The sequence below is a fragment of the Jaculus jaculus genome, chromosome X, assembly GCF_020740685.1.
Source record: "Jaculus jaculus isolate mJacJac1 chromosome X, mJacJac1.mat.Y.cur, whole genome shotgun sequence".
Taxonomy (NCBI): Eukaryota; Metazoa; Chordata; class Mammalia; order Rodentia; family Dipodidae; genus Jaculus; species Jaculus jaculus.
In genome coordinates this window covers 134,030,405-134,318,762 of record NC_059125.1, presented here as the reverse complement: position 1 = coordinate 134,318,762, position 288,358 = coordinate 134,030,405, and the positions used below count along the sequence as shown (strand labels likewise).

The 288,358-nt window shown below is 39.3% G+C and overlaps 4 protein-coding genes across 5 annotated transcripts; all 4 read right to left on the bottom strand.

The window, feature by feature from the left end:
• Window positions 1-13,777: 13,777 nt before the first annotated feature.
• Vgll1 (vestigial like family member 1) lies at window positions 13,778-40,037 on the bottom strand. Its single transcript, XM_004653811.2, has 4 exons — window positions 39,827-40,037; window positions 27,144-27,563; window positions 25,222-25,281; window positions 13,778-13,959 (listed from the first exon to the last, which is right to left on the bottom strand). The coding sequence occupies exons 1-4, from the start codon at window positions 40,035-40,037 to the stop codon at window positions 13,850-13,852; spliced, it is 801 nt and encodes a 266-aa protein (XP_004653868.2). The 3' UTR covers window positions 13,778-13,849.
• Window positions 40,038-63,693: 23,656 nt separating this feature from the next.
• Window positions 63,694-83,248, bottom strand: Htatsf1 (HIV-1 Tat specific factor 1). 2 transcript variants are annotated; one of them, XM_045140872.1, is made up of 10 exons: window positions 83,213-83,248; window positions 82,780-83,020; window positions 80,491-80,671; window positions 79,828-79,875; window positions 79,266-79,420; window positions 76,806-76,969; window positions 75,105-75,204; window positions 66,803-66,892; window positions 65,700-65,837; window positions 63,694-65,170 (listed from the first exon to the last, which is right to left on the bottom strand). In XM_045140872.1, the coding sequence occupies exons 2-10, from the start codon at window positions 82,963-82,965 to the stop codon at window positions 63,998-64,000; spliced, it is 2,235 nt and encodes a 744-aa protein (XP_044996807.1). In that variant the 5' UTR covers window positions 82,966-83,020; window positions 83,213-83,248; the 3' UTR covers window positions 63,694-63,997. The 2 variants fall into 2 exon arrangements, with proteins under 2 accessions (XP_044996807.1, XP_004653867.2); XM_004653810.2 differs by lacking the exon at window positions 83,213-83,248 and having other exon boundaries at window positions 82,780-83,100.
• A 4,251-nt stretch (window positions 83,249-87,499) lies between these two features.
• On the bottom strand, window positions 87,500-93,299 carry Brs3 (bombesin receptor subtype 3). The gene is made up of 3 exons (XM_004653999.2): window positions 92,668-93,299; window positions 90,792-91,143; window positions 87,500-89,245 (listed from the first exon to the last, which is right to left on the bottom strand). Exons 1-3 carry the CDS (start codon window positions 93,099-93,101, stop codon window positions 88,832-88,834), a joined length of 1,200 nt encoding a protein of 399 aa, XP_004654056.2. The 5' UTR covers window positions 93,102-93,299; the 3' UTR covers window positions 87,500-88,831.
• A 68,141-nt stretch (window positions 93,300-161,440) lies between these two features.
• On the bottom strand, window positions 161,441-282,522 carry Adgrg4 (adhesion G protein-coupled receptor G4). The gene is made up of 22 exons (XM_045139957.1): window positions 281,844-282,522; window positions 253,530-259,463; window positions 252,489-252,583; window positions 250,800-250,864; window positions 245,311-245,350; window positions 244,083-244,135; window positions 242,244-242,407; window positions 240,223-240,355; window positions 237,721-237,839; window positions 228,519-228,735; window positions 227,430-227,592; window positions 199,501-199,635; window positions 195,566-195,685; window positions 194,480-194,525; window positions 190,637-190,740; window positions 187,044-187,165; window positions 183,529-183,797; window positions 176,303-176,381; window positions 170,754-171,034; window positions 164,485-164,586; window positions 163,171-163,338; window positions 161,441-161,634 (listed from the first exon to the last, which is right to left on the bottom strand). The coding sequence occupies exons 1-22, from the start codon at window positions 282,520-282,522 to the stop codon at window positions 161,441-161,443; spliced, it is 9,282 nt and encodes a 3,093-aa protein (XP_044995892.1).
• Window positions 282,523-288,358: the final 5,836 nt, after the last annotated feature.

The window sequence follows — 288,358 nt, the reverse complement described above, 5'->3', positions numbered from 1 at the left end:
ACTGTCCTTCTCTTAACGTCTCTCGCCTCTTATTGCTCACGCTTACTTCTATGTTCAAACATCTTCTTAATAAATGCCAATTTTGCTTCAATAAATACATAAATGAATAAGTGAATAAATATATTAGAAATAGTAAAACTTAGTGGTAATGACAGGAGAAGCTCCAGGCAGCATTTTCTGAGTCAACATTCTCAGTAAGTTCAGCAATGGCCTGTGGCCAGCAGAGAGCAGCAGAGACCCCTGAAGCGTAAGCCTACCTCTAGCCCAACCACTTTGTAGGGCCCTATCTTCCTGCTCCTCTCAGCCTCCTATAGCAATTGGCCTGTCTCTAAAGAGGGGGAAATAGGGCTTGGTTTGACTACACTGTGCTTCTTTGATACATAAGCAGCTTGAAAATGTAAGACTGAAACCACGGTACAAAAGCTGTTTGAGAGACTAACATTATTCTCAACATGAACTAAGCCACAACATCCATGAGGTTGGAAACTCTTCTGGGAAGGACAGGATAAAGCGTGATTACCACTTTCTACATCCAGACCAAAATTTATCTGACCAAATGTCTTAATGAACTGTGAAGGAATTCTTGGTTTTAGGGGATTTATAACTGATAATTTGTGCTTTAATATTAAAAAAAAAGCAAGGGAAAACAGTGTTTGTAGCTGGGCGTGGTGGCACATGCCTTTCATCCCAGCACTTGGGAGGCAGAGAAAGGAGGAGTGCTTTGAATTCAAGGCCACTGTGAGATGACATAGTGAGTTCCAGGTCAGCCTTGGCTAGAGTGAAACTCTACCTCAATAAACAAACAAACAAACAAAAAAAGCCAGTGTTTGTAAAGGTTCTCTAAAGACAGATGCTCAGCTATATACCATGTTGATGTTCTCCAGATAAAGAGCCAAATGTGAGCTTCATATCTCTGGATCAGGAGTCATTAAAGTAATTGAATGTATGGCAATAATTTTAGATGCCAATAGGAAGAAGGTCCCAGTACACTGATGAAGTATCTTGTTTACTTCTACTAATGGCTCAACCTTATTATTTTTTTTTCCATTTGACACCAGAATGCTGTTGGAGCAAATGGTCTTTCAAGAGAAGGACAAAACTTTTTGAATTGTTTACATTATTCTTTGGTTTTTTAATAGCTTTCCATTAATATCTCTTAATTATGTCATAGCAGTTGAGTATAGGGATTGAGTATGGGCTTTGGAGTCAGAAAAAACCAGGAATAAATCCTGAAGTTAGAACTTACCTGCTATATGGGCTGGACTACTTATCAAACTACTGTAAGTTACAACTGTCCTCTATGAAGTGGCACATTGATTCTTAATTCAAATGTTGTTGTCATAATTCAGTGAGCTGATGCAACAGAAGCACTTACCCTAGATCCTGGTCCATGCTGAGTTCTCAGTAAATTGTAGCCTTTATTACTTGAATATTGTAAACATTCTAGAAACACAATTATGAATTCACCTTGAAGACAATAATGGTAATGAGAAAAGGCTCAAGACAAGCTTTCATAAAGAAATTAAGCTCAGCCGGACATGGTGGCACACTCCTTTAATCCCAGCACTCGGGAGGTAGAGGTAGGAGGATAGCTTGAATTTGAAGCCACCCTGAGACTCTGTAGTGAATTCCAGGCTAGCCTGGGCCAGAATGAAACCCTACCTTGAAAAACCAAAAAAAAAAAAAAAAAAAAAAAAAAAGAAATTAAGCTCATAGAAATTAGGCAATTGTTCATACCCTAAAGTGCTAGAGATGTGCCTTAAATTTTTATCTGTTTCAATTCCCAGGCCCTATACTAACCACAGAAATCTAAGCTTCAGCTGTGTCAACTTTATTCTGAAGAAGCAATCTATTCCTCCCTGAAGCCTTAGGCCTCTCTAAGAGCCTAGTGTTAGGAAAAATTCTGCATTCCTAGAAGGTTTGTCCCTGAGCCCATTGCTCTAACAGAGGCTAGTTTTCATGACACTGAGCTATTTGCCCATAGTCATATAGCTGGTTGAGCAATGAGACTGGAGACAGAGTGGGTCATTTGCTATTCCTTCGCCTTAAGTTTAAAGTTCTGGAACACACAATAGGATTAATATTATATTATTGAGTCATTCATAATTGTCCTAATTTGCCTGGGAATGAAGGGGTTTCTGGGACATAAGACTTTTGGTGGTAAGACCACAGCAGCCCAGGGAAAAAATCAGAAGAGTAACAACCCTTGATGAGGGTAAGAAATTTCCATCTCTTGTTGTTTCTGCTATAATAACCAACATTCCCAGGTCAGAAGTGGCTATATCACTGAAGAAAATATCTTGTCCTCCCCCAGCAACCATGAAGTATCAATGGGTCCTCAGGGAAGGTTGAAAACCTTGTGAACTCCTCCATCATTTGTGATAGGATGTTGATGTATGTGTTGGTGCAATATTGGCATGTCAGTTATGGGGGTAACCAACTGTTCTTTATTTAGATTTGAGGCCTGTTCAGTGAGAGGGAACTCATGCCTGGTACTGAAAACTAAGTCAAAAGCCTATGGCTGGGAAGGACATATGCTTTAGGAGGAAAGCTACTATTCTTTGACTAAATGGATATGTTGTGTGCCCATCTAATTGTCCTCTAAATGGTGCAGCTTATTTCCATAGATAAGAGCTGTTCTCACTTTTAGTTAGAGAAGCTTCATTTTGTAGATGACTGTGACTACTTGGGAGACTCAAGACTCATCAAGGTGGTGAGTAGAAATGACAGTCAAATGTTCAGTACTGAATGAGACATCTCTGTCACACCTGCCAGGGCTCAGGAAAGACTGAGGAGGAGGTGATAGCAAGAATATTAGTCCTTCTCTCACCACTGGCCAGAAAACTTATCTATGGAGATAGCAGTGCAAACTAAGAAGGCTCAATAGTTGTCAATGTGCTGAAAATCGGTGTTGAGAGGTCAGCATTAAATGAAGCATCTCTATCGCACCCTTAGAAGTTCAGGAAATAATGTGGAAGGGGAGATGAAAGAATATAAGAGTCACAGGGTGGAAGTACTTAGAGGTACTATCTTCCAGACATGAACTGATGGATGCATTCATGACCTCACAGTGGATACCATTATTCCCACAAGACCTTCACAATGTTAAGCCCATCAACATTATAACATAAATGATGGAAGAGGATAAAAGAATGAGACATCAAGATAGAAAAAGGACAACTTCGAGGAAAGAGGAAGGGGTCCAGTGGAATAAGGGTGTGGGAGGGTTACAAAAGAGGATACTGGGAGGGGATTGTGATGAAATCATTGTGTGTTCATATTCTCTTTTTTGTAATTTTTATGAGAGAGAGAAAGAGAGGTAGAGTGAGCGAGAGAAGTAGAATTGGCATGCCAGAGCCTCTAGCCACTGTAACTGAACTCCAGAAATGTGTGTCTCCTTGTGCGTCTGGTTTATGGGGGTCTTGGAGAGTCAAACATGGGTCCTTTGGCTTCACAGGCAAGCACCTTCATGGCTAATCCATCCCTCCAGCCCTAAATTTTCAATAATACAAAATAGAAAGCCAGGCATGGAGGTGCATGCCTTTAATCCCAGCACTTGGGAGGCAGAGGTGGGACGATTACCATGAGTTCAAGACCACCCTGAGACTACATAGTGAAATCCAGGTCAGCCTAGGCTAGAGCAAGATGCAACTTTGAAATCTAAAAACAAAACAAAACAAAACAAAACAAAATAAAATAAAATAAAATAAAATGTTGATATACCCAGTGTTGTGCAGGTAATAACTGCTGTTAAAAGTACATATTTTAAAAACTCAAAGCTCAGATACACATATGAGAAAACATAGAATATTTGTCTTTCTGGGCATGGGTTACTGCTCTCAGTGTAATATTTGTCCAGTTCCATCCATTCTCCAGCAAATTGCTTAACTTCAAGTCTATTTAGTGCTGAGTAATATTCAATTGTGTATATGTACCACAATTTCATTACCCATTATTCTGTTGGTGAGCATCTAGGCTGATTTCATTTCCCAGCTATTATAAATAGCAATGAACATGGGTGGGCAAATATTTTTGGTATAAGCTATAGAGATTTTCTTGGTCTGGGTGTTTATTTTAAAATTATAGTTTCGTTTTATTTTGAACCTTGACATTTAATACCAGAGATATGTTTTTGTTATTTATGAACTTTATAGAAATGGAATAGTGATACATGTCACTGGAACTATAAAACAGTCCTCCTTTCAGAAATGACAATATACCTTCAAGGTATCAAACTCTTCCCACCTTAATTACAGTTTTGTTTTACTATAATATCAATATTTCTAGAAATTACTAAAATTAAGCTAATTATAATGACATCACCATTGCAACCAGATTTGGGGACACAAGAATTCTGCCTAAGTGTTGGGAAAGCCTGAAAATGTGTCTTCTCTGTTATTAGCAAGCAAACAAAGAGAAAGGGAGAGTGGAATGCTATTTGTGATGTTATTCCAATGTGGTTTGTATTCTAACATCACAAAGAGTATATTCCAAGCTTTTCAGACTAAACCCTCTGTCATTGCCTTCACAACTTGACAAAATCATTACCAGAAAACTAGGTTTTTATACCATCTAGTGGTGTGTATAAATATAGCTGACATGTTAATGTGTTTGAAGCTAGCAGTTCTTTGTGACAATCATTGAAGGTTCCGATGATGTGGGTCGTTTCCCAAGTCGTTACAAGAAAATGATAAGCTCCCTCACTCCTTGCTGTTCCTATGAGCTCTGTGGCTTGATTCGTTGTGCTGGCATGAGTTCTATAGATGTAGGCCTTCAATCTGAAGGTGCTAGGTCCACACTACAAGCAATAAACACGATGAAAGTGAACACAATATACTCCTCACCTGTGCCTCTCATAGTTTCTGTTTTGGACATTGCATAAAAGCTTCTAGAACTTTATAAAGGGGTTGGTGTTAAATTTTGAGCTGTAGTGAAGAAAATGCAACAGAAAATTTACCTCCTTAACCATGTTAAGTGAGGAGTTCAATGTAAATGTATTCAAAATGGTATGCAGCAAGCCTCTTGTACTTTTTCATGGCGCACACCTGAAACTCTATGACTATTGATCAACAACTGATTCTCCTCTCTATCCATCAATAGGCTGTTATGCAGCTACTAACAGACATTTCAATAGGGCCAATGGTTTTATAAAAAGGAGTAATTATCATAAAATGAACTGTTATCTTTCCCTGCCCACTAATCCCAGGGACAAAAGATAATTTCAGAAATAAAAATGTTTTTCTCTTTTGTTATCTAAATCTCAGAACCACTCTGTTTATGTTTGTAACATTTTTTGTACATAAACCCTGGGAATAGAAATTTTGAGATCATCAAATGCAAGATTCTATTATCTGCAAAAATTAAAAGGTAAATATTTTTAAATTGCAAGTTTGTATCAAGGGAATTCAAGACTCATCAGGAAGAATCTGCATAGCTCTAGTGGACTAATGGAGAAACATTTCCTTTAGAAAGGGTGTGGAAATTTGTACACCATATCCCAGGGCTGGGGAGGTGGAGACAGGAATTCTGATGCGGCTTTCAACTATGTGAGCTCGAGGGAAATTAAAGAATCCCTCAGAGCCTCAATTTCTTCATCTGCAAGATGGGAAGAAACAACAGCTATTTCTTATGCAGATAAATGAAGTTGTGTGGCATAACTATCTAATAGAAGTTTCCTCCCCTCTCTCCATTTTGGCAAGATGTACACATCTCTTGAGCCTCAATTTCCTCATCTGTTAATTGCACAGGGTCACTGTGTGGTTTAAATTGTGACAATGTATATAAGAGTACCTTCGTGGGCTGGAGAGATGGCTTAGTGGTTAAGCGCTTGCCTGTGAAGCCTAAGGACCTTGTTTCGAGGCTCGGTTCCCCAGGTCCCACATTAGCCAGATGCACAAGGGGGCGCACGCATCTGGAATTCGTTTGCAGAGGCTGGAAGCCCTGGCGCACCCATTCTCTCTCTCTCCCTCTATCAGTCTTTCTCTCTGTGTCTGTTGCTCTCAAATAAATAAATAAAAATTTAAAAAATATTAAAAACAATAAAAAAGAGTACCTTAGTGATATATACTGACATCTTAATTCACTCTGATTTCTACAGATGATGTAACTAACAAGGAAGAAAATAATCACTGAATAGAGCTAAGTAGTTCTTACTGAGTGTCATTAATGTTTATCTGATAAGCAATGACTTGTCCTAGGTCGTTTAAATAACTTCTATATCTGAAAGCAGAGGTATGGCATATGTAATCTCTTGAGGCTGTATGACCCAGGAAATGTATGATTTCCAGTTTCTTAAAGGGAAAAAGACAGAAAAAGGGAATTGATCTAGGTTATTAGACAAGTTTATTGAGAACAAAGTGTTTTGTGCTGTGTCCTGATTATTATATTATTATGGAGACCCAGAGATAGCCATAGTTCATTTTTTTCTTTTTTATTATTAAGAAAATATTTTGTATGACCACATCACATGTTGGTACCATATTTTCCCTCCTTCCTGCCCCCATTCTGCAGGAGGCCCTCCTCAGTGGGATTGCTGGTATTCCCCATGGAATTGTGAGTTATGCATTGTGGGAGCAGCAGTCAGTTGTTGGGGAGAGGCAGTGCCTCTGGGCATGATGTCCCAACTTGTGGCTCTTAAAACCTTTCTGCCCTTTCTTCTGCAAAATTCCCTGGGCCCTGGTGGATGTGATAGCTTCAGTGATGGGCTCTTAGGAGCCTCTGTATTTCTGCTTTGGTAGGTGTTGAAAATCCTCAGCGTCTGTCTCCTTCACCATGGTGGTGCTTGTCAGGCTCAGCATGGAACTAACACTCTTTCTGGTCTCCCCAATTCCTCTGTGGTTTCACCTGGGCCTTGCCTGAGATGCAAAGGGTGATTTATCTCCTTGGGTATCACTACTTTCTTAAAAAGAAACAGATTCTCCAATGGAGAGTAAAGTCAGCATAGGTTAAATTGGATAAGCATTGTTAATTTGGGTAGAGTTAGATGGATGTGGCCCCTCTTTTAGCCAAAGACTATTGGGAGCTTGAAATTGGAGAGCATAATATTTCCGTAGGATTCAGACCTGGTTCTCACTGTCAGATCTGGTTTCTTTTCTGCTGAGTGGATCTTTGAGCCAATCAGACAAACATTGGTTACCCACTAAGGCTGTGTGCCACTATTGCACTGGCATGTATATCCTGTCAGGCTGGTTGCTTCTGAGTAGCTGAGACCCCTGCTTGCTCACACCATTGCCGGCTACTTTCCCAGTAGCTTCTGTAGTGTTTTCCAGCACTAGATAGGTTAACTGTCTTGGGACTGGGTCTCTTCTTGATTCCAGCCAGGTTTTCTGTGTTCTGTGTTGGCAGCATATGGTGTCTTTATCAACAGGGTCTTACCTTTGACCTCAGATGGGTATTTAAGTGCTTTGACCAAAGCCTGTCTTGTTTTGTGGACCTTGTAGGTCTCTCTGATCAACGGCTCAATGTAGTCAGCATCTATTTCTGGTACTATGAGTTATAGGTCAGAACCAAAGCTTTTTTTATGATTAGGCTTCATCCCACCATCTCCAGGGCCCTTCTTTTTGGACACTCCACCTATACTCCTGTTGCAGTTTGTTTATCTTAGTCTACATTGAAGGAGAAAGGTTTCTATAGTGCCAGTTCATTTTGGGTTTAGATTTGTGTTTATTTTCCCCTACGTTTTCTCCTAACTCCCCAACCCCTCCATCCCTATTGTCTGAGTCTCAAGTTGCCTATCTGGTATATTGCAGCAACTCAAGTTGATTCAGGTTAGGAACCGCAGAGGAGTGAGAACATGCAGCATTTGCCTTCCTGTGATGATTATGTGTGTTCAAAGTCCATCCATTTTCAGAGAAATTTCATTGTATTAATTTTTTTCTTACTTCTAAGTTGGATTCCATTGTGTATATGTACCACAACTTCATAATCCATTCACCCAATGATGGATACCTGAGTTGATTGAGTAACTATAAACATGGTTGAACGAATATCTCTGTAGAGAAGCATGGAGTGTTTAGGGTAAATGCGCTGTAAGGGAATAACTGGGTCTGTTGGGAGTTCTATATTCATCTTTTTCAGGAATCTCCATATTGTTTTCTATAGTGGTTGTACAAGTTTGCATTCCCACCAACAGTAAATGAGAGTTGCTCTTTCCCCACATCCTTACAAACATTTGTTGTCATTTGATTTTTAATGATTGCCATCCTTTCTGGAGTAAGGTGGAATCTCATAGTTGTTTTAATTTGCATTTCCCTGGTGGTTAGGGATGTTGAACATTTTCTTAAGTGTGTGTTAGCCATTTGTAAATCTTCCTCTGAGAACTCACTATTCAGTTCTCTACCCTATTTTTTTTCCAGTGGGTTATTTGATTTTTTTTGATTGTTTACTTTTTGAGTTCTTTGTAGTTTCTAGATGTTAGACCTCTGTCAGTGGTATAGCTGAAGAAAACTTTCTCACTTTCCGTGGGAAATGCATTGGCTCTGATTATGGTATGTTTGTCTGTGCAAAAGCTTTTTAGCTTTATGGGATCCCATTGGTTGAGAGATTGTTTAATTTCCTGGGCTACTGGTGTATTGTTCTGGAAGTCCTTCCCCATTCATATATTGTGGAGAGTTCATCCTATATTTTCTTCCAGTAATTGAACAGTTTCAGGTCTTATATTGAGGTCTTTAATCCATATGGGCTTGATTTTTGTATATGGTGAGATGAGTGGGTCTAGTTTTATTTTTCTACATGTGGTTACCCAATTTTTCCAAAACCATTTGTTGAAGATACTATGTTTCCTCCAGTCTATGTTATTGGCACCTTTGTCATTTATGTATAGGCTCATATCATCTAAAAATAGGGCTGACTTGATTCCTTTCCAATTTGTATCCCCTTTATTTCTTTCTCCTGCATTATTGTTTGGGATAGGTCTTCTAGTACTATGTTGAAGAGCAGTGGTGAGAGTGGGAACTCATGTATTCTTCCTGATCTCAATGGGAACTCCTTGAGTCTTTTCCCATTAAGTATTATTTGGGCTGTAGGTGCTTTATATCTTGCTTTTATTTGTTGAGATATAAATTGTCCATACCCATTCTCTCCAGTGTTTTGATGATGAAGTGGTACTGTATTTTGTCAAAGTCCTTCTCTGCATCTATTGAAATGATCATGTGGTTCTTGTGATTAAGTTTGTTTATGTTGTGTATTATGTTGAATGATTTTCATACATAGAATCATCCCTGCATCCTTGGGATGAATTCTGCTTGGTCAAAGTGGATAATGCTTTTGACGTGTTGTTGAATTCAATTTGTAAGTATTTTGTTCAGGATATTTGCATCTAATTTCATCAGGGATATAGGTCTATAGTTTTCTTTTCTTATTGTATCTTTCTCTGGTTTTGTTATTAGGGTGATGCTAGCTTCATAAAGGAGTTGGAGAGGAGTCCCTATTCTCTAATTATGTGAAACTGTTTGAGAAAAATTGGCATCAGTTCTTCAATGAAGGTTTGATAGAATTTGACCAAGAAGCCAACTAGTCCTGGATCCATGTACTACCCCCTCCCTCTGGCCCTCCTTGTTGAGGTATATGGGTCATGCATTGTGGAGTTATCCCACAGTTATGGGTTGGATAAATGCCTCTGCATATCATGACCTAACATTCTTTCTGCCCCCTCATCCGCAAAATTTCCCTGAGCCATGTTGGGTTCATTTTTGGTCTGCTTCAGTGATGAGGTGTTGGGGCCTCTGGGACTCTGGCTCTCTGATTTGGTAGGAGTTGATTTTTCTCTGAGTTGATCTCCTTCACCCTTGTGCTGGTACCCAGTACACCAAGAAAACAGTACCCTTGCTTGTTTCGCCAATTGTTTTTAGTTTCAGCTGGGACCCTTTTGAGGTATGATGGGGTGTCTCTCTCCTTAGGATCTGCATCTATCTGAAAATGAGAAGCAGATTATCCAACAGAGAGTAAGGACCAGACAAATGAGATAACCCTTACTTTTTTATAGAGAATTTAATAGATATAGGCCCTCTTGTAGCTCACAATTGGTGATAGCTTGTTAATGGAGAGCAGGCTTATGTTTGGATATGTTTCTGACTTGTTTCCCAGATCTAGCTATTGGTCCCGTACCACTGAGGGGATCAGTTAGCCAAATCAAGAGCAGTTGGTTTCCCACCATGGCTGTGCACCACTATTGCACTTGTGTGAGCATCACAGCAGGTTATTTGCTGCTAAGTAGGTTAGACCATGAGTTTCTTTGACAGATATTGGTCATTTTACCCCATTTGCCCATGTAGCACCTTCTGGCACTAGACATACTGACTGTCTGGGGACTGACTCTCTTCCAGCTTCCAGCCATGCCATTCCATTTTATATGTCAACCACATAAGGTGTCTTCAGAAGTAGGGTCTTACCACTAACCTTTGGCAGGTCAATCAGAAAGGTGGAGCAAAAGCCTACTTCAGCAGCATACATGCATGATCCAGGCAGCCCCAAGCCAACCGTAGTAGTACCAGGACCCTAGCGAACTGGGAGGTGGGGAAGGAACTGGGAGCTCTGGACTACTCACTCCATGTGTGCACCCTCTCGAGTAGAGGATATGGTAGATGGGGATCCAGGGGCAGGTCAGTCAAGAAAGCAGAGCAACCATGTTTCATTTTTCTAAGATTTAAAGGTTATATGTATATGTACACATATTTTTTCATGAAAGTAACATAGACTTGTAAAAATTTAAATGGCATAAAAAGATAGGTGAGCAGTAACATTTCACTGATTTCTACCACCAACACACTTATACACCCATACACATACAGCCTTCCAGTTACACTCTCCCTCAAACCCACTATTAATAGTCCTGTGCATATGCAAATATATATACACTGCATACATATACATGTACTGTGTATGTGCATGTGGCAAATGCACACATAGTATATACTTACCTAAATACATACAGACATACACTTTGTGTTTTATAGAACCTGCATTATGAAGAATAGCACATAACAGAATGTGAATGATCCCCTGTGGAATTGTGCCACAGGGGGCACAGCAGCAATCCAAACACACACACACACACACACACACACACACACACACACACACACACACTCCTCTTGTTTTGTCTTAAATGAGATAATACTAAATAGACTTTTACCCAACTTGCCTTTCTTAATTAATGGTATGTTTTAGATGTCTTTTCTTATCTGGGTATGCAAATCTACCTGGTTATATTTACCTGCTCCATAGTTTCCAATTGCACAGATGTTTCACAATTTACTTAGCCAAATTGTTTTTCATAAAAACTGAGGTCACGTCTGGTTTTTTGCCATTACTAGTAATGCTGTAATAAACGAGACTACTTTAATTCTGCATATAGATTTTCCAAGGACTTTAGCATGTGCGTGTGTATTACATTTATATTAATTAATATGTATTTTCATGAATAAATATATGCCAGCAGCATCATCTTACTGGTTGTTTATTATATATTTCATTAACAGAATTTGTTTATTACCCTCCTGTTGGGCATTTATGTTGTGCTTCAGTTTTCATTTTCATAAATAATGGATTGTTGAACATCTGTCTACTTAATTTTTTGAGTGTTGATCTAATTTATATTTTTGGTTTCTTTTCAGCTATGAATATTGAGCCCAAAGCCTCATACATTCTAGACAGGTTTTCTACCACTGTGCTGCACAGACCAAACATACTTTCTTTGGACATGTTCCTACAGGTGAAGTTGCTAGGTCGAAAGGTATGTATGTGTGTATACATATATTTAAATAGCCACTTCAGGGCTGAGAAGATGGCTCCGTGGTTAAAGGTACATGATACATGAGCCTGTCAACAAACGTTGAAATCCCTAGACCCCACATAAATCCTGACCCAAACTGGCACACACTTCTGTATCCTAATGTGCCTACAGCAATTGGAGGCAGATTCAGGAAAACCCCAAAACTCACATGGCTAGCTAGAATAATCTTCCCAACAGCAGAACAAGAGAGATCGTATCTCAAAAATGGCAGAAGGAGACCAACCCTCAGAATTGTCCTCTGACACCTCACCATGATGTGCTCACCATGGCATGCCCACACCCATACACAAATGCACATAAAACATGCATACACACACACACAAAAATAATAAAATTCTGTCCTTCAGATCTGCTGAACAAATGCCTTCTTCAGATAGGATGCTCTTGGTAGAAACATTTATCTCACATAGGTGGGTGGTTTCCAACCTATGTGTCTGGCGTGGTAGTCAGAATAATAGTCCCAGCAATGTTTGTGTCCTACTTCCCCAAATATGTGAATGTTATGTTGTTGTATGTCAAAACAGAGCTAAAAGTGATGCAGTGTTGACCTCTTAGTGAAATTAGAGCTTTGATTCAAGTCCTTACCTACATTTAGTAAAGAATTAAAAACCATAGACACAAATGATAAATGATTATACTTTTATTTTGAGAAGGGATAAGAGGAAAGAAGCCCCCAAGCAGAGTAGCTTCGAGGGGTTCTGAGCAGGTAGCCTGACTTATGCTTCTTTATAAATTTGGAAATCTAAATGAAGGGGCACTTAGTTGGGATGTGTATCATCAGCAGATTTCAGTGCATAGCAGAGATCTTGATTGGTTGGTAAGCACACAGGAAAGGTGCACAGACTTGGGAGTAGAGTTTTCTATACTGTGCAAGTCCTTTCCCATGATGCATCTTATTTTAATCATATATATATATATAAACTACTAGGCAATATGTTTATACAATAATTTCTCAATAAAAAAAAAACACAAAAAGAAATGAGGTGTTACCAAGAGGGGATGCTAAGAGGAGTACCATATCATTGTCTAAAGCAGCTATATGTGCAGCCTGACACAGGTAGGCGTCCAGGGTTGCCAACAGGTCATTAGATACATTGTAAGTAAAGGAGTGTGTTTATTGTCCAAGCCAAGCCACTTCTTAGGGTTACTAAGCTATTCCTTATGTTTCTCTACCTCAAAATTGATGAGCTCTGGGTTGAGAGAGGAACCCTGCCCCAAGTAAAGTGGAGAGCAATCAAGTAAGACATTGATGTTGCTCTCCGGCCTCCACATGCACATGCACCCGTGTGTACTCACACATATGCAAACATGCACACATGTAAGCAACTGCCTTTAGCTGCTGAGCCAGCTTACTAGTCCCACAGTCACTCCAAAAGAGGATGTCCAAGGCAAAAGAAGAGAGTCAGTGTCAGAAATGTGATGATGGAAGAGTTTTCAGAGAGAAGCTGGAGGCAGGAGGCGAGGAGACAAGGAATGTAGCAGTCTTTAAAAACTAGAAAAAGCAAGGAATAAGCTTCTTCCCTGGAGCCTCCAGTAGGAACCAGCCTCAGTTTTAGCCCAGTTAGACCCAGGTACAATGACTTCCCATCTCCATAATTCAAACATAATAAAGTTGTGTTGTTTTAAGCCACAAAGTTAGTTCTAAGCTGTCACTGTGGCAACAGGAAGCTGGTACGCTGAAGTACCATGAGGCGAATAGCATCAATGCATGTCGATGTTAGCCACAAAGAGCCTGAGTCTTAGTCTATGGAAGAGCTGAGGGGTATTTATTTGCAATAAACCCTTCAGGTGATCCTTCCAGTGGGGACTTGGGGAACCCTGGTGTTGTATTATATGGATCTGTGGTTTTAGTCGTCTCTTGCCGGCCGGGAGGGTGGTCTAGGATGGTGACTGAAGATATGGCTGGGAGCTGACTTGGGTGTATATCTGGCATCAACTTTAATTGTACCTCTTGAGTGACAGAATTTTTCAGCTTCGTCAGTCTGAGCTTAATCCATTTTTCCAGCTTGAATTTCAACTCCTCACCATGCTTGAGAGGCTGGTGTGATTGGCCTTTATTCAATGAGTCTTGGGGATTCTCTCTGTATTTTCTCTTGTAATTCCACTGCATGCTTGTGTTAGCGGGGAGCTCCAGAAGGCAGGGATGTGAGGAGTGTGGTGCATAACACCTGTGAAGGACAAGAGAAGGAGGAAACAAGATTTAGCAGGGACTCAGATCATGATGAAATTTTTAAAATCTTTTTTAAATTTTATTTTATTTATTTATTTGAGAGCAATAGAGAAAGAAACAGGCAGAGTGAGAGAGAGAGAGAGAGAGAGAGAGAGAGAGAGAGAGAGAGAGAGAGAGAGAGAGAGAGAGAGAGAATGGGCACGCCATGGCCTCCAGCCATTGCAAATGAACTCCAGACACATGCGCCCCCTTGTGCATCTGGCTTATGTGGGTCCTGGGGAATCGAGCCTTGAACCAGGGTCTTTAGGCTTCACAGGCAAGCGCTTAACTGCTAAGCCATCTCTCCAGTCCGCCATGATGCATTTTTGATAAAGTCTCAGGCAAGTCAACAGTTCTGAGTTATGGAACAAATGTTGCCCATTGGAGGAATTCTATATTGGGCAGAAAGGGCCAGACCCTAGTGGTCCTATAGTCACTGGCTGTAGAGTGAGCACAAACAGCATGGCTGAAGTGAATCCTAAAGTGCTAATAGGTAGAATATACCAGTTGAAGCTGAAGGGGAAATTTTTCTTTTAAATTCTCTCTCTCTCTATCATATATATATATATATATATATATATATATATATATATATATATATATATATTTGATACAGGGTTTCATGTGCCTCAGGCTTGCCTGGAACTATACAGCTATGTAGCTGAGGATGACCTTGAACTTCTGATCCTTCTAGCCCCAGAGTGCTGTGATTACAAGTGTGTGCTGCCATGCTTTGTGCATGCTCAACAGACATGTTACCTAATGAGCAATCTCCCCAGGTCTATTTTTTAATTTTTATTTATTTGAGAGAAAGAGAGGGAGCTAGTGAGAGAGAGAGAGTGGGGACAGGGGGGAGAGGGCGAATGAAACTGTACCAGGGCCTTTAGCCACTGCAGACAAACTCCAGACGCACACACCACCTTGTGCATCTGGCTTATGTGAGTCCAGGCAAGTCGAATCTGGGTCCTTTGGCTTTGCAGGCAAGTATCTTAACTGCTAAGCCATCTCTCCAGCCATCCCCAGGCTATATTTTTAAGACAGTGTTTCACTGTTTATCCCAGACTGGCCTGGAACTCATTGTGTAGCTCAGGATGACCTCAAATTTGAGGTAATACTTGTGCTTCAGCTTCCTGAAAATTCTGTTTTGTAGGATGTTGCTGCGAGCACTCTTCTGTGGCTACAACAGCTCTTTCCTCTGTTCTTCGGCAATCCAGACCCTGTCTACCTTTTTGAAACTTAGTAAGCAGTTGTTGATTGGTCTTATAACTACCACATTTGTTTCAAAATACAGGCTCAGAGCTGGGTGTGGTGGCACATGCCTTTAATCCCAGCATTTAGAAGGCAGTGGTTGGAGGATTACTGTGAGTTCAAGGCCAACCTGAGACTACATAGTGAATTCCAAGTCAATCTGGGCTAAAGTGAGACCCTACCTCAAAAAAATCAAAATAAATAAATAAATAAATAAAAATTGGAAAGCTCAAAATACAGGCTCTCAGGGCTGAAAATGACCTTGGGCATTATCTGGTTTTCTACATGGGGATACTAAGACCTGAGAGACAGAGCAATGACCAGAACCCAAGTGAACTAATTCTCAGTGCAAGCCACCATTAAGCAAGTCTTCCATTTGTTTTGAAGCAAACGTGGAGTTTATTAATATTAGATTTAAAAATATTTTCATTTATTTATTTGCAGAGATAGAGAGAATGGGCATATTAGGGCCACTTGCCACTGCAAATGAATTCAACTGCAAACAAATTCCAGATGCATATGTATAGTAGTTGGATTCAGGTGTCCCCACAAACTTAGGTGTTCTGAATGCTAGGTTCCCAGCTGATGGAGATTTGTGAATTACTGCCTCCTGGAGGCAGTGTATTGTTGGGGTAGGCTTATGAGTGTTAAAGCCAGTTTCCCCAAGCCAGTGTTTGGCACACTCTCCTGTTGCTATTGTCCATCTGATGTGGGCCAGGGGCTGATGTCCATCCTCTGCTCATGCCATCGTTTTCCCTGCCATCATGGAGCTTTCCTTTGAGCCTATAAGCCAACATAAACCTGTTTTCCCCACAAGTTGCTCTCGGTTGGGTGATTTCTACCAGCCATGCAAACCTGACTGTGCCAAGGTGCCACTGTGCATCTGGTGCTTTACATGGGTACTGGCAAATTGAACCCAGGGTCCTCAGGCTTTGAAAACAAGTGCCTTTAACCATTGAGCAACCTGTCAAGTCCCTAATATTATATTTTAAGCCAAATTTGGTGATGCATGCTTGTCATTTGGGAGGCAGAATCGAGAGCATCAGTAGAGTTACTTAGCCAGTTCATGGTCAGTTTGTGATATATGAGAACATACCTCAAAAATGAATAGGTTTTAATATAAATTTTAGTATTAGAGGAGAAGAAGAGAGAGTGAGAGTTTTAAACACCACAGCATGGGGGTTTGGGCTTCTCAAGAGAGTTGCCAAGGATCACCTTTTTGAAAAATAAGTGGAGGACCTCAATTTTCAACTAAAATACCTACTATAAGTAAGTATGCTCACCTGCTTCTAAGAATGAAAAGAATTAAAATGGAGAATAGCCAAGTTTATTATTGAGAAGATCTTTGAGATTCCATCTATACATTTATGAGGAAATAATGATAAAATGGAAACTGTTATGTAACTCCATATCCCAGTTCATTTCTAGACACACCACTTATCTATAAAAATTCACAGTAACATATTATTTTAAAATCTTATCACTAAAGAAATGTAAATAGACCATTTCATTATTATTTCACATTCTTTAAATGCAAATTGTTTTAAAATTCTTTTATTTTATTTATCTTGAAACAGGGTCTCATATAACCCAGGCTGGACTTGAACTCCAGATCAACTTGTGTCCACCTCCCTTGAACTGGATTTACAAGCATACATCAATACATTGGGTAAAAAATTATTTTAAATTAAATATTTTAACAAGGGAAAATGATTAGAGAAGGGACATTATTTATTATTTATATGAGAGAAAATAATTTTTATACTACAATTAGCATTTAGTTGTGGAGGAGTGATTTTTATTTTTAGTGTAACCTGTGAGTGTGATACTAATTTTTAGAATAGAAAAGTGTTTAACCATAAGCCTCAGTTGTATCTGTAAATGATGTTCATATTTGTAGTTACATAGTTTCTGTTACCAGAAAATAGAAATAGTTTCCTTTGTTTTGGTTTCATAGAGGTAGGCATCACTCAAATATGTGAGAGTTTCCAGCCCATTTGAAATAATTTCAATTCTTCCAGATTGTAAAATTCAGAAATGGATTTCATTTGAATGAGGAAGTGAAGACCAAGGCAACTGATAGGTGAGAGCCTGCTGGGCCATTGCCAATTGTGAGAGAGAGACAGAGAGAGAGAGAGGGAGGGAGAAAGAGAATGATGTTTCTGGTTCTATTCTTTCTCTCCTTATGAGAAGTTAACAAATCCTCACAGTCCACAATTTTAAGACCTTCATCAATTGGGGGTGGGGAGGAATGCTACTTCCTTGCTCTCCTCTCAACTAGCATGACATCAGATGATCAACTAGAGCACAGTTATCAACTAGAAACCCCACAGGTAGTGCTCAGGCCCCAACCATCCTCCTTTGTACACAAAAGATGGCGTATATTTTGTGAGGAGATAAGTCGGTGTAGTTTTTAATTATAAGCATGAAAAGACAAAGTGAATGAAAGAAAGCTTTTTACATAAACTATCTGAAAGCCAAGTGGGAAAGAAAAAACAGGATGGATATAGAACAGAAATATACATTGGAGATTCAGTAGCAGTTGACCTGGGCAGAGATTTACCTACGTACATCTGAGAAGTGTGGGATCTGTGGGTGACAGAAGTTCTTTTCTCTCCTCTTAATTAAAATAGGAAATTGGTTGTTGCTTGAGCTGAATCAAGGGAGAGCTTCAGGGATTTGCAGGTAAATGTTATCCAATCGCCAAGGCTACCTAGGTCATCAGTTCTATTCGAACCTCTTTTTCCTAAGCAGCATATTAAGAGTTTTATTCTGATGCTTTGTGTTAATTCCTAACACAGATGAATCCTTCTAGAATGAACCAAGATTGTCACATACTTGTGTGATTATATATCCTAGGTGCTAAAATCAGCTTCCACAATGAATTTTCCATCACCTAAAAAAAAGGACATGGCTTTTGAAGGCAAATAACTTTGAGTGGAAATGTACTGACCATGTTTTTGTGCCTATTGATGAATCTAGGAAACATTTGCCATATGTAACACACTGGAAATGGTGTTCTTGACACAGGAGAATCACTATGTTACTGCCAAGGATCATTATTCTACTTATGAAAAGTTATGATCTTTATTTTACAGAGCAGATAGAACAGGTAATTATCTAAGAAGCATCCTCATATTAACCCTTGACAAGTATTTTAGTGGAGAGAAAAGAGTGCTGAATTTATATTCCCAAGTTTTCATGTGGGCCTCTATGACTATGATTATGGCAGATCATTTGCTTTCTCTAAGCTTCAGTATCATCATATATTACAATGAAGATGGTCTGGGGAAATGGATCTGTGAGTAAAGTGCTGGCCACACAAGTACTATGATCTGAGTTCAGATTTCCAGCACCCATGTAAAGATTCTGGGCAGGATAATGCATGCCTGTGTTTATAGTACATGTGGGTGGGGACCAGGAATCCCTGATGCTCGCTAGCTAGCTAGTCTAGCCAAATCAGTGAACTCTAAGTTTAGTGAGTGATCTTTCCTCAAAGAATAAAATGGAAAGCAATTGAGGATGGCCCTTGACTTTGACCTGGCCTACACACATATATGAACATACACACATACATGTACACATAGCACATGCACACAAAGAATGAACCTAATAATACCAATCCCAGGGTTGCTTGGAAATTTAAATGAGATGGTGGATGCAAAAAAAAAATAACTCAATAAACCATAAAAGAAAACCCCTTAAATCCAGAATAGCACCATCCAAGAAAGCATAGTTTTACTTATATTCACCCTCTGAGCTGCTACACAATAGCAGGTCGGGTGTGGATGGGGAGCATGGATGGAAGGAGCTTCCAGGATTGTCATGGGGCAAGTACTCAGCTCATGCAAACACAGAGCTGTCTATTGGAAGGGAGAGATGAATAGCTTCAAGAGATTGCCATCTCCTCTGAAACTATTTGCGGGAAGTGGGGAGGATTTCTGCTGCCATGTCTTAGACCAAACATCACCTTGTTCCTTCAACTTGGGGCAAGGTGCTGTAGATCCACATGGGTGGTCTTAGCATTTCAGTGTTGAAAAGAAAGTATTTCTCAGTTGCTGCTAACTCCAAATGAGTAGCCAGGCCAGTTTACCTTGTTTGTGGAAGCTAGGTAGGCCCCTTGGGGAGTGGCTGTAGGCCTCTACCAAGGTGTGAATGCACACCAATGTGGTGTCTCAGGCTGGAGGATTTATTATCAGAACAAGAGATGTTACTCATGGAACTATAACCAAAAAATGCTCTGAATCCAGCCACAGGCCCACTGTGGGGTGGGGCACTTTGCTCAATTTTCAATCGGTAAGTTCGCAGATTTCTTAACAATTCCATTTGGATTTTTTTGTTTTTTAGCCTAAAAAACAAATTTTCCAAGTAAAGTCTTTCATTCAGTGTGTCCAGATTAAGTCTTTTCAGCTTCATTTTAGACTCTGGGGCTGTGGTGAGGTAATAGCTTTAACCTATTCTAGGTGGGGCTTTCCTATACCATCTTCACTTGGGTTTTCATTGAGGTAGAACAGATGTTGGCCACAATCCAATTTAAGCTGGTACACTTTGGGCTGTCCTTAGTACTTTGAAACAGCTGGAAACGTGAGACATTAAATCTTATGTGCTCAGTCTTGGTTCAAAGGACACTGCTTAGGAGTTTGATGGACCTATAGTTTCTAAGTGACAACAACAGGTGGGTCTCAATGCCCTCCACCCCACCACAGTAGCTCTTTTTATATGCTGGGGATTTGCTTAAGCTTGAAAGCCCCTGCCATAGAGCACAGTAGCTAAGGAAGAGCAAAGTACAACTTGGGGGAGAACATTAATGTGCTCTTGATTCAATGTTTTTAGTAGCAGAAATAGACAAGGACAGTGATGCCTTGAAAACTTCTGGATTCACAGTAGAAAATCATGAGCGGGTTTAGAGCAAAAGAATTCTCTTCTTGAAATGGAGGTTAATAAAAGTCGAGAATTTGGGCTGGAGAGATGGCTTAGCGGTTAAGCGCTTGCCTGTGAAGCCTAAGAACCCCGGTTTGAGGCTTGGTTCCCCAGGTCCCACGTTAGCCAGATGCACAAGGGGGCGCACGCGTCTGGAGTTCGTTTGCAGAGGCTGGAAGCCCTGGCGCGCCCATTCTCTCTCTCCCTCTACCTGTCTTTCTCTCTGTGCCTGTCACTCTCAAATAAATAAATAAATAAAATAAAAAATTTAAAAAAAGTAGAGAATTTTTTTCTTCTCTCTGGAGACTGGCTTCCTGGAAAATAGGATAAGTATAATGATGAAGAAGCTAGCTCTGGAGTCACTAAGCCTGGGTTTCAGTCCTGGACCTCCCAGTGCTTAGCACTGGGACCTTGGGCTACTTTCCAAGCCTATCTGAGCCCTACACAGAACATAAGAATAATTGCTTCCACTGGCCATGGTGGCTCACTCCTTTAATCCCAGTACTCAGGAGGCAAAAATTGGATGATTGCCATGACTTTGAGGCCAGTCTAAGACAACGTGGTGAGTTCCAGCTCAGCCTGAGCTAGAGTGAGACCCTACCTCAAAAACAAAAAGAATAATTACATCCTAATATTTTGGTGAGGATGGTATTAGATGCACATAAAGCCCATATAGTGGTGGCTGGCACACACATCTTCAGTAGATGTTTAATATTATTTTGCTCTTCAAAAGGCAGTGCTTCTATATGTGGCAAAGTCAAAGGATCATGAACAAGCTGTACCTTAGCTTAGTGGGGAGGACGAAGGCCATTGAAAGCAGAGAAAATTGACTCTGGTCATTCCTGTGGTCACACACCATTCAGTCAAGTGGAACCCTTGCAATCATACATCCACTCTCCAACCACTATCACCTCCCAGTTCATTGGCTCAAGTAGTCATAGTCACACATTTTTACATAATCTCCAATCTATCAACCTCCAAAAGTCAATTAACTTCCACTTACTCCTGTCTCCTTTTATTTCTCTCAAAATCTTTGTGTGTATGTGTTCATTGCTGCACTTGCTAGGTTTTTTGGACTGAGGCCTTCTTGCCATAGGAGTGCTGCAATTACAGACACATTATTGCATCCAGCTTTCTGTGGGTCCTGTAGATCCAAACTCAAGTCCTCATGCCTGCACAGCGAGTGCATTATCCACTGAACCATGTCCTTTTTCGTGTGGCTTAGCTACCATGAGATTTTCTTCTAACAATGTACTTGCAAATATCTTCAGTTCCTTTTCCTTATTCTCTATCTTATATTCACTTGCCATGACCTCAACCCTATGTAAACCACCCTGTTTTCTTTCTCTGCATATTACACTAACCTAACATCATCAAGGAAAATCACATAGCTCTGCTGACTGTTCCGACTTGAAATTCATGGTCTCACGTTTCAGACCAGCACTCTGAAATGCTCAACCTGTTTCTCTACCAACAGGTTTGCTTTCCTAAGGCTCTGCAGACGTGTGGGTGCTCTCTTTCTCTCTCCTCTCTCACCAAATGTCCTATAATCTCACTCTTAACTGACGAGCCTTCTCCACAGTTGATTGGAAAAATAGAAGTTGTTGCCTTAAGCACTCTTTAGCCTCATCACCAGCAAGCCTGCAAATCTATTTGCGTCTGAGTCATACTTTTTTGTCGCATTTTCTATGAAAAGCCTTCTTCCTATTGTCAATACTTTTGTATGAGTTTTCTAACCTTATCAACGACTTCACCCAGGAAGTTCTCCCCATCTTCCTAGTAGTACACTTCCACTTTGCTAGATCATTTTTATTACCATAAAACTATCTCTACTATCTGTCTTCTTTTTAAAATTTTTTTTCTGTTTTATTTATTTATTTGAGATAGACAGACAGAAAGAGAATGAGGCCTACAGAGAGAGAGAGAGAGAGAGAGAGAGAGAGAGAGGGATAGGGAGGGAGAGAATTGGTGTGCCAGGGCCTCCAGCCACTGCAAACGAACTCCAGACATGTGCACACCCTTGAGCATATGGCTAATGTGGGTGTTGGGGAATTGAGCCTCGAAACGGGGTCCTTAGGCTTCATAGGCAAGTGCTTAACCGCTAAGCCATCTCTCCAGCCCCTATCTGTCTTCTTAAAGAGACATCCTCCAATTCTACTAGTTTATCTATTTATTCATTTTAATTTGTTGTGTGTGTGGTGTGCATGGATGCATATCTGTATGTGTGTAGGCTCACATATTTGCCCGTGCATGTGGAGGCCAGAGGTTGATGTCAGATGAATTCCTTGAATGATGTCCAGTTTATTTACTGAGGCAGGATCCCTCACTTGAAGCCACAGCTCATTGATTCAGATACTCTAGCTAGTCAGTGTGTCCCAAGGATCCCTTGTCTTGGCTTCAGAGTGCTGACATTGATGGTGGACCATCCTGCCCACATGGTATTTATGTGAGTGCTGGAGATCCAAGGTTAGGTCCTCATGCTTATGCAACAAGTGCTTTATCCACTGTACCAGTTTCCCAGCCCCAGTATATTTAGTGATTGCCCCATTGCTCATCACTGCATCAAGGCTCAGCTTCCTTATGTCATTGGCAATGATTGTCTCCATTTTCTCATGCCCCATTCATTCTTCAATTCAATCCAACCTGACTTCTGTGTACATCACATCATGCAAACTCGCCTTCCCAAGGTCACGAACATCTCTGTGGTTACAGCCAATGGAAATCCACCAGTCATTCTCCTACTTGAGCTCTTTGCCATCTAAAAGTCATTCACTCCATGTTTTGAAACATTCTTTTGGTTTCTGTTATATAGCTCAAAATTCTAGTTCTATTAAAACACTGGCTGCTCCTTCTCAAACTTATGTTGGTTTCTCATTTCCCCAACATCTAAATTTGGAATTCTTTTGGTCTTTGTCTTCCTGTCTTCTCTATCTGAACCCTCTGCCTATGTTTTCACATCCAATATCTTTAAATGGCATGTACTATGTTGCTGAGGATTCTCCTTTGAACTGCCCATTTACATATACAACTGCTTAAGAGGTATGTCCAATTGAATGTCTATAGGCACCTTGACCTTAACTTATTCAAAACAGTTTGTCTTGCTATGTAACCCAGGCTAGCTTTGAATTATGATCTTCTTGCCACATCATCCTGAGTGCTAGGATTACAGATATGAGCTAGCACACCTTTCTTTCTTTTTTTTTTTTGAGACAAGCAAACAGACTGGAATGAGCAAGCAAGAGAGAGAGAGAGAGAAAATTGATGTGCCAGGACCACCATCCATTGCCATCAAACTTCAGACACATGCGCCCCCATTGTGAACATGTGCAACATTGCGTATTTGCATCACTTTGTGCATCTGGCTTATGTGTGACCTGGAGAATTGAACATGAGTCCTTAAACTTCACAGGCAAGCACTTTAACCACTAATCCATTTCTCCATCCCACTATTTTCTTTTTTTAAAAAAACATATTTATTGTTTTGACAATTCATTAACTCATTCACTCATTTACTGTTGCAAGTACTGGGGATACAGCAGTATACCCCTCAAATCTCAACACTCATAAAACTGACATGCTAGTAGAGCTCCATATATCATGTTCATCCCCTTCTCCCTAGTAATGCAGGATAAAAAGACATGGTAAATTAAAGGGATGTGGAAAATGAAAAGTAGCTTCTCATTCCAGAATCTAGCAGGGGTCAGAAACTTCAACATAACTAAAAAATCAAAATTGCCTACAGAGGGATGGAGAGATGGATTATCAGTTAAGGCACACCTTATGAAGCCTAAGGACCCAGGTTCAATCCCCCAGTACTGACATAAGCCAGATGTACCAGGTGGCACATGCATCTGAAGTTTGTTTGCAGTAGCTAGAGGCCCTGGTATGCTCATCCTTTTTCTCTCCATCTTCCTCTCTCTTACTCTTTCTCTCAAATAAATAAATAAATAAATAAAATATTTTAGAAACATATGGTTTGGGACATAGTTTGGGGCACAAGATTCTGTCTAGAAAGTTCCATGCTTATTAATTTTTTTTTACTAGTGATCAAACCCAGAGCCTTCATCTGTTATGTAAGCATTCCAAGTCAGAATTCTACCACTAAGCTACTGAGCTATATACCCTAAGACAACTTCACAGTATTATATTTTAAGTATTTGTATACATAGATTTCCATTTAATTCTCAAAGTCCCTCCAGGAGGTGGTTACTATTTTATGCTTGTTTTATAAAATACACACCTAGGGCTGGAGAGATGGCTTAGCGGTTAAGCGCTTGCCTGTGAAGCCTAAGGACCCCGGTTCGAGGCTCGGTTCCCCAGGTCCCACGTTAGCCAGATGCACAAGGGGGCGCACGCATCTGGAGTTCGTTTGCAGAGGCTGGAAGCCCTGGCGCGCCCATTCTCTCTCTCTCCCTCTATCTGTCTTTCTCTCTGTGTCTGTTGCTCTCAAATAAATAAATAAATAAATAAATAAATAAATAAATAAATAAATAAATAAAAATACACACCTAATGTATGGACAGGGTCAGAAATATGACCAAATTCCTGAGATTAGTAAATAATGTAGAAGGGATTTGAACTTTAAACCTGGACTGTGAAGCTCCTCTTCCTGCATTATGAAATTCCTAATGACACCATTTTCAAATTGAATGTGATAACCAGTGTCGTAGCCCTAGGTTTCAAACATGTTTTCCCTGTCTGCATAGTCCTGAGGTGGCCCTACGCGCTAGCCTAAAAGCTGAACTTCTGGAACAGCTAATCCTCATGGATTTATTCATATGTCTGAATCACTCTGATTTAGTCAAGCTTACATAAAAGAACTCAGTAAAGTTTTTTTCTCTAGCAAAATGAGAACATGTTCAAGAGATTTTATAAGATATGCAGTGTATGCATGGACTCTTGGAAATTGAGGTGTAACCAATGCTGCCCATATAATTCTAAATGACAAAAATAAGGCTGTTGTGAGGTTGAGAGTGTCTTTTCTAGAACAGGCTCTCCCGGTTTGCTCTCAGGGTATGGATCCACACTATGAAAGTTTGAACCAGCTACTTACTTTCATGTGCAAGTCTGGGGCTTGCAGGTCCCCAAGTGGGAGAGGCATACATTTTCTTACCTAGAAAAGAAGACATCAGTAGAAATTAGACATCTGGGACTGAGTTAGAAAGTGTCTAGGCACACCAGGGATACCATATTACCTGCCCTTATGTTTATGAACACCTTACAAATATTCTCTTATCAGATACAAAAAAAGAGAAGCTACTGTTAAGTCCCTTTGGAACTTGTCTTGATCACAGGAAGTGTTCCTAATTAAAGGATCACTGATGTCCTCAATGGATTCTGGACTATAAGCCACCAATGCATGCAATGCAGTGGATACTAACATTAATAGGAGACTGTGAAGTGCTTGCCCAAGACTTTCATGATGAGCACTTGTATGTGAATGGGTGTCTAGGGGTAATAGATAATGATAGAAAAATAGCTAATAATAATAACAGGGATAGGTAATGCCTACATTCTTCTTTGGCAATGATGTACCTTGCTTATGTTGGATGCCAACTGAATATTTGCTCAATAGGATTTAAACTATGTGGAGTTGTTATGTTTGGAAGATGATTCAAGCCATCTGTTTTCTAACCAACTGTTGAAACAGAGTTCCGCTGTGTGTATATTTAGGCGTATATACACAGTTGGTCTCATTTTCCCACTAAATCCAAATCCAGTAAGAGAAAGTGTTTGAAAAATAATACAGGGGTAGCAATTTTCATACAAATTTACCAAGCATTTGCATAATTTTCTCTCTCTCAATGAAGAGAGCTTTTGGAAATCTCTTTCAGGGATGGAACCACAGACATGTATATATTAGAATGTTGCAAAGAAAGTTGACCCTGAATAAAGAATCATAAAGAATCACAGGGGATTAGACTTGGCGTCATGAAATATATATATATATATATATATATATATATATATATATATAATGATTATATATATGATTAATTGTATACATAAACTATAAAACATGTTATTACAAGTGTTTCATAAGAAAGGTAAATTTTTTGGCTGAGTGATTTGCTTTATTGGAGAAAGTATAATTCATTCAATTCTCCCCCATCTTTTTTTTCGAGGTAGGGTTTCATTCTAGCTCAGGCTGGCCTCGAACTCATAGTGATCCTCCTACCTCTGCCTCCAAAGTGCTGGGATTAAAGGCGTGTGCCACCACACCTGGCTTGTCCCCCATTTTTTAAACAAAGTGACTCTTGCTTTCTGATGAGTACTTTGCATACAGTAGGCACTGATTAGATATATATTAGTTGAATGTGAAATAAAAGAGTGAACCTGGAGGGATTTTTTTGTGTGTGCAGGGGGAGAAGAAGTGGTCAGGGAACAGAGCCAAAGTGAGGGGGAGGAACCCAGCACTCAGGAGAGAGCCCAGACAGCCAGACACAGTTGCATCTCCAGACAGCTATGAGGCTGCCTCTCCAGTTGCTTTGAATTTTAATGTGTGAAGCAGATGGTTGGTATAGATTGCCCTTGTTTTTGCCCAGGAGCCTGGCATCAGTGCAAGTTGTCATCCTGTTTGGAAAATAGCGTTTGAGCCTGTAGGTACGTCATAGAGTTCTGTTTTGCAAATAGATTCTTTAGTAACACCCATGGAGGGAAATGTGAGACCCTATGATTTTAGGCATTATCCCATCTGTTTTTCTAAGAGCCAGGCCAAATCAATAGACTTGGGTCACCATTTGAGACCAAGTCTTCCTGGCTGGCTGGATATTTCTAACCCATTAGCCATTAAACTGAATGTCAACAAGGCCTAGTGAAAATATATGAAAACGATAAGCCAAACATTCCTCAGAGCAGACCCATCCATGTCCAGAGTGGCATTGATTAGTCTTAACCTCTCAAGACATGGCAAGTCACATGCAGCCACAACCTGTCACAGACAATCCTGTAAGTTATCTATAGGTACTTCCTTACAGTGGACCGAGCTGTGAGGCTTGCTCAGAAGTAATCCTCTGCTTCCGGCTATCTGGACAGGGTTGCAATCCTCCCTTATGGCAGGTTCTCGAAGACGATTTCGGTATCTGTCCTGCTGGAGCAGACTTAGGAAGGGCTCACATTTCCTATCAGACTGAGGCTCCGGAGTCAGGTGCCGGTCACGGAAAGCACGAGAGTAGCCAGGCTCTAGAGAGGTGGGCCTGGCTGGAGAAGAGAAATGCCACATCTCCTCAGGCTGTACAGAGCGGTTTTTGGGCAGGGACAACAGGTACTGATCCACTGCCTTGGGACCAGATGCAGCTAAGCTGCTGGTGGTGGCACCATTCACACGAGATGCTTCTAACTGTGGCTTTGTCCATGGAGAAGAGAAACGCCACTGATTCCGAGGCATGTTCCCATCTGGGAAGAAAAGATTTAGAGTATCTGTTAGATGCTTTCTTATCCTATTCAAAATGGAAGTAGATTACTGTTTCTGATTCATACATAGTATATTTTTAACTTAAGAAAACATAAAGCTGGGCGTGGTGGTGCACGCCTTTAATCCCAGCACTCGGGAGGCAGAGGTAGGAGGATCACCATGAGTTTGAGGCTACCCTGAGACTACAGAGTGAATTCCAGGTCAACCTGGACCAGAGTAAGACCCTACCTCAAAAAAAGAGAAAACAGAAAAAAGCACTTAAAAAAGAAAACACTAGCCAGTATCCAGAAGCAGCCCCTGTTCTTTCATTGTACTGCTTTCTAGATTTGTCGATATTGTTGATTTTGTCTCATTTAAATATCATAAGTATCACTGGTTATGATTGCACATACTCATACATTGGAGGCTAAAGCAGGAGGATTGGATAGAGTTTGAGACTAGCCTGGGCTAGTTACAGAGTCCTAGGCAATGCTAGGCTACAGTGTGAAACCCTGTTTCAAAAAATAAATCATGAATATTCTCTTATAGCAATGGATAGAGCCAAACACCAACTTTTAAAAATTGCTATGGTCTATTCTATCATAAGACAATAAAAAATCATAATTTGTGGGCAAATCAGTTATTTCCATTTTCATTTATACTAATGGCATCACAGTGAGCATCTTTGTACACACATTTTTATACTTATGTGAAAGCCTCTTAAGGGATCTCATGTAGTTCAAGGCGAATAGGAAGACTCCACAGAGTTTACAAAAAAGAAGGGCTGGGAATATGGCTCTGAGATTAAAAGTATTTGCTTGCAAAGCCTGCTAGCCCAGATTCAATTCCCTAAAAAGATTAGTGAGTGCTTGCCTCACTAACTCACACACTCCTAGAAACTGAAACCTGATTTTCCAGAAGAATCTAAGACATGAAGATGCTGAGACTAGGCCAAGGTAGCAAAACAGAGTAGGCTGGTAGGGACTGGAGCTGGAGCAATGAGTGATGGGTAGTGAAGTGCTTTTCTGGACCTCATCCTGCAAATGCAGAATGGTTGGGGTCAACAAGTGACTTAGCTTCTACTTAATCAGTCCAAGCTCATGTACACTGACTGACAGGGATGGCAACTCCTTTGGTCTGGTAGGCACTGTTTTAATTATGCCTGAAATAGAGAATGACTCCCACATCTTAAATGTCTAGTGTAGCTCATGACATGGATGGAGGTTTTCTCCATTTTCTGCACCCTCTCAGGCAAGAAGAGAAGAGGGAAAGTGCTCTGCCAAGTGGGACTTCAAGCCTGGGGCCTCTCATATATCTAAGATAATGAAGAAGAGGGGACAAGGGTGTGGAGACAAAGCAAGACTGGCAAGAGAGCCTGCTTGAGAAACTGGATGCATGTTCCTCCATAGACGCCTTTTCCAACTGTCCTGAAAGTTCAGTTTGGATTTTGTGTTTGATAAAAAACATTTTAGTGCTAACACAGTGTGACTGAAGTGCTCAAACCTACATTTCTGTGTAATGAAGATAATTAAGGCAAAGAAAGCCCCATCCTACGTGTACCCAAATTCTGCTCAATATCTGAGCAATAGTGATGGTGGCCCTCTTCTAATGAAACCAAGGGCGAATGAATACATTAGGAAGTATTTCCAAGGGTGACTGTTACTTCTAAAAACTGATTAACTCCAGTCACTAGCAACTCAGGGCACTGTGTGCCCTGAAACAGAATGATGAAGCAGATTTCATATAATCAGTGTCCACGCTTCATATTGAATGAGGGTACTGCATGTCCTCAGCACAAATTAAAAACAAAGTGTAGCCTATGACAACTGGACAGTCTCTATCTGGACTGGCCTGATGGATCTCATACATATGACTAGGGTGTTCACTGAATGTTTGAGATGTGGAAATCAGGGCTACAAAGGGTTTTGAATATTAAACTGTTTCCTTTCCAGAGCTCCCTGCCTGAAATGTTAAAGGGAGTAGAGAGTGTGCTACTGTTCAAGGTTCTCTATGGTCATTGGGTCCATCAAAGTACAATTTGAGTGGGAGCTTATGGGGATGCACAAAGTCTCAACCCTGAGTTCACAACCTGGGAACACCTACTTTTCCAGATTAGGCTTGGGTGCTGGTGGCCCATAGACTAGAGACCTTATTTCTGGGTAAGAGACTCTCATGCTTCTTGGGACAACTATTCCATTAACTCTGTCCATCAAACCTATGGGCAGGGTCAGACATCAGAACCATACCTTGGACTGTCTCAAGGTTACTGCTGCCACCAGAAGTGACTCTGGTGTCATACTTACTCAAATGACCTTCTTACTTACTTCTGGGTTCATGTGTGAGAGAACATCAGGGGTAAATTTGATTCTTTCTTAAATCCAGAACCCTATGGATGAACCAAGGGCAGATGGACATTTGTATCCTGAGATACTCAGAGTAGGTTGGGACTTTTATTTCAGTAAAAATAAAGGCAGCTTCTACTCCATGTATTATAACCCTGGACATCTAGACCCTACCTGTTAGTCTCCTTCATGACTCTAGGACTCTTGAGGCCCTGGTCCTAAGACCAGGCATGTCCACAGAGTACACTTCCCATTTCCGAATTTTTAGGCAAAATTGGCAGGTCATTTCCCTTGCCTCCCAAGAATGCCTAAAGATGTCACCATTCCTACCCATATGCCTTTCTGGGAGCCTCAAGACCTTCTTTTGGTACTGAAAAGTATGTGCCCATCCTACAGAAGTTTCCCTCCTCTCCATGCTTGGATGGTGGACCTGACTTCCTTTTCCAGACTAGTTTCTGTGCATGCAAACTCAAATGTCATCTTCTCTGAAAATATGCTCTTTCTATGGCTACATCTTGTTTATTTCCTTCATAGCAGTAGTTCCATTTGCATTGAGTTAGATCATTTCCTATTGTCTGTCACCATATCCCTGGAAATTCTCACCATTACTGATACATAGTAGATCCGAACTAAGTATTCCAATAACTGCACACACACAGGTACAGTCACATATATGTGAGCACATGACACACAAACACATTTCAAATATGTACCTCCACTCGCAAATATGTGCATGCAAAACACACATGCATACCCACATGCCTATGTGCATGCACACTCCCCAGCAGGCCTTTATCTATTGAGGTGAGCAGAATGGAAAGTATTTAAGAGACAGACTTTGAAAGAAGACAGGCTTGGGGTCCACTCCAGATTTTCTATTTCCTAGCTATGTGACACTGAGCAAATCCTTTCCCACTTCTAAGTATCTTGAGACTGTTATGAGATTGTATGAGACAGTCTGTACACAATGCCTGGTGTACAATAGTCACTTAATAAATGGTACCAGTTGCTGTTATTATTAGTAATTTCAGTTTATAAACCAAGTTTGGGTTTCTTTATCAGTTTGCAATACTCAGCATAACTGACTCAGAAAAATGAAAGATGATAATTAACATATGAGGCCTAAGACTCTTTCCTGCCATTTATCACATAGTACCAGAATAGGAGAACCACAAAAAGACTGTTCCAAGAAGCCCACAGTAGCAGTGAAAACTACAGTGCTTTGGGGCTACTGTTGAAGATGGAGTATACACTGGCTATAAGTCATTTCATAAATCTTTGCTCCATCTATGTCTATTCCCAAGGAAGAAGTAGGCAGTGACAATTTCTCAGTAGAGAATAGCTTTTGTTGACTTTGCACTCACTACACTCTACTTAGCACTCTGCATACATACACGAGTTTATGATAGCTCATAGAACCCCTGTGAGAAAATAGAGACTCAGAGTGGTTAAAGGCCACAGAGTTAATACATAGTAGTGTTGTCTGATTGTAGACCTCAAACTCCCACTGGCCATATGTCCCCAAGTGTCACAGAGCAGAGCATGTAGTAAACTGGGCACTTTCATAAACTACTGATGCTTCAGGAATAGCAGACTGGCATGCCATTTCTTTGGAGCAATTATATATTTATCACAATCTTAAAATTTGTATGCATACCCTTTGACCCAGTACTACTATTTTCTGTTACAATGGCAAAATGCCTGAGAGTGGGTAATTTGCAAACGGGTTGATGTAGTTCATAATTTGTGAGGCAGATAGATCAAACAGCATGACACCAGCTTTGGTGAGTGCCTCCTTGCTGTATAATCCATGCGGTGACTGGCCTAATTTCAGGAGTGTGAGCAACAGAGACAGATCACATGGAAAGAGAGGAAGCCAGGAAGCTACTCTGGCATCAGTCTCATTCTTTTATGACAGAGTGCTCTCTTGAACTAACTCAGGATCTTAGGATAATTATTTCCATCTCTTCTGAGGGGAGTGGCTCCAGTGACATCCCACTATGGTCCATCTCTTAAAGTTTACACCACCTCTATGGTTGGAAAAATGGCTCAGTGGTTAAGTGCATCTCCTGTACAAGCATGAGGACTTGAGGGGGTCCAACACAGCCCAAGTTTGAATCTCCAGAATGCTTGTAAACAGCTGGGCATAGCCACACACATCTGTAACCCAAGTCCTGTGGGAAGCAGAAACCAGAGAATTCCTGGAGCTGGCGAACTGCAAGCTTTGGAATCAGTAAAGGCTTAAGGGGAAGGTATTATAGATATGTAATTAGAAGGGCAGAATACTGGAGGTGGAATGGTCTAAGTGGGATCAGAGGAAAGGATGGAAGAGGAGGGTGGGAGAATGGTTAATTAAAATGTAAGATGTCATGAATAAGCTATATGGAAATCTACTTCTTTGCTAGCCAATAATATATGTGTTTAAAAAGAGAGACTTTGGGCAGAAGCATCCAATGGTGGATCATGGTGAACCTAGAAGCCACAGATTGTTATTAGAAAAATATCAGTGTCGTGGGCGGGATACATTCAACGAGTTGTTGGCCAGGGAGGCCCCTGATGCCCCCCAAACATTACAGGCCTATGTCCATCAGAACTCGATGGTAAAACCCAATTGCTGAAAACTTCACATGCTTGGGCTGCAGGATGCTGAGAAATCAAGATGGAGTTGTGCTGGAAACCTCCTCCCCATTAACTAGCTGTCAGAATGCTGGAAAGAGATATGCAGCATGCAGCCTTTTGGAAGAGAAGAGTCACCAGTGGTGTTAACCAGCCGTGAGCCATACAAGTCATATGGCTGGCCAGCCAGGCTAAATATACCAACTGGTGATTGGACTGAAGGCCTACTCCGCAGGAGGCAATTCCTACCTGGCACTGAAATCCAGTAAAAAGTCTATATCTGGGGAGATCATAATCCCTAGGGGAGTAATAACTACTGTTTTCTGGCTAAATTGAAAAAATTATGCCCTCTAAACACTTATGTTTACATCCACATATTAATGCTACTATCACTTTTAGTTAGAGGAGCTTCTCTTCTCAGATGTCATTGACCACTGGGGTAATTCAAAACTTACCATAGTGCTGAGAAGAAGTGACAGTGGAGTGTTCAACACTAAGTGAAATATCTCTGTCATAACGTCCAAGGCTCAGGATCCATTGTTAAAGAGGTGGTGGAAAGAATGTAAGAGGCAAAGCAAGGGTATGTCTCTTTACAGTGCTGTTTCCAAATGCAAAATGTCCTTGATATCCATGGCCTTACAGTACCTGACACTAGCTACGTAATAGAAGGAAAAATGATGACATCAAAATAGAAAAGAAACTCATTGGAAAGAGAAGGGAATCAATGAAGGATGAATTTGGGAGGGGGAAATGGGAGGGTGAGAGGGAATTATCATGGGTTAATGTCTATTCTTAAGGAAGTTGTCACTTAAAAAAGGAACAGGTGGCACGCTGTAGAGGTAGATGGCTTAGCGGTTAAGGCACTTGCCTGTAACATTGAAGGACCCAACTTCTGTTTTCCAGGATTCACATAAAGCCAGATACGCAAGGGGTCACAGGCATCTGGAGTTCATTTGCAGTGGCTGGAGGCCCTGCTTCACCCATTCTCGCACTCTACCTGCCTATTTCTTTCTTTATCTCTCTCTCTCCCTCTCTCTCTCATAAATAAATAAAAATAAAAATATTGAGAAAAGCTGGCAGATGCTGGAGAGATGGCTTAGCAGTTAAGGAACTTGCCTGCAAAGCCAAACAACCTGGGTTCGTTTCCTTAGTATGCATGTAAAGCCAGATGCACAAAATGGTGCATGCATCTGGAGTTTGTTTACACTGGGTAGAGACCCTGGGCATATCCTCTCTCTCTCTCTCTCTCTCTCTCTCTCTCTCTCTCTCTCTTCTCTCAGTCTCTTTCTGCATGCAAATAAATAAATATTTTTTTAAGAAAATCAGGCAGGAGAGTGATGGAGGAAGACATCTGATGTTCTTTTCCAGTGGCCACAAGCTAGTGATGGAGCACCACAAGTGAGTGCATAGGGTGTTACATCAGCACAGACACATGCATGCATCATACCCACAATCACACCCATACCACACCCACTTACATGTGCATACACAATAAATAAAACATGCCACTATTTTGAATACCATGCTTCCAACACATAACACTTTGTTGAGGAGACATTGAAAGTATATCCAAACTCTAATCTCTAGTAATTCCACTTACAATAACTCATTTTAAGTATATAATCAAAAATTAATGCAAAACTTTAGGTATGAGTGTGTTTAAAGTGATATAGGCAATATATGAAAAAGTCAGCAATAATTTAATAAATTTGATAAGTAGATAAAATTATATGCTTGATCTATAAAATGAGGTCATAACAAAACATGTATTGACATGGAGGCATGTGAAAAACTTATATAAGAATTATGTGCAAAGCAGTGTCATGCTTACATTCACACAGATTCACATGTAAAAGTTGGGATGCATGCAGAGATTCATGTGTAAAATTTCAAAATAAACATATTTTGTTTTTATAATTACAGAAATCTATATGTTGAGACAGTCTATGTTACCCATACTGAACCTGAATGCTTGGCTTGAAAAGCACTCCTTCAGCCTTAGCCTCCCAAGGACCTTGGGTTTAAGGCATACACTGCTACACCTAAGTGATTTTTCACTCCCCAAAATTAAGAAATCACTTGACCAGTGAATAGTCAAAATGTGAATCACAGCCATGAAGACCAATACATAACTGATTGATTTCCCCTTCTATGTATTCTTTCTACTTTTCTCCCTTTCATTTTTTCTAATATTAGTCCTGCTTTATGACAAAATTGAAACAAAGAATCCTCTGAAAGCACACTCATACATACACCACATAAAACACATCTTGCACCATGAAAGCCCAGCTTTTGGCCTGTCCAGTCTTCATACTTGACCTTTCCATCTCTACCCTAGTGGTTGGTAGTACTTGTCCTTTATCATCCCATTTACCCCAGGAACAAAACATAGACACTTTCAACTAGCTAAGGTAACAATAATACCACAGAGGGATAGCTTACAAGAGACAATCCTACTTCAGGGCACTGAAGAGGCCTGCTCAATCTTACTCCCTCCCTCATAATCACCTCCCTGGGATACATAGTCTATTTTTTGCTAGATATTCAGATTACTTTTCCCAACCAAAAGTGGGCTTCAAATGCAAGAACTGGTCCAGTATCTTGAAAATGGAGGAGCTTGAATCATATATATCAGGCAAGATTTTGGAGAAGGGACTTGACTATGAATCTCAGTTTCCTTACCAGAAATGCAGACATAATGATAATAATAAATAAGGTTGGTGTGATGGTTCAATAAGATGAGTTGTTCAGGCTGGAGAGATTTCTCAGTGGTTCAGGTTCCTATAAAGCTTGATGACTCAAGTTCAAGTCCCCAGTACCCACATAAAGCTAGATGCATAAAATAGTGCATGCATCTGGAGTTTGTTTGCAGTGGCTAGAGGCCCTGTTACACCCATTCCTTTTCTCTCTGTCTCTCTTCTCTCTGTTTCTTTCTGCTTGTAAATAAATAAACATTTTTTAAAAGTGGTGAGCTGTGCTATTGCTCCTGCAAAGAGCCTGGCATCCAGGACATTGTTAGTGTTGACCATTACAAAATTCACTCTAGTCCTTATGAGTATTGAGCCTTTTGCAGAGCTGCTATCAGGGTCTCCAAAGGCAATATAGTTGAGTCAAGAGAGTGGCTCTGGAGTCCACTAGGCCTATGGTTCTATTCTGTTACTCACTGGCTGTGTTGCCCACCTTTAGACACTTATTTGCCTGGGCTGCAGGGTTCCTCCGCTGTAAAACAATGATATTCATATTCATTCCAAACTGGTTTTATGAATACAACCAACATGCAAAAAACAAAACAAAACAAAACTGGCAGAGTTTTCACAAACTAGGTAATGAGCACCCAGACTGAATACAAAAGATGACTACCACATCAGAAGGGCCCGTGGAAGCCTTCTCAGTCACTAAATATATTCAGGTTCCTTTCCCTTACTGGAAAAGGAAGGCATGTCATCAGTATTTACAGGGCCATAATCGCCAGGGCTATAGTTCTCATAGCTAGTCACACTGAAAGAGAAAACCAGCATTTTTCCCCACTCCACTATCCATGGCTAATGGGAGGGTGGAGAGAAGGAGTTGAGCAGCCCTTGAGAGTGGTTATAGTGGACCTCTGTAGGCTCAGCACCTCCTCACCTTCTCTGAGAGCCCTTGAGAAACCCTCTCTTAGCCTGCTACCAAGTCTGAGGGCACACTTAGGACTAGGGCTGGGGGAGGGGATAGGAAGGACATTAAGATGTGCACCAGGACTGTACCCCTCCTCCTCCAAGACATCACTGCTTCCTCAGTTACTGATTCTGAAATCCCCAGTGTCTTTTAAAAGGGTAGATAACTCAAAGACCTCTTCAGCTTCTGTTTTCTTTTTCAGAGTACAGCCATTGTAAATATGCACAGGTAAATAAAAAATAACTTGATATGGGAAAAGAAGTCAGGAAATTTAGTGGCATTTCCTAGCTATACAGCTCTCTGTGTTTGAGCTTTGCATATTTGGCTTGACAGAGTGGCCTTAGAATGTGGGCAAGTCTTCAGTAGGCATCTATGAATGGAGGCCTGTTCTCCTCAGCTGGCTGAGCTGGGGCCTAGTGGTCTGGGGCTGGCTTGAAGGAGCTAAGAGAACACTAAGTAAAAGTCAGTAATGAAAGGCCACTTTATCGATTCCCACCATGCTAGAAGCTGTCCATGTGTCATATAACTCCTCCAGCAAGAACCTCTTCAAGCCTCAAGTCCAGACTTCTTTCATGAAGCCCTCCCTTGAGGCAGTGGAGCTTGGGAGAAACTTGACTCCAAGCTCTGATAAGAGAGGTCTTGAGGGAGACTTTTCTTCACTTGCTCAACCAGCTGACAAATACTTGCCTAGCCCACACCCCTGAGAGAGACCACATATGCATGGATAGCTAAATGATTTGTGAGATTTCTACAGGTAAAACACAATACTAAGAAGTTAAGTAGAGAAGAAAGCTGTCTCTCTTTGGCCTGTAAGGGCTAGCTTGCCTAGGAAATGGCCACGCTCAGGCTCCCATAGTGGACAGCAACTCCTCAGACATGCAGGGTGAGATCAGAAGACACAGAAAATGCTGAAGCAGCCACACAGCAAAGCCTATGACGACTTGGAAGCTCATGAGAGAGGTCTAACACATTCATCCTAGTCATGCGAAAACACATGTCAGGCTATAAGTACAGCACTTGCTACTTGGCATACATTTTCTCACTAACTCCTTAAAAATGTCATCCTGTGGTTCAGTGACACTCAATTTTAGCAGTGAGGGAACTGAGGAGCAGGCAGATGAAGTGATATGCCCTGAGAGCATACTGTTAGCAAGTAGTGGAACTGGCCTGTCAGCAGACTGTCTGGTTCTAACCCTATGCATCACACAGTGAGCCCTCTCTACAGTGACCCTATCTATGGGTTTTTTTGTCATTTTTTTTTTATTTGAGAGCGACAGACATAGAAAGACAGATAGAGGGAGAGAGAGAGAATGGGCGCGCCAGGGCCTCCAGCCACTGCAAACGAACTCCAGACGCGTGTGCCCCCTTGTGCATCTGGCTAACGTGGGACCTGGGGAACCGAGCCTCGAACCGGGGTCCTTAGGCTTCACAGGCAAGCGCTTAACCGCTAAGCCATCTCTCCAGCCCCTATCTATGGTTTTGATATATATTTTTATTTTGCCTCGGCTTTCCCTGTTGGCACTTCTACCTCTCCTGATATCTTAGGAGAGTAGAGACTTAGCTTGACTATGGCATCTGCAGGAGGGATTTTTGGGAGATTCTTGCTGATAAGATAAATTGATCAGTATGGAGTCCCAGTGTAAAATCATGGATGGCTTTATAAAAAAGGGGAGAGAGACAGAACAGAGACTGTATTTACCTTCCTGGTCTCTTTCCTTGTACTGCCTTGAGACTGTTAACAAGAAGGTGATAAACAGATACAGGTCCTGGACCTTGGATCAGAACCCTGAGCCATAACAAACCATTTTCGATATTTGCAACATACCTAGTCTATGCCATTACGGTGTTAGCATCAGGAAGTAGCTTAAGACACCCCATCTGTTTTTTTTTAAGTACTATGCGATCCAAATCAGAGTTTCATTCACTCACATAGTATTCATTGAGTGACTTTCATTGAGTCTGACCTTGTGCTAAGTTCTTGGAAAATAGCAACTAAAAGACTGACTGTGTCTCAGCTGCTATGGAGTTCAGAGTCCAAGGAGGTGAGAAGGAGTCAAGAAGGAAACACACAAATATGTACTGTGCTTGAGGGGTGACAAATGTTAAGGGGGAAACAGTAAAACTAAGTAAGAAGATGAGTAACGACAGGATAGGTGCTTCAAATTTCCTTTAACCACATCTTGAAAATGACTTAGAATCATGATTATTCCTTTTGCTCTTATTACTTAGCATACTCTTAGATATCAACTCCCCACCTTCTGACTACCTTCTCATGCACATTTTAGCATCAAACTCATTTCCTTTAGTGCCTGGTACTGTCATGTGATTTTCTACGTGTTTCCCTAGCTCAGATTTTCCAAGCAAACCACATCACTTCCTTGAAACGTTATTCTAGGAAAGAGGCAAGTTATTCTAAGGTCAGTACACGACATACACACTGATGCTTTGTTTATACCAAAGAGCTAAGCCAGGGTGGTGATGTCTAGACTCAGGTGTCTTTGCCCACAAATAGAGGTTTTTGCATAAAGTGTCCCACTCAGATGTTCACAGGTCTTTCAATGGAAGTAAGGCATTTGGCATTTGGTCCTGGCAATAGCAACAGAAAGCTCTTAAAATCAACCACACCCCAGTCCATGTGCCCATTTCAAGAAGGTAACAGGGGCCTGGGGAGATGGCTCAGAGGGCCATCCCTCAAAAATACAACCCAGTTGCTTTCTGACCTCCACACGCATGTTGTGGCATGCACACACTGGCATTCTCATGCACAAACACATGCATACACATCATATGCAGAGATTTTTTCTTAAAGGTAATAAGGAGCAATGTTGAACCATAACTGGCTGGTCAGAGTGACTACACCAGGCTCAGAAGGAACAGTGGGGTCGGGTCCCTGAAGAAATACTTTCAGAAGCCCACAGAAGCTTGTCTTTAAATCAAAAAAGTAAAGGACTAGGATTTGGAAACTAAATATGTTAAAAATGAGTCCAGCCTGGATTATATTCATCTGTATACCAGTGCAATTATAAAATATAATTGTTAATATTTTATGGAGAAAGGGACTCATGAAGGCAAAAGTGCCTAGGATCCACCAAAGACATACTCTGGCCCCTGCCAGCTTCATGTGCATGGCTTCTCTCAAGCTGGAGTATTTTGTCACACATTGTGACATAGCTCTCTTTAGCAATAGACACCTTTGACCTTGTGAGGGGTGGGAGAGGGATGTGGCAAGACTTCACGGGCCTCCCTCTGGCCTCGGCCTTGTTCACCATATTATCCATTGTTGGTTTAAGGAAGGCTGAGAACATCAGCATGGGGTGTTCGTTTATCTTCCCATGGATCCTTTGGTGTTCCTGCCTCGAGGCCAGTAACACTAATAATGCTGATCTTAGCACTTATGGAATTCTCACTGTGTGCTGAGCAGCAAAGCCAGCAGCAAACCCAACATTCACCTAATTGAAGAAATAATGGCATAGATGAGCAAATTTGATTCAATCCTGTCCATTTTAATTTAAACTTCTAAGTTAAAACTTAAACTTCATTTCTCTCTAGGCAGTGGGGTTTGCTTCTAACAGATGCACACATGTTTGAGGGCATCAACTGCCTCAATAGAACTGGTGTTTTAGTGACAGCCTCTTCCCTCCCAATATGCTCACCATTCTTCAGGACCTCTTCACTGTGGCTGCAGGGGTTCAATCCCTCGGGCCTCTTGATGTTGCTCAGAGCTCTGGAGAAGTGCTCATCCACTACACTGCCGATGTCCCCTTGGAAATAGGTGAAAAGGACACAGCGAGCATTCCATTCAGTCTTTATCGGCTTCTGTCTACCTTTGGGCAGCTGATCAGCAGTCTTCTTTATTTCCTCCATTGTAAATGAGTGACACAGGCGACAAGCTGTGAAGGAGATACAAAATATCACTGCCATGTTTTTTTCCCAAGCAGCTTGGCTGCAGTTTGACTTCTTTTCTTTTTATTTCTTTGTTTTTAATTGACCCATATTCATCGTATATAGTAATAGGCTTCATAAAGACATTGTATGTGAGGGTGGGGCTGTGATACAGGGTGTATGTCTGTCTGTGTGTGTGTGTGTAGATACATGTACCCTATGCATGTATAGAGGCCAGAGAGGACCATCAGGTGTCCTTCTCTTATCATTCATCCACATATTTCCTTGAGACAGGGTCCAGCAATGAGCTTTAGCAATTCTAAGGTCCTCTGCCCATAGCAGCCTGGTGTTATAGCTGCCTTTTTATGTGGGTTTCTGGAAGTCAAACTTGACAGTCTGTGGCCCGAAAGGCCCTCTTGCTTAAGTGAGAAATGATCATAACCACTGAGCTATCTCCCCAGCCCCATAGAGACATTTTCATACAAGTGTATAATATACTTTATCAATACCCCCCCCTTTCTTAAGAGTAAGCAGTTTGCTTGTACTAAGTCAGGCTCTAGCCAGAGTCCCAGAAAGCCAAGTTCTGGAGAAACAACAACAATTCTGGGTAGCTCTGTGGACCAGCCTAAGACCCTAGTCTAACCAGGGGTCAGGAAACAACATGTCCAAACTCTCTGATCTGTTGACCATGGACTTCTCTTACAGATAAATACCAGGCAGCGGGACTAGAAGAACATCAAGAGATAGGACTTGGGAGGATACTGAGGCCAAATAGCAGTGACTCATGTTCTGGAGGAGTGTACACACACACATATATAAATATGCATATATGTATGTATAATGTCTATATATGTATATACATAACATATATGAATGTATACATATATTCCACACATATGATAAAACATGCAGTATTTACTTCTCTGAGTCTGGGTTATTTTGCTTAACATGATGGTGTCTAGATCCATCCACTTCATTGCAAATGACAAAATTTCATCCACTATGACTGAATAATTTCATTCACTTAATTTTTTGTGCTTATATATTTGTTTGTATGAAGGCACACGTGTGTGTGTATGTGGAGGCCAGAGACTGACAACAGTTGTCTTGTGCAGCCACTTTCTAGTTTATTTTATTTCATTTTTTGAGGTAGGGTCTCACTCTGGCCTAGGCTGACCTGGAATTCACTAGGTAGTCTCAGGGAGACCTCAAACTCACAGCAATCCTCCTACCTCTACCACCTGAGTGCTAGAATTAATGGTATGTACCATCACAACCAGCTTCCACCTCAGGTTTTGAGACATAGTCTCAGAGTGAATCTAGAGCTCACTACTCGTCTAGGTAGCCAGCAATCCCTTGGGGGAACTTTCTGTGCCTCACCAGTGCAGAGATTGTAAGTGTATCCTGTTATACCTGATTTTTAGGTGGGTGCTGGATATCCAAATTCAGATCCTCATGATTCTGGGTCGAGCACTTTACCCATTAAGCCATCTCCTTAGTCCCTATTCATCTGGATTTTTATAAAGTTGAATATATTCTCACAAGAAGAACCAGCAATCTTGTTTTGATATACAAATAGGCAAGAGAAATTAAAGCTATGTTCACATAAAGACATGCATGTGGAGCATCCACTATACCTTTACTTGTAATGATCCCTAAAAAGAAGCTACCTATATATCTATTGACAAGAGAATAAATAAATTAGTTGTGACTCATTCCTACAATGAAATGCTACTTGCAATAAAATGGAGCAAACTACCAATCCACACAACACTTATGACTCTCAAAAACAATGTTGAGTGAAAAAGAAACAAATAAAAAGACTGCATGCTGTAAGGTTTCACTTACATGGAACAAGCACAAGTGATATCTGATGATAGAAGTAATAATAGCAATTTCCTGGGGGGTAACTACTGAATAGGAGGGGGCATAAGGGAGCCTTCCTCAATGTCCTTTTTTATAGGGGTGGTGGTGAAACAGAATCTCTCTATGTATCCCAAGCTGGCCTTCACATGTGATCCTTTTGTTTCATTCTCCTGAGTTCTGGAATTACACGCATGTGCTACCAAGCCTAAATTTTGATGAGGACAACTGTCAGTATATTAGTTGAATGACATCAAATTGTACACTTAAGAGTTGTCCATTTCAAGTTAAGTAAATTATTCCTGAATAAAGACTACAAGATACATTCAGATTCATGAGGTTGGAGCCACACAGCAAAGGTGTTATGAATGATAAGGAATGATCAATATGGAGGCAGTGCCATTTTAAAGCTGCAGTTTACAGAATACTTGTTCTGTACCAGATGCTGTACTGATATTTTCTCCAACTTTTATGACCCTCAAAGTAAGCATCATGATCCCCATTTTAAAATAAACACAGTGTAGCTCAGAGAAGGTCAGATAAAATGACCAGGTCACATACCTGGGTCATGGCAAAGCTCGTATTTGAACCCAAGTCTCTCTGGCTCCAACCTCTGTTTGCTCCCTACAATCCCTTACTTTCTCCTTGATGAGTGGAAGAGTCAGTTCCTCCTCCTCTTCAGACCCCAGACTCCCAATCTATGAAATGTATGGACAGGGTTGGTCTCTAACTCCCTGGAGGGTCACATAAGTTTCCTTCAGGAATGCAGACATGGCTTCTGTCCTCTATCTCAGGGCCCTTCTGGAAGCCTATGCCTGCCTTCTGCTGTAGGGCCAGATCACCCCTTTGAAGACTGTCCTTTCAGTCTCCACATTACCAGCAGCCACTGTGCTTGGCTCAGGATTGACCCAGCTTTCAATTTCTCTGCTAATTGCCCCCAAAGCCACACAGAAAGAACTGGCTGGATTCTTGGGACATTGGGGCCACACCATGTTTCTAGTCTCCTTTGATAGAGTTGTAAGAGATTCCAAGGCAGAAGACCACAGCTGGGAAAGGTTAGCAATCATTCTAAAGCACCACACCCTTGGAGGGCTTAGACCATGGCAAGTGGGTCCCTGAACAAGCCATAAGCACTACCTGCCCTTCTTCTCTTCACACACATGAACTCACACTCAGAGAGTGGGAATTACTAATCTGGATCTATCCAGCCCACAAGCAATTGTCTAGCCTGCATTTCAGTGAAAATACATATATCCCAACTACAGGGGAGGCTTAGGTAAGAGGTTTACTCAAGTCTAGGAAAACAAGACCAGCTTGGGCAACACAGTGAGACTCTGCCTCAAAAAGTGAAAAAATAGGGCTGAAGAGATGGCTTAGTGGTTAAGGCATTTGCCTGAAAAGCCAAAGGACCCAGGTTCAACTCCCCAGGACCCATGTAAGCCAGATGTACAGGTGGTGCATGCATCTGGAGTTTGTTTGCAGTGGCTGCTTTTCTCTCTCTCTCTCTCTGTCTCTCTCTCTCTTAAATAAATAAATAAAATATTTTAAAAAGTAATAAATAAAATTTAAAACAAGAAATACATCTTTGATAATGGTTGTTTAGCTAATCATAACTATGAAGAACTGAGTCTTGTCACAGCGCTATGAAAAGTGTAAGTCCTATATAAGGGGTCTCTCTATTCATGAAGGAATTCAAGGGGCAGCTTGGACTAGAAGGAGATTTCTGCAAGGCTGCCTCTAAGGGGATGGCAGCCACAAAAATAAAAACAAAAAGGGGTCCAAGTAGACCTTGAAACATTATCCAAACCACTGCAGAGTATCTCTGAACAAGGAATCCAAACCCAGTCCTTTGGTATTATGGGGGACGCTGCATGGATGTTTTTACCACACTTGTGCAAATGCAGCAAGCACTCCCGGGCAAGGTGAAGAGTCAAAAGAGGGTTTTGTCACAATGATCACCAATTGAAGAAACCTATCCCCAAAGAACCAGATTACGTTTCATTGAGCACTGTATATAATGCCTTCAAACTCCCTTCCAGGTGAGTTTCTATCCTTTTCCCCCATCCTTTCAAAGTCCCCAGCTTCTCTTACCTTAATTCTGGACCATTACCTGAGCCACAGCAAAATCCTCCGCGTTAGAGTCTCTGAGTGTCTATGTAAGTAGGAGCTGAGGATTCGTCCCCTCTCTCTGTGACTTTCGACCCCTGTGGCTGAAGCTGTAAGGCGTTTCCTGTTAGCTATCTATTAAGAATGCAGAAAATGCACTCCAGCAAGTCAACCTGACTGGGCACCTACAGGAATGAGGAAAAAAGGTAGCTCTTTTTTTTTATTTCTTTACTTTTTGCATTAAAATCATGTTGTTATATTGTCTCCTCAACTGGAAGCCAACATTTCCTTTAAACCATACACACAGTCAATTGCACCTAAAACATCAGATGTGGATATTAAATCAAATTGATGCCATATGAAACCTCAGGAACTACAAGTTTGTTTAGGCTCAAATTCTGGACTTGTCACAAGTTTCTATGGGCTGCAAAGGAAGTAAAGACTTCTATGAACTTGTAATCGATGAGGGAGTTTAGGGCTTTCAGTAGGAATTTTGGAGCAGGGAGACTCAATCCTCAGGGAAAAGCCATCCATATTATTTCAGGAAGTAGCACCATTGTTCAGATCTCAAACCTTAGAACTATTCTTTGCTCCTGTATAAGTCAGTTTTCCATGGCTGTAACAATATGCCTGAGAAAGTCAACTTAGAAAGAGGAAATACTTACTATGGCTTTTAGTTTCAGAGTTTTCATCCATATAATCACTTGGCTCCATCATTTTGGGCCTGTGATGGAGCAGAACATCATGGAACATAGGGAGCACATGTCAGAGAAAGCTCCTCACCTCAAGGTGGCCATGAGGGAGGGAGAATGGAGACGGCAGGGGAATGGAGAGAAAGGAAAGAGAAGTGACTAGTGGCTGGGATCCCAATAAATCCTTTAAGAATATGTCCTCAGTGACCTAACCTATTTCCACTAAGACACATTTTCTAAAGGTTCCACCAGCTTCCAATAGTACTACAGGTTGGTGACCAAGCCTTTAACATATGGCTTTGGGAGGACAACCAAAATCCAAACCATAGCAGATTCTCTCTTGCTCTATTTTGACATTAATTCAAAAAGAAATTTTGGATGCCTACTAGGTGCCAAGCACTATTCAGTAAATTCTGTTTTATTATAAATAGATCAAAATCTTGCTTTCATAGAGAAAAAAAAAACATACATACTATATGTGTGTGTGTGTGTGTGTGTGTGTGTGTATCACACCATCAGATGTGATAAGGATTATGAAGGCAAATTAATCAGGTAAGTCAAATCAGAAAGGCTGGTGTGGGGTGCTCATTTGTAGAGAATGGTCAAAAAAGGACTTAACGATAAGATGACACTTTGTCAAAAGCTTGAGGGGGAAAAAGCAAGTGGCTATCTGCTTTCTTGATCTCTGATGATTAGTCACTAAAGGTGAGGTCACAGAACAGCAAGGAGGCAGTGTGGCTGAGGTGGAAGGTATAAACTAAAGGAGGAGGGACCAGATCGCAAATATACTCACTGGCAATGCTTAGGCCCCTGACTTTTACTCTATGTGAGGAAAAGAATTTCTGGAGAGTTTGGAGGAACATACCAGTAAGCTTTGCCTTCCAAACACTTTCCAAATGTGCTTTCTCACCATCTCCAAGCATGTAGCATATCATTCTTTTCTAGGAACGGTCACCACAGACTTAACTAGACTCCCTGCTTCTACCCTTCCCATTTCTAATCCATTGATCTCAAGAAAGTACAGTGATAATCTCAGAACATACACAGAATCCAGCAATTCATTGTGTGAAAGCTAATATTTTCTCTTCCAACAGCATGGCTTATAGAGTCCTCCATGAGCCAACCCTATTCCCATCTCTTGGTTTTATTTTTGTTAATTCCTTTTTACATTTGTATACAAAGCAATAGGTTTCATGGTGGAATTTTCACTCATGTGTGTCCTTATATTTTGTTTCCATCTATTCCCCTCCTCCATTGTCCTCTCCTATTTTCTCCCTGCATCCCTCTGGCTGGTTTCATTCCTTCCCCCAGACAGTGACTTTTTACTTTCTTGTCACATGTATTTCATTACCCTCTTTCGCCTACTCCCAGGAGATCCGTTTCCTCCCTCTCATGACCTACTTCCCAGTTATATGATGTACACAGCATGCGTGCGCACGCGCGCGCGCGCGCACACACACACACACACATTAATGGAGATTCTGCATAGGAGAGGAGACATTCAATATTTGTCTTTCTCAATCTGGTTTATCTTGTTTAACATAATTTCTGATTGGATCCATTTTGCTATAGATGTCATGATTTTTTTTTTTATTTTCAATCAATGCCATTTTGTATACACACCATGTTCTCTTTACCCATTTTTCTTTATCTGCTGATGAACACCTATTTTGGTCCCACAACAGCAATAAACATGGATTGTATGTTGTTTTGGAAGACTTCTGGCAGATGCCCAGGAATGGTATAGCTGGGTCATATGTTAGATCTATTTTAGTTTTATTAAAGATGTTCTACAGCAATGTCTTACTACTCTTACTACTTACTACTTCATTCCATTCCAACCATACTGATCTTCTGGCAATTTTGCATAGGTTAGACACTTGCTAATCTTTACCCTTGCTATTTCTTCTTCTGAGAATGTTCATGCTCCAAGTATTCCAATGCCTTTCTCCCTTACTTTGTTTAAATCTCTGCTCAGTCACTTCTCAGAAGCCTTCTCTAACTCTCCTATCCACAACAACAGGATTTCACATTCTCTGTCCTGTCCCTGCACATTGTATTTTGTCAGGCTACTTTGTATCATAGGCCTATGTGTTTGTTTATGGTTTCTCAGCTCTTCTGAGATAATGCCTGCCATATAGTGAGTGGTACTCATTGGTACTTGTTGAATGGATTTTGAGAAATGAGGACAGAGATATCATTAAAATATTCACACAAGTAAATGTACAACTGCGACAGTGATGGATTAACACCTGGTAGCAGGAGATCTGGTCATATAGAATCCTAACTTAATCAGTGAAGAAGGGATCCCTCCATGTGGAAGTAATGATGTAGCTTAGGCTGGAAAGACTCATAAGGCTGAGAGGAGTGAGGGGATTGTTCTAAGATGTGGAAGTAGCACATGTAAAAGCCCTGGGGTGGGAGAGACCTGGAAAATATGAGTGACAGGGCAAAAGGATACAATATATTTGTAGCAGAGACAGTAGGAGGAAGTATGGTACAAGATTAACTGTAAGGACAGGGACCAGAGATAGCAGGGCTTTGCAGGCCATGAAGAATTCCTTTCCCTAAGAATATTAAGAAGATATTGAAGAATTCAGAAATATGTGTTGAGAAATGTGGAGAATTGGAGAGAATATTATCAGATGTGCATTTTAATATATTAAACTGGTTTTGGTGAGGCCAAAGGATGGTGGTGGGGGTAAGCAATTTGCAATAGACCAGTTATAGGAATGATCTCATGATTTGGTGAAGAGATTATGAGATCAGCATCTGAAGGTTAGGGAATGAAGGCAGGAGTAGAGAAAAATTCAGTAGGTTTGAGAGGTATCAGCACAATAAAAGCAACAAACGTGGTACTGTACTGGATATAGGGAAAGAGGGATGGATATCAAGGATAATACCTAAATTCAGGGGTTTCACAAATCAGTGGATTAATGTGTCTTCCCATGAGCTGTCAAGGTTGGAGACAAAATATATCTCCACTATGAGCATGATGATATTGAGGTGTATGCACTTAGGAGAGACATCTGAATTAGTGGTATAACTTCAGAGATGGCTACTGAAACTGTGGGCTCTCAGTTACCAGAGAGAGGGTAGAGAGTGAGACCTAAGAGTGACTGAGCCCAAGTTTTATGTGATTGCAACATAAACTAGTCAAGTGGGAGTGATGAGGCCACAAACATTATGGACAAGGAATGGCAAGGAGGCAGGTGGAAAACCAGACAGATGCTCATATTCTAGAGACTAGAAAACATGACTTTAAGAAAATGGAACAAATCTCCTGTGCAAAATGTTGTGCAGTGCAAGGTTAGAAAGGGTTTGCTAGATGGAGAAACATGGAAGACAGACATGACCTTGTTGAGAGGTGTTGTCTGGAGTAATGGAACCAAAGAAAGATTCGAAGAGGAGAAGAGCTGTTTCTGAGTATGTGGAAAGTGCTCTCTCTGTGGAGTATGGAGGTGGAAGATGGGCAAATAGAACATAATGTGGGGGTAGGTTCACTCAATCAAGATTGCTGCTTCTTTATATTAAAGGGATTGTTTTCAACATGATTCAAGGTCAATGGTCAATGGAGGGACTCCAATTGAGAGCAGTAGGTTGAGTATACTAGAGAAAGAAGATGTTATTGAGAGTAGATATAAACTACCAAAGCAAGCGGAAGATGAGGAGAGCATCAATGTCTAGGTGAGAAGGACTGACTTTCAATTTTGAGGTGCTGCTATAAGAAGAGGAAAGATATGAGAATGAACCTTAGGACTTTGGTTCATATGGCAGGAAGCATCCATTACCTTATTTTTAGAGGTCATGGAATTTAACTAGGAAATAATTGACATTCACTCTACTCTATGATATTCCTTTAAGTAGGTGTGTAACCTTGGGAAAGTTCTATGTACTTGCCCATTTTTAAAGTGAAGATGCTTTTTAGAGAATCTCTAAGGTCTTTGTTTTGTTTTGTTTTGCTTGAGACAAAGTCTATATTGCTCAGGCTGGTCTCGAATTTTCAGACTCAAGGCACATGCATCTGCTTCAGACTGTCCAGTGCTGAGACTGTAGGCATGTTCCATTACACCTAGCCTCTAAGGTTTTATTTTTTTTTTTTTTGAGGCAAGTCCTACAGATGGGCCTTAATTTTTTTTTATTGACAACTTCTATATTCACAGACAATAAACCATGAAAATTTCCTCCCCCATCCCTCCCCTTTACAACTTCACTCACCATCATATCCCCTCCCTCTCTCTCTCTGTTAGTCTCTCTTTTATTTTGATGTCATCATCTTTTTCTCCTATTATGAGGGTCTTGTGAAGGTATTGCTAGGCACGATGAAGTCATGGGTATTGAGGCCAATTTCTGTCTAGGTAGTTGCGTTGTAAGGAGTGATACCTTTCCTTTGGCTTTTACATTCTTTCCACCACCTCTTCCATAGTGGATCCTGAGCCTTGGAGGATGTGATAGAGATGTTTCAGTGCTGGACACTCCTCTGTTACTTCTTCTCAGCCATATGTTGCCTTTTGGGTCATCCCAGTGGTCATCACCATCTGAAAAGAGAAGCTTATCTAACCAAAAGTGACAGTAGCATTAATATATAAATATGAACATTAACTGTAGTGCTTTCCACACAGTTTGGTGAGAATAATATACGAATTTAGTCAGACAAGAGCAGGCTTTACACCCCTAAGGCTCATGACCTCTCCTGTCATAGGCATTTGGTTAAGTTTTCAGTACCAGGCATGTATTCCCTCTCATAGAGTGGGCCTTCAGTCTAATTAGAGAGCAGTTGGTTTCCTCCAGAGAAGACATGCCACTATTGTACCTGTTCAGTCATTTGGCCTGTCTGGCCAAACTTGAGTCTTCCAGTGTCCACTGTTTTCACTGCTGATGACTTCTGTCTCCCAAAGGGCTGCATGCAGTGCAGCCTTTTCCAGATTTTAGGTGGCTGGTCTACAGGGAGGTTTTCAGCTCAGCACTGGCTTGATTTCTCAGTGACCTTGCCACCCAGGCATGTGAAATCTTCAGAAATAGGATCTTACCACCTATTACTCATGGGAAACCAAGAGCCTTGTTAATAGCCTGCAATGGTTTGGAGGCAACAGGGACCTCCATGGCCAACAACTCACTGGAAAGTATCCCATCCCTGGCACTGAAAATTTTCTATGAGCAATCTATGGCTTCTGGAGGTACAGATGGGCCTTTTTTAATTAGAGAGAGTATGTGTGAGAGAGAAATGGTACACGAAGGCCTCCTGCCACTGCAACTGAACTCCAGATGCATATTACATGCCCTTATGTGCATGTGCAACCTTGCATGTTTGCATCACTTTGTGTGTCTGGCTTACATAGGACCTGGAGAGTCAAGCATGAGTCCTTAGACTTGGCAGGCAAACACCTTAATGGCTAAGCCATCTCTCCATCCCACATTTGTATATCTGGTATGTTATTTATATAATAATGTTTTTATATCTGGTATATTATTTTAAGTATACAATGAGAAGATAAAGTCCAAAATTGTAGAAGCTGAACAAGTTAGAATACCCATTTTTGTGGTTTCAAAGGCAAATGTTCACTTCTCAAAGTCAATAAATTTCATCTATCTTTCCAAAGTTCCCACTAAAAATGCAAAAAAAGAAATACAAAAATAAGACAAAAGTCCAGAGAGTACTTAAAAGAAATGGTAACACCAGTAGATCATAGAAATATACTAAGCCAGGTACTATGTTCAATAGTTTCCATGTGTTAACCCATTTAAATAATTGTATGTGGCTGATTCTATGATTATTCAGTTTTAAAACATTGAGTAAACAGAGTCACAGAGAGGCAATTTGGCTCTACAGTTTGCATGCCAGATCACTGTGTTATGTGACCTCCTAGAAACAGTACAAAATTTTTGGAACACACATCCTGCTTCACCCCAGAAATAGAAGAAAGATGTTGGAGGAATGCTCATGAATCTTCTAAATGGAGCCCCACAAAAGGCTCAGAGTTGGCAGGGATTGGGAGCTAGAGTGAGTCATGACGTAGAAAAGCAGAGAAGTGAGCTGAAGTTCTGCCAGAGCTGCTTGGCTACTCTCCAGCTCTGTGCAGTATCTTGTTGTAGTGTTTGCCTCTGGCTACAGCCAGTGACAGCTTTCTAAATAAAGCTCTTCCTGTGCACAGAGAAGAGGCCTTGCATGGTTTTGTGGTTTGAAACAGAAGGGAGGAGCACCCAGGTAATTTGAGGGACAATATCAGGATATGCTGACAAAAAGCATCATATCCATCGTACTGTTAAACCTTTAATACACTACACATCCAATAAAATGCTCTCCCAACTTCTGAACTAGTTGTTATGAATGACTTCAAGCACCCTGTTGGCACCTCTCTGCATTGCTCTGTCTCATTTGAGAGAGGAGGCCTGCCAGGTGAACATAACCTGCACATCTATTGAGAACTCCAATTCAGATACCCAAATAGAGCATTCTAGTCCTTCATACAAAGGACCAATCAGACACTTCAGGAAAATTAACATGGTGTGGACCCACTAAGATGAATAAGCAAAGCAACCAATATCTGAGGGGAAATATTTGATGTGGAAAATAGAAAACATCATTTATAATTCTAATTAGTATCTAGAGAGATGATCAAGAAAACATAATGTGGAATATGGTGGCTCACACCTTTAATCTCAGCACTTGGGAGGCTGAAGTAGGAGGATCTGGCAAGTCTGAGTCTAATTACAGATCAGCTAGAACTAGAATGAGATCCTCCCTCAAACACGCACACACACACATACACACACACACACACAGAGAGAGAGACAGAGAGAGAGAGAGAGAGAGAAAGAGAGAGAGAGAGAACATATTCATAGGACAAAACTAATATGGTATGAAAAAGAAATAATCAGCGAATAAGAGAGTTCTTATAGAGTGAACACAAAATTGTTGAAATAAAATAACTCAGTAAAACAAATAAGGAGCCATGAAAGCACTTGAAAATTATCTGAATATATAATGTATTTATTAATGTGTGTATTATATGTCTGTGCTTATTTTGTATTGCAGGTCTCAAATCAGAGAGAGAAAAATAATTTGTTGATATTGAGACAATTGGCTATTCACTAGAAAATCAAGCTCAAGTGTTTTATGTATCTTAAATATGTGATCCTCTTTCTCTGCATTACTATCTCCATCTCTACAAACCATTTAATCACCATTCAAATATGACCATGTCTATCCCATTTCTTAACCTCAACCTTCATTTCCATTGCTCTGATCCTTTTTGCAATACAGCTTCTTGAACCTGAATTTGCCCATTGTTTGTCACTGTCTCTACTCCTCACCTATCTATTCACTCCTAGCCAACTCCATCAGAGCTTTTACTTTGGCCATGACAATGTACTTGTACTTTTCATAATCATCAATTACCTTAGTGTTACTAAATTCAATGGTATAGTTTTGTCATGACCCTACAAAACCTTTTAGAGGTGTGTTGAAGAGATGGCTGCTCCCTTTTAACCTTCAAACAATCTTCTCTTGACTTCTTTGACTTCATCAGCTCCTTCTTGATCTCTTTTGCTCCATCTCTAATTACCTCAGGGATTGATTGGTTCTAGGTTCTCTCCCCTGGTTCTATAATCTCTACTTAAACAATCCAAGCCCAGAGTTTTCAATATCTTCTATATAATCTTGACCTACAAGTTTACATTGCCAGCCTAGATAGATATTTCACTTAAACTTAGTATGTCTAGAACTAACTTATTATGCTTCCCACCCCAACTTGTTTTTCATAGTTGATGTTTTTTACTTGTGTGTGTATATGTGTAATGTGGTGTGGTGGGGAGTGTATATGTGTGCAACTGTGGTGCCTCATGCCCTGGTCTGCAGCAGGGTGGGATTCTTTGCCATAACTAAGTGAGCATAATATGTATCCATGTTCCTACTCCATCATTCTTCTGTCCATTCTTATTTGAGCCCGAGTCTCTGGCTGATTCAGAGCCGCGCTCGCGTGTGTGTCAGAAAGAGAGAGAGAGATCGCGCACTCTGGCAATTCTTGGGTCTTTTCTTCCCTATGAGACTGGCATGTGTGTCCATGCCCAGCTGTTTATGTGTCCTGGGGATCCAACTCAAGTGGTATCTCAGGCAACTTCAGGTCTCATACTTGCATAGGAAGTACTCAAAACTGCTGAACCATCTCTCCTGCCCTGTTTCTCATATGCTATACTGAAGGAAATACCATAAGCTTAAAGACATAAAATATCCTATCAAATTACTAAAATAATATATAGAGATGCACGTGTGGGAAATGTATCTTAATAGGCATATTGAGATGAGATGGTCTTTCTAACCTTGTCATGACACTCAGGAGTCATAATAAGAATAATTAACCAGTTGACACAAAGTAAATGTGTGTGCTCCAAAGTACAAGTTACAAAGCAGAGAGCTGACTGACAGAAACTACTTGTGGTACCTACCCAGGATGGTTGCCATCCCTAATATATAAAGGAGTTTGTACAAATCATGAAGGAAAGGCAACAAACCAATAAAAATGTCAGTAAAGGGCTGGAGAGATGTTTTGGTGATTTTGTGTGCTTCCTTTGAAAACATAATGGCCTGAAGTAACCAGAGACCACTTGAGTTTGTATCTCCAGATCCCACATAAACAGCTGGGCATGGCCATGTGTGTCTGTAACCTCAGTCTTGAAAAGGGAAGCAGAGACTAGGAATTAAACTGGGCTCACAAAAGGAGACAAGCTCAAGCCACCATAAGCAAGAGCCCTCTTCTACAAGTGAGTGCATGGGATGCTACATGTGCATATATACCACTTATGACAGACAACACACACACACACACACACACACACACACGCGCGCGCAATAATAATAAAAACAAAAAAGAGAAAACTCTAAGAAATAAGAACAGGAAGAAATGTCTAGTCAACAAACATTTTAATCAATGTTTAACTTTGCTAGCTATTAAATAAGTACCAATGAAAATATTTCAGCTTTCAGATTGGCGAGTTTGAAAGAGTATTACCATCTAGTAGTAACAAGAACATAGGAAGTGATTATTCTCATGTTTATTGTGAATGTAAATTAGCTCAACTTTTCTGGATGGTGTGTTAGCAGAATCCACAAATTTTAAAATATATGACAATAATTCAGTGAAACACACTAAAATCTTGACATACTACTCAAATATAATTAAGCTACTTAAGAAATGTGCTTTAATCAAAAATTCTGACTTATAATAAGGTCATTATGACAAAGTATCAGAATGAATGAACTGTCCATCTGTACAAACCTGCAAAGAGAACAATTTGTCTTGTTTCAATTTAAAGAGAAAGTTAAAGAATATCAGTCTGGGCTGAGGCAATGGCAGTCAGTAAGTGCTTGCCTTGCAAGCAAGAATACCTGAGTTTATTCCAGAACACACATAGAAATGCTAGGTGTGGCAGTATGCTTGTAATCCCAGCACTGAGGATGAAAAACAAACCTTAGGGGAGGATGACATTCAAGGTAACTCTCTGGCCAGTGCATATACATACACACATGTGCAATCATATATACAGAACATACAGACACATAAACACATGTGCTTAAAATCAAATGAAAAGAAAAAGAATGTCAGTCTACAGATAAGTACAGTGAAACTGTTAGCAATGCCCGTTGTCATTCACTTGTCAAAGCTTTCCTAGGAAACTGGCTACTGGTCATGCTAGGGACTGGCTATGTAGATTAGGGTAGATCCAGGTACCTTATAGGCTGAGGTATTGGGCTGGGTGGAAAGGAGAAACCTGCCAGGCACAGTGGCACACGCCTTTAATTCCAGCATTCAGGAGGCTGAGTAGTAGGAGGATCACTGTGAGTTCAAGGCCACCCTGAGATGACACAGTGAATTCCAGGTCAGCTTGAGCTAGAGTGAAACCCTACCTCAAAAAACAAACAAACAATAAAACCATACAAACAAACAGAGGAGAATCCTGACTAGTTATCTCAAATTCTTGCCACCACACTTGCCTCGCCATGATGGATTGCATCCCCTGGAACTGTAAGCTAAATCAATCTTTCATTCCTTAAATTACTACTTGTTAGGTATCTCATCACAGCAATGAAGAATAACTAAAATATCACCCATCCCAACTCCTAGCAACCAACTCCTCCTCCTCCTTAACCCTGAAAGGGAAACTGGTAACCTGTGTTCTTGAAGAACCTTTCTCTGAGCAGTGGCTTCCTTGCAGTACATCTATTCTGTACTATTGCTTTAAATAGAACTCTGCTGCTTTGATATTTATGTGTGCTTTGTCCAGTTATTTGAACAAGACAGCAAGAACCTGGAAACACCTGGTCCAGACAGGATCACCAGTACCACCCATGATAAAACTTCATTATAACCATCACTAAATTTATATTGTTCCTTTCAATGATCAAGTTACAAACTTACGTGGATTTTGAATGGTTTAACCTACCCCCTGCATTTCTTATTAGCTCTATTATTTTAGCAAAAAATATTTCTATTATATGATGTTTTTAAAGCTTCCTGAACATATAAATATCCATACTTATAAAGTCAAAACTTCTTAATACTCCCCATTATATATCTACTCCCCAAATATGTCCTGAATTTAACCACATAGAATAGCTTCTACTTTAATTCACAACACCATCTTTTGCTTACCTGGGCTAATGAAATAGCTTCCCTTCTAATCTTCTAGTTCTTCTCTACAGAGCACTAAAGACATTTACTTTGGAGGAGGGGATACGAAGGTAATGGAATATTTGTGATATGAAAACACAAGGGAGAACCATTTGTGGGGGGAGGAAGGGAACTAGCTAGTACGTATTGGGGGGACTGAGGAAAATGGGGAGGGAGTAAATTATGATAAAGTATAGTGACATATCTGTGTGAAAGTGCTGTAATAAAACCCATTACTCAGTATGCTAACTTAAAAATGAATCTAAAAATGGAAAAAAAATTAACTAAAAAGCCAAAAAACTTGAGTTTAAACACAAATTACACAGTATCATGACTTTACTTAAAAATCAACTCTCTGGGGCTGGAGAGATGGCATAGCAGTTAAGCACTTGCCTGTGAAGCCTAAGGAACTCAGTTCAAGGCTTAATTCCCTAGGACCCATGGAAGCCAGGTGCACAAGGTGGCGCATGCACCTGGAGTTCATTTGCAGTGGCTGGAGGCACTGGAGCGCCTATTTATCTCTCTCTGTTTCTCTCTCTCTCTTTCTTTCTCTGTCTGTCACTCTCTCTGTCTGTCACTCTCAAATAAATTATTTATTTGAGAGTGACAGACAGAGAAAGAGGTAGAGAGAGAGAGGAAAGTGGGTGCACCAGGGCTTCTAGCCATTGCAAATGAACTCCAGACGCATGCACCCCCTTGTGCATCTGGCTAACAGGCAAGCACTCAACCGCTAAGCCATCTCTCCAGCCCAAATAAATAATTTTTAAAAAATCAATTCGCTGGCCAGGCATGGTGGCGTATGCCCTTAATCCCAGCCCTTGGGAAGCAGAGGTAGAAGGATCTCTGGGAGTTCAAGGTCAGCCTGAGTCTACATAGTGAATTACAGGTCAGCCTGAGCTAGAGCAAAACCCTACCTAAAAACAAAACAAAACAAAACAAAAAAAAACACTCTTTGATGACTCAGTGCCTTGGTATTGAGAAGACTAAGTTAGACACAGAAATATAGGCTCCTACACATGTGTAATTTAGAATATTTTTATCTATTTATTTATTTGACAGAGAAAGAGAAGAGAGAGAATAGGCATGCCAGGGCCTCAAGCCATTGCAAACAAACTCCAGATGTGTGTGCCCCCTTGTGCTAATGTGGATCCTGGGGAGTCAAACCTGGTTCCTTTGGCTTTGCAGGCAAGCACCACATTTGCTGAGCCATCCCCCCAGCACCACATGTGCAACTTAGCCTTCTTGTCCATGGGCCCCAAACTCTGCACTGCTGCAGCAGTCCTGAATATGTCAATATGTCAATATAACATCATCAAAGCTGAAGTCTTCTAATGGTGACAGAGAGTACTCTCAGTCATGCATAAAGGAATCCAAGCAAATTTACAAACACATAAGGTTTTCAGGAAAATATCTAGTCTCAGAGCAGGCCAAGAGAACAAAATAACAGTGCAGAAGAGTATAAGGAGCCAAAGACTGAGTAAAGAGGGTAATCCACAGAAAATGTCACATCGTTCATTTGAGAAGGATGTTTTCTATCTCACGAAGCAAAGTTTCCATAGCTCCCTAGGGAGAGGCTCTGTATATTAGCTGTCAGAAAGCTTAATGTATCTCACTAAGGCCTTACTACTGCACTTGAAATTTAGTTTTCTATGAAAATGAAGAGAAGGAGAATGATGAAATTGTAAGAATATAATCTTAATGTCCCTAAACAGGGATTAATTTTACCCATGAGCTTTGTGCTTTCAACATCTTATCTCCCTGGTTTTATGTTGCAAATACTTCTTACTGCTTCCCTCCCCTTGACCTGCTCAGAGGTCTTTTTATTCTTCTAAAAACTTGGAGCTCCTTAAAAACAATACAATGTGGTTTTGATCATTATGTCCAACACCTGAGAAGTGTTGGGTGGTGTCTGACTTATAGGCCAGTCACTGTGTCCTGATGCAGGTACAGGAGATGCATCAAGGGCCAGGATAAAGCTCTGAATGGTGCAGAGTTTGGACAATGCTAATGTAACCTGAGACTATAATAATTGCTCTGAAGAAAGTTCACACTAACAGCATGATGGGAGATTTGGGTCAGAAAGAGGGATGGATTACCATAGATTAGTTGATTTGGATTTGTAATCAGATAATGGTTAAGTTAACTGAAGGCCCATTTGGAAGCAGCACCTGTTCAGTTGCAATTGTTCGAGAGAATACCACAGTTGAGATTGGGCCAGCAGTTCTATATTGGAACAGCAGAAAAAATGCTGACTCATTTGAAAGCAAGGGGCCTGAAGGCTGAGGAAGTATCTTGCTTTTCAGAGTTGGCTTTATTCACTGCTCCCACTGGATTAACAAGTAGGTACTATGAAGTATAGCCAATGCAACAAAGAGAGGGTCATTGGATTTGCAACACAGTTTTTGTTTTTTGGAAGTGGCCATTGGCAATGTGAGACGGCATTGTTGAAGTCCCTGCGTGGAAGCCCAATGAAGTCATGAGGATGAGCTGTCGGTTGCAATGGAGACCCAGTAGAGATACCAGGACTATGGCATGGTTGATAACAAGAGCTGTCCAGCTGGAGGGGTAGAACTGGAACTCCAGACTTTGTCACTGGTTAGAGATGTTGAGCTTGGAGCAGCTATGAGAAGGTGACTACAACAAATGGAATCATTACCTTGCTATTGAAATCACCAAGAATGGTGACAAGGTGAACTCATGAACCACTTAAACTGAACAAGTGAGAGTGTACAAGTATGTGCAGAGAATATATTTACTGAACAAATGTTTATTGAGGCCCTATTATATTCCAAGCACTTTTCTAGCCTGTATAAGTGGTATGGCTGGATTGATTCCACATGTTTTGGTGGTGTTGTCTCCAAATACACATGAGAGCTTCATTTGAGGTAGGTCCATGTCCAATGCCACCTTTAATCCTTTGCAGTCCACCTCATCTAGCATACTGTGCACACATTAGCCCAAATATACACAAATGACTGAATGAACATCTGAACATGAAATCCACTTAGTCCCAGAACAAAGAAGGGGATAGCAAAAGCATCAAAGTGAAGTACAGATTTTTGTTAATCTAATCTCGGATTTCTTCAGATTCACTGAAAAGCTAAATGTTATGTTAGTTAAAAGGTAGTATAAGGGGCTGGAGAAATGGCTTAGCAGTTAAGGCCTTTGCCTGCGAAGCCTAAGGATCTAAGTTTGATTCCCCAGGACCCATGTAAAAAAGATGTACAAGGTGGCGCAAATATCTGGAGCTTGTTTGCAGGGACTGGAGGCCCTGGTGCGCCTACTGTGTCTGTACCTATCTGTCTTTTTCTCTCTATTTGTCTGAAATAAATATTTTTAGAAAGTAGTATAAAATACATTAGGAAACAAGACAAAAAAAGTGGTCAAAATAATGACATTTTCAAACTTGACTATCAACTTACACAATAAAGCTTTTTTTTCCCCTCAAGAAGTCATTCCCGGGCTGGAGAGATGGCTTAGCGGTTAAGCGCTTGCCTGTGAAGTCTAAGGACCCCAGTTTGAGGCTCGGTTCCCCAGGTCCCACGTTAGCCAGATGCACAAGGGGGCGCACGCGTCTGGAGTTCGTTTGCAGTGGCTGGAAGCCCTGGCGCGCCCATTCTCTCTCTCTCCCTCTATCTGTCTTTCTCTCTGTGTCTGTCGCTCTCAAATAAGTAAATAAAAAATGAACAAAAAAAATTAAAAAGAAAGAAGTCATTCCCTATGATAAGTGCTATCCAAACCCTTAGTTATTTTTAATATCAATGTGTAATTTCAGAAAGGAATGATTTTCCTGTAAGCAACCTTAAATAAACTTACTGTCATACGAAAGACAAAAAAGTAGGAGGGGAACTACTTGGAATGAGGAAAGGGATAAGCATGAGTGGAAGGGGAACAAGAGAGGGTAATGGGGGTAAATTAAAATTTCATAACTTCCCAGCACTTGGGAGACAGAGGTAGGAAGATTGCTATGACTTCAAGGCCAGCCTGGGACTACAGAGTGAGTTCCAGGTCAGCCTGGGCTACAGTGAGACCCTGCCTCTGAAAAAACTGTACTAATTAGGCCCATTATTTCTAATTAATATATGCTAATAACAATAAAACAAAAATAAATAACCAGTCAAAGAGAATGATTTTAATATGTTTTCTTACATCCAGGAAACATTTTATTTAAGACATAATCCAATTCAGTCATGTAAATGAGGTATGGTAAGAGGCAAACACTAATTTGAGGAATCTGATTTAAAATAAAGCCATTCTTATTTTTAGAGGCATATACCTTATAGCTCAGAAAATATTCAATAATGAAAAAGAACAGTCCACAAGAACACTGACAAATATTTACAAACAGAAAATTGATAAACTTGGTATAGTGGCACATGCCTTTAAATCCCAGCACTTTGAAGATGGACCTTCATTTCCATCATCTGGAACTCATGCTGGAATCATCTGGGCTCCAAAGGGCTTAGGTAGCCCTATCCCTCTAGCTCTGTCACCTGCAGCACACACAATGTCTCTCTTGAGCCAGCTCTACTCCTTGCCTGCAGTTTTCCTTGGCAGATGTCTCAGTTCTGTCATCTCCTACATCCTAGGATCTCTATTTGCAACTCAAGCTTCACCCTCACATCTTCAGTCAGAGGTCTCAGCAGCTGTCTGGAATCATGGTGCCAGACTCCATGGCTGCCTCAGTTTTGCATCTTTCATGCCTGTACAACCAGAGCCACATGCATGACACTGTCAGGTTCTGCTGCCAGCTTGGGATAGAGCTTGGCCCCCTTGAACCACAGCTGTAATAGCCTATTTGTTGACTCTGGGGCGACACTTCCCTAAGAAGTTGCATTGTAGGAGAAAGGAACTCTGCCAGTGCCATTTTCAGTTTAGGCCATCTCTGTCCAAACGAATTTACATTTTCACTAGCTGGAGCCTTTGGTGGGTGGGATTCTTTCTTTAGAGCACCATTCTTATGTCTCAATTAAGAGCAACGTTAAATTTGCTTGGCTGCTTTTAAAATTTTTTTTTGTTCATTTTAATTTATTTATTTGAGAATGACAGACAGAAGGAGGCAGAGAGAGAGAGAATGAGAATGGGCACACCAGGGCTTCCAGCCACTGCAAACGAACTCCAGACGCGTGTGCCCCCTTGTGCATCTGGCTAACGTGGGTCCTGGAGAATCGAGCCTTGAACCGGGGTCCTTAGGCTTCACAGGCAAGCGCTTAACCGCTAAGCCATCTCTCCAGCCCATGCTTGGCTGCTTTTAACTAATGTCCTGAACATTTTAAAATATCTTTATTGGGCAGGAGAGATAGTTCAGCATTTATGAAGCTTGCTTGTAAAGCCAAAGGACCCAGGTTTGCTTCCTCAGAACCAATGTAAGCTAGATGCACATGGTGGCACATGCATCTGGAGTTCATTTGCAATGCCTAGAGGCCCTGGCATGCCCATTCTCTGTCTTTCACTCTCTAGCAAATAAATAAGTAACAGTATCTTTTTGCTTAACTTACTGCTTTTTTCCACTGCATAACTAAGAAGGAGTGGTGAGAAATAAATATACAACAGCCTGAATGCTCTTGTCTTGAAATTTCCTCCTCCAAATTAGTGTTACCTTTAAGTTCACCTTCAATTTCCAAAGACATAGGCAGAATGCAGTCAGACTCTTTGCTAGATATAAGACAAATTGCCTCTAGTCCAGTTCCTGATAGGTTGCTTGTTCTCCTCTATAGACTCTTGAGCTGGGCCTCCACTGTCCATATTTCTCTTGGCAATCTGATCTTGTAGACTCCCACCAGAATGGCCCATTAAACTGCTAGAAGCAATATTAAGGGCTTCCCTAACCCAAAATTCCAAAATTTTCCACTAGTCCCATAAAGTAGTTCCAAAGGACTAAGAACCACATGGTCAAGTTTATGGCCTCACTTCTCAGTACCAGCTTTCTCTATTAGTTACTTTTCTTGTTCCTGTGACAAAATACCTACCATATCAGTTTATTTTGGCCTACTCTGAGTCCAGTCCATCATGGGGGTCAGCAAGACACGGTCACAGAAGTTTAACATTGCATCCATAGTCAAAGAGCATAGACATATTTATGCCAGCTTTCTCCGTTTTTCAATCTGGGAACTCAGCATATAGGATGGTATTGCCCACAGTTTGGGTCTTCTCACCTCAACTAGCCTATACTAGAAACTCCCTCCCAGACATGTCCAGAGATTTATCTATGTGATTCTAGAGCCAATGAAGTTGCAAATGAGATTAACCATCATATATTATTTGATGTTTGTTCTTAATCAAAGGTGAGAATGAATTGAGAAAGCAGGGTGTTCAAATCACTCAAAGCCATGCCTAAAACCACTTCTGATTCATATGTGTGGTTTTTGGATGCAGGTGTGTCCTCCATAAACTTAGGTGTTCTAAATACTAGATTCTCAGTTGATGGAAATTTGGGAATTAATGCCTCCTGGAGGCAGCGTGTTGTTGGGGGCAGGCTTATGGGCATTATAACCAGTTTCCCCTTGCCAGTGTTTGGCACACACTCCTGTTCCTGTTGTCTATCTCATGTTGTCCAGGAGCTGATGTTCACCTTATGCTCATGCCATTGTTTTCCTCTGTCATCAGGAAGCTTCACCTCAAGTCTATAAGCCAAAATAAAACTTATTTTTTCCTCACAAGCTGCTCTTGGTCAGGTGATTTCTGCTAGCAATCGAACCTGACTACAACGACATGCAATTCTGAATGCTGTGTGCAACATTTAGTGTAGTCTTAGGGAGCATTAAAGTTAAAAATCCTGGGAGACCTTTGTTGAGCCTTATATGTTTAGAATCTCTTATCTTCTTTTGATAACAGGATGTATGTTTCCCCAACAGTGTTATAAGGACCAACAAAATCTGATTACTTATAAACTGGTAATGTGTGTGCTTCATGGTTAACTTTTATCACTCTATTAAGTTATTTACCATTTTACAGCTGTTTGTGACTTGCAATATTGATAAAAACATGAGTATCTGTTATCACCCAAATTGAAGAGGAAGAGGTTGAAATATGGGGTGGGGCAACATATGATCACTCACACACACACACACACACACACCTTACACATGCATGACTCACACAGTAGATTGTGACCTGACAGAGTTGGCAATGCTTTGTCTAGACAATGAAGTCCAAAGCTAATATAATTACACTATTAATTCCCATCCCAAAATGATCAAGCAATAGTTAATACCTGAAACAACAGATATATATTTTGATAGATTCAGGAGTTCCATTTTTTGAGACATTTTTACTTGTGGCCAAGGCTGGATATGGAGCTTAGGCTGGCCTTGAATTTGTGGCAATTATCCTGCTTGTCTCCCAAGTGCTGGGATTACACGAACATGCCATCATGTCTGGTCAAAATCACACATTTAATGTAATAAAAGGGTTCCTTTCTCATGGCTGTGGTTCTAAATTACATTGAGGAGTTGTGCATCCCAACTCTTGGGTATGGAAGTGTTCTTTTCATTTAGAGCAATTCTCTATTAAACAAGTACTTAATTCTGACTTATCTTTGAAAGGCACACTATTTTGGCTTGCTATTTTCTCTATGTAACTTCTTTCCACCTTCATTAACTCATCCCTGGTAAAAACTCAGATTTTAAGAAATCCCAGACATCAAGTAAAACATTCTCAGGGCAAAATGGCTTGAATTATGGGAACTCTTCATGCTAAAGAGGGTAACGATTACACTGAGACACTATAATGAAAGCACTGATGCAGTTTAATGCTTCTAATTTGTAACTTTTGAGTACTAGATCATTAGTATATTCAAAAGTACTTTACAATTGCTTTAGAACTACATGACTTGACCACAATATGAGGAACTGGGATTCTAACACAAAAGCACAAACCTCAGTATGCTAGATCTTCAGGGGGACTCCACAATCTGTCCACATGAGGGAAGGTGTGTAGTGCTTGTGCATGCTCTTTTCTGGGGATAGGCCTCTTAACTTCAGTGATCTTCAAAGTGGCCCAGAGGGGCTGAGAGACAATGCACCGAACTCTAATCTCTTTGTTTTGTTTTGTTTTGTATTTTCAACAGGATATTTAGTCTTACACATCTAAGAGATGATTTTAATGGAAAGAGGATAAAATGAAAATAACAGATAACTTGGAGAATCTGGGAAAGAATCCAAAGTGTCATTTTCTTTATGACTTTAGGATAATATTCTAGTTTAGAATGGGGAAAAGTGGGGACAAGTGGCAACACAACCAAAAACAAGGAGAATCCTTAGTATACAGGATGACCCAGTACAATTTAGAATGCAACTTAACAAGTCCAAGTTTCAGTTTCTGCATATCATCAATTTATCTTTATTTCTGAATATCACAAACTCCAATCAGAATACTTTAAAAAATATTATTTTGCATGCATTTAACAAATCTGACAAAAGGACAGATATCCAGTTACTTGCTTTACAGCTATGAAGTTTAACTCAAAAGCCAATGAACATATTTAAAATCCTTAGGTACAGGTGAGAATGAAAACTTTGGAGGCATTAGTCTGATGGCATCCTACCACTACTAATGGCCCTGAAGCACAGGCAAATGGATTTGAGAGCTCTTCCCTAAAAGCAAGTGGAAGGGATTAAGCTTCATCTTCATCATCGTCACTACTGAGGACAAAGCTGCTGTCTGTGGACTGAGACCCATCTTCCTTCACATTTCCCATAGTCCCCCTGTCGTCAGCATCATCAAACAACTTCTCATTGGAAGCCTCCTCCTCATCAAATGACCTCTCATTGGAATTATCTTCAAAAAGCTTTTCATCAGCATCTTCATCTTTCTTCAGGTCTGCATCTTCTTCATCTTCCTTCTCATCAGAGTCATCAAAGAGCTTTTCGTCCATATCATCTTCTTCCTCTTTTTCATCTTCACACCCCTTTTCATCTACATCTTCTTCATCCTCTTTTTCATCTGATTCATCATCAAAAACCTTCTCAAAGGTATCTTCTTCCTTTTCATCTGACTCTTCATCAAATTCTCTATCGGAGCCTTCCTCATCCAGCACTCTTTCAGATCCTTCCTCAAATTCTGATTTGTCGGTGTCATTTTCTTCTACCTCTTTGTCAAGATTTTCAGCACACTCCTTGTCAGAGCCACCATCTTCAAAATCTTTTTCAAGACAGTTTTCTTCTAATTCTTTTTCAGAGCTGTCATCAGACTGCTTTTCTGAACAGTCTTCATCTGATTCCCTCTCTGAATCATCCTCTTCTGACTCTTTCTTGAGGCTGTCTTCCTCTTCAGACTCCTTGTCTGGGCCATGGTCTTCAGCTTCTTTTGCAAGGCCATTTTCTTCACAACTGTCTTTGCCTCTCTTCTTAGATTCTCTTCCTGGCCCATTCTCTTGTGACTCCTTTCTAGGACTACTCTCTTCTTTCTCGGTGCAGCTTTCTTCACATTCTCCTTCAGGGCAGTTCTCTTCAGATTCCTTCCCAGGCCAATTTTCTTTCACCTCTTTTTCATATCTGTCTTCTTTAGCATCTTTTCCAGAAGTATCTCCTTCAAATTCTCCACCTTCAGCCTTTTCAAACTTCTGCTCATCTATAGGCTCTTCATATGCCATTCCAATTGCAGCTTCCTGATCATTCATTTCAGATGTGCTTGTGTGTTCTGAAAAATGCCTTATTCTAGAAGGCCCTGCCTTTTCTGAAGCACAGATGGAGTTTGAACGTTGAAGGCCTCTGTTGGCCTCAGGAGCATTGAGAAATGCTTCCCACCCTTTCAGCCTTTCCTCTCTTTCTCTCGAAGTCTCCTCAACCTGTAGGTAAACAGAAATTGCTGTTAAAATGAGTTTGAGGCATAAAGAAACAACAACTTCTCTGAGGCATTCTTGATGGATGAAAACACCCTGATTATGTAAGGCAATCTTCTTAGGCAAACAAAACATTTCTATGTCTGCAGTTTCCAAAAACTTTGATCTTGGTTTAGGAACCTTAACTACAGTTGACCTTAAATAAGATCATTTCAATAAATGCAAACAGCCCAGTAATACAGAAATACCTCATCTCTTAAAAAGTTAAAGTTTAAATTGTGTTCATTCTCTAGAACAAGAAAGAGAATGCTTTTGCTTAATATATTCTTTTCTGACTATTCTTAGAAAATCTCAAAATTTCAGAATTACAAAGTGAAATATTGTAACTTTTTTCCAATTTCTGAATGCCAAACTCTGTCTAAAAGTATTGCCACACAAAATGTATTGAAACCCAAACTTCAACATAAAGGATTGCCAGATAGCTGGTTGTTGGCAATTCATCAGTTCCCATGACTGTGATAGTTACAGAATTTACCTGGTAATCTGTAGTCCCATCCCACGCTTGGGCAGTGATTTGACGGCCACCAAACCACCTTCCATCAAGAGACTGAATACACTGGTCAGCCTCCTCTGGCTCCCTGAAGGACACGGAGGCCACACCATCTGGGTGCCTCTAAAAGGTAAGAGAGGATAAGAAATATTAGATGATAAGATTAAAAATAAAACATACATTTGATGAGGTAGGGAAGGAGCAATGTTTCTGATACTTTTAGCTAACAGACTTGATGAAGTCTTTCTTCCCTCTTCTCCCAGCCAGTGATTTTCAGCCAGCTGCTTATTCAATACCATCTGATCTAGCAAGAATCAAACATGAAACATTTCTGCTGACGACACTGCCAAATGACTTCTAAGAGGGTGAACTCTGAAGGCAGATTATTTGCCCTTGGATTAAATCCTTACTGACAGCAGCTAAGTGAACATCAGGCCAGGTTCACCTTTCTCATCTGTAAAGCAGGAATAATTGTCCCTACTTACCTCAAAGGGTTGTGAGAATTAATGAAATAAGGTATTGAGTAGCTTTTAGCACACCAGCAATAAATGGTAACTTAATTATTGTCACTTTTAACAGTGAAAGAAGGACAAGAGGAGGAAATACACAAGACAGTATTTTCCTGGTTGTAATCAGGTGAATACTTTAGAGAAGGGGAAAACCTCACAGGTAACTGTGGTATCTCATACATCGTCCACTTAATCTTCCACCTGATCACATACTCTTAGGATGATGATGAAAGGAAATGAGTTAGGCACAGAAAATCTATCAAAGCCTTGCCTTGTAAACCATGTTCACTGAACCAGTGCTGACAAAGCTGGGCATAGTGGTGCATGCCATTAGTTCTAGCACTCAAGGGGCTGAGACAGTAGGATCACTGTGAGTTCAAGACCAGCCTGGGGGAACTGAATGAGTTCTAGGTTAGGCTGGGCTAGAGTGATTCCCTACTTTAAACCAACCAGTACTGACAGATAGCAGGCATACTATAAAAAGCATTCATCTAAAATTCAGGGCCCACTGTGGTCTGATAGTCACTAAGGTAGAAGCACGGCTGCTTTGGGACTCACTTGTGCAAGCCATGAACTTACATCAAAGAGAAGGAGTTTCCGTATCTGTCCAAACTTCGAACATTCTACTCGAAGGTCTTCTCGAATCTCATTCAGCACCAGTGGGTCATCCTGAAAATCAAAGTGATTAATTGGGTTTCTCCCCCCTTCTTTTTTTTTTTTTACATGTTTTGGGAATCAAATTTCTCACTGTGACAAATCAAAAAATGAGAAAGGGTTTGCTTAAGGGTAATTATGTATGTCTATGATCTATAGAATTCATTCAAAATTAAATTCAAATAGACTACTTCAGTCACTCCTAGAGTACAAGTCTGCTCTGCTTAAGACAGAGGAGAAACATAGGCATGGCAGGGAGCCTTAGTGGTCAACAGTGAGAAAAAACATTTTAATACAGAAAGGAAACTAGGGAAAGGAAGAAAGACTAGCAGCAGGTGGAAAGGGGGAGAAATAGAAGAGGATAAGGAGTGAATGAATATATTGTAAAAGTTTATGACATACTTGAAAGTATGAAATAGCACTATGCACAATGAATATACAGTAATAAAAATTAATTAAAAAGGAACTCCCAGACTGGACAGATGGCTCAGAGGTTAAAGGCACTTGTTTGCAAAGCCTGACAGTCTAGGTTCCATTCCTTGGTACCCACACAAGCCAGATGCACAAAGTGGAGTGTGTGTCTAGGAATCGTTTGCAGTGGCAAGAGGCCCTGGACTGCCCATTTTGGATTCTATCTGTGCTTGCAGTAAAAATATATGCGCCAAGCATGGTGGCACACACCTTTAGTCCCAACACTCTCAGGAGACAGAGGTAGGAGGATCACAGTGAGGTCGAGGCCACCCTGAGACTACATAGTGAATTCCAGGTCAGCCTGAACTAGAGTGAGACCCTACCTCAAGTCTCACAGTGGCTATGTAAGATTGGGACCATCAACCTTCCATGATGGAGAGTGGACTATGCATGAGACCCTACCCTTCCCTGATGAGTTATTAGCAGTTAACAATTACTCGGGGAAGAGGATTTATTTTTCTTCAGTGGCTTAGCCACTGTTAAGTTACTGATGGTCTGATAAATAGCCCTTCACCCATGTTTATGCAAGAAACCCTAATTAAACTCATTGAGTTAAAAAAAAGACATCAAAACAGAAGTAGAACTAGAGACTAATTGGGAAAAAGGAATTCAGCAGAATGGAAGGGGGGCATGAAAAAATAATGGAAGGTGAATATGACCAAAATATATTCAAATATAACATTATCAAAAAATTTACAAAACCAATCTAACCAAGAGATTAATGAATGTGGGGATATTATATAGTAAAAATTTTATAAAAACTAAAATTTAGTTAAAATAAGAATGTTTATGAAGTTAAATATATATGCTGCAATGTTTGATAAAATAAAATGTGTAACTAGCATACTAATTTTAAAATAGACAAAATAAGTGCAATAAATTTCTTGAGCATTAATTTCTATAGCAAGGAATCAATACATACTATCTGAAATACAAAAAGAAGTTCCAGGTCTGGAGAGATGGCCCAAGAGTTAAATGTCCTTGTTTGCAAAGCCTTCCAATCTGGGTTCAAGTCCCCAGTACCCATATAAAGCCACATGCACCAAATGGCACATGCATGTGGAGTATTTTTTTCCCCCCAGTGGCAAGAGACCCAGGCCTATTCTCTTCCTCCCAAATAAAAAATATGGTTTTTTTTCTCTTTTTTTTTTGTAAAAGGGAAGGTACAGAAGTGGGAATGGAAATCCCAAATTCACTGCGGCTGTCCTGACCCAAGTCCTGTGGCAGATACTCAGTCAGAGCCTGCTAATTCTTGTTTTGTCTGTGTGTCGCTGTCATTCTGACAAGAGCCCTTTGCTCTGGGTTTCTGATGAATTCCTATTCAAGAAAATGCTGTAATAGATAGAGATCCATCCCTTTCATGGACTAAGGGATGGAAGACTGATTACTGAGCTTCTGAGACTCCATTCTTTGCTTGCAGGGTCTACCTTTTAAGGATTTCCCTTTCTTATTAACCTGTCACACTGCAACAGAATAACACAGCATTGTACATATTAATAAGCACAGTGTAAAATCTGTTCTTGTTATGCATTCTTACAATTGTGAGTGAACTAAAAACATCCACACACTACTGATTCTAGTGATCTCCAGTTCAGGTAGATCATCCTCCCATAACAACAGATTCAAGACTCTCAGTAGGGATGAACAAATCTTTCTTCAGGGGGCAGAAAACGTTCCTAAATAGTTTTAGGAACTGGCTGACTAGATTTCCCTTCTTATAAAACCCAATTTTTGAGAAGAGCCAATTTGTTCTAAAAAATGATCAGACATGAGGGGAATGTGTTGTGGAACATCAGAGTTTGGGTATTTTACTGGTGGTGTAAGGCGATGTGCACGTCTGACCAGCTACTATGTGATTATGGGCTTTGTGAAGGCCACAGAGCACAGCACAGAGATTTATACACAGCCAGCCAACAGTCAATAAAAGTCTTTCTGGAGGTTACATATTCACAATACCTCTCCTTTACTTGCCGAAGGAAATCGGGGTAATGGAAAACATGAAAATTGCCTCTAAGCATTTAACCGATTTTGATTTTCAGATTGATTCTCTCAGTGTAGGGAGGGGAGGGGTATGAGACTTGTACTTCTCTATCAGCCTCTCATTGCTCTTCATGTAACATAGCAAATCTTAGCTTAACTCTTCTAGACCTCTGTTTTCACTTACACTACCTTAAGAAACACATCATATCTGCCGCACAGTACCCTGATGTTTTGAGATCGAGCTCCGTTCTATAGGAACACTCTTAGAAAGCTACACATGAACTTTTCTGAAGATGAGACTTTGTTAGTAACACACCTGAGTCTCAGCGTCATGCACTAGGATGTTCTGCAACCAACTCACAGAACTCTCTTTCCAGGAGTGTTTTGCTTTTCATGAAAGAAATAAACCAGGTTTCTCAGGTCTTTCCAACTTAAACATTATACTTGCTAAGATGGTAGACACTAACCGCATGTGGTTCTGGACAATGGAAATGTGGTAAATCCAAATCAAGGTGTGCTCTACGTATGAAATATACACTAGACTTTGAAGATTTAATTCCAAATGTAGAGAAACAATGTGACAGAGTTAATATTTTTATATGATTTACACGCTGAAATTATAATTTTAGATACACTAGGTTAATTAAAAATTCACCATGAAAATTAATCTCCCTGGTCTCACATACACAAAGAGAAATCTATTTGTTCATTTGAGTTTTAATTTAATTTATTTTCGAGGTAGGGTCTTGCCCAGGCTGACATGAAATTTACTTTGTAGTATCAGGCTGGCCTTAAACTCACAGTGATCCTCCTACCTTGGGCTCCTGAGTGCTGGGATTAAAGGTGTGTGTCACTATGTCCAGCTTATTTCTGAATTTCTTGATATCAAAGTTTCCAGGCACTGTATTTCTAAACAATGCTTTTAAAGGAATACTGAATATCCTGTCAATTTTGTGAAAGCATTCACCTTCATTATTTATCCTAATTCCAAAGAGTATTTTTCTTCAAGGCTTTCATTTTTTTCAGTTTTTTTTTTTCAAGGTATTGTCCATCTTGCTCTAGCCCAAGCTGGCGTGGAATTCACTATGTAGTCTCAAGGCTGGCCTTGAGCTCACAGTGATCTGCCTACCTCTGCCTCCCAAGTGCTGGGATTAATGGTGTGCACCACCACACCCAACCCAAAGGATATTTTTTGGAATGAGTTTAGTTGTTTGGAATAAAAATATACACCCATCCTCCTAAATCTGGTTTCTTTCTGATTACCTTGGGGTAACCGAGAATAACATTTGTTTTCCTCTAAATAGCTCAAGGCCAACATTGGCTCCTTTTGTTCATAACCAGTCTTCAGTCAAATCAAATAGTCCCTAAAACTATACAAAGAAAGAAGACTTTCCTTCTACTAAGAGTTACATAATACAGTAGGCATGCTGTGCAAGCTCAGGAGGTGGAGCAGAAGGATAGTGAGTTTAAGACCAGCCTGAGCTACATACCAAGATGTTGCTTCAAAAAACAAGCAAATGAAAGAGTTATAAAATGTCTACTCTAGGTTGCCCAGCACTTTCTATGATGATACAGATATTTTGTGTATCTGTGTTAACCGATATAATAGCTACTAGTGTGTAGTACAACTGAAGAACTGAATTTTATTTACTATCTTTAAAAATACTTTTAGTTATTTGTTTGTAAGAGAATGAATGAGTGAGAGAATGAGAGTGAAAGAGAGATGAACATGGGTGTAACAGGACTTCTTACTACCTTAAAACTCCAGACTCATGCTACACAACATACACCTGGCTTTATACATGGACTGTGGAATTGAACCTGGGCTGGCAGGCTTTGCAAACACGTGTCTTTAACCTCTGAGCCATCTCCCTAGCCACATACTTAATATTTTAATTTTTATTTCAATAAATGCTTGTGGCTAGAGTTTACCATATTGACAGTACAAGTCTATACTGACAAGCTTTGAGATCCAGTTTCACAAACAACTGAACAGAAAACCATCACTGTCACTCCTCTTGCTAGCAGGCTCTCATCAAGCTAGTTGGGGGATCAGACAGCTGTTCCAACAAAGAGGGCTTCAGTATGGAATCCCTCCCCTGCACTACTTGAACAAACTACCCTGCCACCTTCTTAGGCATAGCATCTCGGTTAAATAAAAGGGTGGAGCTGGAAAGATGGCTTAGCAGTTAAGTGCTTGCCTGTGAAGCCTGAGGACCCTGGTTTGAGGCTCAATTTCCCAGAACCCACGTTAGCCAGATGCACAAAGGGGCACATGCATCTGGACTTTGTAGCTGGAGGCCCTGGCGCACCCATTCTCTCTATTTGCTTCTTTCTCTCTCTGTCACTCTCAAACAAATAAATAAAAATAAACAAAAAATAAAAATAAAAAAAAATCCCTTGCCTCTATTTACAAAGATGCTAAGGAGAAAATGTTTAAACAACTGAATGTTTAAAGAACTGTGGCTTGGAATAGGGACTTCATGCAATCATCCCTTCAGTTATTTGTCATACAAACAATGAGGTGCAGTGGTAGGGTGGAGGTCAGATGCTTAACACATAGAAGACCCTGGGTTAGATCCTAGCACCACAGAAAATATTCAGAATATTTTAATGCCTATCAAGGCCTACTGTGTAAAAGGCACAACTGGACACATGGAGCACCAGCAGCAAACAAAGTGACAAAATCCTGGTTCTCAGAGTGCATACTGTACCCATGGATAGAACATTATTTCAGATAACACATTCTATGAAGGAAAAATAAAATAGGGAAACAGGAAGGCTTTTAATTCCAAAGTAACAGTTTATACTAAACCAAGATGGCTTTTGTAAACAATCAGAAATTTATGAGCATAAGATTTTTTATCTTTAAAAAATATCCACCATGAAGAATTTGTAATGACCAGGACTAGCTACAGTGTCAAAGTAGCTTTCGGGATAAATAATATTAGCTAGTTTAGGAAAGACAATTCTGTACAGTTTGACAGTTAAACTCAAGTAGGCATCTAATGATTAAGGCTGGAGGTACAAAAAAAGAACAAATAAGGGCTGGAGAGATGGCTTAGCAGTAAAGGTGCTTGCCTGCAAAGCCAAAGGACCCAGGTTTGATTCCCCAGGACCCACATAAGGCAGATGCACAAGGTGGCACATGTATCTGGGGTTTGTTTGCAGTGGCTGGAGGCCTTGGTGTGCCCATTCTCTCTTTCTCTCTCTTTCTTTTTTTAATAAATAAATATAAAAATATTTTTAAAAAGAGAAAATAAAATTATAGACTGCTAGGCTGGGGAAGATGGCTTAGTAGTTAAAGGCCCTTGCTTGCAAAGCCCAATGGCCTGGGTTTGATTCCCTGGTACCCACATAAAGACCGATGTGCAACATGGCATATGTACCTGGATTAGTATATGCATCTGGAATTCATTTGCAACAACAAAAGGCCCTGGTACACCCATTGTCTCTCTCATAAATAAATTAATATATAAACAGGCCTGTCATGGCTCAGAGAACATTGCAGAAGAGGAAATGGAAAGATTGTAAGAGCCACAGAGTGGGCAGGATTACCTTGAGGCACAGTCCCCTCACCACCACCCCAAAGGGTGACTGAGGCCTTTGTGGCCCTACAGTGAAAACCATAAAACCACTGAAGAGGGCTCCAGGGTAATGGGAGCAGGAATGAGGGGATAAAAGAGCATAATCTGTTATACATATTATATTATAAAATATAAATATTTTATAATCTACATTATATATAATATATATAATTAAAATAATTACAGACTATTATTTGCAGAGGGTCCAGGTACTTTGAATGGAGTTTGCATTCAAGCACTCATGTTTGAGTGTTAGGAGGATGGAATGTGTGAACCAAAGGCTTCACATTACAGAAATGCATGTCAACTAATAAAGTAAGCACCTGTGATGAGTCTTTGGAAGCCCTAGAGTTGTAGCTAGACGGGATACTCTGATGTGTCTATGCCTTCCTTCTGTTGTCTCACCCGGCAAGGGCAGCACTTCACATAGAGGCTCCAGATAGTCCTCAACTGAGAGTGGGCTTCTTTTACCCATCGTACATTGAAAGTACTCTAAGCACAAAATGCATTTGTTATAGCTACCCTACTGGACATCATAGCTTAGCCTCGCCCACCTTCAGGAAATGTCTATTACCTACAATTGGGCCACAGCATTGAATAATAATTAAAAAAAAAACACAGGCTGGAGAGATGGCTTAGCGGTTAAGTGCTTGCCTGTGAAGCCTAAGGACCCCGGTTCGAGGCTCGATTCCCTAGGACCCACGTTAGCCAGATGCACAAGGGGGCGCAAGCATCTGGAATTTGTCTGCAGTGGCTGGAGGCCCTGGCGCACCCCATTCTCTCTCTCTCTCTCTCTGCCTCGTTCTCTGTCTGTCACTCTCAAATAAATAAATAAAATTAAACCAAAAAAAATTTTAAAAAACCAAAAAAACCAAAAACACCTCACTTTATAACACTGTCCTTTATACCTCAGGTAATGTACTTAAGACTGTAAAACACACTGGGGACTATTGGTTGTTTCTCCTCGCGCCTGAACTGCTGGCAGGGAGCTGCACCTCCCTGCTACTGCCCAGCACTGTGAGAGGCTCATACCAAAGCCTGCCAGCCTGGGAAAGCCTCAATTTAAAATACATTTCCTGTTGAATGGGTATTGTTTTAGCATCATGATAAAATTGAAATGTCTGGGGTCAAACCAGTGCAAGTCAAAGTCAATCTATAGTTAGTATAGATCTGTGTTTTAATCTTTCTTCATCATTACTGTAAGTCTAAAACAGCTGTTATATTTTAAGTCGTTGATTTCTGTTCAAGAGAGACATCAAGGAACTTTATAAAGAAATGACAGAATCTAGCTACTGACTAAAAGATGCCCAGATTTTACAAGGGCACAGTAAATCCTATCACATCACTGGCTGTGGAGACTGAGCTGAGCTGCCTATGGTGGGGGCTAAAGGAAAGCTGCCATTGAAAACTGTTGATAAGCCACAAACAAAAGGAACAAGAATAGGCACTGATTGCAACTAGAACATTTCTAAACCTGAAATTTCATGAACACTTTTTATTTTCTTGTGAGTAATGTGCTATCATGAATTCTGGAACCACACAGAAAGAGAAAGAATTGTTTTACCACCAATGAAGTACTGGTCTACACAAGCACACAATGGTAACAGAGGCACAATGCAATGTAAGCTATCTTGATTACAATGAATATTCCTTAAGCCTCTTTAGCTTTCATTTCTTCCTTTATTCACTGTTATTTGCTGCTATAGGAATTTAACCTGAAGAAAACTATAATCTCCTCCTCACAGTCACTAAAGAATTTAGTGCAAATGAAGGCCTGCAAAACAACCCCCACCATTTAAGCATCAGGGGATTAGACTAAGATTTTCTTTCTAAGGATCAAACTTTCAATAGCAGAGTAAAGTTTTCATAAGCAAGTGGGGAACTGGCATTCTCCATCAAAACCAGGCTGGGATTATCAAACTGCCACCAATCTGTAAGGGTACTATTTCTTCAAGGTGCAAAGAGCAATGTCACTGAGTACAGAAAAACAGTCTTACCTGGGATAGAACTAAAAGAACACTGGGCTAAAAAGGAATTCCAAAAGCTTTAATGGATGTTGGTTCCATTTTCCTGCCTTACCCATCCCATGACTATGTCAATGTGCTGTGATAAAGATGACACAAATTAAACCGTGAACTCCTGAAAAATGGCATAATAGCATGTTTTTCTGTTAAACCACCATTGCCTACCTCAAAATCCTGGGGATGAAACATATTTTTGATGATGACAACTCTCTCGTGGCGCATCCGTGATGGCCCAGCTCTCCTCTCAGGTCTCCAATCCAACTGCCTAATGCAATACAACAGTAACAATAAATGGATGTGGGGCTCAGATTCATTGGAGAGAATATGGATTAATGCAATGCTTTGAGTAATGGTAATTATTTCATTCTAAAATAGTTCTATTCATAGAACTTTCTGAAATAAATACTGGGTAGGAGAAAAATAACCTCAGTATCTGAAACCCTCAGCATGTTTTTTTTTTTTTATTCTAAGTAATTTTTGTCTCATTATGTGTGGTGGTTTGATTCAGGTATCCCTCATAAACTTAAGAGTTCTGAATCCTAGGTTCCCAGCTAATAGAGACTTGGGAATTGACACCTCCTGGAGGGAGTGTATTGTTGCGGGAAGGCTTATGAGTGTTATAGCCAGTTTCCCCATGCCAGTGTTTGGCACACTCTCCTGTTGCTATTGTCCACTTTATGTTGGCCAGGGGGTGATGTCCACCCTCTGCTCATGCCATCATATTCCCCTGCCATCATGGAGCTTCCCCTCGAGCCTGCAAGCCAATATAAACCTCTTTTTCCCACAAGCTGCTCTTGTTTGGGTGATTTCTACCAGCAATGCAAAACTGACTGCAACATTACATAAACAATCAAACTAGACTTCTACAAACTGCTAATTATTTAGTGTTTATAACCTTCTAGGAAGTTACATATTAACCCCTCAGTATCTGTTGAGGACTAATTTCAGATGACGAAATCGTAGGCCACTCAAGTACTTTACATAAAGTAGAAAAATATTTGCATGTAACCTATCACATCCTCTCATGTACTTTAAATTACTTCCAGATTACCTATAACAGCTTATATACTGCAAATGCTTTGTGTATGTCATACGACAATGTTTAGGGAAGGAAAAAGAAAATTGTTTTATGTGTCCAGTACAATGAGTCCACTGATACAGAACCCACAGATATGGAAAGCTAACTGTACTTTGAGATAAAAATTAAATATCATTTTAGACCTTTAAACATTATAAATACCATCACTAAAATATGTAAACCTAATAGAACTTTGATATAATTTTAAATTTTACTGAGAGTTTATTAAATCTGTAGGTATCTATTTTAATTAAACTTGTAAAAAATATGGGATATCCCAACTTTTATGACTATTGAATCATTCAACATAACCTTCTAGGAAATTAACAAATTCACTTGGATGAAAGTATTCTATCATTCTGATTTCTTACAACTAGCATATTTCAAATATCTGTTTAATAACAAATTAACAGAAATATAAACTTACATATACAACTACATAGTAAATGCAATGATAAAAGCTTTATCATGTCTAACATCTAATAACAAACAAATTTAGTTCCTGGTATAGTTGATTTCAAGCCACACTGAAAATGAATGAATGGTACTTTACTGGATATCCTGTAAAGTTCATTTAGGCTTACAGTCCAGTACCATTCATATCACCAATAATCACTCCAGAAAATAATCACCATTACTCATTCAGCCCACTGAGAAGAATACTGAAGATCCCTGATGAACTGATTAAATTCTTTTAGAACAATTTGGAGATGTATAGGTGGCTACCATCAACAATATACTTCAGGATATTTCTATTACATCTTTCAAAAAGGAAAAATAATACAAACTTCTGTTGCAGAGACAGCTTCTTCTTATAATCTTTGCACTTTTTCTTCTTCTTTGAGGCATCATATTCCCCTTTCAATTGGAACTTTGCCACCTCGACATGCAACTTATAGCCTCTAATTTCATCTTCGTCCAAAAGTTTCAATGCAAGTTCCACAGATTCTTTCTTTATAAGTTAAAAAAAAAAAACTACCATCAATATATTGCACGATAAAATGAAACTTAAGGAGTTTTTTTTCTAGATAAACAATGGCAACCATCCATTTTAGGACAGAGAATTCTAGAATGCAAATCAGAAAAGTTGTGTTTAAAACACAGCTATCCATAACCAGCAGTGTGAATTTAGACCCCAATTTCATCATGTGTAAAATGGAATAATGTCTTTATCACAGGCTCCTGACAAAAACTAAATGAAAAGAATAGGGCTTGGCATGCAGTAGGTGTTCAACAAGTTACATTTTGAGGTAAGTTTGCCTTTGACAGCCCCAAGTTTTCATTTGCACAGAGCGAGACAAGTGGACTGGAGTACTTTTCTGAGGTGCAATTAAGTTTTGAAATTCTGTAACCTCTACTTTGGCTTGGATGCTTCAAGAAACTGGGAATAATGTGGCCAGAATTAAATGCTTGGCTTCATGGAACTCAAATGTACATCTGTAATACAGTAAGTAGAAGATAAGTATTTGATGGCTTACACATCCAATGCATTTATAGATTCTGGATCCTACATAAACAGACTGGTTTTATCATCCCTACAAAAACAGAGTCAAAGACCTACCTAAGGGTTTGAGGAAAAACAAATAAAGACCACTGACCTCAGCTGCTCATATCAAATAGAAATGCTGAAATAATTAACTCAATTTTTTCTACAACTATTTAATGATTTGACAAATCTTATTTTAGTAATCCTTGTGGAACTGATGTTCTCAAATCTTACTTATGAACAATGTGAAAGTACCTTCCTAAAAAAGTCATGCTCATGTCCCCTTACCCATCTTGTTTATGAACCAGATCAAAAGCTAATCAAGCTGGACGTGATGGCACCTGCCTTTAATCCAAGCACTTGAGAGGCAGAGTGAAGAGGATCACTGTGAGTTCAAGGCCAGTCTGGGACTACAGAATAAGTTCCAGGTCAGTCTGAACTACAGTGAGGGTTCAATGATTAAAGGTGCTTGCTTACAAACCCTGACAGCCTGGGTTGGATGTCCCAGTACCCACATACTGCCAGATGCACAGAGTGGCACATGCATCTTGAGTTCATCTGAAGGTGCAAGAGGTCCTGATATGCCAATTTACACTCTCGCTCTCCCCATGTCTTTTTCTCCTCTCTCTTTGCTTGCAAATAAATAAAAATATTTCTTAAGAAAAGCTAATCAAACAAAACTCTTGTCAGCCTACGCATACCCTTTTCTGACCCCACTGGATACTGTCTACTCACAATACACCCATGGTATCAGCACTGTTATGTTACTAGTTTGATTTTACTTTGTAATTATTTTCAGGTTATAACAAATGAACATTCAACATTGTGCCCATTTGTTTTGGACCAGGCAGATGCATACTACACACTTTTCAAGCAACAGATGTTCTGGAAGTGACAACTGCCTCTGACACTAAATATTCCCTATGCAACTTATAACACCAAGACTGTACAAGGTCCTGCAAATTTCCATTAATTACTCTCTTCTCTCATGTTTAAAGCAGTCAGTGAAAGTTATCATATTTTTCTGGTCTAAGAAAGGTCATTTTGTAAAGATCCAGTAAGTAAATAGTTTAGGCTTTTAGGGTCAGAGATCAATGGTCAAACTGCTTGTGAAACAAAAGCAGCTATATACAAGTGCATCAATAAATGAATGTGCTTGTATTCCAATAAAACTTTATTTGCAAAAACAGGTGGCAGATTGAACTTTACTTAAATCCTGCTCTAATTCATTATAATGGTCAAATAAAGTATCACTGGCTTTTTCCTTCCTCTCAGATTTTTAAAATGTTTTCTTTACCTCTCTCTCTATTTATTGTATGGAGTGATAATGAAATCTTTACATTGTTTTTTTTTTTTTTTCCCCAAGAAAAAAGAAGTACTTCAGTCACGTACTTATGTAACACTTTGACCTGGAAGCAAACTATTTTCTTTTCCTTCCTTTTCTTTTTTTCTATGCAGGGTCTCACCCCAGCCCAGGCTAACCTGGAACTCACTCTATAGCTTCAGGCTGGTCTCAAATTCACAGCAATCCTACCTATCTTAGCTTTTGAAATGCTGGGATTAAAGTTAGGCATAACCATACCTGACCACATATTTTCTTAAAATAATAGATTAGCTATACCAATGTGATGTACACAGATGCCATTTAAAGTTTCTTTATATGTTGTTTTGAATTGCTCTTGGTTTAAGTTAGCACCTCTAAAACATTATAGCCCTCCTTCCTGAGTTGAAAATGGAGAAACAAACTTATTTATCAACCAACCTTCAAATAACAGCAAAGTCCATCTCCTTTAAGATTTCCTTGATTATCTTTGTAAAGTTTGACCTTAAATTCTTCTGTCTGAGGATCTCTCATAATAATACCAAACTTAGACATCAACTGTATAAATTCATCCACTGTAATGTCTGGAGGCAAACCTGTAATTTCAAGGAAAAATTTTTAAGTTTTTATGAAGATCAATGCTATTTGGCATTTTACCAATTAGAAATCTACAAGTTAGGTGAGTACACAGCTGATTTTCTAAATGAATGCAAAAACTGTTTATGTATAGAACTGGAGAACATGCACGGCTGTGCATTTCTTAAGTTTCTCTGAATGTGAAGGGGCAAACTGCCACAAGTTATCAACAGCAGGGGATGCACAGAGTTGCATCAATCTTCTTAGTTTTATAATAAACATTCCTTACTAACATAGACAGCTGATCAAAAAAAATGATATGATGAGAAATAGGACTCTAGAGAAATTGAAAACTAAAAAGCAGTTGGTGGAAAATCTCAAAACCAAATATTTCCAACACTAAATTAGTGTAATAAGGTTTACATACCAGACACATACACATTTGTGTTTCTGTCTTCTTCAACATGAAACCATCCTAAAAGTAAGAAAAAGAATGAAATAAAACACTTGCAATGAACACTAGGAGATGCTGACAATAGTACCTTCAGGAAGATTCAGACTAAATCAAATAATTAACTGGCTTTAAAAATACCTTGTAACAGAGAATGTTTTAGAGCCTTGTCTGTAAAACATGTTTATCTTGATTCTTCAAAACTCTAATGCCATCTTTTTGTTTTGGTTAAGAATGTTTTGGACCCAATTAGTGATGAGTTAATCAGAATATTCTAACCTGCTAATATTGCATGAGTTGATGCGTTTTGATATTTTTATTTATTATTTGCAAGTGGAGAGAGATGGAAGAGAGACAGAGAGAATGGGCACACAAAGGCCTCCAGCCACTGCAAACGAACTCCAGATGAATGTGCCACCCTGGGCATCTGGTTTTACGTGGGTACTGGAAAACTGAACCTGGGTTGTTAGTCTTTGAAGACAAATGTCTTAACTACTGAACCATCTTCCCAGCCTTCTAATGCTATCTTAAAGAGAAAATTCATCTTTTCTTCCTTCAAAGTCTTTACAATCATATGTAATTTCAAACACTCTCATATTTCATTTTTATATCCAGGTTTTCCAAGCTATACCCACTTACCTGACTCAGCCTTTCTTTTTTCTCCTCTCTTTCTGGGGTCAGCAGTCTCAGGTACTTCTCTTTGCGGAGGTTCTTCTGCAGTCTTGGTACTAATGTCCTGGGCATTTGAAGTAGAACTGGATGCACCATCATTAGAGAAGCCATAATTAGCCTGATATGTAGCGATGAAATCTTCAGTGATCTAAACAGGAAAGTCAGCACAGAAGCATATAAAAATTCAGTTATTCCCATCTATAACAGGTAAAATTGTTCCATATTATAGCATATTCAGTCATACAGCTTAAAACATTTAAGTATTTCTGTCTATGATAGAGTTATAGTAAAGTATACATGCATGAATAGTCACCTTATATAAAAAACTGTATATTATGATAAAAGTAAGACACAGATACTCAGATTACCAACACAAGTGTCAGATAAGGCTGGAGATGTAGTTCAATTGGTAAAGTACTTACCTAGCATGAAAGAAACCCTGGGTTCCACCTGAAGTACCACATATACCAGGCATGGAGGAACACACCTATAATCCTAGCACTTGGAAGATAGAGGCAATAAAATCAGGAGTTCAGGGTCACCATAAACTACATAGTGAATTCGAAGTCAGCCTGGGCTACATGAGATTTGCTCTCAAAACAAAGAAGCAGGGCTGGGGAGATGGTTCAGTGGTTAAGGTACTTGCTTGCAAAGCCTGATGGCCTGGGTTTGATTCCTCAGTACCCACATAAAGCCAGATGTACAAAATGGTGCATGAATCTGGAGTACATTTGCAACAGCAGGAGGCTCTAGCGTATCCATGCCTACTGCCTCTCAAATAAAAATGATAAATAAGTAAATAAATAAGTTTTAAAAAGATAGGCCAATGTGAAAGTGTGAGCTAGTTGAATCATTTTAAGTGATGTTGGCAGTTTTTCTAGTCATTTCATATATAAATTACTACTTATTGTATACTTGACTAAGGCTACAAATACATATAACAAAGAAAGTATGAGATAACAGTAAGACACAGTAAAAGCCAAAAGTCAACTATTAATCTAACCTCTGACACTTTTTTGCTCCACAAACACAGAAATATGTATGCATACTAAATACTTTGTTTTGGTGTCTTAAGAATGAGGCTGGCTATTGTCAAACAAAATGTTTATTTTAGTACTGCCACCAATGAAATCCCACTATCATTTAGTGTCAGAACAAATTAAAGACAAGCCTAATTTATATGTATCTTCCTGGCTTTGGGGGATGACGCTATAGCAGAATGACAGAAATACAGTCATTTCCTTATATCAATCAATAGTAAGCACATAAAAAAGTGAAGAAAGTTTAAAACACCAAGTTTGAAGAAGTATGGGATTCAAGAACATAAAAAGATAGAGTTACCAAGTAACTGTTTACCAGACTATTGTTAAAACTACTCAGAAGGGAGAAGAAACCATAGTTGCATTCAAGTACAGAAGCGAAATCAGACATCGTAACAAATTAGAAGGATTGGAATATATGCAAATCCAAAATAGGAAAGAAAGCTGAAATAAAGAATTTTTAAAGTAGCAACCTATCCATGCAATGTAGGCATGTTTTATTATTGACTGGAAAGTCACTTGGCTTGCTGTTCGTATTCTTTGATGATGTGCATATGAGAACTGGATTAACATGGTACATTCACCAAAGTTAATAGCATCAAGTTGAACGGTAATTATTTTATTTCCAGGCTGAAATAAAACACTAAACAAGTGCCAACTCACCCCCCCCCCAAAAAAAAAGTGCACCGATCTCTGCCATCCATGTTTGGATCACTGCTAATGTTATTCCTGAGGTTATAAGAATCATGATGCCCTGGTACAAAATTTAGTAGAAAAATACAGGAAGGTGCAAAAAAAAAAGTTCAGTGAGTAAGGATAGGTAAGTGTCCACTTTATGTTCTGAATCAACAAGCTGTACTTTGCACACAGCACATAAGGTAGACATCCGATTTTTGCAGATAAGTTTGGCTATTAGGGATGAACAGTTACTAAATCTGGTGTTTTTCCTCTTTGCAATAAAAAGCAGTCATCAATGTAAAAACCAGGTGTGACCTTCACAGACAAAATTAATAAGGCATAAAACAGACATTTTAGGATCCACCCTAAGATTTGTGTTCTTTTACGTATTGGTACTACAACAGTCACAGACAGGCACGTCACAATCCTCACAATCCACAACCTAGGATCTCAGCACAACAAACGCAAAAAGAGTGCCCCGCAAAGGTAGCCAGAGGGCCGGCTCCGCAGTGGCGTCCAAGCCAACGTTATTTCTTACCTTGGGAAACCAAGCTTTCTTATCTAGGTCCCACTCGTAGGGGGTGTCAGCAGGCTGCTGCTCCAAAGGATCAGTTTCTCCAGTGGGATCATTCTGGGTGTCACCGTCTTTGGGGTCTCCGTACAATTCTTGCATTCGCAACTGCTCGTCAAACTCATCATTCGCACTGAAGTTGTTGCTGCTCATGTTTCCGGCCTAGCGCGCGGACAGGCTTCAAAGAGGTGAAGAGGCCAAAATGCCGCTGGAGGAGAGGAAAGAAAGGGAGAACGGCTGTGTTCAGCTCTTGCCCCGCAGCCCTCCTGGCCCGCCTCCCCGCAGCGCCCCAGCAGTCCCTGGGAAGTCGGAGCTGCACCGCCCCGACTCCGCCCCCCGCTCCCGCCTCCCGCGCGGGCGCACGCGCAGGCCCTCCAAGCTCAGTCGCGCAGACACCCACCTGGCGGGCTGCGCCGGGCCTCGGCCCCGCCGCTCAGTCTGGCGCGCAGCCGGGGCGCGCGTGCGCGCCGCCGCCGCCGCTTCCGATGGAGTCTAAAGCACTACAGCTCCCCGCGGCAGAGTCAGGAAACTATTTGAAAACGAAGCCCCTGTTTCAGTGAGATGCAGTCGCCATTGTCCGCGCGTGGCGACGTAGCGGATCGCGTCGACACGCCCACCATGGCGTCAAAAGGCGCCGACGCAGGCCGCCCGCTTGAAGCCCAGGGGGCGGGGCGCCTGGAGGCGCACTGCTGCTGCCGCGTGTTCACACACGCCGGATCCCGCCTCGGAGTGTGATGTGACACGCAGAGACCCACGACACCTTAGGGACCTTGGGATTTGCGGGGTCCTGGGAAGGTCCGGGCGAGTTGGGCCTAGGCGGTAGCCCGAAAGAAGATGGAACATTCCCATGCAGCAGGCGCTGGGCGGGCTTTGCGGAGGCAGCCATCTTGGGAAAGTGGGTGGGGCGAGGTGGGCTTGTCTCTCCCGCCTCGGGAAACTGACGCACCTCCTAGACCCAAAGGCTCCTCCCCTGCGCTGCGACCATGGCTTCTATTTAGTTTTCAGGCTTGCGCTAGGGTAGGCGCGGCTCTGGCTCGTCTTTGTAGCCTAGGCAGGTAGCATGCTGTCTGAGATCTACGGTGGAGTGAGTGAAGGAACGATGGGTGGAAGGGTCCATCTTTTTCTAGGCTCACTCACTTCCTTCTGATTGGTATCTTCCTTTGGTTGCCGCTGGTTTGGGTGAGAATGGAAGGGAGAGCAGCTGCCCGCCCTTGTACTGCAGGATTCAGAGACACTCAAGCCCTGAATTTGAAGCTCGAGTATAAACGTCCCCATGTATAAACACCAGCTTTATTATCCACTGTTCCTCAGCCTTTTAGAAAGACATCATGCCACTTCTCTAAGCAGCACCCTCTCCCCCCCGAAATTGCATGTACTGCCGAAAAAGAAGAAATCCACATTTTTTTTTAAATTGGGCACATATTGAATGAATGCCTACTTAAGTTCCAGGCACTGCAGAAGTTCTGGGGCCAGCAGTGAAGAAGACAGGCACAGCTTAGAAGAGATGGCATTTGTGCTTAATAAGCAAGATGATAGAAGTCCTGGATGCTGAAAAGCAGCCATTCTCAATTATTTGGTCTTAGCACCCTCTTATGCTACAAAATAACTGTTGATCCCAAATAACTTTTTTGGATGTAGATCACATTTGTCAACATTTTTTGGTGTAATATTAAAACTGCCATTTAATTTTTAATAAATTCATTAAAAATAGCAATGAACTTACCTATTATGTTTAAATATCAATATTATGACCCAGACATGAGAGTGGGGAAAAGTTTCCCAGAACAAATTATTTCTATTCCAGTGATCTTTACTTATAAATGTAGCAGTTAAGGATTAGTTATAGAAAATCCTGGCTCTGGGCTGGAGAGATGGCTCAGCAGTTAAGGTGCTGGTCTTCCAAGTCTAATAACGTGAGATCAATTCTCCAAAACAGATGCACAGAGCTGAGATCATTTGCAATGGCTGGAGGCCCTGGTGCTTTCATTATCTGCCTGTCTATATACCTATCTATCATCTATCTATCTATCTATCTATCTATCTATCTATCTATCTATCTATCTATCAATCATCTATCTATTCTATCCCTCTGCCTGCAAATAAATAAATACAATATAGAAAATTCTGATTCCTCACTACAGTATGTGAATATGATTTCAACTTCAACCATAACAATGTTTTAAAAATAGTAAACTGTGTTTTCAATTACATTTCTATTTTATGAAGTTCTTGTTCTGGTAGGAACTGTTGGAGAAATGAATCTGTATAAATTTTATTAGTTTTGTTAGGCCCATTTAAATGTTAAATATTCCTTCCTGAATCCCAAAACAGTATATAGCTCTTTCCAGCAGCGTGCTACTGGGCTTCTAGTTCATTCCAGAGTAAGTGCCTAGGTGATAGCATGCTGCATGACCATGATGCACGTGACACTGAGTGCCTGCTGAACCCACAACCCCCTTCCAAGCAAGTGACGAAAAAGTTTCCTTATGTTTAAGGTTCCAAGTCACCCAGCTACCTTTGCCCAAAGGCTGCATGGAGGCCTTGTGTTTACAATACAATTCTGTTTGTCTATGACACCCAATACTGCTCTGGCCTATGAAGTCAGTTCTTTAATTTTTGAGTTTCCTACATGTATACAATGGTTTTTGATCATATTATTCCTATTGCTCCCTAATGTATTTATAGAATAACTCTAATTACCAAGGTAATCTGGAAGCATCAGTCTGTGTAACCTGTTAAAGATTTGGGTTTTTTTTTTAAAATTTTTTGCTTTTTTTTTTTCAAGGTAGGGTCTTGCTCTAGCACAGGCTGAACTGGAACTCATTCTGTTGTCCCAAGCTGGTCTCAAACTCACAACATTCCTCCTGCCTTCGAAGTTCTGGGATTAAAGGTGTGTGCCACCACGCCTGACCTGTTAATGTTTTTTTGCAAGTTGAAGAAACACTCAAGGAAAACAAAAATAAGGGAGGTTAAAGAAATAGGGATTATTTCTCAAACTAGGATCATAATAGCGATGGGCTGTCACTGAGAGACTTCTGGATTTAGGAAGAGGAAGCAGTTACAATCCAAATAACTACCTCTGTCACTATCTGCTTCATTCTTTTACCTATGTAAGTGGTGATCTGTGTTTTATTACTGGCCATGACTTTCTTGGTGGATTAAAAAGTACATAAACCTACAAAAGCATATATCTGGACTAGGAACTGTTTATGAAAAGTTAAGGAGCTATACTAAACTAGAGTTTTTAAAAAATGACCTCATCAAGCCCACTCAATTTATGAGTGTTCTTGTCCTCAACATGCTGTAATCTCAAAATTTAGTGGAAACAAGAGAAACTATTTCTGATAAAAAAAAATTCAGTGATCTCTGACCTAAAATAATCAACTTCAGAAATTCTTTAAAGCAAAATTTGCTATTTGAAGCAAGTATACCATGTTAAATTTTAGCACTCTTAATTTCTATGGGAAAATGTACCTTCAGGACATGTTTTAGCTAAGCCTAACTTTTCTGTGTTTTCATGCTTCCTGATGTATTGTAGTGGCTCACAGTCTAAATCTTGGACATGGGAAGACTCTGAGCAAAGTTGAGATGTATACACAATTTGTTGTGCTTATGTCCAACTCTCCCCCATCTAGGATTCTGGAGAAATGAAATCCCTCATAGAAACATTTATGATCCCACAATCAGCAATGTAAAAGAAATTGGATATTGTGTTCATCCCTATAAGATTAGCCTCAAGTGTAATCTATTAGGAGAGACTACACTCCAAAAAACAATGCCATGAATTTCGATCCCAATTCATTATGTATGAAATGGGAAGAGGCTGATGCTTTAGACAATTGAGGAATATATATGTATATGTATTCAGATATATATAATTTTAACTCAGAGGCATAGTTTTATGAACTACAAAAAGAGATCTCTCAGCTTTTGTAGACTGGTACTTTCAGGTTACTTCTCAAATGCTATGTTCACGAGAGTAAATATGCAGTTTTTACTCTAATAAAGGAAAAAAAAATCTAGAGTTTTGTGACTTAAAAATAACAAATCTTGGTGATAACTAGATAGCTTAGTGTGTAAGAGCACTTTTCACGCAAGTGTGAGGGTCTGAGGAGGCCTGAGACCACCTGAGTTCAATTCTCTACCACCCACATACACAGCTGAGCAGGGCCATGAACTTCTGTAACCCTAGTTCTGTAGGAAGCAGAGATCAGAAACTCACTGGGGCTTGTGAGAAAGTCACGTTCTGGAATCAGTCAGAGACTAGGTCACAAAGAAATAACTGGGTAAGTGATGGAGGAGGGATACCTGACTTCCTGTGACCTCCACACACATGCACATGGGCCATGCACATCTACACACACATGCATATACCACACATACTACGAACATACATGCACACACAAGGAAAAAAACAAGACTTAGAATTAAGAGGGGTTCTTCTTAGAATTAAGATGTGTTCTTAATTATATTCAGTCAGAAATACTGTTTTAGAGGCTGGGAGTAGTGGCACACACATTTAATCCCAGCACTTGGGAGGCATAGGTAGGAGGACCACTGTGAGTTCGAGGCCAGCCTGAGACTGCATAGTGAATTTCAGGTCAGCCTGGGCTATAGGGGACCCTACCTTGAACCGCCCCCCCCCCAAAAGAAATAGTGTTTTGGAATATAAAGTTACACAAACTCATTCAAACTTTATTTCATATTTATTTGCTTTCCCCCACTTCTTTGTACAATGCCCACTGTAAAATATTAACACAGTATCAGCACCCCAACTTAAATAAACCAATTTTACAGAAATTTAAAGCTTTTTGAGCCACACAATTAGCAAAAGTTCACAACTACACAAGCCATTCAATGAAGCTCAAAATTACCAAAAGCACTCTCAGAAAGGAAGTCTTTTAAAAATACAAATTTAGCTAGAGTGCCAAAGATAAGCTTTAATTTGCTTCAAGAATACATTTTCTGAAACCACAAATCTAAATTTGATAAATCTATTGACAACACGTTTTTAAATGACAGTTACTAACAAGCTTTTTTGTGCTAGCAAGTAGGAGCAGAAGAGAGGAAATCAGTGACTTCTGACTGATTTCCACAAACAGAGATTAATACTTAGGCACCCATCAAGTAGTAAAGTCAAGCAGGAGAAATGGTCTTATGCAGGTGTTAGGGATTCCTGTGGCACTTCTGCAGGTTTTTAGAAAGAGGGCACTGCTCACCCAAAAGAGACAAATTTCCTTAGAGGGAGAATTTCAGACACTGGTAGGTTGGAGACTTTTGAACATGAATCTTTCTCAAGGACCCTAAATGACATCACTTACATGGCCATTTATTCTGCCATTTGAATAAAGGCCAGTTGTCCACAATATTTGTGAAGGATAGCTTTGCCCAGTTACTGGTCAATGGCAGTGGTAAGTAGAACTACATGCAGTCTCCTGACCCACTAAGGCAAGCACCCTGATCAGATTCAGTGTTTTATAACTGCTGACTTCTGAGCACTTTCATTTCAATTGTAAAATTTGCTATAATGGAATGGAGATTAATGGAAAAGGGAGAGTCACTTTGTGGTGTATTTTTTTTAAATGAAAACACCATAAGAGATGTTTAATCTCTTTTTGATCTCCACTTTCCTTTACAAAGTAGAATCCCCAGATTTATACCACAGAATAAACACAAACACGACTTTTGAACCACCACGTGAGTATGTAAGAAATGAGAAGCATCAGAGATGTGATAGGGACAAACTGAATTTTAACTTTCATCTTTGTTTATTTCACCTTCTTTCCTATACAGCCTCCCTTACATTTCACTGGCATATGCCTGGCATAAAACTCTTTCTGTACTTAGTGACATTACTGTTTGCACCTTGAATAAAATCATGGTCCTTTACTTAAAAGGATCCTTCACTTTAACGATTTCAACAAATTTCACAAACACAAAAATCCAGACACTGTACGCTTAGACAAATTAGAGCCTGGTACACATGATGGGAGGCTAAACACCATTTTGAATAGAAGGACTAGACCCTGTCCTCTTCCTTCTTCGCTTTACACCTAGTAAGCAGAGTCACTCTGATTTCAGACTCATGTGTGCTCCTAGCACCTGGGACCCTCCCCATCACAGCCAGGTTGTTAAGAGGGGTATCAGCAAGAGAAGGCTCAGACAGGTCAGCTTTGCAGCAGAATAGCTGAGCTTTAAAATGCTCCTGGAAGTTTTTGCTCAGCCAGTAGAGAGCAAATGGGTTTACACAAGAATTACTGAAAGCTAGCACCCGAGAGAAAATGGTGACAATTAAATGAATGGCAGAGGGCTCTACATAGGTTTGATAACTGAATGAGTGGTAGAGATAAAGGAGGTGATTCGGTAACCAGCAGAGAGCAAACAGAGCCACCAGCACCAATACCGTTTTGGCAATTCTCTTCCTGGAATCAATCTATAGGGAAAGAAAAATGGCACAAAAGTAGTTAACTGATGAAGATAAAATCTATCCTTTAGATTTACATAGAAATTTACATTAACAAACTGATCTTTGGAACACATGCCTGTGAGCTAACTGGCTGGGATGCTCAGGACGTCAGCCTGTGGTTACACAAAACAGCAAGTTAATTGGCATGGTAACCCGTGATCCTGGTTTCATTAATTTCTATCCTGAGTCCTTCCGCCATCCTCTGATTTTGAGATACTCTCTGATAGCTCCAATCAAGGAATGCAGTGACATTTCCACAGTCTAATTTGATTGAAAACAGAGTGACACTATGCAAACTGCTTCACTGCATCAGCAGAGGCTAAGAACAGTGTCCTTGGGCCCACAAATTTTATTAATTTGGTACTACTGTTGTTTTTTATCTATTTTTGTTAGTTATGTGCACAGTGTGTATACAGACACGTTGGTACCATCATTAGCTTCCTCTGTGTCCTCTCACCTCCTCAGGGACCCTCACATTGGGGAATGTGGGTTGTGCATTGTGGGGTTAACCATCAGTTATGGGTAAGAGGCAATGTCTCTGTGCATAATGTCCCAGCATGTGGCTCTAACAATCTTTCTGCCCCCTCTTCCGTGAATTTCCCTAAGCCATCTAACCATATAGTCAGAGGTATAGAAACTAAATGTGAGAATACTCCCAATTCATCAATATGAGAGATGCATCCAGCTAAATGTTAGTACAACCTGTGGTCATAGTACAAAGATAATTGGTTCACATGGATACTAAGTATGTAGCCTCAGTTCCCTGTGAGTTCTGCGAGACTTACTAAAAGGAGTCCCTCCCAAAAAGAAAGCCCCCCCCCATCTCTCTCTCACACACCATCTAAATAGACTCAACCCCTTCACCAGATATAAATCCCCTTCCCCTAATCAAATGAAAACAAAATGTATGGTAACATACTTTCATTCTGTCTGGATTTATGAGAGAAGAGCACACCTGACTCCTGCAATTGGTCTCAACGAAGTGTCTGTGAATCACTGTCTTCTCTTGCCACGGGCACTTCATCCTGCCCCCCACACCCCCCAGTGGTTTGCATTGCCCGTTGTATCATGTGCATTTCCATTACTCTGTTAGCCTGTCTAAAACAAAAGATTATACAGTCTCACCTGAAGTAAAATGCCTTACTTTTCCATAGGGTAAAATAATTTCGACAGCTCTCAAACTTTACCTGTATCCTCTTGATAATAATACTTGCCTCCTGACTGATTGAATACAGAGTAGCATGAGGAACAATGCTAAGCATTATATCTGTATTGTCATCATTTTTGAGATAAGGAAATTGAGGCTCAGAGAGGTTGAGAAACTTTTTTAAGGTTGTTCAGTTAATGTATGATAGACTTGGACTTAAAATCAGAGGCTGGTGCTCATAAAAACGATAGTATCCTGCTATTGGATTTATGCACACATAAGTACATTGGGGCACAATGCAAAAGTAGAGGTTTTCCCTTCTGAATTTAAACTATGTTTGCATAAGTACCAATTAATAATACATACCTGCTTTCGGGCATGGCTTTGCTCCTCAGTAGGTATGTTCAGGGTGCTTCTGTAAAGAGTCTTAGCAATCAAAAAGTAATAGACAGAGATAATGGAGAGGGGGATAATGTAGAACACTAAGAAACACAACAGAGAATGGACTTCTTGCAGGATCTTCTCAGAGACAGGATAAGAGGTACATGATTCAAATGTAACATTTTTTTTAGGATCTCGAAAAGTGTATACATTTGAAAATATAGCCTCTGGCAGAGCAAATATCATAGACATGACCCAGATGCAGCCAGCTTTCATACAAGTCTTCAGGATGGCATTGGAGGGCTGCCGCTCAAGTGGCTTCACAACTGCTCTGTATCTAAAACACATAATCAGAAGAAAAAGTCAAAGTTAGTATAAGCATTTCAGAATTGTAGGAGAGATATGACCTTAGCAGTCACCCAGTTCTACCCCCTCACCAGCACATACAGCCAAGCTCACATTAATCAACTAGACTGTTATGATTTCAAAGACACAGAATATATTCAGGATTTTTATTTATGCTAATCATCTTGTCCTTATTCATTCCTATGAGATATTCCAAATTTGCAATGTTATAAGTTTTATGTACAGACCTTCAATTTAGAGCAAATATTTTGGCATGATTTACTGTGTTATGGAGAACAATTCACCACTTTGGTATTACTTTAACTGTTCTAAATAATGTCCTTTTTGTTTAAGTGACTCGTGTTAATTAAATTAATTCTTTCCTCATGAGTAAACAGCCTTCAGCCTTTCTAGAAAAGGATTCCACGGATTGACAACAGTAAAGAGGAAAGGGTTAATTTCTTCCCCATTCATAAAGGCTACTTCATTGCCCAAGCTGATGGATCAATGGGGAGATTTAGGGCAATGCAAGGGTGAAATCAGAAGCCAGAGTGCGTGAAAGGAAGCCTCATTAGGACTGATCTGCTGTAAAATCTATAGCTTTTATGGGAGTCTTCATTTTCTCTCAAGTAGAATGTAGGACCAGTCAAAAACAAGCAAAAGAGACACAGAGAAAGCTTTTTCTTCTGTCATACTCCTTCTGGTACTGACAAGCATTGCTTATTGGCAGTTATCTTGTAGGCTTTTAAAAACATCACTTTTAACATCGGAGACTTTTTTTTTTCATGGTTTCAGAGTTCTTGGTCTACATTAGGCACAAAAACCCAGTACTTAAACTAAAAACATCACAATAATCCCAATACTCTGACAGTGAGAGGTTTCACATGCTCTAGTCATAGAGCTCTAAAAGTCAATTAGGATTAATTTATTTCTCTGGGAATGATAATGCCATTGAATGATTATAGAGAAAATAAATAGAATTAAGTGATGACAGGACATTGAGTTATTAGGGAGCTGAAAACCTTACTGTTTTCCTGCCATTAGCAATTTTGATGAATTCAAATAAATTAAATGTATATTACCTCATTACCATCCTCCCAGTATACTAATTCATACATGGTAATTTTCATACTTATACCAAATGTTTTCATGGTGACTGTATTATACCACTAGGCTGCACTAATGTATAAAGCATGTTTATTTTTCTTTTACACCTGCAACAATTTGCCTTACTCAATAAGCCGGAGGAAAATAAAAACACCGTCTGGCATTCTTTCAAGTGAACAATTACACTTTAAAGAAAATACCCCCCCCAACATATATTTCCAGGCACTCCACAGATGCCAACATGGGCATTTTAACATGTTTAAAGCAACTTTTACTTAAAATGTCTCTGGATTTTCCAATCTTAGAGTGAGAAAAGCAGAACGGCAGCGAGTAAATGTTAAGTACAAGCTTGCCTTTCTTTTTACCTAATTTCCCATCCAGGCAAACAGAATAGAGGAAAGAGACTCACCTGTCAGCACTGAGAATTGTTAGCGTGAACACTGACACACCGACAGAAGTGAGCCGGATGAACGAGAGCACCTTACAACCGATCTTTCCGAACAGCCATCCTTCTGCAAGGTAGTGGGTTGCATCCACCGGCACACATGTCAGCAGAAGTAACAGATCTCCAAAAGCCAGGCTGGTGATGAAAATATTTGGAACTGTTTGCATTGATTTGGTCTTGAAAAAGACTTTGATGAGAATAGCATTTCCAAGGATGCCCACCGAAATGATCACAGCATAAGTGATGTAGATGGCACACAGCGCTTCTATTCCTGGGGAGTTGTCTCCGGTCTGTGCTTTATTTGTGCTATCATTGGAAACAATAGAGCTTGATGATTCTGTGTCATTTGTGATTGAAATTAAAGTCTGATTAGGTGACTGATGCTGCCTTTGAGACATTTCTCCTGGAGGCTGTGCCTTCAGTCTCTCTTCTGCTCAGTTTAAATGTAGTTGATTGTCACGTCTAGTGCCTACGTCTAGTAATGAGGTGGTGTCAGGAGAATAGAACTGAACAGAATGGAAAGAAAATCCAAGACATCCGGCTACTACTTCCCTACAGTTGTTCTGTGTCTCCCAGCATGCTTGGCTATGCGCTTACAGATCTGGCACTGGAAAGTGGGAGGTGGAGGATGGAGGAGTCACATTGGTGTTCCTGTGACATAAGAGGAGGGAGGGGGCTATGGAAATGCTCTGCAGTTGCTTATTCTTTGTCTGTGGGGATTCCTGGGACTAATTAGGCTTATTAAATCATCTTATCATTTATTAAGATCACTCCTATCTTCATATCTACCCAGCGTGGTCCGTATAGATTTTGGTGATTTTTTTTGAAAATGCCCCCCCCCCCCACCTCCGCCTATGCAACCACATGGTGGCCTAACACATTCCCCTTTACATGATAAATAAGTGTAGGTGTCCCCTGCAGCACAAACTTGAACCCACTTCTCAAAATTTAATATTAGAAAGGCATTGAAGCAACAAATCACTCACACTTTGACAGGGCTCATGTCACCTCCAAGAAGCAATAATCCAGTGACCCAGGCTTAATATCTAGCTCTGACACACGGTAATTCCCAACCTTGCACGTTCCTGGGGCTGTGCTGTACTATGTCAAAACAACCCTTAAGTGATGAAAAATCCAGGCAAACCACAGCCATCTTGCCTTTAAATGCCCTAATAAAAACAGCATTTTCATTTGAACATATGTTTTAATACCATTTTTTTAAAAGACCTTTTTAGGAGTTCTCTTTCGAGAAATGCTTCAAATGAACCTGCCTTATTCTGAAACAAAATTATACGGAACAGTACCTCTTGAGGTCCTGACCCAAATAATGTTGTAAGAATGAAAATCGTTATTTTCAGATGAGGTGATAAGATCAATTACTCCAGAGATGAGGAGCACATAGACGAAGTTCACATCAACTAGAAGGAGAAAATTTAAGCAATCTCCATAGCAAGCAACAGAAAGACAAGCCCATTTTTACAGAGAGTGTGCATAGAGGAATGTTGGGGGGCTGTTGTGCATGTGTGCGGGGAGGGGAGTGTTTTTGAGTGGGAGCACCAGTAGTTTGAAGGTAGTTTAGACAGATTCTCTGACATTATCAAATCCAATGGATACTCTCAACTAGGAGAAACTTTGCATAGGAAGGTGTTTAAAAAATAAAAAAAATAACCAAAGTATAAATTAGTCAAGAAGGGCAAATGGAAACAGACAAGTGTTTGCCTAGCTGATGAACAGGAAGAAAACAAAGGCTTCTCTTCATTCTGACAGAATGGGTGCTACAAACTCTGTAAAGTGAACTGAAGTGGATGAAGTGCATCAATTAGCTGGTTAATATGTACTCTCCAAACTATTCTCATGATCTACCCCTTTTTATATTATAACAGCCTATATTACTCAGCTAAATATGCTTTTGATGGGCATTGGGAGAAAGAGTACATAAACTAAATCTCGAAGCTTTCCACATGTACAGACAGAAGTCATTCCATCTATCTCTTTTAAGATCATCCCGATAAAATGTAAAAGGAGCTCTTTATACTGCACATCTTTTTATCATCAGAATAATGATGAAAGCTCTCTAGCATCTCTGCATATCATTTCATAAGAAGTGAACAATATTTCCCAATTCACACCATAGCTGATCTCCCCACATCACTGCTTTATAAGAAGCAAATGGTGGTGTGTAATTTCCAAGTTTTCTGACTCCCAAAGATCTTACCCATGCTACCAGCAGGCTGAAGCAAGTAGTATCCTTTGTTTTCTCCCTCTTCCTTTTAGTCCAGAGATCCAGAGAGGGTAGGAGAAGGTAGCAGTATGAGACTGGTGCCATATGCGTGTGTGTTTGTAGGGGGATCTTGGGTCCCTGAATTGCAGAATTCTAGAAAATGAGAGATGTAAATTTCCATAAGATGATGAAATCAAATGTTCTCCTTTGGCTGAGACAGAAATTAGGCCCATCGGGAGAAAGGATCCCATCCAAGGTCTCACAAATATTCAGTAGCAGAGGTAAGAAGAAACAGATTGTCTCTGGTTTTTAAAAGGTTAAAAATCATTGACAGGAGCTGAGAACCACTCAATTCCTATTAAAGAGGCATTTTTGCTGACTTGTCATCAAAGACTTGGATATTTTGCATGTTCTTTTAACTCAAGGAGAGGAGACTTCCAACCTAGCAGGCAATTCTTTTTTTGTGTTAAATACAACATTTGGAGAGAGTGAAAGAGAGAGAGGGAGAGAGGTAGAGGAAGAAGGAGGGGGGGGGGGAGGGAGAATATGAATGGTGGGTACACCAGGGCCTCTTGACACTACAAATGAATTCCAAATGTATGCACCAGTTTGTGCATCTGGCTGTATGTATGTGAGTACTGGGGAATTGAACCTGGGCCAATAGGCCTTGAAAGCAAGTGCCTTTAATATCTGAGTCCAATCCATGGCCTCACAATTCTTGATAGGCAATACCTGCATCTTTTACAACCTTATAGCTTACCCAAAAAATGACATCTAGTTAATTTTTTGAACCTAAAGTTGTACAACACTACATAAAATGATAAATTACCTCTTTTTCTTTTTCATACATAATTGGTCAAACTATTATCAGAACCATCTACTTGGTTATACAATAAGCACCTGAAGCACAATCCTATTGCAGCTTTGAACTCAAAGACAATGAACAAATATATCACTAATTTTCTGAAATTGGGTTCCTTAGTTAGAGTTGTCAAACTTTTAATCTCTTGTGAACTGTGAACCTAAGGGTACTGGAGAAAACCTTTTCTGCCTCTACAAGGTGGTGGAGAGAAGACTCAGAAACTGTGGTAAGAGAGGCTGAAGATTTAGCTTTAATGTTCCCAAAGTTTGGATTCCATCTACATTACCAGAATACATATGAAAACATAGACTGCTGGCTCTTACCTCCAGCCTTTCTGGCTTGCTCAGTCTGGAGTGGGTCCTGAGCATGTGTATCTCACCTCCAGCATCAAGTAAAGCTGCCTCTTGTGGCCAGGGAATACTCTCAGAGGACAAGTTATTTAGGACCAAACTTAGTTAAAGAAAATTATGTTTTCCTGCTGATATTAAGGTCTATGATATGTTTCTCTGAGTTTAAAAAAAATTTGTTCAGTTTTATTTATTTATTTGAGAGCAACAGAGAGAGAGAGAGAGAGAGAGAGAGAGAGAGAGAGAGAGAGAATGGGCATGCCAAGGCCACCAGCCATTGCAAATGAACTTTGGATGCATGCACCACCTTGTGCATCTGACTTACGTGGGTCCTGGGGAATTGAGCCTCGAACTGGGTTCCTTAAGCTTCACAGGCAATCACTTAACTGCTAAGCCATCTCTCCAAACCTTCTCTGAGTTTTTATTCAATAACAATGTACTGTGAAAGTAATAGATACATCAAACAGCTTCCTGGTCCTGGCTCCCCTCCTTATAGATCTCTATCCCCATGAGTTAGATTTTCTGAATTCTTGGCTACCTCTGCCAAATTGACTCAGGGTGCCTGAAAGAAGATGGATGGAATAAACTTTTAGATTCTGAGCCAAAGAAAAAGTGACTATTTTTGATAACTAAAAAATAAATACTTAACATTTTCAATCTGTAGTCACAGAGGTTCATTCTTTTATGCCCTTGTGTTATAAACAGGATGGGGCTCTTCATTATCAATTAATGAAGGATGATCAGTTTATAAGAGGATACAGTTTGACTTATTAGTGTGTTTAGACTTACGCAATACTGATTCCTATTATTACCAATGTCTTAGTTCTTTCTCATGCTTTCTTGCCTTCAAACCATATCAGTATAGATTGATGTTCCAAGGGAGTGACTTCTACTCCAAATGGCCTTTGCAGAGACCAAGTAAAATAAATATAAGTTTCACTACTATAAGTGGAATTTCCAATTGAATCATTTAAGTGGAATTTTTTGTTAAAGGGAAATTCTTGTCATGACTAAGCCAAATGACTCCTTAAAGGTGGACAATTATGTATATTGTTCTAGCCTTAGGTATCTTTATAGATGCCCTTTTTTGCAGTTACCTTCTCATTGCTGGGACAAAACACCATACCAGAAGTAGCTTATGGGAGGAAAGGGTTTATTTTAGGCTTACCGTTTCAAGGGGGAAGTGTCATCATGGCAGAGGAAGCTGGCTTACTTCATCATAGATCCACACTAGAGAGCGAACACAGCGAGCAGAAGCAGGCTCTAAACACAGAGGACTGAATTCAACCCTAAGGTCTGTCCCTAGTGACACACTTCCTCTAGCAGGGATCCACCTTCCAAAGACTTCACCAGGCAGGGGACTAAGCAGGAAGCTCGAATACAAACACCTGAGGCTATGAGGACATACATTTACATTCCAACCACCACATTCTGCCCTTGGCCCCAATACTCTCATGATCATCTCACAATGCAAAATGCACTCAGCCCAACTTGAACATCCCTTTTAAGTCTTTACTAATTTTAACACTGTTCAAATATCCAAAGTCTCATCTTAGATTCAAAACATATTTTTAACTGTTAACCCTATAAAATCAAACAGAAGTTATATATTTCTTTTTTGTTTATGTTTTTTGAGGTAGGGTCTCACTCTAGCTCAGGCTGACCTGGAGTTTACTATGTAGTCTCAGGGTAGCCTCAAACTCATGGCAATCCTCCTACCTCTGCCTCTCAAGTGCTGGGATTAAAGGTATACACCACCACACCCAGCAAGTTACACACTTCTCTCACATAAATGACACAGAGTAAACATTCCTATTGCAAAAAGAAGGCATAATAATAATGAGATAATGGACTAATGCAAGATCAATAACCAGTAGGGTAACCATTAAACATCTGCAGTATCGCATTTGATATCTGGGACCTGTGATGAATTCCTCTGGCTCTAGAAGACTTCAGGAATTTTTTGTCCCTTCACAGTACAACTTCCTTTCTGGGAATATCCACCTGAATCAGAGTTAGCAACTTTCTTGGTGACTATCCCACAGCCCTGGAATTTCCAAATTCCTGGGGTCTCTATCTCAACCCACAGTTCATCTTCATATCTCCATACAGGTATTTCAAACCTGCTTCACATTCCCAAAGGTTGGTGGCTCCTGGATCTGTGTGAGCTTCTTGACTCTTTTTCCTACATTTCTTACGCTTTCAAAACCACCAAGGGGAAGGGGGCAGACATAGTCAAATTTGTAAATCCTGAGGGGAACAAAGCTTGACCTTGAAAAAAGGATACCTCTTCAGTAGTCTTCCTTCAAGTACCCTCTTTGCAAAAGAAATTTGTATTCCTGCAAGCTTGAGCCTTTGATGGGTTGTGTTTCACACTCAGGACATCTTTTTCATTGTCCTCATGCAAAACAGTTGACCTACCTTTAATGGTGGTAATCTCTTTAACAACTGAAGCTTAAGTGGCTTAGAACCAGTTTCTGTGCCAGTAACTTTAGTATATGTGCTGCCAAAGCAAGCCACTGTGCCAATAACTTTAAACTTGCTTACATTTCTTTCTGTGGCAAATGCAATCTCTTTATCTTTCTGTTTAATATTTTCTTCCACCAAGCACACCAGTCTCTTACATTTAAATTTAACTTTGTTCAACTTCTCAGGACATGGGCAGAACTCAGCCAGCTTTTTTGTCAGTAACCCAGGTCCAAAATGGTTCCTTCCTTCTCCTTTGACAGTTCATAAGCCAAACCTTCACAGTCCACAATTCTCTCTGCAATTAGCATTTTTAAGCCCCACCAGAATAGCCCATTGAGCTATGATTACAGCACTGCAAGGCTTCTCCAGTCCCAAGTACCAAATCCTTCCACATTCTTCCAGTAAACACATTCCAAAGACTAAAAACCACATAGTCAGATTTATCACAACAAAGACCCCAGTTTTTGGCACCAACTTTTTCTGTTGAAGTAAGATTCTTGTTGCTGGGACAATCATCCAACCAGAAGTAGTTTATGGGAGGAAAGGATCTGTCTTAGGCTTTAAATATTGAGAGGATGCTTCATCATGGTGGAGGAAGCTAGCTCATTTCATCAAAAGTCCACAACAGAGATCAAATGCAGCAAGCACAAACTGGCTCTGAACACACAGGGCTGGACTCAACCCTAAGATCCTCCCTGCCTGATATACTTCCTCCAACAGAGCTCTACCTACCAAAGACTTCATCAGGTGGAGACTAAGCAGGAAGTTCAATCACAAACTCCTTTGGTGTTGTGGTCATTTACATTCTAACTAACACACTGTTATCATTATATGTGCCCAGCCCCACATGCCTAATCTCATATATTATAATCAATGTGACATTCTATAATTATAACAGATTAAAATTTGCATTATGCAAAATGTTTAGGCTTTCTGAACATTTATGTACAAATTATGAAGTAGATGAGTTTATCTCAATACATCTCTTTCCTTTCTAAGTAATCATTTTCTTCCTTGAATTCCCTCATATATACCCAGCCATGTGTTCTAGTCCCACATGGCTCACTTTTAGCTTCTTAGTCATTAATCCCTGTTTATGGTGTTTCAAATTAATGAAGACCAGAAGTTCACCACATGGTCTAACTATTCCACTTTTAGGTGTATATCCAAAATAAATGAAAAACATATGTCCATTCGAAGGATATTATGCAAATGGATGCAGAAGCATTTTTCACAAAAATAGTCAATAACTCAAATGTCTTTCAGTGAGAAAATAAATGCTTATTCAACAATGGACTACCATATAACAAAAATGATAAACTTTGGCTATACATTACAGTATAGTTGAATCTTAAACCTCTGCAATTGGATACATGAGACAGATATACTGTATGATTTTTTTAATGTAAAATTTCTTGAAAAGATAAACTGCAGGTGATGTAGCTAGCACATCAACAGTTGCATAGATATAAAGCTTGGAGCATGAATGGCTGCTAAGGTGTGTGGGAAAAATTTGGGGATGGTGGAGATATTCTAAAACCATTTGCTGTGGTGTGGTATTGGGTGCCTGATTGTATTAATTTATTAAAACTCAAGCTATACACTTTAAGTGAGGTGAATTCATGATACAAAAATTATACCTTAATGAAGTTTAAATGTGCAAAGGAAGAGAACACTGAGGCTATAAACCTTGAGGAGACAGAACTGAAAAAGACACTTCTAGCTATCTCCATAGATTCTGCCAGTAGGGCTAATGTTCTTAAGACATACAGTCATACAGAAGACCTAGATCACCTCAAAAACTTCATGAAAGTGCTAATTAAGGTGAGGACACAACCAACCATAAACTCTGAGTCTATATGGTTGACACATTAGCTTGTTCACCGATTATATTTTCCTTTCTTTCTCTTGGAAATCTGTAGAGAGGTGGCTCCAAGCTAGAGTATTGGGAACTTTTTTTTTTTTTATTCTTTTGGGTCTTTCATAGTGTCTTCACTGGTCTCACAAATGGACATTGTCCTTGGTGCTATTGCTGTTCTATTGGAGTAGTGCTCTGTGCCCCACTATCTCCGTGTCATTCCTCCAGGTCTAATCATAGTTTATTTCACCAAGCTTAGTAGTTCTTCTCCATTGATCACCACTGGTATGCTGTGAACTTCTATATGATCAACCTGCAAATTTTAAAGCTCAGTGTGTGTGTGTGTGTGTGTGTGTGTGTGTGTGTGTGTGTGTATACATATGTGTATGTGTATGTCATATGTCATGGAAAAACTTGCAGGTATCCATCCTTGCCTTCCATTGTGGCTTCTGAATTTTCAGTGTGGAGTCTGGGGATTGACCTTGGGTATTCAGGATTAAGCAGCAGAAAGCACTCTTTATCTACTGAGTCACCCCTTCAGCCTCTCCCCCAAATCAAGTTTATTATCAATCAATATCCAAATTAGAAGTCATTCAAGACCCCTTTACATCTTTTTTCTTAAGAAAGACTCTAATGTTGGCTGTCTTTAAACAGAACCAAGGCTCTCTTGAGTTGCTTCCATTTGACCACACACCCACCAACCAGTCATTTACTTTTTCACTGCAATCTACTAGACAATGAGTAGCTTGGTCTCATTTCTTAGAAAGGACTTCACAACTGCTAACATCAAAGAGGTCTCACTGCGTTCAGTTGACTGGTTCTGTTATACCCATTTATATTTGAAGAAGCTGAAGTGCTGGGCAGGCAAATCAATGTGTCAAGCTGATGCATGGATTTCAGAGCTTGTGTTCTGAACCACTACCTTATTGATCAGAAGTAGCCTCAACCAAGATATAAGTTTTGACTATTTCCATCACAGTAAGCTTCCCACTTGGCCCATCTTCATTAAGATGGTTTCACAAGATGTCCCCTAGACACTCTCAGACTCAGGGCACAGATGTCCTAATGGAAAACTACCTGGATCCCTAATGATTCTGACTCTTCAAAAGCTTAAATGAAACTCTTCCCTTTGAAGAATATTCACGTGTCTTTCTCTATCAAAAGTGGTTTCTTAGAGTAGCACACTTGTTCCTTTTTTGACACTGGGCCACCTCAGGACCATCTCAGCCTATCAGACAACATTTATACTGGCAGCTTCAGTGGTACATGTTTTTAAAAAGTCCAGATCTCAATCCCTTTGCTGCATGAGAACCCTTTGCTGGTAGCAATAGCTACCAAAGTGGGACACAGTCACACATTCAGGGAGATTGTACTGGGGCTTATTCAGATAATAGTCTTGGCTAGCTGGGTGTGGTAGCTAACACCTTTAATCCCAGCACTGTGGAGGCTGAGGTAGAGGGATTGCCATGAGTTCAAAGCCAGCTTAGGCTAAAGTGAGTTCCAGGTCAGCCTAGACTAGAGTGAGACCCTGCCTCAAAAAAACATAAATAAATAGCCATGGTATTTGTTGTATAGTAATTTTCTCCAAATTGAAGCATTCCCTCTTGGGTGAGGAGGGAGACTCATAAGACTCAGGAAGTAAGCAAAGCTGAAACATGTGATTTGCAAGGCCCATCCCCAAGGTTCTACAAGAAGTAAACATTTTGGGGGGGATATGGGAGACTCTCTAATTAGCAGAACTGCCTGCAAGTCGTGCAGATAGCTTTAAAGATGCAACTTGTGTGGGTCTTCACCCATGTTGCTGTGGGATTTCTGGTGATGCAGCTGCTTTTAAGTCATCTATACTGATGAAAGTATCTCCTCACCCATGTTCTGTAGTATTCTCTGTAGAGGCATTGGTTCAGTATGCTAGACTTTGGTAAAATCATTTCTTTGATCTGTCGTCAGTACCCTATCTGGGGTAAAGAGAAATCTATTTGTCTCTCCAGGAAACTTTTCACACAATAGTACTGTACTCTAAATTGCTTCTTCCTAGTATAGACTTGGCTTTTAATGCCCAATTCTCCCCTGCTAAGCTTTGTTATTGCCTCCTCTTGGGAGATTTTATATCCTTGGAGGCCCTTAGCCTCACTGCCGTCCTCCCAATTGACCTGATCTGCCTGGTATAAGCTAAACCTTAGCAAGAGCAGTGACCTAGGCTCAAGCTATACTTCATGTAGCCACAAGTGAGAGAGTAATTAGATTCCATGGTGGTTTAGAAGAGAGATCACATTTAGTAGGAAAGAGAACTGAGGGATCAGCAAAGGATTCATGGGAGGGTCTATTTTTCCCACAGGGGTTGTGAAGGATTTCAGTACAGAAAGACAAGGGCAGGAAAAAGTTGTAAAGAAAAGTAGCAGGAGCATGTAATAGCACATGCCCTCCTGAGATCAAGGAAGGAGGATGAAGAGTTCTAGGCCTGTCTGGGCAATATAGCAAGCTCCCGTCTCAAAACCACCAAACAAGTAAACACCAAGGACAACTAGGTGGGAGTGGATGGGCATGCTCACAGAAGTGCAGGCCAGTTTTGCTGAAGTGTAGGTGTGAACAGGGAAGCAAGGTGAAATAAAACTGGCAACCAGGAATGAGGTTAATTTGTGGGTAATTCTGAATTCTACAGGCTATATTTATACCTCACTCAATAGCCAATAAGAAACTCCTTTTTTAAAGCAGGTGATTGATTTGACCCTTCTCTTTATAGACCAGGTATGCATGTGGCAGTTTTATATATTTTCTTAGATAACTTAGGAAGATAGTGGCCACATTTACATTTGTGTTTCAGTTGTACACTTCAGACACCAAAGTAGGTGTCTGTATCAGCTTGGTTTCCATAACATATACAGGGAACATCTTATCCCTTAAGAAGAACGCTGGGAGCCAGTCTTGGTGGCAAAGGCCTGTAACCCCAGATACTTGGGAGTATTGCAAGTTCAAGGCCTATGTGGGCTACAGAGTGAGTTCAAACCTAACTTGGGAAACTTAATAAGACCCTGTCTCAAAACAAAATGTAAAAAGCAGGGCTGCAGAAATGGCTCAGCAGTTAAATGTGCTTGCTTGCAAAACCTGCCAACCTGAGTTTGATTTCCCAGTACCCACACAGAGCCAAATGAACAAAGTGACTCAGGCTCCTGGAGTTCATTTGCAGTGGCAAGAAGCCTTGGCATGTCCGTACTCAGTCTCTTTCTCACTCTCACCTCCCTTTGCCCTCTCTATTCATGAATGAATAAGTAAATAAAATATTTTTAAAGTAAAAAGCAGACTGGAGATTCAGCATAGTAGTAGGATGCTTGCCTAGCATACCCAAGGTCCTCAGTTCAATTCTCAGTGCCAGACAAGAAGATCACAGGGGATTAGGGATGTAGGTCGGTGGTAGAGTGCTTTACCACAAAAATTGCACTGATTCCCACCCAAGGTTTACACTATGGCAGGCTGGCCACTGTGAACAAACTCCAGGCACATGTGCCACTTTGTACAGCTAGATTTACATGGGTACTGGAGACTAGAACCCAGGTCCTTAGGCTTTGCAGGCAAGTGTATTAACATCTGAGCCATCTCTCCAGCCCTGTTACTGAGTTTTAAGAGTTGATCCTGTATGCTTTTCTTGTTCCCATTTTGGGGCTGGCCTAGTACAAAGAGTGCTTTTTGGAGTAATGTGAAGGACTGGATGAGGATGAACTTAAACTTAGGCTCCCATGGACAAATTAAAAGCCTGGTGGCAGAAACTGTATCTTGGGATGTTAAGGCAGATAATTTTATAGGGAAACATTTTAACTAAAGTAAAATAAAGCTAGATTCAAATGTGGAAAACACAACATTTGTGGTTTTTTTTTCCCCTTTCCTTTCCCTTCCTTCCTCCTTCCTTCCTTCTTATTTCTCTTCTTCTTTCCTTCCTTCCTCCCTCCCTCCCTTCCTTTCTTCCTTCCCTCCTTCCTTCCTTCCTTCCTTCCTTCCTTCCTTCCTTCCTTCCTTCCTTCCTTCCTTCCTTCCTTCCTTCCTTCCTTCCCTCCTTCCTTCCTTCCTCCCTTCCTTCCTTTCTCTTAAGGTAGGGTTTTCCTATGTAGCTCAGGTGATTTGAAACTCACTTTGCAGCCCAAGATAGCTAGGAACTCACTTTGTAGCTCAGTCTGGCTTTGAACTTATAACAATCCTGCTTCAGCTCCCAAATGCTAGGATTACAAGTGTACAGCACTATGCAATGTCCAAGTTTTCTTTGTCTTCTCCTTAGACCCCACTAGCCTTACATGTAGGTGAACAAGGGGACATCTCAATGACTCATTCTTAGATAAAGTAACAGCCACAGTGTACTGAACACCTACTCTTTGCTGGGTGCTATATGTATTCTCTGAGTCTGGGATCCCATTTAACTTCAAGATATCTCTGAGAAGTAGAGGACATTATTTTGTATTTTCAAAGCCAAAGAAACTTAGGTTCAGAAAGTAATGAAGTGTTCCTGAGGCCAGACAACTTGCTGGATGAAAGAACCAGGGTTGAAATTTATAATGGTCTGCCACCAAGCTTCATTTTATTTTTTTTAAATATATATTTTATTGACAACTTCTATACTTACAGACAAAAAACCATGGTATTTCCCTCCCCTCTCCCACTTTCCCCTTCATAACTCTGCTGTCCATTATATCCTGTCCCTCTCTCCATTAGCCTCTTTTAATTTGATGTCATCATCTTTTTCTCCTATTATGAGGGTCTTGTGTGGGTATTGATAGGCACTTCAAGGTCTTGGATATCGAGACCAAATTCTCTTTGGACAGTTGTATGTAAGGAGTGGTACCCTTCCTTTGGCTCTTACATTCTTTCCGCCACCTGTTCTGCAATGGACCCTTAGCCTTGGAGAGCATGAGATGTTTCAGTGCTGGACACTCCTCTGTCCCTTCTTCTCAGCACTATGTTGCCTTTTGGGTCATCCCAGTGGTCATTGTCATTTTCTTTTTGTTTACCTGTAAATCCTGACAGAAGACAAGAAAGCATAAGGATGAAGTAGAAGCAGGCAACACGAGACAGAAAGAATAAAGCCAGTTTCATCCTTACCTGGCAGGGAAGATTCCAAGCTCAAGAATAAAGACTCTTAATAGTTGTGTTGGTGCTGGGACACAGTATAGGGGCAAGTGGGTTTGTTTAGAAGATCTGTTCCCAGGGTCCCTGATCTTTCTGATTCCTGACTTGAATGATCTTTAAGAATTGTTTGGCATTCTTTTGGGACCTTGCAGGCCTTGAAATACAGTTCTGACTAGGTGGACCTGACCAGGTTTCTGTGACTGGGTGTCAATTTTCAGGGTGGGGAAAGGGACAGAAAATAAATCAAAGTGGCTAGAGCTTGGAGAATATAGGGATATAGAAATCGGACCGCACAGTGTATACAGCATGGGAAGGATGAAGATCGGTGACATGTAGCTATACCAGCTCCAGATTTCACCTGCCTCCCCCCTCCACCAAGTAACAAGAGAACTGCCTGTCTAAACCAAGAGACAAAGCAGATTTTGTAAATTATCGAGTAGAATTTAGGTCTGAGTTTATGAGACTGATGTGCTACTGACTACAGTAATGAGGCTCCTTAAGAGCCTGAATTTAGAAAAGGTAGGAAAATGTGGGACTGAAGTCATTTTACTTAAATGTTGAGAACACAAAAGTAAGAAAGGTAGTTTGAAACAAAGACCAGAGGACTTACCTAGAGTCCCCTCAACCCCTTTGTCTCAAAGCATAACAGCAAGCCTCTCACATAAACTATTTCTAGCCCAGTCCAAGCAAGGCTCTTTCTCACCCTCATAAGCCAAACCTCACAGTCCACAGTTCTTACTGCATTCAGATCTTTCAATTTTGACCAGAATAGTCCATCAAGCTGTACTTACAGCACTGCAAGGGGTCTCTTAGGCTAAGATTTCAAATCCTTCCACATTCCTCTTGAAAATCAGCTACAAAAGGCCAAAGCCACATAGTCAAGTGTCTAGCAGCAAGCCCACTCCTAATTCCCCTCTTACAGCAACCATTAGGTATCATTAGCTACTCTGGGATATGCAGGGGCTCATGTATCCTTCTTCCATAGATGGTGGTCTATCAGAAACTACAGCTGCTGTGCAATTATTTTGGTAAGTGAAAATTTATTAGACTGCATTGTTCTTGAACATGAACTTTGTAGATGACAATGTTATGTTGTAATGCCAAAGGGTTGGGAAGCCTGTCTAGAGGCTAGCTTCCATTTATCACAGGCCTTGGTACCTGGAGCTCTCTGTTTCACTCTGTTCATCAACTCTTTTTTATACAAAAGTAGCTATGTTTGGCCTTTACAGAGCTAGGGTATTGGATTTAGGGGATGTTTTCCTCTGTCTGCTATTTCTCTTGATTTCTAAATGACAAACCAGTTCTGATCCTTGAACCCTTGGCAGTGACTTAATGGAATGTGATGATGGAGACTTGAAAAGGATCTGTAATAATAACTTTGAGAAGCATGAAAGCAGAAGCTAGAAAACAAGAGTACAAACTTTTCCTAAAGCGATTCATCCTTTTTACACCAGGATCAATAAACTCTTTGCACACCCCTTTATTCTGTTTTCTTCATCCAAGTCTAGACATTCTGAGTTCCCTAGACTCTCCTCTCTCTTGGATTGACAGAGACAGGTCAGCTGCATCTGGGCCTCTGCAGAGGCCATATATGAAAACACTGTCAGCCTTTCTACATTCCCAGAGCTTCATTTAATTTCAATAGAAGCAGTTGTACATCGATTCTTTGAGGAAATAGATCAAAAGCCATTCTCCCCATGCTTGATGAAGAAAAGGATTCTGGAAAGGGAGTCTTATGGGGACCTGGGACCTAGAGAAAGCAGGAAGTAGTGGATGAAACAACTGCTCTATGAGGTCTAGAGCTTATTTCACAGGCCTCCACTTCTCTGTGCTTGTGGTCTCTGCAGTAATCTCTCTGAGGAGCTGTGAGGGAACAGATAGCTACCATAGAGCCTCCATAGAGGCTGGGACTGAACTACTGTCAGGTTCTCTGTTTTTCCAGAACCGCATCAACTTCCAATAGAAGCAATTGTGCACCAACTAAAAGGGACTTCAGTGAAGACATCCTTCCATTACTAGATGGCTGAGAGAAAGCCCAGATGGAAGATGGATTGAGTGACACAGACAGAGAGATTTGTCATTGTCATGGAGACAGTGGCCACAGTAGAAAGAAAGTGGTTACTCCTGTTTCCCATGTCTTACCCCTCCTGGATGGTACTCAGTATGGAGACTAACTAGGAAGCTCTGCTCGTCATTCTCCAGGGCATGGTTGCAACAGTGGAGCATACATTTTGTCCCTGAACACAAGATGTAGAAGATCCCTTTTCTGGGATATGGCAGCTGTGCTTGTGCATTTACAGAGGCAGGTGTCTGGAACTGCTCACAGCTTTGCTGTCATCCCTGAACTTTATGTTGAAGGGATAAGTGTGGGTGGTAATTTGTGGTAGAAAATGTGCATCAATACTAATCCTTGCCTCATGTGATGGGCTGAAAGAAAACTCACAGTTCGATTTGTCAAAGAGACTGGCCCTGTTTGGGAGGAAGACCCCATTGAGAATTCATCTTAGATTTGTTCAACATTTACATGCAAGGAAAGAACACAAAGGGGATTGTTGGCTATTACAGTTCTTTTAATTTTTTTTATTCATTTTTATTTTTATTTGAGAGAGAGAGTAAGAGAGATAGAGAGAATGGGTGCGCCAGGGTCTCCAGCCACTGCAAACGAACTCCAGATGCATGTGCCCCCTTGTGCATCTGGCTAATGTGGGTCCTGTGGAATTGAACCTCGAACCGGGGTCCTTAGGCTTCACAGGCAAGCGCTTAACCGCTAAGCCATCTCTCCAGCCCTGGCTATTACAGTTCTTTAACAATGAATCTGAACTAAAATTGTCTCTTTCCAATATCCACTACATAGTAACTATCTCATCTAACCTCTTGCTGCCCTCTTCTGACCTTGCTCACAGTATAGTATCCCTTGACAAAGGCCTGCATCTCCTTCTGCATTGAAATTTTGTGGCCTAGCAAATAGCCCACTCTGCTCCCCCTTCTTAGCCTCTGCTCCCCCTAATTAGAGAAGCAGGGTCTATGAAAGTCCTAGAGGAATTAAAGTTGCTGTGAAGCTTGCAATGTCAATTGACCAAATTTAAACACTTAACAAACACTGAACAAAGTGTTCATCAGAACCTCTGAAGCTCATATCACCACTCCTTCCCCACTAGTGATAGCAGAAACTTTGACATTTAGACTTCCCCAGTGACTAGATCTCTAGAAACTCTGTCTTTGAACTACAGAACATCTTAGAAGCAGCCAGATAAATAGCCCACAGATGTAACGCCAAAACAAACTACGAACCTCAAATGTCTAAATAAATTGTCCTGAACTCCTGAGGACCTTTTCTACTGGGTGTCTCCTGCATCTTTGGATGATTGGTGGTGCATCTTGTTTCACAGTCCATCATGTCAGCAATTAGCTTTTTGTACTCAACTGGGTATAGCAAACTAGTACTACACACATACAAGCATGCTTAGAAGGCTCCTGTCACAGCGAAACAAATGTCAGAGGTGATTTGTGGAAAATTAGAAATTAATGCATTAAGTCATTCCTAGAAAAATAACAATGATATTATTTTATCTGCTGGTTCAGAAACCATCAAATGTCCTAGAAGCAGTCACTGCCCACATGAAGATGTAACCTATTCTGCTTATTTTAGCTCCAGTCATCTGCATGGAATAATTGCCTGAAATATGTCCACTTCTGGAATTATTACAAAATCCTGCCTGTGGTCTCCTACTTATATTCTCTCTCTCTCTTTTGCCAGTGGGCCCTCTAGTGTAACGATAGGCAAAGCAAGGGGATTTCCTGAGCAAAATGGCTAGCTGGTGAGAGAGAGAGAGAAAGAGAGAGAACACTTTGTTGTGTATATACACATATAAGAGTAAAACTCTTAAAATATATTTGACAAGCAGAGAGGAAGAGAAACACACACACACACACACACAGAGAGAGAGAGAGAGAGAGAGAGAGAGAGAGAGAGAGAGAGAGAATAAGCACCTTCTGACCCTGAAAATGAACTTCAGATGCATGTGCCACTCTATGTGCATGGCTTTATGTGACACTGGGGAATTGAACCTGGGATGTCAGGCTTTGCAAGCACCTTTAACTGCTGAGCTATCTCTCCAACTCATGAGAGTAAATTTTGAAATACTGGCTAAGGATCTTAGTGCACCTGGCAATAGGCATAAGAACCGGAATTTTAGATAGGATACCAGACTCAGGATGGAGACATAGATCAAGTGATTGGAGCAAGTGTTCAAGGAGGGATTTGTGGTAATGGATGTGGCTTTGCAGTCTTTCCTTTCATTCAGAGAGCCTAGGGTACTCTGGAATGGCTAAGGTAGGGTGATACTGGCTGTATTTGTGTATGGAATGTGTCCTTGGAAGAACTACTCAGCCATCTGTTGATCTTAGTTTTCCAACTATATACTCATGTCCCATGATTGTTTTGAGGCAGTAGTAGTCCCTGGAGTTCCATATAGGAAGGATGAAAACACAATCTAGGGATGATTGTTTTTAATATTCAAGCAAGTCCTGTATTTTTCTACTGTTGCTTTTTATCTGGAGTTGTTTTCAAGGATCTGATAGAGATAGAGAAGGTGGGCTAAGCTCCCCATCACTCAAATCACAATACAGACACATTGTGAGAATTAGACAAAAAAAGTTTGTAATGTTTGTACTACAATGCCTGATGCATAGTAAATATAATCTTCATAAAATATAGTAATACAATCTAGCCTGCAAGAGTGGACTTATGCAAAACAATATGTGTTGTGGCCTTTAGTCCTCATTAAATCTCCAAGTCAATGGAATTTCAAAGGGGAAAGTGTGTGTGGGGGGGGGAGGGTATTACCATGGGGTTTTTTTTTATAATCACAGAAAATGTTAATAAAAATTTAAAAAGTAAAAAAAAAAATCTCCAAGTCATCTGTCATCTTTAAACAGGTACCTATGCTTAGCTACATGCCTAGCTTTAGTGGCTCTGAAACAGTTGTTCTGGTGTGAGTCCTTAGCATCTAATTTTTTGGTTTGTTTTTATGAGGTAGGGCTCCACTCCAGTCCAGGCTGACCTGTAATTCACTACGTAGTCTCAGGGTGGCCTTGAACTCATGGTAATCCTTCTATCTCTGCCTCCGGGGTACTGGGATTAAAGGCTTGTGCCACCAAGTCTGGTTTAGCATCTATATATTTTTTTTTTTTGATGTTTTGAGGTAAGTTCTCACTCTAGCCCAGGCTGACCTGGAATTCACTATGCAGTCTCAGGGTGGCCTCGAACTCACTGCAATCCTCCTACCTCTGCCTCCCAAGTGCTGGGATTAAAGGCGTGCGCCACCATGCCTGGCTAGCATCTAATTTTTAATCACTCAAAGTGTTTTGCAATGTATAGCAAGGTTGAGAACAAATGTTATGGCCTACAGATAGGTCTAAGTCTGTACAGGAGGCAAATTATTGCTACCTGGCACAAAGGAGAGCCTGCATACTCTAGCAACCACTTAGGACTTTCAAAATAGGGTTGTGGTATGATAAATGAGCACACTTATCTGTTGTGCCCGTCTTGTGCACATAGCATTATAACAATAATTACAACCATTATTACAATTGTGTGATTTTTCATGCTTTTCCCAGTGGAAATGCTACTCAATCATAACACTTTTGGAACTCATTGGTTAATGGAATGAATAATTTAATCTTAGGCAACTAGAAACAACACAAGCATTCATTTTTGTATTTTTCCTTTAAGTTCAAGATGGTGTTTGGAAAATCTGAGACTATTTCTGTCTTCCTTTCTGAGCATACACCATCTATTCCAGTACTCCATACACAATAGGTTCTAAGTAATTGTTGAATGAATGAATGAAATGAACATAACTTCTCAGACAGCTCACTGGAAATGAGTTTAACTCCCAGGCTATATTCTAGTGTATATGTGTGTCTGTAAAATAAGCCTCTTGTCTTGTTTGTTTTGAGGTAAAGTCTCACTCTAATCCAGATTGACCTGGAACTCACTCTGTAGTCCCAGGCTGGCCTTAAACTCATGGTGATCCTGCTATCTGAGCCTTCCCAGTGCTGGGATTTAAAGAGTGCACCACCACACCCAACTTCTTATCTTTTTTGTTGTTTACTTATTATTTATTTATTTATTGAGGCAGGGTCTCACTCTATCCCAGGCTAACCTAGAATTCATGGTAATCCTCCTACCTCAGCCTCCCAAGTGCTGGGAATAAAGGCATTTGCCACCATTCCAGGCTTCTCTTATCTTTATATTAATAGGCTAATGTTAATTTTAAAGTAATTTATTGCAATTAAGAATCCTCATGTGTGCTGCTACTTTAAAAGAACGATTAAAGAAGACTTAGGATTGTGGCATTGAACTCATCTACTGATAATATGATACTCTCTACTTGAATGTGTGCCACCAGACCTCTGAAAATTTTTATCTTGATTATTGAAAAAGAAAAAAGAAATGTCAGCTGGGTCAGGCTACGCTCTGAGAGGGAGGTTGGTTTACTGATCGAATGGGCATTTGCCTAGCCTCTGCTTGAGTTTATCTAAGTCTTTCTTACTTTTCTGCTCACTTGTGTTATTCTACTTATAATTTGGAAAGAGCTTTAAAGCATCAGCGAAAAATGTTCCCTTAATGGAATCTTAGAGGCAGGCACATAAGCTGAAACCAATCTGTAACCCCTTATCCAAATCCCTTGGGGGCCAGCTACATTTCAGAATTCTGAAAATTTTAGATTTTAGGAAGATAATATGTTACATATACTCTTTAGTTCTTCACCTCCATATTGGGTCCTGGGGAAGTACCCCATAGAAAAATACATTAATATTTCTGCTGTGAAATGGATGTATGTTTACATTAAATGTGATAAACACCTTTAGTAGCCTATTGTCATTTCAAGACAGATTTTGCCACCAAGTGAGTTGTTAAATTTTAAAGTTAGCAGATTGTTTTGGATATTGGGCATGTGGATAAGAGATTGTAGGCCTATAATAGGTGTTCCTTAATGGAAAATGCCTAGAATAGTGCCTGGCACTTGGAAAATGTTATACAACTGTTAGTTTTCTGTTGTCATGATCACTCACTCCAGTGTATCTGTCCTGTCATATTTAAAAGAAATGCATGCAAGATCTGGGAAGATGGCTCGGTGATTAAATGCACTTGTTTGCAAAGGCTGTTGGCTGAGGTTTTATTCTCCAGCAGCCATGTAAAATTGGACACACAGTGGCACATGCATCTGGAACTCACTTGCAGTGAATTTAGGAGAACAAATAATCTATTTGAAGGTCTGACATCTGACTCTGGCCAGAATGGAGTAGTATATTCCTTTTAGGTCCTTCTTCTCAGAATTAAAAAAAAAAAATACTGGACATAGCACAATAAATAAGGATGAAAAGTTCAAAAAGAAGAAAGATTAGTTAGCTCATGAGCTCAGTGATAGAAGGTCTCATGGTAGTGAGTCCCCTGAATTTTCTCAGTAGCATCACACACAGGCCAAAAGAATTCCAAGCGTAGCTTACTCCCATTGCCCAAAAGAAAAGAAAACGAGTGCTCTGACAGAATAGGAAAATTTTTGTAAATACCTCTCTTACTTTAGCCAGATACCAATCAAAAAGCTGTACTCTCTTCCATGGTTTTAGCAAGAAAAAGTAAGGAAGTTTTCCACAGCCTCCACTAAGGCAAGGGGGCAGTATTCTGATTCCCCTTCCAAGGTACTATCCAGAGCCCAGCAAGGAGTTAAGTCTCCACCTCTCATTAGGCATCAGTGAGACTAAATAATGGAATTGGAGGTACAGTGGACATAGTCTGCAATCTTATTTTCTATCCTCTATGAAGTCAGTGGGACTCAGTGGGGAGATCAATTCTCATCTCCACTCAGGCTCAACAAGGTGAAATGATTCAGCATGATTCAGTAATATTTTGCCATAGACTCAAGGGCAGAGGAACTGGGCGCATGTTAAACTTTCACCTCACTCATCTGTAATAAGGAAGTGGAAGTGATGCTTTACTTTCTCTGGGTCCATTGAGAAGCTGTATACTCTCAAATGGATCTACACACTACACCTAAGCAGGATGCTGCCTACTAACAAAAAAGATTAAGTAAGAACTATACTTTCCTAACATAATACCCCAAATGTCTAAGATAAAATAGAAAACCACCCATTATACCAAGAACCAGGATAATTGCTATTGAATGAGAACAGAGGATACACAGATGCCAATGTTGAGATTACTCTGATGCTGGAATTATCTGAATTGTTTCAAAACAGCAATCATAAAAACGCTTCAACAAGCAATTATGAATTATCTTCAAACCACAGCTCTTTGTGGGTAGCAACCAATTTCTGGTACTGGGAATTACAGGCCAGAGACAAAAAAGAAATTAATGTTATACTTCATCCAAATGAAAAGGAGAAAATTTTAGCAAATGAATAAAATCCATAAAAAGAACTAAATGGACACTATATAACCAAAATAGAATTGAATAACAAAAATTCTCTGAACAGGCTCAAAAGTAGATTGGAGACAAGCCAGGATTGAATCAGTGCAATCAAAGAGATCAATAGAAATTACCTAACCTGAATAATATAAAAGTGTGTATGTGTGCGTTTGTGCATGTGCACAACACATCAGAGACTTGTAGAATATTAACAAAAGATCTAAAATTTATATCATTAAATTTCCAGAAGGATTAGAGAGTGTGGCACAATTGAAGTCTGATGTGGTGGCACAGCCTATAATACCAGCACTTGGGAAACAGAGATAGTAGCATCATTAGCATCATATATTTATTGCCAACCTAGGCCACGTGGCAAGACTGTGTCTAAAAAATATTTAAAGGAGTAATGATTACTAATTTTTTCCAAAATTTGTATGTTCAAGAAGCTAATCAAACCCAAAATAGGGTAAACCCAAAGAGTTATATGAACAAACAAATCATGATAGGACTTCTGAAAACTAAAGACAAAGAAAAATCTTGGTGGAAATGCAGAGAAAAAAAAATGAAGCATTATTCAGTTGAAATCACAATGTATTTGTTGCTGGAGACCATGAAAGTCAAAAGAAAGTGGTTCTGCAGAATATGGTTCATTAAAAAGATTCCAAAATTGATAAACCTCTAATAAAACTGACAAAGGTAAAGGGATAAGAAGCCATCAAAATCAGAAATGAGGGCTGGAGTGATGGCTCAATGATTAATGGCATTTGCTTGCAAAGCATGACAGTCTAGGTTTTTTGATGCATGCATCAGTAGTTCATTTGCAGTTGCAAATGGCCCTAGCACCCTCCTTTCTCTCTCTCTCTCTCTCTCTCTCTCTCTCTCCCTACTTGCAAAGAAATAAAGAAAAATATTTTTAAAAAATTGGAAATGAAACAGGATTTCACCACGGATCCTGTAGCTACTAAGAGTCTAGTAAGAGACTACTGCAAACAACTCTACACACATAAATTTAACAACCTAGATTAAATAGAATGATACCTCAAAAGCCCAAACCATCCAAACTCACTCAACATGGGAAGATTATCTGAATTATTCTTTTAGTGTTAATAATATTAGAGCCATAATTTTGAAGTATCTGAAATATAAAACTTCATGCCTAAATAATTTCATGGTAAATTCTACCAAATATTTAAACAAATATATAAATTCTACACACTTTATTCTAGAAAGCAAGACAAAAGGGAATAGCTGCCAACTCAATATATGGAGTCCTAACATGAGAATCAGGCAGAGACAGGTGAAAGGAAAAGAAGGAAAGGAGGGATGAAGTGGTTACATTTAAGTGTAGTCCATTTTAACTTTATTTATTTATTTATTTTTATTTGAAACAGACAGAGAGGAGGGGGAGAATGGGTGCGATAGGCCCTCTAGGCACTTTAAATGAACTCTAAACACATGTGTCACGTGTGCATCTGGCTTACGTGAGTCCCGGAGAATTGAACCTGGTTCCTTAGGCTTCACAGGCAAGCGCCTTATCTCCAGCCCTCTAGTCCATTTTGAGTTGATGTTTGTAACTATTGAGAGAGAGTGGTCTAGTTTCATTTTTCTGCATGTGAATGCCCAATTTTCCCAGCATCATTTATTAAAAAGACAGTTTAGGCTGGGGGGATAGCTCAATTAGCAAAGTTCTTGCTTGTGAGCATGAGGACCTGAGTTTGATCCCCAGAACCCACATAGAAACAAGGAACATGTGGCTCACATTCGTAATTCTAGTAGCAGGAAGATGGAGGCAGATTTCCTGGGGAATCACTGGTCTAGCATACTGGTGAGACATAAGCAAATGAAAGACCACATATTTAAAGAGATGGAAGGCATTTCTGAGAAATGACACCTGAGGTTGTCCTCTGCCCTTCATATATATACACACATAAGTACACCTACGCCCCCACAAACAGTATATCCTCACAAATATGAACAATCACACACACATATATGGATAAAAACTTAATGAAAGAAACTGAGGACACAAATAATAATAAAAAAGACACCCTACACATTCAGGTATCTGTCTATCTCTGCCTATACATAACCATCATGTTTGGCTATTTTTATGTAAATTCTGTAACATTCAACTGAAATAAACATTTCATACCTTAAACTGATTTTATCTGTTTTTTATCTCAGCAATTTATTGACTAAGCTATCTCCACAGTCCTATCATTAATGTTTTAAGGTTTTTATTGTACAGATTATTCTTTTCTTTTTTATTTAATCATTTTATTGACAGCTTCTATAAACAATATAACATGATCATAACCTCTCCCACCACCCTTACTTTTCCACTCCAAAACCTCTATCCACTTAATCCCTTCTTCTTTTCAACTAGTCTCTCTTCCTTTTTTTAAAAAAAACTAATTTTTATTTTAGATACACACACACACACACACACACACACACACACACACACACACACACACAGGTAGAGACAGAGAGAATTGGTGCACCAGGGCCTCAACCACTGAAATCAAACTTCTGACACTTGTGCCACCTAGTGACACTTGCCTCACCTTTGTGTGTCTGGTTTATGTGGGATCTGGAGAGTAGAACGTGTGTTGTTAGGCTTGGCAGGCAAGCACCTTAATTGCTAAGCTACCTGTCCATCCCATTTGTTCTATTTTTGATGTAATTATTTGTTTCCTTTTCCTTTTCACCCCTCTTATTATGAACGTATGCATAGGTAGCGCATTGGCCACTGTGAGGTCATGAATATCTAGGCCACTATGTGTCTGGAAGACAGTATTGTAAACACTCCAGAGATGTTTTACCTCTTTGTTTAAATTTATTGATAATTACTTTTGTTATATCTTTTGTAAATGGAATTGCTTTCTTTATTTCTATTTCAAATAATGTCTACTGGCATATACCAAAACTGCTTAATTTTTCTGCTGATTTTGTATCCTGCAGTACATAAGTTAAGTCCCCATAAGTAATTTGGCAAAGAAAATACCATGTATATAGATATATTGAGAGAGAGAGAGTCCTGCCATAAACATAACAAAATCTTCTAATTTATGAAAACATAGATGGAACTACAGATGATTATGTTAAGTGAAATGAATCAGACACAGAGGAACAAGTACCATACAATGCAATTACTATATGATATTCCCCTAAATATTGATCTTATAGATGTTGAGAGAAGAATGGTGTTTACCAGAGCCTAAGGCGAGTAGTAGTAGGGGAGCAAAAGGAGGGGAGAATTTTATGAACATATTCTAAGATGAATTTAGATACAGTAAAGAGTTCTAATGTAAAATAGCTCAGTAGAGTAGGAACAAATAAAAATAATATACTGTGTATGGTAAAGTCTAGAAAAATAAATTTGAATATATCACTATAAATAATTGAGCTAAATTAGGCTTTATTTCATGAGTGGGAGGGTATTTATTGGAATATGAACAAATTACTAGTGGCTCAAAAAAGCATAAAATGAGGATGCATATTAGTTTGGAGGAATAAGGGGTTTGATAGGAAGTAGATAAGAGAAAGTAATGGAGGGAAATAAGATCAAAATACCTTATATACATTTATGAAAGTGTAAAAAATTCTGGGCACGATGATGCATGCCTTTAGTCCCAGTAATTGGGAGGCAGAGAGAGAGAGAGAGAGAGAGAGAGAGAGAGAGAGAGAGAGAGAGAGAGAGAGAGAGAGGAGATACACCAGGGCCTCTAGCCACTGCAAACGAACTCCAGACACATGCTACCTTGTATATCTGGCTTTATGTGGGTCCTGGGGAATCAAACCTGGGTCCTTCGGCTTTGCCAGCAAGCACCTTAACTGCTAAGCCATTTCTACAGCCTTTTCTTTTATATTTTGATGATAGATTTTCTGACAAGAGTAAGATGGAATCTCAAAGTGGTTTTAATTTAAATTTAATTTAATGTGGTGGCTCAAGTTGCTTACATTTTTTGTTTTTCGCGGTAGGGTCTCACTCTAGTCCAGGCTGACCTGGAACTCACTATGTAGTCTCAGGGTGGCCTCAAACTCACGGCGATCCACCTACCTCTGCGTGAACCACCATGCCTGGCTACAATTTTTTATGTATATTGACTATTTATATTTCTTTAAGAACTCTCTGTTCAGTGCCCTGCCCCATTTTTCTGATTGGATTGATTGATACTGTTTTATTGCTTAGTTTTTTAGTTCTTTGCAAATTCTAGATATTAAACCTTTGTCATATTTGTAGCTAGTGATGATTTTCTCTCATTCTGTAGGTTATCTATTGACTCTCTTGATAGTTTGCATAACTGTACTATAGCTCTTTTAATTTTGAAGATCCCATCTGGGGAGTCTTATTCCCTGGGTTCCTGAAAGCCTATTCAGAAAGTCTTTCCCTATGCCTGTATTTTGGTGTGTTCTGCTTACTTTTTCATGTAGTCCTCTCAGAATTTTAGGTCTTATTTTAAGGTATTTGATGCATTTGGAATTGATTTTTTGTTGTTGTTGTTCAGGGTGAGAGAAAAAGTTTTCAATCCACTCTTTTGCATGTAGTTATCCAGTTTTTCCAGAACCATCTGTTGATAATCTCTTTTTCCCCAGTGTGTGCTTTAGGTCTCTTTGTCAAAGTTCAGGTGACTGTACTTACACAAGTCCTGTATCTGGATCTTCTATTTTATTCCATTGATATGTCTGTCTTGTGACAGTACTGAGCTGTTTTTATAACTATGGTTTTATAGTATAACTTGAAATGACAAAAGTTATTCTTTTGGTTGAGGACATTTTTGGAGATCTGAAACTTTTTGTGCTTCCATGTGAATTTTAAGATTTTTTTTTTCTTTTTCTGTAAAGAATGATTCTAGAATTTTGGATGGAATTGCACTAAAACTTTATACTGCTTTTGGTAGAATGGCCATTTTCAAACTATCAATTCATCCAATCCATGAACATGGGAGATCTCTCCATCTTCTCATGCCTTTCTCAATTTCTTTCTTCAGTATTTTCAGAAAGTCTTTGCCAACACCAATATGTTGAAGGGTTTCCCCTACTTTTTCCTCTAGCAGTTTCACAGTTTCAGGTCTGATGTTAAGGTCTTTTATCCATTTGGACTTAATTCTTTTGCATGGAGAAAGAGAAGAATCTATTTTCATCCTTCTACAGATATATATCCAGTTTTCCCAACACCATTTGCTGAAGAGGCTGTCTTTTCTCCAATGAGTGTTTTTGGCATTTTTATTGAATATCAGGTGGCTATAGCTACCTGGACTTACATCTGGGTCCTCTATTCTGGTCCATTGATCTACACGCCTGTTTTTGTGCCAGTACCATGCTGTTTTTATTACTATGGCTCTGTAGTATAGGTTAAAATCAAGTATGGTGATACCACCAGCCTTATTTTTGTTGTTCAGTATTATTCTAGATATTCGAGGTTTTTTGTGATTCCAAATGAATTTTTGGATTTTTTTTTATTTCCATGAAGAATGCCTTTGGAATTTTGATAGGGATTGCATTAAATGTGTAGATTGCTTTTGGTAAGATTGCCATTTTCACAATATTGATTCTTCTAATCCAGGAACATGGGATGTTTCTCCACTTTCTAGTGTCTTCTGCAATTTCTCGCTTGAATGTTTTAAAGTTCTCATTGTAGAGATTCTTCACTTCCTTGGTTAGGTTTATCCCAAGGTACTTTATTTATTTATTTTTTTTGATGCAATTGTGAATGGGAGTGATTCTCTGATTTCATTCTCTGTGTATTTGTTGTTAGCATATATGAAGGCTACTGATTTCTGTGTATTTATTTTGTATCCTGCTACATTGCTGTAGGTTTTGATCAGCTCTAACAGCTTGCTAGTAGAGTCTTTAGGGTCCTTTATGTATAGAATCATGTCATCTGCAAATAATGATAACTTGATCTCTTCCTTTCCAATTTGTATCCCTTTTATGTGTGTCTCTTGCCTTATTGCCATAGCTAAGACTTCCAGCACTATATTAAATAAAAGTGGGGACAGTGGACACCCTTGTCTTGTTCCTGATTTTAGTGGAAAAGCTTCCAGTTTCCCCCATTTAGTAATATGTTGGCTGTAGGCTTGTCATACTTTCCTCAGTATTTTAATATTTGCATTGTAGAGGGCTTTCACTTCCTTGGCTAGGGTTATTTAATTTTGGAGGGTACTTAATAGGTTGGTATTGTATATATGTAAGTACAATGATTGAGATTGGGAGGGATATGATGGAGAATGGTATTTCAAAGGGGAAAGTGGTGGGAGGGAGGGTATTACAATGGGATATTTTTTATAATCATGGAAAATGTTAATAAAAATTGAGAAAAAATAATTTTGTCGCTATTATAAACTGTACTTTTTCTCTGATTTCTTTCTCATTATGCTTGTCATTGGCATATAAGAAGGCTACTGATTTTTACATGTTAATTTTATATCCTGTCACTTTGCTGAAAGAATTTATCTGCTCTATAATTTTTGGTGGAGTCTTTTCAGTCATTTATGTATAGAATCATATCATCTGCAAATGGGGCTAGTTTGGTTTCTTCCTTTCCAATTTGCTTCTCTTTTCTTTCTTTCTCTCATTTTGTTGCGTGAGCTAAGACATCAAGTACTATGTTAAGTCATATTGGGGAGAGTGTTGCTTCTCTTTTCCAGAGCTTAGTGTGATTGCTTCATATTTTTCCTCATTTAGTGCGGTATTGGCCTTAGGTTTATCATGTATAACCTTTATTATGTTGAGAAATGACTCCTCCATCTCTTGTCTATCCAACATTTTTAGCATGAAGTGATGTTGTATTTTGTCAAAAGCCTTTTCTGCATGTATTGAGATAAGCATGTTATTTCTGTCCTTAAGTCTATTTATAAGATGTATTATATTTATTGTATGTTGCATGTTGAATCATCCCTGCATCCTTGGAAAGAAATCTACATTATTGAGGTGGATAATATCTTTAGTGTGTTCTTGAGCTTGATTTATGATAATCTTATTGAGAATTTTTGCTTCTAAGTATATCAGCAATATCGGTCTATAATTTTCTTTTTTATTCTGTCTCTGTTTATTATTACTATTATCATAATGCTGGCCTCATAGAAGGAATTAGGGAGCATTCCCTCCTTCTCAGTTTTATGAAATATATTGATAAGCAGTGGTTTAAGTACTTCTATAAATGTGTGGTAGAATTCAACAGTGAATCTATGTGAGCCCGGACATTTTTTGGTTGGGAGGTTTTAATTACTGTTTCAATTTTATTACTTGTTATAGAACATTTAAATCATTTACCTCTTCCGTGTTTAACTGTGGTAGATCATACATGTCAAGAATCTCAACCGTTTCTTCTGAATTTTCCAGTTTGTAGGAACATGTATCTTTGAAACATATTCTTATGATTTTCTCAATTTTATTGGTATCTGTTGTAATATTTCCTATTTCATCCCTACTATTATTGGTTGTCTTCTCTCTTTAGATTTATTTGTCTAGGGGTTTATTTATCTTTTTGTAAATCAAGAGATTCTTTTTAAATATTTTTCTTTTATTTATTGTTGAGAGATAAAGAGAGAGAGAAGAGAGAGGACACACACACACACACACACACACACACACACACACACACACACACAGAATGGGAATGCCAGGACCTCTAGCCACTGAAAATGAACTCCAGATGCATGTGATACCTTGTGCATGTGGCTTTATGTGGGAGCTAGGACATTGAACCTGAGTCCTTTGGCTTTGCTGGTAAGCTCCTTAACCATTAAGCCATTTCTCTGGATAGGGGTGCATTTATCTGTTTTTTTTTTAAAATTTTATTAGCATTTTCCATGATTATAAAAAAATATCCCATGGTAATCCCCCCCAACTTTCCCCTTTGAAATTCCATTCTCTATCATATTACTTCCCCATCTCAATCATTGTACTTACATATATACAATTGTTCCATTGATCAATATTAAAGCTCCCTCTTTATCTCTTCTGATTTAAAGCTCATTTTGTCAGATATTAGTATAGCCACACCTGCTTGTTTCTTATTTTCATTTACTGGGAATATCTTTTTCCATTTTGCCTTTGTTTCTTGTGTTACTTGTTTTCATTGGGGTTTGCTTATTATGTGATAATTCCTTTGTCTTGTCAAGAATGTAGTAACAGTGGCTCCAATGGGTGACACAGAGCATGTGGGCCTCCAGTGCTCGCATAACAAACAGGCATCTGGGTACCAGAGAAGGGGGAGGTGACCACAGCCTCACTGGGCCTGGGCTGGAAGTGCTCCTGAGTTTAAACATATAGTTATTTTATGGCCCAGCAATCAGCTGACATAAACAGAAAGTTGTGCTCACATAAAAATTGATCTTTGTTATTTGTAGCAGTTTTATTTTTAATAGCAAAATTCTGAAAAATGCCCAAATATCCTTCAATGGGTAACTGTTGCAAAATATCAAGTGTTTCTATACGGTCGACTGTGATTCAGTAATGAAAAAGAATGAGCTACCAATAACATGTGAGGGCCTGGGTAGATGTTAATAGCATTATACTTAGTAAAAAAATATATATCTCAAAAGGTGATATAATGTATGATTAAAATAGCAGTTTGCAATGACAAAAACAATAAATTAGGGTTTTGTGGAATAAGGATTGAATTTATGTGCAAATACTAAGAGTTACCACATGGCAATTGGTTTTGTAATGAGGACAGTACTGAGTTTTGATTAGGGAGATAGCTGCACTCATGTATACTTGGGGTAAAATTTTATAGAACTATTTATTCACACATACGTGAATACACGTTAAAACAGCAAAAACTGAATAAGGTATTTCCCAAGAGTATTATAACAAAGTGAATTTTCTGGATATTGATATGTATTGCATTTTCATCTGGTTTTGTCATTGGGGGAAACTGGGTGTAGGGCACACAAGACTTTTTTTACATTTACTTACTTATTTTTTTTTTAAATATTTTTTGTTCGTTTTTTATTTTTTATTTGAGAGTGACAGATAGAGAGAGAAAGACAGATAGAGGGAGAGAGAGAGAATGGGCGCGCCAGGGCTTCCAGCCACTGCAAACGAACTCCAGAGGCGTGCGCCCCCTTGTGCATCTGGCTAACGTGGGACCTGGGGAACCGAGCCTCGACCGGGGTCCTTAGGCTTCACAGGCAAGCGCTTAACCGCTAAGCCATCTCTCCAGCCTTACTTATTTATTATTTATTTATGAGAGAGAGAGAGAGTGAAAGAGGCAGACATAGAGAGAACATGGGCAGGACAGAGCAGCTAGCCATTGCAAACAAACTCCAGAGGCATGTGCCACCTTGTGCTTCTGGCTTATGTGAGCACTGGGGAATTTAACCTGGGTCCTTTGGCTTTCCTGGCAAGTGCCCTAACTACTGACTCATCTCTCCAGCCCTTTTGCACTTTTTTTGAAACTACCTGTATAATTATTTTAAATTTAAAAGTTTTACATAAAAGTAAAACTTTCCAATGCCAAGTATATGATTTCTATTACATAATTTTAATCAGTTTTGGCAGGGTTAGCAGAGGCAATATCAATCCCATGTAGTAATATTAAAGATTTACTGAGCATTTTGCGTGTGAGACACTGATTAGTCTATACTCAGCATATTATGCTATATTCATAAGAAGCAGGTAGTATTATGTTACCCTTGCTTTACACATCAGGAACCTGATATGCAGAGAAGTTGAATAACTTGCCCCAGGTTAGAAAGCTGTGACAGAATGGAGGCTTGAATATAAATCTATCCGGCTGCAAGCTTGTCACTCTAAGCACAAGGTCATCATGGCTACATACCTGGGCACTGTGAGGCCAAAATGAGGTATCACACATCAGTTTTCTTGCTCAGTGTTTGGAACACAACCAATATCCAGTGAGTAATATGCTTTTAGTACCATCATCTTCTTCAGTATTATTTGTTAATTGGGTGCTTGGTCTTAGCATTGAGGAACATATGGTCCCTATACTTATGGGAATGTCTCAGACCCTTATCTGTATAATCATAAAAGTACCTACCACACAAGGTCATTGAAAATGTGGGCTGAAATGAAGGCTGATGATGTATGTGTAAAGCAGTCAGTAAACAGTAAGCTCCCTGCATGCTGTCTGCCCTGCATTTTATTCCATTACACTCTCTCTAGATTGGCAGCTAAAAAGCTTTTTGCCTCTCAGCCATGCCACAATCCACAAGCTCATCACCCAGCTCACTCGCTGTGTGTTTCTATGGCATCAATCACCATAGTTTCTAGCTTCTCTGACAGAAATATTAGGTGAAAGGCAGTGGAACAGAAGGAATCCGTATATTTGATTCACAGAACTCCCCCCTCTCAACCTCGAAGCAGTGTTTAGCTGAGCAGCAACTGGTCACATATTCATCACTGCCTCATTCATTGCTTCCGGATCCCTTTTGCAAAACTTTAATAAAGCGATGCATTTTTCATTATCTTTCAAGTTTTTCAATAACTGATAGATCTTGCTGAAATCATCTTTGCTCCAGGGATGAAATTTCACAATTGTTACTCCACAGCAGGGTTGGCAAGCTATGACCTGTGGGCCATCAGTTTTTTCATGACCCATAAGTTAAGAGTCATTTTTTTCTTTACATTTCTTAATGCGTAGGAAAAAAGTTACTTTAAAAGAATCATGTCATGTAAAATTACATTAAATTCACATTTCAGTGTCTATAAATAAAGCCTTTCATTAAAATACAGCCACTCTCTTCATACATGTAGCACTAACCACTTGTAAAGTCGAAAATAGTTTCTGTTTGGTCCTGCACAGATAAAGTTTCTCACGCCTGTACATGATTAAAGCATCAGTAATCAGTAATAGTTAGGGCTATACACAACCCAAAGTGAGCTACTAACCCTACACCGCACTCATCTCATTGCCCTCTTTACTCTTCCCATGCTTGTTTCCCCCTACCACACAGCAGGGAGAAATAGGAATGATTTTTTTTTGTTTCATATTTATATCCCAAGAAGTGCCTAGCACTAGGTTTTACTTGGACAAATAATCAATGTATTTAAAACAACAGAACTAGATCAAATTTCCATAGCAACTGGGTTTCATGACTGAAGGCTCACTCTGCAGTTTTTTATATCCAGTCCATTTCATTCAGGGCTGGTCAAATGTGAAGATGGTGCAGGTAAAATTGCCTTTCAACTCTGTAGCAGGAAAATACAAACATCATACTTCTGTTTATTTTTTAAGTATTTTTATTTATTTGAGTGAGAGAGAGAAGAGAGATTGAGAGAGAGAGAGAGAGATAGAGGGAGAGAAAGGGAGAGAGAAAATGTAAACAGAATTGGTGCACTGGGACCTCTTTGCATTGCAAACGAATTCCAGATGTATGTGCCACTTTCTGTATCTGTCTTTACATGGGTGCTGGGTAAATGAACCTGGATGACAGGCTTTGAAAGCAAATGCCTTTAACCACTGAGCCATCTCCCCAGCCTCACGCTTCTATTGAAATATGTGTGGGTTTTACTCTTGGAGTAAAGATGATCTTTCTAAATATGACACACAACTCAAAACCATAAATAAAAAGTGGAAAATTTAATTAGATAATAATAAAGAATTCCCGCATGGCAATAGGTGATGAACAAGCAGTTCACAGAGGATCAAATCCAAATGGCTGTTGAAATGTGAAAGAGATGTCCAGCTTCTGCAATAGTAAGAAATGCAAAGTTAAAATCTTCTACGGTATCATTTTCATATATAATGTTGACAAAATTAATGCTACATTTAATTTGCAAGATATGGGGAAATAAACAAGCTTGCATATTGCTGGTAGAAACGTTAATTTTCTTTGTAAGAAAATACACATACATTTTTGTCTAATAGTCCCATTTTCAGGAATTTATTCTAAATGTACACTCGCATGTATGAAGAAGTGATCTACATGCAAGGTTAGTCATTGTGGCACTAAAAATTATAACTGTTAAATTTATAAAATACCGGACTTCATTATGACATTTTCACAAAAGTATATGGTGTATTCTGCTTATATTTATCCCACATTACCCTCTTTGGTACTCTTTCCCTTTCCTTTGTTTCTGTTTTCTTTTTCCCCAAATGGTCCCTCTTCATGTCTTAAAATTTCATGTCTTAAAAAGTCTAGATTGATTGCAGCATTTTTGTACTGGCAAATTATTAGGAGAAAAATGTAAATCAGTAGTTGTTAAATCCATGCAATCTAATGCCATGCAGCCACACAAAATAATAAGGGAGTGATGTATACTCTAGGGAGAGAAAAATAGTAAAAATTCCAATGTTTATCCTTTTGTACATTTTGAGTTTTTACCATGTGATACATTACCTTCACAAAACAATTAAATTTTAATTGTGTATTTATTTCTTATGTCTTTATGGTGGATACTTCAGAGTTTGTTCTATTACTTCTTATGCCTTTGTTATGCATTTATTTTATATTTTCAGTAGTTAATAAACCTAAGCTAAGTGTCTATTTTAAAGAATAAGGATCTGATAATTGAGGGAAGACTATAAGCTACTGATTTACATTTTTTTCACACATAAAAACTAACTGATCTTGGACTTAGCCATGAAAAGCAAGAGTTGTGGATATATGAACATAATCTAATTTAGTCATGGGCAATGATGGTAATGCACATAGGCAAAATTTCTCACTTATGATGAATCATTAATTTTGACAATAGAAGTGTAAATAGGACTACAAATAGAATTTCTAATTATTCTCCTATGCCAAATGCATCAGCTAGAGGTTAGTCATGGTACATGTTTCTAAGAAGTGATAGTTCCCCCTTATTTTCTAAACCCTGCAAAGATGTTTTGAACACATGAAAATCAAGCTCTCTTATGTTCCTTTCAGGTTACTTTTGGTTTATCATCTCTTTTCAAACAGCCTTGACTTCCAATGTCAAGAGAAACTAGAATCATTAAATGGCTACTTTATAAGCTAACCAAATTAAATAAAACACTATTCTCTGTGTGTATTGTTCCTAGGGGTGAAATTTAATGTATGTACCTCTGCATATTAAATGAACCTCTGCATATTAAATGAACTTTCATTGTAGTAATCAATTTTACTTATATTAGCATTCAGGTCCTATTACCCTCAAGTTCTGATGGAAACTCAACTATTCAAATAATAGTCTATGTGATTTCAAAATTGTCTGACTCCCCAATAACCCTAACCATCCTACACTGTACCACTTACAGCCATGCTTGATGCTGCCTATGTGTGATTTTGCTTCCCTTATTAGCTTGTGAGCTTAAAAAAAGGAAGGATGAATGGTGCAGTTTTTCCACGCTTTTACCTTCCCCTCTATATTTCCATAAACATTGACTTGGAAAATTGCTCAGTCAGTTGTTGGATGAATGAATGAATAAGCATCTTTTCTTGCTATTTTCTCTCACAGTTTTTAAAGCAGGAGTCTTGAACAACTCGGTTGCATAGGGTTCAGGATAGAAGCAACTGGCAGCGGACAAAGCTATACTTTGCTGTCTCCAACCATGCACTAGTCAACTCTACCCTAGGCTGTATGGCCTACAACTACTGACATTCCAAAAAAAAAACAAGTCAATATTTTGGATTCCAAAGAATAAATTGGCACTTTGTCTAACCGTCAGCCTTCACACTAACTTGTTTTGGTTGGTTAATTTTGTTTTAGTATTTACTTTTTCATCACTTAGTAACAAAGCTAAAGCCAATCTAGATAACATCCAATAGAAAAAAAAAACCCACAAAATTAAGTGAATTGTATTTTTCTTTTTTTTAAAAAAATATTTTTTTTTTATTTGAGGTAGAGAGAGACAGAAAGAGTGTGTATGGGTGTACTGGAGACTCCTGTCATTGCAAATGAACTCCAGATGCATGTACTACTTTGTACATCTGCTTTTATGGAGTTTGGGGAATTGAACCCAGGCTGTCAGGGTTTGTATGCAAGCTCCTTTAACTATTGGGCAATCTCTCTAGCCTGAGGTGAAATATCTATGGCTTAAACCTGCTCATTAGTTTAAATGGGAAACAGAGACAATACATTTGAGTACATGTTCCTAACTTGGTATACTGCTTTATTCATTTTCTACTACAGATCTCTTACTATCCAATAAACCACAAGACGGCCACCTGTCATTGTAAGTAAAGTTTTAAGAGACTACAGCCACACCCATCCATCTACTTATGTGTTGTCCATGGCATTTTTGCTTTTCATAGCACGTTTAAGGATCTGTGGCAGAAAACACATCACCCACAAACCTGAGATAGTCATTAACGGGCTCATCATAGAAAGTTTTCCGACTCCTGTTATTTCTGCACGATTACATGCAAAAAGGATACCGAGGAAGGTGCATTCACTCCACAAATGACTAATGTTGCACTGAACTCAGGAACTAAAAGGTGCAGAATATTGTTTAAGCAGAACACACTCAGAATAACAAGAAAAAGTACATCGTCTCATTTCAGATGATGAGATAAACCAGGACACATTTGAAATGTAAGCGTTACAGACTAAGATCTGAGGCAGACTAACATTCACTGTCTTTCATAGAAACAGTCATGTATTTTCTAGAAGACTAGAAGACTGTCAATCATTTCAGCTGAGAATTAAATAACTCAGCTGAGACACACAGATGAAAAGGTGAAAGACCTCAAACTATAAATAATAACAACATTTGAAACAAAGAGCATTTATATGGCAGGCACATGCCTTAGTTTGTCTAATGCTTATAAAAACTCTATGAATCAGGACTATTATCATCATCCTCACTTGCATGTGAGGCAATTGAGGTACAGAGCAGTGAAACAACTTGCCCAAATCATACAACTACTAAGTCGGAAGTTAGAAAAAGTCAATCTATGTTCTAGGCATTGCAGTCTAGGTTCTTAGATATCCACACTACTGCAGACTGATTCAATTATTTTGAAGACAATATGAAATTCTTGGCCTTGATCTCTCAGGTAGTATCTACTATAGTATTACAGCCTTACTAGATATTAATTTACATGTACCCAGCTGTGGGAATTAGAAGATATCATGGAAGACAATTTGGATCCATTCATTCCATGAATAGTATGTGTCCTAAATGTATAAATCTATGTTCCTATGTCTAAAGGTAAGCAGTGAATAGAATGGGCAAAACCCTGTGCTCTTGTATCATTTGGGTCCTATTAGAATGCATAATAATAAGAAACATTTGTAGTGCACTCACAATGGACCACAGTGCGCTGTGTAATTTATATGGACTGTCTCTTTTAACAGCTCTCATTAGCCCCATTGTACAGATGAGAAAACTGAGAATTATGTTCAGCATTCACCAAAATTTAAAGCCAGTGACAAGTTTCGTTTATTTGCAGAGTCCTTGCGCTATCTGATATTCAGTTTCCTTATAAGGACTTTATAACTGACTGACTGGCTGGCATACAGTTACAGTGAACTGGTTCCAAAGGAATTTCTTGCTACTTTATTATTTCCTTTTGAAGTGAAGCTCAAGGGTAATGTTACAAACTTGATCATATCTCAGAAACTGAGCTGACAGGCTAGAACACAAGGATTCCTATCTAAATGATGACCCTTGGGCCTCTTGAATCACAAAGGAGATTTTTTTGGGATTGCTAATCCCTCTGGATACTAGGGTGGTCACATTTGCAATCATAATAACAAAAACAAAATGTCCAGGATCTTTAGAAAGTTTAAAATTAAATAAATAATCCTGGGGCTGGGAGATGGCTCAGGGGTTAAAGGCACTTGCTTGCAAAGTCTGCTGGCCTGGATTCAGTTTCTCAGCAGCCCACATAAAGCCGGGGAGGAGGCACTCATTTGCAGCAACAAGAGACTCTGAAACAATTACACACACACACACACACACACACACACACACACACACACACACGTGAGAGAGAGAGAGAGAGAGAAAGGGAAAGAGAGAGACATTTGCAAATAAATATATAATTATAAAAATAATAATCCCAAAGACTGTCCTACATGACTTCTGGCTGAGGAAGTGAAAACATGCCTCAGAATGAGAGATAGCTTGCCTTAAGGGTGGAGAGAGCAAAAAAACATACCTGTGTCTTAAGTCTTAAGTTCAAGGTCATCCAAGACTGTGTTTGTTCCCCAGAGTACTCTCAATCAAATGCTCTTTAATCCAGATCCTGAAATAACATGTCTTTCCTGTTTACTGAAAAGCAGAGAATCACATATATTTTCAGTAGCAAAACTGAATCAATGCAGAGTCAAATCATTTTGTTATTATTCAAATATGTGCATTTATTACTTTGGTGGAACCTGACTACAAAACCTAAAAAGACTTGATTACCCTCAAATCCATTCTCAACAGACTTTAAGAGGTCTTTAACTCTTATAACTTGTGTTTATGTAGATAAGACAGAGCCAAGGTTATATAACAATATATAAGGTAATTTAGAGGATTTCATTGTATCAACTATTGTAGAAATGCTATAACAGTCAGTTGCTGCACAATGTAGCTGTATATGTGCTGGGTTTTGGCTTTATCAATGGTGGGAGAGGAAGAATAAGTCAAGGATGGGTCTAAGCTAGGATTCAGATATATCTATGTTCTTTGGCTTCATTGAGAGTGCCAACATGTTGACACACCACTTTATCCAATTTCTCAGCTTCCTACCATCTTCCCTTAATTGCCCCTTTCACGTTCTGTACCATCTCACACCTCCTTTCCTATTATTCCTTCCTTATCTATCCCAGGTCTGGCTTCTTTACTCATTATTCCACTGAGAAAGTTTTGGAATAATTTCACTAACAATCTATTTTGTCAAATCCAACACACTTTAAGGTCCTCAGATTATTTGACCTATTGATAGCATTATAGACCATTGGTTATTTACTTCCTTGGTGTCTGTGATATCACATTTCCTGGTTTTCTTCCTACTTTGCTGGTTCCATATTTTTTGTAGGCTCCTATTTTATTGGACCTCTAAACACAAGTATTAAGGGTTTGGACATAGGCTTTCTTTATCTATAGTCTCTCATTAGGTAATATTGCCTGACTTCATGGATTTAAAGAACAGGGTGATTTTTTGAGGCAGTGTCTCACCCTAGACTGACTTGGAACTCACTTGGTAGTAGTCCGTGGCAGGCCTCAGACTCACAGCATCCTCCTACCTCTGCCTCCCCAGTGCTAGGATCAAAGGTGAGCACCACACTAACAGGAACATTTATATGTTAATGAAAGTTTTTTCTTTAATTCCCCAGTGGCTATAGTAACAGAATCAGAAGAGAATGGATAACTCTTTTCCTACTGAGAAGCACAGTGCTTTAAAGCCATATTCCAGACTCTATGGGAGATAGCCAGAGCTATGAGATATCCAGCATAGACTGAGATGCCCAGCAGATGCCTAGAAAGGAAATAGAATTGTTTGTGGGTTGATGTGAGACATCTTGTAAAATGTTTCAAGATCCGGTGGCAGCTAGAAAGATATGGTTTCTTGTTGGCAATGCTGGCAAAGATGGAGAAGCAACTGATATGATTGAAGCCATCATGTTTCATAAATCATGCTTTTCTGGATGATTGGACATGAGTGTGTTGGGGGTAATCTGTATCTATTCTGCAAAAGCACCTCTACCTACCTGCTTATAACTACTAATAAATGCTAATTGCTTTATAATGAGTCTTTACTTGGGGAAATACAAAGAAAGTGACCAGTTCCTCAAAAGTGGTTATGGCTCAGTGTATATTCTCGGTTAGTTTGCCAAGGCTTTTGAATAAGCCTGGCATAATAGTCACACTAAATGACTGTGGTCCTCTCGTTTGCTGCATTAGCAATGACCTGGAATTTTAAAAATATTTTTGAGTGTGGGAAGATTCTATAGTTTTATTAAAGCTGGTTATCTGTGACACACAAATTTTCTTCTTTTATATGAAACAGTAATCTTGTCTGACACAAGTCAGTTGCAGTGCTCTTCTGTAAGAGTGCAATAGTTAGGGTATCGATCCATTGGGAGCAATCCTGCAGTGTAGTAATAGCTCTCTTAAGTCTACAGGACCTTATAAGCTTATTGTATTGGCCAATGAAACAGGTATTTCCTGTTTAAGTTTAGAATGCCTTCTTTCAAAACCTTTTAGGTATATAAGTACTGGGGGAAAGTTTGAGCCCATGTCATCAGAAACTTTAGATATCCATCACCTCTGGAATCACTTTTGGGGATAAGATAGAGGAAAAAAAAAGGAACTTGATCAATGGCTGTTCTTTTACTGGTTTCACTTGCAGAACTGAACTTTGAAGTATGTATAACCAATGACCCTTCTATTTACTTCGGTCTGTGAGGTTTGTGAGTCCCTCAACCACCATAATATCTAACACCTTGAGGGTACTGAAGAGATGCTATTTTAAGATAAAATTAGGGATGAAGATATCAGAAGGAACATATAAAATAATAATTAAGCACTGTTCCAAATGACTTACATACATTATCTTATTTAATCTTCATATCATCCTTATAAGCAAGTATTTGTTATTGGAAAAGAAGAAACCAAGGCTACATGAAATGAAAGGCCTAGTTTGAGGACACATGACTGGCATATGTCAGAGCCTGAATTCAAACCCAGATCTGTCTTAATCACCCATACTACAGGTAGTTCCTACAAGAAATAAAAAGAAAAACCTTAATTGGACAAAATATAAGCTATTATACTAAAATGTCTGAGGATATCAAAAGTCTTCACACTTTTCTCCCTAAATCTAACTAAGGAGCACAAGAAAAGCAAATATATTTTAGATAACAATTAGCCTATCTCCATTTCTCCACAGTCATTCACATTCCCTATTTCCTATTTCCTTTTGCAAGAAGGAACTTGTGACATCTTATTTGGGATCTGTGTCCTTATGATTAGAATCTCGAGGTTTCAGAACCCAGATGTTCACAGTGTACAATTAATTCTACTTTTTGCAGTGATCTGTGGTAAAAGGACCCACCCGCCTCTAGCAACAGCAAGTCAGACTGTCTAGTCAGAGTTGTAAAGCCCCATGTGACTGGAAGACACCCTGTCTGAACACATTCCTTGGTGTCTGCTCCTTTCCACTTCTTCTGAATGCAGGGAAGTTGGGAAATGAAATTGACCAGGCTATGGGCCAGAGGTTGTTTTCTTAGCTCAAGGACTGGAGGCTAAGGTGGGAGTGAGACCAAGCACACCAAAGCAGAAAGAGAGAAACACAAGTCATAATGAGTACTGAATACCAAGTTTGGCAGCTTTCACCAAGACAAGTGCATCAGAAAATGCCAAACAAAAACTGGGGAAGAATAGAAAGGAGCATAGAAGCCAATCAAGAAGGTTCTGGAGTGATTCTTACCAACATCAGCATGGTCTTTTGAATGCTTCAATTTTTTTTCAGCGTACTTTCTCACCTTTACTCCTTTCATGGCACTATATGAGCCCAGCAGACATTTCTCAACCCTCTAAGCCTTCCCTTATACAGTTCCTTCATATAGGAATGCCTTTCCCCTACACTCTGGCCCAAAAATATCAACTCATTTTTCAAGGATCAATTTAAAAATCTCCTTCCTTGTGAAACTTTCTGCATCTTCTTCAATTTTAAATTAACTATCCTCAGTGTTATCATAAACTTCGTAGCTCATAAATCATGTTAGACTGAACTCACTTTTCTAATGCATATATCTTTTGGGGACAGTTTTGTTTTCTCCTTATACATAGGACAAGAATTTTAATCTTTGTTCTATTTCTTTGTCTTTGTATCCTCAGAAAAGGGCTCTGCATAAAGTGAGGCTTTCAATACATTCTTATTGAATTAATGAATGACTAGAGAATGAATGCTATAACACATGAGACATTTAATGGGGAAGAACAAAATATGTTCCCCCCACATATATAATCTTTTTCCCAAAAAGGATTTAATGTGGCTCACTTGCTTGCTCTCTCTCTCTTCTTTCTCTGTCAAATAAATAAACATTTTAAAAAATTGCATATTTGGATTAGGGAAGATTTTGCAGAGGAGAGCAAGTGAGTGATTCTCTTCTAACAACTGAACTCTTAATTTAGAGTGTCAAGAAACTTTTAAAGGAACATTTTCAAAGCCTGATTTTTGTTTTCTCACTCTTGGCACAACAATGAGGCTTCAAACACAAGCTAACAGACACGATGTCCTTGTGCATTAACTTTTTTGTTGTTCCTTCCACCAACCTAACTGTTAAAGGACATAGGTGAGAAAGAAATGTCAAGTGGAGATGAAGAAAAGTGTTAAAAAGAAATAAAGTTTCAAGGTACAAGAGGAAGTAACCTTTGCCCACTGAGATGTGCTATTATGTGAGTCAGCTGTCCTTAAATCTGAGGGCCATCAGCTTCTAAAGAGGATTTGGAGAGATTTACTGCAAGAGACAGGGATAGAGGCATGTAGGGGAGTGAGGGAGTGAGGGCGACAGAGAGGAGGAAGGGAGTGAAGGAGAGAGGGAGAATTTATTTTTTAACTTGTTTTTATTTGAGAGAGAGAGAGAGAGAGAGAGAATGAGAGATGAAAATACCCAGATTAATTGTTCAGGGAATGATACAAAAACCCAGAACATCTATCTGAACAGAATGAGTTTGGAACCATAAGGATAGAGAAATTACTCTCTTGGCTAGTGCTGTTTGTCAGCCATGGCACAGATTGGCAGGGCTGACTGTGGCTGTAGGGTGAAGGGAGCTGAAAGCCTGGGAAAGAGACTGAATGTTGGAGCATTACTGACTCTATGTTCTTCCTCATTGAGCTGCCCAGCCATGGACCTTGAAAAGTGCTAGATACTAAAAGATAAATAAAAATAAAAATAAAAAACTTAAAAAAAATCATCTCTTCTCCCAAAGAAGCTAAACAATATATACATTTGTTTAGCTTTTGTTTGAGTCAGGGTCTCATGCATAGCAGGGTGGTCTCAAATGTTCTAAACAGTCGAGACTAACCTTGAACTCCTAATTGTCCTACCAAGAGCTATGACTACAGGCATGCACCAATACCCTATTTACCCTAGTTTTTAAAAGAAAGATTGACAGTTAAAATACAAACATTAGACCATTTACCTTGGCTTCCTTTTAAAAAGAAAATCTCTGTAAAATGCAGTCATGGTTTATTTAACTTATCAATGTAGAAAATCTTTTCAGAATATATAGAATATCTAAAATTTTCGATTTGTTAATGAACTTTTCTCATTGCTGACAGCTGAAACCAGTCCCCTCCTCCCCAGAAAGACAAGTTACAGCTAATGCTTAAACATTCATCTTCCCCTTCTAATTGCTGTGTAGGAGTGATTCTGTGATTTTGGAAGGAAACTTCAGTGAATAAATGAACGACTCTCATTTGCTATTTGGAAGTTATAAAAATTACAAGACATCATTCCATTATATTCCCTCATTTCCTTGTCATTGGGAAAGGTTCCAACCTTTCATCATATTAAAAAGCAATTATCAAAATGTTTTATTCCATAATAAGTTTGACTACTAGGAGAGAAAGTATTCAGAAATCAAAATAAGGGGGTTCTTTTTAGCATATAAACAGGTGAGTCAACCCTTCCAATCTGAAAAAGAAAATTGTCAGTGAAAGCTTCCTCTGGAGCCCATCCGTTTAGGAGTTTGGTTTCTTCGTTTTGGTGTTTCTATACTGCCTGATTCCTGCTCAGCCATCCTGATTGCATTATAGATGCTATCTTCTTGATGACTAGGGAAGCTGATGGACTTGGGTTACAGTTCCTACAGAACTGGGCACACAGCACTATTCACCAACATTATCTAGGCTTTGTTAGCAAGAATTCAGAGAGAGTGGTCTCCTGCAGTCAGTCCCTCAGTAGTAGGCTCTGAAGCCACTATGTATAGGGCATCATGCTTTTGAGCTGAGAAGCATTACAAAGGGATTTAAAGACATGCTGCCTAACCCCTCCATAATAATCCTTAACATTTGTACAGACCCTTACAATTTACAAAAGGCTTTCCCCTAGGTTATCACTTTTATCCTCACAATAACTCAAAGAAGCCAGTAATGCGGATCTTCCCAATCCTCATTGATAAATGAGGAAGCCAAGGCTCAGAGAGCTGATGTGCCTTGCCTGAAGTCATGAAGTTAGTTAACAGAAAGAAGCAGCAGCAGCCAGAGCAGGCACCCCAGCCCTTTGATGAACAGTGCATGCTCTTTTACACCCTGCTGCTTCTCCCAGAGCAGCTAGTGGAGCAGGAAGCACAGAAGAGACAGAGTAGAATACATCCTATAGAAAACCAGCAGCTTAAGTGATCTGCAGGAAATGGGCAAAGGAGAAACGGTGAGTTGGCCTGGGATGTCACTCATGGCCAGAGCTGCTAGACTAGATGGCACCTTTGTGTGAATTAGAAGAACAAAATGTACTCACCTTTTTTTTTTTTTTTTTTGAAGCAAGGTTGACCTGGAACTCACTCTGTAGCCCAGGGTGGCCTCAGACTCCTACCTCAGTTTAGGTAGAGATTAAAGGCATGTGTCATACCATGTCTGGCTCAAAAGTACTCACTTTTGAATAGCAAAATTGAGGTTATTTGTAGCTTACAGAGCCTTTGTGTAGAGCGGAGAATGTTGGCAGTGTGCCTCTTCTTCTCAGTGGATGTGGATAGTACCTGACAGGAGGGTTACATTTCAGCTATAGCTGTTCTCCTTGGGTGAGTATCTTGGTAATAGGCCTTTCTAAGACACAGCAGTGCATAGTGGTCCTGATTTCCATGACCAATCAACTTCAGAATAGGGAAAATTGGGTGGTCCCTTCGCTCCTCAAAGCATGGCTCTTAAGGAGGTGGCAGCCATTTTCACCTAGTGGCCTGTTAGACATGCAGAATCTGGGCTTCACTTTCAAACCTACTGGCTCAGAATCTGTATCTTCATGAGATTCTCAATGACTTTGAGAAGCCCTAGGCTACAAACAAAAGATGAGCCAAGGGCAGGATTTCTGACAGTTGGAGATAGGTGACTCTGAGGTCACCTTTGAAAAGGTAAGTGGGTCTGCCTGTTTGGAGAAAGAGGTGCTCTGCCTGGACCTCAGGTTACCACCAACGCTTCTTCTTCCTGGTTTGTGATTGGACACATACCATTTGAGTCATCTCAGGTGCACTGACCCCTACCCAGTCCCTATTGTCAGGAGGATCACTGGCTACAGATAATAGAGAACATTCAAGCCTATGCAACAAGCACCCCAAAGGCATATGGAATGTGCTGGAGGAGCACAGAGGAATGTGAACAACTGTGCCTGGTATATAAGTTAGATGTTAAAAAATGAAGGATTAACAAAAGAGCAGGATGCTCCTTTGGGCAGAGGTATCTATCTTCTCCACTGAATTATGGATCTTTGGTGGGGAGGGGGTTCTTGTGCAGTTTATATGGCCCTCCTCTGCCTCCATCTCAGGCCATATCTCAGGGGCCAATGCACTGAGCTTTGGCTGACTGAAAAGCACAAATTGAAAAGAAACTGGCATATAGACTAACATGGGAGGTGGAGAGAGCTTATGGAACCCAGAAGTGACATGGTTAAAATCTATATCACATTTAGATTATGGCTAGAGAAACAAGGAAAAGATCTAAGGAATCGAGTATGATGCTAAGATTTCATGTTTGAAAGAAAAATGTAACAATGAGATAGAAACATTTGAAAAATATGGCTTTGTTAAACATGAATAATCTTTCATAATGAGCTGAGCAAATCTACAATCAGGTCCATTCTCTCCAAATGGGCTGAATGGAGGGCACCTGGAAAGGCTGCTGCTGCTTTTTTCAGCACACTGTGGGGTTCCATTTTGCTTCAGGTGAGAGAATGGGCATTTTCTTTTTACAAATCCCCATTGCATGGAACAGGGCAAGAGTTCCCTGAATAAAATTCAGTCATTAGCCTATCTTTTATAATCTACATAATAGTTCCAGAGGGGAACAGAGGGAACAGTTCACAGGCTAACAAGCCAGGGACCAACAGGGGCTTATCGAAACCCTCTTAATGCAACCAAGTATGTTGTGATCTATCCGCCTCGGGTATGTAGAATAATTGGCTTGCAGTCTGTGTATGCCATAGGATGAATATAGATTGCAGTTTCTGCACTATAAGGAAAACATTTTAGAAATGTGAGTTAGACTCTGTTCTTCCATATAAAAAGATTGCTAGTCATACAGGAATGACTAAAGAATTCACTATGGTTTGAAGTCAGTAGAGATGGTGGGCTCCAGGTGGGAAAGGAGAAACTCCATGTAGAAGATTAAAAGGCCCTTGACCAAGCCCATGAAACATGGGGCAGAAAGACATTAAAACATTCTGGAGATACTTTAGAACTAGAGAACTAGTGGGATGTGGGTGGCCAGAGACTGGGGAGAATAGGAGGACTTAGATTTCTACTTTGAGCAATGGCATGGCCTGGGTCCAAGGAGATGAGTCTGAAGACACTAAGAAGGAGGTGCCTATGTGTCATCCAGATATAAATGTCCAGTAGGAGATGGAACTGTAGGTAGAGCTGGAGTACAGTGGAATTGTTGTCCTGGAGATACAGACATGGATGCTATAAGCTATTATTAATGAAAGTCATGGAAGTGACTTGTGTCTCTCAGAAGAATATACAGAGCAAAGAGAGAGAGACATGAAAGATAGAACTTGGGGGAGGGGGTAAAAAACAACAAGTACTGCCATCACTGCAGGGTGGCAAGGAAGCTAGTGGAGAGCAGTTTGATGCTGTGTGGGGATAGTAAGAGGTTGTAGAGGACACAGGCAGAAAGGAAATCATGTTGGTCAATGAGTAGGTTCCAGGTAGTGGCTGTAAGAGCAGTTTAACTGGTACAGGACAGAAGAGAGATAGTCTGCAGGAAGAGGAAGAATGGCTTCAAACTGGAACACTAGACTACACAATTTGGGATTTTGTTATGGGAGAAAGAATAAAGTGGTAGTCAAACAAGAGAAAGGCTCTTTTAGTGTGTCAGAGGCTTGGGCCTGTTGAACAATGAGTGACAGGTTGGGAGACAAGAAAAGGGGCATTGCTGGAGGTAGATCCCTGCTAGGGTGACAGAAAGATACATCTTAAAGAGGAAGAGTACCTTTTGTTTTAAAGCAAGAAGTAACAGATAAGCAAATAACCAAGTGTAGAATGTGCTGCTTTATAACAGTAATAGAAGTATTAGTCCCTGGAGAATTAAGAAAGAGGAAAGATGTAATCTCGCTTAACTGTGTTAAAAAATGAGTAATGTGAACAGGTCATGCAAGCATGCCCAATTAACATATGGTACCCTAACAATTATGAATACCATTATACACTTATAGGGTTCAAGTTTGATTTGACTTCCAAACCAAACTCCCTTTAGGTCTACTCAGTTTTCTTCCCTTGTAGTTTATGTAATATTGTTTTCTTCCTACAAAAGATTTTAGAAGGAGTATTGAGTTGAGCAAGAAAAAATTCTCAAATCAGTTTACTTTCATACATTTAACCTGACAGGGGATGAGAGAAAAAAAATGGAAGGAAAAAGAAGAGGACAACTTTATGGCCTTGTCACATTGCAGAGATATGCTTGCTAATGGATATGCTTGTCCCATTTTGAGAGAAGACTGTGTTTTTGAAAAAAGGCATTTTTTTCTATGCCTCTGGTAGTTAACATATTTTATTACATCTTAGGGAACATAAATATAATGAATGCAAGAGAAGTATTCTTTTTTTTTTTTTAAAGCAAGTTCAATAGACCGGCCTTTTTCTGTGAAGGGGGAGAGGGAGAGAAAGAACTGAAGCACCAGGGCCTCCAGCTACTGCAATTGAACTCCAGACAAGTGAGTTCACATCCCTTGTGCCCATGTGAGACCTTGTGCTCTTGTGTCACTGTGTGTTTGTCTTAAATGGGACCTGGAGAGCTGATCATGAGTCCTTAGGCTTCGCAGGCAAGTGCCTTAAACCCTTAGCCATCTTTCCAGCCCAAGAGATGTGTTCTTTAGAGGTCATTGAGTGAGATGTGTTTGAGGTGTACCACATCAAAACTTACTGTGAGATTATTTTGGTCCCAATAATGAATCATCTGTTGGTCTGAGACATTAAAAACAAAATGATTTTTAAAGGCATTGGAATATACTTTTAACTCTAGGGTAGATATTATGAAAATAACTGCCATTTACTGAGCACCTACTGTGTGATACACACATTACTTACGTTATCACAGTATTCAAAGACTTTTAAATTAGCTTTAATGTTTCCATAACCTGAAAAGATAAGTGATGCTTTTCATAGAGGAGAAAACTGAAGCTTCTCACTACTATATCCCAGCTCTTTGTTCCTTTTCTTAGCAGTCATCACCAAACGATTCTCTTTACCTTTCAGTGATATAGTGAAATAGTCCTGTAATATTTCTAAGTGAAAAAAAGCAAGGCACCAAGCTGCATATTTGCTATGTAATCACTTTTAGGGAAAAGTGAACAGAAAAGACAGAAGTAAAAGTTAATAGTTTTAACCAGGCGTGGAGGTGCACACCTTTAATCCCAGCACTCAGGAGGCAGAGGTAGGAGAATGGTTGAGAGTTCAATGCCACCCTGAGACTACATAGTGAATTCCAGGTCAACCTGAGCTAGAATGAGACTCTACCTTGAAAAACCAAAAGAAAAAAAAACAGTTAATAATTTTTCCCCTGGGATGTGGGGTTATGAGTAACTTTAGTATTCTTTCTACTTTGTTACAAATTTACCAAATTTTCAACATGCTTGTGAATTACTTTACTTTACTTTTTTTTTTTTTTGAGTCAGGGAGTGGGTTTCCAAGGTAGGTTTTAATTCTAGCCCAGGCTGGCCTTGAACTCACAGTGACCCTCCTAACTCTGCTTCCCAAGTGCTTGGATTAAAGGTGTGTGCCATAGTACTTGGTTATGGGTTACTTTTCTATTAAAAAAAAAAAAAATGAAAGGCTGGAGAAATTGCTCAGCACTTAAGATGTTTGCCTGCAAAGCCAAAGGACCCAGAATCAATTCCCTAGAACCCATGTAAGCCAGATGCATAAGGTGGCACATGCATCTGGAGTTCATTTCCAGTGGCTGGAGGCCTTGGTATGCCCATTCCCTCTGTCTCTAACTTTGTCTCTCTCTCAAATAAATAAATAGATAAAAATTTAAAATATTTTTTTAAAAAAAAATTGTAATAAAGGGCTGGAGAGATGGCTTAGCGGTTAAGCGCTTGCCTGTGAAGCCTAAGGACCCCGGTTCGAGGCTCGGTTCCCCAGGTCCCACGTTAGCCAGATGCACAAGGGGGCGCACGTGTCTGGAGTTCGTTTGCAGAGGCTGGAAGCCCTGGCGCGCCCATTCTCTCTCTCTCCCTCTATCTGTCTTTCTCTCTGTGTCTGTCACTCTCAAATAAATAAACAAAAAAAAAATTTAAATTGTAAATAGACATGAGTGGTTCAGTGGGTAAGATCACTTCTTGCATAAATATGAAATCTTGAAACAACCTGAATTTGATTCCCTAGCATACACATAAATAACTGGACTTGGCAGTCCATGTCTGTAACCTCAGTCCTGTGGTAACCAGAAACCGGAGAATGGCTGGGGCTTGCAAAAATGGCACCAGAATCAGTAAGAGACTCCATCTCAAGGAAACATGAGAATGAGTGATGAAGGGGAACACCTAATATTCTCCTTTGACCTCCATATGTTCATGAGTCATGGGCATCTGAACATCACATACACCACACATACCACACAGAATACACACTCACATGAAAATAACAGACATCAAAGTAGAAGAATGGGGACAGACTAGGAATAGAAAAAGATGGGAGGGACAATAATGGGTAATGAGAGGCATACATAATGAAATACATTATATTCATGAATGAAATTATCAAAAATTAATAAATAAAACATAACATATAAAGAATTGCCATTATTTCGTGTGTCCAATATATTCTTAAAGTCATTCCAGTTTTGCCCTTGACTCTGCCACCATACAAAGCCTGCTCATGCTGCGCCAGCAGTCACCTCATATTCTCAGTCCACAGGTCTGTTTTCAGTTTTAATCTTCCTCTGCCCAGCAGCAGCATTTAAGACAGTGGGTCATTCTCTCCTTCTTAAGTACTTTCTTCCCTGAGTTTCAGGACACTATTCCTTAATGACTATCCTCCAGCTTCAATACTCACCCTTTAGTCTCCTTTGTTGCTTGTACCTCCTCTTTGATGTCACGAATCAGTCAATGAACCTTTTCACTATTTCCATCATCCTCCAGGCGGCCTCATCTGGTCTTATCACTATTTTGTAGGCCACCTATATAACCATGACTTCCAAATTTATATTTCAGAAAGGACTTAAACCTTTATTTCGAACTCCAGTATCAAACTTATTTTTTATTTATTTATGAGAGAGAGAGAGAGAGAGAGAGAGAGAGAGAGAGAGAGAGAGAATGGGTGTGCCAGGGCCTCTAGCCACTGCAAACAAACTCCAGATGCTTGTCCCACCATGTGCATCTGGCTTATGTGGGACCTGGAGAATTGAACCTGGGTACTTAGGCTTCACAGGCAAGCGCCTTAACCACTAAGTCATCTCTCCAGCCCAGTATCAAATTTCTTACTCAACATTATCTCCATGAGGATTTCTTATATACACATTCATGCTCCTGATCTTTTTCCACAATTAAAACCTAATAAAAACTGTATACAGGGGCACACACCTGTGAATCCCCACCTGCTGCTTCTGGCCAGCTTCCCTGGAAGTTTTGGCCATGTTGCTGCTGTCTAGTGGTCAGTGGGCTTCCTCCCCGCCAGGGGCTGGAGCCAGCTGGACTCTGTGTAAGATCTGAGAGATCTTGGCTGTCCAATGATGGATGGAAAGAGAAAGCACCCCCAGGGACCACCCTGTGAAAGATGGTATCCTGGAGCTTGCTGAGTGCCCAGGTTGAGGAAGGGAGCCTGCCTGCCTGGTCTGGACTAGTGACCACTGAGCTGGGATCTGATGAATGCTACTGAAATTCCCAGAAGACTGGAGGAAAAGGTGTTCCAAGCAATGACAAATGTGGGCAAAGGTCCTGTGATTATAGAGAAAGGAGGGTTCCAGGAATTGATTCGTTTGAAGGAAACAGCAGATGTGCAGCCCCGGAGGGATGCAATGGCCAAAAAACTATATTGAATTTCATCCTCAAAAAAATTGTATACATATAACATAACAGCAGTTGGCATAAATTGTTAATTAATAAATTATTCACTTGAAATTTGTAGTGTATACTTTGTCAGTTACACAATTAGAATCTTGCTAACTTATAATTTTAAAATATTTTAAAAGCTAAAAAGGAATGAAAATCTGCTTCAAATTATACCTTTCCTCAGATGTATGAAATACCTTCATCCTTCTGTTTTTTCAGACTAAAACCTTGCAGTGATTCTACTTGATCTTAGTCAAAAGGCCTTGAAGTGATAAGTGATTGTCTTTGAGTTATTCTTTATTTAATTAATTAATTAATTAATTTTTATTTATTAAGAGAAAGAGAGGAAGAGGCAGATAGAGAGAAAGAGAATGGGAGCGGCAGAGTATCTAGACAATGCAACCAAACTCCAGATGCATGTGCATCTGGCTTAAGTGGGTCCTGGGGAATCGAACCAGGGTTCTTAGGCTTTGCAGGCAAATACCTTAACTGCTAAACCATTTCCCTAGCCCTTGAAGTCATTCCTTTTAAAATATTTTTATTGACAATTTCCATAATTATAAACAATATCCCATGGTAATTCCCTATCTCCCCCACTTTTGCCTTTGAAACTCCACTCTCCATCCTATCCCTTCCCCCTCTCAATCAGACTCTCTTTTTTTAAAAAAAAATATATTAATTAGTTTTGTACTGAGCTATTAAAGTCAATTTGATACCATTCTTAGGCTCATCCATGACCTACCCACTCCCCTTGGCCCCTCCTTGTTGAGGTATATGTGCCATCCATTCTGGAGTTAGCCCACAGTTATGGGTAGGATAAACTCTCTTTTATTTTGCTTATTTTTATTTATTTCTTTGACAGCGATAGACAGAGAGAGAAAGAAGGAGGGGGAGAGAGAGAGAGAGAGAAAGAGAGAGAATGGGCTTTCCAAGGTCTCTATCCACTGCAAACAAACGTCAGATGCATGTGCCCCCTTGTGCATCTGGCTAACGTGGGTACTGGGGAATCGAACCTCGAACCAGGATCCTTAGGCTTCACAGGCAAGCGCTTAACCACTAAGCCCTCTCTCCCGCCCTCTTTTATTTTGATGTCATAATCTTTTCTTCCTATTATGATGGTATTGTGTAGGTAGTGTCAGGCACTGCAAGGTCATGGATATCCAGGCCATTTTGTGTCTGGAGGAGCAGTTGTAAGGAGTCCTACCCTTCCTTTGGCTCTTACATTCTTTCTGCCACCTCTTCCACAATGGACCCTGAGCCATGGAAGGTGTGATTGAGATATTTCAGTGCTGACCACTCCTCTGTCACTCTTCTGAGCAGCATGGTGCCTCCTGAGTCATTCCAAGGTCATCTGAAAAGGTATCTGAAAAGAAAAGATTCTTTAGCCAAAAATGAGAGTAGCATTAATATATGGGTATGAACATTAAGAGAAGCGCTTATTGGGCAGTTTGGTGAGCATAGTATATACTTTTAGTCAGACAGCAGCAGATGTTACACTCCTAGAGCTCATGACTACTCCTGTTGTAGGTTTTCAGTATCAGTGATATATTCCTTTCCATGGAGTGGGCCTCCAGTCAAATTAGAGGACAGTTGGTTTTCCCCATAACAGACATGCCACTATTGCACCCATAGGCTCATTTGACCTTACTGGCCAAATATAAGGCTTGCAGTGTACACTGTTGGGTATGTTCACTGGTGATTTCTCTCTCCCCAATTGAACTGCATGCAGCATGGCTTTTTCCAGCTTTCTGTCAGCTGGTCTAAATGGAGGAGGTTTTCAGCTCAGCTCCAGCAGGGTTTCTCAGTGACCTCGCAACCCAAGTATGTGGAGTCTTCAGTAATAGGGTCTTACCATCTATTCCTGGTGGGAAACCAAGAGCCTTGGCAATGGCCTATAATGTTTGGGGAGCATCAGTGACCTCCCTGGTCAACAACTCACTGGAATGTATCCCATCCCTGGCACTGAAAATTTTCTAGTAACAGTCTATGGCTCCTATATATTCCATTGTCCAACAAAGTAGGTTCCCATATGACTTATTTATATCCTCTTAGATTTTGATTAGCCCCCTCTCCACCTTTCCTTACTCAATGTCCTCCCATGTCCTCACTTAGACCTTTTCACCCCCATTAATCTGTTCTTTTACACCATATCTATCTATCTATCTATCTATCTATCTATCTATCTATCTATCTATCTATCTATCTATACACACACACACACACACACACACACACATATATATATATATATATATATATATATATATATATATATATATATATATATGTATATGTATACACACACACACACACACATACAATACCATCCTATTTGATCCCCCTCCCTTCCTTACTGTTCCCTTTATATCTTCTTTCTAGCTTACTAGCCTATGCTACTGGGTTTTTCTTCTGACTTACACAGAAGTCCAATTATTTGTAGCTAGGATCCACATATGTGTGAGAACATGTGATATTTGGTATTTTGGTCCTGGCTTACCTCACTCAGTATAATCCTTTCCAGATCCATCCATTTTCCTTTAAGTTTCATAACTTTATTTTTCTTTACTGCTGAGTAGAACTCCATTGTACATATGTGCCAGATCTTCATTATCTACTCATCAGTTGAGGGACATCTATGCTGGTTCCATTTCCTAACTAATTTGAACAGAGTGGCAACAAACATGATTGAGCAAGTAAGTATCTCTAAGGTAGTGAGATGAGTCCTTAGGATATATGCCTAGTGGTGCTATAGCTAGGTCATATGGCAATCTATTTTTAGCTGTCTCAGAAACCTCCACACTGGGATATACACAGAACTCAAAAAATTAAATAACAAAAGAAATCAAACAACCCAATCAAAAAATGGGCTATGGAACTAAATAGAGAGTTCTCAAAAGAAGAAACAGATAGCATATAAACATCTAAAAAAATGTTCTACATCCCTAGTCATCAGGGAAATGCAGATTAAAACTACATTGAGATTCCATCTCCCTCCTGTCAGATTGGCTGCCATCATGAAAACAAATGAACATAACCACTGGCGAGGATGCAGAAAAAGAGGGACCCTTCTACATTGTTGGTGGGGATGCAATCTGGTCCTTGAAGTCATTCTTGATGCCTTTCTTCTTTTCCTTCATGATACCCACTCTCTGATGAAATCACGGTTCGTTCATCTTCAACATATACCCAGAACCCAACCATTCCTCATTTTTACTATTGCTACCTCCTTATTCCTTGATCTCACCTTGATGCCTCTGTCGACCATGTTTAGTCATGTAGCTAGTTCTTACCCCCTTTTTAAATGTCACCTTCTGAGAAAGGTCTACCCTGATCGCCTTATTTAATATTAAAACCGGCAACCTCTCCATGGGGACCTCACATCTAAGCACCCTGCTTGACTTTTCCTTTGGTGCCTGGTAAAAACCTATCACACAATCTCCTTACTTATTATGTTGATTATTTATTGTTTATCTCCTCTTATTATAATATAAGCCTTAGGAAGACAAGAGTTTGGTCTTTTGTTTGTTTGTTTTTGTTTTGTTTTTCGAGGTAGGGTTCACTCTAGTCCAGGTTGACCTGGAATTCACTAGGTAGTCTCAGGGTGGTCTCAGAATCAAAGTGATCCTCCTACCTCTGCCTCCAGAGTGCTGGGATTAAAGACGTGTGCCACCACTCCTGGCTAAGACAAGGGATTTCAAGTGCTTTGTTCACTTTTCTATCCCAAGCACCTAGGGCAGTGCATATCATACAGAAGCCCCATTAAAGTTTTGTTGGACGGAACTAGATAGCTTAAGAGTCGTGCCAATTTGGTTGGTTACACAGTGAGACCTTTAATATTAGACTCTTATCTCTTTGATAACAAGATCCATGCCCTTGATGATTCCATCATACTGCTTCCCATTGCAGGAGGGAGCCCTGGTTCTCAGAAGGTGTGCATGAAACTCTTGTTCTGTAAGAATTCAATGCATTGTTGCAAACAACATACTGTTATAATGATGGTGTTTCAAATATTGGGTTGAGCAGGTCATACAATATAATTCAGAGGTCAAATTGTCGTAAGAGGAAAGAGGTATGGGACAGTATGGAACAAGTTGCCAAGGTTTGTGGAAGCAAACCTTGAAATGTCAGTTATGCCAGATGTATAAGTGTTAGAAGTCTATAGTAAAGGGGGCTGGAGAGATGGCTTAGCAGTCTCATGTTAGATGTTCTTACAATAAAATGTAGACACTGGGGAACCTTCAGGGTTAAGTGTAGTGATAATATCATGGATGTTTGCATATATTTCAATGAGATACACTGGACCCAGTAAATATGTGCTGTTCATTGTATACAAATTATATGTCAATAAGGCTGTTAAATTATTCTTAAGTTTTTTATAAGTATCAAATTAGTGTCACAGAACACTGTCATATAGGTATCATGAAAAGACTGGTTATTCATGGGACTCATGAGTGTATCAGTTCGTTTTCTGTGGCTGGAGGCTTTGGTACACCTATTCTTTCTGTCTCTCTCTTCTCTCTATCTTTCTCTGCTAGCAAACGAATAAATAAATTCAACAAAATAGAATCAGAGTTCCCATAAGACCCAGTGATCCCACTCCTGTGTATATGTCTAACAGAAATGAAATTAGCATGTGAAAGATCCACCATGTCAAATAGTTTATTTGAACTCCCTGTTTGTAGCAGTGTTTTTAGAACTGCCAAGATTTGGAAACAGCCTCAGTGTCTGTGGATGGGTGGAGAAAGAACTTGTTACCTATGTGCACAATGCAAAGCTATTCAGCCTTGAAATGAAGAAAGCCATGCCCTTCATGACAACATGGATGAATCTAATGGATATTATTTAAACAAAATAAGCCGATGTAGCAAAAAAAAAAAAAAATGCTGCAGAATACTATTTATACGTAGGATCCAAAAATGCAACTAACAAAAACCTAAAGTAAGAAGGGTCATGCCAGAGCAGCAGCAGCAGCAGCAGCAGCCTCCGCCTCCCCCTCTGCCCAGCAGCAGTATGGCTGCCAGTACCCCCTTGCCATGGCAGCAAAATAGGACGACTACCACCACGAGCGCTGGCACAGGGTCCATCCCGCCATGGCAACAGCAGCAGGCGGCTGCCGCAGCTTCTCCACGAGCCCCTCAGATGCAAGGCAACCCCACTATGGTGCCCCTACCCTCCGGGGTCCAGCCGCCTCTGCCGCCCCCCCCCCCCCACGCCGCCTCCGCCACCTGGTTCCACCGGCATGATGTATGCCCCGACCCCCTCCTCCCCCTCCCATGAACCCTTCTAACTTTGTGATGATGATGGGCATGGGGGTGGCGGGCATGCCGCCCTTCGGTATGCCTCCAGCTCCCCCACCGCCTCCACCACAGAATTAGACCCGTTTTTTTAAGAAAATACATATTATATATAGGGAAAAAAAAGAAGGGTCATGCCAGGAGTTGAGGATACAAATTTCTAGTTACAGGTTGCATGAGGTTTGAAGATCTACTGTATGTTGACTGAAGTTAACAATACCATACTGTGTACTTGAAATTTGATAAAGGAGTACTGTCTTAAATATTCTCAGCATATGATGAAATCAACTATATGAAGTAATGAGGTATTTTAATTATCTTGATTATGGTGATCATCTCACAATGTAAGCATGTATCAAAACATCATGGTTCACACCTGAAACACACAATGTTTGCCAATTTTACATTACTATAGTTGGTGAGGGGGCAGCCTTTGTAACATTCGTATTCTCCTACAGCTCTGATCCTGTGTCAGCCTATTACTCTATGCTGAAGATAAATGTTGCTTGCAAGAAAGCCTATAAGAGGTTAGGAAAGCATTTTGATTCATTTATTTATTTCTGTATTTAGTTAGTGCCTTATGTGCAGTGGGTTGAATTCATCAAACTCAGCTCATGGTGCATTTATCATCATTGGTATCTTGTTTAACTTATTAATTACCTGTCATCTTCACAATTCATTCAAAAATCTCCTTGCTCACTCATTAGCATCCTGTATCTTCTGTTTAATTATTCTATTTTATTTGTCTATGTTCTTACTAAAAATGCATTATCATTTTAAGTGAGTCTTTTTAACTCCTGTAAATTAAATATTGCATGTATATATGCATTCATTCTATTCCTTGCTCATGCTATTTTTAGCCCATCGCTATGATTTAAAAATCTATATGTGTTCCTCTATGCACAACAAATGCCTTGTTTCCAATTGCTGTGGACTACTCCAAAATGTGCATCCATCGCACTTTGCCTCTCCACTCTCTTGGTGATGGATGCCAGATTGTCAGCAACTCCCTGTCCCCATAAATAATACTGCAGTGAGAAGCATTCCAATAGAGGAAGGAATTGTAGGTGTGAGTGTGAAAAGCAGCTGCTTCTAGGCTGTGGCTAGAATGATGAAGTGGTACTCTTCGTGTCTCTTCTGCTCCTGTGTGCTACAGAGCATTGGGTGATGGGATTGCATCCAAATGCTTCAGTTGGGGCAAGAAGTTGGGCTCCTGTGGTGCCAACTCATTATGTTAGTATATTTTATTCACTGAATTAACTAGCTAGGATTTGTAGTAGTAGTAGTAGTTGTTTTGGTGTTGGTGATGGTGGTGGTGTGTGTGTGCTTTTGAGACAAACTCTTACTCTGTAGCTCAGGTTGTCCATTCTGTGCTCAAGCTTGTGGAAATCCTCCCACCTCAGCTTCCTGATTGCTGGGTTTAAAGGTGTTAACCCACCATGTCTGTCTTAAAAATAAATTGCATCAGTTAACTCAGTTGAGAGGGGATTTGCCATGGTTTAGGTGCTCTGTAACTGCCCTCACTTCCAGGAAACGACCCCCACACACACATAAATATTCTGAACCATGGTCTCTAGACTCAAGAATATCTTTAAGGACACCTACAATTCTGTTTTCCTGATTCGGTCTTGCTTGTGTTTGCTACGGCAGCTATTTTAAATCTTCTCCATCTCATTACTGCTCTCACCACTCTCAGCAAGTTACCTCACCTCCTACTTCATAGAGAAAATAGGAGCTATCAAATGAGGCTCCCTGAAATTCCTATCACCAAATCTATAAATTTGTCGACGCCCACCCTTTCCTCCTTCTTTCTTGTTATAATGAGGTGCCTACCTTCTGGTGAAGGGGAATCCTGCCATCTGCAATGTGCATGCCAACTCTCATTCTCTGCTCTGTTGGCTGAATTCTATGTTCACTCAAGATGCTCATCTGTGTCTCTACTACGTACTTCTCATAATCAGTAAAATTGTTCAGAGAAACTCATCATACTGTGTACTTCCTTAACAGAGAATTTTTAAAGTACAGAACTTATGAATCCCAGCTATCAAAATTAAAGTAATACAAAAGTATATAAAACAAAAAAATAAAAGCTTAACCAATAATACCTCTTTCCAGATGTAAACACTTATCAATAATGAAATGTGCATTCTTACAGATTTTTGAATATAAACATATATGAGGATATGCATACATGCATTTTATATTTTTACATCTACTTTATCATGTTATGTATGCTAATGCAAATTAATTTTATGAAGAAAATACATTGTGCTTATATTTGAATTATTAATTACATTGGCATAGCTCAGTCTTTTTTTTTTTTTTTTTGGCTGTGTATTATTACTCCCTGCTATGTACAGCCTACATTTTGTTAACAACTCTGACACTGAAATGTAGTTAGTTCATTCCCATTTTCATTTCCAGATTTCAGTATTTTAGGGTTACAATGAATGCCCTTTCCCACAGATCTTTGTATCCTTGTGTTACGATACAATTCTAGAAGTGGGAATTCTGAGCTAAGCACATATACATTTAAGTTTACATAGACAGTGCTAAAATGCTCTTTAAAAATCTATATGGGTTTCCCCCTCTATTTTCCTTTTCTTTTCTTTCTTTTTTTCTTTTTCTTTTCTTTTTTTTTTGGAGGTAGGGTCTCACACTAGCCCAGGCTGACCTAGAATTCACTATGGAATTCACCCTGAGGGGTGGCCTCGAACTCACAGCAATCCTCCTACCTCTGCCTCCCGAGTGCTGGGATTAAAGACGTGCACCACCATGCCCGGCTATCCCCCTCTATTGTGGAATGAAGAGACAATTATATTTTGCAATATGAATTATTATTATTTTAACTGTGTAACTGGATAAAATTTTAGTTATGTATATACACATGCAGCCACCATCAACATAAAGATATATACCATTTCCATCACCCCAGAAGCTTCCCTTCTGAACCTAGTCCAATATATATCTCTTCCTCAGAGATTGCCACTATTCTGATTTACATAATCAATTATTTTGCTTATTAATATGAATGACATCATGCAAAATATACTCTTTGCTGTCAAGCTACTTTGACATAAGGTAATTTTATATTTATTCATATTTTGTGTATATACATAGTTTATTTTTACTGTTTTGCCTTATTCCATTATAAGCATATCTCATAATGTTTTTAAAAATTTATTTGCAATCAGAGAGAGACAGAGAGAAGAGAGAGAGACAGAAAGAGAATGGGGGCAGCATGGACTCCAGCAGCTGCAAATGAAATCCAGATGCATATGCCCCTTTTGTGCATCTGGCCTTATGTGGGTACTGGGGAATCAAACCAGGGTCCTTAGGCTTTGCAAGCAAGTTCCTTAAGCACTGAGGAATCTCTCCAGCCTTTTATCTCATAATTTTATCCTTTCACCTGTTGAACATTTGGGCTGTTCCTCTAGGCTTATGAATAAAGTAACAGTGACCATTAATGTACAAATATTTTTGTGGATACATGTGCATGCATCCTTAAGGAATAGAAGTGTTGTATCATGGAATTTTATTAGAAGCTACAAAGAACATTTACAGTTGAGATATACGTACTGAACTTGTACCAGTTATGTAGTAATGATGTATGAAAATCTCACACACTGTATTGTCAGTGCACATTTAATTGCTTCCCACACAATTGTAGGAATTATGTCTGTCTTTCTCAGTGCCTCAAGTATTATAATTGCTCAGTAAATATTTCTAGAATTGGATTAATAATTAAATAGCTATTGTTGGTTGTGCCTAAAGGTCTCTTGCACACAACTTAAAGAGTTCATATATGTTACTTTGCAGAACGTGTTATAGATACTAAGATTTTTATCACCACAAGTATAGTGGCAGCTTCTGAAGGGTAGAAAAGTGGCTTGTACAACTTTATAACCCTTTCTATGGGGTTCAGCATATTCTGGGCACAAAGTAGTTTCTGTAGCAATCAGCATGCTAAACTTGATTAGCTAACAGACTGAAAGAAAGTCAAACTTCACCGAAAACTTTCGTGCTCACATTTCTGGACTGAGGTCTACAGGATGCAGAAGAAAGAGCTCCTTTTCTCATTCCTCCTCAGCTGCACAGTCACCAGCCTTAAAGCTGGGAAATAGCCCTCAACTTCAACTCCACATGCTGATCTCGTAGATCCACTAAAGACCCATATGGTTTAGTCTGGGGAAGGATGGTTCTCTATAATGTATGCATCTATACTCCTGAAAGAGGTACTGAGTGACATGTTGATGTTGCCTGTTACACTAGGTCTTTATTCTTTCCCTGTAACTGCCTCTAAAGTTTCAATTCCTCAGAGAACTTGTGGGGTGAGGATTCAAAAAGAATCTTTCTTGCATAAACTAGATTTTCATCAAAATTCACTACAACTCAGATTCATTTCCATTTCTAGTCCCATTGCTGCCCACAACCAAGTGAGCGTGATAGATGAGCTGGCTAACATTTTGAAGGTGAAAGCAGTATCTATTAATCTAACCGTCTATCTACCTTCTCTCCTGATTTTAATGCTTTTACCCTATTAGTATAATATATCCCTTAGTTTTACTCCCATTACATTTAAATAATGTCTGAGGTAAGCAAAAGGCTTCAACTTTGTTTTTATTATGAACACTAGGTTAATATAAATAAGTCTTTTATCTGTTGTTGGTGTTGTTTTCAGATGAAGGGTCTTGCACTGGCCCAGGCTGACCTGTGATTTACTCTGTAGTCTCAGACTGGCCTCGAACTCACAGTGATCCTCCAGCCTCTGTCTCCTGTGTGCTGGGATTAAAGGTGTACACCACCACGTTCAGCATACATAAATCTTTTAAAAAACTTAATAGTTGGCCAGTTCAAATTTTTGTTTAATTTACATAGTTTTGTGTAGGACTACATAAATCTTAAAAAAAAACTTAAATTGGCCAGTTCCAATTTTTCTTTAATTTTTGTAGTTTTGTGTAGGACTACATTTCAAGAAACATCTGCACTTTCTATATTCCTTTAGATGGCAGGTGTTTCCAATATTTGAAGTTACTATTTATTATTGATTTATTTTGAATCCATTTATTCTGCTTTATTTATTTATTTATTTATTTATTTATTTATTTATTTATTTATTTATTTATTGACAGTACTGAGAATCAAACCTGGGGTTTTGCACTTTGACTCTACCAGATCTAAGTAGTCCTGGTTGTCTTGGACCGTGGTATGTAGTGTTAGGGATGGCCTTGACCTTGCTCTGTAGTGCAGACAGACTTTGAACTCATTATCCTCTTAACTTCAGGGCTCTTGGATTACACACCTATATCACTACACTTGAACTGAGTCCATTTTCATATACCACACTAAAGTTCTTCAACGTAGGGCCCTAAATGCCATTTGCCCCCCCACTTTTCTATGAATCTCATTTTGTATCATTTCATTATCACAGTAGGATGGAGAATGTAAGTACTCCTCCTAGATTTCCATCTCAGAGAAGGCTTTCTTTTTTTTTTTTTTTGATCATAACATGATGGTGGAATGCTTTATTAATTCTTAACTGAGAACTGTGAAATGCCATGCCTGGATATGAAATCAATCTGATTTCAAATTTTATTTATTTTACTTTATTTTTATTTATTTGAGAGAGAGAGAGGCAGCTAGAGAATGGGTGTGCCAGGGTCTCTAGCCACTGCAAACAAATTCCAGGTGCATGTGCCACTTAGTGCATCTCGCTTATGTGGGTACTGGGGAATCAAACCTGGGTCCTCAAACTTTGCAGGCAAGTTTCAGAGAAGGCTTTCTTAATAAAATCTGAAGGATTTTAAAAGTTGAGGGCCTGAAACTACCTGAGTTTGAATCTCAAGTTCCCATGTAAACAGCTGGGTGTGGTCACATGCTGGCCTATACCTCCAGTCCAGCAAGGGGGAGCGAAAACCAGAGAATCACCCAGGCTCATGAAAAACAGCAAACTCTGGTATCAGTAATTCATTCAGGCTTAAGCAAGAATAGGTGGAAGAGAGATAGAACAGGACCCTTAATGTTGAGCTTTGGCCACTGTGCCCACCACAGGTGAGCTCACAGAGCATTCATTGCAAGGGCATGTTTATAACACACACACACACACACACACACACACACACACCATATTACATACACACAAGCATAAAAAATTAGGGTCAACATAACATATACTGTCAGACATGTAGGGGAATCAAGTTTCTGGCAATCCTCCTGCCTCTGCCCCATGAATGCTGAGATTACAAGTGTGCACCTGGCTGAGGTCACTGTTTCTAACAGCATTCTTCTCAAGTGCACTGGGAAGCTGATCTTGAGCTCTCGTAAAACTCTTTGCTTCACCCCAGCCTTGTGTAAAACAAGTGATTCTATGAGAGGTGTGAGCATGAAGGTAAGGGAAAACTCCTTTTCTAACCATTATTGCATCCTCCCTGAAGAAGCATTTTACTCAGCTAGCCATCATTCAAATCAAATATGTTCAGAATTAGATTGTGTGTAGTAGATATATTGTATATGCTCAACCCTGACATAAGAAACCCTAGGTTTGGAAAATTTCTTCATTTTTTTTATATACTCAGTAGCCCAGACATTTTTAATTTTTGAATAGATAAGGAAGAATTTATTTAGGACTACTACAATGGGAGGTCAAAGTAATAGCAGTAAAAGAGAGAACTTAAACTTAATTATGTTGAAAGAACAGGCAGGAGGGTTTAAAGTGCTGAGATGACCTAGAGAAAATCATTGGAGGTTATGGGACAGAGTATCAGTGTGATTTAGCCATCTCTGTTTGCAAAACAGCACTTGTATAAGTTAAGTTCCTACTTTGCTACAGAGACTAGGAAATAGACAAAAGCTTTCCTGACTCCTTTCCAAGGGATGAATACTGGTACTTTAAAAAAGACATTCCTGGCAGCCAGGGTGTGGTCACACAAATGCCAGCGCTTTGGAGGGTGAAGTAGGAGAACTGAGAGCTCTAGACTAGCCTGTGTTACATAGTGAGAGCATGTCGCAAAAACACAAGGGCTGTGGATGTAACTCTGTTGTAAAGCACTTGCCTAGTATACACAGAGCCTTAGATTCCATCCCAAGCACCACAAAATAAATAAATGAATGAAAAATATAAATGAATATCCTAAATATATAACACTTGCTAGAGACTGGGAAGGGATTTATATCTTGATGGCTCAGAGAAAGAACTAACAATTCCAAGTGTTCTATACTAAATGGCCTAAATGATGTCAGGAGGTATTATCAGGAAAAAACATGTCTCAATTTTCCTCTAGCTGACAGGACTTAAATAAATTGTCAGCATACAGATAATTAGGTTTCATTATGGAATTTCCTCTTTCCCTAGCTTAACTTCCTTCTGCTTTCATAGTACATGATTCCTTATATTCTCTCTCTCATCACCCCTTTATCCTCTCTTGTGGTTCCCTGTCTTGACTCATTGCACATACTGTCTCACATCTCCATATTTACTTACCTCAAACACTAAAAGTTGGGATCCACATATGAGAGAGAATATATGATTTTGTCTTTTTGTGCTTGGGTTACTTCAATTAACATATTTTTTTTCCAATTCCATCCATTTTCCTGAAAATTTCATAACTTCATTTTTATTTATAGCTGAGTAAAACTCCATTGTGTACATGTACCACATTTTCCTTATCCAAATGGTGGTGAGGTTGTAGGGAAAGGGTAATACTTATTCACTGTTCATGGGAGTGTAAACTGATGCAGCTACTATGGAAATAAGTGCAAAGATTTCACAAAGAGCTAAAAATTGAAAAACCATAAGTCCCAGCTATATTAGTCCAGGGCATATACCCAATTGATTCTATATCCTCCCACAGAGATACATGCCCACCCAAGTTCATTAAGGAGACTTTAAAAAATATTTTTATTTATTTATTTGAAAGAGGGTAGAAGAGGGAGAGAGATAAGAGAGAGAGAGAGAGAGAGAGAGAGAGAGAGAGAGAGAGAGAGAGAGAGAGCAAGAGAGAATGGGTATACCAGGGCCTCCAGCCACTGCAAATCAACTCCAGATGCATGTGTCACCTTGTGCATCTGGCTTATGTGGGTCCTGTGGAATCAAACCAAGGTCCACTGGCTTTGCAGGCAAATGCCTTAACCACTAAGCCATCTGTCCAGTCCTCAAAAAGGATACATTTTTTTAGAATTTTTTTTATTAAGTTGAAACTTTGTATAGTTACATCAAGTTGTCCTCCTCCCTGCCCCCACTCCACCGAGGGCCCTCCTTAGTAGGGTTGCTGATATTCATTATGGAGTTATGGGTTATGAGTTGTGAGAGCAGCAGTCAGTCAGAGGGGAAGTAATAACTCTGGCTATTCCATCGTACCCTGTATCTCTTACATTCTTTCTGGCCCCTCTTCTGCAAAATTCTCTGAGCCTTGGTGGGAGTGTTTTAAGTCTACTTTAGTGTTAAGCTCACAGCAGCTTCTGAATTTCTGCTTTGGTGCATTTTAAGTGTCTTCAGTGTCTGCCTCCATCACCCTGACACAGATTTTCTGTCTTTCCCTGGAAGCAGCATTCTTGCTCATCTCACCAATTCCTTTGTATTTTCACCTGGGCCCTAGCTTCTGTGCTTAGGGTGGTTCGCCTGCTGACATGGAGTCTGCGATCCTTGTCCTGTTGATAGATCTTGTTGGCCTTGGTTCTCTCTGATTTTTAATATTTTATTTTATTTTTTTACTACTTTTGAACAAGAGAGAGGCAAAGAGAGAGAGAATGGCTACATTAGGGCCTCAAGCCTCTGCAAACAAACTCCAGATGTATGTGCTATCTTGTGCAGCTGGCTTACGTGGATACTGGAGAATCAAACCTGGAGCTTAGGCATTAGGGCAAGCACCTTAACCATTAAGCAACCTCACCAGCCCCATTAAGAAGACTTTTAAGACCACCTTTGATCAAACCTATCAAGTGAGGAAAAGTTTTAATATGAATTAACTCCTATGCTGTAATTAATGTTTCCCATTTTTATTGAGAACTTTATTACATGAATATATTATAAATTATTCATATTATCATTAGATTATGCTTATGTCTCCCCACCCATACCCTTATTCCACTGAAAGCTCTCATCAGTGAGGTTATTGGTAGCGCTGTGGGTTCATGAATGCACCAGACAGTTCATGTTCAGATGACAGAGCCCCACAGAACACCTGCCCACCCTTTGGCTCTTCAATTATTTCTTGCCCCATTTCCATGAAGTTTCCTCAGCTTTGGAGAGTGTGTTAGAAATCTTGAGTGTTGAGTTCTTAGGAACCTCTAATTTTCTGCTTTGATGAGTTTTGAATCTTCTCAGTGTCTATTGCCATCTCTCTGGAAAAGGATCTCAGGCTAGCTATGAGTACTGTGTGTCCCATTAGCTGAAACTTTATTTCATTTAACTATTCTGGGTTTAGGCTAATTTATTAAATCTACAGTATACCCAGCTAATTTTGATTTATAGCCTAGTTTGCCCTACATTGAGGTTTATCTGGGTACTTAAATTGCCCACTCACTTGTTGATTTGAGTAGAAATTGCCTCTGTAGAACATGTTTTAGTTTATGATTTGGATTAACAATAGTATTTATCAAGTAATCTCCTAATATGACCTCTTCTGCTTTCTCAGGAAAATTCCAAATACTCTGAAGAAATGATGATTTCCCATAATTCCAAATAACTAGGGGTAAATAGAATATATTCATTTAACTAATATGTCCAGAATTAGTGAAAATAATGTTCTTAACACGTGCCCCTTCATTTAAACATAGGTTGGGGAAGATAAAATTCTGTAGTCTACCTTACTGTCACAGGCCTTCAAACTGAGTCTATGGGAAAAAATCCAGTAGCCTTCCTCCTTGGAGAAACTCTGCTTTTTGAGGTAGTATAAACATCATTTTCCCATCCTTTTCCTCAATGCACAGTTTTAGACCAGTAATTCCCTCATGTTTATCCTGACATACAAGTGACAAATATTTATGTGGAGTACTTTTAAAATGCCAGACCCTGCTAGTATAAATTTAATCCATTTTTTTTGTTTTGTATAACCAACTAGAGGTATACAAAGGACACTTTCCATTGTACTAGACTATTTGTGTTCCTTATAGGTATGAAGGTGAGGACCAAGTACACATCAATCAACCATAAGCAGAGATTGTTGAAGGTATAAAACTCAAGTTTTGCTTTCTCTGATCCTTTCACTTCCACCTTCGCATGTTCTTGGATGTGGGGGAGGTGGGCCATCACATATGGTCACAGTCATCTTTAGGACTTTTTTTAAATTTTGGTTTTTTGAGGTAGGGTCTCACTCTGGTCCAGGCTGACCTGGAATTAACTATGTAGTCTCAGGGTTGCCTCAAACTCATGGTGATCCTCCTGCCTCTGTCTCCTAAGTGCTGGGATTAAAGGCGTGCACCACCACACCTGGCTTCTTTAGGACTTTTGACCAAACAATAAGGATTGGAGTTTTTGGTAGAAACTTCCTCAGCATTGCTCTAGAGATTGCTTCTAACCACCGGCATGACAGAGAATGGAAGGCCACACCTGGAGCAATGAGGGTTTTATAAATTTGTTTTCCAGGGCTTGATAATGAACATTGGCCCATGGTGTTGAGAAATAGTATTCTATCTTACCCAAGCTGCTCATCCTCCACTCCCTGCCTGACTAAACCCTCCATCTTTCCCCCATAACTGTTATTTAATTGTTCACTATTGCAGCATTCATGCCAGGTCTGCCCAGCTAAACAGCTGCTGGAGGTAGTAGACGAAGTTTGAAATGTCTCATTCTCCTTCCATGTCAAGGCTCATTGAATACTTGGGTAATGGTTGAAAGCAGTCCAAAGATTCCAGAGCTTCTTTTCCACAATAACTTGAGCCTGTCTTCATAACAGTGTCAACCACTTTGTGGGTGCAGAAAGAACAGACCAAAGGATAAGCTAAAGAAGTTCAAACTGTGTTCTCCTTGCAATTTCAGACTGTCATCTAATTTGCAGAAAACCCATGTTTTACTAATTAACAGGAGTAGTCATGACAGTAATAGTGAACTTTTATATAAAATAACGTTTCTGTTCTTGACAGCATGTCAGGGCATGAGAGACAAGCAGCTGCACATCCATCATTCCAGCAGCAGCAGAACAATCAGGGTCCTAGTACTTGCTTCAAAGAAATACAGTCATGGGTATTTTAAGGGCCAAAAGACCCCCTCCCTGCAAATCAAACTACTTGAAGAATGCATGTTATTTGCAGATTTCTGACTTTCAACCAAGTCTTGTTTTTAGATCTAGTTTTGGATAACTTAATGCTATCAGTTTGAGGGCATTTTGGCTATCATTTTTTGTTAGTTCCCCCCAACACACAACTCTCTCTCTCTGTCTCTCTCTCTCTCTCTCTCTCTCTCTCTCTCTCTCTCTCTCTCCCCACACACACAGAGAGAGAGACAGAGAGAGAGAGAGAGAGAGAGAGAGAGAGAGAGAGAGAGAGAGAGAGAGAGGGAGAATACATTCTCCCTCTTACAGAAAGTGTACACATGAAAATGTATTGTAAGAAATGGGTGTGGAATTTCCATGAGACATAATTTAAGAGGAAAGCAGACTGACTGACATTCTGGGTGAATGTCTGTGAACTGATAGAGGAACCAAGTGGTGCCTGAGAGCTTTGTACCATGGACTGGATCCAGCTCCAATTTCTATAGTAGTCGGTGTTCAATTTTGCTAAGAGGATCTGATGTGGTACTTTTAATGGAATAGACATGCTGTGTTGGGCCAGGAGGGAGGGAGTGGCAAGCAAATGGGGAGAAAAAGAGAAAGTAGTTAAGATGTGCTCTGTTTCAGTGTGCTAGAAAAATTCCACACCATAGCCCATCTAAGCATCAATTACATGGTGACTACATGATTATTGTGACTTCTTGAGGTCACACATATAGGGAGTTGCAGAGCTGATTTCGAACCTGGATTGGCTGTCTCCACAGGCTACTGCACCTTACACATTTGTAAGGGTAATGGGGACTTGTTTTACAGAGTGGAAACTCAAGAGTTTATTTTTTCTCATTGGTAGAGTCTGGTTGACTTTATATGTTCGTTATTTATTGTTTAAAGAGGTAATATATTCTGTCAGCACAAGATTCAACAGATACAAAGAAGCATAGAGTAAAAAGTAAATCTCACTTTTTCTCTGGCTGCCACATACCCACTCTCCCTTTGTGAAGGCAATCACAGTATTTTATATATCCTTCTAGAATGTTCATTTCTTTATTTCTTTGTATGCAAGGCCAAAGGTTTGTCGCCTACTTGTCTGGGAAACCTTAGCAGCAGAATTTGGGGTGTGATAAAGATCTCTAATTTTGCTTAGCCACAGAACCCAAACCTGCCAGATTTTACCTGCTTTGCCCACTGTGTTGCATTAAAGTGATCCTCCTTTTCCCTATTCCCTATTGTCCTGCTTGCTCTGGATGGACCTTTGCTTCCTAAGGAGAGATACTAGATTCAGCAAGTTCCTGCTCTGCTAAATTTTTCAGGACCCCGCTTGCTACCCTCTGGACAAGCTGTCTTGGCTGAAAAAATTAGTCCCCACCAAAGGATCCCTGCATGTGTGGACTGATGATTCATCCTTTCCACAAAACATGTATGCATTCTAATAAAGGGACCACTCAAAAGAAAGACTTGCATAATAGAGATTTGGAGAGTTAGGTTATGACAGGTTATTACAAGTAAACAGTTCAGAGACATTTTCTAGAAAGTATGACTTTGTAAATCTTCCACCCTATTTTATCTATGGGTGTCAGGCCAGCCAGTGATTCTGATACTTTGATCATCTGAAATTGTCTGTCTCCTAAGACAGGGAAATTAGGATTCTAGTCTTGATTTTTTTGTTTCTTTTTGGATATGGGTCTCCAATTCTGTAGACACTTTTCCCCTAATATATCATCTATAGGTTCCAATTTTATCTCAGAAAAGAAACAACTATTAATACTGAAGAGGAGAATTATTCTGACTTTAATATTCACTAAATGTTATGCTGCCCTTCCTGAAACAATATTTAGCATACAAGGCTGAGGCACATTGCTTCACAAACTCAAATTTTTCCCCAATCCATGGCTGAGGGCTGGTGAGAATCTCTGCTGAGATTTATTGAAAAAGATTGTTTTTTTTTTGTGAACGGGATTTGCTTTGATTTCTTCAGGTATTATTCTTCTTATATAAGACTTAGGCATGACTTCACAACTCAAAGAAGAGAAAAAGGAATCTTCATCAAAGATATCTGCATTAATAGAAAAAAAGAACATTTCAGTTGGCACATTAAGAATTCACAAAGTAGAAGCATGTGGAAATTTCACAGAATGACTGAATAAACAATTGGAAAGGAAGCTCCATGTCCACCCAGAAACATCAAACCATGTTTCATCTGGGCATGGTGGCTCACACCTTTAATCCCAGCTGAGGTAGGAGAACACAGTGAGTTCAAATGCAGCCTGGTCTACAGTGAAAGGACATGAAGGTCATGGTAGTTTTGGAGATATTGTTAATACAAACGTTGTGTAAATCAATTCATTCTGACAGTACTGTTTAGGCAATGGGTGTGTACAATCTTCCTCCATTTGAATAGCAAGCAGTGTTATTGGCCTTAACCTTAACCTAAGGGAGAATATACCTGGTGAAAGCTGAGAGGCACCCAATTAGAAGAACACATGTATATTTTCTATGGACTTGATGTGCTTGCAATGTTAGTTTGACTATTTCTCAAGTTGGTAGTGCCTGGTCTGGTAGAGCACGAGTTTTCCCACTGTGGTTAATGGATATGAAATTTTAGGTACTGCGAGTTTGATGGAAACATCCAGATTGAGTTTTAGCACCTGTGACAGTCTTCCTACTGCACTGGCTGAGTTGTAGTCACTCTGAGACAGGCCTGGGTCTCCTGGCTCTTCACTTCTACTACTTTCTTTTTTTTTTTTTTTGAGGTAGGGTCTCACTCTAGCCCAGGCTGACCTGGAATTCACTACAGAGTCTCAGGGTGGCCTTGAACTCACAGCGATCCTCCTACCTCTGCCTCCCGAGTACTGGGATTAAAGGCGTGCGCCACCACGCCCGGCTGCTTCTACTACTTTCAATAGCATTCAACTTAACAGATTTAACTTTTTACTTTGCTTTTCTACTTTTTAGCCTGTAGATTCATCCTTTCCATGAAATTTTCCTCCAAACTCCACCCCAGCTAAATATCTCTCACAATGTAGAAATACAGCTTTCTGTGAAATAAAGTAAATATCTCAGAGTTACATGGAACTCAAAGAGTTTCTTGGTAAGAAGTAGTATTCTTGATAGCCAAAAAACCTGAGCTCTGTCCAATCTGCTGCTAATGGACTGAGTGACTGGTCCATAAGGCATTTTCCATTACCATGATTAAGATTCTACGTGTGAAAAATGGGAGAACTATATCAAGCTGTTTAAGGTTCCTTTTGGATTTAGTGGTCTGTGACAATTGTTTCTAATAGCCCTTGAAGTATTTTTAAACTTCTGTCTCCTCTCTCCCCCATTAGTCTAACATTGTATCAGATTTATACACCCTAAGTTCATTAGGTGCTTCTAAATACACTTTTTCAGCTAAGAGAAAGTTCAGGCATACAATTACACACACACACACACACACACACACACACACACACACACACACACATATATATATGCAAACATACAGTGTTTACATGCACACCCATATATGTATATACACATTTATATTTGTTTGGAGCTCAAATTCGTTATCACTGGAATACAAATGTAGTCCCATCACTGTTAGCCTTACCATTAGGGAAGCTTATTTCTGAAGGAATACCAGGTGCAGAACCTATAGATTTGAAACTAGAACTAGTTGCAGTTGACTTGAGGGATGATGTCAACAATTTGTGCTGAAGGGTTTTTCTCAATCTGTCATGTTTATACCCAATATTTACCCCATACTTGCTGCTTCCATCTGAAATGACACCAAAAGTTAAAAATATAAAGCTTATAAAATTCTATACCTAAATGAGTGAGCTCATGACATGCAAATTAGATGACCGTCAATAATCCCATTATAAATATGAAGCCCAATGCACAGTGTCTTCATTCTAGGAGTCCATTTTTTCCATGAAGTTAGGAGAATTAAATTTGTACTGTGATGTGTAATGCAGGAACAGTCAAAGCCCTTACTAGGGATGCTTGTTTGCTCTAGTGCAGAAGACCTGAAGGTTGCTGATATACCTAGCATAAAGGAGAGGGACTTGGTGCTACTTGTGGAATCTTAAAGTTTAATTGCTTCTTTCTCTAAAGTAAACAGCCTGGGCTTCATGTGGAGACTGAGACAAACTGCCTGAATTGTATGGAAAATCCTTGTGATACATAGAACATTAGTTTGCCTGCCCTGGAGACATCTTTAGAGGAAGCACCAGTGTTAAGTGGAAACATCTGAGTTCATTTCATCTTCCACTTGTAGAGAGAGACCCATGAGAATGCTCATCTAGGCAGGCCACTGGCCAGACTTCTTGGTACTGCTTATATATTCCGTCCTTGCTTCTCAATATCCACTCAACATACTTTTGGCTACTTTGCCAGAAAGTCCTACAACTCAGTGTCTGGAGCATAGTAGACACTCAATCAATATTCTGATTTTAAAATATTTATTCATTTATTTAAGAAAGAGAGAGAACATGCCAGGGACTCTTGCCAGTGAAAACTCTAGATACACGTGCCACTTTTTGCATCTGCCTTTAGATGGGTAACTGGGAAATTGAACCCAGACTATCAGGGTTTTCAAGGAAGTGCCTTTAACCACCAAGCCATCTCTACAGCACCTCAATCAATATTCTTCTGATTGATTCATCATTGAGATGACATTGATGACAAGCAGTCCAAGAAATCTGGGTTCAAGCAAATGCTCTAACTAGGTTAAAATATGGCCCAAGTTTTATTATTCCCTTGACTACATTCATCTTAGCACAAAAAACCCCACTTTTTTAATGACAGGACAACAGCCTCTATTTTGGTGTTCTTATTATATGAACACATTAGGAGATAAGTTAATCTTATCAGTTTTGTAAAATACATGAAATTCAAAAGCTTACCCAAACTGGTGTCTTACCAGAAGCATTATCCAGTTGCAACCACCTGAAACCGAGGTGTACATACCATTGCTCCCGCACACTCTCCTTCATCACACAGTAAAACACGAAAATGAGGAATCCTAAGCCAATAGAAGGATGTCAGTCTTTTTCAGCTTTGTTTTAACAACTAGCAACAAATCCCTACACTTAAGACTGCTCTTGTCACCATAAATCTACTTCCAAACTCCTGATGGCCATTATTGGCTCTCTGATCTTAATTTTATCATCTCCCCAAAGGCAGCAGTGACATCAATATTCAGCATTAAGACTTCATATCCATCACTGTTTTCCCCCTTTGGTGGCCTTCCATCCTAGAGCATAAGACATAAGGGTTGCTAGGATAGCCAGCCTCGCAGATAGCTCAAGTGAGCCCCACACCTTGGCATTTACATCCTTGTGTAGCATAACACTTCCAAGATTAGGCTATAAAGGACACATTGAACCCTCTCTCTGTCTCTCTCCGTCTCTCTCTCTCTCTCTCTCTCTCTCTCTCTTCAAGAATCTCAGTATTTTTTCTTGGCAACAGCTTGTCATCTTGTGCAGAGGTCCACATGGTAGGAGAAATGGAGACTTCCAGTCCCTAGCCATATGACTATACCTTCTGGGAAGCAAATCCTTTATCCCCAGTCAAGTCTTTGGATGTGTACAGGACCAGAGACAGCTTGACTCCAAATCCATGCAAGTATTTGATCCAAAATCACACAGCTAAGCTGTGTTTGTATTCCTGACCCCCAGACATTGTGAAAGAATGAATGCATGTAGTGTTAAACTGCTTAAATTGAGTGGATTATTACACAGCTATAAATAACTCACACATGTGATCTTAAGTGTAGTCACAGCATGTGTAATCATGTGTTTGGACCCTCAGTTTCTACTAACAACCCTGACTTTGTCCGGCAAGATATCTATTGGCAATGTGGGCTGTTTTTCATCTCCTCCCTCTAAAATGACACCTTGGGAGATAAAAGTAGGACTCGAGATGATCTTGACTGAAAATTCCCTGGAGGGCCAATTGGATTTCCTCACGTTGACGGTGGAATTGGCAGAAATAACTCTTGTCAATACTCTGACTTTTATTTATGATCTATGCCAAAAATCATTATCCACAAAGCCTTTACAAATGCCTCAAACAGAAGAGCATCTTTCCCACTTCTGAACTGCCATAACATTTTTTCTCATAATATGTGTCTTACCTAGACACATGATTCTCTATGTATTGCCCATCTGGCCCCTAGCTGTCAACTCTTTGAAGGGTTGTGTTACATTTCTTTTCCATCTTTATATCATCTTTCCCATCGCCTCAAGCGCTACCTATGTTTGGAAGCTCAAAAAACTGTTTTTGACTTAAACTCCAAGGAATTTGATATATAAATTCTCACAGTCATCTGCAGTCTTAGCTATACTCATTTGAGCCTCGACATACACACTTTAGCACAAATGTAGATTGGAAACCTTTCATACCTATACAATGCTCAACTAGCCCTGTTCCAAAGGTATATTATTCCTTGTAGCATGGTCTTCATTCATTGCAAGTTGAGCATAAGTCAGAACACCTTCAATGTTTATTGGAAGCAAATATTCTTTTCACTACTGTGGATTGAATATAGGTCCTCATATAGTCTAGGAAAGCACTTTAATACTTACCTATGGCCCTCTTTTTTTTACATTTTATTTTGAGACATTCTCACTGTTTCTAGGATACCCTTGAGTCTCTTGCTCTGAAGCCCAAGTAAGGTCTTGAAATATGTGTTCCTCTTGAGAGCCTGCACAGTCATTTTGATTATAAGCTTGCATCCCATAAAGCCCAGCTCAAAGTAAAAGAGTCTTGATTGAGGTGAATGATGGTGATCTTCCATCTGCCCTGCTTTCACCTATACCACCTACTAATTTAGCTTGTGTAAGAGTGGCTCTGTTTAAGTGGATGATAATAAAGAGCAAACAAGGACACTGATGAACTGGAGGAAAAGTTTGGGTGTTGTATATGAATAAAAAACTGAAATGAGAAATTTAGGGTGAAGAGAGGTGATAGAATTTTTCACAGAACTGAAAAGGCTGTCATAAAAAGGACAAATTATGCTAGTCCCCTGTGGTTGCCAGATTAGAATTGGGATCAGTCAGCAGAGGCTATAGAACAACCATGTAATAAGAAATCACAGCATTTACTAAGCACTGATTCTATAATAGGAGGTGTGTTATATAACATATGTGTATAGATAAGAGACTTTAGACTTCAAGATGTCTAGTGAGCTTGGACCTGATGACAAAGTTCATCTTGAGTTGACAACATTATGACTGACCATAAGTTGTCTTGATTATTGCACTATCCTGCTCTTAAGAGTAGGAAGACTGGTGTAAGAACCAGAGATTAGAAGTTCAAACCCTGCTTTATGGAATCCTTTCTGTCTCAGGGATGTTTCAGGTAGCTGCAAAGAACTTCCATTCACTTGAAGAGTTGGAATTTCCAGATATTTGTTGCCTAATGTCAGCCCTGAGACTCCCTGATTCTGGATGGGAAGGCAGAAATCTGGAGGCTTAATACATTGACATATCTCACTAACCCTCCCAAGGGCTTTAAATTTGTTTGGAACCAAATAACTGTGATTATGAATTCAGCAGTTTTCATTTTCCTGGCCAGCAGTCACCTGAAAGGCAGCATAGCAACCTGAGGAGAGCCAGGCCCATTCTCATCTCAGATAGAGCTTCTCTTGCTTCAGCATAAGTAAAGGCAACAGTAGCATCAAGCTCCTGCTCTGATTTGCTGCGTGGAGTTTAGTTCCTTCTCAGATTTAAAGGTTATTCTGTGAATTCCAATGAGCTGCCTGCCAGCTTTCTTACACTGCCTGGCAGCCTTCCTTTCTCTTTCCAACAACAGATTGATCTGCTTACTCACTACAACATAGGGATGAGAGAAGAATCAGGTTTTTTTTCCATCTGAATTTTTATGTACGTGTCCCACATTCATACTCATCGTGAGAATAATTTTCCTTCCCACTTGACCAGAGGACATCCTCCTTTCACCAGAGTTGCAAGTTTGCCATTTGTCATTTTTTTTTAATTTATTTATTTGAGAGCGACAGACACAGAGAGAAAGACAGGTAGAGGGAGAGAGAGAGAATGGGCGCGCCAGGGCTTCCAGCCTCTGCAAACGAACTCCAGACGCGTGCGCCCCCTTGTGCATCTGGCTAACGTGGGACCTGGGGAACCGAGCCTCGAACCAGGGTCCTTAGGCTTCACAGGCAAGCGCTTAACCGCTAAGCCATCTCTCCAGCCCCCATTTGTCATTTAAATGGATAGTTTGTTAACCTTTTTCATGAATTGTTGTTTGAGGTGTGTGTGTGTGTGTGTGTGTGTGTGTGTGTGTGTGTGAGTGAGAGAGAGAGAGAGAGACGAGTTTGAAACTCACGACTCTGAAAACATTCTTTCTATAGGATATCACAATCTATCTTGTTAAACAATAGTAGGAACACTTGGCGCTTGATTGATAGAAAACACATCTGACAGACAGTTTGGCTTTGTTGATGGTGAGTCTATGGGACTTTGGATTCTGTCCTCAAGAAAACACCCCATTAAATTCTGCTTCTACACACTCCTTACCCTGTCTGTCAAAGGAATGAAGCAGTGACTGTTTACAAAGTCTGCCTCCTCCCTTTTCAAGTCCAAGTGCTGGTTTGTTATTTTCTCAGCCTTCCTACAACCTCTTTTGAGATAAGGAACAAGTTTCTCCTTAGATTAGTATGAGTCTAAGAGCAGCCTGGAGGTACCCCTGAGAAAGCAGTCTATACAGGGACTGGATTCTAATGCACTTTTGTAGATGCTCTACCCAAGGTTGGTTAGCTCCTGAGAATACAGCATCACGCTAGAGTGTCAAATTAGTACCACAGTATGAACAAGGTAGTTTTGTGCAGAGGAAATGTATAGGACTATCATCAGAGCCTCAGTAAGCAAGGTAGACTATAAGTGTTGCCAGCTACAGAGGAAACCAAGTAAGTATTTGTGGGGAGTCCCCAAAACATTCATCTATGAGAGGCACTGAAAATAAGGAAAATAAGAACATTTTTTTTCTCTTTACATATTCCATGCAAAATGTGACTATACAGTGTTTCCTTAACCAATAGGGTATATTCCATGAGCCCCAGTGGTTGCCTGAATGCATGGATATACTGAACACCCCCACATATATATTGTACTATAATATATAACATTATATATTATAATATACAGTATATTATAAAATGAATATAATTGTATATTACATAATACCTAATTAATGAATCAAATATAATGTTCTTTTCTTATGGATGTTTTCCTATGATAAAGTTTGATTTCTCAATTAGACACAATAATGTACTAACAATATGATAAAGTAGGATAGCTATAAGAATATACTGTAATATAAAATCATTTGAAAAGTGTGACATGTTAATTTCTGGAATTTTGTATATGATATTTTATGGTTGACCCTTGGCAACTGAAAGTATAGAAAGACAATGAAATTATAGATAAGGGGCACAAAACTTTAGCTGATTCACTTTACTGCTGGAAAATGATATGCGTTCTTGAGTCATATATCATAAAGGCAAAATCTATATTTTAGACTACATTTCACCACCACACCCTTGCACCACTTTACAAGTGCTGGGCATGTAATAGCTGTATATCAATTCATGTATCTCAAGGTTCCTCAGATGCTAACAGCAACATTAATAGAGGGTTCTAAAGTTTATAAAGTATTAGGTAAAAACATTTTTCCCAATGGTGTCTTGGAGTTTTTCCCATGAATAAGGGAATATAGCCTGTCATTCTTCCCAAGCATCTGTAAGAGTAGATATATTTTCTTGCTGGGGAATCCCATGGGACTATCAGCAGACTACAATTAGAAAAGAGGGGTTTGTTACATGAAAAATTGTGGAGGATGGTAAAGTAGACCTTAATTAAATGGAATGCCAATTTGATTCCTTGTCTGTTGCAGTAGCCCAAATGGACTGAGCCGAAATTGAGGATTAAAAAATGGAGCATGGAGTGGGGAGATGACTCATACAAGCATGTAGACTTAAATTTAATTCCCCCAGTATCCATGCAATATCTGGGTGCAGTGGTGTATGCCTGTAATTCAAGTACTGGGAAAGTAAAGATAGGATCTCTAGGTCTTGCTGGCCACCTAGTTTAACTAAATTGATGAGCTTTGAGTTTGTAAAGAGGTCCTGTCTCAAGAAAATAGGCAAAAAAGGTAGAGAGCAACTGAGAAATAAGCTTAATGTTGACCTCTGCTCTCTACCTGCATATGCGTGCTCACAGACACACATACATACACACACACGTACACACACAGACACACACAACATACATATCTGCACCCAGATGCCTATATACATATCTACCACACCCACATGCAAAAAAGAGTGACATTTCATACTCCTCTGAAATCATTTTGTATGTCTCTTTCCCTGCCTATGACTCTTTAATAGTTAAAAGTAGGTTAAATGAAAATCAGCTAATTACTTAGAGGTATATTAACTAGATATATAGCTTTAACTTCTCATGTCATCTTTTGTCTATTACTAATTAATCATGAACTATCTGTTATTTCAACAGAATATAGAAAATATTTTAAAGGGCTATAGAGCCCTTAGCATAGGACCATTTAATTCAATTGGCTGCAGTGATTATTTTTAAGGAGGACTTACAGAAAACTCAAAATGAAAACATTGGTCTATTGCCTTGACTTACAGCCCTCTATACTTAACCCTTATTCCTTTGTGATTCTGCAACTGTCTAGACTGGATGTTTCCTAAAGTAGTAAGATATATAATATATACATTATCTATGGGATTAGAAGTTTAATGTTTCTACTGTCCAGTAACTATGTTCAACTACACTGTGCAATTTAAAATATCAACACATATATAAATCTGTATATCAACAAACAGGGTATCGGTGCAATGAATACTGTAAATGTCTTACATCTCTGTGATTTATATAGACATTGTCTACTAGAATGTGTTAGTTAACTTGTGTTGTTCCTTTCACGCTTGAGTAAAAGAGAGGGCTTTCTATCCATTTAAGGAGGGCTACTAACATCAAACTAGTGTTTCTAATGGCTACCTGTCCCTCATTGGGAGCAGGGTTTCCTATAGTGCTTTTGTTCTCCCTAAAATTTCTGGTAGGTGAGATTATTTTCCAAAGCAGTAAAAGCTTTCTTTGTCAGAGGTCTGACTAGCCACAGAAATAGCAAAGGTGCAGCCATTACCTTGCAAAGTATTACAAATGGCAAAAAGATACATGAAAAAAATCCTCACAGGTCCCCATGCAAAAAAGGCAAACCCCCAGGTGAGGCCAAGTAAGAATGTCAGGCTTATTGTGCCTTTAAGGTCATGCAGGATCATCTTCCTCCGAGTCTTCTGGGTTTGGGATTTCACAGAATTCAGTTGAGCAAGAACAGTGCAGAACATGGAGAGATTCACAAGAAATATGAGGCAAAAATAAGCCACCACTGAGATGTAAAAGACAGAATCATCTTTAATCCAACAGCTGTAAGAAACAGAGAAGACTGTTGTCAGGTAGGGAGACATACATTCCTACTTTATCAAGGCTGTGAATGTCATCTAGTCCATTTCATTTAATCTAAGGACACCTAGAGAGATGAAGCATGATGGCAGAGTTCACTCACACCCACTGGAGACAGGGCTGGACTAGAACCCTCATCTCCTGAGTCCCAGTTCTGGGCACTTTACAGTGGCAGTTGGCATTCTAGAGGATATTTCTGCTCCACATATGCAGAAACCTCTCAGTCAATTCCCTTCAGAGACTATTGTCTTCCTCAAGAACAGAAAAACAAATTATGTATATCCCTCAAAGTGGCTCTCACCCACACCTTAAACCTGAGCTTTTATTTGCAGGATGGATTCTGCTTTGCATGATAACCATCACAATAAAAGAACACGAGCAAGAAATAGCTTTTCTGGATGCATGTCAAACAATGATGAGATTATCAGAATTAATGAAAATGCAACAAGACAGCTCTGGCTGTACTGCTTGAAAATATGGAATTTAACTACCAAAGGAAACACTAGCCACTGGATGGATTAATAGATCTACAGGTTCTATTAAAGATGAGACACACAGTGGTCCACATGAACAGATAGTTCACTTAACCACATTCCCAGTTACTGGAAGTATTGCCTGTGACTTTAAAAAAAAATGTTTTGGGCTGGAGAGATGGCTTAGCGGTTAAGCGCTCGCCTGTGAAGCCTAAGGACCCCGGTTCGAGGCTCGGTTCCCCAGGTCCCACGTTAGCCAGATGCACAAGGGGGCGCACACATCTGGAGTTCGTTTGCAGAGGCTGGAAGCCCTGGCGTGCCCATTCTCTCTCTCTCCCCCTCTATCTAGCTTTCTCTCTGTCTCTGTCGCTCTCAAATAAATAAATAAAATATTAAAAAAAATGTTTTATTTTATTTTACTTGAGAGGGAGAGAGAAAGAGGCAGAGATAGATAGTTATAGAGATTGAAGGAATGGGCACGCCAGGGCCTCTAGCCACTGCAAGTGAACTCCAGATGCACGCACCACATTGTGTATCTGGATATATGTAGGTTCTGGGGAAGTGAACCTGGGTCCTTTGGCAAGTACCTTAACTACTAAGCAATCTCTCCAGCCCTTGCCTGTGACTTTTGAAGACAAACAAGCTTGAGTAATTCAAATGTGTGTCAACGTAGCTGGGTCCTTTTTTCTGAAAGCAGAAAAATTACTTTTGGACATGCTGTCCATATTGCTATGCATGATTTCATATATGTGTGTTTGCATGGATATGAGGGAAGAGACTAAAAAATAATTTCATTTCATTAGGATTTCATCATTTCATTGGGATTTACATAATATTGTCTTCAACTTTGAAAGAAGATATAGAAAACTCACAAAAGGAGGCAGCCCTATATTTTTGGCTAGTGAATCATCTCCAAGTGATATTCAGTGAAAGAGCAGTGTATAAAATGGTGTATATCTATTATTGGTTAATGTACAAAATTGTGTATGTATTGTGTGAGTTCACTCATTTGTGGAGTCTAAAAGTTGATCACTTAGAATTGGAGAGCAGAATAGTAGCGATCTGAGGCTGGGGAGAGTAGAGGGGAAGGCTGGTTGGGGAAAAGTTGACCAAAGGGTCTGAAGTTGCAACAGACAGGAGGAATGCTTTCTGGGATTCAATTGTAGAGTATGGAAACTGTAGTCAACAATAATGTATTATGTATGTCAGATTAGGCAAAAGAAAAGATTTTGAATGTTAGCAGCACAAAGAAATGATAAATGTTGGGTCTGAGGAGATCGCACAGTGGGGAAAAAGCACTTGCTGTGCCAGCAGGTTCCATCCCTAGCACACACGTAAATAGCTGGGTGTGGCTATGCATGCCTGCAACCCCAGTACTGAGAGAGGCAGAGGCAGGAGAATTGCTGGTCTGACAGTCTAACCACAAAAATGTCATGGCTCGGTTTGGGCTTTCGAGCTCTCTTGAACCTTAAGGTCCCTGCTCTGCTTAGTCCCCAGTGTCTTAGCCTAGCTGGGCTGAGATGGGCAGCTCCCTACTCCCATGTGGGCTTCCTTCCCTCTGCCTCCCATGTGACTGGAGCTCTCTATACCTTATTTTCTCTTTCCCTCTTTCTCTTAACCTAATATTTAAGTCTTTTAAAAAATGGCATGAACATCGGGTTCAGTGAGACCCTGGACGAGCAATAGAGGATACTTCCACATGTATGCACACACCTGCACATGCATATGTGTGCATAAATGACACACACCCCACATACTACACACATGCCAAAAATAAAAATAGAAAACAAATTAAAGGGGCTGTACAGATGGCTCAGTGGGTAAAAGCATTTGCCACACAAGCATGAGTTCAATTCCCCAGCATCAGTCCTATGGGGAGCAGAAACCAGATAAGAAAATCATGGGAACTCACTGGTCAGCCAGTCAGACTGAAAACTGCAGCTCTGGAGTATTCATCTCAAGGAAACATGTAGATGAGTGATAGAGGAAGATGCCTAAAGTTCTCCTATGGTCTCTGTACCTGCATCCATGGGACACACACATCTGTACACACATGTTCATACACCACACACATGATACTTCATGTAACAATGTGTATATGTATTTAAACATTCTACTATACTCCAACAATATGTACAGTTATGTGTCAATTAAAAATAAAATAACAATCCAGGTATGATAGCTCATGCCTGTATCCTCAGCACTGTGGAAGGCTGAGGCAGGGGAATTACTGAAAACTTGAGGTAAGCCTGTGCCACACAGTGAGTTCCAGGATAGCCTTGGATACATAGCAAGACATCATTTCACAAACAAAAGATGAACTAAAATAATCTTTAAAAATTAAAACAAGGGCTGGAGAGATGGCTTAGCGGTTAAGCGCTTGCCTGTGAAGCCTAAGGACCCAGGTTTGAGGCTCGATTCCCCAGGACCCACGTTAGCCAGATGCACAAAGGGGCGCACGCATCTGGAGTTCGTTTGCAGTGGCTGGAAGCCCTGGCGCGCCCATTCTCTCTTTCGCTCTCTGCCTGCCTGCCTGCCCGCCCCTACCTCCCTCTCTCTCTTTCTCTCTCCCTGTCACTCTGAAATAAATAAATAAATACTAATAAATAAAAATTAAAACAAAAAAACATGGCATGACCATCTGCAAGAAAATAGACACAAATTTGACTGGTGATAATGTTACCTGAAGGAAAAGAAACTGAGAAGCTGGGAATTGGGATGGAACTTGCTTTCCGGCCTCTACCCTTTTGTACATTTGGATTTTGTACCATGTGGTGAGTTACCTTTCAAAATATAATTATTTAAAAAACAAGGCTCTTAGAGCCATCTGCTTCTTACTAACAAATTCACATGTGAAAAGGCTCTTTTGGGGGAGAGCTGAGTTGATTTTGTTCCAGTTTTCTTTTTGCTTTTGATCTTTGAAAAAGATTCACCATTAGACAGATACTGGGGATCTTTCAAGTCACAAAACAGGCAGAGTAGGTACAGGGAATGAGGTAAGAAGGAATGAAAGAGAAAAGAGAAATAGAAGATAACAAGGAATTAATCAGAAAACATCTGCTACAAAGGACAATGTAATGTTGACCTTCTGGAAACTGTCATCACAATATGAAAGACAGGAATGTTGGAAGCAAGACCTCCTAGTTTTGTTTCCAGCCCAGTGGGAGGGGAAATCTATAATGGACATGATCTTGAGTGGCAATGCTGAAGAGAGTAGACATGGGTAAATAAAAAAAAAATTGTGCAGCCTGAAGCATTACATGATTGCAATCAAAGGTTGTGAAGAGATGGAGTAGAGTAAATGGCTACTCTCTTGTGGCTGTGCTCGGGAGGACCAGAGAGGTGAACTGATATTTCAGTGAAAAACAAGTAGAAAGAAAGAGAGAGAGAGAGAGAGAGAGAGAGAGAGAGAGAGAGAGAGAGAGAGAGAGGGGGAGAACCAAAAGGAAGACAGTCAAGCTGAGTGAGTCTACCAAGGAAAACTTCAGACTCTCCTTCTGGCAACACCATTGTTGAAAGGTAGACTATGTTTCCAACTTATTTCACCTTACCCTTAAAGTGGTCATTAAATCTTTCCAATGGTCACTAAATCTTTCCAATGGTCTGTAAAGGTTTATTTTTGGTGGCAGGGGGGATATGTGTGATGTGTGTGCAGGTGTTCATGTGTGTGATGTGGGCATACATCAGGCACAGCACACATGTGGGTGGGGGGCAGAGGACCACTTAGGATGTCAGTCCTTGCCTTCTACTTTGTTTGAGTCAGGGTCTCTCATTGTTCACTGTGGCATTTTCCAGGCTAGCTGGCTTGTGAGTTTCTGGGTGATGATCTTGTCGCTACCTTCCTTCTTGTTGTAGGCACACTTGGATTGCAGACACTAAAGCCACCTCTTCTAGCTTTACATGGTGCCCTGGAACTTCAGCTCAGGTCTTTATGTTTGCTCAACAAGCACTTTATCCACTGAGCTATCACCTGAGCCATGTCTGTGAGTTTTGTAACCAGAGTGACTGTCCATTATGTAGCACTTACCATGGATAGGAGAATAAGCAGAGAGCACTTTATATACATGAGGATATCTTTTGTATTTGTGTGTGTGTGTGTGTGTGTGTGTGTGTAGTATATGTGCTGTGGTGTATGCATGTGTGTATAAATATGCTTGCCTTGAGCACATGGACAGAGGCCTAAGGAGAATGTCAGGTGTTCTTCCTCTACCATCCATCCATTTGTTTCCTTGAGATAGAATCTTTCACTGACCTTTGAGCTGCCATTTTTTCTTTTTGTTCAGACCAGCTGACTGGCAAGCTTCAGCAATTCTCTGGTCTCTGTTTCCCATAGGCCTCCAGTTTACATACATGTGTGTCCACACCCAGCTATTTATGTGGGTGTTGCGGAATTGAACTCAGGGCTAATGGAGCCCTCTTGGACCATTATACTTACATGGTTGGCACTCTTACCCACTGAGCCATCTCTCCAGTCCTAAAATGTCATTTTAATTTGCCCATGGCTTTGAGAACAAATGTTGTCATCCCATTTTCCAGAAGAAGAAATGGAACTAAGAGGTAAGGTTGCTGGCCTAAGGTCATTCAGAGCACAGGCACTTAGCCATCCCATTCCATGAGTGGCAGTGATGGCGTAGGCGGAAAGGCTGAGACTGAGTTGCCCTTAAAGCCAGTGTCAAGACCAAGACCCAGGTCAGGAAGTTCCCACCATACTCACAACCACACTACCATCACTTGAGAAGCAAGAGATGTCGGTACTTACAATGGAGTTGTTGGGCTCAGAATTCCATACAGATCTTTTCTCACACTGAGTATGATGGCCACTGTGATTGCTGGGATTCCTACAGTGGGAAAGCAAGCCAAAGGATCTTGTGAAATCCAAGGAAAGGGATCCTGATCAATGCCTGTGGATGCTGATACTTTAAGATAGTGTTTAAATGAATCACAGATGTACGGGCCTCAAAATACCATTGTTTGCAAAATGTTTGTGCATTCTTCCAAGCCAAACATTTATAGGAGTTTTCCAATCTGTTAAACTAAATAGCAATGCCAATAGCTCCAAAACAACGCCCACAAGTTATTAAAATAGCATGAGTGCCAAAGCCTCAAATTGACAACAGAAGTATCTAGCTCATCAGAATGTATGTATCAGGCACTTCTCAGAAGATGGGCTGCCAACTTTTTTCTCCCTACAATACTGCCCTTTGTCCTTACTATCTTTGTCCAGGTCACCTTGCAGGAAGGACACAGGCAATCAGCCACAGCCCTCACTGCTTTATTTATTTATTTTTTTTAATAGGGAAGCTGTTTCCACACTCGTTACTAGTTTGACATTTTGACTAGATCGACCAGTTACCCACCAGTCAATTTCATCCACACTGTAATAAAGCAATCAGCTCAGTTAAAGTGGTCAAACGTGATGTGTGTATAGACCCAGGTTTTAAAAATTCAATTTCATGTACAGTTGCAAATTTTAAACGGTTTCTTTATTTCCAAGACTGCATTTCTCCTAATGTTAGAGTATGCACCTACACACGTTAGGGATTTTTTTAGAGATACTTTCCAAAGCTGTTCCAAACTCCACAGTGCCAAGCATCTTCAAACGTTCTCCACTGCCCCATTCTGTGACATACAGATCAATCCCTTGCAATCTGACTAACCCACACCTCGCATGGTGCCTCATCTTATGGAGATTAAAATAGTACTCCTATAAACCTGAAAGTGGAAGAGTGAACTATTGGGTGGAGGAAGGAGTGCTAAGGGGAGGCAGTGAGAGAGAAGGAGGAATAGAAGGATGGAATGGAATTATGTAGCTGTTCTCAAGTTTAACTGTTCATAACGTTTTAAAATTACCCCTACCGGTTGTTCTATTGTTTGAAGAGTTGTTTTGTCTCCTTTTTTGTAGTGTGTGTATGGGGGGGGTATCTACTCATGTTTATGCTCTTGCACCTCCATCTGCTTGCCTGTGGTGGGGGTCACTTGCTGGCAGTGGCCAGAGTGGAACGTCAGATATTCTGCTCCATCACTCTTACCACCTAGTCTTCTTTTTGAGCTTCAGTCCTCTATTTTTAAAATATTTTTTGTTTATTTTTATTTATTTATTTGAGAGCGACAGACAGAGAGAGAGAGAGAGAGAGGGGGGGAGAGAGAGAGAGAGAGAGAGAGAGAGAGAGAGAGAGAGAGAGAGAGAGAGAGGCCCCCCTTGTGCATCTGGCTAATGTGGGTCCTGGGGAATTAAACCTTGAACCGGGGTCCTTAGGCTTCACAGGCAAGAGCTTAACTGCTAAGCCACCTCTCCAGCCCGAGTCCTCTTTTTACTGAATCTAGAGTGTGGGTGTTCTTTCAGGTCTCTGCTCCTCTGTAGGACTGGTGTTTCAGACACATGTGGTCATGCCCAGCTTTTATGTGAAATCAGGAGATTTGAAGTTGGGTAGTCTCAGGCTACCTCAGGCCCTCATACTTGCACTGAGCCACCTCTCCAGCCCTTATTTTTTGTTCTTTGAGACAGTCTTTGTCTTAATGTATTCCACTTTTCCAAGAACTCACTGTGTAGCCGAAGCTGGCTTCAAACTCATGGCATTCTTCATGACTTAGCCTCGAAAATACTGAGATTACCAACATAAGCCACCATGACAGACTCATAGATTCTTAGTTTCTTTTTTTTAAAAAATACTTATTGGCATGTGTGTATTTGTGTGTACATGTGTGTATGGAAGTGCCAGGGCCTCTTGCTATTGCAAATGAACAGCAGACGCTTGCACCCCTTTTGGTGCCTGGCTTAAATTGGTGGGCTTGGAAATGAAACTCAAAATGGCAGACTTTGCAAGCAAGTATCTTTAACCACTGAGCAATTTTCTCAGCCCTGGCTTCTTACTTTCTTCCTTCTTTCCTTCCTTCCCTCTTTCTTTCTTTCTTTCTTTCTTTCTTTCTTTCTTTCTTTCTTTCTTTCTTTCTTTCTTTCTTTCTCCTTTGAATATGGACAAATCTACTGTCTTGAACAGAGATCAGGGGAATATCCCTTTGCCAGAGGTTGCTTTGGCACTAGGAAGGCAGAGCTTCAAACCCACAATGATGCTTAGCTTTCTTTTTCCTTCCAGTTGATCATGTTTGTCTGATAGGTAAATGCTCCAAACCTCTATGTAGAAACTCACAGCAGCTCTTGGTGACCTGTGTGTATCCACATAGGCCATGTAGGCAAAGGCTTGGATATCAGCTTATTTAAATTTCGGAGTGCCCTATATGCCTCCATGAATGGGAGGAGACTGGAGGGAGCTTGTGGAGTGTGATTGATACCATCCCCATTTTTCTCATTTCCTCTGGGAGATTATCTTGAGACACTCATCGCCTCTGGGGTCTTGCCCCCTCATAATAGAGCTGTGTAACAGAAAAGCATATAGCTTCTGTTTGGGACTTACCCCTCAGCAATGGGAATTCCCACAATTCATGTGGCAGTCATATGTTCCCTCTTGCTTTGGAGTCATGCTTTTCTTTGTTTTTACCCTCATAGGAGGTTTCATATGAGCAATCCTTTTTTCTGGGTTCTGCAATGGAACTTCATATCACAAAGATAGGGAACTTTCTTTCTTTCTTTCTTTCTTTCTTTCTTTCTTTCTTTCTTTCTTTCTTTCTTTCTTTCTTTCTTTCTTTCTTTCTTTCTTTCTTTCTTGGGGTAGGGTCTCACTCTAGCCCAGGCTGACCTGGAATTCACTATGTAGTTTCAGGGTGGCCTCAAACTCAGTGATCCTACTACCTCTGTCCCCCAAGTGCTGGGATTAAAGGCTTACATCACCACACCCAGATCTTATTTTGTTTTATTAATTGAAAACTTTACTTTATGGACATATTGCATAACACTTAATTATTTTTAGTGGATTGGATAAGAACTTGGGGCCTGGAGGTTTTCCTTAATCTCCTACCCACTGTGTTTGTAAATAATAAAATGAATCTAAATGTGGCTCTTCTTTCTCTGTTGGTTGAGCCAGTCAGGCCTTGGCGTTTGGGTATAATTGACACTTCTTAAAAGTCTCCTGCCACAGAGTACAACCCCTAGCCTTTCTGCCTCTCTCTGTACCACAGGAATTGTATGTGAAATAGGGTCAGAGAGATGAGAAGCAAACCCTGGGGACCATTACCATTCATGGAGTAAGGGAAAGAGGAAGGATCTGCAAAGAGAACTGAGAGTGTGGCTGATGAGGAAGAAGGAAGGCCAAGATGGAGGGACATTTCCAACTCTTTTCCAATTAGGTCCATGTAATATCACTATTTGACTGCCCATGAAGATTTTTCTACAACATTGTTCAGTAATCTGGTCGCATGAAGAGACTTCAGGTATAAAAGGGAATATAACAACTATATTTGGTTATGTTGCTGATGAATCCAACATGTAGTGAAACAAATTTTGACTTTATGTGTTAATATTTGCCTTATGCCTAACTCCCTACATTAGCATACATAATAATACAGACTGTGTATCCGATGAAGGCATGCAGTATGTTAATGCACTTATTAAAACGTGAGTAGCTGAACAAAAAAAAATATTTAAAAAAATTTTAAAAAAAAAGCCCTGGCGCGCCCATTCTATCTCTCTCCCTCTATCTGTCTTTCTCCCTGTGTCTGTCGCTCTCAAATAAATAAAAAATGAACAAAAAAAATATTTAAAAAAAATTAAAAAAATAAAACGTGAGTAGCTAATTAGAAGCACTGACTTCACAGACAGTGGAAGATAAAAATCTTCCTTCCTGTGAACTCTGTGCATCCTGCTTCGTATACTTCTCTGATGTACCCAGCACTCTCTGAACACCAAATCTGTTTTGAGTAGAGAAAGGAGGAAAGGAGCTGATTAAGTAAGTCAGTTAGAAGTAGAGGACAGCAAACCATAGCTAAGGATACAGCTCAGTGATAAATCTGTTGCCTTGTAAGCTCAAGGTAACAGGTTCAATCCCCAGTATAAGACAGAGAAAGGAAGGAAGGGAGAGAGATAGAGAGAGCTTGCCAATATAAAAAGTCATTTGTATTAGGAAATATTGGGGCTGAACCCCATTTGTGGCTTCTTCCAAGGACAACAGTGATAATGAAAGTCATAAGGTATACTAAGAGTCATATTGTGGCTGGGGAGAAACCATTTCATCAATTTTAGGACTTTGCCCTGCTTCTTAAACAATGTAGCAAGATCATAGAGGTTCAAAGTACAAACTATGGAAACGGGCTTCCTGATTGAAATGACCTGATTTTTGTGCTTCTGTGTCTTCAGTGGGAATATTGATGGAACCCATTCCATGGAGATGCTGTGATGACCCAGTGGGTATACAAAACACTTATAACAGCATTTATTACAGGTAGGAGCTACCTGAGCAGTCACTGTCACATCAGCAAGTGTTATTGAGAGTGGAACTTCTGTAAAGGGGAAATGAAATCTCATAGGCACAATATTATAAATCCAGCATTTAGCGTTACACACATTATATGCTTAAAAATATTTGTGCACAAACTGCTCACTTTAAAGCTCAAAAGTTGAACCTATATAACGGTGCAAGCAGGAAAACACCAGCAATGAATTCCAACATTCCTTAAGTACAATTGTAACAGATTCTGGTCCCAAATAACTGGCCTCATGGAGCTTGGGTAGTATAAATGTGCTTTTGACATTGGTAGAAACATTAAAATGTTTTATTTACATGTACTTACTTTTGGTTCACCCTCCTTGATCCCTCTTCTCCCCCATCTCCCTGCCTCTCATCCCCACTGATACCCTCTTACCCCAGTATCCCACCATTGACTTTCATATCACATAAGTTCTATTACCTTCCTTACCCTTCCCCTTGAAGTATCTAGACAGTCACTCTCACTCCTCCATACACATGCATATATCCATGACCTCACAGCACTTGACACTACCTATACAAGACCATCTTTATAGGAGGAAAAGATGATGACATCAAAATAAAAGGGAGACTGATTGGGAGGGGAAGGGGATATGATGGACAGTGGAGTTTCAAAGGAGAAAGTGGAGGGATAGAGGGAATTACCATGGAATATTGTTTACAATCATGGAAGTTGTTAATTATAAAAAATAGAAAAGTAAAAAAGAGCCAATGCTGAAATTTACACTGAGAAAGAACATGTATTCTTGGCCTTTCTGCACGTGGATTATCTCACTTAATATAATATTTTGCAGTTCCATCCATTTTCTGAAAATTTCATTACTTCATTTTTTTATGGTTGAATAAAATTCCATTGTGTATATGTACCACATTTTCATTATCTACTTATCTGTTGATGGACACCTAGGTTCATTCTATTAACCCAATGAAAGCATGGATTAAAGCACTGAACAGAGAGTTCTCAAAAGAAGAAACACAACAGCAAATAAATAATTTTAAAAAGTGTTCAACATCCTTGATATCAGGAAAATGTGAATTAAAACTATTTTGAGATCCGAAGTGATGGTTCAAGGGATAAAGTGTTTGATGAACAACTCTGAGTATATTAATTCAGATCCCAAGACCTCCATGTAAAAGCTAGAAGTTGTGGTGAGATTTTGTCATTCCAGTGTGCCTATGGTGAGAAAGAATGTGGAGACAGGAAAATTTCTGGGAATCTCATGAATGGAACAAGTGAAGGAAAATAGACACTGCCTCAAAATGAGACAGAAGGTTGAAGACTGACTTAGAAGTCATCCTTGGACTTGCACGTGTGTCATGTTCACCTCTACTCACACACGTGAAAAGGCACACACACACACATAAGTAATCTTAAAAAAATACTATTTTTTGGGCTGGAGAGATGGCTTAGTGGTTAAGCACTTGCCTGTGAAGCCTAAGGACCCTGGTTCGAGGCTCGATTCCCCAGGACCCACGTTAGCCAGATGCAAAAGGGGGCACACGCATCTGGAGTTCGTTTGCAGAGTCTGGAGGCCACTGGCATGCCCATTCTCTGTCTCTGCCTCCTTCTCTCTCTGTTGCTCTCAAACAAATCAATAAAAATAAACAAAAAATAAAAAAAATATTTTATGAATCCATCTTAGCCCATTCAGAATGGCTATCATCAAAAAATCAAATGATGGGCTGGAGAAATGGCTTAGCAGTTAAGCGCTTGCCTGTGAAGCCTAAGGACCCCAGTTCGAGGCTTGATTCCCCAGGACCCACGTTAGCCAGATGCATAAGGGGGCACACACATCTGGAGTTTGTTTGCAGTGGCTGAAAGCCCTGGCATGCCCATTCTCTCTCTCTCTCTCTCTCTCTCTCTCTCTCTTTCTCTGCCTCTTTCTCTCTCTCTGTCACTCTCAAATAAACAAATAAATATTAACAAAAAATTAAAAATATCAAATGACAATAAATGCCGGTGAGGGTGTAGGGAAAGAGGATTCCTTATTCATTGTTGGTGGGAGTGTAAACTGGTACAACCACTATGAAAATCAGTATGAAGGTTCCTCAAAAACCTAAAAATAGATCTGTCATATGACTCAGTTATAACACTTTTCAGCATATACCCCAAAGACTTTGTACTGTACTACAAAGATACATGCTCAGCCATATTTATTGCTGCTCTAGTCATAATAGATAGAAATTTGATAGGGGAGGCTAATTCCCAGTGCCAGGGTGGAGAGGTATAATCTTCAAGAGTTGACTAGGTCATAAAGGTTCTGTCCTTAGTGATGGATTGGTGCCCTATTACAGAAATGAATTCTTGTTTTCACAAGAGAGTCCCTTATGAAAGAAGAAGTTCTGACCCCTTCCCTTCTCTCTTGGCCATGTGTTGCTTTCCACCATGTTTTGACACAGCAGAATGGTCCTCACCACATGGGGGCTCCTTGATCTTGGACTTACCAGCCTTCAGATCTTAAGAAAAATATTTATGTTTGTAAATTACCCAGTGTTACCATTCAAGTTTCTGTGTTGCACAGCATAAAACAGACTAAAATGAAGTTAGAATAAGAAAGACAGGCAGTTAAGTTAAGGCATTCATCAAGCACAATGTTATGATACTTACCCCAACCAGCTAGGCCAAATTTAAGGATATAATTTGGAATGTATGTGTTGAAGACTTTGACTAAAGCAAAATACATGTGGACCGCCTCCAGTCCCATCCAAGTCAAAGAAACGAGCAGGAAATAATGGAGTGCAACAGCTGCTGTGACACAAAGTTCCACTTTCTGAAAGGATGACATCCAGGAATTCAGCAGAAATGCCAGGTTTAGCATCAGTAGTGCAGCACACAGGTTGATCAGGATTTTGGAAGGATAATCTTTGCGAAGTTTGCTAAAAGAAAAAGAGCAATGTTAAGAAAGATAGGGTATCCTTTCAAAATTAAACATTGCTGCATCTTATTTGTGTAACAAAAGAACTTTTAAAAAGTGTGTACTAAATTAAATTACTCTCGGGGCCTGGAGATATTGCTCAGTGGTTAAAGTGTTTGCTTGCAAAGCCTAAATTACCTGGACTTTATTCCTCAGCACCCATATAATGCTAGATGCACAAAGTGGCACCTACATCAGGAATTCCTTTGCAGTAGCAAGGGCCCCTGGTGTGTCCATTCTTTCTTTGTGTGTCTCTCTATATTTGGAAATAAATTAAAAACATTAAATTATTCTCTGAAGTGGAGAACTCCTGTTTCCAGTGCTTGGGAGACAGATGCAGAAGAATCGTGTGTGTCAAGCCAGCCTCAGCTACATAGTAAGAGCCTGTCTCAATTTTTTTTTAAATGAAATTTAATCACTCATCTTTCTTTACTGAACTGTAAAGCTCTTGCTTTCCAGGTCAATTCAAAGTATTCTAAATATAGGGACTTTCAAAAACAAGATTAGTAATACCCTCTCTCAACAAGGCATCCCTCCTTTTTGTTTCAAAATCTCATTTATTATTAAGGTAAAGAAGGAGTTTCTTGGATCCCAACATTCTATCATCAATTCAGCAGGCTGGCTGTACATATTAGCAAACAAATGATGATAACAAAGACCACCTTAAGTAAGTTGATTTAAATATTTCCAAACACTGCAATATTTAGCCTCATAGAAATCTGGCCTTAAATTTCTTTAAGTTATTACAGTTTTACTTTATGTAAATTGACCCAATATTTTCCAAAATTAAAAATATTTCTCTTTGGTTGTTTTATAATTTTTATTCAATGTTGATTGATTTAAATTTTGGAACTTTAATCCTCTGTGAATGAGTTTTATATTTAGACTGCAGTAAGTTATAATGTACACAAATTATATAAGAACGCCTTCAGGCTGAATTGATGCCTTAACAGTTAAGGTGCTTGCCTGCAAAGCCAAAGACCCAGATTCCATTCCCAGGACCCATGTAAAGCCAGATGTACAAGGTGACACATGCATTGGGAGTTCATTTGCAGTGACTGGAGGCCCTGGCATGCCCATTCTCTCTCTCTCTCTCTTTCTCGTTCTTAAATAAATAAATAAATAAATAAAACCATGCTTTCAATAATCATTGCACATAGGTACTTATGGAACTCCATTCAGATCAATGGGTAGAATTTTGTCAGTGCCTCAGAAGGTTCCTTTATATTTCTCTCCTGTAATAACCCCCATCAGAGACAACCAACAGTTTAACTTCTATTCCCATACACTTAGTTTTGCCTGCCCTTGGAACTTCATGTAAATGATACTGTATATGATCTCTTCCTTTTCTGTCTTCTGTTCAATTCCATGTCTACAAGATATAGGTATTATAAGGAAGTAGTTCATTCTTTTCCATTTCTATATAGTATTCTACTTTAAAAATATACCACAGTTTATTCCTCTAGTCAACTGCTAATGTGCACTGGGGTTGCTTTTAATTTGGATCTATTACAGCTTTGATTGAAGCTGTTATGAATATTCTGGCATGTGTCTCTTGGTAGACATTTGAACTCATTTTTCTTGCACATATAGCTACGAATGAAACTTCTTGGTCAATGGCTGCAGGTACAGTTGTCTTTAGTAGGTTTGCCAAAGAATTTTTCTGAGTCATTTTGCATTTCTGCCAGCAACAGAAGTGTTCCACTTTTTCCATAATTTTGTTAAGGCTTCCTGTAGTCAATATTTTGTATATCTGCCTGTGGTTTAATTGAACATTTCTCAGATTAATAATGATGTGGATAACCTTGCTGTATGTTTATTGGTCACTACATGAAGGTTAGGGTTTCTCAGGAGTGGCCTCATTGTAAAGGGCTTGTTCGTCTCTCATCCACTTTTTTTTTGTTGTTATTTGAGGTAGGGTCGCACTGTGGTCCAGGCTGACCTGTAATTAACTATGTAGTCTCAGGGTGGCCTCAAACTCACAGTGATCTTCCTACATCTGCCTCCCGAGTGCTGGGATTAAAGGCGGGTGCCACCATGCCCAGCTTTCTTGCCCACTTTTTAATAGTGCTGTTTGTCTTGTCTCTCTATTTATAAGATACACACACACACACACACACACACACACACACACACACATATCCTATGAATTATAAAAATATATCCTATGGGCTGGAGAGATGGCTTAGCGGTTAAGCGCTTGCCTGTGAAGCCTAAGGACCCCGGTTCGAGGCTCGGTTCCCCAGGTCCCATGTTAGCCAGATGCACAAGGGGCGCATGCGTCTGGAGTTCGTTTGCAGTGGCTGGAGGTCCTGGTGCGCCCATTCTCTCTCTCTCTATCTGCCTCTTTCTGTTGCTCTCAAATAAATAAATAAAAAAATTTTAAATATATATATATCCTATAAATTATAAAATGCATACATATATATATATATATATATATATATATATATATATATATATATATATATTCTTCTCCAAATCTTGTGTGATTGGCCTTTTCACTATCTTATTTGAGTATTTTTTTTTAAAAAATTCTTATTTCTAATGAAGTCCATTTCTTTACTTTTTCCTTTACAAAAATATTTTAAAAAAGCTAGGTGTGGTAGCATGCCTTTAACCCCAGCACTTGTGAGGCAGAGGTAGGAAGATTGCCGAGAGTTTGAGGCCACTCTGAGACCATACAGTGAACTCCAGCTCAGCCTAGACTAGAATGAGACCCTACCTCCAAAAACCAAAAAATAATAATAATTTTATTTATTTATTTTACAAAGAGAGTGAGAAGGAGAGAAAGAGAGAACATCCCAGGTCTCTAGCCAGTGCAAACAAACTCCAGATGCATGTGTCACTTTGTACATCTGGCTTAGTGGGTATTGGGGTACCAAATCCAGGTCCTTAGGCTTTCCAGGCAAGCACCTTAACTGCTAAGCCATTACTCCAGCCTCCTTAATTTTTCTTTTGATGGCTCCTCTCCTTGTACCTTGGTGGAGAGATTTTTCCTATCCCAAATTTCTTTCTTAAAAAAAAATAATTAAAGCCTCTTGTTAGAGGTGACAGTTATTTTGTCTTGTTTTAATTTGTCAATTTCATAATCTTATGGATCGGACTTCTTCCCACTGTGATTAATTCATGAAATTTACAAGGTTATCTGACAACAGAATGCATCAAACCAAACTAACTTACTCAGAGGAAGGTTGTATCAACTTACTGAAAAGCAATGTATGTCAGCATTGCAATTCCCAGGAAGATGGAGGAGATCCCACATCCAGTATATGTTATAATCACTAATATCCGTTCATTCACTGCATCCACTGTAGACCTGGATAAATCCTATGAATGCAATATACACACAGTATTATATTTTTAAAATATTTTTGTTTACTTTTATTTATTTATTTGAGAGTGACACGAGAGAGAGAGGGAGAGAGAATGGGCGCACCAGGGGGCTTCCAGCCACTGCAAACGAACTCCAGCCACCAGCGCCCCTTTGTGCATCTGGCTAGTGTGGGTCCTGGGGAATCGAGCCTCGAGCCGGGGTCCTTTTGCTTCACAGGCAAGTTCTTAACCACTAAGCCATCTCTCCAGCCCTGGTATTATATTTTACACATATATCAGAGCTTATATTTTTCACCAACAGGGATTCCCACAATGTAGAACATCTATGTTACAGCTCTGACATAACCAGATGGTGTGTATGGATGTGTGATAAAACTATAGACTATTTGTTGACTAAGCCTCATGCAATGTATTGGGTACAGAGCATGGAAAGCCATCAACAGCACTGGAAGAACATTTAGTCCTTGGTTTCATTGTCATTAACATGTTCTGCACCTGAAAATATAACCAAGCTAATATAATTGAATTTGAGATGCAGAGTGAATCATTATCTAAACTGAGCATCCCAAAATACTACAAAGAAAGAAAAAAAATGTTCTTTTTCTTTAGACCTTAAATAACTTTTGAAAAATTAAGAAATAAGGTGGGCTGTAGAGATCTACAGTAGCAGCCCAGTCATTTCTTAATCTGTGGACCACAGAAAGATCTGAAATTGCATGCACAATTATTTAAATATAGGAGTGCATTGGTTTTGGAAGATAGTCCATTGATGTAAGATGATTGTAGACACTCATAAAATGTTAGAAAGTACTGGTCTACTCTGGTGGTTCTCAAGTGGACCTTGTCCCTCCCACTTGGCAATGCATGGACAGAGTTTTGGATGGTGCAATTGACATGAACTGGGTATAGGCTCAGATGCTGATGAACATCTCACAATGTCTAAACTGTCTCCCACAGCAAAGAATGATATAGCCAGAAATATCAGTAGTGTCAAGACTGAAAAAGTCTGGCTCGTCTTCAATAATTCATATCTCAGAAGAAAAATCCAAACTCCACTCAAGGAATACAAACCAAACAATGCTACCAAGCCAGCTACAGATGTAGCTTAAACATGACCATGAGTCTTTTGGCTTCTACTGCAATGATCTAGCCAATTGGTGGGTAGCTCACAATTTGACAAGTATTGATTATGTGCTTCTTATATGTTGAATAGACTTTGTTTTTAATTTAGTTTTTATGGAGTTTATTTGAAGCTTACACTCTTTTTAAATATATATATATATATATATATATATATATATATATATATATATATATTTATTTATTTATTTGAGAGTGACAGAGAGAAAGAGGTAAAGAGAAAGAGAGAGCAAGAGAATGGGCACACCAGGGCCTCCAGCCACTGCAAATGAACTCCAGACACATGTGCCTCCTTGTGTATCTGGCTTACATGGGTACTGGGTAATCAAACTGGGGTCCTTTGGCTTTGCAGACAAGTTCCTTAACCACTAAATCATCTTCAGTCCCAAATAGACTTTTTAAAAAGAAAGAAATATAAAGCTTGCTCAAGTCAAATGTCATCTATGCCTGCAAATCCAGCATTTGGGAGGCTGTGGTATGAGGATTCTGAGTTTCAGGCTAGCCTGGGCTACCCAATCATACTCTGTTTCAAAGAAAACCAAAACCAACCAAAGAAAAAAACAAAAGCAGACTCACCCTCCCTCCCCAGAGAGCTTGCCATTGGTGCAAGAACAAGTCACCAAAGTCCAAATGAAACATTCAGATAACATATATGATGAATGAACGTAAGAAAACTAAGAAAATAATTGTGTGTGGTTAGAGAAGGGATGCAGTTGTGAGCTATTTGGAAGGAAAACCCAGTGTGACTTGATGTCAGAAAGGACTTATGGAGGGAAGGAACTAAGAGTATTAATAAGGATGTTGAACCTTAAGCCAAGTGGGTAAGTTGACTACATTGCTCTTATTAGGTTAAAAAGTATGCAAAAAAACATACTTTTTGGATTGGAGAGATGGCTTAGCAGTTAAGGCATTTGCCTGAGAAGCCAAAGGACCCAGATTCAACTCCTCAGGATCTATGTAAGCCAGATGCATGTGATGACGCATGTGTCTAGAGTTTATTTGCAGTAGCTGAAGACCCTGGCATGTCTATTCTTTGTCTCTCTCTCTCTACCCCTACCTTACCCCTTCGCCATCCCTCTCTCTCATAAGGATATTTTTAAGAAGCATATTTTTCACATAACCAGGCATGTTGGCATACGCCTTTGATTCCAGAAATAGGGAGGCAGAGGTAGGAGGATCACAGTGAGTTCGAGGCCACCCTGACACTACAGAGTGAATTCTAGATCATAACAGGGCTATATCAAGACACTACTTCCAAAAAACAAACCATATTATTCATATACTGTAACTATAATGACTACTAACGAAAAATTTAAGATTTTAAAAACCATTCCATTTGAGCAAGCAATACCATTTCTATCAACTTATGTACAAGAATCCTTTATCTCTTGTTTGAAGACAAATCAATAAGAATATGTAGACAACAAAGTGCAGGGCAGTAGAAAATAGTCAAAATATCACTACCAAAGACTGGTTAAATCTATGACAGAATATGCCATAAAAGAACTTTAAATCTTCCAAGTATATGCATGTATATTTGCCTGAAAGTTTCTCAATATACATTAAGTGGAAAAAAAGTAGTAACAATAGCATGAGACATTTGATCCCCCCCCCCTTTTTTTTGCAAAAGCAAAAACATCTTTAGGCACACAGGAAAAGAATTTAAATTAATACACACAATAGCTGCTAAGGGTAATGATCTCCTGGGAAGGAATTATAGAGACCTTTTTCTGTATTGCATGAACTCTGAGGAGCAGACATTAATTTTATAGACAGAAAAAGAAAAATCTGCTTCTATTGACTGTACTTTGGATGAATAAGATGGGAGGAAAGACTTTTTTCTATTTTCATACTTCTCTATTTAATGACAATTTTATACATGTACCAAATTTATCTCCCATAACTTTCTCTTAACCTCTCTCCCCATCATTGTTCTACTGACTGCCCACTTATTCCCAACCAGTCCCTCTTCTACTGCTATGTCTTTATTTCTTGTGCATGTATGTGACCTTTTGAGTTTAATTAGGTTTGCCTGCATGGACTAGGGAAAGAAGATATTTTTCTAAGTATTAGGGTCTTACTAGTTAGTATAATACTGCAAAAATGTCTCCCACTTCCCAGCCACCATTCACTGCAAATAATTCCTCAGAGATATCTAGGTCCTCTTGCCCTCCTTCATTAGCAAGGACCAAATGAGCCTTATATTGTGCTCTTCTTCCTACTCACATATCAATTTTCTATTTCTTAGTTCCAAAATACATGACTAGTTTGAATTTACTAAAAGTTGCCAAAATTTCATTGAGGAATGATAAAGAGACAACTCACCATTAAAACTCCAAAGTGGGTGAGGTGGTTACACTGACAGATTGTGTAATTTATGTTTGTTTCCTTTACTTTGCAGCCTGATGAATTCCATCCACCTAGCCCATCTGCAGGGGACAGAAGGAAATTTCAAAAGCAATTTTGCTTTTCTCAGAAATGTTTAACTTTTCATTATATGCACCATCAGAACGTGTGTTATAATTAGCTTTGTTTGTTAAGACAGCAAGATAGAGGTACAAATGAACAGCAAAATTAAATTAAATCTAATTGACCAAATTGATGTTGGGGGAACTTTGTAAGTGGCATCACTTTTTTTCTCTCTCACTTTTTCTTTTCTTTTACCATGCCTCTACAACAGATGAAAGCAAACTTGAATCATGAGCAAATATCCTGGGTGGGCATGGTGGTGTACACCTTTAATCCTAGTACTTGGGAAGCAGAGGTAGGAGGATCACCGTGAGTTAGAGGACACCCAGAGACTACACAGTAAAATTCAGGTCAGCCTGGGCTAGAGTGAGACCCTACCTCAAAAACAAAAACAAAAACAACAACAACAACAAAAAAAAATAGGGAGGGTGAGGTGAGAGGGAAGGGTAAGTGTGTGGGAGGGACACAAAACTGGACCCAAATGGAACTGGTACCATAAAATCCTATATCCTGTATCCTGAAAGACAGACTGAAAGGTTGAACATTCACCAGGTCCTTAGAGGGGACACCTGAATCACGGGGCCCTGGAGAAGGTATGATTAAGTTTAACCTTAATCTTCTCCTGTATCTCTCTCCTTCTCTCTTCTGTCTTTCTCTTTCATATTACCTATCTTTTTCTTCCGTCTTTTCCCTTGGCACTGGCCTGTAACTCCCAGTACCAGGATGTGGCTAACTTCCACAATGAGCTGTTGATCAGAGAGACCTACAAGGTTTGCCAAAAGAAGATTTCTTTCAGAGCACTTGATTATGCACCAAAGGTTGTGGTAAGACCCAATTGCCAAAGACACTATATGCTGTTGGTATGGAACATGGAGAGACCTGGTTGCAATCTGGAAGAGAGTCAGTCCCCAGACAGTTAATTTGTCTATTGCCAGAAGGTGCTACATGAATGACTGGGGGGAAATGGCCAACATCTGTCCAAGCAACTCATAGTCTAAGATACTCAGAAGCAAATAACCTGATGTGATGCTCACCCAGGTGCAATAGTGGCATATATCCATTGGGGGTAACCAACTGCTCTTGAATTGGCTAACAGATCTGCTTAGTGGAACAGAACCCATACCTGGAACTTGGAACAAGTCAGAACCATATCCAAAAAACCCAGTTCACTCTCCAATATCAAGCTCCCACCAATCTTAGGCTACAAGAGGGCCTATACCTATTAAATTCTCTCTAAACTAATAATGTTTATCCCATTTATTGGGTGCTATCTTCACTCTCAATTGGAGAATAAGCTTCTCTTTTTCAGATGGTCACAGAACCTGAGGAGAGAATCATCCCACCACACTTCACCAGGGCCCCAGCTGAAATCATAGAGTAATGGGGTAAATGAGTAAGAGTGCTGCTTTCTTGGTGATCCTGGTATCAGCACAAGGGTGAAGGAGATAGACACAGAGGACACTCAAATCCTACCAAACCAGAGATCCAGGGATACAGAGGCTCCCAAGACTTCATCACAGAAGTAAACCAAAAATGAACCCAACATGGCTCAGGGAAATTCATAGAAGAGGGGGTGGAAAGATTGTTAGAGCCACAAGTTGTGACATTATGCACAGAGACATTGCCTCTTCCCCATAACTAATTGCTACCCCCACAATGCACCACCCACATTCACCAAAAAGGAGGGTCCCTTTTGGGGGGGTAGGGTAGAGGCTAATGATGGTACCAACATGGCTGTTTACACACTGAGTATATACATAAATAATAAAGAGAAAAAAATAAAAAAACAGATAACTTGTGGGGTGATAACTTATCTAAGGAAGCAATCAAATAAAAAGGCAGATCTAAAAGTTTAAAACATCAAGTAAAACATTTTTTTTCCTTTGGGGCTGGATAGATGGCTTAGTGGTTAAGGCACTTGCCTGTGAAGCCTAAGGACCCAGGTTCAATTACCCAGTACCTATATAAGTCAGATGCACATAGTGGCACATGCATCTGGAGTTTGTTTGCAGTGGGTAGGCTCTGGCATGCCAATTCTCTCTTTCTTTCCTCTCTATCTGTTTAAAAGTATTTTTATTTATTTGTAAGGAGAGAGAAAGAGGACTGGTGGGAGGGGCTTCCTGCCACTGCAAACTCCAGACACATGCAACACTTTGTGTGCCTGGCTATACATGGGTACTAGGGAATTGAATATGAACCATCAAGTTTTTAAAATATTTTTTTAAAGATTGATTTATTTATTTGAGACAGAGAGATAGAGATAGAGAGTAAGAATGGGCACATTAGGTCCTCTAGCCACTGCAAATGAAATCCTGACATACGTGCTACCATGTGTATCTGGCTACCATTGGACCTGAAGGATAGAACCTGGGTCCTCAGGCTTCATAGTCATGCTCCTTAACCGCTAAGCCATCTCTTCAGCCCAGACTATCAAGCTTTACAAGCAAGTGCCTTTGACTGCTGAACCATCTCCATGGACCAAGATTTAGAAGTTTTTAGAGGACAGAGACTTGTGGATTATAAGCTGTCATCTGAACATACTTGGGACTGGCATTGACATCTGAAACAGTCAGAAATCAGATGGTCTCAAGTGATTCATTTCCAAGACAAATCATGTTCTGAAGATTTTTTGGCCCAACAAGAGCCTCGGGTCTTTTTGTATCAAGGATAGTAGATCTTGAGTCCTAGAGATGATTTAGGTTAGACCTCCAGGATGGCATTATACCAAAGGTTATCTCAGGATAGGTAGTCAAGTGTAGAGCAGAATCTGTCTACCTGAGATCACTCTATAGATTTCAACTGTTCTGGCCATAGAGTAAAGAGGTAGGGGCATTCCAGTTACTGGAATAAATGAACATGGAGATCAACTTATTGAAGCTGTTGAGGATAAAACTCGTCACTTTACAGGACTTTGTTTCTCAGAGACTTGGAAGGGGCCAGCAAAGGACAGTATTATTTCTGTTCGTTAGAAAGGGGTAGTGTCAGCACCCCAAGGGACAAAGTAATAAGAAATCTCCCTTTTCTCTGAGAACCCTGAGGACATTGAGAAAAAATTTCTAGGCTATGCTTCCATAGGTAGACAGATTATGCTCATTGCCAGCCATGACATTCAGAGGAAAGTGATCATGTGGGGGACTTCTTAGAGTTGGTGCTTTCCTAGAGATTCCAGTAGAGATGGCAAATCTGAAAGAAACCCAGCCTACAACAAGCACCACCAACATCCTCACATCCTATCATCAGCAAAGACTCTTACTTATTTAAGTAGGAAGTGCTCTTAGGGACCAACCACAAAGTCTCATCTCCTCAATAAGATTTAAAGAGGTGAGGAGAAAAGAGACAGAGAGAGAGAGAAGTCACTAAACCCTGTGTAAAAGCACAGCTAAAGAGCTAGGTTATTACTCCTCAGCCCTTTTCAAGTAGCTCAAAGCAATTTTGCACTGGGTCTTCCAGTTGCATTTTTACTTATCTATGAGTTGAGTGAGTTTTATGATTTCCATAATAAGTCTCTCCTAAACAGAGGTTTCTTTCTTACTTCTCATGCCATAATTTAACCTAAAATCATATCAGGTATGTTGATCATTTAGCCTGCTCTGAAGGGCCTCATAATACAGCAGCTTCAGAAGGACCCTTCCCCTTTAACTGCCAAATAAGAAAATTATTGCTGGGGGCATAATCAAAGTCTGCTTGTAAAATACTTACGGTTCTTGTCAAAATCCCAAAAGGCACAGTAAACTTGATCATGAGCCTGCAAAAATAGAAATCAGAGGTGAACATGTTTCCCTTTAAGAGTTATCACACAGAAACAAATTCACAAAAGTTTTCTTTTTTTTTCAGTCTGCAGAGACAAAACTGTGCAGGTGCACACAGATCATTTATGAATTGATTTAAAGACTAACTCTGTCTCTCTCTCTGGACTTACAAGTGAGAAGGCAACATGTCATGCATGGAGACTGTGGAGAGTCAGTATAGGACTGATGTGTAGTAGGGTAGTAGGTGTTCTTCATAGGGCTTTGTATTTGGGGGCTCACAGCTGATATCATCCCTCAGAGACACAAGATTGAGTTGTCTCCTCACTAAGACTTCACTCCTGCAACCTGAAAAATTGGTGGCAAGGAACATTAATTCCTAGGGATGATCTGAAAGCTGTGGACCCAGCCTACGTTGAGAGCCTTCCACCCTATCCAGCATGTTACATTTTCAATCTGATTTTTAACTTCCCCCTCTCATACCTTCTCCTCTTCTAGAATCAAGACTAGGGAAAATATATTATACCATATGGTCATTTAGATGGAGAATGAATGAAACTATTAAGAACACACTGGACAAACATTAACATCAAAGGAGGAAAGAGTAATTCATCTTTATATTAAGACTGAATTTAATCATTTAATAATATATGCCTTATGTTATGCCATATGACTATAGTCTTAGTAATATGGTGAATTAATACACATTATAATGTTCTTCATGTATTTTGAATGAAACTATTTGTCTCACTCAAAAATAAATGAAATTAAATGACATTTAGTATGATGGGACAACCAAAAGATCCACCTATCCTTAATCTCTGCTTTGCCAATGTGTCATAGTGATAGAATGTCTACCATTCAATATCCCTTTAGGATAAGACATTATTTATAATAGTCCCCAATTACACCACACTTCTGCTATCTAGAATGGGACAATAATCATGAAGTCTTCTAATTACATGTTAATTAGCCAATTATTTTGAACAGGAAAATCAAGGAAGATCATTTGGTTCTCAGATGAAAATGGTTATGTTACCCAGTTTCCTTCAATGTGTTGCAAAGTGATAACCACTGGATCAGCCAAGTTTTGAATAGACATGTTTGAAATGCTGGCACTCACAACATATGTGGTTAATGCTGTACTGATGTTTTTGGCCTGTAGATGAAACATAAAGCAGAGGAATTTGACTCCTAAATTTCTCATTTCTTACATAGTCATTATCAATCTAGGATTTGTGAAGTGTTATGCACAGTTTTGGTACAGAAATGTGGAAAATAAAGTCACATGATTCAAGTCATCTCTCTTTCACATAAAGGCTCAATGGTGCCAAGCTGGAAGAATTCATTAGTCCATCCATCTATCTACATATCTATGCAACCAGAACTGTGTTTGGCCTGCTACTCAGTACTGTACTAGCAACAAAGTCAAAGTGTTATCTGCTGTGATAACTGTCCAGATTCTAACATTTCACATCTTGCCCCCATTCTAGCCCTCAGTCATCCTTACAAGGAAACTCTTCTGTACAGTGTATCTAAGTCGATAATGAGTTAGGTATAAACTACTGCATATTATGTCTTCTCTACATATTGAAGCAGCTGACCAATATCTAGCTAGGAACATATCTCTAGTGAAAGCTATCTCTTCCCTGGAGGACCATTGCCTGTGAGGCAATGATTCAGGCATTGCATCCAGGTGTGCCCTACATAGCCTAGCACGCAATAGGTATTACCTCTTGTGCCCACTGTAAGCCATAAACCTTGATAGGTGCTTTATAAATACCTACTCTTCAGTTCTTATTGGCATCATATAGAATTTTTTCAGATAAACTGAGGCTTAGGCCAGCTCAGAAATTGTGTGTACCAGGATCACCCAGCCATGTGAATGACAAGGCAGCGGTGTTTAACAAATGTTGTTTTAAAGGCAAGAAAGAGGTTTCTATTGAGCTATAGAACTTGGTAATGAACAGAGTCAGAATACCAAAGGCTATTGCTTCAGAAGACCAGAAAACTGAACAACTATTTCCTCTGGGGTAGGTATTGTAGGGTCACAGGGAGAGGAAATCCTTTCAGGATTTGCTATAGAAGCCTGAAGGCTGTGAGCCAAGATGGCATTCCTTAAGGAGTCATCTGAGCACCATTAGATGATTCCATGTCTTCAGACCTCTGAGGAAACAGTATGTTATTCCCATTCCGTGTTCCACTCAAGCTCTGCAGACCCTGATACCCAGGTATCTATGAATATACTCTGGGTTCAGCTAGAAGCCTCTCATTCCCTATTCCTGACCTGCTGTGTTTATCCCCAAATCATGGTGATGGCTCAGTACTCCCTTCCCACTGCAGTTCCCTGGGACAGCCTGGGATATAGGTTTATCAGCAGCAAGCTCTGGTGGGATGCTCTCCAGTTGACAAAAAGGCCAAGTGCTAGCTCCAGCCTTCTTGTTCCTTCAAAACCCCTCCATTTTCTGGGTTAGGGGTGAGGGTAGACTAGATGATTTTTCACAACCCTTCCAACTTAGTCTAAGAAATACAGTTTTCTGAGGTAGAAAAACCAAAGACCAGATACACACAATGATCTACAACTTAACTAGCCCAATCCCTGGATTCATGTCTCTTACCTACAAAATACTGGCCACATAGGGAAGGAACAAAATCATTTCTTGCCCCTGTATCCCTTGTGCTCGAGTCTCAGGTTTTACCTGCTATGCCTCCAAACCTTTACACAGCTGTTCTTTGGCTTAAAGCACTCCCCCATCCTGACCTAATGTCCTATTCTAGCCCCTTCACAGCCCCAGGTGCCAGGTGAAATCTCCCTCATATTCAGGATGCCTGCCCTGCCAGATGAGGAAGAGTCCCTCTTCTATAGTCCCAGAGCCCTATCTCAGAGTACACTTGCCTAATCCTTTTCTTCCCCCACCCCGCAGAGCTGTAGCTAGTGGAGGAGAAGTGTAGGAGGTACAAAATGTTCAAGGGTGGTGTATTATCAGCAATTTCTAAGGTAATATGTTGTAATGACAGTCAAGATTTTGATCAAAAGATGTTAGAGGAAGCAGTATGAAAGCAAGGATGTAAGACTTTGGGGCAGGATGGTCATTTTGAAGCACTTCTCAGCCACTAGTGACACAGATCTCAACTTTACCACCCACCCTTCAGTGTTGGAACCTTCTAGTCTCTGTTCTCTTCTGCCACACTGTACTCTCCATGAGGGCAGGCCCCAGGACTCCCCTGCTCAGCACTATATCCGCAGCATCCAGCACCATGGAAGACACAGCAGGAATGTGATGAATGTTTTCTGTATGCGTAAAACGCTGAATTGATAAAATAAACTGTGCCACCCTCAGCAAGTGCCTTCCCCTCTCTGGGTCTCAGTGTCCTGATCAGTGCAATGAAAAGAGGGGACCCTATGAGTTATGAGGACTCTTCTAGCTCTGAATGTGATAGGAAGTTAATTCTAATCCTTCTTCATCTGGTACTATGACGTCTGTAGGCTAATTTTGGCAAAGATATTTAATCCTTTTCAGTGGAAGGTGTTAGTGAATAAAAATTACTTATTAAGTGTGAAATGTATGCAAAGCAAATTTATCTCTTATTCAAAGAGACTAGCACAGCCCACTGAAGGAAGGAGAGAAATTACAATCAAAATTGTGGCACCTCCAATGATACAGAACAGTGGCCAGAAAATCAAAATGTGCAGAGGCTGAATATGGAACATATTTTAAATCATTACAAATTTTTGCTGACTAGCTGACTAAATTTGCCCCTGGGCACAGGAAAGAGAACATGGATTTACTAATTCCAGAGAGGCATCTCAGGTAGGATTTGAACTAAGGATATAGGAACAAATAGAATATAAATAAAAAGAAGATTGGCTACATAATTCCAGAGGAAGAAAATTCCTTAAAGCCATAGTTGGTGGTAATGTGGTACACTCGAGCTGGTAAGTATTATAGTTATCTGGTTTTGATGAATTGGCCCAGTACAATGTTTCTACAAATAAATATGAGAATGTCCACAAAAATTTCATCCCTTTGGATTACTCCTCAGAAATAAAAACATACCTGAGCAAGTTCATGTATTAATCTCCAATCTAGGAGTTTGGAGCCAGACAGTCTGGATATGATTCCTAGCTACAACACTTCCTAGCTATGTGACCCTGGGAAAAATGATTTAACTTTGTTGAGCTTCAGTTTCTCATGAGAAGTAGATGAGATAATAAATGTAAATATAAGCCAATAATAGTGTTTACTCTCATCAACTTCATGAAAACTCTGTTGTGTCTTCCCAATGGCTAGATAAGATAGAGTGCTCTGAAGGAACGGGGCTTTTCATAGGCAGAGAAACAAGACAAGGTAATAATAACAGCAATGCAAACATGTATGATGGTGCTTAGTATGTGCCAGGCAATATTGTAAGCACTTGATGTGTATTAACTCCTTTAGTCCTTGAACAAACATATGAGGTTTTGTCCTTAGGCCATTTAACACTGGAAGAACCTTAGTGACATTGAATAGCTTTTCCAAAGTCACTCAGGTCACACATGGACTCAGGGACCAGGGGCTTATCCCTTTAACACCACATCACATTGTCCCTGGCTTAGAGGTGAGGCCTAGAGCCTTCAGAGAGAGGAGTCGGGAGCTATGGGGGAGGGAAGCACTGGCAAGCTAAAAGGTCATCTTGTCAGGAGAACATGCTGTTCTTTTCAGGCTTTGAAACATCTTAAGGCCTCTGTTTGGTCACCGGATAATCCTTAAGGCCCCTTCCAAAGCTGAGGAGCTGTGAAAATTCAAAACTGTAAAACATCATTAAAGTAGAAATTGATTCATGTTGAGGGCCAGGGTTGTGCTGAAAGAGTCATGGAATCAATCAGAGAACATATTCTAAAATAAACAGAACATCATGAAAATAGAAAGAGCTCATAATTACGATGAGTCACCATATGTTAATTCACAACAGCTACCAGAGGTAAGAACTTACCTTAAAGAGTGAGGTTTGGCCAAAAAAATTAAATAGGATGGTTTGTAAGCTGTTAAGAGGAATTCTTTCCCTCAGTGATTTGGGCAAATATATGGAAGCCAAAACTCTGCCAAGAGGGACATCACCAAGGAAAATCTGCCAAGAAAAGCCGGGAAATGAAAACTAGAGTATTCACCTATCACAGTAAAATCCTCCCAGCCTCCCACCCAAACCCTTACCCCAAAATATCCTTAAAGGGCTGAGGCTGAGGAGTGGAAAATGGCTTTATATGCTGTCATATACTTTAAAAAATATGTATTTATTTAACACGGAGAGAGAGAGAGAGAGAGATAGAGAGAGAGAATAGGTATGCTAGGGTTTCTTCTCTGCAAATGAACTCCAAATGCATGCACTACTTTTTGCATTAGGCTTTACATGGTACATGGGTACAAGGGAATTGAACTCAGGCCTGCAGACTTTGCAAGCAAGTGCCTTTAACCACTGAGCCGCCTCTCCATCCCAGCTATCTTGTATATTTTACATGCGTGTGTGTGCACATGTGTACTCTCCCACACATCCACACCACCTTTTCCTACTGCTGAGGTTCTCTTCCTTTAATCTACTTCCACCTAGGTAATAACAGAGGTGGAAAAAGGAATGACAGATGAGCTGATTTGCCCCAATTCTAGTTCTGACGGGGGAAACAACAAACCATGCAATGGCAATAGGCAGTCTTCTCATAGTTTATTGAGCAATGCTTCCATTACAAGTGAGGCATTTCTCTTTAATAATTCTGCTAGAGACTCATGATCAGAAGGACTTGTTGATTTTACTGCCAACTGTATTTGATAGATACTAGAATATTTTTGAGACTGAAGCAGTGCTTTATTAAAAATTACACTGAGACCACAGTCATAAGCCTGGACTCTCCCAAGCAAAAATAGATATATGGGCACTCTTATCTTCATTCTCTTATTTAAGCCTCTGTCAACCTTGAGAAGTATGTTGTGCTATGATATTAGGAAACAGAGGCTCAGAGAAATTAAGGGACTTGTCCAAGGTCACAAAGCTGAACAAAGATGTATGTAATTTGCGTCCATATTTTCCCTCTTATCTATGTTACCAGTCAAGGAGTTATTACCTGGCTGGGTATGGAGTAGGAAGAATGAAAGTGTCTAATATTTTTTAAATTCATAGGAACCTAAAACCAATATGGGCCTCCTTTTAGCACAAATCAACTGCACTCAGGCAATTCACCCTGTAGATCAAGATTTAGCTTCATAGACCAAAAATGAACCCAACATGGCTCAGGGAAATTTTGCAGAAGAGGGGGTAGAAAGAATGTCAGAGCCACATGTTGGGTCATGATATGCAGTGAAATTTTTCCTACCCATAACTGAGGGCTAACTCCACAATGCATGACACATACACCTCAACAAGGAGGGGCCAAGGGGAGGGGCAAGTCATGGATGAGCCTAATAATGGTACCAAACTGACTGTATTTGCTGGATACAAAACTAATTAATAAACAAAATCTAAGAGGATATAAATAAATCATATGGAATCCTACTTTTTTGGACAATGGAACACTCAGGATTGTTGCTAGAAAATTTTCAGTGTCAGGAATGGGATACCTTCCAGTGAGTGGTTGGCCAGGGAGGTCCCTGATGCCCCCAAAACATTATGGGCCATTGTCGAGGCCCTTTGTTTCCCACCAGGAATAGATGGTAAGACCCTATTTCTGAAGACTCCACATACTTGGGCTGCAAGGCCACTGAGAAATCCTGCTGGAACTGAGCTGATAACCTACTCTATGTAGATCAGCTGACAGAAAGCTGGAAGAAGCAATTCTGCATGCAGTTCAATGGGAAAAAGAGAAATCACCAGTGAAGATACTCAGCAGTGGACACTGCAAGCCTTATATTTGGCCAGCCAGGCCAAATGAGCCAATGGGTGCAATAGTGGCAAGTCTGTCATGGTGGAAACCAAATGCTCTCTAATTGGACTGGAGGCCTGCTCCATGGGAGGGAATATATCCCTGATACTGAAAACTTAAAACAGGGGTAGTCATGAGCCCTAGGGGTGTAACATCTGCTGCTGCCTGGCTAAATGTATATACTATGCTTATCAAACTGCCCAGTAAGCACTTCTCTTAATGTTCATGCCCTTATATTAATGCTACTCTCACTTTTGGTAGAGAATCTTCTCTTTTTAGATGGCAGTGATCTTGGGACAACTCAGAAGGTATCATGGTGCTGGAAAGATATGACTGGAGTGCTCAGTACTTTAATATCTATATCACACCTTCCAAAGCTCGGGGTCTAATGTGGAAGAGGTGGCAGAAAGAATGTAAGAGCCACAGGAAGGGTAGGATTCCTTACAACACGCTCCCTCCAGACACAAAATGGCCAGGACATCCATGATCTCACAGTGCCTGACACTACCTACATAAGACCACCATAATAGGAGGAAAAGATCATGACATCAAAATAAAAGAGAGAATGACTAAGAGGGGGAGGGGATATGATGGAGAATGGAATTTCACAGGGGAAAGTGGGGGGTGGTATTACCATGGGATATTTTTTATGATCATGGAAGTTGTTAATAAAAATTTGAAAAAAAGAGATTTAGCTTCAACATGTAGTCAGTTCAGAACAAAGAGTGTGACAATGGGAACTTGTCATCTTCTTCCAGTATGGCTAAATGAGTCCCTGTATATTGAAAGTATATAAACTAAGAACCACATGAAAGCCAAGAAAACTGAATAAGAGCAGAGATTCTGGATCACAGTAGACACTAAAAAAATGGTCACATCATAAGGTGAGCTGTCTGGTGGGCTGACACTATAGCTTTGAAAAGCATCTAAACACTGATGGAATAGCCTGCATCTTTCAGGTAGGAAGAACCAGAAAACAAAGGTCAGGAGAACCACAGCCCTTGGAAGGACATACTGGGATATCAGATATGGAGAAAGCTATGGCAGACAGTCTAAACTTCAGTGAGAAACTGGACTCTGAATCACATGTGCACAGGAAAGACTCAATCAAGAATAAAGGAACTCAACTGAGATTTCAGCTGCAGCCAAAGAGATGGAGTTTGGTTTGATTCCAGCCAACTCAATTGCTTATTATAACAATAATCAATAGTCTGCAGAGAAATATATCAGAAATTGATTTCTACAATATAAAATTCACAATGTTCAGAGCATAATCCACAATTAATGAATAGATGAAAAAATGTGACTCTTTTCGGTTGATAACAGAGATCAGCCTCGAGATGACTCAGATACTAGAATTAATGTAGCTAGTACAACAATGTTCAGGTATTAAAAAAATATGGTTGCAGTTAATGCAAAGATAGAAAATAGGATCTGAGAGACACAAAAACGAACAAGAGTGGAGACCATGAAAATTCTACAACTACAATTACAATGGTAGATTCTTCCAATTGCACTGAATTTGTTCAATAGGAATAAGAAGATAATAGATGTCCACAGATGTGAAGATCAGTGGGTAGAAATTATTCCATCAGAAAATACATAATAACATCTACTACTATACCATCTTGAAAGCTCCCAATCTCATCAGAATGCTGAAGAAATAGGATTTGAAGCAATAATAAGCCACAGATTCAATAAATTCAGCAGGGATTGGAAGAGTGCTTAGTGGTATAGCATTTGTTTACCATGTTCAATCCCTGATACTGAAAAAATTGAAAGAAGGAAAGAAGAGAAGAAAAGAAAAAAGAGAGAGGGAAATTGAGAGTAAGGAAGGAAAGAAGGAAACTGCAAATCCAGAGTAGTATAAAAACAAAACAAAGAAAACATGCTTATGTACATACTAGTCACACACACAAAAAAAAATCAAAGAAATTAACAAAAGATCCTGAAAATGACATTAAATCATACACAAAGAAACAAAAATTCAGATGGTACTGATTTCTCATGAGAAAGTGTGGAGAGTAAAAGAAAGTGAAATAGCATTTTCAAAATTCCAGGAAGAAATCTACTTCTTCCTAATTCTTTAGTAAGCAAATAAAGACATGTTTAAATAAGTAGAAAGTAAAAACTTCATCATCAGACTTGAGCTACAAAAAATGTGTTCTCTGAAGCTGATGAGAAATTACACCAGATGGAACTCGGCAAGGGTTGGAGAGCGTCACAACTGATAAGCACCTGGGACAATGCAAAAGACTTTAGATTTTTCTCTCCATTTGATTAAGATAAATAGGACCTTTTAAAGTAAAAGTTATAACATGATCTTGTGGTGTTTATGATTTTTCTGATATTACTTATCTATCTGCTTATATAATTTTCATTATAATTATCATAAGTCCTCAATATGAAGCTATATATGTATATATATATGTATAGCAATATATATGTAATTATACATTTGTCTATAGATTTATATATATGTATGTATAAAATGAACAGGGAGGATAAATGTATAATGTAGTTCAAATTTTTGACATTTTAATAAGTCACACAATATTAACTTTAAGTATACTAAGCAATTATTAAAATTTATATTATAATATTCAGAACAAGCATTAATAATAAAACAATAGGGCTGGAGAGATGGCTTAGAGGTTAAATGCTTGCCTGTGGAGACTAAGGACCCCTGTTTGAGGCTCGGTTCCCCAGGTCCCACGTTAGCCAGATGCACAAGGGGGCGCACGCGTCTGGAGTTCGTTTGCAGAGGCTGGAAGCCCTGGCGCGCCCATTCTCTCTCTCACTCTCTCTCTCTCTCCTTCTCTCTCTGTGTCACTCTCAAATAAATAAATAAAAATAAACAAAAACAAAAAATTAAAAAAGAATAAAACAGATATTATTAAAGAATATGCGTAACTGTTATACGTTGTTGGTGGGAATGTAAACTGGTACAGCCATTATGGCAGTGTGGAGATTCATCATAAAATAAAAAATAGAGCAGTAATATGTTCTATAGATGCCACTCCTAGACATATAGCCAAAGGAGTCTAAATCAGATACAGTTAGAGATATTTGCATGCCCATGTTTATTGTGGCATAATTAATAATAGCATAGATATTGAATCAGCCTTTATGAAGTTCAATAGATTAATGGATAATGAAAATATAGTATACATGCACAAAAAAGCATTATTCAGTCATAAGAAAGAATGAAATTTTGTCATAGGAAAATGGCAATCATTACATTAAGTGATATAAGCCAGACTTAGAAATAGAAATGTTGCAAGTTTTCTCTCATATGCAAAATTTATAGTTTTGAAAAGATAGGAAAGTATAAAGGGGGTTGCGAGGAGTAGAGAGCAATGGCAGAAAGGAACAAAAGAGACAGAGGAGAGGAGGATGACAAGATGAATATGATCAGAATCCATTGTATGCATATGTGAACATGTCATAAATAAAATCAATTGTTTTGTACAAATAGTATATGCTAATAAAAAATAAGATAAACAGGGCTAGAGAGATGGCTTATCAGTTAAGGTGCTTGCTTATGAAGCTTAAAGATGTGTGTTTGACTCCCCAAATCCCACATAAGCCAGATACACAAAGTGACGCATACACAAGATCACATATGTACACAAGAAGGCACACATGTCTGGAGTTTGATTGCAGTGGCTGGAGGTCCTGACATGGCAATTCTCTCTCTTTTTTTGTCATGAAAAATAAAATAAAATAAATAAGGTAAACAGAAGTAGTATGTGAAATGTAATTAAAGTAAATATTAAAGTCAAGCAAAAGCAATAGAAAAGGAAGAATGAAGGAATAAAAAACATGAAGTGCAGACAAAAATTAAAATGGTACTCTTAACTCCAATCATATCAATAAACATGTAAAATGTAAAAAGAAATACATTTAAAATTATATATAAGGATGGGTAAAAGGTAGAGCACAAATTATACTCTATCTACAAGAATTACACTTTAGATATAAGACACACAAAATTTTGGATGTAAGGATTTAAACACACACATATGCATATCTATTTATACACATAACAAATAAATTTATATGCATATATTTGTATACATAAAACACTAAGCATAAAAAGGCTTGGAGGACTCAGACAAGACTGCTAGGTACGGTGCCTATAATCCCAGCACTCAGGAGGTAGAGGCAGGAGTTTTGCGAGTTGCAGACCTGCTTGGGCTACATAACATGTTCAAAGGTATCTTAAAACAATAAACCCGAAAAGAGAATTTTTTTGTAATAATCAAAATGTTATGATTAAAGTTAATATTAGGAAAATCTAACAAAGTAAATGTTTAAAATCAAAATAAGGCAAAATTTGAAAGGACTACAGGGAGAAACAGATGATTTCACATTAGATATTTTAACAATATTCTCAACTAGAAACAAACTTAGGAAAAATTCTGTAAAGACAAAGATTATCAGATTTCACCCATTCTGACCTAATTAAATTTTATAGTACAATATACCTACGAACTTTAAAATATACATTTTGCAAATGCAAATAAACACATAAACATATCATACATTTAGCCATAACTTACCTTTCAATAAATTTAAATGGATTACAATCATATCAAGCATATTCTGGGGCAAAAGTTAAATAAATATATGATGAAATAAATAAATAGATAATACCTTAGCTATCCCCAAATATTTGGTATTTAAATATACTTCTAAATAATCTAGGCATTAAAAAAGAAAGTATAAAATATTTTAAAGTGACAGATAGTGAAAATCAATCATAAGAAAATGCATGTACTTGCACATAAGTGGAACTTAGTTATCTACAACCTTTTATGGTTATATGAAAGGAAAATTAAAATCAATGACCTATAATTCATATCAAGAAACTAGATAAAGAAGAAGAAAATAATCCCAAAGAAAGTACAAAGAAGGCAATAATAAATACACAAAGTCATATTTCCACAAAGTAGAAATTTAAAAATTTACAAAATTAACAAGGCCAAAGCTGCTTCTTAGAAAGCATCAAAACTTAAAAGAAAAACTAAAAAAAAAAAAAAATCCCTAGTGATAATGAGCAAGAAAATAGAAAAAGAACAGAAGTAATCAATATTGGCAATGAAGAATGAACTGTAGATCACAAGCTTCCAAAGCAGTCACCAGATCAAATCCTATTCAGGGCTTGATTCTTTATTGCCACAAGGTAAGAATAGACCAGATATTTCCTTTTATCAAAGTTTTTGCCACAGAGAAAGAGACAAGAGAACGGAATGGAAAGACTGTGTGTGGGGGGGGGAGAGAACACCTGCTATAATTTCCAAAAAGATTATTACCTGCCCTTTTTAGAATACATTTCTACTTCTGCTATAAATACTACAGATAGTTTAAAAATGAGAAAATATGAATGACGTGTACTATGGCCAACAAGCTCGACAAATTATATGGAATCAATTCATAGAAAAAAGAAAACTAGGGCTGGAGAGATGGCTTAGCAGTTCAGGCGCATGCATGCAAAGCTTAAGAACCCAGGTTCAATTCTCCAGGTCCCACATAAGCCAAATGCACATGGTGGTGCATGCATCTGGAGTTTGTTTGCAGTGGCAAGAGACCTTGGGGTGCCCATTCTGTCTCTCTCTCCCTCCCCCCTCTGTCTCTAAGAAATAAATAAATAAAATCTTTTAAAAAAGAAAAGAAAAGAAAAAGAAAAATAGCTAAAACAGGCACACAGGATGAATTAGAAAATGTTAATGATATTCTATTGCTTAAATAAATTGAATTATATATCAAAGAATTTTTATGAAAAAGAAATCCAGACCCCAAGGGTTTCCTAATGAAGGTGATCAAATATTTAATGAAGAAATATGTGGACGCCAGCCAGAGCACAGCAGAAAGTGGGTCCTGGCATCCTTGCCCACATAGTCCATAAGGAAGATGCAAGCCAGTGCCCAGTAGGAAGTAGACCTCAAATAGTCCCACCTGGCCAAAGCAGGAGAGGTCAAATAGTACTTAAGAGACCACCACCATGACTTGAATTCAGTGTCCTTATTGGGTTCCAATTCTATACATGAACCAGCATAATCATATATAAGCAAATCTCACCCAGGGTCACAAGTTTAGTATAAAAGTGTCTAGAACACTAGACATATCCAGATTTGATGATAAGTGATGATCACAACTGTGCTTCAGGCTAAATGGCTATTTAAAATAAAATCACTAGTGATATGGCAGGCAGAAGTTCTTTCAGAAGATGTGACAAACCACCAACTAGTACTGAAAAGAAAGGGAAATTTAATCTGTAACAGATGAGAAAGAAACAATGAAGATACAACAAGAATATGCAGGAACAATTCACTATGACCCATTTCCACTCTCCCATCTCTCCTGTAATGAAAGCCAAAACCACAGAGATAGGGGAAATGTTGGAGAAAGAATTTACAATCCTACTTCTTAAAAGGCCCAATGACCATATAGAAAACTCAAACAAGCAGGTGGATTAGCTAAAGAAGTCCACTGAAGACCTTCAAAAGACAGTATTTCAAGTGAATGATACAATTAACAAATTATAGGAGAAAGTCCAAAACATGGAGGGAAAATTCAGCAAGGAAATTTAAACACTGAACAAGAACCAAATAAGAATTCTGGAAATTAAAGAAACAATCATATAAAATTCACAACAGAGCATCACTGACAAGACTATGCAGAAGAATTAATTTCAGAGACGGAGGGCAAAGCTGAGACAATAAAACATATAAACATGTATAGAGAATAACAATACCAAGGAACATGATTTCTAAGAAGCCTTGGATGCAATCAAGAGGCTATACCTTAGAATCTACAGGGTAGAAGGAATAACTAAGCATATAAAAGAACTAAATAATTATTCAATGAGATCAGAGTGGAAAATTTCAGACACCTAGAGAAGTTAACATGCAGACATATTAGTCATTTAGAACCCCAAACAAATATTATTAGAGAAAAACCTCTCCACAAAACATCAGAGTCAAGATGTCAAAATTACAAAGTACAGAAACAGTATGAAAAGCTATTAGCAAAAAGGGCCAACTCATATACAAAGGCACAAAACATCAGAATAGCTTTGGATATTTCATCAGCAACCCTAAAAGCCAGAAAAGCATGGGATCATCACAAGCCCTGAAAGTAAAGAACTTCCCACTAAGAAAAACTGTCTTTCAAAATTAATGGATAAGTAAGGATATTCCAAGACAAACACAAATCAAGACAATTCATTAAAATCAAACCAGCACCACAGAAAATAATTAAAGAATATTATATGGGGGGAGAAGAAAAACAATCTCATTCATAAGAACACATAAGATAATGCTCTACAAGAACGGAACAGTGGAACATTGAAGATCTGGAAAAGAAACAACCATGTTCAACACAGGCAGCCATCAAACTCACAACTGAAAAGGGAGATGAAAAAGAAATGACAATAATACAGCCAACCAGAAAACCACCTAACAAAATCATAGAAAGGACCCTCTCAATAGTAACTTCAAAAGTAAATGAAATCAACTCACCAATGAAAAGATACAGACTGACTAGTTTTTTGTTTTTTTTTTTAAAGTGGTCTAACTTTCTGTTGTCTCCAAAGACCATATCTATCTAGCAAAGACATTCACAAAGTGAACATCAAAGGATGGAAATCAACGTACCAAGCAACTGTAAACTGTAAACAAGCAGGCATAGCTATACTTATATCTGATAAAGTAGACTTTAAACCAAAGCTATTCAAAACAGATAATGGTGGCCACTATATATTAATAAAGGGAATGATTAATCAAGAGACATAGGAAGGCATAGATTGTTACAGGAAAATTTCAGTGCCAGAAGTGAGATACCATGCAGCAAGTTGTTGGTGAGGAAGGTACCCTGAGGCTATCAAAACATTGTAGGTATTGCCAAAGCTTTTAGTTGCCCCCCAGAAATAGATGGTAAGCCCATATTGCTGAATACACCACATGTTTAGATGGCAGGGCAATGAGAAATTAGGCTGCAAATGACCTAGGGATAAGAAGTCATCAACGGTGTTAACCAGCACTGTACCCTGTAAACTTTACAGCTGGACAGCCTGGTCAAATGTGCCAAGTGGTGCAATGGTGGCATGTGTGTTATGAGGGAAATCAACTGCTCTCTGATTGAATTTAAGGACTGCTCCTTGGGAAGGAATTCATGCTTGGTAGTGGAAACCCATCAGAAGCTTATGGCTTGGAAGGTCATAAGCTTTAGTGGGGAAATTATTGATTTCTGGCTAAATGAATATATTGTGCCCACAAAACTGCCCTTTAAATATTCATGTTTATGCACATATATTAATGCTACTCTCACTTTCAGTTAGAGAAGCTTCTCTTTTCAGATGTTGATGGGTGACCACTGGAGTGACTCAAGTGTAAAGTGCTAAGAAGAATCAGGAAAGTGTTCAGCACTGGGTGCCACATCTCTATGACACCCTCTAAAACTCAGGGACTTTTTTGGAAGAGGTGGTGAAAAGAATGTCAGAGCCAAAGGAAGAGGAGAACTGCTTACAATGCTGTCTTTCAGACACAAAGTGGCCTTGATATTCATGAACTCATAATGGTTGATGCTACCTAAAAAAGACATACATAATAGGAGGGGAAAATGATATCAACATAGAAGAGAGACTGGAAAGAAAGAATTCAGTGAAGGATGTATAGGGGAGGGGGTAAAGGGAGTGTGATGGAAGAGGATTCTGACCAAAATATATTGTCCGTATGTATACAGGTTGTCAATAAAATGCTTTCTTTAAGGAGACATAGAAGTTGTAAGATTTATACACCAAATATTGTGGCACCCCATTTCATATAACAAACACTAAAAGGCCACATAGGTCCTGATACAATAATATCCAATAATTTCCAACCTTACACACATAGATATATCCTTCAAGCTAAAAATCAACAAAGATACCTCAAAGTTAAATTATATCATAGACCAGCTAGATTTAATAGGTATCTACAGAATATTTCATCAAGAGATAGGAAAAAAATATCAAGTAAACTTCTCCAAAATTCACCATACATAGGTTACAAGCAAATTTTAATATAGGAGCTGGGCATGGTGGCACATGCCTTTAATCTCAGCAGTTGGGAGGCAAAGGTAGGAGGATCTTCATGAGGGCAAGGCCACCCTGCGACTACATAGTGAATTCCAGGTCAGCCTGGGCTAGAATAAGACCCTACCTTGAAAAAACAAAAACAAAAAATCTTCATACAAAAAAATGAGATAATTCCTTGTATCCTATCAGTCTATACTGGGAAAAAAAAAAGAAAGAAATCAACAGCATTAGAAACGTCAGTAACTATACAAATACTTGAAGACTGAACAACGTACTGTTGAATGAAAGGTAGATAATTGATTTTAAAAACTTGGGAGAAAATTTTAAAATTTTTCTTGAAATTAATGAAAATGATAACACATCCTACCAGATCCACTGGGATCCAATCAAGTCAGTCTGAATAGGGAAGTTAATAGCCATAAGTGCTCATATTAAAATTTGGAGGGCTGGAGAGATGGCTTTGTGGTTAAGTGCTTGTCTATGAAGCCTAAGGACCCTGGTTCAAAGCTCAATTCCCCAGGACCCACATTAGCCAGATGCACAAAGGGGCGCATGTATCAGGAGTTCGTTTGCAGTGGCTGGAGGCCCTGGTGCGCCTCTTCTCTCTCTGTCTCTCTCACTCTCTGTCTCTTTCTCCCTCTGTCTGTCACTCTCAAATAAATAAATAAAAATAAACAAAGTTTAAAAATATTTGGAGCCAGCGGCTGGAGAGATGGCTTGGTGGCTAATGGGTTTGCCTGCAAAGCCAAAGGGCCCCAGTTCGATTCTCCAGGACCCATATAACCCAAATACATAAGGGGGTACATGCATCTGGAGTTTGTTTGCAGTGGATAGATGCCCTGGCACACTCGTTCTCTCTCTCTCTCTCTCTCTCTCTATGTCCCTCTTTCTTTCACATAAATAAATAAAATATTTTTAAAAATTATCAGAGAGCCAGGTGTGGTAGCATATGCCTTAATCTCAAACCCAGGAGGCAGAGGTATAAGGATCACCATGAGTTTGAGGCCAGCCTTAACCTACAGAGTAAGTTCCAGATCAACATGGGCTAGAGTGAGACCCTACCTCAAAAAAAAAAAAAATCTTGAAAACTTATTTTTGGCTAGAAAGATTGCTCAGTGCTTAAAAGCACTTGCTTGCAAAGCCTGACAGCCAGATTCAATTCCCCAGTACCCATGTAAAGCCAGATGCACAAAGTGGCACATGCATGTGGAGTTTGTTTGCAGAAGCAGAAGGTTGTGGCTGGCCATTCTCTCTCTGAGTCTGCCTCCGTCTTTTTCTCTCAAATAAGTAAAATATTTTTTAAAAATTCAGAGAGAGAGAGAGAGACCTCAAATAAACAATCTAATGATACAACTGAAGATGCTAGAAAAACAGCAAGAAACAAATCCCAGGGCTGGAGAGGTAGCTTAGAGGTTAAGCACTTTCCTGTGTAGCCTAAGGACCCTGATTCAAGATTTGATCCCCCAGGACCACGTTAGCCAGATGCACAAGTAGGCGCGTCTGGAGTTTGTTTGCAGCGGCTGGAGGCCCTGGTGTGCCCATTCTCTCTCTCTCTCTTTGCCTCTTTCTCTCTCTGTCTGTCCTTCTCAAATAAATAAATAAAAATGAACAAGAAGCAAATCCCAAAACTAATAAGCTGCAAAAAAATAATGAAGAATAGGACCGAAACAAATTGAATACAGACTAAGAGAATCATATACAAAATAACCAGAGTTGATTTGAAAAAGTTAACAAGGTTGACAAACCCCTAGCCAAACTAACCAAAAGAGAGAGAAGGGTCAAATAAATAAAATTAGAGACAAGAAAGGTGTTATAACAGGCTTCAAAGAAATCTGTAAAACAGTTAAGGAATAGTCACTGTAACAGAATTCTAGATACATGCGCCACCTTGTGTGCATGTGTGACCTTGCCCACTTGCATCACCTTGTGTGTCTGGCTTATGTGGGATCTGGAGAGTAGAACATGAGTCCTTTGATTTTGCTGGCAAGTGTCTTAACCACTAAGCCATCTCTCTGGCCTGAAATTGATAAGTTTCTTAATGCAGATGACCCACCAAAAGTAAAGCCAAAAGTTATAATTAATTTAACAGATCCACAGTTGGCAATAAGAGTGAAGCAGTAATTTAAAAGTCTTCCCACCAAGACAAGTCTAGAACCAGGTTGAGTCACTTCCATATAATAATAGACTTTTAAGGAAGACCTAATACCAACAATCTTAAACTTCTCCACAAAACAGATGGGTGACAAGCACTACCAAACTCAATCTATGAAACCAATATTATCATAATACTAAAGTTGGGTAAATACACAATAAAAAGAAAACTGTGACCAATTTTCCTGATGAACATAGTTGCAAGACCCTCATAATAGGAGAAAAAGATGATGACATCAAAGTAAAAGATAGACTAATGGAGAGAGGGAGGAGATATGACGGAGAACAGAGTTATGAAGGGGAAAATGGGGGGAGGGAAATACTATGGTTTGTTGTCTGTAAGTATACAATTGTCAATAAAAATATACATATTAAAAATAAAATAATTCTCAACAAAATACTTGCAAACAGGTTTCAAGGACACATTAAGAAGGTAATGTATCATGACCAAATGGGTTTCATCCCAGAGATGCAAGGTTGGTTTAACATATGCAAATCACTAAGGATAACTCTCCATATAAATAAATTTAAGAAGAAAAACAGATGAACATTTTATGTAGTTCAATATGTCATTATGATGGGTCTGGAGATGTAAGTAATAGATGGATCATATCTCAAAACAGTAAAGGCTCTATATGACAAACCTATACCCAACATTATACCAAAAAGGGAAAAACTAAGAGCATTTCCTCTAAAATTTATAAGGAGACAAAAGTGCTCTCTATTTTGACTCTTTCTCATTATAGTTCTTGAAATCTTAGAGCAGTAAGACAGGAGGAAGATATAAAAAGTCTTAAAAAGGGGAAAGAAGCAAATGAAACTACCCCTATTCACAGATGACATGATTGTATACTTATGTGACCCTACAGATTCTAGAAGAAAACTCCTAGATGCAGTTAACATTTCACCCAAGTTGTAGTATACAAAATTAACACACACATATCAGCTTATCAATAGCTCTCATATTCCTGTAATGAAACTGTAGAAATGGAAAATAGGAAAATATAACCCATTCACAATAATGTACCTAACAATAAAGTACCTAAGAATAAGCCTCACAAAGGACATGAAATACCTTTACAAAGAAAATTTCAAGAGGCTTTAAAAAAAAGAAATTAAAAAGATACCATGGTCTAACTTACTTAGCAGCAAACAACCTGACATGATGCTCATAAAAGTGTAATAGTAGCACATAGCCATGGTGGGAAACCAACTACTCTCAATTTGGCTAACTGATCTGCTCAGTAGAACAGAACCCATAGCTGGAGCTGGGAAACAAGTCAGAACCATATTCAAAAATGAACCCTCTCTCCACTAAACTCTCTCTAAAAAGCAATGGCTATTGCATTTACTTGCTGCTAACTTTACTCTCCGTTGGAGAATCTGCTTCTCTTTTTCAGATCGATGCAGATCCTAAGGAAAGAATCACCCCAGCACACCTCAAAAGGGCCCCAGCTGAAACTAAGAATAATTGGGAAAACTTGCAAGAATGTTGTTTTCTTGGTGGACCGAGAACTAGCACAATGGTGAAGAAGATAGACACAGAGAACAATCATCACCTACCAAACCAGATATCCAGAGACACAGAGACTCCCAAGATCTCAACATGGAAGCAGACCCAATATGAACCCAACATGGCTCAGGGAAATTTGCAGAAGAGAGGGTGGAAAGAATGTCAGAGCCACACATTGGGTCATGACACGCAGAGACATTTCCTCCTACCCCAAATTAAAGGCTAACCCCACAATGCATGACTCATATACCCCAACAAGGAGGGTCCCTGTGGAGGGGGGAGGACAGGGAAGAGGTTAATAATGGTACCAACTTGACTGTATATACTGACTACAAAAATAAAATAATAATAATAATAATAAGATACCATGATCATGAATTGGCAGATTCACTTTTGTGAAAATTATATTGCCAAAGTAATCTACAGATTCAATGCAATTCCCATCAAACTTCTGATGACATTCTTCTCAGAACTATAAAAAAAATCAATAATTCATATAGAAACACAAAAGGCCACTTAGCCAAAATAAACCTAACCAGAAAGAACACTGCTGGAAGTATCAGAATTCCTGATCTAAAGTTATACTACAGACCTGTAGTGACAAAGACATTATGACACTGGCACAAAAATGACATATAGACCAGTGGAATAAAATAGAGGACCCAGAAATAAACCCACACAGCTATGGCCACCTAGGTTCTGACAAAGGCACCACAAACATACATTGGAAAAAAGACGGATGTTCAATAGCTGGTGTTAGCAAAACTGGATATCCATCTTCAGAAAAATAAAATTTGATCTGCATCTCTCATCTTGCACAAAGATAAATTCAAAATGGCCAAAGTCTTTAATGTAAAACCAGTAATGCTGAAAGTACTAGAGAAACATAGGCAATACGTTGAAAGTTATCAGTATAGGTGAGAACTCTCTGAAATGGATTCCAGTAGCTCATGGAATAGTTCCAAGAATCAACAAATGGTAATACATGAAATTTCAAAGTTCCTGCACAGCAAAAGTGAATAGAAAAAGAAGTGAATATTCACCCGAGTGAATTGAAAGCTTACAGAGTGGAGGAGAATCTTTGCCAGCTATTCCTCAGAAAGGGTATTGATATCTAGAATATGAATAGAACTAAAATTTAAACATGCCAAAAGCCTGTCAATCAACTTGTGAGCTAATAAAATGAACAAATAGTTCTTATAACAAGAAGCAGAAATGGTCTACATAATTTTACAAAAAATATTCAACATCTTTAGCCATCAAAGAAATGCAAATCAAAACCACTTTGAGGAGCTGGAGAGATGGATTAACGGTTAACACAATTGCCTGCAAAGTTTAAGATCCCAGGTTCGATTTCCCAGAACCCATGTAAGCCAGAGGCACAAGGTGACACATGTAGCTGGTGTTTGTTTGCAGTGGCTAGACCCCTGGTGTGCCCATTCTCTCCCAAATAACTAAATAAACATAAAAATGAAACTTTTAACATAACCACTTTGAGATTTCATTTTGCCCTAGTTAGAATGGTTATACTCTAGGGAGAGGTAAACCCTGGTTCACTGTTTATGGATGTATAAACTGGTGCAGCTATTATGGAAATCAAAAGCTAAAAGTTGATCAAACATATGACCCAGGTATACCACTCCTGGTATACTCAAAGGGATCAATATCCTTCCACAGAGATAATTGTTCACCCATGTGGTTTCTGCTCTATTCACAATACTTAGGAAATGGAATCAACCTAGATGTTGATCAACTGAGGACTGGATAATAAAAATATACATATACACAATGTAATTTGACTCAGCTATAAATACGAATGAAATCATGATTCTTTTCAGAAAAGTGGATAGCACTGGAATATACTAAGTGAGGTAACCAAGCCCCAGAAATACAAAAATTGCATGTTCTCTCTCAAATACAGATCTTACATTTTAATGTTTGTATGTATGTAAATAATGGGTGTAAGGGTAGGTACAGAGTATGAATTGATATAGGATGCCACAAGAAGGGAGAAAGAGGTATCATATAAAAAGAAACATGTAGGAAGGAAAGTAAAATGGAGGTCATGATAAGGGGAAGGCACATGAAAAGGAGGTAGAAAAAAGGGAAGAGAAACAAACAAAATGTGTTTCAAAAACCCTAGAATAAAACCCAATTTTTATATACAAATAATTGCAATTGTATATTTTAAATGTAGAATAAAACACATTGCCAAACTTTTTCTGAAAGTAAAAGAGGAAAAATGTTCCACCTTACATTTACAAAGATAGGAAAATTTGAATCTTAAGCCTCCCCACATGCCAACCCTCCTTGGCAGAAATGGAATTCTGTCTGATCATATAAAACTGTCTTATCTAGACCCAGTTATTCCCTTACTGGGCATCTACCCTAAAACCATTAAACCACAGGCCAGAGAGATCTGCTCAAACATGTTTGTAGAGGCTCAAGTCATAATACCTAAGAGCTGGAATCAACCCACATGTCCATCACTAGAAGAATGGATAACTAAGATGTGGTATATCTACACAATGGAATTCTATAGAGCAGTAAGAAAAAATGACACAAAGAAATTTGAGGAAAAATGGTTGAACCTGGAACAGATCATTGTCAGTGAACTTACCCAATCACAGAAAAAAAAAAAAAAATCTCCACATAGTCTCACTCAACTACAGCACCTAACCTGAATCTACCCAAGATACCTTACACACCCAACAAGCATCTCATGGACTACACACTAGGAGAGATAGGGAGGGAGGGGAGAGTATCGAAGGGGTGAGAAACACTAATCTAGACCCAAACGGCAATGGTACCATAAAATTCTACTTCCTAAAAGGCAGACCAAATGGCCCAACCTTCACCAGGCCCTTATAGGAAACACCTGAACCACAAGACACTAGAGAGGGTAGGATCAAGTCTAACCTAAATCCTCTACATTTTCCCTCCCTCCCCCTCTCTCTCCTCTCTAACTCCTATATATTAGTTACCTTTTTTCTTCATTTTCTTAGGGGGCACTGACCTGTAACTCCCAGTACCAGCATGGGGCTATCACCCACAATGAGCTTTTGATCAGAGAAAACTACAAGGTTTTCTAAAAGAATGACAGATTTCTGTCAAAGTGCCAGAAGGTGCTACATGGGCAACTGGGGGAAATGACCAATATCTGTCCAAGCAACTCATGGTCCAACCTACTTAGCAGCAAATAACCTTGTGTGATGCCCACACAAGTGCAATAGTGGCACACAGCCATGGTGGGGAACCAACTGCTCTTGATGTGGCTAATTGATCACCTCAGTGGTACGAGACCCATAGCTGGAGCTGGGAAACAAGTCAGAACCATATCCAAACATAAGCCCACTCTCCAATATCAAGCTCCCATCAATCATGGGCTACAAGAGGGCCTACACCTATTAAACTCTCTATAAAAAAAAATAAGGGCTATCTCATTTGCCCTGGTGCTAACTTACTCTCCACTGGAGAATCTGCTTCTCTTTTTCAGATAGATGCAGATCCTAAGGAGAGAGCCACCCCACCATACCTCAAAAGGGCCCCGGCTGAAACTAAGGAAAATTGGCGAAACAAACAAGGGTGCTGTTTTCCTGATGAACCTGATACCAGCACAAGGGGGTTCACAGAGAAAAATCAACTCCTACCAAATCAGAGAGCCAGAGCCCCAGAGGCCCCCAGCACCTCATCACTGAAGCAGACCAAAAATGAACCCAACATGGCTCAGGGAAATTTTGTGGAAGAGGGGGCGGAAGGAATGTCAGAGCCACATGTTGGGTCTTGATATGCAGAGACATTTATCGTACCAATAACTGTGGGCTAACTCCACAGTGCACGACCCATATGCCTCAACAAGGAGGGGCCAATGGGGAGGGGTAGATCACAGATGAGCCTAATAATGGTACCAAACTTCCTGTACTTGCAGAATAGAAAACTAATAAAAAAAAGAAGAATGGATAACTAAGATGTGGTATATCTACACAATGGAATTCTATACAGCAGTAAGAAAAAAAATGACACAATGAAATTTGAGAAAAAAATGGTTGAACCTGGAACGATCATTCTCAGTGAACTTACCCAATCACAGAAACAAAATCGCTGCACAGTCTCACTCATCTACAGCACCTAACCTGAATCTACCCAAGATGCCTTACATATCCAGCAAGCATCTTATGGACTAGACAACAGGATGGGTGAGGAGGGAGGTAAAGGCAAGGGAAGGGGGTGGGAAACACAAATCTAGACCCAAACCCAATGGTACCATAAAATTCTTACATCCATGGCTGGAAGCTGGAAGAGAGTCAGTCCCCAAACAGTCAGTACGACTAGTGCCAGAAGGTGCTATATGGGCGACTGGGGGAAAATGACCAATATCTGTCCAAGCAACTCATGGTTTAACCTATATATCAGCGAATAACCTGTCCTGATGCTCGTACAAGTGCAATAGTGGTGCACAGCCATGGTGGGAATCCAACTGCTCTTGATTTGGCTAACTGAGCCCCTCAGTGGCACAGTACCCATAGCTGGAGCTGGGAAACAAGTCAGAACCATATCCAAACATAAGCCAGCTCTCCATTAACAAGCTACCACCAATAGTGGGCAACAAGAGGGCCTACACCTATTAAATTCTCTATAAAAAGTAAGGGTTATCTCATTTGTCTGGTGCTAACTTACTCTCTATTAGAGAATCTGCTTCTTACTTTCATATAGATGTAGATCCTAAGGATAGAGAAACCCCATCATACCTCAAAAGGGCCCTGGCTGAAACTAAGAACAATTGGCGAAACAAGCAAGGGTGCTGTTTTCCTGATGAACCGGGTACCAGCACAAGGGTGAAGGAGATCAACACAGAGAAAAATCAACTCCTACCAAATCAGAGATCCAGAGACCCAGAGGCCCTCAACACCTCATCACTGAAGCAGACCAAAAATGAACCCAACATGTCTCAGGGAAATTTTGCAGAAGAAGGGGGCAGAAATAATGTCAGAGCCACATGTTGGGTCATGATATACAGAGACATTTATCATACCAATAACTGTGGGCTACCTCCAGAATGCATGATCCATATACCTCAACAAGGAGGTGCCAGGGGAAGGGGTAAGTCATGGATGAGCCTAACAATGGTACCAAATTGACTGCATTAGCTGAGTACAAAACTAATTAATAAAATACTGTGTGATCTATAAAACTCATCTACAACTGGTTACAGTGCCCTCGGCTTCCCACAGTCTAGCATACTCCCTATGCAGGCCCTCTGGGGTATACCCTTCAAACCTACAAACCAAACAGATCTTCCCTTTACATATCTGAATTTGATGAAAGTATATATTTTCTATATGATAAAGGTTGCAGCCTTCTTCCTGTCTTTATCTCTGCCTGCCTCTCCTTACTTTAGCCACAGAGATATACCTAAGTCTGCCATCTTCCCCCCACACCCACAGCCTGGCTGGGTGGAGGGGAGAGCCTAGTACTGTTTCTTGGTCTTGAGGAGCTTTTCTGCTTTATAGTTTGTGGCAACTTCTCACTTTACATGTTGTCTCTAAATCTAACACTTGCGTATTTTCTTTAAACTCCAGATCTACCAGGTGTATGCTTTCACTAACTCTAGGGATGTTACCTATGTTACCATAAACTCAGGGTATCTGTGAGTACAAGCCTCTTTACTACTCATTCTTATCTGAATTTCTTCGTCTCTGCTTTGATGTTTTCCCTTTGTTATTCTTTGTTAAGCTCCCACCATTTGCCCTCTTAGCTTCTTTCCATAGGGAGGCACAAAGCAGATGTTATGTGTGTTTCTTCTGAATTCCCTATATACCCACCTAAGTTCTATCTTCCATGAGGTTGTGGTTCTATCCCAGCCTTTCCTTAAGAACCTCCAGTTCTCTTATATGAACCTTAATAACTATGCAGTGTTTTCCACCTGAGTGTATGTTTCCCACTTCCCACGTGCTTATGGCTCTGCTCTAGCCTTCTTCTCCATACATGAACTTAATAAGACATAATTTAACCTTCCTAAGTTCATTTTTATCAATTCTTTGTTAAAATACAACAGGACCTAAAATTGTGGTTCATAAATTTGGGGGACTCCTCCTGAACTCCCAAATCCTGCCTCAATAGGACTGAGGAGATGGCTCAGTGATTAACCATGCTTGTCAACCAGGGTCAAATTTCCCAGTATCTACAGAAAGCCAGTCACAAAAATTGGTGCGTGTATCTGGGGTTCCTTTGCAGTGGCAGGAGACCCAGCACATCTATGCATGTGTGTGCATGCACACATACACACACCCCACATGAAATAAATAAATAAAATAACAAAGTAAATAGCATTAATAAAAATGCTACCACCCCACACTGATAATGTTTCTTCCAGAAATGTAACATGTCTCAACCTTTTGTTTGTTTGTTTGTTTGTTTTGTTTTTTCGAGGTAGTGTCTCACTCTAGCCCAGGCTAACCTGGAATTCTCAGGGTGGCCTCGAACTCGCAGCGATCCTCTTACATCTGCCTCCCGGATGCTGAAATTAAAGGTGTGTGCCACCAAGCCAGACTTTCATGTTTCAACCTTTTTAAATCAATGTAATTTACAGTAAAAGAATAATAGAGAAAGACAGATGATTGCTTCAAAAGATACAGAAAATCAGCCGGGTGTGGTGGCGCATGCCTTTAATCCCAGCATTGGGAGGCAGAGGTAGGAGGATTGCTGTGAGTTGGAGGCCACCCTGAGACTCCATAGTGAATTCCAGGTCAGCCTGGGCTAGAGTGAGACCCTACCTTGAAAAACCAAAAAGAGAGAGAAAGATACAGAAAATCATTTGACAAAATCAAATACCATTCATTAAAAAAGTTTTCACCAAATAAGGAATGGCAGGTAATATCCAGCTGGGCATGGTGTTACATGCCTAGTCCCAGCTTCTAGGAAGTCTAATGAGAGGATCCTTCAAGCCCAGGAACTCAGAATTAGTCTGGACAATAAAAGATGGAGAGAGAGAGAGAGAGAGAGGCAGAGAGGGCGAGAGAGAGAGAGAGAGAGAGAGAGAGGGAGGGAGGGAGAGAGAGGAGAGAGAGAGAGAAAGAGAGAGGGAGGGAGGGAGAGAGAGGGGAGAGAGAGAGAGAGAGAGAGAGAGAGAGAGAGAGAGAGAGAGAGAGAGAGAGAGGGGGGGACTGGGACTAGCAAACAAAAGCATGGATAATATAACAGAAATGGAAAAATACTGAGTACTTTCCAGTTAATATCGAGTCAAACAAGGACATCCACTTCAACCAGTTCTATTCAGCATCTTATTGGAAATATTAGACATCAAAATAAGGGTAATACAAAGAATAAAATAAAGATCACTAAGGAAAATATAAAACTCTTATCAAATGATGTTAGCTTACATAAAGTCCGTAAGGAATCTACAAAAACTGGCTAAAACCAATAAGTGAATCTAGCAAGTACATAGTGTTGTAGGTAGGCAGACATTAGCAGACTTCCAGGTCATCAAGGACTGGCCTTACTTTCTGTTTCCCTGGTAACATTGATCAGGAAGCATTGCAATTGCTCCTCCATAGGATTTAAAATACCACATGAAAGGGAAGAGCCACTTCCTCCTGACCAGAGGAGCAAAGTCTTCTGGCCCTAAGTGGAGATTCTGTTAGCTCCCTTAAGAATTAATCAGATGGAAACTGTCAATTATTCCCCTGGTTAAGATATCACCAGTCACCTAAAGATATGATAAAAAGGTTGGGGAATAGCTATCCAGTCTTGCGCAATTCTCCTCAGAATCCCCTATATTAGGACAGTTCTTCTCAGTCTCTCACTTGTAGGACTGCCTGCTTTTCTGAGTTCTAACTCAGTAAGCATAACTTTTCCTATTTTCTGCTTTCTTTTTCTTCACGTGCTAGCCAGAATCCTAAATTTGTTTGCCTTGACACTCTGGACATTTTCAGTTTTTCTCAATAAATGTCCTTTGCTTTACTCCTTGATCTCAGTATGCCTAATTTTTCATGGTTAGGAAACAATAACAAAGGAACATAAATTATGTATACATTTTGAGTATCCCTTATCAAAAATGCTTGGGACTAGTTACAAATCCCTAATCCAAAATTCTGAAATTAGAAATGCTCCAAGATCCAAAATTACAGAGAATTTTGTCATCTGCACTTTACATTATGGGGGGGTCACTCAGCCTGTATTTTATATGTATAATATATTAATTTTATATGATATGCTCCATGTATAATCAATTGTATTTTATATGCCACAGCAAATATTTGAAATATCAAAATTCAAAATACTCCATTTACAACAGCATCAAAGAAATGAAATGCTTAGGAATGATTTTACCTAAACATGGAGAGCTGGCTTAATGGATAAGGTGCTTGCCTGAAAGGCCAAAGGACTCTGGTTCAATTCCCCAGGTCTCACATACGCCAGATACATAAATTGGCCCATGTGTCTGTAGTTCATTTGCAGTGGCTGAAAGCCCTATCATGCCCATTCTCTCTCTTTTGCTCTCTCTTTCTTTCTTCCTCCTTCCTTCTCTCCCTCTCCCTCAAACAAATAAAATAAAAAGTTTTTTGAAACATGGACAGGTTTGGTAGCATGTATCTATTAATCCCAACAACTGGAAGGAGGAGAATTATAAATTTGAGGCCAATCTAAGCTACATAGCAAGTTTAAAGCCAGCCTAATATACACAGTAAAGTCATGTCTTGAACACTGAAATCTGGTGCTGTATCTTAGTGATAGAGCATTTGTCTAGCATGTTCAACATCCTTACTTTGATCCCCAGCACTGTAAGGAAAATAGCAAAAGACCAATGACACCTCTCCACTGAAAACTGTAAGACATAGATAAGAGAAACTTAGAGAGGAAAGATCCTTGTGTTATAAAACTCAAGCTTGCTTGGAGTAGATTCCTTCAAAATTGATTAATAGCTTCAATTTAAATCATTATCTCAGAAATATTTTTGCACAAATGTCAAACAAATGGAAAAGCTCTCTTGTGGACATGGAAAAAGCCTAGAATGATAATCTTGAAAAATAAAAAATGGGGCTGAAGAGATGGTTCAGTGGTTAAGATGCTTGTCTGCAAAGCTTAACAACTGGGGTTTGGTTCCCCAGTACTCTCATAAAGCCAGATGCTCAAGATGGCATACATGTCTGGAATTCATTTGCAGCAGCTAGAGGCCCTGACACACCCATTCTCTCTTTCTCTCCTTTCTGTATCTCCAAATAAATAAGTAAATGTTAAAAAAAAAATAAGGTAGGTGTGGTGACACATGCCTTTAATTCCAGCATTCAGGAGGCTGATATAGGAGGATCGCCGTGAGTTCTAGGCCAGCCTGAGACTACATAGTGAATTCCAGGTCAGTCTGGGCTAGGGTGAGACTCTACCTTGAAAAACCAAAATAATAATAATAATAAATGTGAAAGGATTCATGCTACCAAACTTTTAGGCTATAGGCACAAGACAAGTTAGCAATGACATAAGGTCTATCAAAAATGTATATGATAGACCTACTATTTTGTATTTAATACTTTAAAAAATTTACTTTGCTTTGATCATTTTTTGTCAAAGGTTAATAAAGAATACCAGTGTGCGGGGGTGGAGAGATGGTTTAGCAGTTAAGGTACTTGCCTGTAAAGCTAAAGGACCCAGGTTCAATTCCCCAGGACTTACAAAAGGCAGATGCACAAGGTGATGCATGTGTCTGAAGCTCATTTACAAAGGCTGAAGGCCCTGACACAGCCATTCTCTCTCTCTCAAATAAATAAAAAATAACTGAGGTAGGAGGATCACCATGAGTTCAAGGATATCCTGAGACTACACAGTGAATTTCAGATCAGCCTGAGCTAGAGTAAAACCCTACTTAAAAAAAAAAAAAACAAGAATACAGAAAGAGTAAAGTAACTGTACTGAAAAAGTATTTTAATATTCTTATATAATAAAATGATCCCTAACCCCTACTTCATGCCATACACAAAAATTAGTCACTTAGGGTTGTCATCGTAAACATAAAAGCTAAGCCAAAGACCTTCTAAAAGAAAGCAGGGCTGGAGAGATGGTTTAGCAGTTAAGGTGCTTGCCCACAAAGCCTAAGAGTTCATGTTCTACTCTCCAGATCCCACGTAAGCCAGACAAACAGTGACGCAAGTGCACTAGGTTGCACAGGTGCACAAGGGGGCTCTAGTATGCCAATTCTCAATCTCTCCCTCTCTTGTTTTCTCACATAACAAAAGGCCAATCTGTTGGGCTTGCTTCAAAAAGTAAAAGAAAAAGAGAAAGCAAAGAAGAATCCCTTCATGACTTGTTGGTGCCAAAGTGTTTTTAGACATGCCATATATGGTTATTCATAGGAGAAAATAACTATAAATTAGATAACAAAAAATGTTAAAATTGTGCTTATCAAAAGGAATCATCAAAGCTAGGGAGATTGCATAGGGGTTAAAGAGACTAGCTTGAAAAATCTGATTGTCTGGGTTCAATTTCTTCATGCTCATGTAAAGCCAGATGCACAAATGGTGCATGCATCTGGTGGTCATGTAGACTGGCAAGAGCCCTGGTAGCCATTCTCTTTCTCATTCTCCTTCTTTCTTCCTGCCTCCCTTCCTTCTTTCCTTTCTTTGTTCCTTCCTTCATTCTTTCCTCCCTCCCTCCCTCTCTCCCTTTCTTCCTTTCACACTTTTTCTCTTTTTGTTATTTATTTTTTATTTTTTTAAAAAAATTTTATTTATTTATTTATTTGAGAGTGACAGACACAGAGAGAAGGACAGATAGAGGGAGAGAGAGAGAATGGCCGCGCCAGGGCTTCCAGCCTCTGCAAACTAGCTCCAGACGCATGCGCCCCCTTGTGCATCTGGCTAACGTGGGACCTGGGGAACTGAGCCTCGAACCGGGGTCCTTAGGCTTCACAGGCAAGCGTTTAACCACTAAGCCATCTCTCCAGCCCACTTTTTCTCTTTTTAAAAGTATCTTCAGGAATGGAGAAATGGCTTAGCAGTTAAGATGCTTGCCTGTGAAGTCTAAGGATCCAAGTTTGACTACCCAGATGCTATGTAAGCCAGATGTACAAGGTAATGCATGCATAAGGTCACATATGTGCACAAGGTGGCACATGTGTCTAGAATTCAATTACAGTGGCTGGAGGACTTGGCATGCCTCTCGCTTTCTATCCCTCTCATAAAAAGGGCCAGTCTGGGGCAGAAGAGATGGCTTAGCTGTTAAGGCATTTGCCATGTTCAATCTCTCTCTAGATCCCACATAGGCCAGATGCACAAAGTTAATGCAAATGCAAGATCACACATGCTCACTAGGTGGCACAAGCCCCTGGAGTTTAACTACAGTAGCTGAAGCCCTGGTGTGCCAATTCTCTCTCACTGTTGTGCTTGCTTGCTTGCTCTCTCTCTCTCTCTCTTTTTTAAAAGGCCAGTTTGTTGGGTTTGCCTCAATAAAAAAGAAAAAAAATATTTTTAAAAAGCCATCACTGGGGCTGGAGAGATGGCTTAACGGTTAAGCGCTTGCCTGTGAAGCCTAAGGACCCCGGTTCGAGGCTCGGTTCCCCAGGTCCCACGTTAGCCAGATGCACAGGGGGGCGCATGCATCTGGAGTTCGTTTGCAGTGGCTGGAAGCCCTGGCGCGCCCATTCTCTCTCTCTCTCCCTCTATCTGTCTTTCTCTCTGTGTCTGTCGCTCTCAAATAAATAAATAAAAATTAAAAAAAAAAAGCCATCACTGAAAAACTAATAGGTAGGCTACAAGCCAATTTTAAAATGAACAAAATACTTTTGACATATAAGTCAACAAAAGATCTATGAACAATATGAAAATGAAAATTTTTCCCATCATTAGTCATTTCAGAAAATAATAATATTTCTTACAAATGTAGATATATGCCCTGTGATAAGTTACTCAGTTTCTAAGACATATGCTTCCACATTTCCATACATAGACTTTTACATAAATGTTCATGACAGCATTATTTAATGTCCACAAGCTAGAAATAACTCAAATATCCTTGAACAGGAGAATAGTTAAATAGTTCATGGTATATTTAATGGAACATTATTGAGTAATAAAAAGAACAAATTATGAAAATAATACATGAATACCTCCTCCAAAAACTCATCATGCCATATGACAAAAAGATTTTTACAAGAGAATACATAGCTTATAATTACATTTGGAAAGTTATAGGACAGGAACAAATTATTGTAGAGAAATATAAGAATGGTAGTGGCCCCTGGAGGTAACAATTACAGAGAATGACTAGGAAGGGGCTCTCAGGTTTGATAGTAATCCTATCTATACCTTGATAGGGCTTGAGGTTATACAGATATATGCAGTTGTCCAAATTCAGAGAATGTAGACTTAAAATTTGTATACTTTCTCACATGTAAATTTTTAAAAAATATTTTTTATTTTTATTTATTTATATGCAAGCAGAGAGAGAGTGTGACAGAGAGAGGAGAGAGACAGACAGGCAGAAAATGGGCATGCCAGGGCCTGTAGCCCCTGCAAATGAACTCCAGACACATGTGCCCTTTGTGCATCTGGCTTACATGGGTCCTGGGGAATCGAGCCTGGTTCCTTTGGCATTTCAGGAAAATGCCATAACTGTTAATCCATCTCTGCAGTGCTCATGTGTAAAATTTTAAGTTTATGGTGTAAAGTAAAATCTGGCACTCCTAATTGTTTTGAACCGTGACATATGACTGGCCGAGGACTGAGATACTGTGATGTGGAAAGACCCAGATTTTCTATAGTTGATACATAATAATTGTACATAAATGTTATGACATAATCAACCTGGGTAATTAGCACATATGTCACAAGAAATATTTATCATATTTGTGCTAAATAATATGAGCCCAGACTTTAAAGCCAGCTGGACACAGGACTGAATTCTGGCTTAGGTGTTGGGCTGTGTATCCTTCAGCAGATTACTTAATGTTTCTGCTTCCTTATCTGTTCCCAAAAGACTAAATAACACAACACCCAACATATAATTAGTGACTTATAAGTGTTAATCAATAGTAAACTGACATGGTGAGATTATTTCAGCTCACAAAGACAAAGGTGGCCTCCTTGCACAGACACAAGTCCAGTCCAACTAAGATGTAAAACTACTCAGAGTTATATATGGATTATTTCTATATTTTGTTAAGTTCTCCTGAAGCCCAGGAACTTTCAAGAGTGCCTTCTCTCCCCTTCTATTGAATCCATGAGTAAAGACTTGGAACAGTGCTTGGCTGACTGGATCTCACTTCTCTGAGATACACTCACCTCAGGAGCTGTGACTTCTTCATGGGAACGAATGCTGAAGGCCAAACTTTCAAACCTGTGGTCCACCCGAAGCACAGCCAAAGCCAACCTGGCCACGGTGAGATTTGCAGTCCTCCCCACAAACTCCATCTTATGACCAGTATGCTCTATTATCCTCAGAATGCTGCAAGGAAGCACAGGTAAAGGAGACTCATTGTGATTTGTCCAAGAAAACCCATCTTCCTTGCTAGATTTCCCTATTGCAAGACATGGGTTTGCATTGCATCCTAATTGCTATATTGGTGTGTTGGATATCAGTCAATGAGAGTCTACATTTTATGTCATCCAATTTCTAACTGTGTGGGCAAAATGGTGTCCCTGAGCTTTAGTTTACATTTGTGCAAAGATGGTACCACCATGTATATCAAAGGATAATTTCTAAAATTAAGTAAATTGTTTGTTAAGCTATAGCCTTCAAGGTATCACATGCTTTAGAAGAAGTTTGGATTTTCTTTGACATGTAAGGGAATGCCACCAAGTAGTTTTAAAAGCAAGGTAAAATCTTATATCATGTATTGAAAGATCACTCTGGCTGTTATGTAGAAGATGGGTCATAAAGCAACAAAAGCAGAGGCACAGAGATGGGTTAAGAGGTCATCATTTCTGATGGTCATGAAGAGAAATGAGGATAAGACTGAAGACTGGATGTGTGTGGAAGTATTCCACTAGAACATTTAAGAGGTTAAAATGTGTATGTACAATGCTTAATACAAGAGTTGGCTATTGATTGTGAGCTGGATGGCTGAAACTAGGACCATCCCTAAGATTTTTATGATGCCACTGGTTGGATATATTTTACAGAAATGTGGACCCCATACTCACTCACTATGTAGCTGAGGAAGAACTGGAACTTCTGATCCTCCTACTGGCATTCTATCAGTACACCTGGTTAATGTGGTTCTGGGGATAGAACCTAGGACTTCATGCATGCTAAGCAAGCACTCTACTCACTGAAGTACACTACACCCCAGCCATTGTATGCTATGGAAGTAATACTATATAATTTAAATTTTATAAAATCATATCCTCTACAAAAGCATTTATACTTACTCATTGCTTACTTGAGGTAGACTGGATGCTGAATCAATTTGCTTTTCTGAAACAGCACTGATTATTTGTAATATAGTCTGGGCTAGGGTCAAACTTATCTCATCACATTTTGAAATATCAGCTACTTTAGAAACAATAATCTTTGTCTCTTCTTCATCCAGAGGTGGAGATTCATTTACCAAACTTAAGATGTGCTCTGCAACATCATCAGCATTTTCTGGGGAAACAAAGCAGAAATGGGTAACTTTCACTTCTATACTGAGCTTAGAAGGGACCGTGCTGGTTTGGCTCCCCTTAAAAAAAGAAAGATAGGGAAATGGGTATACATACTGTGGTGGTTTGAATTAGATATCCCCAATAAATTCATGTCTGCTGAATGATTGGTCCCCCACTGATGGCAATTTAGGAATTGGGTCCTTACTTGAGGTGTGCTGTTGGGGGTGGGCTTATGGATATTATAGCTAGTTTCACCTTGCTCACTCTCATGTTGTTGTTCACTTGATGTTGGCCAGAAGGTAATATCCAGCCTCTGCTTTGGTTTTCCCCTGCTATCATGGAATTTCCCCTCAGGTCTGTAAGCCAAATATAAACTCTTTCCTCCTACAAACTGCTTTTGGGTGGGTTCTTTGTGTCAACAATGACAGGGTAACTGCAACAGTTGAATTGGTACCAGTGAGGTAGAGTTGTTGTTGCTAGAAATGTGACTTTGTGGGTTTGGCCTTTTGGAACTGATTTGTGGGATGAATGTGGATTTCAAACCTTGATCTAAGGGACACATTGCAGTGCTGAAAGTAGAGTTTCATGTATCATTCTGGTCAGAGTTGAAATAGCTGAACTATGGACTGTGAGGGTTGGCTTATGAGGGTGGAGCTTTGTTGGGAATGGTCTAGAAGCAGTTTGTGTGAAAGGATTGCTGCATACTGCCTGCCTGTGTCCTGAGAACTTATACAGGGTTTCAATGCATTGAAATGGGCTCTTGTGAGCAAATGGATATGGCACAGAAAGAAATGAAAACTTCTGTCTATAGACCACAGTTCCATTCGGGTGCAATCATTTAAGAGATTAGAACTATTGAGATTGAACCAGCTGTTTTCCATTGAGACAGCAGGAAGAATCTTAGCTCTTTTGAAAGTAGGGTGCCTGAAGACCAAAGGAGTGCCATGCTTTTCAAAATTAGCTTTATACTCCTTGGGTTAACAAGTTGGTAGCCAAGCTGGTACTATGGAGTATAATATGAAGGAAAGAGAGGGTTATTAGATTTGTAACACAATTTTTTTTTGGAAATAGCTATGGCTAATGTGAAGCAGGGTTGTTGGAAGACTCTGAGTAGAGGCCCAGTGGAGTCATGAGGATGAACCATGGGGTTACATTAGAGACCCTAGGGCCTTTTGAAATCCCAGGAGTGTGAGATGGCCACAAAGGAGAGCTGCGAACTTAGGAGCAGCCCCCTTGTAGGGGTGAAATTGTAACTCTAGAGACTCATCACTGGTTAGAATCATTGGATTTGGAGATTTGTCAGTGGTTAGAGTTGTTAGACATATAAATACAGAATTTGATGTTTTCCCTGTTTATTTCAAATTTTGTATTGGTTCAATCTTTCTTTGATTATGCCTAATGCCATGTTTTGCATTGTGAATGTTTATTCTGTGCCATTATTTATTTATTTATTTATTTTTGGTATTACAGCTCAGTTAAAAGACCTTGTATTATGGATGCGTTTGAACAGCACTGAGATTGGAAAAAAAAAACAAACAAAACAAAACTATGGGGACTTTTAAAGTTGAACAGAATGCATTGCATTTTATATCCTGGATGGCCATAAGTTTATGGGGGCCAGGGGCAGAATGTAGTAATTTCAATTAGGCATCTCCCATAAATCCATGGGTTCAGAATTCTGGATGCCCAGCTGGTGGCAATTTGGGAATTAGAGCTTTCTAGAGGTGTGATGTTAGGGGCAGGCTTATAAGTATTGTCAGTGTTTGACACACTCTTCTACTGCTGTTGTCCCCCTGATGTCAAACATGAGGATATGTTGAGCCTCTAGTCATGCCACTTTTCCTCTGCCATCATGGAGCTTCCCCTTGAATCTGAGCCAAAATAAATCATTTTCTCCCAACATCTGCTTTTGGTCAGGCGATTTATCTCAACAACTGGAAGCTAATTGCAACACATACCAATTTTACCAAAGGAAAATATTAGACTTGAATTTCTACAATAGGTGTAGTCTCAAAAAGTAGCATTAAAGTCAATTTTTTATTCATCAAGCCCTGTTTAAAATGTATCATGGAAATCTTTTTGTCACTGAAGAATTATCTTTGAAATTTGACTCTAATTAAGTTAAGACTTTTGAGTACTGGATTGAGTTAAGATGATCCCACCTATACTCAAATATTAGCAAACACATAGTCTAAGTTTTCATAATCAAAGGTAGTGATTATAATTTCCTGTCAAAAACTACCCAAAGGAAAAGAACAAATATGGACCACATAATAAAAACCAATTAATTTAGATTTTCTAGAGAGGAAGAACAAAAGATATTAACTCACCCACTTTTTTCTTCACTTTTTATCATGGAAATTTTCAAGTGTACACAAAAGACAAAAGAATAGTAAAATGAATCCTCATGTACCTCATGAATCACCTAACTTCAGCAAGTGTCAATGAAAAGCTAATTTTATTTTACCTACTCTCTCAACCACTTTGCCCCCACCCAAGATCCTATCATTTGAAGCATAAATAATTTAGCACACATATCTTTTTACTGCATTTCTATCCTTTTATTTTAGCACATATCTTTAAAATAGAGGACTTTCATTTATCTTAACCACAATGCTAATTAAATTTAAATTAAGATGAAATGTTATCAATACTTTCACAGACATTCACTACACAGAGCTCAAATGAACTTAATTATCTCATAAATGTTTATATAAATAATTGCTTTGAATCATCACCTCCTTTTAAAAAGTTAAAAGTATTGTGAAACAAATGTAATGCAAATTAGATTTTATTTCAAGATAGCCCATATAAAGTTCATTTTCCTTGCCTTATGACTTTTTTTTTCATTTAAAGCACTCATAGTAATCAAAATAGAAAGGGGAAAAGTAGTATAAGAACAAAGTCTGATAAAAAAAAAAAAGAAGTCCAGAGACAGATTATACTCATGACACATTTAACTTAGATTATAGGACAAATCATCAATTGTGGTAGAAAATAAAAGTAGTTCACTCCCTCCTCCTTGTTGTCCTTTGCCCCTTCTCATCTTCCTTCCTTCTGCACTCTTCATTTCTGCCTCTCTCTACCTTCTTCCTTTCCCACATAATTTTCTTACTTTATATTTTACTTCTACAAAGAACCCTGATCTTTTCAATGGAAATTATGCAATCTTAACCAAGATCCTCTCAACTCCCTTCCTATTACATCTATCTGCCCATGGCTTGCCTAACAAATGAGTTGGCAAAGACTTGGTTTTCCATGAGGAGACAGGAAGAAGAGATAAAATTGACCAACTTTGTAATTGAATTGTTTCTAAATATTTTGTCACTGTTAATATTTATCTTCTGGCCTATTAAAAAATAGATAATAAAATTAGTGATAAAAGTACAAAATTGTAGCCGGGGGTGGTGGCGCACGCCTTTAATCCCAGCACTTGGGAAGCAGAGGTAGGAGGATTGCCATGAGTTCAAAGCCACCCTGAGACTACAGAGTTAATTCCAGGTCAGCCTGGACCAAAGTGAGACCCTACCTCAAAAAACAAAAAAAAAGTACAAAATTGTGACTTGTTCCTTTTATGGATCTTTCTACCACTGTTCTGAAATTGCTCAAGCTTTGTTGGAAATGGAACAGCTGGAGCTGCCTAGTCATGATTCTGTGAGCTTCAATGGTGCGACTTCACTCCATGCAGTCCCTGCTGTGGCAGAATGAAAGTAAACAACAGGCCAATGGGAGACTATCCTGTGGAAAGTCATTACAGACCCTTCATCTGGAGTTATATGCTTTTTCAAGGAAATTCAGGACAAATTATAGTCATTGCACAAAAAATATTAGTTCCCTAAGCAAAAATAATGAAACAAATCTTCCTTTATTAGTTATAGAATAGATCCTCTTTGCTTGAAATGCTATTTCAATTAATCTACCAATAATTAAAACAATCAAAATAACAAAATAGGTGTCCTTTAACAAGCAATTTCTATGAGTCAGTGTTCTAGGTACCTATTGCTACATAACCAACCATCTCAAATTTTGCAGCTTAAAGCAATAGCCGATATGTTCTCTTGTGGTTCTGTGTGCTGTTCTTAGCTAAGATCATTCAAATAGTTGTAATCAGATTGCAGCTGATGCTGAACCCATCTGAAGAATAGCCTGGGCTGGGAGTTCAGGTGGAGTTCTTTCATAGCTAGCAGTTCAGGCTGACCACAAGCTGGTCTACTTGGGCTGTGAAGCTCATTCCATACGCATGCAGTGACTTAGGTTCAGGGGGTGTGTTGAATAACATATGTCTTACAAACAGCTTGTCCAGTTTATAAGAACCTATTGGAAGTTCCTGAGAATTTTTGTGAGCTGGTTATTAAATATTGCCACCATTAAAATTTAATTATAAGGCTGGAGAGATGGCTTAGAGGTTAAGGCACTTGCCTGTGAAGCCAAAGGACCTCGATTCGATTCCCCAGAACCATGTAAGCCAGATGCACAAGGGGGCACATGCATCTGGAGTTTGTTTGCAGTGGCTGGAGGCCCTGGCATACCCATTCTCTCTCTCTCTACCTGCCTATTTCTGTATCTCTCTCTCAAATAAATAAATAAAAATAAAAATTCAGTTATACTAAGTTACAATTAAATTATGTTTAAAACAATGATTACTCTCAAAAATCCATCAGTTCCTTATTATTTTTGCTATATTTCACTAACATATTCTCCTGTGATTATTTCCATCCATTGTCCAACTTAATAGTTCCCTGACTATATATTATAGTTTGTATTAGGCTATGTGAGGAATATTAAATCATGAAAATTAGCAAACGCTACATACAAATCCATGCCCTTTTAAATAGAATTGGTTGTTATATATTTTACAACACACCACTGGACTTCTTCCAGCATGATATCTTGGTTATGAGAGTGTAATAAGAAAGAAGAAGCAGAAACTTCCAGTCTTCTTCAAAATTACTCACATTATTGGCAGTGTGATTATTGCCAAATTCTTCATGCTAAGCCATAATGAACCAGCCTAATTGAGGAGCTGGTATGTGTCAATTTAAATTTTTTATTTTTATTTATTTTATTTGAGAACTAGAGAGGCAGAGAGAGATAACAGGCATGTCAGAGCCTCTAGTCACTGCAAATGAACTCCAGACGCATGTGCCACCATGTGTATCTGGCTTTATGTGGGTACTAGGGAATCAAAAATATGTCCTTAGTCTTCACAGGTGAGAGCCTTAACAGTGAAGCCATATCTCCAGCCTGGTATTTGACATTTTGATGGTGAACTATAACAGCAAGGCATTTTACATGCATGTTCTCATAGAGTCATTTCAGTAACCCTATGTGATGAATACTTGTAGTACCTCTTTGGACAGATGGAGAAATTCCAACACTCTCAAGTTCTTCAGTCTCACTTTTCAAAGCAGCATCTGGGCCTGCATCTCTTTTCTCCATATGTCCAGGGATTGGGATGGCAGTGCTTTGTAGCCCTTCTACCTGATCTCCTGGAGCTGGAACCCAGAGCCTTGCACAAGCTAGGCATGCACTCTGTCTCTGAGCTATACCCCCACACACTATTGTTCTCTCTGAATAACTCATTGTCTTGCTTGCCAAAGTGGTAGGATGGGCAGACAGGAGAGAAATTTGTGTAAAAAAATGCAGTCATCTTCATTCCAGCCTCATGGATATAATAGAAAATAAGAAGTAATGAGAACTCAATGAACTTGAAATAAGAATGCTTTTTCTAAGTGTGAGATACTGAGTTAAGAAAAATATGTATTTAATAAGTTGAGAACTAAATGGTTTTCCTCCAACCTAGGTATCTAATACCTTTCAGCACGATTAAAAGCTAAAGAAAGCTGAGCATGGGGGTGCACACCTTTAATCCCAGAATTGGGAGGCAGAGGTAGGAGGATCGCCACGAGTTCAAGGCCGTCCTGAGAGTACGTAGTGTATTCCAGGTCAGCCTGGCCTAGAGAGAAACCCTACCTTGAAAAAAAAAAAAGCTGAAGAAAGTTATGTTTAATACAAATACATGTTTCTTTACATTGCATTTACATTGTTCCCTAAACTCCCATCTCACAAACAGAGGATTCCTTCAAAGCTAATGCTCTCCCTAGTTAGCTTTTCTTTTCAGTTATATACATTAGAGTATCCTTCTGACTGTTCTATTATTTCCCAGTAACTTCTCAATTTTCTAATATGTCCAGTCCAATACAGTACATTTCTTGTTGTTATGGCTATTTGTTAAATTTTCCTTCTACAAGAGAAAATTCTATTAGCATGTCTAAAACAAATGTGTCACTCAGAAGGAGGGAGGTCAGCGTGAAACACAGCCCTCTGTTCCCACTAGTGACAGCCTGCAACATTCCCTCCCGCCCTGACTCATGACCTCAAGCTAGGCCATCAGAGTTGTGCTGATGTTACTAACTGCTCTACATAGTCTTTGGCAAATATCTCACATTTGTATTGTCTTCAAGGCAGGCAAACCTGAGAAGTTTACTGCATCCAGGCCAATTCACTGGCCCTTCTGCTTGGTTCCAGTATACCAGTGGCTCAATTTCTGATCATTCATTCAGGCAGAGAACCATATTTGCCAGCGCAACCATTCATACCTGACAAACTGTACAGAAACTAAAAGTCTATGAGAAAAACAATTTGCTGTGTGGTGAAGCAACACATCCTACTTCATCACCAAACCATCTCACTGTGGTCTCTTATGGTGGAAGAGACAAAACAAGGTGCTTCAAGCCTCTTTTATAAGGGGACCAATCTTATTCATGAGGGTTTTACACTAATGATAGCCAAGAGGTCCAACTCAATTGTCATCATATTGGGATTAAGATTTCAACATATACCTCGGAGGAGGGAGCATATATATTTGGTCCATAGCATATACTTCACCAAAAGAAATATATAGGTGACAAATAAGCACATAAAATGTTAGTCAAGGGCTTAGTGGTTAAAGTTGCCTGCTTGCAAGCTTGCTAATCCAAGTTTAATTCCCCAGAACCCATGTAAAGCCAGATGTAAAGTGACACATGTATCTGTAATCTCAGTGTACCTACATCAATAGGAGGCAAAGCCAAGAGAATTCTGAAGCTCATTGGTCAGCTAGACTGGCACATACACAATGACAAAACAACTAGACCTCTTGTCCCAAAATAAAGGTGGGAGGAGAAGGCAAACGTACTGAGGTTGTCTTTTGACCTCTATATATGCGTCATGGTTCATGCCCAAACACATGCAGACATCATACAAACCTACACATACATATACACATAAACAATAATAAAAAGTAAAGAAACTCAACACTAAGTGTATACCCTAGGGAATAAATAAGTTTTAAGATTGTACACAGATGTTTGTAGCAGCTTTTAGGTATTTTTATTTTTATTTATTTATTTGAGAGAGAGAGAGAGAGAGAGAGATAATGGGCATGCCTGAGCCTTTAGTCACTGTAAACAAATTCCAGATGTGTGTGCCACCTTGAGCATCTGGCTTATATGGGTCCTGGGGAATTGAACCTAGGTCCTTTGGTTTTGCAGACAAATGCCTTAACTGCTAAGCCATCTCTCCAGCCTTGCTTGTAGCAGTTTTATCCAAAATTGCTGAAACTTGAAAACAAAAAAAGATGTCCTTCAGTAAGTAAATAGGTAAATGAACTGTCATTCATCCAGGCAATGGTGTAGGTTTTTTTTTTTTTTTCAGTGCTAAAAACAAATGAACTAACAAGCCATGACAAGACAGATGAACTTAGATGCATATTATCAAGGACAAGAAGCCAACTTGAATAGGCTACACAGTGAACGATTTCAACTCTGTGACATTCTTGGAAAGGGAAAATGATAGTGACAATAAAAAAAAAGTCATTCGTTGTGAGAAGTTAGGGGAAAGAGAATAAATAAGTGTAACATGGGGGATATTCAGAATAGTGAAATTATTAGTGAATACATGTCATTGTACATCTGTCTGAGCTGGACACCACCAAGAATGGAACTTAGTGTAAAATGTAAACTTTAGGTGACAGTGTATCAGTGTAAGTCCACTCATTTTAACAGACGTATAACTCTGGGAAGAGGTGTAGCTACCGGAGGAGGGCTGTGAATATGTCAGAGAGCACAGGCAGGAACTCTATACTTTCTGTTCATTGTTGATGCTGCTAAGCTGGTGTATATGCCTGCATTCCCAGGATATAGGAGGCAGACACAGGGACATTGCAATTTCCAGGATAGCCTGGGCAAGTCAGATAATTCCAGGTTGGTCTAGGCTACATAGCATGACCCTGTCTAAAAGTAATGTTGCTATTAAACACAGCTCCTCTTGAAAAACTTTATTTTAAAAAAATAAAATCTGTTTGTTAGGCTGAGCAGGACACAAAGAGAAAAGATACAAATTAATAAAATCAGGAGTAAAGACCTATGTCCTAGGGAGAGGAGACATTGCCACCAACCATAACCTAAGAGATGGACAAGTGTTTGCAAAGATATGAGAAAATGGAAACATTCAAACAGTGTTGGTAGGGATGTCAGATAGCACAGCTGCTGTATAAAAGAGTTTTGTATTTCCTTCCTAGGCTAAGTATAGAGTTACCAGGTGATGTTTTTGATTTGTTTGATGCTTCATTTTGTTTTTGAGACAGAGTCTCACTATATGGCCCAGGCTGGCCTTGAATCCATGATCCTCCTAAATTAGCATCCCAAGTGATGGATTTATAGACATGTGCCATCAGGCTTTAATTAGAAATTTTAAAATATTAAAATGAGCAGGAAAATAGGAATTACTCAAAAGCTATAAAATATTAAAAAAATATAAAACCCTGATAGTCCTAACCTTCTCATGTCTCATCACCACTACTACCAACAATACTTAGTTTCTGAAATAAGGTCAGTTTTCATAATTTTCATAATGTAGGTTTACCTGTATTCTCTCTGGTCTCAATTTAAGTAGTCTAACTAAAGGAGGTTCCACAATTTCTATGATATAGACCATGCAAACTCACCATCACTTATGGTAATATTAGCAAGATCTATAATCTTCTCAGGGAGTCCTTGAAGCAGTCTGCATTGCTTAAATCTTGGTTTTTCCCATTGAGACTTGCCAGATTGGATGTTGATTGAACTAGAAAAGAGGAATGGGAAGAATATGGGATATCATTCAGCTTCCTCACTAGAAGGTGACAAGCATGGTGTTAAATTAACTGGCAGTGGTGGCTTATACCTTCAATCCCAATAATTGGGAGGCTGAGGAAAGAGTATAACATGAGTTCCAGGCCAGCCTGGGCTATAAGGTGAGATACAATAACAACAACAAAATAAATAATTCCTTAATTTATTAATTAAAAGCAAGAAGAGGAAGAACAGATATCTGTGGCCCAATCCCAGCTGCCTGGTTGAGCTGACACAGGTGAAAGCCCAGTGGCTCAGGATGAGGCAGGGCAAGGTGCAGCTCACCAAGCATCAAGGCAGAGATGTCCCTCTAGATATGACTCCATCGCCCTCACTATCCATTCTTTCTTCTGTTATGAAAACTGCATTCTTGTTGGAATACAATCTCTATCTCCACATATTAATTTTCTCAAAGTGATTAAGAGTAGTTGCTTGAAAGTAAAAGTGTTCCCCTGCAGCCTTAGGTCTTGGTGACTAAGCTTCATACTCAGTCCACGGCTGGTGACATTTTGGGAAATGGAGCCTTGCTTGAGGAGGTATGTCACTGGGTGCAGACCATGAGGCTGATTAGTCCAGCTTGCCAGCACTGGCTAGTGCACACAGACTACTTCCACCCAGAGACATAAGAAGATTGTGTTCATGCCATGCCTTCCATGTCACAGTGAAACTTCCCTTCAAGCCTTTAAGTCTAAAAGAAAACCTTTCCTCCCATAAGTTGCTTCCAGTTGCATGTTTTGTCCCAGCAAGGAGAAGTTAACTGCAACATTAGGGAAGGACCCTCTATAGCGCTTTGTCACTCACCATCCTCCCTCCCTTGTGCCTTATCCAATTCAGCCCAGTTTAAGTCAGCCAGTGTGCTCATTGAGCACTCAGGATACCCTAGGGATGGTCACAAGTGGCACAGACAAACAGGACAGTGGCTCAGGTCTCCACAAGAGCTTATAATTGAGTGGTTTCACACTCTGATTGTATCTTATCTAAAATTAGGCAAAATATGAGACAAAAAACAGAACCTATTGAAATACCAAGCAAGGAGAACTTGTTTTCTTTTTTATAGTGTGTGTGTGTGTGTGTGTGTGTGTGTGTGTGTGTGTGTGTGTAGTTTTGTTTTGTTTTGTGTTTATTTTATTGAGAAAAGATCTTGCTCTATAGTTAGGGAAGGCTAGCTTGAAACTCCCTATGTAGCTCAGGCTGGCCTTGAATTCCCAGCAATACTCCTGCTTCAGCCTGGAGTGTTGTAATTATTGGTGTGAATCACCATGCCCAACTAAGGAGAACTTATTTTCAATGTTTAAAGATTTTCAACAAAAGGGCCAAGACAGAGAAAGACATATACCTATCTGCTGCCACCAAGCAGAGAAAGAGGCCCACAGAATTACCCATTGAGCCCAGCATGACAAATGGTCTCTTTGGCTGGAGTGCATGCTAAAATGTTTAGGGATTTGGACTTCATTCTTAAACGAGAGCATGCTATGATGGCAGCCAGACTTTCAGGAAATCATGCTGGTAACAGTGTGGAATGGCATTGGGAGTAGTAGATGGTGAGAAGTCGTGAAGACTCTTTTACTGGTGGGAAAGAGCTAGTAAAGGGCTTGAACGAAGGATTGGTTTGGAAAAGAGAGGCTAGTTGTGAACTCTGACAGTGCCTATCAAAGTTGCCTTGTTGTCTGATTAGATGTATGCAGGGATAGGTTCAGTGCAGTCTGAGACATGGCTTTCTATGAGTGCTTTGAAGCCTCTGTCAAAACCAGTTGCCCCTTTGATCTTGCCCATTTAAGATACTGGTATAGACCATTGACAGCGAGAAGAAGAAAAGAGGGCTGATGATTTTAAAGAGGAAAATGATAAAATCAACAATGGAAGAGTGATTTAATAAATTATTATAGTCCAGCCATGTGATAGCATATGAGGCCAATTTCCGAATGATCATTAAGAAGATGAATGTAAAGCATAGAAAAGTTTGGATAAACCATTGAGTGAAAGGATCAATTACATTATTGATATGAAAATCATGGTTACCACTACAAAAAATTTAAAAAAAAAAACAAAACTTCACAGCATAAAGAGAAAAGACATTGAAAACCCAAACAAAAACAGGCCAATAAAGTATGTTTAGGTAGTGGGATTGTGATTGGGTTTTGTTTTTTGTCTTCTTTAACACTTTCATTATATATTGTATTTGCATGTTCAGTCTCAAAAGGTGAAAGAAAAAAAATAAAGATTGGCAGTAGAAGTGGAGAAGAGGGAGCATGCTGAAATAAATAACAGAAACATGCCCCCAACCAAGCAGATCTTGGTGAATGTGAACTAGTGATTAGAACTTGGCAGATACATACCAAATTCTTGTGGCGTTCCCATTCTCATTTTTAATGCATCGTGTTTGGGCTGTCTCAGTAGGGTCAGTTAATAGCCACTTATATGTTCCTTTGTATTTAGAGGGTGTTTCTTCAGCATTGCACTTTCCTGGCTCTACAGAGAAAATGTATGCAATATTTTCAAGGGTAAAAGGCACTTAAAGCATAATGAATAACCATTATGACCCATCATTATTATCTGGCACATAAACATTGACAAATACAAGAAGAAACTAGTTCAACCAGGACATTTAAACCAGGCTTCACTGAAAACAGCTTTAAATGGAGTCTTTGTTTAAATAAGCAATCCAGCATAACCACAAGTTTAGTCCTTTTCATTAAAACCATCCGTTGACAGGAAAGTATTTTGAGTTTTTATTAAAGTGTTATATATGCAATGGGGGAAGAATTCAAGTCACACAAAGGGGACCTAAAGTACAATATTCTTGCACCCACCTGCCATTACTTCCCCCGCCCCAAGTACCCGTTATTATCAGAGGAGACTATTGGCAGGCACACTGCTCTTCTAGTCACCTCCTTCTTAATGGAGTTGGGCAGACTTGGTTTCAGTTAACTCAGCATGCCTACCATGACCAATATAGACAGAGGAGCTGGGTTTCAGATATAGCACTTAGGGACTAACTCCACTATGGAAAGCTCCCAGGCCAGGTTTTGCTGGCAGGTCTTGTCTGTGTAGAAAGTTGCCCGGTTTAATGAGCACCCACTGGGTACATGACCCTGGCTCTGGAAATCTTCCCCTTGGGTGTTGACAGACTAGCTTAAGAGGTGGCCCAGTCATCTCAATGTTCTCTGAGCAAGGCAGAGAAATGCCTTCCTCTTACTTTCAGGACACATCGATTAGTGTTATTGGCATGATGGGAACTATCTGTGGCCTCCACTCTTCTCTGCCTCCATCCCTCTCTCACATGGAGCAATTGGGGACTGCACCCTGCTATTCAATTAGCTCACTGTCAAGGATGGTGTGTTCTAATACCTATGTGTGTTGTGTGAGGAAGTTCAAAGATTTTACAGCAGTCTTTGGAGAAAAGGAGTAAAGCTGGCAGTCACTGGAATGAGATGGAGGCCTCGTAGCCTTTCTCTTTTACTACTGAAGCCTTCATAATTAGAAATAAAATGTCCATGATATGAATCTTGGACAGTTCCTACATTACTTCTCAAGATGAAGAGTATGGCAGAACCAATCAATAAATTAGCAAGTATCCACAGGGCACCTATTGTGTATGAAAAGGGTTTGGGGGTATTTATGCAAGAGAGACTATCTTTCCACCTTGCACATGAACAGGGCACTGCTAGTATCCACAGCTAACAAGCTAAACTTTGTAAACTCTGGCACTCTACATTTATAAGTTCTTAAAGGTAGAAAGGTTGTTAGTACAAGTGATTACAACTAATGTGGAAAAATGACTTCTCTGCTGAATGTGGTGGCTTACAATTATAATCACAGTACTTGGGTGGCTGAGGTAGGAGGACCTGCCATGAGTTCTAACTCTTGTTGGACTACATAAATGACTTCCAGGCAAGCTTGGAAAGGGGAAATCCTTTCTTTTTTTTTTTTTAAAGGACTGGGGAGATGGCTCAGTTGGTTAAGCACTTACCTTGCAAGCATGAGGATCTTAGGTCTGATCCCCAACACTCATGTAAAAAAGCCAGGTATGGTGGCATACCCTTGTAATCCCAGTACCTGGGAGGCAGAAACAGGAGATCCATGGGGCAAATGAGCCAGCTATACTAACAAAACTGATGAGATCTTGATTTAATGAGAGATTTTATCTCAATAAATAAGGTGGATAATGACAGAGGAAGACACTGGAAGTTGGCCTTTGGCCTCCATATGTATGTGCGTACATGTGCATGTACATACACATGAAGCCCAAACACATACAGACACAAATACAAACCTAGGAACCCTTCAAGTACATGCATTATGCATTTTATAATAAGGGAAATAAGTCCACACTGAAATGCCTCACTGAGATACTTACCTAGCTTTTTCACTACCACATAGTCAGACTTTATTAGTAACGTCAATTGATCTTGTGTGAAGTTCCCGTGTGTGGAGTTCCCATGTATTCTATTTCTAATCCTGCTGATCAGGTCCATGGGTGCTAAAGAAGACTTGGCTTTTATGATGGCCTGACAGACACATCTATAAGGCAGAGAACAGGAAAAAAAAAATTGCAGTTAGGTCAACAGATTACAACTTAGCAGGGAGAACGTCAATGGTGTAGGGTTACCCTAAGTGGTAGTCCATAAATGTCAAACATTGTATAGCTATTAAATGACAGATATTGAGAAATGATAGAAGATACCATATTAAAATATTCTGGTAAATTGTTTGTATCCAAAATCAACAATTCAAAACCTATTCTCAAGAGAATATTCAGCAGCATTTATATTATGTTGAAATTTCCCTTGGCATGAAATTTCTCTAGGAGTTTGTGGTAATTAATAGAGAAGATGGAGTACTCGGGAGTTATTATTTCAAAGAAAACCTTTTATCGTTCTGGTCTTCCAATTTATACATCATTATTGTGATAAGGCAAATAGGCACATGTCCAATTAGTCTGTAGAGAAGTGTTCTGCACAGGATAAATTTCTGTAATACACTAATAATGATGATAACACTAGCTAACATTTGTGGAGCTCTTATCCACCTGTTTTGACACATGTCTTACAACAGCCATATGAGATAGTGCTGTTATTGTTCCCATTCTACAGATAAGGGAACTGAGATTTAGGGAGATGGCATTTGATTCAGTTACAATAACCCACCTAGTATTTCTAGCTACTTACAGATGTATTGTTAAAGTTTAGGGTTTTTCTTTGGTTTCAATTTCTATATTAAGATTTTTAAACATTCAAAAAATTCCTCTACTATTCTGTTAGGGAGACATTTTTGGTTTCAAAAAACTTGCCTATATTTTCTTCCATTCCTATTTGTGTACCCTGCTATTAAAGAACACATTTGTAAGCTTAATAGAATCTATTGAAAGTTGGATGCTCCCATCCTTACCCCAAACTTCTGTATGTGTCCAATATAAAACACATCCACAGGTCCCCTGAACTCTATATGATGAAGTTCCTGCTCATTCTACCTCTTACATTTGGAGCCTATCTCTTCTCAGAGTTCCACTCTGAAGAGCATTTCTTTGTTAAAATATTTTTAATTTTTATTTATTTATTTGAGAGCGAGAGCAACAGAGAGAGAGAGAGAAAGAGGCAGAGAGAGAGAGAATGGTTGTGCCAGGACCTCTAGCCACTGCAAACGAACTCCAGACACGTACGCCCCCTTGTGCATCTGGCTAAGGGGTCATTAGGCTTCACAGGCAAGCGCTTAACCACTAAGCCATCTCTCCAGTCCCAAAGATTTCTTTTTAACCTTCTCCTGTTGCTTATAGCAAGCCCTTAATCTAGCACCTTGGACATATCAATGATCATGAACCAGCTTACACAGGAGATTCTGGCCACGAGGGTAGCAGTACTGGGGATACTTTCCATGAGCTTGTTGCTGTTTTCTCGGTATTTCATTGACTTATTGACCACAGAAAACACTTTATTCCCTTGCTCCCACATTATAGCCACTTTGGGCCCCATTTTCTCTTCACTACAAAGAAGTGGCAGGCAGACTGCTAAGGCTATGCCGTGACCAACTGAAACAACTGATTTCATGAACGCAAGAGCCCAATTACAGCATCTGTGAAATAACCACAAGGTACTTTGATCTCCTTCTGACAACTCTGACCAAAAGGCTGCACATACGGAATTAAATGGAAGGAAAATCAGCACTAAATGTACTAGCTATGAGTAAACTCATCTCCTACCTGTATGGTACATGGGAAATTGTAGTCATTCCTGCCCCTTCTCTCTGTTCCAACTGATGCAAAGGAAAAAGTACATAGTCACTGAAATCTTTGAGAAGATGCTAAATTTCAATACAGGGCTATCATAAACAACAATCTTAATTCTTCATATTTATATACCTGTTACCATCTACAAACCTCCCTCCAACATATCAATGCATTTAGTTATCACTCAAAGCTTTTAAGGCTTGTCACCTCATTTTCTATATATAAGGAAGTTGAGTTTCAGGGAATTTAAGTTACTACTTGGCCTCATAGGGAAGCCTTCTAGATCTGGATCTTAACATTGAGGTGGGTAATGCTAAATATAAAACATTTAATATTCTTAAACCTTGAGTTAGCACTGAATAGAAATGATCTCATCCTATCCTTCCAAGTCCTTATTTTATAGATGAGGAAACTGAGGCACAGAGATGTTGGTTGAATCAGTTACCTCTGATCTCATAGTAAGGATATGGAGGAGCAGAAATTCCTGCACAGGCAGCTGTACAAGCTTATTACCTAAAAGCTTTTACACCATTGAGTGAAATTTCAATCAGATCATGCGATCTATAATGTGTTAACATTTAAAAATTCTGACAGCTATTTACAGAAAGTATTTTAATGGTGGCAGATGATTCAGAATGCACTATTGGCTTGACTGCATTTTATGCAGTCAAAATATTTATCTCATATTTAAATACGTTGGAAGCTGTGTACTTTTTAATCATTGCAGAGTCCATTGTAAAGCTCTGAGGCACTGGAATAAGTACAGGGATTTGGAATAAACATGATGGGAAATAGTTTCGTTATACTCTGACTTTAAATATATACAAGTATGGGGTGGATTATATTTATTATGTGAAAACCAGGCTTGCAAACAATTGTCTGTCTTTTGGAAGAGCAAGGCTTTCTGGTGAGATGTCTACAATCAAGAAATTTCACTACCACTTATAATCCCCAAGTCATTCCACATTCCCACAGCTCACAAAATGTCCCCCAAAAGCTACTGTATTTTCTGTTCAGAAAAGGGGATGGTTTTCTTGATAGGTTCTTATGCTAGTCTTAAAGAAAATAATATAATTTGACCCTCAACTGTCACCACTGAACCTTGTCTAATAATATACTCTTGGGTAGAAGAGCTATCTTATTTCTACCTAATCTTGTGTAGGATGGGTCACAAGTAGCTTCATTTTGAAAAATTACTTACAATATATAGGTACATGGCCATTTCTTCCTTAGAAGTATCTCTGTGTCAAAAGCATGACAAAATTATAGAAAATGAAGTGTAGCACAAAATACATGAACCATAAGATCAGGATAAAGACAAGTCTGAGATAGCAAGAATCTTCCAGCACAGAATTCAAATAGTTCCAGGGTTCCAAGCAGACCCTTGAAGCAAACTTGTTGTTATTTGCATACTAAGATAGTGGTAAGCCTTTGACTCAACAATGCTTCCAATAATCTGTCCATAATGATACCAACAAAAGTGAATCAAAATGCATATACAAGGGTGAGAATTAGTCAAATGGCCATCACCAACTCATTGAATAAGTATCTCATGTCATGCCCATACAAATGAATCATATGCAAGTTTTAAAAATGAATAAGCTAGATCTTATATGTTGGCCTGAAACAATATGCATGACACATTATGAAGCAAGAAAAGAAAGCTGTGGCCTGGAAAGATGGATTAGTGGTTAAAGCACCTGCCTGCAAAGCCAAATGACCTAAGTTCCATTCCCCAGGACTCGCATAAGCCAGATGCACAAGGTGGTGCATGTCTGTGGGTTTATTTGCAGCGGCTGAAGGCCTTAGTGTGCTTATTCTCTCTCTCTCTCTCTCCCTCCCTCTCTCTCTCTCTCTCTCTCTCTCTAATAAAAATAAGTAAAATTTAAAAAAAAAAACAAGAAAAGTGTTGGGTGTGGTGGAGCACATATTTTTTTATTATTTTATTTTATTTTATTTATTTATTTATTTATTTTCAAGCAGAAAGAGAGAGAAAGAATGCACATGCCAGGACCTCTCCCCACTACAGATAAATTCCAGGTGCATGTGCCACTTTGTGCACCCGGCTTTACATGAGTTCTGGAGAATCAAACCTGGGCCAGTAGTCTTTGCAAGAAAGTGCTTTTAACCACTAGGCCATTTTCCCAGCCCAAGAAACTTTTATTTCTTAACTACATATTTATTTATTTACTCATGTGTTGGGGCAGGGAGAAGAGGGATGTCAGGGCCTCATGCTACTACAAACACAAGACACTTGTGCCACTTTTATTTTTCATCCAGCTTACATGGTTGACCTGGGAATTGAACTCAGGCTCAGGTTTTGCAAGCAAGTACCTTTAATTGCTGAGGCTTCTTCCAAGACCCATTTAAAAAATAGTTTATTTATTTATTTGAGAAAGAGAGAGAGAGAAAAAATGGGCATGCCCAGGGCCTCTAGCCACTGCAAACCAACTCCAAACACATGTGCCACCTTGTGCATCTGGCTTACATGGATCCTGGGAAATTGAACATGGGTCCTTTGGCTTTGCAGGCAAGCACCTTAACTGCTAAGCCACATCTCCAGTGCTTGACCCATTTTGTTTTCAAATGAGCTTTGTGGAGGACTTTGGATCAGGTCTTCTACAGACAGGTAAACTACTGCATCCCTTCCAGACTTTGCAGGAGGAATCTTCAAATCAGAACACTCGTACCTCATGTGGCAGAGTGTGCCCTTGTAAGTCATGCTTCATTACCAAGTTCTTTTTTGTTTGTTTGTTTTGTTTTGGTTTGGTTTCACAATTTTTATTAACATTTTCCATGATTATAAAATATTTCCCGGGCTGGAGAGATGACTTAGTGGTTAAGCGCTAGCCTATGAAGCCTATGGACCCTGGTTCGAGGCTCGGTTCCCCAGGTCCCACGTTAGCCAGATGCACAAGGGGGCGCACGCGTCTGGAGTTCGTTTGCAGAGGCTGGAAGCCCTGGCGCGCCCATTCTCTCTCTCTCCCTCTATCTGTCTTTCTCTCTGTGTCTGTCGCTCTCAAATAAATAAATAAAAAATGAACAAAAAAAATTTAAAAAAATATATATATATCCCATTGTAATACTCTCCCTCCCACTTTCTCCTTTGAAATTCCATTCTCCATCATATTACCTCCCCATCTCAATCATTGTACTTACATATATACAATACCAACCTATTAAGTACCCTCCTCCCTTCCTTTCTCTTCCCTTTATATCTCCTTTTTAACTTAATGGACTCTGCTACTAAGTATTTTCCTTCTCACGCAAAAGCCCAATCATCTGTAGCTAGGATCCACATATGAGGAAGAACATGTGGCACTTGGCTTTCTGGGCCTGGGTTACCTCACTTAGTATAATCCTTTCCAGATCCATCCATTTTTCTGCAAATTTCATAACTTCATTTTTCTTTACCACTGTGTAGAACTCCATTGTATAAATGTGCCACATCTTCTACAGCCAACATATTACTAAATGGGGAAAAACTGGAAGCTTTTCCACTAAAATCAGTAATAAAGCAAGGGTGTCCACTCTCCCCACTTTTATTTAATATAGTACTGGAAGTCTTAGCCATAGCAATAAGGCAAGAGACGCAACATAAAAGGGATACAAATTGGAAAGGAAGAAATCAAGTTATCATTATTTGCAGATGACATGATTCTATACATAAAGAACCCTAAATACTCTACTAGCAAACTGTTAGAGCTGATCAAAACCTACAGCCATGTAGCAGGATACAAAATAAATACACAGAAATCAGTAGCCTTCATATATGCTAACAACAAACACACAGAGGATGAAATCAGAGAATCACTCCCATTCACAATTGCATCAAAAAAAATAAAATACCTTGGAATAAACCTAACCAAGGAAGTAAAGAATCTATACAACGAGAACTTTAAAACACTCAAGCGAGAAATTGCAGAAGACACTAGAAAGTGGAGAAACATCCCTTGTTCTTGGATTGGAAGAATCAATATCGTGAAAATGGCAATCTTACCTAAAGCAATCTACACATTTAATGCAATCCCTATCAAAATTCCAAAGGCTTTCTTCATGGAAATAGAAAAAACAATCCAAAAATTCATTTGGAATCACAAAAAACCTCGAATATCTAAAATAATACTGAGCAACAAAAAAGAGGCTGGTGGTATCACCATACCTGATTTTAACCTATACTACAGAGCCATAGTAACAAAAACAGCGTGGTACTGGCACAAAAACAGACATGTAGATCAGTGGAACAGAATAGAGGACCCAGATGTAAGTCTAGGTAGCTATAGCCACCTGATATTCGATAAAAATGCCAAAAATACTCATTGGAGAAAAGACAGCCTCTTCAGCAAATGGTGTTAGGAAAACTGGATATGTATCTGTAGAAGGATGAAAATAGATTCTTCTCTTTCTCCATGCACAAGAATTAAGTCCAAATGGATTAAAGACCTTAACATTAGACCTGAAACTCTGAAACTGCTAGAGGAAAAAGTAGGGGAAACCTTTCAACATATTGGTCTTGGCAAAGACTTTCTGAATACAACCCCAATTGCTCAGGCAATAAAACCACAGATTAATCACTGGAACCTCATGAAATTACAAAGATTTTGCACTGCCAAGGATACAGTGAAAAAAGCAAAGAGGCAACCTACAGAATGGGAAAAAATCTTCACCAGCTATATATCTTATAGAGGATTAATATCTAGGATATACAAAGAACTCAAAAAGGTAAATAATAAGGACTCAAACAGGCCAATCAAAAAATGGGCTATGGAGCTAAATAGAGCATTCTCAAAGGAAGAAATACTAATGGTATATAAGCATCTAAAAAAATGTTCTACGTCACTAGTCATCAGGGAAATTCAGATTAAAACTACATTGAGATTCCATCTCACTCCTGTCAGATTGGCTACCATCATGAAAACAAATGGTCATACATGTTGGCAGGGATATAGAAAAAGAGGAACCCTTCTACACTGCTGGTGGGAATGCAATCTTGTCCAACCATTGTGGAAATCAGTGTGGAGGTTCCTAAAACAGCTAAATATTGATCTACCATATGACCCAGCTATAGCACTCCTAGGCATATATCCTAAGGACTCATCTCATTTCCTTAGAAGTACATACTCAACCATGTTTATTGCTGCTCAATTTATAATAGCTGGGAAATGGAACCAGCCTAGATATCTCTCAACTGATGAGCACATCTTTAATCCCAGCACTCAGGAGGCAGAGGTAGGAGGATTGTCATGAGTTTGAGGCAAGGCCACCCTGAGACTCCAGAGTGAATCCCAGGTTAGCTTGGGCTAGAGTGAGACCCTACCTCAAAAAAACCCAAAAAAGAAAAATAAAATTAAAAATATAAAAACAAGAAAAGAAAGTTGTTTAACACAAGGTAGAGTAGAAACATGATCTTTTACTAAATGAGTGAACAAAATTTGAGGAATGTATAAAATTAAATGCTCACAGGAGTTCTTAAAGGGGTGGGAAAAGATGAGTCTCTAGGTATTTTTCTCTATCAATGTCATATATTCATGCAAAGATTTTACAATGGTCACTGGTTACTTTTTTAATGAGGAAAAATAACAGATATAATTTAAAAATAATACTGTATATACCAAATATCTCCAATTTTCTTTTATTAATTGTTAAGGACTCAATATGTGTGTTTATCACAAATTCATATGTTGAAGACTAATCTTCTATAAGATAATTATTAGGAGGCAAGGCTAGGCTGGAGGGATGGCTTAGCAGTTAAGGCATTTGCCTGCAAAGCCAAAGGACCTAGGTTCAATTCCCCAGGTCCCACGTTAGCCAGATGATGCACAAGGGAACACATGTATCTGGAGTTCATTTGCAGTGGCTGGAGGCCCTGTCATGCCCATGCTCTCTCCCCCCTCTTTTTCTGTCAGATAAGTAAATAAATAAACAAACATAAAATGTTTTTTAAAAAAGAAGGCAAGGCCATCAATAATTAAGTAAGTAATGAGGGTGGAACCCTCATGAACAGGGTTACTGCTCTTATAAGTAGAAAATGGAATGCTTCCTCTCTGTGTTCTCTTCACTGTGAGGATACAAGATAGCCTTCATTAAAGATTGAGCATACTGATTTTATGGCTCCAAAACAGAAGTTCTACAGTTTAATCTGCCCAGTCTATAGTGTTTTTGTTATGATAGCCCCAGCTAAGACAAAAGCCTATGATGGGTTGTCTTCCATCTATATATGTGAACCTTCATAAAACTATTTGTATATGAACATGTAAGAGAAAGCCAAGCTCTAGCATATGGGAAATAGGTGGTTCCATTTTGAGGCTTGGTCCCCTCTGTAGCAGTATTAGGCAGTGGATCCCACTGTGAGGACTTAATGCCTTTCCCATGGAAGTGAGTTCTCACCCTTGTGGAACTACATTAGTCACCTCATCAGTAAGTTGTTGTAAAGTTGTATAAATTATATAATGAGTAATATAATGTTATAAAATGAGTAATTATCTATGTTTTATTCTTTGTTCTTTCATTGGCTTTATACACTATAGTGAGACAAATATCTTGCTCATCCCAAAGAGATCGTGTAGGCAGAAGCAAAGATGCATTTACAAATATGGCTACCTTTAAGTCCCAGGGGAATGCCTCAGGATAGAAATAGACTCAGGATGCCCTAAAATTGCCCTTCAACCCATAGAAGATGTCATTACATACCTGCTCTTAATTTGAATGACCAGATTAACAAGGGAAAATTCACTGTACTGAAATATAGCATTCAACTGTAAAAGACAGAAAAAGAAAAGAAAATCAAGCACTAAAATAGATCAAATGGGAGGGCATTAGACTAAAGAAAATCAGTGTTTGTATAACCCAGCAAAATCACCTGGGACAACGTGATCATTAAGCTGCATTCATTATTTCAGTGAGCTCAACATTTCCATCTGCACTAGTTTACATTTTATATACTTTTGTGCTCCACAAGCTCAAATACTGCAGCCCTAAACTGCAATCTGATTATGGTAAGATATATAGAACATTAAGTAGGTGATTAAGGTTAAATGAGGTCATAAGGGTGATGCCTTCATACAATATAACAGCTATTCTTACAAGACCAGCGAAGCCTGTACACAGAGGAAAGAAGCCATTTAAAATCCAAGAAGACAAATCTCACCAGAAAGCAACTCTGCCAGAACCTTTACATTGAATTTCTATCCTTCGCATAAGAAATGTGAGCAAACAAGTGCCTGTTTTGCAAGCCACTCAGCCTCTGTACCTCTGTAAGGCGGCCTGAGCACTCTCAAATACTTGCCTATCTTCAAGCACTTATAATTGGGTCATATGCACTTGAACATAAGTACTGATGAAGAGAAGGAAAACCAACACTATCATTGACTGTTGGGCAGAAGGTACATCTTGTCAATACCTATCTGGAGGCCATTTAATGATATCTTTTAAAATGTAAAATGTTCACAGCCTTTGATTCAGCAATTCCAAATCTAGAGATTTATTCTATCCAAACATTTGAGCACCTCCAAATTAATTGAAAGAATAATGTTTTTCAGAATTGTTGCACAACAGGCCAAAACTAAATATCTACCAATGGATGTGTGATTTTTGTAAACAAACCTCTATGTTACAACAGTATAGTTAAATGTTATGTATCTACAAGTATATGAGATCTGTATTTACTACCATAAATATCCTCAACGATACAGAGTTAAAGGATGATGGTATGGTCTAGTGGTAAAATGTTTGTCTAACACATGAAGGTCCCTGAGTTTGCTCCACAGTGCTGCAAAAATGCATTAATATATAGAGAAAATATACTTTCTCTTTTAAATGTCAACGTGTGAATTTCCTATACAGAGAGTATATATTGGGATTTTGGGTTTTGTTGTTTTGGAGGCAGGGTCTCACTCTAGCCTAGGCTGACCTGGAACTCACAGCAATCTTCCTACCTCAGCCTTTCTAGTGCTGTGATTAAAGGCGTGCATGACGTATTAGTTCTAATATTCACAAAATGTAAGAACAAATAAAATATTCACTCTGTTAGAGATAAAGAAAAGTTGAAAGCACAGAAAAAAGATACCTAAAGACTGTGACATAGACGTTGTTATCACTGTTCTATTTTTCCCCAACTAAGAAAAGCTGGCAATGACTCAGAATTTATGTCAGTGGAGGGAAATGTACAGATCTCAACAAATGAAAATAATAACACCCATAAAAGCTTTCCACACTGGTAGTATGAGAGATTGCATAGATCTTCAGAGTCTTGCTTACAAAATAAATAGATGAAGAAATGTGAAAATGGATTATCACCAGCAAGAAAAAAAAAATAGTCTAGTTTTAATCTACTCAGTAGTTGGCACATTTTCACCATAAATATTCAAAAGAATATTTTACCCATATTTTTGCAAATTCATTTATAACACTGGTACTAAGGACCCTTGGCTCTTCATCAAAAACAGAGAAGCTCATGTCAATATTGTAGAAGGAAACTGTAAGTAAAAATAAAGAAGTTAATTTTATTTATTTACTTCAAGGCTTTTGACTTCTATAAATTTTATCAGAAACACTCACCCCTTAAAATCATATCAAATAATATCTTCTTACTCCTAAATTTTGTTTAATATCAATAATTGTAACCTTGAGCTCCATGTCCAAAAGCAAAACAAGATGTTTTAATTATGTGAACATTTCCCTTATGTCTGCACAGTTGATAAACATGCTATAAATTCCCTATGCTCCCTACTTTCATTGAACAACTTATTTCTAGTCCATTCAAAGGCCAGTGAACATCATCTTACAAGATCCTTTTGTATAGAAAATAATTATTTTCTCCTCTAAGCCTCCTTTACTGCTTTAGGATTATCTCTCCATTTGTTACCCTTATTCTTGCATGTCATTTCCTATTTTTTTATTTTATAATGTTAAAAGTTACAAGACCATTCAGAATTTGAGCAATACCAAACCCAAATACCCCCTGGGGTGGATAAGCATTCTTAGCTAGCTGGATGTAAGGATTAAAGAAGGCTGAAACCTACACAGGAGGATTTCAAAAGGCAAGAGAAAGTATCTTCTATTGTTTTTTGTTATGTGATAACAATAATCCAATCTAAGAACATGTGATCCTCTCACAGGAGAAAGGTGAAGTTTTTAGTTTGTCTTCATAGGGGCAGGGGCAGAGTCAGGACACTGAAAACAAAGTTAGTGGAAAGAGGCTTCAGAATGTTATATTGGCTGAAAATACATATTTGTATTATATTTCAATAAACACAGAAATGTATCTAGAGAATTCTATGCTTGGACAAAGTATTCCTGACCCACTGTCTGAAGGAGATTTCAAAACACTTGTTCTGTACTTTTCTGCCTACAGAGAACTTGGAAACACATGGCCCATTGTTCATGCATTCTGTTAAGAATACATGCATAAAGGAACAGCACCTGTAGACTCAGTGGTCATTGGTGTAGTCAATGCTTCTGAAGATAGAATGAAAGATGTGGAATCCATCCAAGTTGTCTTAAAAGAAGCAATTAGTAAAGACACAGCTTCTGTAGAAGGATGTGTCACTCCAGTGGACATGAGTGGAAATACGGCTCCAGTAGCAGTAGTAGTCATTGTGGTTATATTGATAAAGGGAACTAGTGTGGCTTTAGGAGGAATTAAAGTAGGTAATGATGATATATCTGGGACTCTGATCCATGAAGATGCTTTTGTAGGGATAGGTAGAGACAATGCATCAATAGATAGGCTGTGGTCAGTTGTTGGAGTTGATATATTCATTCTGACAAAAGACAGAAGTTCAGACATAGTTCTGGATTTGTCAGCCACTGTGGTTCTTGATGGTGCCTCAGGGGATGAGGAAATGTATAAACTGCTGCCTGTGGGTTTTATAGCTATTGGGAGAGAAGTCAGGGAGCCACTAGTGATGCTGCTCAGTGTAGATATAGGAGTGATTTTGGTGAGTATGGTGCTTCCACTGCCAGAAGATAGTGTTGCCAAGTTAGTTAGTGGGTATTTTGGTAATGTTGGTATTGTTTCAGAAGCTGGAAATGTGGATTCTAACACCTCTCCTACAGAGGAATCTATAACATGAGGAGCATTAGATACAGTTGTCAGTGAGGAGCCTGAGGGGAAACTAGAGAGGATACAAGCCATCACAGATGAAGTAGCCCTGGACATTATAGAAGGAGTTGATGAGAGTGTGGTTCTGGGGGTTACAGATGTGGTTGTTTTCTCAAATGTGTACTTTATGTCCTCCAGAGTGGTAGGAAGAGCGCTTGATGATACTGACAATGAAGTGTTCTCAGAAAGCCCAAAGGTAGGAAGAATTTCTGATGTGGAACTCGGTAACATTGCTGTAGCATCTCTAGAGTGTGGAATACTTTGAGAGGTTATGAGTGTTAATAAGGACCCAGGAATAAAGAGGAGGGTCTTAGCTTCTACTTTGTTTGATGTAAGTACATGCATAGTGGTAGAAATGGGCAACTGAGAATCTTCAACTGTGTGTGCATGCCATGAAGTTGTATGCAGGAACTGGGGAATACTAGGTGTGCTTCTTGTTCCCAGCAATGGAAATTGAACCAATTGAGATATAGGAAGAGAGATCTTTGGAGTAAAAACCTCAGTCCTACTACTATGAGGTGAATGAAGAGGCAATGTCAAAGAGTGTGGTGTTGCCCTGGATTGGGTCCATGGAGGGTATAAAACAGGAGTATTCACAGATGTACTACTTGTTGTTGGATCAGTTGTTAAGGAAGTAATTTCTGACAAGGAAGTCATCTTTCCTGTATTACAGAAAATGTATGTTGTGGTGTTTTTCACACTTCCTGTAGGTCCAGAGGTATTCATAAAGCCACTCAAAGATGGGTAAGTATGAAGACTATCTGAAGCTGTAGGTGTAAGCACACTTTTAGGGATGGTTGTTCTGGAATGAGTAGTTAGGAAAACTGTCCCTCTAGCATTGCTCTCAGTAGCTTGGAAGTTGTTAGTAACCCCAGTTAGTATTCCCAAAGTTGCAGCATCCTCCTTTGTTGATTGTTGTGTTGTTGATGGCAATGTGGAAGCCATGGTCTTCGGAGTGGAGGAATTAGCTTCAGTGATCTTAGAACTGAGCAAAGAGGAGGCTGTGGTGCCTACAACTGAAGTCCCTGACCCATTCATGATAGTGGTTGGAATGGTTTCCATAGATGGAAAGCCTGACTCTGTTGAAGAGAAAACAGGTGTGTTTGTGATCTTGGAGGACACCTCTATAATTTCTGAATCAGGGAAAAGAAGGGAAGCCATAGCATTTGTTGAAGGAGGTCCAGCATACGTCCCAGGCATGACATCCAATATTGATGATTGTATGGTCTTAGTAGTCCTAGGGTTAGTTGAAGGCAATGAAGTAGAAAATGACCCAACTCTTGCAGCAGTGCCAGAAGAAACTGCTATAGGTAAGGAAACATAGTCATTAATTGGCATAGAGGACTTCTCAGACATAGGCTCAGAAGTAGCTATAAAGGGGCTTTTCAAGCCACTTGAGTGTGTTGTTTTAGAGGACTTAAGCATTAGTATTGTGGAAGTGGCAGAAGCCTTTTTGAAGGTGAAGGCAGTGACATTAACTGGAAATGAAGATACCTGGTAAGTTGGAGTTAATGTGGCTATGGGGGGTTCTCCAGGAAGTGATGTGGGTGAATTTGGAATAGAAAGAGCAACAGTTGTGAAATTGGCATTGGGTAGTTCAGTTCTGGAAAAACAGCTTCCAGGAGTGGAAAAAGAAACTGCTGTTAGGTCAGAATGAGTCTTAAGTGAAGGTAAGTGTGAAAGAATTGTGTTGATGAGTAAAGGATTAGATATTCTGGTTGTCATGGAGGTTGTGACATCTACTAATGAAATGTCCTGGTAATATGAAATTGGGTGAGTCACAGAGGAGGAACTCATTATTGTTTCCCTAGTCCTGTGAGTATATCCTGAAAGGGTACTTATGATATCTTTTTCAGGTGACAGAATGTTGTTTGTTGTCTGAACTCGTGAAGGGAAAGCTGTTTTCTCAGGACTGGTAGATATTTCTGAAATACGAATACCTACTGTGTTACTTGAGGTCAAGGTATCTGCAGAATGTGTATTCCCAGAAGTGGGAGGTGCAACTGAGTTCCCATCAGATGGAGATCCATATTGATGGCAAATATGTGTCTGGTGGCTGAGAATATTTGTGGACTCTATGTCTGTCATTTTCAAGGGTGTAGTGGTCTGGTAATGGGAAATAAAAGAATTCTTTGATGGGAAAATTTTTGTCACCTCCATTGTTTTAGGGGTTTTCCCCAGGAAGTGGCTCACCTGCTCTTCATCAGAAGGTACAGAGGTGCCAGTCACCAACTGGTTGGGGACTGGTGTATTTACAAAATGTGTGGAAGATTCATAAATATAAGCATCTACTGACGTAGTAAGCTTGTTGGTAGAGTTATGTGTGTGCATGGTCTCACCAACAGCAAGGGTCTCTGTAGGGCCAGTAGCCAAACCAATATATCCAGCACCACTGAAAGTAGAGGGATAGCTAACAGCATTGGTTAAAGTATCCTCCAATTGGCCTATGGTTGGAATTGCTACTGGTGTAGATGTTGTTGAGTTTATATGAATAGTAGACATGGTAGAAATGTCAAGGGAAGGTTTTGAGCAGAGAAGGGTATGTATGGATGCAGTTACGAAGTCAGATGAAGTGTTGGTAACAGTGCTCTTCACCTTGGTTGTCATAGGAGTAGAGGATCTCAGATAGGGTATCAGAGTTTCTGTCAGAGAGGGAACTGCCATGAATGCTGTTGTAGTAGGAAATACTGCAGCTTCTGAAGTGGTATGAAGTGAGTCTTTATTGGTAGGTATGGTATTGCTGGTTTTGGAAGCTGTTGGATTCAGTGGCTGTGCCAGTGATACTGTCATTGTAGCTGTTGACAGAGTCGAGATACCTGAGAGCATAGATGTGGTCACTGAAGAAGGCTCAGACGTGGTCACCTTAGTCTCATCATACATCATAGAAGTGACAGGAGAGATGATAGTAGAGACACTCACTGGCAGTGAGACCATGTGGGTAATATGTAGAGGGGTTGCTGAGGAATGCAAAGCTGAAGTCTGTGGAGGCAAGATACCAGTAGACAATGGCATCGCTGACATGTATGTAGGTGTAGTAGAGAAACTGGTGCCTGATATCCTTGGGTTAGAAGCACTCATGAGTTCAGGGAATACCTGTATACTCTCAGAAGTGAGCAATGGCCCTAAATTCACCTCAGATGATTCTGAAATATAATGTGATGTATAGGTGTGGTTCAAATTAAAAGTTTCTGTATTTCCATTATATGAATGATTAGGTGAGGTTTTCAGCACTGTTGTTGAAAGCCAATTCAATCCCACCCCAGTAGTTGAAGTTTCATTATGTAACACTGTAGTCAAATTTTTTATATCAGGAAAAAAGGAAACAGGAACAGAAGCTGTCCCAATTTGTGCTGATTCATTGGTTGTTTCCATCATTGCTAAAGATGGAGAAACCTCAGCTACTGATGATATAGTTGATTTTCCCTTAAAACCACAAGAAGTTATTTCTTTTCTTGTCATAGTGACATAGAATGTGTCTGTTGCGGCTGACTTTGGTATAAGGACTGTTATATCACCAAATGTGCTCATACCATTTGCTTCTGATTGTGTGGTTTCAAAAGTGCTCTGCTTAGTAGAAAAACTTTGTTTACTGTCAGGAAGAGTAGACATATCTAATGATGGAACAACTGTCTCCCTTGGTATTGAGAGATGTTCATTTGCAGCTGCTGTGGACATAGGGATGGTTTTTAGCAGTAAGGTGATGAGTTCAGACTCAGACAGATTGGCTATGGCTGTGTTTCCAGAAACACTGGAGAAATTACCAAACCACTGTGATGTCAATTTTAGTAGAGCTGTTGTATATCTGGATGTAGTAGTATCAGAACTGGCAGTAGTCTTGCTCCCTATGGATGCTTCTAGTGGGGTGACTCCAGTAGTCATGATTGAATTATCTGGATTAGTTACATTGCCATGGGATAATAATGTGAAATTTTCATTAGGCATAAATGAGGTCATGGTGGCTGTATTCACAGGGGTCAGCAGTGTCTGGCTTGGCCTAGAAGTCCATGTAGTCTTATTGGTGGAGATTTGATGGACAGCTTCATAAGTTACAGATGTGGAACTTGATTCAGTTGCAGCCGATGTAGAAAATGAAGTGGAAGTCAAAGCAAGTATGGGTTGGTCAGATGTTTGTGTATTTTCAGTATGTACTGGCCCTTCTTCTGTGGGGTAAACAGAAGTTTGAGCCAGTGTAGGGGCAAGTGTTATTCCAGGAGCATGTGTACTCATGATATCAACAACTATCTGTCCACTTTGTGTTTCAGTGACTTGAGATGATGTCATGGGATAAGTATCCATAGATGAGGTCTCCTTTGGCATGAAGGCAGATATAGACTTCTCCATGTTGGGTGAAGAGACATCCTGGAAATCTGTAGATGTTAGTTCTGTTTCTACTGTTTTTAAGGCAGGTATAGTTTCCATAGGCATCAGTGAATGAACTGTAAATGCTAATTCCATATCAGTTGTTGCCAAAGGAGATGTCATCTGATTTTCGGAAAATGCAGAATCCACTGGAGCAGCTGTAGAGGTGAGTAGAGACTCAAGTGGGAAGGCTGATGCAGTCCCAATGCTCACAATTTTAGCTGAAGTCTCTTTTTCTGTGGATTCAGAACGAGTTCTGGGAATTGAAGATACAAGAAATTCTTGTCTAGATTTACAGGTAGATAGTGCTATGATGTCTGTGGATTTGTTTTTCAGCCAAGGTGATGTGGATATGGATTCATTCTTTGAGAATAAAGATGTTGTCTTCATCACAGTTGACTGGGATTTAGTTGCTAAACTTTTAGATACAATTGAATTCTTAGTAATTCCATATGTGGAAAAGAAATCTGTAGCTATAGTTGGATGAAAGGTCTCATTAGTCATGATCTCCACCATTTTTGTTGTGCTTGTTTTTCCTGAATATGGGTGTTCAGTTATTTCCATAGAATCAGTGGTAGTAAGTATGGATGCACTCTGGCTAGGCAAAGAGATTGCTGTTGAAGTAGAAACATCAGTTGTAAATGTAGCTGTTTTAGCTATAACAGGCTTTAAATTACTTGATGTAGTCATTGTTACCAGTGGTTGTATTGTTGTATGGAGATATGATATAGTTGTATAATTGGTTGCAAATACTGGCATGCTTTTAGACATCACTGTGGTGAAATGTGTAGTCTTTTGTGGGTTTAGTCCAGTGATTTTGGAAGCAGTTGTCAAGTCTATTTGCTGTGAAACAGTTGTGCTTGTTTCTTGAATTGTCATATTTTCAGAAACAACTGAAAAATCAGAAAGCATGTCTTACTTTGGTTTCAGCCTTAGAAATAAGAGACAATTATTTAAGAAAGAACCCTATGATTTCCTTTCATCTTTTCATTTTTAAGAAAGAGGTATCAGAGATATAATCATGTCATTTGATTACACAATTTTACTTAAAATGATTTTTCTACTTTGTAAAATCTCTATATGATTTTCATAATACCATGGGTAAATATCTAGTTAGAGGACATCCATTACATAGTATCTGCAGAAAATATGTACATACTTGTCAGAGACTGTGCACTGATTAAGATGATTCACTTTGGGAAAGGGACCAAGTCCTTGAAATATACCTACCAAAACTCATGTAAGAAGAAATGAATAACTTTATTAGTCCATATTTATTAAAGAAATTTAGTTGTGAAGTTAAAAATCTTCCAAAAATGGAATCAGCTTTGTATACACATAGATGGCAGTTTTTACCAAAAAAAGGTGATTTCATGTTGATTTGGTCAACTCTCTTTTTCTTTCTATTTCTGGTTTTTTTTTCCTCCCTCATTCACTTCCTTCCTTTATTAATATCTTTCTTGTTTGAGACAGGGTCTTGGTATATAGTTCCAGAGTCACCTAAATTTAGAATCCTCTTGCTTCACTCTCTCAGGTCGTGGGATTATGAGAGTGCAACCTTACACTCAGCTGGCTTGGTCAATTTTCTATAACTAATTTGAACTTTGTGGATTGGAATTTTTATTAGAAGCCTCAAGATTTAAAAATCTTGAAGAAAAAATATGTTTAATCTTGCTATTGTTTGTCAATTGACAGGACCTAGAATTACTTGTAAGGGATTATTTACATTAGGTAAACCTCTATGATTACATGTGAGGGATTACCTTGGATAAAGTTAATTAAGGTGGGAAGACCCACCTTCACTGTAGGCAGCACCATTCTAAGGGCTTGGGTCCTTGACAACATACAAAGGGGAGAGCTGGCTGAGCACTGGGTGGCATTCATCAGTTTGCTTGCTCGCTGTGCTGAATGTGGCCAGTTCTGCTTCAAGCTCCTGCTGCCATGCCTTCCGAGCCATGATGGACTGTGACCTGGAACTATAAGCTGAAATGAACCCTTCCTCTTTCAAACTAATTTTTGTCTCCTATTTTTTCCAGTAATGAGAAGTTGACTAATAGAATATATAAGCATAACTATTAATACTGTATCCACATGTATGTTATAAATATAGGTTATGTATATTATGGAATACATAGAAATAGAAATTTCAAAAATCTTTGACAAAATGTATGCTAATAGAAGTTGCATTGTTTTTCTAAACCCTACTATTTGACAGTATACCCCATGTCACTGTGTATCCCTGCTCTGATGACCACTGGATCTTAGCTGTCGCCTCCATTCAAGTCAATCAAAGTTCACAAGTAAGGTCAATAGTGTTAGGAGTAGTACCAGCAATGCAAAGTCATAGCATGATTTCTGCCTTCAAGGAATTCTTACTCTTTTTTGTTGTTTTTGTTTTTGTTTTTGTTTTTGAGGTAGGGTCTTGCACTCTAGCCCATGCTGACCTGGAACTCAAAGTGATCTTCCTACCTCAGTCTTCCAAGTGCTGGGATTCAAGGTGTGTGCCACCATAGCTAGTTGTAACTTGTATTCTTACTATAAAACTATTATTACTGAATTTTTTGCTTTCTTTGTTTTGGGCAGGGAGGGGGATGAGACAGGGTCTCCCTATTTAGTACAGGCCTGGAACTCTGTATTCCAGGCTAGCCTTGAACTCAGGATTCTTCTGCTTTGCTCTCCCAGGTGCTAGTATTTCAGGTATGTTCCACCATATCTTACCCAAAATATTTTTAAACAAACTATGAAATATTTAAGCAAATAATAATGAAATCATAAAGTTTATAATAAAGCAATAACATATAATCCAGTTCTGAACATCTCCAAAGTATAAGGAGAGTTCAGTACAGTGAAAGAGTAAAGCTGGTTCCAAGTTAAGGAGGAGGCTTTCTCTTGGAAGACACATTGTATATTTTTGAGCAATGATAGGGTTTTAATGGAGAAGGCAAAGGTGCATGTTAATGAGGATGGACCCAGGAAAAGGCCAGTCTAGTCAGGAGCAGGAGACAGTGTGTGTTTACCACTGTTGATGAAGGATCAGATTAGCATGGAACCTGAAGACAAGGTAACAGAGCTGCTTTCATGCACTAACCACTTCTCACAAGCCATGTGCCTGGATAAATGCCATCTCATTTAATCCACTAAACAAACTTTATGAAAAATAGCACTATTATGACCATTTTATTTTATTTTATTCTTTTTATTTTTGGTTTTTCAAGTTGGGGTCTCACTCTAGCCCAGGCTGACCTGGAATTCACTATGGAGTCTCAGGGTGGCCTTGAACTCCTGGTGATCCTCCTACCTCTGCCTCCCAACTGCTGGGATTAAAGGCATGCACACCCAGCTACCATTTTATTTTTTATTTAAAAAATATATTTATTTGAGAGAGAAGGGGCATTCCAGAGCCTGCTGTCACTGCAAATGAACTCCAGACACTGTACTACTTTGTGCGAATGGCTTTATGTGAGTACTGGGGAATTGAACCTGGGCTGTCAGAATTTGCAAACAAGCACCTTTAACTACTGAGCCATCTCTCCAGCCCCACCACCATTTTAAATGTGAAGAAATGGAAAGCCAGAAAGTTCATATTCATTTTGAACTCATACTTGGAATTCAAGGTTCATCACTTGTCCATCTCATCCATACTTTCATTTTAATAAGCAAACACTATTGGACACAGTCACACAAGAGAATGCCTATCTTTTGGAGTTAGTAAATTGTATATATTTTTTATTAGGGCATTGTGTTGTGATATTTCTTCATTTAGTCTTTCTTTGCCCCCCTTCTGCCTATTCACTCCAGGCTGCAATAGACATTCTCGCTGAATCTGTGCACTTTCAAAAAACTCCCTTGAATGCATAATTGAAATAGGAAATGCCTGGCGGAAGGATGGGCTCAAGAGGGATCCATTTCTATAACTATAAACTCATGATCACCAACCTCAAATGAGCTTTTCCACACACCCCAGCCTCCTACTACTTTTTCTGGTCAGCTTGTTCTCCCATTCTTCAATAACCCATTCAAACTTTCCCCATTGTCAAATACCACCCCCACATGTTTATCAGATAATTACGTCTCCTACTTCAAAGGAAAAAGTAATTGAATCATCAGAAGCTCAACTGTAATTTAGGTCCTGTCACCTGCCATTTCAGAAACTGTACCCTTCATTTTCTTAATGAGCTTCTTCCCAGATTTAAAATGTACTCCAATATCTTGTAATAAAATAATTCAAACATATTTCTGCCCTATTCCTTTCCTTTCCATCACACCCAGACTCATTGAAGAAACTTGAGGAGCTGGGGAGATAGTTCCCAATCATGAGAATCTGAGTTCCATCTTCAGTACCCACATTAAATGTGTGGCATCACTATGCACACTTACAATCCCAGCACTGAGGACACTCCGACAAGAGGCTCACCTACCCCAGTCATAAGATCCCAGTTCAGGTGCTGGAATGATGGCTTAGCAGTTAAGCTCTTGCCTGAGAAGCCTGAGGACCCTGGTTCAAGGCTCAATTCCCCAGGACCCACGTTAGCCAGATGCACAAGGGGGCGCACGCATCTGGAGTTCGTTTGCAGTGGCTGGAGGCCCTGGCGCACCCATTCTCTCACCCTCTCTCTCTGCCTCTTTCTCTCTCTGTCTGTCACTTAAAAAAAAAAAAAAAGATCGCAGTTCAAAAAGAGACCCTGTCTGAAAGGAGATGGCTATCATTCGTGAGGATGACACTTCAGGTTGACCTCTGGCCTCTATACACACATATGTATGCACCTGCACACGAACAAATACACATGCACACATGCAATGCATATGCACACATGTATAAAATATGTTTTAATATTTTGTGGAAAGTTCTCATTCTAGTCCAGGCTGACTTGGAACTTACTCTGTAGTCCCAGGCTGGCCATGGACTCACAGTGATCATCTTACCTCAGCCTCCTGAGTGCTGGGATTAAAGGTGTGGGCCACCATACCTGTCTCATAAAATATTTTTAAAAAGAAAATTTATTTTTCTTTGACATAAGACCTGAAACATTGAAACTACAGAAGAAAAAAGTAGGGAAGAACTCTTCAAGACACAGGGATGGGTAACAAGTTTAGGACTAGGACTCAGGTCAACAATATGGCTTCTATACAGCAGAGGAAATAGTTAAGTGAAACGACAGTCTTAAGAATAGGAGAAAATTTTTGTCAACTATACAACTGACATTGGATTAATATCTAGAATATACAGAGAAACTCAAAAAACTGAACCAATCAAAAAGTGAACTGTGGAGCTGGAGAGATTGCTTAGTGGTTAAGGCACTTGCCTGCAGAGCCTAAGATCCAAGGTTTGATTCCCCAGTACTCACATAGCCAGATGCACAGGGTGATGCATGTGTCTAGAGTCTGTTTATAGTGGCTAGAGGCCCTGGTGCACCCATTCTCACCCTCTCTCTCTCTCTCTCCCTCCCTCCCTCTTCCTCACTCTCATAAATCAATAAATAAATAAAATATTTTTTAAAGTGCACTATGGAACTGAACAGAGGTCTCAAAAGAGGAAGTACAGTTAATAATAAATAGTTTTAAAGTGTTCAATATCCTTAGCCATCAGGGAAATACAAATTAAAATACCTCTGAGATTCCATCAACCCTTGTCAGAATGGGTGAAATCAAAAAGTCAAAAAACAAATGTTGGTGGAAGCGAGGAAAGACGTCCCCCTGTTCAATGTTGGTGGGAGTGTAAATTGGTGTAGCCACTATGGAAATCAATGTGGTGGTTCCTCAAAAAGCCTAAACTAGATCTATCATATATCTATACTATTCGTAGGCATATACCCTAAGGACTCTACTCTTGACTTCAGAAATATTTATTCATCAGAGTTTATTGTTGCACTACTGGCAACAGCTAGGAAGAACGGACCTAAAGTCCATCAATGGAGTAATGGATAATGCAATTGTAATTACAAAGAAAAATTAAATTTTCTGGTAAATGGATGGAACTGGAAAATATTATGTTAAGTAAGGTAATCCAGGTACTGAAAAATACTGTATGTTATCTCTCATATGTGAATACTAGCTTAAAACATTTATATGTGTGTTGTTGTGGGAGTGAGATTTTGTAGGAGCCAGGAAACTAGAAAGGAGCCCATGGGGAGGAGAAGAGGCTCTAAGAGCATGATAGGGAAAGTGGCAGACTAAAGTAGTATGTGAGTCAAAGGGGAAATACTGCAGGCAGAAGGGTGAAACCAGGGTAGGGGCAGGGAGATGTGGGCGAAGAGAAAAAGTATTAACCAACTGAGTGTGTGCATTCATTGAAAAAGTAAGGGGCTGGAGAGATGGCTTAGTGGTTAAGCGCTTGCCTGTGAAGCCTAAGGACCCCGGTTCGAGGCTCGGTTCCCCAGGTCCCACGTTAGCCAGATGCACAAGGGGGCGCATGCGTCTGGAGTTCGTTTGCAGAGGCTGGAAGCCCTGGCGCGCCCATTCTCTCTCTCTCTCTCCCTCTATCTGTCTTTCTCTCTGTGTCTGTCGCTCTCAAATAAATAAATAAAATATTTTTTAAAAAAGGAAAAGTAAAAGTAGATTTTAAAAATCGACCTATATTCATAAAATTCATTTAAAAAGGGAGGGTAGAGACATGGCTTCATGAATAAAGGGGCTTACTTGCAAAGCCCACTGGCCCAGGTTTCATTTCCCAGCACTCCATGTGAAACCAGACAAACAAAAAGTGGCACAAGTGCCTGGTGGTCCATTTACAGTGGCAAGAGACCTCGGCACATGCATTTGTGCACACACATATGCAAATAAACAAAAGTTTTAAAAAAGAAAAAAATACATAGTGGAAGAAACTAACCTGGGTGTGGTGGTATACACATGGTATCCTAGCACTTTAGAGGGAAAGGACAGGTAGTTCTAGGCCAGCTTAAGTTTCATAATTAGAGTCTGTCTTTCAAAATGAAGAAACAGAGAAATAAAACAAGATAGGTCTGCCTTCTCCTTTGCAGACTCATCCTATTTTTCCTAGGCAAAGAACTAATCCACCCCCTTTTCTCACTTGACAGTTTCAATTTACACCTATGCACACATGAATATCAGAGCTGCCTCACTAGACTAGATCTTCATTCTGAGCTGAACATGTTTTAGAACCAGCTACTCATCACTTGGATACCTCATTAGTATCTCAAACTCAACACGCCCTAACTTGAACTTATTATCTTTTCTCTATATTGGGTCTTCTTGTATTTCTTCACTAAATGGCACCACCATCCATTCATTTATTCCAATCCAAGCCTTCTCCATCTGTCTCCTCTATTCTCTCACTCCCTTGCCATAACAAATCCATGATCTTGTTTTAAGGGTTTTACATAATAAATATCCCTTGACTCAATCAATTTCTTTCAATATTCACCACTAAGCACCCTGTTAAAGTCATCATCATCATCTCTCCCCTGGACTAGTGCACTATCCTCTCAATTGAAATTTCTGCCACTACTTTTGAGTACCTTCCAACCTGTCACAGATGCAGAGTGATCTTTAGGAGATGTAAATCTGAACAACACACACACACACACACACACACACACACACACACAAACACACTCAAGTCCCTTTAGTGATTTTTAATGACTCATAGAAAATGTTTTTTTTTTTTTCAGCAGGGTTCCTGACTACTGTTAATTTGTGCTATTTCTTCTTTGTCTTCTGAGCTTTAGCTTACATATTTCTCTCCTACAATGCTTAGCATTCTCACTCTACCTCAAAAGCTTTCCATATGCTGGTGCCGCTATTTAGAATGTTAACTCCTCATCTCTCTTTATTTGGTTACTTTCTACTCAACCTTCTGAGCGCAACTCATGCATTACTTCTTCAGGAATGTCCACCTTCTTTGATCTCCAAGATGAACTTAAACTAATCTATGATGACTGTTGTGACATTGTATGCAACGTCTCCTTCATAGCACTTAACATAGCTGCAGTCTTACATGGGCTTTTGTGCGTCTGTCTTGGGGAAAGGCAGTGCCTCTGTCTCATTATAATGGTTGGATAAGAACCTCATATTTCCCTGTAAACCATTGTATCCTCAGTTCCTAGTGTGGTGCCTAGCACATGGTAGCTGTTCAGAAAATGGTAGAAATGATGAGATAAAAATGGTACAATGATCCCTAATAGTATAGTTAATAGAAAGGGAGAATTGACAGGGCTTAGTGACAAAGAAGATTAAGAGGTAAAGAAGACAGAAAATCCTCAGAGAACTCAATTTTTGTTTTTAGGAAACTCAGAGAGTAGTGTTAATATTCATTGAAATAGAAAATTTTGGAAGGAAGCCTTGTTCAGAAGAAAAACACCCATTTCAGATTTGGATAAGCAGAATCTGGGGTGAGGGTAGAACATTTGAATGAAAAATGGTGCAAGGTAAAATGCAAGACTCAGTTCTAATCTGTCTTCAATTCAAATCCTCCAAAATGAAATCATCTATATTTATCTTAGAAAAATCGCATTTTGAAGTCATACACCTAAGAAACACATTGCTTATGATGTAGAAATAACTGTGCTGCCAGACGATCTATTAGCTTGTGTCACTGTCTTGAGCATTCAGATTTCTTTTAATTTGCATGTATAGAAATTCTGAGGTGTGTAGAATGTTCTTTAGGATTTTTTATTGTTGGATTCATGTTCTGTTAGGCCTTATCAAGAAATCAGTAGGGCCGGGCGTGTTGGTACACACCTTTAATCCCAGCACTTGGGAGGCAGAGGTAGGAGGATCGCTGTGAGTTCACAGCCACCCTGAGACTCCATAGTGAATTCCAGGTCAGCCTGGGCTAGAGTGAAACCTTACCTCGAAAAACCAAAAAAAAAAAAAAAAAAAAAAAAAAAAGCAAAGAAATCAGTAGGTTTCAGTAGCACACAGCTTACTTTGAGACATCTTCTTTCAAATTTAACCATAACTACAAGTAAAAGAAGTTACAGGATCTTGGTTTTCTGTTTTATGATGGGCTTATCTCAGCCCCAGGCTTTGCAAACCTCTTTCAAAGCATCACTTGTAGCATGGACAAGGAATGTGACTTCCCAGAACCTGAATCTCCCTATAAGCATACTGTTCAAAGAAGAGTTCACAACCCCCCACACACAAATAAGTAGTAGCTGAGCTGCACTTAGTTTTCAAAAAAAATTAAATACACTAAATATGAGAAAAGCTCAAGTTACCTGCTTTGATGTAGCATGGAAAGGAAACTATTGGATTGATTCATAAGAAGCAACAGGAAACTATATTACAAAATGGGGGATGGAAGTTGGTTATATTTTTATCAGAAAGGGGTGAGCCAAAGGGAATTTTGCAGAAGAGGTGGTGTAAAGATTGTTAGAGCCTCAAGTTTTGACATCATGCCCAGAGGCATTGCCTCTCCCCAATAACTGACTGCTGCTTCCACAATGCATAACCCACAACCCCGTGGGAAAAACTTGCTACCTCACTGAGATGGGTCCCCAGCAGAATGGGGATAGGGACAAGGGAAAGGATGGTACCAAAACATGATGTATCCATACTAAGTATGTCCATAATTAATTTTTAAAAGGTCTGAGCCATAGATGAAACTATTGTTATTAACATTTTCAGTACATATTTCTAAAAGAAACATAACATTTAGAAAAACAGGGGCTTGGGGGTGTCTCAGTGGTTAAAGGCACTTTAAAGTTCTGCCTACCTGAATTCTACCCTCCTCAGTACCCACATACAACTAGATGCAAAGTGGCATATGTGTCTATAATTCCATTATGCCTACATCAATGGAATGCAGAGACAGGAAAGACCCAAAACTCATAAAACAACAAAACTCCTCTTTATAAAAAGGTAGAAATAGGGAAGAAACATCCCAAAGTTGTCTTCTGATCCATAGGCATGCTGCAGCACATGTGGACCCATACTCACACATCACACACACACAATAATGATAAATCTATTTTTAAACAAAATATTTAGAAAAATAATAAGCAAAATTTCCAAGTGGGGTAATTTTAAATGTTCAACACCTCTTAGGAAAGAATGTATCTTATGTTATTTTACTTTAACCTGAAGCTTGGATGTATATACTTCAGGCCAACTCTCGTTGAATCTTTTAGATGCAGAGGTCCCTCCCCAGTGGTACTACTTTATCAATTTTCCCTATAAGTGATTATTAATAAATATTCATATTTATATCCCTTAAAATAATAGAATTTTAGCCCATTTATTGATTAGATTGTTGTTATTGTTTTGTGATTGATTGTGATTTATTGAATTATGTTAGTGTTATTTTATGAGTTATTTACATGTTGTAGATATTAATCCTCTATTAGATAAATAGGAAAAACTTTTCTCTCATTCTGTAGGCTGTCTCATCACTCTATGAATTGTTTCCATTGCTGTGCAGAAAATTCTGAATTTTATACAACCCATTCGTAACCTGTTGCAGTCACTTTTTAATGCTGGGACAAATATCCGACTAGAAGCAGCTCATAGGAGGAAAGGGTTGATTTCAGGCTTACAGGAGAAGTTTCATTATGGCAGAAGAAGCTGGCTCACATTCATAGATCCGTAGCAGAAAGACACCACCAACAGCCAGCAAAAACAAACAGCTAGAGCTCAAACTGCTTTCTATACAGCTAGTCAGGCTGGACAAAAAAAAAAAAAAAAAAAGCCCCAGTAACACCTCCTCCAGCAGGGCTGCTGTAGACTCAAGTTGCAAGATCCATCATCATCAAAGATATATTTTATAATCATGGAAAATGTTAATAAAAATTTAAAAAAATAAAATAAAATAAAATAGAAAAGGAAAAAAAATACCTCAAGCTATTGGGGACAAAAATTCACATTCAAACCACCACATCACCCTTATTATTATTTTCTGAGTTGCTAGAGTCCTTTTTAGAGTGGTTTTCCCTATGCCTGTATCTTGAAGTACTCCTCATGTTGTCCTCTAATAGCTAATAAACATTAAAACTGTTCAACATCATTGGCTATCAGGGAAATGCAAATTCCAACCACACTGAGATTTCATTTCCCTTCAGTAACAATTTCTATGACTAAAAATATAAATAACAGAGCTGGAGAGGATGGCTTGGCGGTTAAGGTGCTTGCCTGCAAAGCTTAAGGATGGAGGTTCAATCCTTGCCAGGACCCACAAGGCCAGATGCACATAGTGGCACATGCATCTGGAGTTTGTTTGCAGTGGCTAGAGGCCCTGGCTTGCTCATTCTCATTCTCTATCTGCCTCTCTCTCTCTCTCTCTCTCTCTCTCTCTCTCTCTCTCTCTCTCTCAGTAAAAATAAAGTATGAAAATAAATAACAAATGCTACCAAGGATGTGGGGAAAAGGAAACACGTGCTTTTGGGGAGGGGGTGCAAATTGGTCCTGTCACCATAGAAATTGGTATGGAAGTTTCTCAATAAACTAAAATGAGAACTTTCATATAACTCAGATTTGGGTAAACACCACTTTGGGGTATATACTGAAGAACTTTAAGTCAATATACCACAGATACATGCACACTCATGTTTCTTGTAGCAGTATTCACAGTGGCAAAGTCACAAAATCAGCCTAGCATTCCATCAACAGATGAACTGGTAAATAAAATATGGATATGTACTCAATAGAGTTTTAGTCACTCGCAAAGGAGAATGGAATTGTGTTCTTTGGTGGAAATGGATGCAACTGGAAAGACAGCCCAGAAAGACAACTACCATGTCTTCTCTTATTTGTAGATCCTAGGTTCTTTATAGACACACACACACACTTATATAACCTCTATCTATCTATCTATCTATCTATCTATCTATCTATCTATCTATGACACACATATATCATAAATGTGAAAGTGAGACTAACAAAGGAAAAATTGTAGAGAGAGGAGAAAAGAAGGAAGAACTAGGGGGAGGGAATGGGTCTGGGGTCAATATGTTTAAATTATATGATATATTTAAGATAAATTGTCATATGAATTGCAAACCTCTGTATAATAAATACATACCAATAAAAAATTAAGGGAAAAATAAATTTGGGGCTGGGGAGTTGGTTTAATGAATAAATTACTTGCCATGTAAGCATAAATATCTAAATTTGGATCCTCAGAACCTGCATGAAGCTGGAAGTGTAGCACAAACATCTGTAATCCCAAGCTTCCAACGGTGAGATGGGAGGCAAGAGAGAGGAGAGTCCCTGGAAACTAGTGTGCCATCTAGCCCTGTGAATCCAACAGTGACAAAGAGAGACTCTGCCTGAAACAAGGACCAACATCCAAGGGTTGTCCGCTGACCTCCAAATGCATTTTGTGGCATGTTTATGCCCCCATCACATGATCACATGAGCATACACATAAGCACACAGCATATATACACACCAAAAAGTGAATAAAAATTTAGGTCATGATTTTAGAACCAAGTCTTAGAGATATTTTTATTCCTTGATTCAAAGATGAAGCTGCGGGAGGTGTAATATTAAGAAGATGAGATTTTCACAGGTAAAACCTGTAGAGAAGACATCAGACAATCTGTGGCCATGCTTCAGTGACCTAGCATCCATAAATGTCTGCCCCTAATTTACACAGAACCACTCTAAAACCCGGAGGAAGAAGTGTAAAGAGTCTACTCAAAATAACCAAGGAAAAACAAACTCTTATATTAAAAACAAAGTCTTGTCTATAGAGATGGCTCAGCAGTTAAAGGCACATACTTGTAAAGCCTGTCCACAAAAAGCCTGACACAAAGTGGCACAAGCATCTGGCTTTCATTTCAATTTGCAAAAGACCTGGGTGTATAAACACAGACACACACAGATCCACACACACACATACACCTGCAAATAAGTAAATATTAAAAATAAAATAAAGTTCTGTAAATGTCTAGTGGTAAGAGGAAACAGCAATGATCCAAATTAGCTTGCAGGACATGTACTTTAGAGGAGGGCATTGCATAGCTAAACTCACAATAAAATAAGCTTGTTGGCCCAGAAATTGAAACTCAATGGGGATCCTAACTCATGGCCATTCCCTGGAACAATATCTGCCATAAAGGATCGTTCAATTTCTGGAAATGATCTAATTAAATATCAGTAAGTTTTTAGAACAATAATCTGTAGAAATTAAAGATTTTTCAACATTAAGTCTAGCAATCCATGACAACGGAGTAACAAATGTGTTCAAGATGTTTTATGTATCCTATAGTCTGATTGTGAACTTAAACTTCTTTGATAACTTTGTCTTATTCCATGCATACTTCTGTTTCTTTTAAATTCAGTAATGCAGACTTTCTGTACACGCATTATTTCTGATGAGTTAAGTTCACTGTAGTTCTGGCTCATCAATCTGTCCCTTTTCTCCATATGTGGTAAAGACTTTTTTCCTGAAGGTCTCTAAATGGTATACTTATCTCCATTGAATATAATGTCTTTCCTGCTCAGAAAAGAAAATGTTATAAGTGACTGAAGCAACTACAATGCTAACCATACCAGCCCTGTCATTTTGTTGCATGCTATTTGTCTATACACACACACACACACACAGAGAGAGAGAGAGAGAGAGAGAGAGAGAGAGAGAGAGGGAGAGGGAGAGGGAGAGGGAGAGGTTTCTACTGCCCAAGAATTAGTGTTTAAAGCAAATACATATTTTCCACTTAAACATGATGGCTTATACCCCTTTGTTGTTTTTTGCACTCATCTCATTTTAAATTAATTGACTATATATATAATATATACATATACATATATATACACACACTGTAATATATATATATATATACTGTATTTTAGTTATAATCCTTTCTCTTGTTATCCTCCCAACCCCTTTCCACTGAACCCCGTCTTTCCAGCTAGTCTGTCTTCTATTTTGATGTCTCTTTTTTATTTCTTACATGTGGATGTGACCTACTAAATTTTACCAAGATTTCCTGCATGAGCACCGGTAAGGGACTATTTACCAGAGCACTAGTAGAACCACTTTCCCCTGCTCTTCACTAAGTGTAAGTCCTGGGAATGGTGTAAGAGCAAACAAAACATAACTGTAATCGGTAGTAAGAAGAAAGTAAACTGATTGGAACCCCAGAAGTAGAGAAGTGACATGCTGGAGGACATCTGACCTCCTCCAATCTAGCATGGAACCTATGCTTCCCAATCACCAATCTAACAACAGAAGATAGTCTAAGTAAATTCATTTCCCTTTCTGGATTGAATATGCATTCCTCTAATATCTCACAAGCCTGATTCTACCAGCAAGGGAAACTGACTGGGAGCCTCGTAACTAGTAAGCAGCCAGGGGAAGTAATTCTTTATCCCTGCAATCTTGAGTCCCCTCTCCCCATCAGAAGACATTGGTTGAACAGCATCTGATCTGAGAACAATATATTTTCCATTACTCTGAAAGTATCTTTATCTATATAGAAACACGAATCCAGGCACACATAAGTGATCTGGTCTAGGTAGCTTCTTTGCTCTTGTAGTCCTGAGATTATTCTTCCTCATCCATAGATACTGAAGCAGCGAAAAGGTATAAGAGAGAAGGGACACACTAGCAGCAAATGATCTGGCTCATTAAGCCTGGCTCAAGACTTCCTTATCTTCTCAGAGACACAAAGAAAGCCAAGACAAAAGACCTCAGTAGGGGAATCACTCCACACCCCTCCCACAAACAAGACACCACGTGAAGACCAGTGCTTTAAAAGTTATCTGTACTTAGAACCACAGCCCACAAAAGGAGACCATGACCTATGTGCTAATCTCAACATGGTGACTTCCTGCTGAGGTGAAAAATTAAAACATGTCCTAGACTCTTGTCATATCCATCAAAAAGAATTATAGCTGGGAGTGGTAGCTCCGGCCTTTAATCCCAGTACTCAAGAGGCTGAGGTAGGAAGATCACCATAAATTCATGAGTTCGAGGCCAGCATAGATGACCCCCAACATATTCAGTGTTTTATTAACTTGTAATTTGGATCTGCAGCCACCTGGCTGGAGGCAGTGTCACTGGGCAGATCTTAGGATGTGGTGGTGGGTTTGAGATTTCAGTCTAAAGATATGCAGTGTGCCTAGCTGCAGTTCCTGAAGTGTGCTGTGCTGTGTGGCTTTAGGCTTTTAGGTTTGTTCTTCTCTCTGTGTTTGGTCCTGTGAAGGCAGGCCAGCTTCTTCTGCCATTATGGAACTTCTCCTGGGTCTGTAAGCTTCACTAAATATCCCTTCCTCCATAACTGTACCTGGTCTGGAAGTTCATCTTAGAGAACCTGAAGCTGCCTACTACAGCCAGCTTGCACTAGACAGTGAGTTGCAGTTCAGCCTGAGCTAGGGAGACCCTGCCTTTAAAAAAAAAAATAACAAAAAAAAATAATTAGATACCATAACCAAGCAGGACTTGGTCTAGATATGCAAGGCTGTGTAAACATTGGAAAATAAATGCGCATAATCCATTTTATCAGCAAGCTAAGGAAAACCCATATGTTCATCTCAACTCATGCATGAAGATATGATAAAATTTCCTGATAAATTTTCTTGGAAAGTAATGAATAGAGAGAATTTACAATACCTGGATAACAACAATCATAAAGAAACACAGCAAATATCAATAATAATGGTGAAAGGCTGAATGCTTTCCCAACAAGGATATCTACTCGTCTTATCCAATGTAATACTGGAAGTTAGAGGCGCTTCAGTAAAGCAAGAAAAAGAAATTAAAAAAAAAAAAACATTTGAATCTAGGGCTAATGAAAAAGTTCTCACACTTGAAAGCAAAACCATAATCCAAAAAATATAGGTTGAAAAACTAGATTTGTGCAAAACTCAAAGCTTTTGCTCCATGAAATCCCATATGACATGGATTGTTTAAATCTATAGAGCAGAAGAAATATTTGCAAAGTATACATGCAAAAAGGACTAGAATATACAATGAAATTCCAAAACAAAATAGTGAAACAAACAAGAACTCAATTATTTAAAAAGGCAAAATATAGAAACAGGCATTTAATAAATGAAGATAAACAGATGTAAGCAAAACCATGAAAATGATGTTTGACATCATTAAGCATAGGGGGAACACATTTATAATTACCATTAAAAATATACAACATAAGGGCTGGCAAGATAGCACAGTGGTTCAGCAGTTAAGGTACTTGCCTGCAAAGCCTAACCACCCAGGTCTGATTAACCCAGTGCCCACAGAAATCCAGATGCAGAAAGTGGTACACATGTCTGGAGTTTGTTTGTAGTGGCAAGGGGCCTTGAATCGCCCATTCTCTTTGTGTTTCTCTTCTTTCTGTCTCTCTGTGTGCAAATATAAAATAAATTTTAAAAAAAACATAAAATGATGACAAGGACACAGAGAGATGATCACTCTTACACTATTCAAATGTCCATCCATCAGGTGGTTTCTTTCTTTTTAAAATATTTATATTTTCTTTATTTATGAGCAGAGAGAGACAGAGAAAGAGACACAGGCAGAGAGAGTATGGGCATGCCAGGGCTTCTTTCCAATGCAAATGAATTCCCGATGTATGTGCCACTTTGTGTATCTGGCATGAGTTTTGAGGAACTGAATGTGGGCAGGCAGATTTTGAGAGCAAGCACCTTTAACCACTGAACAATCTTCCCAGTACAAATGGTTTCTTATAAAACTAATCATACAACCACCATATATTCCATCAACTGATTAAGCATTTCCTTAGTGAAATGAAAATTTTCATTCACACAAAAATATCCAGAACATTTTGTAATAGCTAAAAAAATGGAATCAGACCAGGTGCTTTTCATAGGTAAATGGTTAGAAGAAAATTTGTGATGCATCCACAATAAAAACAAGCAAATTATCAATACATATAACCACCCAAATGACTCCCTAGAGAGAATTATGCTGAGTAAAAAAGGGTCAAATTTAAATGGTCACATGCCATAGAATTCCATTTATATATTTTAAATGATTTTTTTCTAAATTAATGACAGAAACATGATTGTCAAGAAAAAGTGATTTTAAAAAAAAATTTAAAATAAATAAATAAATAAATAAAAGAAAAAGTGCTTTGATACCTTCTGAGTCATCCCAAGGTCACTGACATCTGAAAAGAGAAGATTCTCTACCCAAAGTGAGAGTAGCGTTAATATAAGGGTATAAATATTAAGAGAAGTGCTACCTTCCAAGGCTCAGGGTCTAATGCAGAAGAGGTGGTGGAAAGAATGTAAGAGCCAAAGGAAGGGTAGGACTCCTTACAACATGCTCCTCCAGACACAAAATGGCCTGCATATCCATGACCTCACCATACCTGACACTGCCTACACAAGACCATTATAAGAGGAGGAAAAGATCATGACATCAAAATAAAAGAGACTGATTGAGATGGGGAAGGGATATGATGGAGAATGGAATTTCAAAGGGGAAAGTGGGGGGAGAAGGAGGGTATTACCATGGGATATTTTTTATAATCATGGAAAAAGTTAATAAAAATTGAGAAAAGAAAGAAAAAGTAATTTGAGGAATAGAGTGGGTGGAGGGAAAGAATGGGCAGTGGTGTGTCTGGTTAGACAATTTCAACATGAGGGCTGTCTGTGGCATAAAAACTGTTCAGTCTTGGCTCTGATAGTACATACACAAATGTACACTGTAGATAAAATTGTACAGAATTTATCACACACATAAATGTGCACAAATACAGCTAAAGAAAGCCAAAAATACTGGTGTATTATAGCAATGTTAAAATCCTAGTTTTTATATTAAAGTTTTGTATAATGATACCACTGAGAGAAACTGAAAAATGTACAAAGAATCTCTAACTGCATAAGAAATGATAATTATCTCAATAAATATGTCAGGTCAAAAAAGCAAATGGAAAAACCCACATTGTGTAAGGAGTTAAGCAATAACCAAATGTCCATTTGTCAGGGAGAGCCCACAAGGGCCAGGGGGTTGATCTTCCATGTTTTGCCACATTCATTCTATTCCTGTTTACAAACAAGTAAATGATCACTTCTACACATTATTTACATAACTCTTGCTGCCTGTATGTTAAAGTGGTGGGGGGGGGGGATCCACATGAATTCACAGGGGCTTATAAGCTTAATTGCCATTTGCTCTTTCTCTCTGGATTAAATTGTGTTATTGTAATCATTGGGAGCTGAAAAATAGAGGTATAGAGTAGCTGAATATTTATGAGGCATTTTGTGGCAGACGTACCTGCCAACAGAATATTAAGTAGAACATTTGTTAAGGTACCAAATTCTGGTTGTGATTTGGATATATCAACTCATATTAAATTTGTGTGATGTTCTAGCTCACATATTGCATCTGGTTTATCCTTCAATCATGACCTCTGTAAATATAATTCAATGTGTTGATTAGATTTGTGAGAGATAATGGTGACCAGAAACTGCCACAAACAGATTTGTCTATGGAGTATAAAACTATAAAATGAGTATCTTTCATATAATGAAGAATTATTTTCTTTTCAAAATGGTTCTTGCATTCAATTTTTAAGTAAGGATATAAAAAATGAATCATGTGATGAGAGAAATACATGCTACAGCCTCTATCTCTGAATCTATAGAATGTCACCCCACGCAGGAGAATAGCAATAAGGAAGGTCAAAGTGAGCAACAAACTGCTTGAGTTTATCTTCCTTGATGAAAACCGAGGGTAGCACAGAGAACTGATGTACAAGAGCAAAACCAAATTGCCTTTTAGCATTGGAGCCCATCATCATGTAATGTTGCATGAGAGAGCTGATAATTGAATAGAGAGATTAATAATGAGCCAAACAAAGGCCTTTAGAAAATATGCAAACTATACAAGCCATCTCTGCATATTTTTAAATGGACATTTCATAAGGTAATGCCAAGCAGCTGGAGCATTAGAGCAATTAATAAATTTCAGAAAATCAAAGACTCCACAGATGGGGACTGTAATGTTTTTAATAGACTACATTTCCCAAGATAGACTCAAGTCACATTATTTCATTCTTTTCAGTAGAGGGAGATTTTCTAATATGTAACTTTTAGGAATTTAATCTCCATGTTTTTGCAAGACTTCATATATTCACAGGTCAGAATAAATTCTTATTGGATCATGTGTTTGAGCTGTGATTAAGAAATCATGCTCACCATGACTAGAAACAAACTTTAGTTTTTCATTGGACCTTAATGGATAGCTCAAGGCATTTCTGTCAGCACCCCCTACTTTTAAAAATCTTGTACACTTTGGTCATACATTTGGAAATATTAAGAGTTCTTTGAAAATGCAGCTTACTTAATAAATTACAGCATACCACTCTCCTATGTTGGCAGCCTGAAGTCCAAAATAATGAGACATTTTCTGAAATGGGAATATTGCCAAACTTTATTACACTTTTTAAAAGATGCAGAAGACTATGCATCTACTGATCACAACAGTGAAAGGGGAAAGGAGAATATTTATTTTAAAATCCAAGTTTCATTTTTTATCTGCAAATACACCTAACAATTGTTACTTTTGAAGAATCACTTGAGAAAAGGGACTGAAGTGAAAGGGGTTTTAGTTTGTATTGATATCATTACATGTATATGTATCTATTAATTGTACTAGAAGAGATACATTAAGTTAGTTAATATTAATAAAACAAATAGGAAATGATAAGCTAGATCTTATATTCCTTTTCTGAGAAATTTTACTCCTTGGAATGTGTCCTGTGAAATTGTAAGGCCAGGTATACCAAGATGTATGCCTGTATGAGAAAAACTATTGTAATACTGCTTATAACTGAAAAAAATTGAGATGTTTTAAATACCTTTCTGTAGTATGTTAGTTAAATTATGCTACATCTATACAATGAAATATAGACAGCTATAAAAATAAATATAAATGTACTATTTAGTTATTTTTCCATGATAACACTGTTAAATCAAGTTATCACACACATATATGTACATATATGTATATATGCGTATATATAGTTTGTTAAGCCATGCATACCATTAACATATATATATACATACACATTTATAACTGCACAGAAAAATATTTTTTAAAAAATTTGGTATATCTATGGAGAGACTAGAGGCTGGGTTTTACATTATATTTCATATACTTTTGCACTTTAAATATTTCAGTATACAACTATGGATATTGCATTTGAATGTTTTTTAAAATAAATGTAAGAGGCTTTAACCCCTCTTTGAATGAATTGCTAACAACTCACACTTTTACTGTCATTGTAAATAACCATACTGTTTCAACATTCCTGTGACATCTCCAAGTGTCATGAATGCTTATTTGTTAAATCCGGGTAGGTTTCACATTTTTCATTGAATGTTCTCTAAAAACTTTCTTTTCATGAATATAAATCTATATGTATATATTATATATATTGAGATTTGTAAATTGATGTACTCATTAAAATTTATTTTTAAAGGTAATAATTTTTCTATGGACCAAAAATACCAATTTAAAAATTAGGCAAAAGTTAAAGCTAGACATGTTGTGATCATTCGTACTTACTCATATATTGCCATCATTTTCTTAGATGTAATATGGTCAAGACAGAAATAGGAGAAATCCCATGGCATTGTAGTTCCTTTTGTGATGAGATTAGAAGTTATTCCAACAAGTACCCTAATTCCGCCATTGAGTTATAAGTACCAGATATTTCCTTTAAAGACAGCTTCTAAGATGTCATAAACTTTTAGGGGCCACAGAATCACTTGAGATAGTTCTGTGTGTTGTGGGTGTAAAGAGAACATGGGCTTTACAACAAACACATTGTTGTTTAAACCTCAGCTGTACTACTTACTTAATTGGTTACCTTATGAAATTTCCTTAACTTCTCTGAGCCTCTTTTCTCATCTATAAAATGCCTGGTACACCATAATAGCTTAGTACAAAGGTAGCAATTCTGTTATGAGAATGTGATTTAAAAAAAAAAAACCTAAAGACTCTGCCCTTTAGGATGGTGTTGTATACATTTCCAAGGGTTTCCTTCAGTCTAGACCACTCTGTCCTTCAGTTTAGGACCTCCTGCTGAAAGGTTTGGAAAGAACATATGAAGAAACTTGAATAGTAGAGAGAATATCTTTGACCATCTTGCTTGATTGTCACTTAGGTGATGTTGTCCTCTGTTGGTTTTATTGCATTATTTCTGTGTAATGTCCACAGGGACTCAATTACACCAAGACTCTGGATAGCATATTAAAACATGCACAAAAGAGTAAATAAATGGGAGCTATGCTACCTTAACATCCTAGTGAGATTTATTTATCTGTCAAATAGATGGTTGCAAAAGTGGTCTTTCTTCAAAGGCCGCTATAAAACCTGTTTATTCATTAAGGCCATTCTTCTAGTCACTTAGAGCAAAGATAAAATTACTTTAGTATGTGTTATATGACTGTTCAAGCTTAACCTACTAATGTCTAGATTGATATTCAGAGACCACTAGAACTATTCTCTTTCAAACAAAGCCTTGGAAAAGAAGAAAAACTGTGTCTTCAGCTCATATCACAAGGAATGATTTTTCTGTCCCTCTGCACTGGGCTAACTTCAGAAAATAAAAATCCCCCACAATCTTCCTCTACCATTAGCCAAGACAGCATACAGACTATTGGGGAAAGCATATCTCCATAGCCCATGGAGTCCTTAGGGTTGGTCTTACTCCTCATTCTCTCCAAAAATGCATAAGAACAATAAATTTTGCCCCTCTAGGAAGAAGTGAACATTTCTAAAAGTGATAAAAATCCTATCTTGACCCTGTTATCACTGACTAGCCACAATTTACCTCTGCCACTAATGTTCTTGCTGGAAAAGATTGGAATCAAGGTGAAAGTAGTATTGTAAAGATAAATACAATCTTGCATTTCTTTTGATAAGCTAGAGAGATGGAAAACATATATGTATGATCCCAAGAAGATAGGTTTTATTTTATAAGAACTCCATTCCAAACACTTATTCTATATCTTTGTACTGACAAGTGGATTTTCTGGTAAATGTCATTCCTCACTAAAATGAACCAGAGCTCTTTGGTAAATGGCTGATTCTTGAGCTGAACAGAAAAAGTACAAGATGAACCTAGAATATCTTGTGCCAGAAATCAAAGAAATGTTTAAAGAATGGTGGAATGTGTCAAAAGGACACAAGAGCCAGATTGAATGACTCCCACTGGCCAAATATAGGCCAATTTCAGTGTCACAATAAACAATAGTAGCAAATTAAAACTGAATGAAAAATTAGAGCCCATAAGTTCACAACCATATAAATAAACACATGAACAAATGAATGGATTGATGAATTTGGAATAAGAGAAAACTCATTATCACAGTATAATGAATGCAAGGTAATAAATGTAAAGAAACAATGAATTTCAACATAGTGATACAGGCAAACATCATCAATTTTTGGAAAGTTATTGGTTAAAAGTTGGATAATATAAAATTTATATAACCTCTAAATATCTCCTCTGAAATTAATTCATAATTAGAAAGGCAAAAGGGTGCTAACTTCACAACAGCAATATCTGGCAGGCAGACAATAAGATCAAGTGATCAAATTTATCATCATGAATATTGGGACATATTGGCAACCTAGGTCTATTGATGTGATGCACTGAGAAAAATGCAAAATCACTTCTGTGGTATTCTCACCAGAAATACCCTGAGGAAATCATAGACACATTCAAATTAAGGTGAATTCTACAAAATAACTGAATTTGATACAAGGAATAAATAGGTTATAAAAGATAAGGAAAGACTGAGGGTGTAAAGAGATCTGGTAGCTATGGAGAAAATTATTAGGATAATTGGATAAATTGTACTATGAATCATGAATTAGATATTAATATTGTATCAATATTAAAATTCTGATTTTTATCATTGTAATGTGGTTAAGACATTTTCTTATACTTAGGGAGCATACACTAAGACAGACAGTGGTAAAAAGTAATTATTCCTGCTTCTTACACTCAAATGACACAGAAACAAAAAGAGTAGTGTGTGTGTGTGTGTGTGTGTGTGTGTGTGTGTGTGTGTGTGTTGTATATGCACATGCATGTGTAGCAGGAGAGAAAATAGTGAGGTTAACCAATAGTGACTCTGAGTAAAGAATCTACACAATCTATTATTGATGTAATTTTTCTGTAATTTAGAAGTTATATCCAAATAAAAAGTAAAAGAAGCCAGTATTTTCTCTACATCAAAAAGCCGATGACTAAATCATGGGGAGCTTTGTATTCTAGAAGGAAGCCAGAGTCTTCATCTAGAAGTAACTAAACGAGAACTATTTTTGAGCACAGGAGTACTATGCCAATTCTACCCTTGTTAAGGAGAAAATTTCACAAGTTACTCACAGCAGTGCAGTCTCCTGTCAATTGTTGGAATGATCTTGTGGAGGATCCAAACATCTTCTTCCCAACTAACTATATTTCCATGTAAGCACTTTGTAAACTCTTCATTTCTAAGGATGTGGTCCCAGAGTTGAAAATAGTACAGGCTTCCGGTAAAGTGAGCTGCTGTGCTTTTAACCTGGATCTCTCCACTCTTGGGAAAATACCCTAAAACCAAAGTCCCACCAGGAGTCAGAGTGTGTGGCTGATCCATTATGACCAGCATTCTTCTTCTATTCAGAAGGAGCTTTAACCTGCCCTTCACACCATCCCAGAGCAAACACAATGTATGCCACTGAAATGGAGTCAGGTGGTAGTTGATATGGAAGGTCCTGCCCAAGTTGTATAATATCAGCTGCTGATGATTCCCTGCAAGTCCAAGATCTATGTATTCTCTGCCCAAGAGGGTGTTATTAGAAATATAAGAGAAGGCCATCCAGTGACTTGAGCTGTTAGCCATGAACATCATATCAATGCATGCTGTGAGTTGACTGAGTTCAGGAATGGTGTGGGCCAGACTGACAAAGGTGTCATTCCTTCCGTGAAAATCCAGCCTTTTTCCTTTCAGTGAAAGTGTATCTATCCGAATTTGGAAAAGAATGAAAAAGAAAACAAATGAAATTTCAGTTACATTTTTCATCATCTTTGGCAGTATAGTCAAATTGTACAATGTAACTGTGAGTCAATCCTGATGCAAATAAGGGAATAGGAGACATACAAAAATCATCTCTATTTGACATTGACATGTGATTATTTGGCAGAAGAGTGTCTCCCTAATTATATTTTTGCCTGGGCTAATATGAAAAGTTAGACTAGTGCTCCCTGAGCACACACCAGCTGGACAGTTTGGAGACAGTAGCGTGTGGCTAGTGGGAGGAGAAGGCCAAGGAAAGGCAGTCTGGACTTCAAATTGCTCCACATAACCCTCATGCATATAATCAAAAGAGAATCATTTCCGCCCACCTGTCTTACTACATTCATGATGCAACAGCAATTTGTTTCTCCAGTGCCTTTCTCCGAGCTAAATTATCTGATTGCTTCTGCCTCTGGAGACTGCTTCTCACTGAAAGGCCCTGAGAAAGGCCGGAATGTCCAGGTGGACAGCTCAGAAACGACCACAGGAAGGGAAGAGAAGGTCCTTCCCCTGGGGCTTCCTTCCCTTTCCTTACTAAGGACTGCACTGGCCTCAAGGCCCTCTAGATGGCGATGGACCCAGTTCCCACTAGTTCTGGAGACAGCTGGGGTAGAATCCTGGCTATAGAATTTACCAGTTGTCAAACCTTGAAGAAGTAACTGAATCTCCCCAGGCCTCAGTATTTGCTTCAGGAACATGGGGATTTGGGATGCAGTATTGTATATTTTCTTGACAAAAGCAGCCAACATTTACATTGGAATTCATACGAGATAGTCCTTATCTACATTCAAGATCATTTGAAGATTAAATGAGATGATTTAGACAAAGTCCTTTCAGACTTTATTGAAAGACATGTCCATTGGGACAGGCTTTTTAAATTTTTTTTTATTTATTTATGAGAAAGAAAGAGACAGAGAGAGAGAAAGAGAGAATGGGCACGCTAGGTCCTCTAACCACTGCATACAAACTCCAGACACATGTGCCCCCTTGTGCATCTGGCTTACGTAGGTCCTGGGGAATCGAACCCTGGTCCCAAGGCTTCACAGGCAAATGCTGTAACTGCTAAGCCATTTCCCCAGCACCCCCTGGGACAGTTTTTGACAGGCAACTTGGAATCATCTAAAATATTTCAATTAGGCATGCCTTTGTGTCATAAGAAACTACTGAATTGGGGTAGTGTCACCGCTACAAACCTCACAGCTTCAAGCTAACAGGCAAGTACGTGAGGATCACCTCACATCAATATAGTTCCAGAACCAGTAAAACCCAAACCAAGCCACATTAAAGCTTTGTGGAAGAATGGAATTGTAATTTCTCTCCACAGATTGAGAGTTGGAATGTTGGAGCCACCACTCTGAATCACTGGCTTCCATAGTAGCACATTACAAATGCTTATGGGAAATAAGTTCTTCCCTGCCTCTGAATACCTCTAGATGTTTTCTATGAAGTGTTCTCTCCCTCCATTTTGCTATTCCACATCCTCCAAAGCACACACGCATGTGGACATGACTGTCCACACATACACACATTCTTAACCTGTACCTCTATACAGAATCTCATCCTTCCTACCTGCCAGAGTTATTGCTGAGCCATGATAGTAGATGAGTAAATAATTATCTCACTCCCTGGCTTATGTGATTCTATTATCTTGTCATCATGTGGATCATAAATCAACAATATATTACACCCACAATATGATAATAACTATGAAGTTCAAGCCTTGGCTATTGTTGATTACAATTGCTTTTGTGTTCAATAAAACAGAATAGCGTCAAATACAACATTTAAGAATGGGTTTTAGGTGCTGGAGAGATGACTTAGTGGTTGAGGCACTTGTCTGCAAACTTTAAGGACCTGGGTACAATTCCCAAGTACCCACATAAAGCCAAATGCACAAAGTGGAGCATACATCTGGAGTTGGTTTGCAGCATCTAGAGGCCCTGGCATGCCCATATTCATTCATTCTCTCTCTCCTTGCAAATAAACATTTTTAAACAAAGAATGGGTTTTAGAGCTGGAGATATTACTCAATGGTTAAGGTGCTTGCTTGCAAAGCCTAATGACCCAAGTTTGATTCCCCAGTACCCACATAAAGCCAAGATGGCACATGCATCAGGAGTTTGTTTGCAGCTGCTGGAGTCCCTGCCTCTCTCTTTGTCTCTGTCTATGTCTCTCTCTGTCTGCAAATAAATAAATAAATAAATAAATAAGTAAATAAATAAATAAGAATGTACATAAACCTCTGGGTCTTAACTGGCCCTTCATAAAGAATATGTCATAGTCTCATATGGTCTGCAAGAGCCTCTCTTCCCTGCAATGCCCCAATATGAAACCAGTTTTCAAAAGAGAGGAATGATCAATTTAAAAAATTAGAAAGATAAAGACAATACCATAAAGGAATGCCTCTTTGTTAGTTCCAAGCTCAAATTCAAACAAATTGAATACCAGTTTTCTCTACTGGACTGACGCAAAACTTGTTTACTTTTGTAATGGGGTGTTGGTATATAGTCCAGGCTAGCCTGGAACTCATTATGCAGCCCAAGCTGCCCTCAAACCCATAATACTCCTGCCTCTACCCAAAGTTCTGGGGTTACAGGTATGTGCTGTAGACTGATAAAATTTTAAAATCTGCGAATACCTGGTATTGACAGGCCTGTAGGGAAATGAGTCACTCTTATATGCTGCTGGTGGGAGGGCCAATTAAGTAACATTTTTGAAGAGCAATTTTCCATTGTCTATGACATTTTTATTTTGTATAATTGTGCATATACTTTTGACCTTGAAATTTTAGTTCTATCCGTTTATTCTCAAATAAACATATATACAAAAGATATAAGTACTAATTATTTATTGTACCATTGTTTCTATCCAAAAAAAATTTGAAAAGCTTGTGCATCTGTCAATAGGTGGCTAGTTGAAAATATTGCTGTCTCTGTCCAATAGAATATTAAAGTGCATACAGTCAATCTGTGTCATCATGGAGAGGTTTGTCAAGGATAAATATTTTGTGAAATGGAGTTTCTTGGGTGTACTGACAGTATTTATTATCTCTTCAAAATTATAAGAAAAATGTGTGCTACTATAGCACTAGAAATAAATCTGAAAAGGCCCACACCAGTTAAAAATGAGAGGTTAATATTTAGAGGGAGTTTGATTATCTATTACTTATTTCAGTTAATAATGGCATTTTAAACAATTATGTGTTACACTTATAAACAGAAAATAAAGATATACAGATGGCTAGCTTAATGGATAGATGGGTGGGTGTATATCACAAAAGAATGAAAAGGAAGAATGAAAAGGAAGAGAAGGGATATAGGAGGGAAGAAGGGATGAAGGAAGAGAGAGAGAGAGAGAGAGAGAGAGAGAGAGAGAGAGAGAGAGAGAGGACCACTTGTGGCTTTCCTTTCAATCCTGAAGACAGACATGAGCAGAAGCATGATGTCCTAGAGTCTGTAAAACTGGACTTGGGTCCCAGTTCAGACTCTTCCCTGCCACATGGACAGTGGCAATGAATACACTTGAAGCCCTTTGGACAGCATCTGGCCAATAGTAAGCACTCTACAAATGTTAACCAAGTGCATTCTTGTCACGGTGTTGTACTTCATTCTTCTGGTAAGATGGGAAGGCGCATTGTAAAAGATGACACAATACTACCATTTAGGTAATCTGCGTGAGGATGTTTATAAACTGTTAAGTGCTATGTAAATGTCATCCTCAATGCAGTACATTCTTAGAAGCCTCTTTCTTCTTCTGCAACCACATTTCCAACCCTTCACAGCGTCCTCCTACAAGGCTCTGAGGAGGCCAGACTGAGGCCAACAGGGGTTTGGTCCTTATGCTTGGCCAGGCTGGCAGCCTTCTCCACCAGGCCTCTCAGGGGTCTACTACAAAGGCCACTTGTACCTTTGCATACGATTTCGCTTGGATGCCGCCATCTGTTCCCCAGCATTTTTCAAGTTCAAATTGTATGGTTGCTCCCCCAAAGTGTGTTCACTCTTGAAGTCCTTGATGGTGTCTCTTCATCTCTATCCACTCTTTATTTTATTCTAAAACTCATTTATTGTTTTCTCTACTTAAAAAAAATGAGAGGCATTTTGTTCAATTATATAAAGTGATGCTGTATGCATTGTTTTAAAGAGAAAATGTTTATTTCAGAAAGTGAAGAGACAAGGCCAAAGCCAGTCAGCGAGTTCTGTAACCAGATATAGGCAACATTAACTTGTTGGAGCATTTCCTCTGGCTTTGCTTCTTTCTGTGTGGCTGAAGCCATACTGTATTTTTGATCTTTGTCCTATCTCACTTAACATTGTACGATAAGTGTGTTTCACCTTAAGGAAAAAATCCTCATCATGAGCCATATAGTAATGCCTATGTCACATCCCAAGAAGCACCAAGAACCATTTCATTTGTACTGAAAAATTCATCATTTTAATATACATTTTATTCATCTATATGAGATAGAATGAGAGAGAGAGAGAGAGAATGAGGCAGATAGAAAGAGTGAGATGGATATGCTAGGGCCTCCAGCCACTGCAAACGAACTCTAGACACATGCACTACCTGTGCATCTGGTTTTATGTGGGCACTGAGGAATTGAACCTGTGTCCTTAGGCTTTGCAGGCAAGTGCCTTAACCATAAAGCCATCTCCCCAGCCCATATTCACCATTTTAAAGTGTACAATTTAGTGGCATTTAACATGTTCAGACTAGAATATAACCATCACCATTACCTGATTACAGAACATATTCTTCACTCCCAAAAGGAAACATTGCAGCTTGTTTTCTATCTCTACGGATTTGCCTGTTCTGGACGTTTCATAGACAAACACTAATGCAATCAGTATGTGGCTTCTTGTATCTAGCTTCTTTTACTTGGTATAATGTAGCGTATATCAGCACTTTATTCCTTTCCATGGTTGAATAATATTCCATTGCATGAATGGCATATTTTTTTGCATTGATCCATCTGTTAATGAGCATTCAGATTGTTTCTACAATTAGCTATTATGAACAGTGTTGCTATGATTTTTTTGTCATTTACTTTATATCATTAAAATGATTTTATTTCTTTTCTTGCAACTCATTTTTTGGTTTTTAAATTGTGTGTGTGTGTGTGTGTGTGTGTGTGTGTGTGTGTGTATGCTTGTGAGTGTGAGTGCAGGTACACACATGCCACAGCACACATGTGGAGGTCCGAGGACAACCTCCAATGTCAGTCCTGACAATTCCACCTTGTTTGAGACAGGATCTCTTTTGTCACGTCCCACTGGCCTGAGAACTTCCAGGGATTCTCCTGTCCTTGCTTCCCATATTACTGTAGAAGTGCTAGGATTCAGATACACTTTACTGCAGCTGGCTTTACATGTATTCTGAGGATCCAAACTCAGGTCCACACATTTGTGTGGCAAGTGCTTTATCACTGAACCATCTTCCTAGCCTAGTTTTGTTTGTTTCAGAGGGATTGCTTTGTTTGTGCTTTGTAACAAGGTGTATCCAGCATGCCCAACTTATGTCATTCATTTGGTTTTTTAAAAAAAATATATTTATTTATTTGAGAGGAGAGAGAGAGAGAGAGAGAGAGAAGGAGGGAGAAAATGGCCATGCCAGGGAATCTTGCCACTGCACACAAACTCCAGATGCATGTGCCAGTTTTGAGCATACATAGGTAATAGGGAATCAACCTCTTAGCAGCATGTTTTGCAAGCAAATACTTTTAACTGCTAAGCCATCTCTAGAGCCTCATCATTTTGTTTCAACATGTTTGCATTTCCTTTTGAATTACTGGGTCATATAGTAATTTTGTCTGTAACCTACTAACAGCCAAGCTCTCAATAGAAATATT

Excerpts from the sequence above, each read along its gene's own strand:
- Vgll1 (XM_004653811.2), bottom strand. The coding sequence starts at position 40,037 with ATGGAGGAAATAAAGAAGACTGCTGATCAGCTGCCCAAAGGTAGACAG. Across the intron at positions 27,564-39,826 it reads TGAAGAGGTCCTGAAGAATG|ATGGGAACATGCCTCGGAAT; the intron begins GTGAGCATATTG and ends TTTTCTTCCCAG. Across the intron at positions 25,282-27,143 it reads GCCTCACAGCTCGGTCCACT|GTAAGAAAATGTATGCCTCT; the intron begins GTAAGGAAGTAC and ends CTTCTTTTCTAG.
- Htatsf1 (XM_045140872.1), bottom strand. The coding sequence starts at position 82,965 with ATGAGCAGCAACAACTTCAGTGCGAATGATGAGTTTGACGAGCAGTTG. Across the intron at positions 79,421-79,827 it reads CACAAATGTGTATGTGTCTG|GTTTGCCTCCAGACATTACA; the intron begins GTATGTAAACCT and ends TTGAAATTACAG. Across the intron at positions 66,893-75,104 it reads TTCATCCCCAGGATTTTGAG|GATGACCCACTGGTGCTGAA; the intron begins GTAGGCAATGGT and ends TTTGATTTTCAG.
- Brs3 (XM_004653999.2), bottom strand. The coding sequence starts at position 93,101 with ATGTCTCAAAGGCAGCATCAGTCACCTAATCAGACTTTAATTTCAATC. Across the intron at positions 91,144-92,667 it reads ACAATTCTCAGTGCTGACAG|ATACAGAGCAGTTGTGAAGC; the intron begins GTGAGTCTCTTT and ends TATGTGTTTTAG. Across the intron at positions 89,246-90,791 it reads AAAGCCATGCCCGAAAGCAG|ATTGATTCCAGGAAGAGAAT; the intron begins GTATGTATTATT and ends CTTTCCCTATAG.
- Adgrg4 (XM_045139957.1), bottom strand. The coding sequence starts at position 282,522 with ATGATGAAAAATGTAACTGAAATTTCATTTGTTTTCTTTTTCATTCTT. Across the intron at positions 195,686-199,500 it reads GCCAAACCTCACTCTTTAAG|GCCAAAAACATCAGTACAGC; the intron begins GTAAGTTCTTAC and ends TTTCATCTACAG. Across the intron at positions 187,166-190,636 it reads CCCACTTTGGAGTTTTAATG|GATTTATCCAGGTCTACAGT; the intron begins GTGAGTTGTCTC and ends TTGCATTCATAG.